The 288237-nt window shown below is 40.0% G+C and overlaps 8 protein-coding genes, 1 long non-coding RNA gene and 16 other non-coding genes across 32 annotated transcripts in view; 1 reads left to right on the top strand and 24 right to left on the bottom strand.

Moving 5' to 3' along the window:
- Positions 1-4594: 4594 nt before the first annotated feature.
- LOC122986474 lies at positions 4595-6260 on the bottom strand. 2 transcript variants are annotated; one of them, XM_044357760.1, is made up of 3 exons: positions 5601-6260; positions 5378-5459; positions 4595-5236 (listed from the first exon to the last, which is right to left on the bottom strand). In XM_044357760.1, the coding sequence occupies exon 1, from the start codon at positions 6258-6260 to the stop codon at positions 5604-5606; it is 657 nt and encodes a 218-aa protein (XP_044213695.1). In that variant the 3' UTR covers positions 4595-5236; positions 5378-5459; positions 5601-5603. The 2 variants fall into 2 exon arrangements, with proteins under 2 accessions (XP_044213695.1, XP_044213694.1); XM_044357759.1 differs by having other exon boundaries at positions 5378-6260.
- Positions 6261-22791: 16531 nt separating this feature from the next.
- Positions 22792-23633, bottom strand: LOC122986475. Its single transcript, XR_006404312.1, has 2 exons — positions 23575-23633; positions 22792-23433 (listed from the first exon to the last, which is right to left on the bottom strand). It is a non-coding gene; the product is annotated as an uncharacterized LOC122986475 (long non-coding RNA).
- Positions 23634-61069: 37436 nt separating this feature from the next.
- Positions 61070-119572, bottom strand: LOC122985302 (septin-7-like). 6 transcript variants are annotated; one of them, XM_044355852.1, is made up of 14 exons: positions 119260-119572; positions 110973-111072; positions 89222-89328; positions 81086-81186; positions 80841-80975; positions 76331-76448; positions 75367-75459; positions 74158-74254; positions 72242-72253; positions 67997-68048; positions 67479-67604; positions 65894-66029; positions 65360-65505; positions 61070-63626 (listed from the first exon to the last, which is right to left on the bottom strand). In XM_044355852.1, the coding sequence occupies exons 1-14, from the start codon at positions 119296-119298 to the stop codon at positions 63587-63589; spliced, it is 1302 nt and encodes a 433-aa protein (XP_044211787.1). In that variant the 5' UTR covers positions 119299-119572; the 3' UTR covers positions 61070-63586. The 6 variants fall into 6 exon arrangements, with proteins under 6 accessions (XP_044211787.1, XP_044211788.1, XP_044211791.1 ...); XM_044355853.1 differs by having other exon boundaries at positions 110973-111069; XM_044355856.1 differs by lacking the exon at positions 119260-119572 and adding an exon at positions 111609-111739.
- A 5908-nt stretch (positions 119573-125480) lies between these two features.
- On the bottom strand, positions 125481-127562 carry LOC122985304 (C-C motif chemokine 3-like). The gene is made up of 2 exons (XM_044355858.1): positions 127224-127562; positions 125481-127130 (listed from the first exon to the last, which is right to left on the bottom strand). The coding sequence occupies exons 1-2, from the start codon at positions 127496-127498 to the stop codon at positions 127016-127018; spliced, it is 390 nt and encodes a 129-aa protein (XP_044211793.1). The 5' UTR covers positions 127499-127562; the 3' UTR covers positions 125481-127015.
- A 2674-nt stretch (positions 127563-130236) lies between these two features.
- LOC122986550 (monocyte chemotactic protein 1B-like) lies at positions 130237-132412 on the bottom strand. The gene is made up of 3 exons (XM_044357885.1): positions 132123-132412; positions 131159-131276; positions 130237-131065 (listed from the first exon to the last, which is right to left on the bottom strand). Exons 1-3 carry the CDS (start codon positions 132187-132189, stop codon positions 130951-130953), a joined length of 300 nt encoding a protein of 99 aa, XP_044213820.1. The 5' UTR covers positions 132190-132412; the 3' UTR covers positions 130237-130950.
- Positions 132413-139440: 7028 nt separating this feature from the next.
- On the bottom strand, positions 139441-211032 carry smpd3 (sphingomyelin phosphodiesterase 3). Of its 2 annotated transcripts, none has more exons than XM_044357602.1 (10): positions 210829-211032; positions 177330-178037; positions 175878-176123; positions 174819-175776; positions 159801-159876; positions 154929-155090; positions 153715-153804; positions 150290-150353; positions 149340-149508; positions 139441-145040 (listed from the first exon to the last, which is right to left on the bottom strand). In XM_044357602.1, exons 2-10 carry the CDS (start codon positions 177629-177631, stop codon positions 144939-144941), a joined length of 2169 nt encoding a protein of 722 aa, XP_044213537.1. In that variant the 5' UTR covers positions 177632-178037; positions 210829-211032; the 3' UTR covers positions 139441-144938. The 2 variants fall into 2 exon arrangements, with proteins under 2 accessions (XP_044213537.1, XP_044213536.1); XM_044357601.1 differs by lacking the exon at positions 210829-211032 and adding an exon at positions 193363-193509.
- A 7332-nt stretch (positions 211033-218364) lies between these two features.
- trnag-gcc lies at positions 218365-218435 on the bottom strand. The gene has a single exon. It is a non-coding gene; the product is annotated as a tRNA-Gly (tRNA).
- Positions 218436-219707: 1272 nt separating this feature from the next.
- trnag-gcc lies at positions 219708-219778 on the bottom strand. Its single transcript has one exon. It is a non-coding gene; the product is annotated as a tRNA-Gly (tRNA).
- A 592-nt stretch (positions 219779-220370) lies between these two features.
- trnag-gcc lies at positions 220371-220441 on the bottom strand. The gene has a single exon. It is a non-coding gene; the product is annotated as a tRNA-Gly (tRNA).
- Positions 220442-221713: 1272 nt separating this feature from the next.
- Positions 221714-221784, bottom strand: trnad-guc. The gene has a single exon. It is a non-coding gene; the product is annotated as a tRNA-Asp (tRNA).
- Positions 221785-222376: 592 nt separating this feature from the next.
- Positions 222377-222447, bottom strand: trnag-gcc. The gene has a single exon. It is a non-coding gene; the product is annotated as a tRNA-Gly (tRNA).
- Positions 222448-223039: 592 nt separating this feature from the next.
- On the bottom strand, positions 223040-223110 carry trnag-gcc. The gene has a single exon. It is a non-coding gene; the product is annotated as a tRNA-Gly (tRNA).
- Positions 223111-224377: 1267 nt separating this feature from the next.
- trnag-gcc lies at positions 224378-224448 on the bottom strand. The gene has a single exon. It is a non-coding gene; the product is annotated as a tRNA-Gly (tRNA).
- A 592-nt stretch (positions 224449-225040) lies between these two features.
- trnag-gcc lies at positions 225041-225111 on the bottom strand. The gene has a single exon. It is a non-coding gene; the product is annotated as a tRNA-Gly (tRNA).
- A 592-nt stretch (positions 225112-225703) lies between these two features.
- trnag-gcc lies at positions 225704-225774 on the bottom strand. Its single transcript has one exon. It is a non-coding gene; the product is annotated as a tRNA-Gly (tRNA).
- Positions 225775-227040: 1266 nt separating this feature from the next.
- trnag-gcc lies at positions 227041-227111 on the bottom strand. The gene has a single exon. It is a non-coding gene; the product is annotated as a tRNA-Gly (tRNA).
- A 592-nt stretch (positions 227112-227703) lies between these two features.
- Positions 227704-227774, bottom strand: trnag-gcc. The gene has a single exon. It is a non-coding gene; the product is annotated as a tRNA-Gly (tRNA).
- Positions 227775-230379: 2605 nt separating this feature from the next.
- Positions 230380-230450, bottom strand: trnag-gcc. Its single transcript has one exon. It is a non-coding gene; the product is annotated as a tRNA-Gly (tRNA).
- A 592-nt stretch (positions 230451-231042) lies between these two features.
- On the bottom strand, positions 231043-231113 carry trnag-gcc. Its single transcript has one exon. It is a non-coding gene; the product is annotated as a tRNA-Gly (tRNA).
- A 592-nt stretch (positions 231114-231705) lies between these two features.
- Positions 231706-231776, bottom strand: trnag-gcc. Its single transcript has one exon. It is a non-coding gene; the product is annotated as a tRNA-Gly (tRNA).
- A 592-nt stretch (positions 231777-232368) lies between these two features.
- trnag-gcc lies at positions 232369-232439 on the bottom strand. Its single transcript has one exon. It is a non-coding gene; the product is annotated as a tRNA-Gly (tRNA).
- A 592-nt stretch (positions 232440-233031) lies between these two features.
- On the bottom strand, positions 233032-233102 carry trnag-gcc. The gene has a single exon. It is a non-coding gene; the product is annotated as a tRNA-Gly (tRNA).
- Positions 233103-270918: 37816 nt separating this feature from the next.
- LOC122986441 (olfactomedin-like) lies at positions 270919-274050 on the bottom strand. Its single transcript, XM_044357728.1, has 5 exons — positions 273889-274050; positions 273550-273708; positions 273068-273280; positions 272748-272880; positions 270919-272030 (listed from the first exon to the last, which is right to left on the bottom strand). Exons 1-5 carry the CDS (start codon positions 273919-273921, stop codon positions 271183-271185), a joined length of 1386 nt encoding a protein of 461 aa, XP_044213663.1. The 5' UTR covers positions 273922-274050; the 3' UTR covers positions 270919-271182.
- Positions 274051-277092: 3042 nt separating this feature from the next.
- LOC122986443 (olfactomedin-4-like) lies at positions 277093-282899 on the top strand. Its single transcript, XM_044357730.1, has 7 exons — positions 277093-277365; positions 277491-277613; positions 278430-278648; positions 279988-280141; positions 280284-280511; positions 280927-281095; positions 281235-282899. Exons 1-7 carry the CDS (start codon positions 277312-277314, stop codon positions 281668-281670), a joined length of 1383 nt encoding a protein of 460 aa, XP_044213665.1. The 5' UTR covers positions 277093-277311; the 3' UTR covers positions 281671-282899.
- A 2491-nt stretch (positions 282900-285390) lies between these two features.
- LOC122986438 (olfactomedin-like) overlaps positions 285391-288237 on the bottom strand; it is a 4440-nt gene continuing 1593 nt past the window's right edge. Inside the window, exons 4-5 of the mRNA XM_044357718.1 lie at positions 288187-288237; positions 285391-286459 (exon numbers count right to left, since the gene is read on the bottom strand). The exon at positions 288187-288237 is cut by the window's right edge and continues 82 nt beyond it. Of these exons, the coding sequence (XP_044213653.1) occupies positions 285612-286459; positions 288187-288237 (899 nt within the window). The 3' untranslated portion in view covers positions 285391-285611. The remainder of the gene's footprint in view (positions 286460-288186) is intronic.

Raw genomic sequence — 288237 nt, 5'->3', positions numbered from 1 at the left:
TCACTATCATACAGTGACAGGAGGGATTTAGTTTATTCCCATTTCTGGACTCTGAATTCATCTATTCAGACAATTCCGTACGTTGTGCTCTATTCAAACACATACTAATCTGAATATTATAAATTTACACACACATAATACAAATATAAATAAAAATACACACACACACTACAAACACATTAAAAATTCTTTGCACACTGAAAAGTCCAAGCAATACAACCAAGCAAAGCAATCTACATGACCTTTTTTTTTTTTTTTTTTTTTACAAGAAACATGAACTCTGCGGAACAGAGTCAGGCATGTAAGGCTGCTTTTACGGATTCCAGTGCAGCCAAAATTTCTGGATGCACCATATGAAATGTACTGAAATGATCAATGGTGTGTTGGCACCATATTTTTTTAAAAGTGGCTTAAGGTGGCTGATATTAGTGACAGCAAATATAGCCTCCTTCTTGATTAAAGCACCAATGTAAGTGTCTCAAAGTACCTTGGGGTTGTAATTCGGTATTTTAGTGAGGAGAAGGGAAATGTGGTGGCCACTTACCTAGGCCCTCTTGAGCTGGAGGGAGGGGACGCTAGATCAATAGCCAGAGCAGTTCTAGCTTTTCTTGGGAAGTGTGGCCTCAAGAGGGAGAACCTGCTTGGCATTGGTACAGATGATGCATATAATGCATCAGTGATGACAGGAGTGTACAACGGTGTGCACAAAATCCTGAGGGAGGAGAGTGACTTAAAACACCTGGTCCTCATTCGCTGTGTGTGTCACTCACTAGAGTTAGCTGTAAGCTCTGCCTCCAAAAACACACTTCCACGTAGTGTGGAATTCCTTGGTAGAGAAACCTATAATTGGTTCTCTATTTCACCAAAGCGCAGAGAGGCATACAAAGCCGTCTATGAGACAATAAACTGTGGGGAGAAGCCTTTACTGATAACTATGGTCTGTGCCACACACTGGCTTTCCATAGAGCCTGCCATGACCAGAATCCTGGATCAGTGGGACGAATTAAAACTGCATTTCAGCTTCACCATGGCACGTGAACACTGCTACATGGCAGATGTTCTACACTCCATGTACAGTGACCCACAGAACCTCCGGTACCTCACTTTTTTAGAATCTATAATTAGTGAGGTGCAGTCTGCTGTTAAGGCTTTTGAAGGGGAACAGACGTATCTGCTTAAGCCGCTTGACTGTTTAATGAGGCTTATAAAGTCTGTCTGCAACAGAGTCATCAACCCCATGGCAAAAATTGACGTGCTCAAAGAGCCAATAGATGGACACATCTCTCCCAAGCCATACCTTGGCTATACATTTGAGTCCAAGCCAGCTCAATGTTCAATGAAGGGGGGACACTAAAGCACAACGAGAGCCTGGAAGACATAACAAAACTTACAAGCCTTCTAGGATATTGCCCAGCCACAATTGACAACATCATTAATCACTTGGAGTGGTGACAGCAAGGGTTTAATTGGCAGAATAATCAGTATAATTAATGAAAAAGAAAAACGTCCTGTGTGAGGAGTATATGTGGCTGACACAGAAGTATCCCCAACCAGACCCCACCATGTCCGTCAGAAAGAAAGCCACTTTCACCCAACCCTAACCCTCACATATTATTTATTATTTATTTTTCACAATTGAGTGCACGTTTCTTAACCTTTTTCTGGCTAAACTAAATTAAATGAAATTTATAATGAAATGATATGAAACATGCTATTATTGATGGCCAATATAAAAGTCAAACTCGATGTAGAAAGATAGAGCTGGCAGTAGCAGCACCGCAGCAGTAACGCTGTCTGTGTGGACACTGCAGGCCTGCGAGCTGCAGCAGTTCAGTGATGCACACGCACTGCTCAGGTAGAGGTAGACTGTGTAGCCCAGGTGTTCGGCATGCAGACTGTGACTTATTCATATTTTAAACATTAGTTTGTTGTTGCAGCACATCTGCAGCAAGTATTTAGTTTGATCCTGTTGATAAAATCACAAAACCAGTGTGACGTTGCGCCATTTTCAGGACAATGTCTAGAACCAAATTTCAACCAAAAAACAACAACTGTCTTTGTGCTGTTGTCAGTGCCTCTCCTCCCACCAATGCACCATGCCCTCTGTGCTGGTCACCAAAATACCACACAGATGCACAAAGTGAGTTTCAAGGTCAGGAAAATACCAAACAGTCGGAGCGCTGCTTGTGCTGGTCGATGAGCCTTCACGAAAATATGTCCCTGGGTCCACCCCAATAGGGTGCAGGCATGCTGCTTCTCACAGCCTGACTATACCAGTGAATGAATATTTAAATAGTGTTGTAGCATGAATTTCTGACTGTTAAGCCTGATGTTTGAACTGCATCAGATCAGCTGCGAACACAATGTCGGATGACTGACTATAAATAGCTCTGACATTTCCAGATCCTCATAGGAAAGCTTTTGTCCAGTATTAAAATTAAGTTTTGGCTGTTTTGTTTCATGATGACAGCAATGCAAACTACATTCATGACATATCATTATGTTATATTTGTTTTATTTGTGAATTTACGGATTTTAGTGTGAGTGTGCCTCTTCTTTCCCTCTAGGCTATTTCTTGGCTATTTATTTATTTATTACATTATTTATTGAATTTATTTCATGAAACCCTGTAAGTACATTTGTTAGAGTGTCAACTTGATATCTATTGCTTAGCCTATGTATGTTATAAATAGCCTGATATTGCTTTATGCAGCTCATAAGCGTGTATGTTGGGGAAAAATGGAGCCGGTCCAGATGAAAATTGCCAGATCCGAATTTTGTACATTTGTCCGACCCTGACTGTGTCTGTCAAATGTTCTTCTTGTTTTTTTCCTTAAAAAAACCAAAACAACCACCATCTTAACAAGAAGTGAGATATCGAGATACACAAGTGTTTATCCCACTGTTTACAGTGTACTCCGGCCACAGTCAGAAGGGCCTGGCTGCAGACAAGATGGCAGACCTGTGAAGGCCGAGAGGTGAAACTTAATGTCCTTGGCTCAACCGTCTGTCCACTAGCAGCTGCCTCTCCTGTTTGCTGTGGCCCTCGTCCTCCCCGAGGCTGTCGTCCTCCCTCAGACAGGAATCCATCTGGCTCCTGGGGTTAACCTGGAGACAGAGAGCAACTGCCAGTAACAGGTCCTAAATGGCCTACAGTGAAACAGAGCTTTCCTTATGCCAGAGTACTACATACACAGTTACTCACAGAGTCGGGTCTGGAGGAGGCAGAGGAGAGTGAGGGAGAGATGACTGCAACTGCAGCTACTGCAGCTCCACAGTCTACTGCTAAGGCAACCAAAAGGAAGAGCAGGGATTTCTTAGAGCAGTAATTGGAGAGGAAAGAAACAAGGGAGCAGCAGCATGCCAGGGAGCATGAGGAGATTTGATGTCCATTTGTTTCTCATGAGCCTGACTCCAGCCATGAGACAACTGCCTTTAGACAGGCATTCATGGCTCAAAGTTAGAATGCAGGAGAGGCTCCAAGAGGCAGAGTTTGGTTGGAGCTTCATTTTCACAGCAGCCACATGTCAACTCACATGATGTACAGCTATGATGTGGTTATGTATGTATGTATAATACATGTATAATATATTTATTTTAATGTTACTTTGAGGTGAGTGTTGATATGGTGTTGATTGTTTTTATTGTACATGTTCCTGTTCTATATTGAGAAAATATAATCACTACATTTACTTTAGCAACATGTCATTTTAACAGTTTAAGGACAATCTAGAAACTAAATTTTAAATAAAAATTTGACAAACAAAGAAGAAACAGTTAAACTTGATGTTATTTAACAATATGCATCTTAAAATACAATGTAAGGCATAGGTGCCTTCATCTGTATTTGAAGATGCACATTATTTACCTGTCCAGTTTGAGGTATCTGTTTCTCTTTTTGTAATTTTTGCTGGCTGAGCTTACATTTTCCATGCTGTTGAACCCTAGATATTAAATCAATACTATGAACAATAATTTAACAAGACATTGGGTAAATGTAATGTGTTTGTTTGAAGTACTAGGAGTTTAATTTAATCTTGAATAATTAAACATGGAATTTATTACAAATTATATACATGTACAACTTAAACATTAAAGAATATACCTAAATCAATATTTACAAATTCAGTTCAATAACTTTAAAAGGATTGAAGGAGAAGTCTGCACAGTGGAGCACAGCACATATGGTTATATTGCAATGGGACTTGGCCAGCAGGAGAGGTGAAATACTGGCAGAACATATCCTTCACCCTCAGCGCCTCTGCTGATGCCCTATTCTCTCGAATACTCCTAATGGCACACGGTGTGCTGCCATCCACATCATCAGTATCTTCATCCTCAACATCAAAAGCAAATAATAAGAAAAGTGATTTTGAAGCACATATGAGAATGTAGACACTTTTATTGAATGACTTTTTCCATTTTTATATTCATGAAACCAATAAGCTTTTTGTGGACAATTTTGAGTGTCCAATTGATCAACTGTTTTGAAGTAAAGTGGGAGGAAACCGGAGAACCCGGGGTAAACCCACGTCACCTCAATAGACAAAATACAGACTCGGAAAGGCTAAAAATAAGGACTCAAACACTCGTCTTCTAGTTGTGAGGAAACATTGTTGACCTCTGAGGTGACTCTGAGAGCTCAAGTCCTGCTCTGCATCCAGGGCACGACTGAAGCTCCTAAACCCCAGCTCACTTTTTCCTTTCAGGAAGAAGGCTACCCACCCCCTAAATAACCTCAACACTGGCTCCATGTCTGAAGGGGAGGCCCTCAGATATAGAACCACCGCTGACCCCTGAGATTACCCTGAGAGCTCCAGTCCTGCCTCACGTGGAGGTAAGGCAGGACTGAAGCTCTTTACTGCGTTCATCTTGAAGGAAAAAAGTAATTCTCAGCTCACTTTTTCCCTTCAAGATGAAGGCTACCCACCCCCTAAATAACCTCAACACTGGCTCCATGTCTGAAGGGGAAGCCCTCAGATATAGAGCCACCGCTGACCCCTGAGATTACCCTGAGAGGTCCAGTCCTGCCTCACATGGAGGTAAGGCAGGACTGAAGCTCTTTACTGCGTTCATCTTGAAGGAAAAGAGTAATTCCCAGCTCACTTTTTCCCTTCAAGATGAAGGCTACCCACCCCCTAAATAACTTCAACACTGGCTCCATGTCTGAAGGGGAGGCCCTCAGATATAGAACCACTGCTGACCCCTGAGATTACCCTGAGAGCTCCAGTCCTGCCTCACGTGAAGGTAAGGCAGGACTGAAGCTCTTTACTACCTACCCCCTAAATAACTACCCCCTCCTCCTAAATAACCCTGACCCTCTATGCCCATCTGAAGGGCTTGGCCCCTGAGATTACCCTGAGAACTCCAGTCCTACCTCACGTGAAGGTAAGGCAGGACTGAAGCTCTTTACTACCTACCCCCTAAATAACTACCCCCTCCCCCTAAATAACCCTGACCCTCTATGCCCGTCTGAAGGGCTTGGCCCCTGAGATTACCCTGAGAGCTCCAGTCCTGCCTCACGTGAAGGTAAGGCAGGACTGAAGCTCTTTACTACCTACCCCCTAAATAACTACCCCCTCCCCCTAAATAACCCTGACCCTCTATGCCCGTCTGAAGGGCTTGGAGAGGGCTTTTCCCAGTGAGGAGAAGAACCTGGAGATGGCACTCCGTTTCTTTGCAGTAAGGTGGTGGTACAAATAGTTGGTGATGACTTTTTCGGCTTGTGGCTCCTGTAAATTAATCGAAATCAGCAAATGTGTTGCACAGCCCCACATTTTCGCCAGGGGTTTGATCACCGCCTTGTCGAGGTCTTCAAACGTCTCTGGGGTTATTCTCAATTCTGCTCCCTCGACTTCGGCCCATATCCTCTCGAAGAGACGCTGGATGATGACCTCTGGCTGCGTTGTGGTCCAGTTCAATTTGGCCTTGTTGTACAGCCCAGATACCAGCCTCTCCACGAGGAACAGGACTGCTTTCTTGTTTATCTCCCCCATTGTGTCCTCCTGTGCCCCTGCAACTTCCTGTGGGGATCGTGTCTTTTTACGATTACGTTTTTTATTACGTTTAGTGGCTGGCGCTGGAGTAGGTATCAGGCATGCGTTCTCCTCTGCGACCTCTTTTAAGGGACTCTGTGCAACTGACTCAGTGCCTTGTAAAGCCAGTGTGAGTCTGTCGGAGTGGCTGGCAGCCTGGGTTTTCTGCCACCAGTTGATCAGAGCCAGGAAGCAGCGGATTTTCTTCCGTATGTCCTCATACATGGCAGGATCAACCACAGGACAAGCCGCTGCCTTCCTCCTGATGGCTTTCGGGATGATCTCCGGCATGACGGTCCCATATTTGATGTAGCAGTACATCATTTCGGTGAGTTTGTTGGTCATCACCACAACGTTATTCCCAGAAAGAGTTTTATATCTGGGAAATAAGCAAAGCTCATTCCCACCTTGGTCTTTCTGTTTATCCCCATTCTCCACCAAAAGCAACGACTCAAAACTATCAATGAGAGACTGCATTGACTGGCTGCTTTCAGCTTCGGACTCGTGTCGGAATTTCCTCTTCATTTGTGCCACAATGCGAAGTATTGATGTTTTGGCGAGGACCTTCACAAAGTAGGTCTTTATAATGCTGCTTACTTCTGTCAGACTGAGTCTACACTTCTCTTTGGATTGTGGAGTTGGAGACTTGAAGACCTCACTGGCAATGAGTTGACTGATGTCATATGACACAACCTCAATTTGAAAAGAGGATTCAGACTGCAGCTCCTCGTACTCCGAATCCACTACATCCTGCAAAAGAGGCTCTGTGATCTCACTAACAGCTCTCTCAATTATTTCCTGGACTACTTTAGCTGTTTCAGCCACAAATCGGTCTCGTGGTGGCTCCTCCTCTGCGTCTTGTGGCTCCTCCTCTGCGTCTTGTGGCTCCTCCTCTGCGTCTTGTGGCTCCTCCTCTGCGTCTTGTGGCTCCTCCTCTGGGGTTTGTAGCTCTTCCCCGTGTGAACTACAGATGGAATCGAAGTCTTTGTTCTCCAGATCCTCCAGTAACAGCTCTAAGCTGGTCTTCTCTAGGGAGGTGGTCTGGCTTACTGTCTGCCGATGTCCCCGGGGTGTGCGAATTCTAATCTTGGCGGCAAACTTTTTAAGCATTTTGGAAGCATGTTTGAGCATGTTGTTAAGTCTGTGCGGAGGAGTGATGTGCTGGCTTATTCCAGACCCAGAGCTCTTCTGAGCAGAAAGGGCAGAGCTGACGCTCTCTGCAACCTCCTTAGCCAGCAGGCTTGTCAGTCGTTGGGGGCTGTCACACTGGTCTCGGTCCTTTATGTCCAGAACCTCGGCAAAGCTCTGACTCAGTGTGTCACCCAGTTTGACTTCGACTAGCTCCTCAGAAATTGCCACACTTGTGTTCTTGAGTGTGGCCAAAAGGGTGTTTGTCATTGCTTGTATGATTTCCAACAGCAGCTCAGCCAACAAGATTTTGGTGGTATCGTCAGGAGAACCGGATTTCAGCAGTATCCACCGGTCCTCTGTCATCCTTCCAACAAATGTTTGGATCAGCGGGCGAAAAGTGTCGACTGTGACCACCGCCATCTCTTCTGAGCACAAGTTTCCTGTTGTATTCATGGTAATTGTTATGATGTTACCTTCGATGCTTGATACTTGATCCGTTCTATGAACTGCGCTGGGCTCTGTGAACTGCACTGGGCTCAGTTTTCACGTACCAATGTCTGAGTTTAACACAATGCTGAGAATCAGTGTGTGGGAGACACTTATTGGGTTTTTAACATCAACATCAAAGCTTTCAACATCAAAGCATCAAGGGATTTGAACATGATGTCACAGGGAACAAAGAAATGCCAAAATGTGATGTCACACAGATCAACGGAACTGTCTTTTCCATAAATCCCGCCCCCAAGCAACGGCCGTTGTTCGGCAACCGTTGTTCGGCAACCGTTGCTAGGCACCGGCAGCATTCTCTGACCAGTTGTGTTCTAGTATTTAGTGTCTTTTTAAATGTCTACAATGATTTTCAAAGATGAAACCCATACGATTTGATTGTTTTATACTCAGAAATAACTGCAAACATTTTGAGAAGTAAATATTTTTCCTGTTTAATCTTCATATTATGACATAAACCTGATTCTGGTAATGATCCACGAATAAATGAGGGTTTTTTGAATCACACAGTGGTGGAAGAAGTACTCTGATCCTTTACTTTAGTAAAAGTACCAATGCAGCAATGTAAAAATACTTCATTACAAGTAGAAGTCCTTCATGATAAAGTAAAAGTACATAAGTATTATGAGCTTGATGTAGTTAGAGTATTGCAGTAAAACCAGTGGTTTGGTCCCTCTGACTGACATCATTAGATTATTAATACTGAGGTATCAGTCTGTAAGCAGCATGTTACTGTTGGAGCAGCTGGAGGTGGAGCTAGTTTTAACTACTTTATATACAGTTAGCTAGTTAAGTCCAGTGGTTCCCAACCTAGGGGTGGAGCCCCTCCAAAGAGTCACTAGATAAATCTGAGGGGTCGTGAGATGATTAATGGGAGAGGAAAAAAGAAATAACAAAGTTCTGATACACAAATCTGTTTTGCATTTGAACATTTATTGAAACAAAACCATGTGGGAAGTTTAGAGGGAAAAATCACTGTTTGGTGGAGCTGTTAACAACTCATAGACATCTGAAATGTGACCCCGACTACACACTGCTTTTTTTATGACGTTAAAAGCCAAAAAGGTTGGACACCACTGGTGTCATCTTTAACAGTGTGTTGTATTTTAAAAGCTTGTTATATTATCCAATGTGTCAAATCTTCATCTGAAAAGTAACTAAAGTTGTCAGATAAATGTAGTGGAGCAGAAAGTACAATATTTCCCTCTGAAATGTAGTGGAGTGGAAGTAGAAATTGTCATCAAATGGAAGTACAAGTGCCTCAAAACTGTACTTAAAGAGGACCTATTATGCTCATTTCCATCTCTAAACTTTATTTTTGGACTCCACTAGAGTAGCTTTGCATGATTCACAGTTTTTACAAAAAAAGCCTTATTTATCTTATACTGGCCCTATACGCAGCCCCCACACAGGTAGTTTCGGGTCTGAAAAGTGAAGCCAGGTTCAAGTGCCTTAAACCTGCAGTCTCTCTGATGGCCAGCAGGGGGCAACTCCACTGGCTCCAAAAGAAGTCCAGTTGTATAGAAGTCTATGAGAAAATGACACAATGTCTTACTTGATTTATTACCTCAGTAAATACTTTCCTAATGAGTTTATGGTCTCAATCGCTAGTATCAAGTATTCAAGTATTCAAGTATTCATTTTGTAAAATATGATTCCTTAGAGTAAAACAGACAATAAAGCAGCGTATGCAACCACAGCAACATTGGTTAGGTAACATAACCATGGCGTCACCGCAGATTCACAGAGTATAGCTGTAGCCGTCGCTATTTAAATGTGTTTTTCTTACTGTGAATCATGCAAAGCACTGAGACGTGTCAGGTCTCAAGTCAATCCAGAAAGTTTACCTCAAGTTTTAAGTAAATCAAGAATTTTTTCTTTTTCAAATATTTTACTCACAAAATACAAACCAAAAGACAAAAGATATACATTTCTGACAACGAATCAACATACAACTGAGTCCTACCATTTCTAACCCCCTCCAAACCAATTTACAAATCTAAACCAACCCGTATACCAATATGCCCCTCAACCAATATCAGTCATAAACATCATTGCTATTCTTTCATCTCAGAGCACAGATAATATGCAGTATTGATACTGTATAAGAGCACTAACAGAAAAAGAAGACAACAATCATTAGCCTAGATCAATAAAAGAAAATAAAAGAAAACAAAACAAAACAAAATAAAATAAATAAAACAGAATAAACATGGTGGTCTTGTTTTTTGTTGTTTTTTTTTACATTTTTTTATTGATTTTAAGTACTTTTCCACTGGAGCTCATCTTTCAGCGTAATCTGTCTCCTTATTTTGCAGTCGGAAAGTGACCTTTTCCAAGCTAATCATTTCTATTGCTTCGGTGATCCACTCTTTCTAAGTTGGTGTATTTAAAGCAATCCAGTTATTCATGCTTACTTTTTTGTGACCATACATAATGAAAGAAAGATATTTTTATTCTTTGAAGATACTCTGCTGAAGTTATGCAAATCTCCCAATATACATGATTGTGGTGTGAGTGGAATGACTATATTAGTGTGGTTCATTGCTTGCTTTGTTATCCCAAACCAAAGATCTTTAATTTCATTGTAGTCCCACAGCAAATGGAGCAGAGTTCCTTCAGCAGTACCACATTGTATACACTTACTGTCATCCCTTATGCCCATTTTATATAGCTGTGTTGGGATGTAGTATAATCTATTAAGTATTTTAAATTGGCTTAGTTTGTTTTTTGTACAACTTTTTTCCATATATCATTCCAGGGAATATCATCCTCTTGTTTATAGAGATCCCTGTTCCATTTCATCGCTCAAATCTTAAATTGATCATTGGTGCTTTCCTTTAATATTTTGTAACACATTTTAACTATATTTTTATTGCACAAGCTATGGTTAAAAAGTACATTTTCAAATTTGTGTGTGTTAATGTTCAATTTATCTATGGGAATATTCTTCTTAATAGCATGCTGTAAAGTGATGTAATTTAAGTATTCACTTTTTGGGATACTATGTTCAATGATTAATTCATTAAAGGTTTTGAAACAGTTATATAAAGTATGTGACAAATATGTGACAAAGCTTAGTGATTCCATTGTCTTTCCATTTAGTCCATTTATGACCTTTTTGTTTACGGTTATATTTGAGTTCTGCCATAGCAGCTGATTTATTGAGGTAGCTGTGTTAATTCCAATGATCTTTGTTCATGGTTTCAAGATGTAAATGATGCTTCGATTGGGCTTTGCATGATTTCCTTTGGAAATAGTTTCATAAAATATACACATTTCATGTCAATGTTTTAGCTTTATAACATATTTTCTTCTATGTATTTCCAATCTTTGCTCACAGGGGGATTAAATAATTCACTAACTTGCTGGCAACCAAAGGATAGATAAGAAAAAAGTTGGGTAGCTGTCGTCCACCTTTTTTGCATGAATTAGACATCCTTAGGTATGAACATCTGGTCTTTTTCTCATGACATATAAAGGTTGAGATTGTTTAATGCAAATGTTCAAACCAGGTTTTCTGTATTGTGACAGGTAACATCTTTAGAGTGTAATTGACAGCAGGAAGAATATTCATCTTTACTATGTTCACACAACCCCACAGAGATATGGAAAGGTTTGACCATAGATCTATATTTGACTTTATTTTATTGAATATTTGTGTGAGATTTATCTCGTGTTTGATAGCTATTTGTTGTAATTCTTAATCCTAAATATATTAGCTCTGTTGGTTTCTATTTAAATTTGTATTTTGCACACATATGATAATGCAGTGTTTATTTAGAGGCAGTAGCTCACATTTTCCCCAATTACTTTGTATCCTGAAAGTCAGCCATATTGAGTGATAATCTGATTGATATAACAAAGTGAGGAGTCCATGGCTGTTAGGTAGAGGATGATGTCATCACAATACAGGGATATTTTATATATTTGACTTCCAGTTTGTATGCCTTTAATATTCTTTCAGATCTTATTTTCTCAGCTAATGTTTCAATGATTAGATTGAATAAAAGTCCTGAGGCTGGACATCCTTGTTTAGCTCCTCGGTGTAAAATGAAAGGTTTTGAAATGACATCATTAGTTCTTATTGAATCCATGGACTTTGAGTACATCATCCTAATCCACTGTATGAAATTTTTATCAAACCCATATTTCTTAAGGGTACTGAACATAAATGGCCACTCAATTCGATCAAAGGCTTTTTCAACATCTAAACTACACCGTGCTGCTGGATGAGGGAGCTTTTTTGCATAATGAATGATATTGAATTATTTCCTTGTGTTGTCAGATGAATGTTGATTTTTCATGAAACCAGTTTGGTTAGTGTGTATAAGCTTTCCAATTACCTGAACTAATCTGGCTGCAAAAGTAGAGGAGATAGATCCTCACAAAACTCCTGGCAGATTTCTTCATTATAACCATCAGACCCTGGAGATTTATTCTTAGAAAATTAGTTAATGGCTTTATTTATTTCAAATAGAGTTATTGGCTGTTTTAGTGCATTTTTCCTTCCTCTGATAAGCAGGGGAGATGAATAATCTTTAAGAATTCCTGCCTTGAATTAGGGTCATCATCACTGTCGGACTTGTAAAGATTTTCATAAAAGTCAATAAAGGTTTTATTTATTTGATCTGGATCAGTGGTAGTTGAGCTCTTTGGTAATATTTTAGTCATCTGTTTTTTAAGTCTTGAAGTTAGCAAGTTTCCTGCCTTCTCTCCACATTCATAATAATTCATTTTGCTCTTTTTAGTTTATATTCAATTTTGTTCCTTATAATGTCATCATATTTATCCTTATATTCATTTGACAGTGAATTTCGCAACAATTTGATTTCTGTTAATAATTTGTTTTCTTCTTGGTGCTGCTTTTTATTCTTTAGGCTACTTATCTTGATTAATTCCCCTCTAAGGCAACATCTTAAAGTTTCCTATATCAGTGGAGTGTCAGAGATGGAGTTTTTGTTCATGTCCATGAATGTTTGAATGTATTCACTTATTTGCTTTTTAATCTCTGGATCTTTGAATAGACATTTATTGACCTTCCACTGTTTAGTTCGCAGTGGTGCTGATTGCAAATTAAAGTCAAACTGAATGGGATTATGATCTGAGATAACTACTGGATGTATTAGACTCTGTGTCACATTTCTAATCAAGAAACTTCAAGTCAAGCGTTGAGTCAACTGAAGTGTGTTCCAGTCATGTCTCAAGTAAATCGAGATACAGTATGTTCAAGTCTACTGGCCTTGTATTACATTGGCTGTAATGTTGTTAGTGTACATTACATTCAAACAATTAGATGTGTAATATGGGATTAACTTTTCACATTAATACTGAGAAAAAGAAGATAGAATCACAGCCAGGTCTGCTCAGGTAACAAGTACACTAATAAAATATAAATGTTTCTGATTTCTGTGAATGTTCAAACTTTTGTCCATCTCTACATTTCTTTCAAAGACTGACAGAGTGGACATGAACAGTAGAGGGTCCACTGTCCAGGCTGGAGGTGTCCTCATCTTCTGCACTGTACAGAGGCTGTGGCACAGTCTGCTTCTGTAAATACAATCACATGTGTAAATTAATTGTAAATAGATCAGCTTGAGCTCAATGTATGTATATATGACTACTGAAATACAAGAGATAACTAACTTTCCTCCTTTGTTCAGTATGATCATTATTGTCACCTCACAATAAACTTATTTAAAGTTCAGATAATTATTATTGTTCGCGCTGAACAGACACTTCTTGTTCATATGCTGTCTGTCCTTTGACTGCCTCGTAAGTTTTGTATTTTGTTTGGTTTAATAATTGAGGCAAAAAGAGGAGTGCCATCTTACCTTCGCAAGTATGACTATGCTCTCACAATTTGCTGGCTTGTGAATTAGCAGATCTTGCACCCAGCCATGCAAACTGTTCATGAGCTTCTAGGGATTTGTAACTTTTAAACTATTTCTTAATTTAACCAACATTTTAGCCAAACTCTTAACAAAACTAAAGGTAAGCATGCAACCACCCTAGCACTGCAGCAGGCACAGACAGGTAACAGAGCGTGTTCCTCCCACAATGGCCCCCCCGTACCAACATGCAATGCGGGGTGACGTACCTTCACATTCTCTATTGCTACTTTTACTTACAATCTTACTTGAGTAAAATATCTCAATACCTCTTCTAACACTGATTAAAGGTGAACTCCACTGATTTTCCACCTCAGTGTGTGTTTCCAGATGTTATATGTGACTAAAAAAGTTGTATAAAGCCTTTTGTGTCTGCAGAGGGAGGTGTGAGAAATCTGATAAACTAAAAACATGTAAATATTTTAATGTCCTAACATGAAAAATGTCATTATTTGCTGATATTTTCTGTACGAGGAATGGCCAGAATAATAACAGGAAGGTATTTTTGAGTAATAAAGCCAGTGGGAGAATGGAGTGGTGTGAACAGAGGATAAAGGCGGTGAAAGAGGTGATGTGCCTTCACATTCTCTATTGCTAATTTGACTACAATCTTACTTGAGTAAAATGTTTCAATACCTCTTCTAACACTGATTAAAGGTGAACTGAAACAAAATCTACTCACCAGAAAAACTGAACATCCAACTCTTTAGAGGGTCTTTTATGACAACCAAACACTTGACAAGACTTTTTTAGGTGACCAAAATGCCATAATTAACTTTAACGAACTGAAATAGCAGCAGCTACGCCTATACTCTGTGAATCTGGGGTTATGCCTTGGTTATGTTACATAATCAACATTGCCGCCGTGGTAGCGATTTGTCAATAACAAGGTAGCCACACCCTAAAGCATACCCTGCTTGATCATCTATTACACTCTAAATGGGGCCATAATTTACAAAATGAACATCATGATACGTTGAAGAATACTTGATACTCCCATTTCTTGTAGAAGAAATGATACTGGGTAAAAGAGTTTTTTTGTTGTACAGAACACTTTGCAAATATCAATATTTGCAGAGGTTTTATTATATTTGGCCACTAGATGACCAAATCACAGGTATACCAATCCATATCATATTGATGCCTATAAAATTGTCTTCCTACAGATGCCAAGGGGGAACTTGCGCTGAGACTGCTGCCTACAAGGCTTCCACCTATTGTTTACAGTTGGCCGAAAAGGAGTTCTTCATTGACCACAAGCCTGCAAGTACAATTTTGGATACTTAAAGGGAAATATTATTAGTTTTAGGAATTTACATTTCATTCCTTGGCTCCAGAATATTCCAGTAAATATATCAGAATATACACCAGGAATCACTAATTTAGGGGGTTCAGTACAGTGTCGTCATCAAGCAGGTGTGGAAAAAAAGAATTTATTTTGTGAGGTCAACAATCATGCGTAGTTGGAGTAGCTATTCCTCACTATTTACATGTCAGTTTAGCTTGTTTTTTCTCCTGCATTCTTAGCATTCTCACACATTGTTTCCTCCTTTATTCAGTATTGATATTATCACACCCCAACTTGACATTTTGTTATCCTGCTTATGTAATGGGTTGGAAATGCCACATGTTAAGTTTTTATGTAAACAGACACCCCCTAATTTTTTGTTAATTATTTGAACTAAACTAACCTTGTTTATACAGTTTTGACATCAGGTCAATACTCGAAGATGTCAGTAGGCAGCGCTCTAATGCCACTGTGGATACCTTAGGGAGGTCACTTGTGCCTGCTCTGCTCATGCGCAGCTCAATATTAAATGAGCATCGGCTAGAGCAAGACGCTAACTTTGGCTCTCTCCCTTATTAATCCACAGATATGTTAAAACTTGCTTTTCTATGATTAGCTTTGTGTACTAGCTAATGCAAATGCATTGGAAATCGTTCTGTGAAGTTGTGACATGGTTTAGAGATGTATTTGGAACGTATTTTTGTTGCTGTATGTTTCGTGGGCGCCACCATTGATAATAGTTACGTCCGTGAATTTCGGTTTTCTACTATTTTGTCAGTGAAAGTTACAGACCTTTGCATGTGGTAACGTATAAAAATGTGTTTAAAAGATTGTTTTAGTGTATAAGCCAGTCAGTCGCGAGTTAATGGTAAATAGAGATGCTATATTCAAACCAGTTTCACTTCCGGTCGCTCGTTAACAAGGCAGAGTCGCGCCATTTTGTTAAGCGGTTGAGTGCAAGTGCAAAGGAGTGTTACGCTGATGTTGCAGAAAGGTTCTGTGTACGTTATATCAGTGTAGGATGAGTGTAACTGTGGTGTATGTGTTAAAATAGGAGTGATCGTAGTAATGTCAGTAAAGTAAATGTGTGTTTTGGGCAATATAATTTTTGTGCTGTATATTATATTTTGTACATATATTACATTATATTGTAGTTAAGCCTATTCTTATTTATTTAGAAATGTAAGTCATATTTGGAATTCCTGTGAAGTTATTTTTCTTTAGACAAAATGTTTCATATTGTTTGTTGTGAATTTGGTTTCAACATTTATTTTATTTTTGTAGCATGTTTTGGTGTGAATGTGAAATATGAACCTTGTAGCTGTAGGTTTCAGGAAACTGATGTAACTGAGAAATATGTACAGTTTTATACTGTTGTGTCAATATTAAATGAGCATCGGCTAGAGCAAGACGCTAACTTTGGCTCTCTCCCTTATTAATCCACAGTCCACAGACCATGCTTTTATCGGCTACACGGTGCACCCTTGCCTGTGTAACCTTTGCTGCTGGTCCAGATTTCCCCTAGGTCTGGCACCGGTAACACTTACTCATTGCTATTCAAGATAATCTTTACTTTAACCACCAGTACTCCTCTCAGTCATTTGTCATTCTGGCGGGACAGGCTTTGGAGCAAAGCACACTGCGTTGGGCAATTGATGTGATGACATTTTATATCTTTGACATTAACTACCCCAAGCAATGTGCTCCTGCATGGGACTTATTCCATAAAATGGTCTATGAAAGGGGAGGAAGTGAGTCCATACCCATAGAAATTTCTACATACAGCAAGTAGAGACTAGAGGACTTGATCTTTTTTTTTTTGCTGCTGCCCATTGGCTCAGACTATTTCTACATATCTCTGGTTATTGCGTTAATAATGCTCACTTAAAAGTCAAAAACAGTTTGGTTTTTTTTTTGTTTTGTTTTGACAGTAATGGTTATGTGCATGTAGAAATGCTGTTGTTGATTCAAAATGTTATAGAGTTTATGAACTGAAAACAGTTATGAATTTCTTATGGCTTTTTGAAAAACAAATGTTTCTAAAATTCCAACATTGTTTAAAAGTGTGTTGTTTATTGCATATATGTATGACTTGCATTACCAAACTTGGATGTAATTTGTAATAGGCCAGTATATCAAAGTAATTTAACTGTTAGACATGTGTAGTCTATTGAAATGATTTTTCTTACAGATTTTAGTGTAATGAAACATGAAAATAATAATAACCAATTTATGAGGTAGAATGAACCCAACATTCTAGTGTGTGTAGTGTTGTATGTAGTGTGATTACTTCTGAAGTTGTTATACCTTATATCCCTGTCCTGTCCCGTCCCGTCCACCTGCCGACCACAGCAAGCCTTTTTATACTCTTTATACTTTTCTTTATCTGTTTCAAATAACTGTGCGGATAATATTGGCCATACTGGAGAACTTCACGTCTCAACTGCACTGAGACCAGGCTCGGACTGGCAATCTGGCAATTTGGGCAAATGCCAGATGGGTCGGCCCACCACCAATGTGGGAAAAAAAATTCAACTTGCCGGACGTGGCTCACTTGATGTTGGAACTGCCCATCTGACTGGAGTTTACATGGCCCCAATTGTCAATAGGCTACTATATTGTAAGGCAGGCGGAGGAAGTGCTACCGACATCCTGCCCACACCTCTTCACGTGTATACTTCCATCCATGTAATATCAGAGGTCAAGCAGGAAATAATCAAATCAAGTCGGAAAGAGTGGAGTTTGAATTGAAATTAAGGCTAGCCTGTACAAATGGATAAAGGTCCCAGGAAGTGAAAAGGCGGCGTGGAAAAGGTCAGAGAGAAAAAGAAAATCTTGAGGCTGATGCTTAAAACTTAATGTTTTAAGTTAACAGCAACAACTAGTTAATATCGATGCCACTGCCATGCAAAATCCTGTTAGCGTTAGCATGCCTAGCTGCCATGCAGTGTTGCCAACTTAGCAACTTTGGCGCTAGATTTTTAGACCCCTTTAGTGATTTTTTTTTTTTTTTTTTTTTTTTTTTTTTTTTTTTCAAAAAAGCACCTAGCAACAAATCTAATGACTTTTTGGACATCCTTAGCTACTTTCCATGGGAGAGAGTAGCCAGTACTGCCCCATGAGTGGAGCGGAGGTACACCGCTCTTTCTGCCTCTTCTCTGTTGAGTGAGTGCAGAGGAGGGCGGAGCAGGCTCAGGGCAGCTGACACATGACATGATATGGATGAGCAGCTGTGCATGTGCATACAGTATTGCCCAGGACCAATCATTAATCTGTATTGTTTGCTCCTCCTATGTTTGAATTTAAACAATTTAATTTGATCGTTTTAACCATTGTTACTGTCTTATAACTCACTATCATACAGTGACAGGAGGGATTTAGTTTATTCCCATTTCTGGACTCTGAATTCATCTATTCAGACAATTCCGTACGTTGTGCTCTATTCAAACACATACTAATCTGAATATTATAAATTTACACACACATAATACAAATATAAATAAAAATACACACACACACACACACACAATTCTTTGCACACTGAAAAGTCCAAGCAATACAACCAAGCAAAGCAATCTACATGACCTTTTTTTTTTTTTTTTTTTTTTTTTTACAAGAAACATGAACTCTGCGGAACAGAGTCAGGCATGTAAGGCTGCTTTTACGGATTCCAGTGCAGCCAAAATTTCTGGATGCACCATATGAAATGTACTGAAATGATCAATGGTGTGTTGGCACCATATTTTTTTAAAAGTGGCTTAAGGTGGCTGATATTAGTGACAGCAAATATAGCCTCCTTCTTGATTAAAGCACCAATGTAAGTGTCTCAAAGTACCTTGGGGTTGTAATTCGGTATTTTAGTGAGGAGAAGGGAAATGTGGTGGTCACTTACCTAGGCCCTCTTGAGCTGGAGGGAGGGGACGCTAGATCAATAGCCAGAGCAGTTCTAGCTTTTCTTGGGAAGTGTGGCCTCAAGAGGGAGAACCTGCTTGGCATTGGTACAGATGATGCATATAATGCATCAGTGATGACAGGAGTGAACAACGGTGTGCACAAAATCCTGAGGGAGGAGAGTGACTTAAAACACCTGGTCCTCATTCGCTGTGTGTGTCACTCACTAGAGTTAGCTGTAAGCTCTGCCTCCAAAAACACACTTCCACGTAGTGTGGAATTCCTTGGTAGAGAAACCTATAATTGGTTCTCTATTTCACCAAAGCGCAGAGAGGCATACAAAGCCGTCTATGAGACAATAAACTGTGGGGAGAAGCCTTTACTGATAACTATGGTCTGTGCCACACACTGGCTTTCCATAGAGCCTGCCATGACCAGAATCCTGGATCAGTGGGACGAATTAAAACTGCATTTCAGCTTCACCATGGCACGTGAACACTGCTACATGGCAGATGTTCTACACTCCATGTACAGTGACCCACAGAACCTCCGGTACCTCACTTTTTTAGAATCTATAATTAGTGAGGTGCAGTCTGCTGTTAAGGCTTTTGAAGGGGAACAGACGTATCTGCTTAAGCCGCTTGACTGTTTAATGAGGCTTATAAAGTCTGTCTGCAACAGAGTCATCAACCCCATGGCAAAAATTGACGTGCTCAAAGAGCCAATAGATGGACACATCTCTCCCAAGCCATACCTTGGCTATACATTTGAGTCCAAGCCAGCTCAATGTTCAATGAAGGGGGGACACTAAAGCACAACGAGAGCCTGGAAGACATAACAAAACTTACAAGCCTTCTAGGATATTGCCCAGCCACAATTGACAACATCATTAATCACTTGGAGTGGTGACAGCAAGGGTTTAATTGGCAGAATAATCAGTATAATTAATGAAAAAGAAAAACGTCGTGTGTGAGGAGTATATGTGGCTGACACAGAAGTATCCCCAACCAGACCCCACCATGTCCGTCAGAAAGAAAGCCACTTTCACCCAACCCTAACCCTCACATATTATTTATTATTTATTTTTCACAATTGAGTGCACGTTTCTTAACCTTTTTCTGGCTAAACTAAATTAAATGAAATTTATAATGAAATGATATGAAACATGCTATTATTGATGGCCAATATAAAAGTCAAACTCGATGTAGAAAGATAGAGCTGGCAGTAGCAGCACCGCAGCAGTAACGCTGTCTGTGTGGACACTGCAGGCCTGCGAGCTGCAGCAGTTCAGTGATGCACACGCACTGCTCAGGTAGAGGTAGACTGTGTAGCCCAGGTGTTCGGCATGCAGACTGTGACTTATTCATATTTTAAACATTAGTTTGTTGTTGCAGCACATCTGCAGCAAGTATTTAGTTTGATCCTGTTGATAAAATCACAAAACCAGTGTGACGTTGCGCCATTTTCAGGACAATGTCTAGAACCAAATTTCAACCAAAAAACAACAACTGTCTTTGTGCTGTTGTCAGTGCCTCTCCTCCCACCAATGCACCATGCCCTCTGTGCTGGTCACCAAAATACCACACAGATGCACAAAGTGAGTTTCAAGGTCAGGAAAATACCAAACAGTCGGAGCGCTGCTTGTGCTGGTCGATGAGCCTTCACGAAAATATGTCCCTGGGTCCACCCCAATAGGGTGCAGGCATGCTGCTTCTCACAGCCTGACTATACCAGTGAATGAATATTTAAATAGTGTTGTAGCATGAATTTCTGACTGTTAAGCCTGATGTTTGAACTGCATCAGATCAGCTGCGAACACAATGTCGGATGACTGACTATAAATAGCTCTGACATTTCCAGATCCTCATAGGAAAGCTTTTGTCCAGTATTAAAATTAAGTTTTGGCTGTTTTGTTTCATGATGACAGCAATGCAAACTACATTCATGACATATCATTATGTTATATTTGTTTTATTTGTGAATTTACGGATTTTAGTGTGAGTGTGCCTCTTCTTTCCCTCTAGGCTATTTCTTGGCTATTTATTTATTTATTACATTATTTCATGAAACCCTGTAAGTACATTTGTTAGAGTGTCAACTTGATATCTATTGCTTAGCCTATGTATGTTATAAATAGCCTGATATTGCTTTATGCAGCTCATAAGCGTGTATGTTGGGGAAAAATGGAGCCGGTCCAGATGAAAATTGCCAGATCCGAATTTTGTACATTTGTCCGACCCTGACTGTGTCTGTCAAATGTTCTTCTTGTTTTTTTCCTTAAAAAAACCAAAACAACCACCATCTTAACAAGAAGTGAGATATCGAGATACACAAGTGTTTATCCCACTGTTTACAGTGTACTCCGGCCACAGTCAGAAGGGCCTGGCTGCAGACAAGATGGCAGACCTGTGAAGGCCGAGAGGTGAAACTTAATGTCCTTGGCTCAACCGTCTGTCCACTAGCAGCTGCCTCTCCTGTTTGCTGTGGCCCTCGTCCTCCCCGAGGCTGTCGTCCTCCCTCAGACAGGAATCCATCTGGCTCCTAGGGTTAACCTGGAGACAGAGAGCAACTGCCAGTAACAGGTCCTAAATGGCCTACAGTGAAACAGAGCTTTCCTTATGCCAGAGTACTACATACACAGTTACTCACAGAGTCGGGTCTGGAGGAGGCAGAGGAGAGTGAGGGAGAGATGACTGCAACTGCAGCTACTGCAGCTACTGCAGCTCCACAGTCTACTGCTAAGGCAACCAAAAGGAAGAGCAGGGATTTCTTAGAGCAGTAATTGGAGAGGAAAGAAACAAGGGAGCAGCAGCATGCCAGGGAACATGAGGAGATTTGATGTCCATTTGTTTCTCATGAGCCTGGCTCCAGCCATGAGACAACTGCCTTTAGACAGGCATTCATGGCTCAAAGTTAGAATGCAGGAGAGGCTCCAAGAGGCAGAGTTTGGTTGGAGCTTCATTTTCACAGCAGCCACATGTCAACTCACATGATGTACAGCTATGATGTGGTTATGTATGTATGTATAATACATGTATAATATATTTATTTTAATGTTACTTTGAGGTGAGTGTTGCTATGGTGTTGATTGTTTTTATTGTACATGTTCCTGTTCTATATTGAGAAAATATAATCACTACATTTACTTTAGCAACATGTCATTTTAACAGTTTAAGGACAATCTAGAAACTAAATTTTAAATAAAAATTTGACAAACAAAGAAGAAACAGTTAAACTTGATGTTATTTAACAATATGCATCTTAAAATACAATGTAAGGCATAGGTGCCTTCATCTGTATTTGAAGATGCACATTATTTACCTGTCCAGTTTGAGGTATCTGTTTCTCTTTTTGTAATTTTTGCTGGCTGAGCTTACATTTTCCATGCTGTTGAACCCTAGATATTAAATCAATACTATGAACAATAATTTAACAAGACATTGGGTAAATGTAATGTGTTTGTTTGAAGCACTAGGAGTTTAATTTAATCTTGAATAATTAAACATGGAATTTATTACAAATTATATACATGTACAACTTAAACATTAAAGAATATACCTAAATCAATATTTACAAATTCAGTTCAATAACTTTAAAAGGATTGAAGGAGAAGTCTGCACAGTGGAGCACAGCACATATGGTCATATTGCAATGGGACTTGGCCAGCAGGAGAGGTGAAATACTGGCAGAACATATCCTTCACCCTCAGCGCCTCTGCTGATGCCCTATTCTCTCGAATACTCCTAATGGCACACGGTGTGCTGCCATCCACATCATCAGTATCTTCATCCTCAACATCAAAAGCAAATAATAAGAAAAGTGATTTTGAAGCACATATGAGAATGTAGACACTTTTATTGAATGACTTTTTCCATTTTTATATTCATGAAACCGATAAGCTTTTTGTGGACAATTTTGAGTGTCCAATTGATCAACTGTTTTGAAGTAAAGTGGGAGGAAACCGGAGAACCCGGGGTAAAACCCACGTCACCTCAATAGACAAAATACAGACTCGGAAAGGCTAAAAATAAGGACTCAAACACTCGTCTTCTAGTTGTGAGGAAACATTGTTGACCTCTGAGGTGACTCTGAGAGCTCAAGTCCTGCTCTGCATCCAGGGCACGACTGAAGCTCCTAAACCCCAGCTCACTTTTTCCTTTCAGGAAGAAGGCTACCCACCCCCTAAATAACCTCAACACTGGCTCCATGTCTGAAGGGGAGGCCCTCAGATATAGAACCACCGCTGACCCCTGAGATTACCCTGAGAGCTCCAGTCCTGCCTCACGTGGAGGTAAGGCAGGACTGAAGCTCTTTACTGCGTTCATCTTGAAGGAAAAAAGTAATTCTCAGCTCACTTTTTCCCTTCAAGATGAAGGCTACCCACCCCCTAAATAACCTCAACACTGGCTCCATGTCTGAAGGGGAAGCCCTCAGATATAGAGCCACCGCTGACCCCTGAGATTACCCTGAGAGGTCCAGTCCTGCCTCACATGGAGGTAAGGCAGGACTGAAGCTCTTTACTGCGTTCATCTTGAAGGAAAAAAGTAATTCTCAGCTCACTTTTTCCCTTCAAGATGAAGGCTACCCACCCCCTAAATAACCTCAACACTGGCTCCATGTCTGAAGGGGAGGCCCTCAGATATAGAACCACTGCTGACCCCTGAGATTACCCTGAGAGCTCCAGTCCTGCCTCACGTGAAGGCAAGGCAGGACTGAAGCTCTTTACTACCTACCCCCTAAATAACTACCCCCTCCCCCTAAATAACCCTGACCCTCTATGCCCGTCTGAAGGGCTTGGCCCCTGAGATTACCCTGAGAACTCCAGTCCTACCTCACGTGAAGGTAAGGCAGGACTGAAGCTCTTTACTACCTACCCCCTAAATAACTACCCCCTCCCCCTAAATAACCCTGACCCTCTATGCCCGTCTGAAGGGCTTGGCCCCTGAGATTACCCTGAGAGGTCCAGTCCTGCCTCACGTGGAGGTAAGGCAGGACTGAAGCTCTTTACTACCTACCCCCTAAATAAGTACCCCGCTCCCCCTAAATAACCCTGACCCTCTATGCCCGTCTGAAGGGCTTGGAGAGGGCTTTTCCCAGTGAGGAGAAGAACCTGGAGATGGCACTCCGTTTCTTTGCAGTAAGGTGGTGGTACAAATAGTTGGTGATGACTTTTTCGGCTTGTGGCTCCTGTAAATTAATCGAAATCAGCAAATGCGTTGCACAGCCCCACATTTTCGCCAGGGGTTTGATCACCGCCTTGTCGAGGTCTTCAAACGTCTCTGGGGTTATTCTCAATTCTGCTCCCTCGACTTCGGCCCATATCCTCTCGAAGAGACGCTGGATGATGACCTCTGGCTGCGTTGTGGTCCAGTTCAATTTGGCCTTGTTGTACAGCCCAGATACCAGCCTCTCCACGAGGAACAGGACTGCTTTCTTGTTTATCTCCCCCATTGTGTCCTCCTGTGCCCCTGCAACTTCCTGTGGGGATCGTGTCTTCTTACGATTACGTTTTTTATTACATTTAGTGGCTGGCGCTGGAGTAGGTATCAGGCATGCGTTCTCCTCTGCGACCTCTTTTAAGGGACTCTGTGCAACTGACTCAGTGCCTTGTAAAGCCAGTGTGAGTCTGTCGGCGTGGCTGGCAGCCTGGGTTTTCTGCCACCAGTTGATCAGAGCCAGGAAGCAGCGGATTTTCTTCCGTATGTCCACATACATGGCAGGATCAACCACAGGACGAGCCGCTGCCTTCCTCCTGATGGCTTTCGGGATGATCTCCGGCATGACGGTCCCATATTTGATGTAGCAGTACATCATTTCGGTGAGTTTGTTGGTCATCACCACAACGTTATTCCCAGAAAGAGTTTTATATCTGGGAAATAAGCAAAGCTCATTCCCACCTTGGTCTTTCTGTTTATCCCCATTCTCCACCAAAAGCAACGACTCAAAACTATCAATGAGAGACTGCATTGACTGGCTGCTTTCAGCTTCGGACTCGTGTCGGAATTTCCTCTTCATTTGTGCCACAATGCGAAGTATTGATGTTTTGGCGAGGACCTTCACAAAGTAGGTCTTTATAATGCTGCTTACTTCTGTCAGACTGAGTCTACACTTCTCTTTGGATTGTGGAGTTGGAGACTTGAAGACCTCACTGGCAATGAGTTGACTGATGTCATATGACACAACCTCAATTTGAAAAGAGGATTCAGACTGCAGCTCCTCGTACTCCGAATCCACTACATCCTGCAAAAGAGGCTCTGTGATCTCAGTAACAGCTCTCTCAATTATTTCCTGGACTACTTTAGCTGTTTCAGCCACAAATCGGTCTCGTGGTGGCTCCTCCTCTGCGTCTTGTGGCTCCTCCTCTGCGTCTTGTGGCTCCTCCTCTGCGTCTTGTGGCTCCTCCTCTGCGTCTTGTGGCTCCTCCTCTGCGTCTTGTGGCTCCTCCTCTGGGGTTTGTAGCTCTTCCCCGTGTGAACTACAGATGGAATCGAAGTCTTTGTTCTCCAGATCCTCCAGTAACAGCTCTAAGCTGGTCTTCTCTAGGGAGGTGGTCTGGCTTACTGTCTGCCGATGTCCCCGGGGTGTGCGAATTCTAATCTTGGTGGCAAACTTTTTAAGCATTTTGGAAGCATGTTTGAGCATGTTGTTAAGTCTGTGCGGAGGAGTGATGTGCTGGCTTATTCCAGACCCAGAGCTCTTCTGAGCAGAAAGGGCAGAGCTGACGCTCTCTGCAACCTCCTTAGCCAGCAGGCTTGTCAGTCGTTGGGGGCTGTCACACTGGTCTCGGTCCTTTATGTCCAGAACCTCGGCAAAGCTCTGACTCAGTGTGTCACCCAGTTTGACTTCGACTAGCTCCTCAGAAATTGCCACACTTGAGTTCTTGAGTGTGGCCAAAAGGGTGTTTGTCATTGCTTGTATGATTTCCAACAGCAGCTCAGCCAACAAGATTTTGGTGGTATCGTCAGGAGAACCGGATTTCAGCAGTATCCACCGGTCCTCTGTCATCCTTCCAACAAATGTTTGGATCAGCGGGCGAAAAGTGTCGACTGTGACCACCGCCATCTCTTCTGAGCACAAGTTTCCTGTTGTATTCATGGTAATTGTTATGATGTTACCTTCGATGCTTGATACTTGATCCGTTCTATGAACTGCGCTGGGCTCTGTGAACTGCACTGGGCTCAGTTTTCACGTACCAATGTCTGAGTTTAACACAATGCTGAGAATCAGTGTGTGGGAGACACTTATTGGGTTTTTAACATCAACATCAAAGCTTTCAACATCAAAGCATCAAGGGATTTGAACATGATGTCACAGGGAACAAAGAAATGCCAAAATGTGATGTCACACAGATCAACGGAACTGTCTTTTCCATAAATCCCGCCCCCAAGCAACGGCCGTTGTTCGGCAACCGTTGCTAGGCACCGGCAGCATTCTCTGACCAGTTGTGTTCTAGTATTTAGTGTCTTTTTAAATGTCTACAATGATTTTCAAAGATGAAACCCATACGATTTGATTGTTTTATACTCAGAAATAACTGCAAACATTTTGAGAGGTAAATATTTTTCCTGTTTAATCTTCATATTATGACATAAACCTGATTCTGGTAATGATCCACGAATAAATGAGGGTTTTTTGAATCACACAGTGGTGGAAGAAGTACTCTGATCCTTTACTTTAGTAAAAGTACCAATGCAGCAATGTAAAAATACTTCATTACAAGCAGAAGTCCTTCATGATAAAGTAAAAGTACATAAGTATTATGAGCTTGATGTAGTTAGAGTACTGCAGTAAAACCAGTGGTTTGGTCCCTCTGACTGACATCATTAGATTATTAATACTGAGGTATCAGTCTGTAAGCAGCATGTTACTGTTGGAGCAGCTGGAGGTGGAGCTAGTTTTAACTACTTTATATACAGTTAGCTAGTTAAGTCCAGTGGTTCCCAACCTAGGGGTGGAGCCCCTCCAAAGAGTCACTAGATAAATCTGAGGGGTCGTGAGATGATTAATGGGAGAGGAAAAAAGAAATAACAAAGTTCTGATACACAAATCTGTTTTGCATTTGAACATTTATTGAAACAAAACCATGTGGGAAGTTTAGAGGGAAAAATCACTGTTTGGTGGAGCTGTTAACAACTCATAGACATCTGAAATGTGACCCCGACTACACACTGCTTTTTTTATGACGTCAAAAGCCAAAAAGGTTGGACACCACTGGTGTCATCTTTAACAGTGTGTTGTATTTTAAAAGCTTGTTATATTATCCAATGTGTCAAATCTTCATCTAAAAAGTAACTAAAGCTGTCAGATAAATGTAGTGGAGCAGAAAGTACAATATTTCCCTCTGAAATGTAGTGGAGTGGAAGTAGAAATTGTCATCAAATGGAAGTACAAGTGCCTCAAAACTGTACTTAAAGAGGACCTATTATGCTCATTTCCATCTCTAAACTTTATTTTTGGACTCCACTAGAGTACCTTGGCATGATTCACAGTTTTTACAAAAAAAGCCTTATTTATCTTATACTGGCCCTATACGCAGCCCCCACACAGGTAGTTTCGGGTCTGAAAAGTGAAGCCAGGTTCAAGTGCCTTAAACCTGCAGTCTCTCTGATGGCCAGCAGGGGGCAACTCCACTGGCTCCAAAAGAAGTCCAGTTGTATAGAAGTCTATGAGAAAATGACACAATGTCTTACTTGATTTATTACCTCAGTAAATACTTTCCTAATGAGTTTATGGTCGCTAATCGCTAGTATCAAGTATTCAAGTATTCAAGTATTCATTTTGTAAAATATGATTCCTTAGAGTAAAACAGACAATAAAGCAGCGTATGCAACCACAGCAACATTGGTTAGGTAACATAACCATGGTGTCACCACAGATTCACAGAGTATAGCTGTAGCCGTCGCTATTTAAATGTGTTTTTCTTACTGTGAATCATGCAAAGCACTGAGACGTGTCAGGTCTCAAGTCAATCCAGAAAGTTTACCTCAAGTTTTAAGTAAATCAAGAATTTTTTCTTTTTCAAATATTTTACTCACAAAATACAAACCAAAAGACAAAAGATATACATTTCTGACAACAAATCAACATACAACTGAGTCCTACCATTTCTAACCCCCTCCAAACCAATTTACAAATCTAAACCAACCCGTATACCAATATGCCCCTCAACCAATATCAGTCATAAACATCATTGCTATTCTTTCATCTCAGAGCACAGATAATATGCAGTATTGATACTGTATAAGAGCACTAACAGAAAAAGAAGACAACAATCATTAGCCTAGATCAATAAAAGAAAATAAAAGAAAACAAAACAAAACAAAATAAAATAAATAAAACAGAATAAACATGGTGGTCTTGTTTTTTGTTGTTTTTTTTTTACATTTTTTTATTGATTTTAAGTACTTTTCCACTGGAGCTCATCTTTCAGCGTAATCTGTCTCCTTATTTTGCAGTCGGAAAGTGACCTTTTCCAAGCTAATCATTTCTATTGCTTCAGTGATCCACTCTTTCTAAGTTGGTGTATTTAAAGCAATCCAGTTATTCATGCTTACTTTTTTGTGACCATACATAATGAAAGAAAGATATTTTTATTCTTTGAAGATACTCTGCTGAAGTTATGCAAATCTCCCAATATACATGATTGTGGTGTGAGTGGAATGACTATATTAGTGTGGTTCATTGCTTGCTTTGTTATCCCAAACCAAAGATCTTTAATTTCATTGTAGTCCCACAGCAAATGGAGCAGAGTTCCTTCAGCAGTACCACATTTTATACACTTACTGTCATCCCTTATGCCCATTTTATATAGCTGTGTTGGGATGTAGTATAATCTATTAAGTATTTTAAATTGGCTTAGTTTGTTTTTTGTACAACTTTTTTCCATATATCATTCCAGGGAATATCATCCTCTTGTTTATAGAGATCCCTGTTCCATTTCATCGCTCAAATCTTAAATTGATCATTGGTGCTTTCCTTTAATATTTTGTAACACATTTTAACTATATTTTTATTGCACAAGCTATGGTTAAAAAGTACATTTTCAAATTTGTGTGTGTTAATGTTCAATTTATCTATGGGAATATTCTTCTTAATAGCATGCTGTAAAGTGATGTAATTTAAGTATTCACTTTTTGGGATACTATGTTCAATGATTAATTCATTAAATGTTTTGAAACAGTTATATAAAGTATGTGACAAATATGTGACAAAGCTTAGTGATTCCATTGTCTTTCCATTTAGTCCATTTATGACCTTTTTGTTTACGGTTATATTTGAGTTCTGCCATAGCAGCTGATTTATTGAGGTAGCTGTGTTAATTCCAATGATCTTTGTTCATGGTTTCAAGATGTAAATGATGCTTTGATTGGGCTTTGCATGATTTCCTTTGGAAATAGTTTCATAAAATATACACATTTCATGTCAATGTTTTAGCTTTATAACATATTTTCTTCTATGTATTTCCAATCTTTGCTCACAGGGGGATCAAATAATTCACTAACTTGCTGGCAACCAAAGGATAGATAAGAAAAAAGTTGGGTAGCTGTCGTCCACCTTTTTTGTATGAATTAGACATCCTTAGGTATGAACATCTGGTCTTTTTCTCATGACATATAAAGGTTGAGATTGTTTAATGCAAATGTTCAAACCAGGTTTTCTGTATTGTAACATCTTTGGAGTGTAATTGACAGCAGGAAGAATATTCATCTTTACTATGTTCACACAACCCCACAGAGATATGGAAAGGTTTGACCATAGATCTATATTTGACTTTATTTTATTGAATATTTGTGTGAGATTTATCTCGTGTTTGATAGCTATTTGTTGTAATTCTTAATCCTAAATATATTAGCTCTGTTGGTTTCTATTTAAATTTGTATTTTGCACACATATGATAATGCAGTGTTTATTTAGAGGCAGTAGCTCACATTTTCCCCAATTACTTTGTATCCTGAAAGTCAGCCATATTGAGTGATAATCTGATTGATATAACAAAGTGAGGAGTCCATGGCTGTTAGGTAGAGGATGATGTCATCACAATACAGGGATATTTTATATATTTGACTTCCAGTTTGTATGCCTTTAATATTCTTTCAGATCTTATTTTCTCAGCTAATGTTTCAATGATTAGATTGAATAAAAGTCCTGAGGCTGGACATCCTTGTTTAGCTCCTCGGTGTAAAATGAAAGGTTTTGAAATGACATCATTAGTTCTTATTGAATCCATGGACTTTGAGTACATCATCCTAATCCACTGTATGAAATTTTTATCAAACCCATATTTCTTAAGGGTACTGAACATAAATGGCCACTCAATTCGATCAAAGGCTTTTTCAACATCTAAACTACACCGTGCTGCTGGATGAGGGAGCTTTTTTGCATAATGAATGATATTGAATTATTTCCTTGTGTTGTCAGATGAATGTTGATTTTTCATGAAACCAGTTTGGTTAGTGTGTATAAGCTTTCCAATTACCTGAACTAATCTGGCTGCAAAAGTAGAGGAGATAGATCCTCACAAAACTCCTGGCAGATTTCTTCATTATAACCATCAGACCCTGGAGATTTATTCTTAGAAAATTAGTTAATGGCTTTATTTATTTCAAATAGAGTTATTGGCTGTTTTAGTGCATTTTTCCTTCCTCTGATAAGCAGGGGAGATGAATAATCTTTAAGAATTCCTGCCTTGAATTAGGGTCATCATCACTGTCGGACTTGTAAAGATTTTCATAAAAGTCAATAAAGGTTTTATTTATTTGATCTGGATCAGTGGTAGTTGAGCTCTTTGGTAATATTTTAGTCATCTGTTTTTTAAGTCTTGAAGTTAGCAAGTTTCCTGCCTTCTCTCCACATTCATAATAATTCATTTTGCTCTTTTTAGTTTATATTCAATTTTGTTCCTTATAATGTCATCATATTTATCCTTATATTCATTTGACAGTGAATTTCGCAACAATTTGATTTCTGTTAATAATCTGTTTTCTTCTTGGTGCTGCTTTTTATTCTTTAGGCTACTTATCTTGATTAATTCCCCTCTAAGGCAACATCTTAAAGTTTCCTATATCAGTGGAGTGTCAGAGATGGAGTTTTTGTTCATGTCCATGAATGTTTGAATGTATTCACTTATTTGCTTTTTAATCTCTGGATCTTTGAATAGAGATTTATTGACCTTCCACTATTTAGTTCGCAGTGGTGCTGATTGCAAATTAAAGTCAAACTGAATGGGATTATGATCTGAGATAACTACTGGATGTATTAGACTCTGTGTCACATTTCTAATCAAGAAACTTCAAGTCAAGCGTTGAGTCAACTGAAGTGTGTTCCAGTCATGTCTCAAGTAAATCGAGATACAGTATGTTCAAGTCTACTGGCCTTGTATTACATTGGCTGTAATGTTGTTAGTGTACATTACATTCAAACAATTAGATGTGTAATATGGGATTAACTTTTCACATTAATACTGAGAAAAAGAAGACAGAATCACAGCCAGGTCTGCTCAGGTAACAAGTACACTAATAAAATATAAATGTTTCTGATTTCTGTGAATGTTCAAACTTTTGTCCATCTCTACATTTCTTTCAAAGACTGACAGAGTGGACATGAACAGTAGAGGGTCCACTGTCCAGGCTGGAGGTGTCCTCATCTTCTGCACTGTACAGAGGCTGTGGCACAGTCTGCTTCTGTAAATACAATCACATGTGTAAATTAATTGTATATAGATCAGCTTGAGCTCAATGTATGTATATATGACTACTGAAATACAAGAGAAAACTAACTTTCCTCCTTTGTTCAGTATGATCATTATTGTCACCTCACAATAAACTTATTTAAAGTTCAGATAATTATTATTGTTCGCGCTGAACAGACACTTCTTGTTCATATGCTGTCTGTCCTTTGACTGTCTCGTAAGTTTTGTATTTTGTTTGGTTTAATAATTGAGGCAAAAAGAGGAGTGCCATCTTACCTTCGCAAGTATGACTATGCTCTCACAATTTGCTGGCTTGTGAATTAGCAGATCTTGCACCCAGCCATGCAAACTGTTCATGAGCTTCTAGGGATTTGTAACTTTTAAACTATTTATTAATTTAACCAACATTTTAGCCAAACTCTTAACAAAACTAAAGGTAAGCATGCAACCACCCTAGCACTGCAGCAGGCACAGACAGGTAACAGAGCGTGTTCCTCCCACGATGGCCCCCCCGTACCAACATGCAATGCGGGGTGACGTACCTTCACATTCTCTATTGCTACTTTTACTTACAATCTTACTTGAGTAAAATATCTCAATACCTCTTCTAACACTGATTAAAGGTGAACTCCACTGATTTTCCACCTCAGTGTGTGTTTCCAGATGTTATATGTGACTAAAAAAGTTGTATAAAGCCTTTTGTGTCTGCAGAGGGAGGTGTGAGAAATCTGATAAACTAAAAACATGTAAATATTTAATGTCCTAACATGAAAAATGTCATTATTTGCTGATATTTTCTGTACGAGGAATGGCCAGAATAATAACAGGAAGGTATTTTTGAGTAATAAAGCCAGTGGGAGAATGGAGTGGTGTGAACAGAGGATAAAGGCGGTGAAAGAGGTGATGTGCCTTCACATTCTCTATTGCTAATTTGACTACAATCTTACTTGAGTAAAATGTTTCAATACCTCTTCTAACACTGATTAAAGGTGAACTGAAACAAAATCTACTCACCAGAAAAACTGAACATCCAACTCTTTAGAGGGTCTTTTATGACAACCAAACACTTGACAAGACTTTTTTAGGTGACCAAAATGCCATAATTAACTTTAACGAACTGAAATAGCAGCAGCTACGCCTATACTCTGTGAATCTGGGGTTATGCCTTGGTTATGTTACATAATCAACATTGCCGCCGTGGTAGCGATTTGTCAATAACAAGGTAGCCACACCCTAAAGCATACCCTGCTTGATCATCTATTACACTCTAAATGGGGCCATAATTTACAAAATGAACATCATGATACGTTGAAGAATACTTGATACTAGTGATTGAGGCCATAAACTCATTAGGAAAGTATTTACTGAGGTAATAAATCAAGTAAGAAGTTGGGTCATTTTCTCATAGACTTCTATACAACTGGACTTCTTTTGGAGCCAGTGGAGTTGCCCCCTGCTGGCCATTAGAGAGACTGCAGGTTTAAGGCACTTGAACCTGGCTTCACTTTTCAGACCCGAAACTAACTGTGTGGGGGCTGCGTATAGGGCCAGTATAAGATAAATAAGGCTTTTTTTGTAAAAACTGTGAATCATGCAAAGCTACTCTAGTGGAGTCCAAAAATAAAGTTTAGAGACGGAAATGAGCATAATAGGTCCTCTTTAAGTACAGTTTTGAGGCACTTGTACTTCCATTTGATGACAATTTCTACTTCCACTCCACTACATTTCAGAGGGAAATGTACTTTCTGCTCCACTACATTTATCTGACAACTTTAGTTACTTTTCAGATGAAGATTTGACACATTGGATAATATAACAAGCTTTTAAAATACAACACACTGTTAAAGATGACACCAGTGGTGTCCAACCTTTTTGGCTTTTAACGTCATAAAAAAAGCAGTGTGTAGTCGGGGTCACATTTCAGATGTCTATGAGTTGTTAACAGCTCCACCAAACAGTGATTTTTCCCTCTAAACTTCCCACATGGTTTTGTTTCAATAAATGTTCAAATGCAAAACAGATTTGTGTATCAGAACTTTATTTCTTTTTTCCTCTCCCATTAATCATCTCACGACCTCTCAGATTTATCTAGTGACTCTTTGGAGGGGCTCCACCCCTAGGTTGGGAACCACTGGACTTAACTAGCTAACTGTATATAAAGTAGTTAAAACTAGCTCCACCTCCAGCTGCTCCAACAGTAACATGCTGCTTACAGACTGATACCTCAGTATTAATAATCTAATGATGTCAGTCAGAGGGACCAAACCACTGGTTTTACTGCAATACTCTAACTACATCAAGCTCATAATACTTATGTACTTTTACTTTATCATGAAGGACTTCTACTTGTAATGAAGTATTTTTACATTGCTGCATTGGTACTTTTACTAAAGTAAAGGATCAGAGTACTTCTTCCACCACTGTGTGATTCAAAAAACCCTCATTTATTCGTGGATCATTACCAGAATCAGGTTTATGTCATAATATGAAGATTAAACAGGAAAAATATTTACTTCTCAAAATGTTTGCAGTTATTCCTGAGTATAAAACAATCAAATCATATGGGTTTCATCTTTGAAAATCATTGTAGACATTTAAAAAGACACTAAATACTAGAACACAACTGGTCAGAGAATGCTGCCGGTGCCTAGCAACGGTTGCCGAACAACGGTTGCCGAACAACGGCCGTTGCTTGGGGGCGGGATTTATGGAAAAGACAGTTCCGTTGATCTGTGTGACATCACATTTTGGCATTTCTTTGTTCCCTGTGACATCATGTTCAAATCCCTTGATGCTTTGATGTTGAAAGCTTTGATGTTGATGTTAAAAACCCAATAAGTGTCTCCCACACACTGATTCTCAGCATTGTGTTAAACTCAGACATTGGTACGTGAAAACTGAGCCCAGTGCAGTTCACAGAGCCCAGCGCAGTTCATAGAACGGATCAAGTATCAAGCATCGAAGGTAACATCATAACAATTACCATGAATACAACAGGAAACTTGTGCTCAGAAGAGATGGCGGTGGTCACAGTCGACACTTTTCGCCCGCTGATCCAAACATTTGTTGGAAGGATGACAGAGGACCGGTGGATACTGCTGAAATCCGGTTCTCCTGACGATACCACCAAAATCTTGTTGGCTGAGCTGCTGTTGGAAATCATACAAGCAATGACAAACACCCTTTTGGCCACACTCAAGAACACAAGTGTGGCAATTTCTGAGGAGCTAGTCGAAGTCAAACTGGGTGACACACTGAGTCAGAGCTTTGCCGAGGTTCTGGACATAAAGGACCGAGACCAGTGTGACAGCCCCCAACGACTGACAAGCCTGCTGGCTAAGGAGGTTGCAGAGAGCGTCAGCTCTGCCCTTTCTGCTCAGAAGAGCTCTGGGTCTGGAATAAGCCAGCACATCACTCCTCCGCACAGACTTAACAACATGCTCAAACATGCTTCCAAAATGCTTAAAAAGTTTGCCGCCAAGATTAGAATTCGCACACCCCGGGGACATCGGCAGACAGTAAGCCAGACCACCTCCCTAGAGAAGACCAGCTTAGAGCTGTTACTGGAGGATCTGGAGAACAAAGACTTCGATTCCATCTGTAGTTCACACGGGGAAGAGCTACAAACCCCAGAGGAGGAGCCACAAGACGCAGAGGAGGAGCCACAAGACGCAGAGGAGGAGCCACAAGACGCAGAGGAGGAGCCACAAGACGCAGAGGAGGAGCCACAAGACGCAGAGGAGGAGCCACCACGAGACCGATTTGTGGCTGAAACAGCTAAAGTAGTCCAGGAAATAATTGAGAGAGCTGTTAGTGAGATCACAGAGCCTCTTTTGCAGGATGTAGTGGAGCTGCAGTCTGAATCCTCTTTTCAAATTGAGGTTGTGTCATATGACATCAGTCAACTCATTGCCAGTGAGGTCTTCAAGTCTCCAACTCCACAATCCAAAGAGAAGTGTAGACTCAGTCTGACAGAAGTAAGCAGCATTATAAAGACCTACTTTGTGAAGGTCCTCGCCAAAACATCAATACTTCGCATTGTGGCACAAATGAAGAGGAAATTCCGACACGAGTCCGAAGCTGAAAGCAGCCAGTCAATGCAGTCTCTCATTGATAGTTTTGAGTCGTTGCTTTTGGTGGAGAATGGGGATAAACAGAAAGACCAAGGTGGGAATGAGCTTTGCTTATTTCCCAGATATAAAACTCTTTCTGGGAATAACGTTGTGGTGATGACCAACAAACTCACCGAAATGATGTACTGCTACATCAAATATGGGACCGTCATGCCGGAGATCATCCCGAAAGCCATCAGGAGGAAGGCAGCGGCTCGTCCTGTGGTTGATCCTGCCATGTATGTGGACATACGGAAGAAAATCCGCTGCTTCCTGGCTCTGATCAACTGGTGGCAGAAAACCCAGGCTGCCAGCCACGCCGACAGACTCACACTGGCTTTACAAGGCACTGAGTCAGTTGCACAGAGTCCCTTAAAAGAGGTCGCAGAGGAGAACGCATGCCTGATACCTACTCCAGCGCCAGCCACTAAATGTAATAAAAAACGTAATCGTAAGAAGACACGATCCCCACAGGAAGTTGCAGGGGCACAGGAGGACACAATGGGGGAGATAAACAAGAAAGCAGTCCTGTTCCTCGTGGAGAGGCTGGTATCTGGGCTGTACAACAAGGCCAAATTGAACTGGACCACAACGCAGCCAGAGGTCATCATCCAGCGTCTCTTCGAGAGGATATGGGCCGAAGTCGAGGGAGCAGAATTGAGAATAACCCCAGAGACGTTTGAAGACCTCGACAAGGCGGTGATCAAACCCCTGGCGAAAATGTGGGGCTGTGCAACGCATTTGCTGATTTCGATTAATTTACAGGAGCCACAAGCCGAAAAAGTCATCACCAACTATTTGTACCACCACCTTACTGCAAAGAAACGGAGTGCCATCTCCAGGTTCTTCTCCTCACTGGGAAAAGCCCTCTCCAAGCCCTTCAGACGGGCATAGAGGGTCAGGGTTATTTAGGGGGAGGGGGTACTTATTTAGGGGGTAGGTAGTAAAGAGCTTCAGTCCTGCCTTACCTCCACGTGAGGCAGGACTGGACCTCTCAGGGTAATCTCAGGGGCCAAGCCCTTCAGACGGGCATAGAGGGTCAGGGTTATTTAGGGGGAGGGGGTAGTTATTTAGGGGGTAGGTAGTAAAGAGCTTCAGTCCTGCCTTACCTTCACGTGAGGTAGGACTGGAGTTCTCAGGGTAATCTCAGGGGCCAAGCCCTTCAGACGGGCATAGAGGGTCAGGGTTATTTAGGGGGAGGGGGTAGTTATTTAGGGGGTAGGTAGTAAAGAGCTTCAGTCCTGCCTTGCCTTCACGTGAGGCAGGACTGGAGCTCTCAGGGTAATCTCAGGGGTCAGCAGTGGTTCTATATCTGAGGGCCTCCCCTTCAGACATGGAGCCAGTGTTGAGGTTATTTAGGGGGTGGGTAGCCTTCATCTTGAAGGGAAAAAGTGAGCTGAGAATTACTTTTTTCCTTCAAGATGAACGCAGTAAAGAGCTTCAGTCCTGCCTTACCTCCATGTGAGGCAGGACTGGACCTCTCAGGGTAATCTCAGGGGTCAGTGGTGGCTCTATATCTGAGGGCTTCCCCTTCAGACATGGAGCCAGTGTTGAGGTTATTTAGGGGGTGGGTAGCCTTCATCTTGAAGGGAAAAAGTGAGCTGAGAATTACTTTTTTCCTTCAAGATGAACGCAGTAAAGAGCTTCAGTCCTGCCTTACCTCCACGTGAGGCAGGACTGGAGCTCTCAGGGTAATCTCAGGGGTCAGCGGTGGTTCTATATCTGAGGGCCTCCCCTTCAGACATGGAGCCAGTGTTGAGGTTATTTAGGGGGTGGGTAGCCTTCTTCCTGAAAGGAAAAAGTGAGCTGGGGTTTAGGAGCTTCAGTCGTGCCCTGGATGCAGAGCAGGACTTGAGCTCTCAGAGTCACCTCAGAGGTCAACAATGTTTCCTCACAACTAGAAGACGAGTGTTTGAGTCCTTATTTTTAGCCTTTCCGAGTCTGTATTCTGTCTATTGAGGTGACGTGGGTTTACCCCGGGTTCTCCGGTTTCCTCCCACTTTACTTCAAAACAGTTGATCAATTGGACATTCAAAATTGTCCACAAAAAGCTTATTGGTTTCATGAATATAAAAATGGAAAAAGTCATTCAATAAAAGTGTCTACATTCTCATATGTGCTTCAAAATCACTCTTTTCTTATTATTTGCTTTTGATGTTGAGGATGAAGATACTGATGATGTGGATGGCAGCACACCGTGTGCCATTAGGAGTATTCGAGAGAATAGGGCATCAGCAGAGGCGCTGAGGGTGAAGGATATGTTCTGCCAGTATTTCACCTCTCCTGCTGGCCAAGTCCCATTGCAATATGACCATATGTGCTGTGCTCCACTGTGCAGACTTCTCCTTCAATCCTTTTAAAGTTATTGAACTGAATTTGTAAATATTGATTTAGGTATATTCTTTAATGTTTAAGTTGTACATGTATATAATTTGTAATAAATTCCATGTTTAATTATTCAAGATTAAATTAAACTCCTAGTGCTTCAAACAAACACATTACATTTACCCAATGTCTTGTTAAATTATTGTTCATAGTATTGATTTAATATCTAGGGTTCAACAGCATGGAAAATGTAAGCTCAGCCAGCAAAAATTACAAAAAGAGAAACAGATACCTCAAACTGGACAGGTAAATAATGTGCATCTTCAAATACAGATGAAGGCACCTATGCCTTACATTGTATTTTAAGATGCATATTGTTAAATAACATCAAGTTTAACTGTTTCTTCTTTGTTTGTCAAATTTTTATTTAAAATTTAGTTTCTAGATTGTCCTTAAACTGTTAAAATGACATGTTGCTAAAGTAAATGTAGTGATTATATTTTCTCAATATAGAACAGGAACATGTACAATAAAAACAATCAACACCATATCAACACTCACCTCAAAGTAACATCAAAATAAATATACATGTATTATACATACATACATAACCACATCATAGCTGTACATCATGTGAGTTGACATGTGGCTGCTGTGAAAATGAAGCTCCAACCAAACTCTGCCTCTTGGAGCCTCTCCTGCATTCTAACTTTGAGCCATGAATGCCTGTCTAAAGGCAGTTGTCTCATGGCTGGAGCCAGGCTCATGAGAAACAAATGGACATCAAATCTCCTCATGCTCCCTGGCATGCTGCTGCTCCCTTGTTTCTTTCTTCTCCAATTACTGCTCTAAGAAATCCCTGCTCTTCCTTTTGGTTGCCTTAGCAGTAGACTGTGGAGCTGCAGTAGCTGCAGTTGCAGTCATCTCTCCCTCACTCTCCTCTGCCTCCTCCAGACCCGACTCTGTGAGTAACTGTGTATGTAGTACTCTGGCATAAGGAAAGCTCTGTTTCACTGTAGGCCATTTAGGACCTGTTACTGGCAGTTGCTCTCTGTCTCCAGGTTAACCCTAGGAGCCAGATGGATTCCTGTCTGAGGGAGGACGACAGCCTCGGGGAGGACGAGGGCCACAGCAAACAGGAGAGGCAGCTGCTAGTGGACAGACGGTTGAGCCAAGGACATTAAGTTTCACCTCTCGGCCTTCACAGGTCTGCCATCTTGTCTGCAGCCAGGCCCTTCTGACTGTGGCCGGAGTACACTGTAAACAGTGGGATAAACACTTGTGTATCTCGATATCTCACTTCTTGTTAAGATGGTGGTTGTTTTGGTTTTTTTAAGGAAAAAAACAAGAAGAACATTTGACAGACACAGTCAGGGTCGGACAAATGTACAAAATTCGGATCTGGCAATTTTCATCTGGACCGGCTCCATTTTTCCCCAACATACACGCTTATGAGCTGCATAAAGCAATATCAGGCTATTTATAACATACATAGGCTAAGCAATAGATATCAAGTTGACACTCTAACAAATGTACTTACAGGGTTTCATGAAATAATGTAATAAATAAATAAATAGCCAAGAAATAGCCTAGAGGGAAAGAAGAGGCACACTCACACTAAAATCCGTAAATTCACAAATAAAACAAATATAACATAATGATATGTCATGAATGTAGTTTGCATTGCTGTCATCATGAAACAAAACAGCCAAAACTTAATTTTAATACTGGACAAAAGCTTTCCTATGAGGATCTGGAAATGTCAGAGCTATTTATAGTCAGTCATCCGACATTGTGTTCGCAGCTGATCTGATGCAGTTCAAACATCAGGCTTAACAGTCAGAAATTCATGCTACAACACTATTTAAATATTCATTCACTGGTATAGTCAGGCTGTGAGAAGCAGCATGCCTGCACCCTATTGGGGTGGACCCAGGGACATATTTTCGTGAAGGCTCATCGACCAGCACAAGCAGCGCTCCGACTGTTTGGTATTTTCCTGACCTTGAAACTCACTTTGTGCATCTGTGTGGTATTTTGGTGACCAGCACAGAGGGCATGGTGCATTGGTGGGAGGAGAGGCACTGACAACAGCACAAAGACAGTTGTTGTTTTTTGGTTGAAATTTGGTTCTAGACATTGTCCTGAAAATGGCGCAACGTCACACTGGTTTTGTGATTTTATCAACAGGATCAAACTAAATACTTGCTGCAGATGTGCTGCAACAACAAACTAATGTTTAAAATATGAATAAGTCACAGTCTGCATGCCGAACACCTGGGCTACACAGTCTACCTCTACCTGAGCAGTGTGTGTGCATCACTGAACTGCTGCAGCTCGCAGGCCTGCAGTGTCCACACAGACAGCGTTACTGCTGCGGTGCTGCTACTGCCAGCTCTATCTTTCTACATCGAGTTTGACTTTTATATTGGCCATCAATAATAGCATGTTTCATATCATTTCATTATAAATTTCATTTAATTTAGTTTAGCCAGAAAAAGGTTAAGAAACATGCACTCAATTGTGAAAAATAAATAATAAATAATATGTGAGGGTTAGGGTTGGGTGAAAGTGGCTTTCTTTCTGACGGACATGGTGGGGTCTGGTTGGGGATACTTCTGTGTCAGCCACATATACTCCTCACACAGGACGTTTTTCTTTTTCATTAATTATACTGATTATTCTGCCAATTAAACCCTTGCTGTCACCACTCCAAGTGATTAATGATGTTGTCAATTGTGGCTGGGCAATATCCTAGAAGGCTTGTAAGTTTTGTTATGTCTTCCAGGCTCTCGTTGTGCTTTAGTGTCCCCCCTTCATTGAACATTGAGCTGGCTTGGACTCAAATGTATAGCCAAGGTATGGCTTGGGAGAGATGTGTCCATCTATTGGCTCTTTGAGCACGTCAATTTTTGCCATGGGGTTGATGACTCTGTTGCAGACAGACTTTATAAGCCTCATTAAACAGTCAAGCGGCTTAAGCAGATACGTCTGTTCCCCTTCAAAAGCCTTAACAGCAGACTGCACCTCACTAATTATAGATTCTAAAAAAGTGAGGTACCGGAGGTTCTGTGGGTCACTGTACATGGAGTGTAGAACATCTGCCATGTAGCAGTGTTCACGTGCCATGGTGAAGCTGAAATGCAGTTTTAATTCGTCCCACTGATCCAGGATTCTGGTCATGGCAGGCTCTACGGAAAGCCAGTGTGTGGCATAGACCATAGTTATCAGTAAAGGCTTCTCCCCACAGTTTATTGTCTCATAGACGGCTTTGTATGCCTCTCTGCGCTTTGGTGAAATAGAGAACCAATTATAGGTTTCTCTACCAAGGAATTCCACACTACGTGGAAGTGTGTTTTTGGAGGCAGAGCTTACAGCTAACTCTAGTGAGTGACACACACAGCGAATGAGGACCAGGTGTTTTAAGTCACTCTCCTCCCTCAGGATTTTGTGCACACCGTTGTTCACTCCTGTCATCACTGATGCATTATATGCATCATCTGTACCAATGCCAAGCAGGTTCTCCCTCTTGAGGCCACACTTCCCAAGAAAAGCTAGAACTGCTCTGGCTATTGATCTAGCGTCCCCTCCCTCCAGCTCAAGAGGGCCTAGGTAAGTGACCACCACATTTCCCTTCTCCTCACTAAAATACCGAATTACAACCCCAAGGTACTTTGAGACACTTACATTGGTGCTTTAATCAAGAAGGAGGCTATATTTGCTGTCACTAATATCAGCCACCTTAAGCCACTTTTAAAAAAATATGGTGCCAACACACCATTGATCATTTCAGTACATTTCATATGGTGCATCCAGAAATTTTGGCTGCACTGGAATCCGTAAAAGCAGCCTTACATGCCTGACTCTGTTCCGCAGAGTTCATGTTTCTTGTAAAAAAAAAAAAAAAAAAAAAAAGGTCATGTAGATTGCTTTGCTTGGTTGTATTGCTTGGACTTTTCAGTGTGCAAAGAATTGTGTGTGTGTGTGTGTGTGTATTTTTATTTATATTTGTATTATGTGTGTGTAAATTTATAATATTCAGATTAGTATGTGTTTGAATAGAGCACAACGTACGGAATTGTCTGAATAGATGAATTCAGAGTCCAGAAATGGGAATAAACTAAATCCCTCCTGTCACTGTATGATAGTGAGTTATAAGACAGTAACAATGGTTAAAACGATCAAATTAAATTGTTTAAATTCAAACATAGGAGGAGCAAACAATACAGATTAATGATTGGTCCTGGGCAATACTGTATGCACATGCACAGCTGCTCATCCATATCATGTCATGTGTCAGCTGCCCTGAGCCTGCTCCGCCCTCCTCTGCACTCACTCAACAGAGAAGAGGCAGAAAGAGCGGTGTACCTCCGCTCCACTCATGGGGCAGTACTGGCTACTCTCTTCCATGGAAAGTAGCTAAGGATGTCCAAAAAGTCATTAGATTTGTTGCTAGGTGCTTTTTTGAAAAAAAAAAAAAAAAAAAAATCACTAAAGGGGTCTAAAAATCTAGCGCCAAAGTTGCTAAGTTGGCAACACTGCATGGCAGCTAGGCATGCTAACGCTAACAGGATTTTGCATGGCAGTGGCATCGATATTAACTAGTTGTTGCTGTTAACTTAAAACATTAAGTTTTAAGCATCAGCCTCAAGATTTTCTTTTTCTCTCTGACCTTTTCCACGCCGCCTTTTCACTTCCTGGGACCTTTATCCATTTGTACAGGCTAGCCTTAATTTCAATTCAAACTCCACTCTTTCCGACTTGATTTGATTATTTCCTGCTTGACCTCTGATATTACATGGATGGAAGTATACACGTGAAGAGGTGTGGGCAGGATGTCGGTAGCACTTCCTCCGCCTGCCTTACAATATAGTAGCCTATTGACAATTGGGGCCATGTAAACTCCAGTCAGATGGGCAGTTCCAACATCAAGTGAGCCACGTCCGGCAAGTTGAATTTTTTTTCCCACATTGGTGGTGGGCCGACCCATCTGGCATTTGCCCAAATTGCCAGATTGCCAGTCCGAGCCTGGTCTCAGTGCAGTTGAGACGTGAAGTTCTCCAGTATGGCCAATATTATCCGCACAGTTATTTGAAACAGATAAAGAAAAGTATAAAGAGTATAAAAAGGCTTGCTGTGGTCGGCAGGTGGACGGGACGGGACAGGACAGGGATATAAGGTATAACAACTTCAGAAGTAATCACACTACATACAACACTACACACACTAGAATGTTGGGTTCATTCTACCTCATAAATTGGTTATTATTATTTTCATGTTTCATTACACTAAAATCTGTAAGAAAAATCATTTCAATAGACTACACATGTCTAACAGTTAAATTACTTTGATATACTGGCCTATTACAAATTACATCCAAGTTTGGTAATGCAAGTCATACATATATGCAATAAACACACTTTTAAACAATGTTGGAATTTTAGAAACATTTGTTTTTCAAAAAGCCATAAGAAATTCATAACTGTTTTCAGTTCATAAACTCTATAACATTTTGAATCAACAACAGCATTTCTACATGCACATAACCATTACTGTCAAAACAAAACAAAAAAAAAACCAAACTGTTTTTGACTTTTAAGTGAGCATTATTAACGCAATAACCAGAGATACGTAGAAATAGTCTGAGCCAATGGGCAGCAGCAAAAAAAAAAAGATCAAGTCCTCTAGTCTCTACTTGCTGTATGTAGAAATTTCTATGGGTATGGACTCACTTCCTCCCCTTTCATAGACCATTTTATGGAATAAGTCCCATGCAGGAGCACATTGCTTGGGGTAGTTAATGTCAAAGATATAAAATGTCATCACATCAATTGCCCAACGCAGTGTGCTTTGCTCCAAAGCCTGTCCCGCCAGAATGACAAATGACTGAGAGGAGTACTGGTGGTTATCTCCCAGTCAGGATGTAGGGGTGCAGCCTTGACACCTCAGCCTGCTGGAGGTATTGCAGTTTACCAACCTGAGAAAGAAAGCAAGAAAGAGAAATAAAACAAAGTAAAGATTATCTTGAATAGCAATGAGTAAGTGTTACCGGTGCCAGACCTAGGGGAAATCTGGACCAGCAGCAAAGGTTACACAGGCAAGGGTGCACCGTGTAGCCGATAAAAACATGGTCTGTGGACTGTGGATTAATAAGGGAGAGAGCCAAAGTTAGCGTCTTGCTCTAGCCGATGCTCATTTAATATTGACACAACAGTATAAAACTGTACATATTTCTCAGTTACATCAGTTTCCTGAAACCTACAGCTACAAGGTTCATATTTCACATTCACACCAAAACATGCTACAAAAATAAAACAAATGTTGAAACCAAATTCACAACAAACAATATGAAACATTTTGTCTAAAGAAAAATAACTTCACAGGAATTCCAAATATGACTTACATTTCTAAATAAGTAAGAATAGGCTTAACTACAATATAATGTAATATATGTACAAAATATAATATACAGCACAAAAATTATATTGCCCAAAACACACATTTACTTTACTGACATTACTACGATCACTCCTATTTTAACACATACACCACAGTTACACTCATCCTACACTGATATAACGTACACAGAACCTTTCTGCAACATTAGCGTAACACTCCTTTGCACTTGCACTCAACCGCTTAACAAAATGGCGCGACTCTGCCTTGTTAACGAGCGACCGGAAGTGAAACTGGTTTGAATATAGCATCTCTATTTACCATTAACTCGCGACTGACTGGCTTATACACTAAAACAATCTTTTAAACACATTTTTATACGTTACCACATGCAAAGGTCTGTAACTTTCACTGACAAAATAGTAGAAAACCGAAATTCACGGACGTAACTATTATCAATGGTGGCGCCCACGAAACATACAGCAACAAAAATACGTTCCAAATACATCTCTAAACCATGTCACAACTTCACAGAACGATTTCCAATGCATTTGCATTAGCTAGTACACAAAGCTAATCATAGAAAAGCAAGTTTTAACATATCTGTGGATTAATAAGGGAGAGAGCCAAAGTTAGCGTCTTGCTCTAGCCGATGCTCATTTAATATTGAGCTGCGCATGAGCAGAGCAGGCACAAGTGACCTCCCTAAGGTATCCACAGTGGCATTAGAGCGCTGCCTACTGACATCTTCGAGTATTGACCTGATGTCAAAACTGTATAAACAAGGTTAGTTTAGTTCAAATAATTAACAAAAAATTAGGGGGTGTCTGTTTACATAAAAACTTAACATGTGGCATTTCCAACCCATTACATAAGCAGGATAACAAAATGTCAAGTTGGGGTGTGATAATATCAATACTGAATAAAGGAGGAAACAATGTGTGAGAATGCTAAGAATGCAGGAGAAAAAACAAGCTAAACTGACATGTAAATATTGAGGAATAGCTACTCCAACTACGCATGATTGTTGACCTCACAAAATAAATTCTTTTTTTCCACACCTGCTTGATGACGACACTGTACTGAACCCCCTAAATTAGTGATTCCTGGTGCATATTCTGATATATTTACTGGAATATTCTGGAGCCAAGGAATGAAATGTAAATTCCTAAAACTAATAATATTTCCCTTTAAGTATCCAAAATTGTACTTGCAGGCTTGTGGTCAATGAAGAACTCCTTTTCGGCCAACTGTAAACAATAGGTGGAAGCCTTGTAGGCAGCAGTCTCAGCGCAAGTTCCCCCTTGGCATCTGTAGGAAGACAATTTTATAGGCATCAATATGATATGGATTGGTATACCTGTGATTTGGTCATCTAGTGGCCAAATATAATAAAACCTCTGCTAATATTGATATTTGCAAAGTGTTCTGTACAACAAAAAAACTCTTTTACCCAGTATCATTTCTTCTACAAGAAATGGGAGTATCAAGTATTCTTCAACGTATCATGATGTTCATTTTGTAAATTATGGCCCCATTTAGAGTGTAATAGATGATCAAGCAGGGTATGCTTTAGGGTGTGGCTACCTTGTGATTGACAAATCGCTACCATGGCGGCAATGTTGATTATGTAACATAACCAAGGCATAACCCCAGATTCACAGAGTATAGGCGTAGCTGCTGCTATTTCAGTTCGTTAAAGTTAATTATGGCATTTTGGTCACCTAAAAAAGTCTTGTCAAGTGTTTGGTTGTCATAAAAGACCCTCTAAAGAGTTGGATGTTCAGTTTTTCCGGTGAGTAGATTTTGTTTCAGTGGAGTTCACCTTTAATCAGTGTTAGAAGAGGTATTGAGATATTTTACTCAAGTAAGATTGTAGTCAAATTAGCAATAGAGAATGTGAAGGCACATCACCTCTTTCACCGCCTTTATCCTCTGTTCACACCACTCCATTCTCCCACTGGCTTTATTACTCAAAAATACCTTCCTGTTATTATTCTGGCCATTCCTCGTACAGAAAATATCAGCAAATAATGACATTTTTCATGTTAGGACATTAAATATTTACATGTTTTTAGTTTATCAGATTTCTCACACCTCCCTCTGCAGACACAAAAGGCTTTATACAACTTTTTTAGTCACATATAACATCTGGAAACACACACTGAGGTGGAAAATCAGTGGAGTTCACCTTTAATCAGTGTTAGAAGAGGTATTGAGATATTTTACTCAAGTAAGATTGTAAGTAAAAGTAGCAATAGAGAATGTGAAGGTACGTCACCCCGCATTGCATGTTGGTACGGGGGAGCCATTGTGGGAGGAACACGCTCTGTTACCTGTCTGTGCCTGCTGCAGTGCTAGGGTGGTTGCATGCTTACCTTTAGTTTTGTTAAGAGTTTGGCTAAACTGTTGGTTAAATTAATAAATAGTTTAAAAGTTACAAATCCCTAGAAGCTCATGAACAGTTTGCATGGCTGGGTGCAAGATCTGCTAATTCACAAGCCAGCAAATTGTGAGAGCATAGTCATACTTGCGAAGGTAAGATGGCACTCCTCTTTTTGCCTCAATTATTAAACCAAACAAAATACAAAACTTACGAGGCAGTCAAAGGACAGACAGCATATGAACAAGAAGTGTCTGTTCAGCGCGAACAATAATAATTATCTGAACTTTAAATAAGTTTATTGTGAGGTGACAATAATGATCATACTGAACATACTTGTATTTCAGTAGTCATATATACATACATTGAGCTCAAGCTGATCTATATACAATTAATTTACACATGTGATTGTATTTACAGAAGCAGACTGTGCCACAGCCTCTGTACAGTGCAGAAGATGAGGACACCTCCAGCCTGGACAGTGGACCCTCTACTGTTCATGTCCACTCTGTCAGTCTTTGAAAGAAATGTAGAGATGGACAAAAGTTTGAACATTCACAGAAATCAGAAACATTTATATTTTATTAGTGTACTTGTTACCTGAGCAGACCTGGCTGTGATTCTATCTTCTTTTTCTCAGTATTAATGTGAAAAGTTAATCCCATATTACACATCTAATTGTTTGAATGTAATGTACACTAACAACATTACAGCCAATGTAATACAAGGCCAGTAGACTTGAACATACTGTATCTCGATTTACTTGAGACATGACTGGAACACACTTCAGTTGACTCAACGCTTGACTTGAAGTTTCTTGATTAGAAATGTGACACAGAGTCTAATACATCCAGTAGTTATCTCAGATCATAATCCCATTCAGTTTGACTTTAATTTGCAATCAGCACCACTGCGAACTAAACAGTGGAAGGTCAATAAATCTCTATTCAAAGATCCAGAGATTAAAAAGCAAATAAGTGAATACATTCAAACATTCATGGACATGAACAAAAACTCCATCTCTGACACTCCACTGATATGGGAAACTTTAAGATGTTGCCTTAGAGGGGAATTAATCAAGATAAGTAGCCTAAAGAATAAAAAGCAGCACCAAGAAGAAAACAAATTATTAACAGAAATCAAATTGTTGCGAAACTCACTGTCAAATGAATATAAGGATAAATATGATGACAGTATAAGGAACAAAATTGAATATAAACTAAAAGCAAAATGAATTATTATGAATGTGGAGAGAAGGCAGGAAACTTGCTAACTTCAAGACTTAAAAAACAGATGACTAAAATATTACCAAAGAGCTCAACTACCACTGATCCAGATCAAATAAATAAAACCTTTATTGACTTTTATGAAAATCTTTACAAGTCCGACAGTGATGATGACCCTAATTCAAGGCAGGAATTCTTAAAGATTATTCATCTCCCCTGCTTATCAGGGGAAGGAAAAATGCACTAAAACAGCCAATAACTCTATTTGAAATAAATAAAGCCATTAACTAATTTTCTAAGAATAAATCTCCAGGGTCTGATGGTTATAATGAAGAAATCTGCCAGGAGTTTTGTGAGGATCTATCTCCTCTACTTTTGCAGCCAGATTAGTTCAGGTAATTGGAAAGCTTATACACACTAACCAAACTGGTTTCATGAAAAATCAACATTCATCTGACAACACAAGGAAATAATTCAATATCATTCATTATGCAAAAAAGCTCCCTCATCCAGCAGCACGGTGTAGTTTAGATGTTGAAAAAGACTTTGATCGAATTGAGTGGCCATTTATGTTCAGTACCCTTAAGAAATATGGGTTTGATAAAAAATTCATACAGTGGATTAGGATGATGTACTCAAAGTCCATGGATTCAATAAGAACTAATGATGTCATTTCAAAACCTTTCATTTTACACCGAGGAGCTAAACAAGGATGTCCAGCCTCAGGACTTTTATTCAATCTAATCATTGAAACATTAGCTGAGAAAATAAGATCTGAAAGAATATTAAAGGCATACAAACTGGAAGTCAAATATATAAAATATCCCTGTATTGTGATGACATCATCCTCTACCTAACAGCCATGGACTCCTCACTTTGTTATATCAATCAGATTATCACTCAATATGGCTGACTTTCAGGATACAAAGTAATTGGGGAAAATGTGAGCTACTGCCTCTAAATAAACACTGCATTATCATATGTGTGCAAAATACAAATTTAAATAGAAACCAACAGAGCTAATATATTTAGGATTAAGAATTACAACAAATAGCTATCAAACACGAGATAAATCTCACACAAATATTCAATAAAATAAAGTCAAATATAGATCTATGGTCAAACCTTTCCATATCTCTGTGGGGTTGTGTGAACATAGTAAAGATGAATATTCTTCCTGCTGTCAATTACACTCTAAAGATGTTACCTGTCACAATACAGAAAACCTGGTTTGAACATTTGCATTAAACAATCTCAACCTTTATATGTCATGAGAAAAAGGCCAGATGTTCATACCTAAGGATGTCTAATTCATACAAAAAAGGTGGACGACAGCTACCCAACTTTTTTCTTATCTATCCTTTGGTTGCCAGCAAGTTAGTGAATTATTTGATCCCCCTGTGAGCAAAGATTGGAAATACATAGAAGAAAATATGTTATAAAGCTAAAACATTGACATGAAATGTGTATATTTTATGAAACTATTTCCAAAGGAAATCATGCAAAGCCCAATCGAAGCATCATTTACATCTTGAAACCATGAACAAAGATCATTGGAATTAACACAGCTACCTCAATAAATCAGCTGCTATGGCAGAACTCAAATATAACCGTAAACAAAAAGGTCATAAATGGACTAAATGGAAAGACAATGGAATCACTAAGCTTTGTCACATATTTGTCACATACTTTATATAACTGTTTCAAAACCTTTAATGAATTAATCATTGAACATAGTATCCCAAAAAGTGAATACTTAAATTACATCACTTTACAGCATGCTATTAAGAAGAATATTCCCATAGATAAATTGAACATTAACACACACAAATTTGAAAATGTACTTTTTAACCATAGCTTGTGCAATAAAAATATAGTTAAAATGTGTTACAAAATATTAAAGGAAAGCACCAATGATCAATTTAAGATTTGAGCGATGAAATGGAACAGGGATCTCTATAAACAAGAGGATGATATTCCCTGGAATGATATATGGAAAAAAGTTGTACAAAAAACAAACTAAGCCAATTTAAAATACTTAATAGATTATACTACATCCCAACACAGCTATATAAAATGGGCATAAGGGATGACAGTAAGTGTATAAAATGTGGTACTGCTGAAGGAACTCTGCTCCATTTGCTGTGGGACTACAATGAAATTAAAGATCTTTGGTTTGGGATAACAAAGCAAGCAATGAACCACACTAATATAGTCATTCCACTCACACCACAATCATGTATATTGGGAGATTTGCATAACTTCAGCAGAGTATCTTCAAAGAATAAAAATATCTTTCTTTCATTATGTATGGTCACAAAAAAGTAAGCATGAATAACTGGATTGCTTTAAATACACCAACTTAGAAAGAGTGGATCACCGAAGCAATAGAAATGATTAGCTTGGAAAAGGTCACTTTCCGACTGCAAAATAAGGAGACAGATTATACTGAAAGATGAGCTCCAGTGGAAAAGTACTTAAAATCAATAAAAAAATGTAAAAAAAAAACAACAAAAAACAAGACCACCATGTTTATTCTGTTTTATTTATTTTATTTTGTTTTGTTTTGTTTTCTTTTATTTTCTTTTATTGATCTAGGCTAATGATTGTTGTCTTCTTTTTCTGTTAGTGCTCTTATACAGTATCAATACTGCATATTATCTGTGCTCTGAGATGAAAGAATAGCAATGATGTTTATGACTGATATTGGTTGAGGGGCATATTGGTATACGGGTTGGTTTAGATTTGTAAATTGGTTTGGAGGGGGTTAGAAATGGTAGGACTCAGTTGTATGTTGATTCGTTGTCAGAAATGTATATCTTTTGTCTTTTGGTTTGTATTTTGTGAGTAAAATATTTGAAAAAGAAAAAATTCTTGATTTACTTAAAACTTGAGGTAAACTTTCTGGATTGACTTGAGACCTGACACGTCTCAGTGCTTTGCATGATTCACAGTAAGAAAAACACATTTAAATAGCGACGGCTACAGCTATACTCTGTGAATCTGTGGTGACACCATGGTTATGTTACCTAACCAATGTTGCTGTGGTTGCATACGCTGCTTTATTGTCTGTTTTACTCTAAGGAATCATATTTTACAAAATGAATACTTGAATACTTGAATACTTGATACTAGCGATTGAGACCATAAACTCATTAGGAAAGTATTTACTGAGGTAATAAATCAAGTAAGACATTGTGTCATTTTCTCATAGACTTCTATACAACTGGACTTCTTTTGGAGCCAGTGGAGTTGCCCCCTGCTGGCCATCAGAGAGACTGCAGGTTTAAGGCACTTGAACCTGGCTTCACTTTTCAGACCCGAAACTACCTGTGTGGGGGCTGCGTATAGGGCCAGTATAAGATAAATAAGGCTTTTTTTGTAAAAACTGTGAATCATGCCAAGGTACTCTAGTGGAGTCCAAAAATAAAGTTTAGAGATGGAAATGAGCATAATAGGTCCTCTTTAAGTACAGTTTTGAGGCACTTGTACTTCCATTTGATGACAATTTCTACTTCCACTCCACTACATTTCAGAGGGAAATATTGTACTTTCTGCTCCACTACATTTATCTGACAGCTTTAGTTACTTTTTAGATGAAGATTTGACACATTGGATAATATAACAAGCTTTTAAAATACAACACACTGTTAAAGATGACACCAGTGGTGTCCAACCTTTTTGGCTTTTGACGTCATAAAAAAAGCAGTGTGTAGTCGGGGTCACATTTCAGATGTCTATGAGTTGTTAACAGCTCTACCAAACAGTGATTTTTCCCTCTAAACTTCCCACATGGTTTTGTTTCAATAAATGTTCAAATGCAAAACAGATTTGTGTATCAGAACTTTGTTATTTCTTTTTTCCTCTCCCATTAATCATCTCACGACCCCTCAGATTTATCTAGTGACTCTTTGGAGGGGCTCCACCCCTAGGTTGGGAACCACTGGACTTAACTAGCTAACTGTATATAAAGTAGTTAAAACTAGCTCCACCTCCAGCTGCTCCAACAGTAACATGCTGCTTACAGACTGATACCTCAGTATTAATAATCTAATGATGTCAGTCAGAGGGACCAAACCACTGGTTTTACTGCAATACTCTAACTACATCAAGCTCATAATACTCATGTACTTTTACTTTATCATGAAGGACTTCTACTTGTAATGAAGTATTTTTACATTGCTGCATTGGTACTTTTACTAAAGTAAAGGATCAGAGTACTTCTTCCACCACTGTGTGATTCAAAAAACCCTCATTTATTCGTGGATCATTACCAGAATCAGGTTTATGTCATAATATGAAGATTAAACAGGAAAAATATTTACCTCTCAAAATGTTTGCAGTTATTTCTGAGTATAAAACAATCAAATCGTATGGGTTTCATCTTTGAAAATCATTGTAGACATTTAAAAAGACACTAAATACTAGAACACAACTGGTCAGAGAATGCTGCCGGTGCCTAGCAACGGTTGCCGAACAACGGCCGTTGCTTGGGGGCGGGATTTATGGAAAAGACAGTTCCGTTGATCTGTGTGACATCACATTTTGGCATTTCTTTGTTCCCTGTGACATCATGTTCAAATCCCTTGATGCTTTGATGTTGAAAGCTTTGATGTTGATGTTAAAAACCCAATAAGTGTCTCCCACACACTGATTCTCAGCATTGTGTTAAACTCAGACATTGGTACGTGAAAACTGAGCCCAGTGCAGTTCACAGAGCCCAGCGCAGTTCATAGAACGGATCAAGTATCAAGCATCGAAGGTAACATCATAACAATTACCATGAATACAACAGGAAACTTGTGCTCAGAAGAGATGGCGGTGGTCACAGTCGACACTTTTCGCCCGCTGATCCAAACATTTGTTGGAAGGATGACAGAGGACCGGTGGATACTGCTGAAATCCGGTTCTCCTGACGATACCACCAAAATCTTGTTGGCTGAGCTGCTGTTGGAAATCATACAAGCAATGACAAACACCCTTTTGGCCACACTCAAGAACACAAGTGTGGCAATTTCTGAGGAGCTAGTCGAAGTCAAACTGGGTGACACACTGAGTCAGAGCTTTGCCGAGGTTCTGGACATAAAGGACCGAGACCAGTGTGACAGCCCCCAACGACTGACAAGCCTGCTGGCTAAGGAGGTTGCAGAGAGCGTCAGCTCTGCCCTTTCTGCTCAGAAGAGCTCTGGGTCTGGAATAAGCCAGCACATCACTCCTCCGCACAGACTTAACAACATGCTCAAACATGCTTCCAAAATGCTTAAAAAGTTTGCCGCCAAGATTAGAATTCGCACACCCCGGGGACATCGGCAGACAGTAAGCCAGACCACCTCCCTAGAGAAGACCAGCTTAGAGCTGTTACTGGAGGATCTGGAGAACAAAGACTTCGATTCCATCTGTAGTTCACACGGGGAAGAGCTACAAACCCCAGAGGAGGAGCCACAAGACGCAGAGGAGGAGCCACAAGACGCAGAGGAGGAGCCACAAGATGCAGAGGAGGAGCCACAAGACGCAGAGGAGGAGCCACCACGAGACCGATTTGTGGCTGAAACAGCTAAAGTAGTCCAGGAAATAATTGAGAGAGCTGTTACTGAGATCACAGAGCCTCTTTTGCAGGATGTAGTGGATTCGGAGTACGAGGAGCTGCAGTCTGAATCCTCTTTTCAAATTGAGGTTGTGTCATATGACATCAGTCAACTCATTGCCAGTGAGGTCTTCAAGTCTCCAACTCCACAATCCAAAGAGAAGTGTAGACTCAGTCTGACAGAAGTAAGCAGCATTATAAAGACCTACTTTGTGAAGGTCCTCGCCAAAACATCAATACTTCGCATTGTGGCACAAATGAAGAGGAAATTCCGACACGAGTCCGAAGCTGAAAGCAGCCAGTCAATGCAGTCTCTCATTGATAGTTTTGAGTCGTTGCTTTTGGTGGAGAATGGGGATAAACAGAAAGACCAAGGTGGGAATGAGCTTTGCTTATTTCCCAGATATAAAACTCTTTCTGGGAATAACGTTGTGGTGATGACCAACAAACTCACCGAAATGATGTACTGCTACATCAAATATGGGACCGTCATGCCGGAGATCATCCCGAAAGCCATCAGGAGGAAGGCAGCGGCTCGTCCTGTGGTTGATCCTGCCATGTATGAGGACATACGGAAGAAAATCCGCTGCTTCCTGGCTCTGATCAACTGGTGGCAGAAAACCCAGGCTGCCAGCCACTCCGACAGACTCACACTGGCTTTACAAGGCACTGAGTCAGTTGCACAGAGTCCCTTAAAAGAGGTCGCAGAGGAGAACGCATGCCTGATACCTACTCCAGCGCCAGCCACTAAACGTAATAAAAAATGTAATCGTAAGAAGACACGATCCCCACAGGAAGTTGCAGGGGCACAGGAGGACACAATGGGGGAGATAAACAAGAAAGCAGTCCTGTTCCTCGTGGAGAGGCTGGTATCTGGGCTGTACAACAAGGCCAAATTGAACTGGACCACAACGCAGCCAGAGGTCATCATCCAGCGTCTCTTCGAGAGGATATGGGCCGAAGTCGAGGGAGCAGAATTGAGAATAACCCCAGAGACGTTTGAAGACCTCGACAAGGCGGTGATCAAACCCCTGGCGAAAATGTGGGGCTGTGCAACGCATTTGCTGATTTCGATTAATTTACAGGAGCCACAAGCCGAAAAAGTCATCACCAACTATTTGTACCACCACCTTACTGCAAAGAAACGGAGTGCCATCTCCAGGTTCTTCTCCTCACTGGGAAAAGCCCTCTCCAAGCCCTTCAGACGGGCATAGAGGGTCAGGGTTATTTAGGGGGAGGGGGTACTTATTTAGGGGGTAGGTAGTAAAGAGCTTCAGTCCTGCCTTACCTTCACGTGAGGTAGGACTGGAGTTCTCAGGGTAATCTCAGGGGCCAAGCCCTTCAGATGGGCATAGAGGGTCAGGGTTATTTAGGGGGAGGGGGTAGTTATTTAGGGGGTAGGTAGTAAAGAGCTTCAGTCCTGCCTTACCTCCATGTGAGGCAGGACTGGACCTCTCAGGGTAATCTCAGGGGTCAGCGGTGGTTCTATATCTGAGGGCCTCCCCTTCAGACATGGAGCCAGTGTTGAGGTTATTTAGGGGGTGGGTAGCCTTCATCTTGAAGGGAAAAAGTGAGCTGAGAATTACTTTTTTCCTTCAAGATGAACGCAGTAAAGAGCTTCAGTCCTGCCTTACCTCCACGTGAGGCAGGACTGGAGCTCTCAGGGTAATCTCAGGGGTCAGCGGTGGTTCTATATCTGAGGGCCTCCCCTTCAGACATGGAGCCAGTGTTGAGGTTATTTAGGGGGTGGGTAGCCTTCATCTTGAAGGGAAAAAGTGAGCTGAGAATTACTTTTTTCCTTCAAGATGAACGCAGTAAAGAGCTTCAGTCCTGCCTTACCTCCACGTGAGGCAGGACTGGAGCTCTCAGGGTAATCTCAGGGGTCAGCGGTGGTTCTATATCTGAGGGCCTCCCCTTCAGACATGGAGCCAGTGTTGAGGTTATTTAGGGGGTGGGTAGCCTTCTTCCTGAAAGGAAAAAGTGAGCTGGGGTTTAGGAGCTTCAGTCGTGCCCTGGATGCAGAGCAGGACTTGAGCTCTCAGAGTCACCTCAGAGGTCAACAATGTTTCCTCACAACTAGAAGACGAGTGTTTGAGTCCTTATTTTTAGCCTTTCCGAGTCTGTATTTTGTCTATTGAGGTGACGTGGGTTTACCCCGGGTTCTCCGGTTTCCTCCCACTTTACTTCAAAACAGTTGATCAATTGGACATTCAAAATTGCCCACAAAAAGCTTATTGGTTTCATGAATGGAAAAATGGAAAAAGTCATTCAATAAAAGTGTCTACATTCTCATATGTGCTTCAAAATCACTCTTTTCTTATTATTTGCATTTGATGATTTGATTCAGTTTAACTCAGGCTAAACATGTGAAGAAAATAATTAGGGAACTGTTTTTTGCAATAGTTGTCACATCTCAAATTAGGTGGTGGACAAGTTAGGGTTCCAGGTTTTAAGCTAAGGTATGTTCCAAATCTTCAGTTTTATCACACAGTTCATTTTTACCTACCTTCAAAAGCTCCATTGCTCCAATAGTAGATGTTATTGTGGAAAATAAGAAATTGCATTCACTCACGCACTGTACTTAAGAACAATTTGGAGTTGTACTTGTACTTTACATGAGTATTTCCATTTGAGGCTACCCCACTCCACTACATGTCAGAGGGAAATATTGTACTTTGTACTACATTTAAGGTTTCAGTTACTTTTCAGATGAAGATTCGACACATGCTGTCTCTTCTCAGCCAGAAGAGACAGCATGATGGCGCCTTGTGTTGATGTGTTGATGGGAGCATCAGCTTGTTCTGTAGTTTCAGACAGAAGCATCCAGGGGCTGGGCTGCAGATATTAGTGTAATCCTTCACATGCTCCTTTTGTAAAATAAAGTTTTACTCTATATAATTCTAATGTGTTGTTTTTCCTTCATATTATGCACTACCTCTACTTAAGTGTTGAATGTGACACATAGAACTTATGTTTTGTACAGTTTTGTGTAAACATGATTGCAGAGAACCCAAACATAAATCATTTGCAACAGTTTACTGAAAATATCCAATGCTGTTTGTGTTACCAAGTGTCCACATCAACCAAAAATGTAATAATAAACCATGATGACAAGTCTACTGGCCTTGTATTGCATTGGCTTTAATGTTGTTACTGTACATTTCATTCAAACAATTAGATGATTAACTTTTCACATTAATACTGAGAAAAAGAAGAGAGAATCACAGCCAGGTCTGCTCAGGTAACATTAATACACAGTACATTAATAAAATATAAATGTTTCTGATTTCTGTGAATGTTCAAACTTTTGTCCATCTCTACATTTCTTTCAAAGACTGACAGAGTGGACACGAACAGTAGAGGGTCCACTGTCCAGGCTGGAGGTGTCCTCATCTTCTGCACTGTACAGAGGCTGTGGCACAGTCTGCTTCTGTAAATACAATTACATGTGTAAATTAATTGTAAATAGATCAGTTTGAGCTCAATGTATGTATATATGACTTCTGAAATACAAGATTTAACTAACTTTCCTCCTTTGTTCAGTATGATTATTATTGTCACTTCACAATAAACTTATTTAAAGTTCAGATAATTATCATTGTTCGCGCTGAACAGACACTTCTTGTTCATATGCTGTCTGTCCTTTGACTGTCTAGTAAGTTTTGTATTTTATTTGGTTTAATAATTGAGGCAAAAAGAGGAGTGCCATCTTACCTTCGCAGGTATGACTATGCTCTCACAATTTGCTGGCTTGTGAATTAGCAGATCTTGCACCCAGCCATGCAAACTGTTCATGAGCTTCTAGGGATTTGTAACTTTTAAACTATTTCTTAATTTAACCAACATTTTAGCCATACTCTTAACAAAACTAAAGGTAAGCATGCAACCACCGTAGCACTGCAGCAGGCACAGACAGGTAACAGAGCGTGTTCCTCCCACGATGGCCCCCCCGTACCAACATGCAATGCGGGGTGACGTACCTTCACATTCTCTATTGCTACTTTTACTTACAATCTTACTTGAGTAAAATATCTCAATACCTCTTCTAACACTGATTAAAGGTGAACTCCACTGATTTTCCACCTCAGTGTGTGTTTCCAGATGTTATATGTGACTAAAAAAGTTGTATAAAGCCTTTTGTGTCTGCAGAGGGAGGTGTGAGAAATCTGATAAACTAAAAACATGTAAATATTTAATGTCCTAACATGAAAAATGTCATTATTTGCTGATATTTTCTGTACAAGGAATGGCCAGAATAATAACAGGAAGGTATTTTTGAGTAATAAAGCCAGTGGGAGAATGGAGTGGTGTGAACAGAGGATAAAGGCCTTTACACACCGGGGACGTGATGAATAAATGACACAAAAAGGCAAAATAACTGGCTGTGAATATTTCTTTGCCCCAGACATCACTGCTTGTTGTGCATTTCTGCACAATCTATGCCTCAAAATGAGATCCTTAATGAAAATTAAGATTTCCACCATGAAGAAGATGGACATGTTGCAACAGGTGGACATGAAAGATTCCTAGACACCATAGGTTTTTGTAGGTAGTGTGTGTTTGTGCCGGGAGATTTTGCTTGCTTTGAATTTCAGGAAAATTGAGTACTTTGGTTTATTCAAAGGGGAACCAACCTGAAAACTTAGCAGACAGGGTTGATGATTAAATACTGTAGTTTCGTAGGTATTCTTGTAAGATGAAAAAAAACATCTAAGAAAATGCAGAATCGGGGTCAAAACAGATAAATAGAGACAGAAGATGAACAAGAGAACAAAAGATGGCTGAAATGTTTGGCACAGGCCACATAGACTTGAGAGGGTACATATACAGTGCTATGCTGTATATAATAAGGGAATAATGGACATTTGATGACTCAGGTGATAAGATAAGGCGGGAACACACTGAGGACTAAACAGAACATGAGGATCTGATCAATTGCAACTTTAAATGTGTTTAATGTGAAGATAATGTAGAGAGGTTGAAGAATATTGTTGGTTTGCTGTTGGATGATTCATTTCCTTCTCACCTCAGCATTGACTGGTTTGCTGCTGATTATTTAATCACAGTATCAAAGTAGCCGTGAGTGCCACAAACTTCCTGTTCCTGTAGATTTCTTAAAATTAAGATGACTATCAAGAAGAGAATGTGAACAGCTATAAGATGTGCAGTGATAGGAGCAGATCACTTCAGACAGTGAAGACAAAGGATCATCAGATTTACATTAAACATTGAAGTCAACATGAAGACTCTCAGCTTTACAGGACTGTTGCTGTTGCTCACTGCTCACTGCGCTGCCATGTGCAAGTCTGTCTACTTTCTGGACCTGATTGGAGAGAAATGACAGTGTAAATATTTATGGTTTTCTTTTGTGGAGGACAGATTTAGTAATCTATTTCACTACTACTCTCCACATCAGGACCATCAGGGCAAACTTATGCTGAAAATATTATTTAAAGGATAGCTTCACAATTATTTTTCAAGTCTGTCTTAAAACAATAGTCAGATGTACATATGAACATTGAAAAAGGTTTTTCTCGCTGTAATCATTACTCCTGTTCATACTGACATTAGAGGATCTCCTCCAAGGGCGCTTACAATGTTAGTGTGCAAAAATGAAGAAGTAGAGAGCTGAGCATGTGCCTCTATATCAAACATCCTGTACATTCACACCACTGTTTCAGCACTACAGTGTTTTTTATGAGGGATATGAATATCATATGCATATAAGTGAAATTCCAATAATTAAACGTGGGATCAATAAGAAAATTCAAATCAGAAAAGTACAAATGTATTTATTATAATATCATATTAACAGTTATGACCTTATTGGGACTGTACAGAGTTCAACATATAAATAAAACAGTGCACGAATATCACTAAATGATCCCTGTTATTATTATTTTAGCTCTTGGGCTGAATGAAGTGTCACCTGTACTGTGCTGCTTTAAATTCTTTCTGAAACGTATCCCAAAGGCACACATCATCATCTCCATCACCAAGACTCACAGCAGATGTACTGATTTGTCTGCAGGGTCAACACTCCTGAACAGCAGATGTGTGTGAGGCAGACTGAGCAGTGGGCAGTGAGAGCTTTCAACTAACAGCAGGTCTCCTAGAACAGCTCCAACAGCTCCACCTGCAGCCATGACAGAGCTCTGTCTGTCTGTCTCTCTGACCTGTTTGTAGCAACGTTGTATCATAATACATTTGTTAAGAAGCTTTGAATTGTGTAATCTTTAAGCAGCTTTGGGTGTTAACTATTTTAATGATTCACCTTGTGGAGCCTTGTTGTGTTTTATTCTTCATCATTAAAGCTTAATTTTACAAAATATAATGACTTTCATTGTGTGGCCCATCATTCTTGTACTTTGTACATTTCATCATTTATTAAATTGTCATTTAATTCAATTTCATTTTTATTTTTTAGCAGGAAAAACAGGAGTGCAATGAAAAACATTACCAGCTGTGTAGCACATGGCGGCTAATGTTAGCAAACTCAGATATTCTTGTGTAACTGACATTATTGAGTCACTTTCCGACTTTTCTACTTGTGCTACTGCTACACAGTTTTTAGCATTTACTTTTACTCATAATTGTTACTTGTGGCCACAGTGTTCAGTAAAGGTTATAGACTTTCCTTGGTCATCTTACAATCAAGAATATTTTCATTTTTTTAAACTTTCCATCCGGTACTTCTAATTTTGTTCCTTATATTTGATTTTATTTCCTTTATGACAAATCAATTACATTAATTTGAGAATGTTTTCATTTTTCTTAATTTCCTATTCTGTAAAATACCGCAATGACATTTTTTTTCAGAATTACTAAAACTGAAAATGAAAGAAATATTTGATGTGAATAATTCCACCTAAGATTTATGATTTAAAAGTGAATAATTTAGGCTCGACTAGAAAAAAATGTATCTTTTAACAGCCTCATAATCAATAAATAACAAGAAAAGTGTTTAAAAAACAGCAAAGTACAACAACAATACATTCACTCAAGTCAAACCACGTCACTGACCTTTTTGACTTTATAGATATCAAGAGTGAACAACTAGAATTTAAATTATAACCAATAAATAGCACGAGTAACTAGTCAGTGAAAGAAAAATGGGAAACAACCAAACGTTAATGTTGCCTGGATTAATACTTACAGAGAAGGTTAAAACTAATTGTAATAGCTCATTTTGCTCATACAATCCAGACAGTATTTGGACAGTTGGACATTTTTTTGTTCTTCAGTCTCTGAGCCACACGTGAGCTCGTTTGTACATGAACTAATGTTGAAACCACACACAACTGCCTTAAAGAAACATTTAGCAGCCAGGTGTCCAATTACTTTTGAACCCCTAACCTACTCAAAACCTACTCCAATTAAAGCTCCAACTTGGCACTTTAATGTAGTAAATAAAGTAAGTATAAAATGTAATTAACAGTCCAAATACTTACTGTCTGGACTGTATGTTGATGACTGACAGTGAGATGGTCGTGTGTGAGCTTCACTTACACAGTGCTCTGCTGGGACTGAAAAGGTTGAGTACTGAAACTTAAAAGCAATATTAATTTCATGTGTGAGTGTGTTAATAAGAATACTTAAGACACATTGGGGGTTAAAGCATAATGTTTTCAACTTTAATATTAACCATGTACAGTTAGAGACAGAACATTTGATAAAACAAAGAAGAGAAGCAGAAAACAGTGTACATATATAAAAAAAAGTAAATATTACAAAAAAATCCACCTAACTTATGTCTATCTTAACTTGGTATTATTGGAAGGGTGAGTGGTTCACAAGCAAGAAAAATTCAGTCACTTTTTTAAAAAACTTGTTGGACCACAGAATTGCTTTTCTCGGGAAAATCTAGCATAACGGAGCGGTCCTGAGAAGGTGTAACCATTGGCATAGATATATGTAATATGTGTCTGTGAGAGAGTATAAATGCATGGAAACGTATCCACTGATTCTTAAGACAAGTTTTACATAATACGTTCTGCTGTTACTCCTGGCATGTAGTATTCTGAAAGAACAAACAAAAAACTCAAGAAAAAAAAAAGGCCACTGAGCAGCCTCCAGTATGTACACAATATATGAACAAATCCATACAGGTAATATTTTCTGTGTTGAGGGTGTAAGGTTTGTCCCTTTAGCATGTTGCTTTAAATGCATCATGAAGACTGCAGGCAGTCTGGAAAACTATACTAAAATAACAGATTCATCTATGAGTTATTTAAGAAAAACTACAAGGGAAAGAAAGAGTCATTCTTCAACCGTACATATACTATTATCATCATATGAAAATAAAACATGACAGCTCTGGGAAAGGTATATTAAAGGTTCAAATCTGTTGCACAGTGTGCAGCTTTCTGACTCTGCTTCGCCTCCAACCTGGACATATTCAGGAAAGCAGAGGGGTAATGTTTAGTTTTGTGCGGAAGCTTTTATGTGTAATATTTGACAGTGAAGTCAGAGATAAAGCTATGGCAGACTTCTCTGAAAAGTTTTCTTTCTGTAGCGTCCAAGGAGGAAAGAATTTTAAAGAAATAGTTCAGCTTTTTAATGAATTATCCCCTTTGGTCATTGTAACCAAAGAGAAAATATCACAAAAATCTGGACATTAGGGTTCAGGTCTTTGACAACACCCATCACTTACATCACAATATAAAACATCTTTGTAAATCACTGGAACCTGTAAAGTTGTAGACACAGATGAGGCTTTTGCATATTGTCCTCTATTCAAACAGGAAACACACACTGCAATGACAATATTCTGGCCGCTGTTGCACACATGATTCTTATCTCCCTTCTTCTGTCTGTGCAGTTTAAATCAGACTGTATCTATGACCTCAAACACAGCATTAACTATAACACACCTGCTCATACACACACCTGCTGCTGCACTGTAAATCCTGTCTACAGGCCTGGTCACACCAGCGTTTAAATTGGTAAAAGTTTGAAACAAAATCAATTCCATTAATTGAAATCACACAATGACCTTGACAGTGCTGACCTTTTAGGGAACAGAGCCCAAAATGGAGAAAGGTATCATAGCTTATTAATTATGTTCCACCAACCACTTTTATTGAACCTCCTGTCGGAGTAAAAAATGTTCCGAAGAGGAAATGAAAGAGGAATGGTTTGCAGACAGTTATGAGACAGAAATCGATGGTACAAATACATCCTTTAAAAAACTGTGTGAACTAATGTCCTGTTAGCGACTGAACCCATAAGGTTGCTAACTGACAGTTAGCAACCTCGCTAGCTTGGAGAGCCCCCCTCCTCCCTAATAACACTTCACTAAATTAAATGTACAATCCTGAGTAAACGGAACAGTATAGAGAAAATAGAAAGAAGCTCAAAAAGCGCTAGCATGTTCCTGGCTAGCTAGTGTGTTAGTGGTTAGCTCACCAGCAACAGTAGTTGACCAGCTAGCACTGTGAGTAGCCACTATGTCACATAGCTTCTACAACCAAATATGTCGCAAAGTCAGGGTTTCTGGTGTGACCAGGCCTTAATCCCACCTGACTTCTTCCCATCTTCCCTCCTCAGCTGCCACTTGATACCATTACCTTCATCTCTCCCCTTTCCTAACACACTCTCAAGGAGGTCTTTATGACTTATGAGTGTTATAGTGTGCGTACACTTGTGTTAAATGTTTGAGAACAATAAATGAAAGAGTGTAGAAGACAGGGATCTATCTGCAGATCTATGAATATCTAGAGAACACACACAGAGACTACTACATGTGTACAAATGGCTATGCATGGTCCCTGCCATGTGTTAACTCATAGCTCAGAGGAACTCGGGTTTCTCCTCTTTGTCAGGGAAAATAGGAAAATAGAATTTCACAAACACATGCATTCCCCAGGAAAATGAAATGGCCTCGGCAGATACAGTAAAACCCTGCAGAGACGAGCGTGTGGGCTGCTGTGGTCAGTTGCGTGTGTGTGTGTGTGTGTGTGTGTGTGTGTGTAAATGGCGTCTGTGTCAAATGTTCTGCGTGTGAAATGTAACACAGAGGAATGTTATGTTATGTCTGGTTATGTTTGTGTGTTCTGAGGGCCACAGTTGATGTGAACTTCAGAGGGGATGAAGAACAAAAACAACAGAGAACAGCTTGCGTCTCTCCTCAAAAGATTTTGCCTTTCTTCTTGTTCTTTTCCATCGTCCTGTGTGAGAAACGACAAAACGACAAAGTTCATGAGAAAATGATGTCACTATCTTGTACTATGACACCCAAAAATGTTATGTAAGGCTTCACAGGCCTGACATTGATTGACATGATAAACACATGTCAGACTTATTTTTAATACATGTGAAGAACCCCGACAGATCTTAAATAATTGCCTCATGACTGTTAAAATGTGCCACCACCCACTACTTACTATGTTTTATTAAGTTTTTCATGTACTATTTCACTTTATCTATTCTTGAAAAGATAAGATTGTTTTTCCAAGACGGAGCTTGCAGTCTGGATTAAATGATATGTTGACTGTGTGCAAATAAATGTGGTTATATCTGTCAAGCTAATCTTACGTTTATTTATAATCAGGAATGGAAACTGGTTGGGTCCTCAGGTTAGCTTTTTTCTCCCCTCCCCCTTCTTAAAATGTTGCTTTGGTTGCAGATTGTATGAAAATTCCACAGAGTTTTAATCTTCAGCACATTAATAATACAGAAAGGATCGCATAAAAATTCCACACTATAAATACTCGCTTACATTCCACGGCTGCATTCATGCGCACGGTACTTGTATAGTGTTTTTCATTTTGTAAATATCACAGTTCTCATGCTACCCATTGGTTTACTGTTCCTTGTATATAATCTGCACATACTTTTCATTCTGTACATTCATTAGCTGTACTTGTGTATTGGCTTCTGGTCGTCTTGTATGTCACATCTCTTCTGCTTTGCTGATTCATCCTGCATATCCTGCGCATTTATTCATCTACTTGTATCTATGTGCACTATGTGTGCTGTATTTTGTTTAACTGGGACTTATTGTAGTGAGTTCAATGGTAATAAAGTTGAATCTCATTTAAAACAGTAACATTTCTTTCCAGAAACAACGTCCCTTTTCTACTTTGTACTGAAACAGTAGAAGACGGGTGGTGGCAGGTGTTTCAGAGGAGGATATTTCAAGACAAACCATAAACCCAAAATTATCAGTGTAGCTTAATACCACAGCATGGTAAGTAAGATTTTTTTTAATCCAATTTGGGTGAACTGACCCTTTAAAAAAAAGATAATCAGTTTTAGACTGTCAGCTGATTGGCTGGTATCATGCATCTATTGGTTATAACGACAGTAAGGATGTGTTACAGTGTATCACACTGCCTCACGTCCTGTCAAAAGATGAACTCCACCTCTGTGTAAATGTGTTTTGTGGTGTTTCAAATACTTGAGATGTACATGATGGAGTCTGTCAGTTACATTTGGTACACAAGTATTGAATGTTGCATTCAAGGAGAGACAATCGATCTTTATCAGCATCATTTTTGTTTTAATACATTCATGGGTGTGTGTTAGCTTGGGTATATTTACTGTGTATATTTCACATGAGACTCTGTCATTTGAGGCTAAGTTTGTTGAACATTTTGTTGCTATTCATACTGGTGACCAGTAGAGGCCACTCAAGGGAACAGATGGTGTTACAGCTACAGCTGAAAATGTGTTGAAATGAGTTACAACATTTAGTTAGTGTCCTATCTTAGAAAATTCATGCCAAATATATTGATCTATTGGTCTAAATCAGTAGACATGCTGCAGACTGAGATGGCGTTACTTTGCTTTTGTATGTTGTTTTTCCATCAACTGAACAAATGAACCATTTTTAGCCAAATGAACAGGCAGCGTATTAGACAGCTGTTTAAGTGTGTGTGTGTGTGTGTGTGTTACTGACTTTGAAGCGTCCAGTTTCTGCTGCTCCAGGATTCTCTGCTGAGCCTCCCAGTTGGCCTTCTCGTCTTCAAACACTCGTCTCTTCTCCTCCAGCTCTTTGTACTGCGCCTCCAAGTTCCTTTTCATCTGTTCGTGGCGTCGCTCCAGCTGAGGGTCAAAACAAGTGTATAGACTCAGTCACAGTCAGAAACTGTCACTTTATGTCCCTGCTTCATCATGCCAGAAAATGCAAGTGTTGGTGTTCACAGTTTGTATCAGTTTTATATCAGGGCTGGGCGATAGAGCTGAAAAATGTATCATGATAAAATGTTTCATTGCTGTCGATATTGATAATTATTGGTAATTTTTAATGACCTATTTTTAATCAAACCAGGAGAAAAAAAGGCTTTTCTTATTGCTATTGATGAAGTGTCTATAGCCAGTACGTATTGCTATAGTTTTATAACCCAGGCCTATTTTATATTACACAAATTTTCATCTCTCTCTCTCATACACACACACACACACACACACACACACACATCCACAAACCCACCTCAGCCTCTGAGTCCTTCAGTTTCTGCTTCTTCTCCTTGACCTTCATTTCAAACACCTGCTCCATCTCTGCCTCCATCTTCTTCATTTTCATCACATGCTCCCTCCGCTCCTCCTCCATCTGTGCCAGGGGACTCCTGTAGACCGTAGGGAAAGGTGGAGGTTAAGAGTTGATGTCACAGACCGAGGCTGTACTGCCCGAACCCCACACCCCACTTTTTTTCCCTAAAGCTTGGGCTCTGGGCTCAGGCCTTATCATATTCTGTGTTGGTCGGACCTCAAGGCCTCAATATAGCCTCAGGTCTCGTGTCGGGTTCAGGCCTCAAATTCAGCAGTACCAGGTGGGTTCAGTGAGGTCTGAAAGGTGCAAGTATGGACTGGGTACAGGTCTCAGTTTTAGGCGTGTGCAGAACTCTACATTGAAGATGTTCCACAGTTAGGGAGTGTGGGAAAGCTACTGAATGAGATCAAATGTTCATATGTGATGGACTGAAAACACTAAACCACACTTTATTCCTAAAAAGTGATCCAATGTAATGAGGCAGCTTTGAAGCTTTTTTAACTTTGTTTAAACCCTTTTAATTTTACGCTCTGTTCCCTGCCAGTGAAGAGGAACATTTGTTTGATAGTTTGCAGGAGCTCGAACAAACTGCATAAGGTGCATAAAGCTGGGCAACAAGCCAAAGAAGACAAGCTAATGGAAACCTTCTGCCTATAGTGTAACAATGTTGGACATTTCTGAGCTTTCCAAGAGAGAAACTATTTTCTCAGATATCTGATTTGAACTGTCATTCTTTACTTCCAGACAGGGACTTCAACTTCTTTAAATGTATTAGATTTGCTTCTGGACTGCTCCTTCAGAATTATTAAAGATAAGTTATTACTGTCACTACCCACTCTCTGCTGTACTGAGCTTTGTGTTTGCTTGTCGGGAGTGATGAGGTCAGAGCATAGACTTCAAACGTCAACGCTGTACAGATTCTGCATACACATAACAATCCATTCTCGAACCAAAGACATTTATATTGCAGTTATACCCATGTAACATACTCTTGAAACAAAAAGAATACAAATGTAGAGATATGTGTGTTCTACAAGCACAACGTCTCATTGCCTTACAGTGGAAGAATGTTAGTAGACTGAGGATAGGCAGGTGGTTGAGAGAGATGGCCGAGAGAGCGGATTGTTGATTGTCTGGAGTGGGTGGCAGCTGTGTTTAGAAGCAGAGACTATGTATGTATGTATTTATTAATCTTAATTGTATTTTTTTATTTTCTCTTATTTTGCTGCTGTTGGTGTTGTTTTTATTATTGCTAACATGTATTATCATTATTTACTTACTCATTCATCTCTGTATTCCTTTAATGCATAACCTATTGTAATAGTGTCTATGCTGTTGTTATTGTTGCCTCATTGCCTCTTGGTGTAGGGGGGTTACTGTCGTTTTAAGTTTGTTATAAATGTACTGTTGCTATAGCGGGTGGGGGGGAAAGGTTTAATGTTGTGTCTACAATATTGGTGAAATAAGTCTGTTATGCATGGAAAATCAATAGATACATGTGTTAAAAAAAGTGACTGGGTCCTACTTGGTGAGCTGTCCCTTGGTCTTGGAGGTGTCCACTCCATTACAGGTGACGGCAGCAAGTTTCTTACTGCGGTAATTCTCATAGTGGACGTTGTTGGTGACGTCCTTTAGGTCCTGCATGTGGGTCCTATGGGATGGAAGGAAAAGGAAGAAATAAATCAATGATGGTAATCTAGGAAGGTGGCGGACAAGAAAAAAAGGAAAGGAGAAGAAGATATAATGCAACAAGAACAATATACAAAAAGAAGAAAAGTAGTATTTGAATGTGAAAATTTTACTCTCCATACATCGGGACCCAGCCAAAAGGTAAGGGCTTATTTATAAGGGCACAAGCTAAAGCTGTAAATGAATTTCACATATACAATTTTTTTTCACTAAATTAGGATCTGAGACAATATAATGTATTTACTGTAAACTAATGAGGTCACGAGGAAGACATTTATCAGCCTCTAGTGGCCTCTCTGGTTTCAATTTGACAGAAATAAAAACAGTTTCATTTATCAGAACACTCTGTATTACCTGATCAGCATGTTGCGTAAAACAGTGAAGTCACAGTGTTCTCCATTCTCCACTGAAACACACGGAGAGACACACAGATATCAAAATTACTATTCAATTCATTGTCATAATAAAAATAATAATAATAATCATCATCATTATCTGGTCTCAAGGGAAACTGAACTAGAAATACATGGCAAGCAGGAATATCTGAGCCTCTATAGATATAGATGAGCCAGATATTTGCATATATAAACATCTTACAGGTGCCAAATAACTGCAATGAAGTCTGAGTAAAAGACTGTCAACTGGCTATAAATTCAAATACAGAGGCAGTCCCAGCAGAAACATATGTGTTATTGTGCTTTTGGTGAATAAGATCAACACAGCTGTAGTGTGTGTTATTTACATTATATAACTAATTACGGTAAATATATCAGTGATAAAGAAACATAAGTAAAACATCACTTAGTTCATTAGTTATGGAGACCTCATACTACAAACACACACATAGTACTGTATGTAAAATTCATTCATTCTTCAGTTATAGAGGGAGGGGTACACTGACAGAGAGGTATTTTCAGGTGTATAAGGGGCGTAGTACAGTATCAGTTGCAGTGGTACATAAACATAAAACAAAGGGCAGAGAAACATCAGGCCATGATCACATAGGATGTGATTTTAGTGTGAAAATATTTCTTTTATTTATTATTTTCACATGGATTTGGTTTCAGCACCTCAGCTGAGTAATTTGGACTTGTGTTTCTGTCCACCCTTTGAATGTACGTCCGATATTGACTCTCCTTTTAGCTCTGTTTGATCTCAACCAAATTCTGAGAGAAATATCTGGCTCTTTAGCTGCTAAATGCTCCACTATGTTCACCAGCTTGTGGCTAACTTTGCCTTCTACTGTTTGGTGCTGGGGTAGTAGTGTACAGTGGGTTCATCGGAACTTTTTGCTAAAAACAGGATTGTGAGAAGTGAGGAAGACCAAAACAAAGAGCTGAAAGAAGCCAAAACACTTGGTAGAGTAAAGGCTAAAGGGAGCTGCAGTGTTTGGTGATAATTATCTGTGGGTTCATCACTAGTGCAGATTTAATATATTCTTAATAATACAAAACATGAAGAACAGAAGAGAAAAATATAAGAAGCAAGATTGATGAGTCTTGTGGAAACAAAGAGTTTGCCTCTTCTTAGTACAGTTGATTTGTTGCAGCTTACATGTAAGTCATTTTTGCATGAGCTACAATATTCAGCCATGGTGCTTGCCACTTAACTGCACAGCAATGACATTGATGTTCAGTGCAACTCTCCTCTGACCTCCTGCTCGGTGTTACTGCTGATGCTCACAGCTGAGTTTTGTATTTTAGCACAAGACCTATCTGATCACAGCCCTTCAGTGTCGGACAACACAGACGCCACACAGTTAGAACAAACAAGAGTTCTTGGTCAGACAGCAGTAAACACAACTGGTCTTATTTCAACTTGGAACAGTTAGATGATTGTGAGTTTTCATCTTAACAACAGAGACATGGTTAAACGATCAGATGGGATTCTGGAAAAGGACCGCAGATAAACTGCTGCTGAGGATGTATGTGATGGTGTACGATCTCCAGCCTCTTCTTCATCAAATACGCTGCTCCGTATTGGGTAACCTCCACCCCACTGGCAGTCAATCATCATCAGGGGAGCGAATGAGGAGGACACCTTACCATTGATGAAACTTAAGCAGTCCCGCCCCTTGGCCTCCAGAGCCAGCCACTGACCTCCTGTCTCTTCTAGAGGAGGGAACTCTGACGGAGGGGAGGGGTACGGTTTTTCAGTTACTGTCAGCACCCAGCGGGGGCTAAATCTGGGTCTGGAGCAGCTGGGATTTTTATGGCTCAGACTTGGCCTGGTTCGGACCCAGAATCGGCCCATGTTTGGCCCAGATTCAGCCCAGATTTGGCCCGGATCAACACCATAACCTGCATGAGTCCAAGCTGGCCGGCTACAGAGCACAGGGCTTGTAAAAGGGAGTGCGGTGGTTGGAGGAGGAGTTATATGAGGAGCTATGCATGACCAGCCAAGGGCGCAAATCTCAATGAGGGAACAAGTAGAGGAGCTAAGTGGGGTCAAGGGTCATACGGAAAAAAAACAGGTTGTAACTAATAGTAAACAGATCTTATTTGTTGATTCAATGGCAGAAAATACCTGATGCAACTGGTTTATTTAATCCATGTCTACTCAGTTTTTTACTTGTCAATCCGTGAGATATTTATTGAACATTGTCCATCAGGTGTTTTGAGCCTGAATGTTTTATATACTAGCAGTGTTTATTTAGCCCATGATGATGAACTGCATTGGTTTAATGAGTTAAGAGCACACAGCAGTTTATTTGAAACATGCATAAGTGTGCAAGACTAGATGTCTCTACACTAAAAGTCTTACATCAAAATCCAAGTATGCTAATGAGTGAGAATTCATGATACCAAGCCACGTTTTACATTGATGACTTAAATGAGTTGCTACATGCCCTTTTGAAAAAACTACCTCACCATTAACTGCTCATGAACCTATAAGCAATGCGTTAGGATGGTGGATCCCAAACCTTGGTCCAGTGATACTACAAAGTCTGCACACCGTTTGCGACCTGCGCCTACACAACCCGATTCAACGCTAACAAAACGTAGCGAGCTGAATCACGTGGTGAAGCGGGGCTGAAATGAAGTGGTGCAACAGAGTGGGATACCATAGGAGCAAGGAAGGGAGCCACAGTGTTAGAGTGATGTTTCTATTGCAGCTGTAGCTTCAGCACCAAACAGCCTCTAGTTTTCTCCATGACTATTCACATCATCAGACCTGGGGTAATACAACTGAAGTAGCTTGGAAAAATTACTTTAAGATATGTGTGAAACAAAAAAACCAACATGTCTAAATTGTCCAAATTGAATAATGAGAATAAAGACACCAAAATTCATAATCCTTGTGTCCCTGGTAGATCACTGGCTCTTCTGCTCAATGCTAGCATGCACTATGATGGCTAATAATAGGAGGGGCAGAGACTGTTCAATTACTGTATAATATTGAAATGGGGATGCTTGGTTTGTGTTCTGATTGGCTGCTGCCTTTGTTGGAGCTCAATATAATTATCAAATTATACATAATAAGTAGCAAATTCTGATATTTTCTTCCAAGAGATTGTTAAGAGTTATACCAAATGATACTATAGAGATGTTAAGTGTTTGCAGATTTATGTTTTACCAGTAAATACATTATCTGTTCTGAATAGGAGGTCAATGTGTCAATTTTTGCCTGGAGGAAAAAAAGGAAAGGGAAATGGAGGAAGCTGCTTCAGGTGTCCAGCCTTTTTTTGATGGACACAAAACTCTTGAGCATCTATGTCAGAAAAGATCTTGTTCTGTTAAAAAAAAAAACAACAAAAAACCCAAAACTAACCCAAGGTGCATTTCGGTAAGAAACATAGTACATAGCCGCTAACATTGAATGGAAGATAAATATGGTTTTTTAGAAAACTGATAATACAATCTGCAAATTAAAAGACTTTTGGACTTTTTCTGGGTCAGTTTCTTTGGCACCGTGTGTTGTTTTCAACTGCAAGGACAAAGTGTTCTGAATTTTCTGCGGCTTGGACTCACTTGGACTAACTTCTTCTCCATAGCAATGTGTATTTAGAGCTATCTGCCATCCCAAACTGACAGAAAAAACAACATGATTTCTTAGAACCAAAATAAATGCAATGTAATATAAATCTAGAGAATTCTCCGGGGTGAATTCTTCCATTTCTATGTTGGAGATCATTAAGGATCTTAGTATAAAACTTTGAAAAGGTCGGGAAACAGAGAGGAAAAAATACTCCCAAAACCATATAACCAATGGCTATTTTACACTTTTCAACTCTATTCACCATATAAAGCTGTATGCTAAGTGTTAGAAAAGAGCTCTAGGACCAACAAACTACTGGGAACACATGGATGATTTTGGTATATAAAGTATATATATATCATATTTTCATATGTCTATGTTCGTGTTTGTTTCCAAATGGTTCCAAAACATGGTTTTCAGTATTTGAAAATGTTGCAATCAGTATTGAGCCCAAGTCTGATTCGAGCATTGGTTTGACCATCAGCCTAATGATGAGACAGCACAGCAACAGAAAAGTGGAGAGGAAAGGAGTGATGGAGAGAATAGGGGCTGGTGATCTGAGGGAGGAGGAGGTGGGGGAGAAAATGATGCTGAAATAAAGTGAAAGATGATTTTGTTTACCAAAAATGCCCTCTGTCAGTCATGGAAAAGAATAGACAAAGAAAAAAGAAAAAAGAGAGAAAAGAAAGAATGAAAAAGTGAAAGACTGATAAACGGTCAACCACAGAGCAACAACGTTAAATTATTCTATATAAAGATAGATACAGTATATCATCTTTCAGAGGACTTTTAAACAAATGAAAACTTAGTGGAAAACCAACACACCAGTAAGAGCACCAACAGTTCACTGTGGCTAATGGTGAAAGGTGACTTGCTGCCATATTGAAACAACATATCCCATAATACACCATATGTCTATTCTCCTTTTCCAGAATCCCTATCAGGGTCAACACCAACACTACCAACAAGACAGTGTGCATTTAAGTTTGTTTGTATTGGGGAAGAAGGGTGGGTGTATACGGTAACAATGTATTAACTGCCAGACAACTTCACACTTGTCGAAATGTAATAACATCTTTAGCAACATGTTGCAATCATTTATTTCCCAATTCCAAAGACAAAAAATGAACTCAAATGTGGATATTCTTGCTGTCACATACAGTATGGGATAAAATATTCTAAATGCTTAGTGAATTCTCACTTACTAAGGTTTTCCAGAAGCCTTTTAAAGGTCATGTCCAACAGCCCTCGTCACTGCTAAACCTACATTCACACATACTCTGAGGACCCAACAGGCTGCCAGTCACTGTGAAGTGAACCTTAAAAACTATCCTGGTGCTGCCCAATGAGACTCAAAGCCTCAACAGGTGTTCAGCGGTTCAACAAGGAGAAGTTTAAAAAGTTTTTGTGGAAATGTCCACTGATGTGTGGAAGCAACAACCAGTTGTGCTTGTGTTGATTCCCTCTGGAAACTGAAACATACAGAGTTGTTTTCTGTTCAACTCCATTACGTGTAAGAACTTTAAACAAGCTGATATGAGGTCAAAGGCTTCTAAATTATCTATGATATAACTCTAACACACTTTTTAGGCACAATCCATGAAAACACATCTCTCCAAAAATGCACTACTTGTATGTGTGCTAGCATAGTGGCAACATCTAAATAACTTTAATGTAACATGTTCGGAGATTCATGCAATCCAAGAGTCACCACCCCCTTTCATGATGACAGCCTGACTGAACAGGATGAGCTGCTATTGCAATAACAAGGACATGATCCCCTGCTGGTTTCCCAGTGGTGAACACTTTCAGTTATTATTTTTTTTTAGATGGGGCCACCCGCAGGGTGAGTGGTTTACCCTCTCTGGCCAAACTGGATGACTGATTGAAGACACTTTTTAAACGGATACATTAGATACATAAGCATTTGCCCTATATTTTCTCTATATTTCTGTATAAAAGTTGGCTTTGGAATTAACTTGTCCATAAACTTTTGTTTAACTTAACATCCAACAATACTGACATTACTAAAATCCAACTAAAACTAATATCAATTTAAGACTAATCCTATCAAGCTCCAGCATTTCGTGCTATGGCTGTAATGGGTTACTATTTGATTATCAACCAGTTTTCATGAGAAATTACATTTTGACAAGCCAGTCCTTTTATTACCTGGTAGTTAATACATCCAGTGGAGACAGGGAGTTGTTGTGGAGAACATGCACGGTGTCCCACACTCTCAGGAATATCATGCTTCATTCATTACGATAGAGGTGACTGCTGGACATTCTCAAACACATCAACCTACCAACACCAATGTGTTTCAGTCTCTCTCTTACATCTGTCATTGTCTGACCGAGGTGCAATGACATAGAGTGTATCAAATTCTTGAAAACTGACAATGCTTAATTGCTGTGTCTCATAAACCTTCACAGTGCCCACATCTTTGTGCTGGTTTCTTTTCTAGGCCTTTGCAGCTTGGCCACAAGATGGAAGCTGTCTCCTTCCTTTCTGGCAGTGGACCTGAGTGAACCTACCTTCTGCCACACCCCACGGGTACTGACGACCTCTGACCTTCTTCCCGTTCACCTCGATTACCACATTGCTGCCGACCACTGCCAGCGGCATCTTCTCCTGGAGTGGGAAGACAAACACAACTTTCTTTGACTGCAAAAAAACTGCTGCTTCTAGCTCTCTCTGCAAAGCTCAGTGCTGTTTGGAATGCTGCTGCCTTTGGCAAATGACCATACCTGACAGCTTTGTTTGGGTTATTTGCAGATGGTAGGGATACTCATGTCTGTTGACATGTTTATTAGTATTTTTCCATTAAAACTCCTTGCTTAAGTGCAGTGGACTGAAGTGTGCAGTTTTTAGAGTGTGAGCATTGCCTTAGGCTCAGATTTACATATTTTTAAGACCTGGCTATAAAAGAAAGTGACACAGCAAAATTCTTCTGCATGTCTTTGTAAAAAATACACTAATAGATAGTTAGTGACTACTTAGTGAAGTAATGTAGCTAGTGAGCTAATGGCTAACATGATATTAGCTATTAGTTTGTAAACATGCATGCATGACAAATTCTGCACAGTGTGCCTTTAATTAAGTTAAACAGAGTTACTGAAGGGAAAAAATCTCTCCAAACTAGCAAGCTCATTAGTTTGGTTGCTAATGGGACAAGAAATTCACATCGTTTATTCAAAACTCGCATTCCTCTCTCATGGAGCAGTTTATACTCTGATAGAGGAGGGCTGAATAAGCAACAAGTACTGACTGGATGGTCCAAAGTTGAATCAAAAGCAAAAAAATTGTGAAAATTAACTTCACCCCTTCAAGTGAATCAATCGATTTTGCTGTTTTTAATGCCAAATGATCGGGCCCTTAATTGTGTCAACACTGTCACTTATGATTGACATCACCATGATGAGGAAAAAATATGAGCACGTGCAGCAGATACCATGTTTGGCTTTTGCCAGAGGCAACAGTTACTGGGGTTGAGTTACATGGATGACAATCACCACAGAAAGTTATTCAATGAATGTGTCTATCAAGCAAATTATCTGTTACACAACTATCCTGCCAGGCATGGAGAAATGGGACAGATGCAGCTGTGAGGGTTGGATACTGACAAAAGGACAGGCTGACCTTTGGCTTTCTGTTACTCTCTATTTATTTGTCTTCCTGCTGAGATCAATCAGAGGTGTTTGATTCCAGTTTGAAATTACTAACAAGAATGTGAGGCCCAGTACCTTGATCTTTCGGATGAGCTTGTTGTCCTCATCGTCCTCCGTGTCTGGGAATTCATAAATTTTGATTTTGTGCTCCTGAATCTCTTTCATTATCTGTGGAAGGGAGAAACAAATCAAAACAAAGGTAACACACACACACACACATACACACACACACACACACACACACACACACACACACCAGTAGGCCAGCATACATATGCAGCTCAAGTAGAATTTCAATATCTGTAGTATGTGTTTTGCAATCCTTGTACACTTTAAGGAACAGTTCAGCACTTTCTCTGATTGAGATGAAAAGACTGATACTCATGTCTGTGCGTCAAGTACAGAGCTAGAGCCAGGAGGTGATTAGCCTAACTTAGCATAAAAACTGGAAGCATGGAGAACTGCTAGCCTGGCTCTGTTCAGAGATAAAAAAAAATACAGCTAACACACTGTATCTTGTTTGTTTAATCTGCACAAAAACAAAAATGTTAAAACAACAAGATGTGGATTTAGAGGGAGTTATGTACTGGAGCAATTTCTTGATGAGCTAGTGTTTATCCATCCAGCATCTCTGCTGGATGCCTGGCAACTTCACTGTGAAGAAATGACTCCATGAAGTCACTCCTCCCAACTGTTGTTCTAAATTTTTTTGGATTTTTTAACTTTAGAGAAGGCCCAGCTAGCCATTTTGTCCTGCCTCCAGTTGTTATGCTAAACTAATCAGCTTATGGCTCTGGCTGTATATCAAGACCATTCTCGTGAAATATACTACTATGGTATTGATCTTCTCATCTTTTGGAAAAAAAGCAAATAAAATGTCTCCCATTCATTATCCTGTATATACTGCTTATACAAAGAAAAATATCCTAGATACCACATCTGCTACAGATCGTTTTATCTGTCCACCTCAGTTGGACTGTAATGAGTAAAGCACTGCCTATTGCACTGATATGACACACACATACAAACTCACAAATACCTGTTTCTTAAAAAGCTGGCACTCCTCTGGGGTCAGAGTGTCGGCTTTCGCAATAAGAGGGATGACGTTGACTTTGTCATGGAGTCTCTTCATGAACTCGATGTCCAGTGGCTTCAGTCTGAGGGACAGACACAGAGAGAGAGAGAACTGTAAGGATCAGAAACAACTGAGTGCTAAACAGATTTAATGTGGAAGAAAAGTTGTCCACAGCTGAACCAGACCCAGACCCAGGGCTATTAACATTTCTGTTTTTCTATTGACAATTTGATGACTGTTCACTGGTGAATGCATCTGTCTCTGTGTGTGTTGGCCCAGGCACAGGTGGCCTGTCTTGTGTGTACCCACTGCAGGCTGGGACAGACTGTGGGCCACACCTGATCAGGACGAATACATATAGAAAATGAATGGATGGAAATGTGGGTTTGCGGTTAATTACAGTAAAACTGTTTTCTGTAGGTCGACAGCCCTTTCAGGCAAGTGACACATCCTGTGAATTCACGTACAAGAATTATTCTGAAGAAAATGCCACACTGGCCTTCCTCAGTTTATTGCTGTTGAAAGCCTGTGCAGTTCAGTGGGTCACCAGCAGAGGGCCAAAGAAAACCATACATGTAGCCTACAGCAAAGACACAAAGGAAACCAAAGAGCCCAGCTGTGTGACTGACTTTTTGTCTCATGTGTTATTTTCTGGTGACAACTGATTGCTGTCATGCTGGGTTGATGAGGGATCGTCTTTGTAACGTTCCTATGGGCTCCCCATCTCTGCCTGACCGACTAGCGGGACTCGAATTCACTTGTGTGGCCAGAGAAAGAGAGCATGAGGAGGGTGGGCTGTTTGCAAGTGAGGGCAGTGTGTTGGGAAGTCAGTACGTGCTGCATAATGAGAGTAAAAATATGTAAAATGATGCATGTTGTGTGGATGCGGTTCTGTAATAAGTGTGTGTGTTTAGAGGGCGTGGGTAAAGTGAATGAGAGTAACTCATCCCAGGAATGCAGACGTACTAAGAGGGCAACAAAACAGCTGTTGAGTGGTTCACTAGTTCACAGAGGGACACAGAGGGAGTTTATGAACTACTTCAGAAGAACGGGGTCAGGTTTGTGTACGATGTAGCATCAGAGGGGTCCCACGGTGAGTGTGGCCCCTGATAAAACAGGAGTCGGTGTGTCTGGTGTGGGCAGGGGGGAGACTTGAGGACTGGAGGAGATAGTGACTGTCGAGGCACTTATACCTCTTTAGTCTTAAATCACCAACAGCCTCCGCACAGTGAAAGTGATTTATCAAACCAGCAGTGAGAGAGCTGGACTCGCTGGTGGAACTTTTTGGTATTCAGTGATGTAAAACATCACAGACCAGCCAGGCTTGAAAACACGGGCATACAATGTACCTCTGTATGCCCGTGTACAGCTACATGTTTGTGACTTTTGGAGACAGCAGCATGCAAACTGCCTTTATTCAGCTGTTTGAGTCAAATTTAAAGGGGTTAACAGCCTGGTTAGAAACAAAATTCTGGCAATTTATTGTAAAAGCAAAATGATGTATTCCAGAGAGGTCCTCTGTCCTGACATTTACTGACTCGTTAGTTCCTCAAGAGTTCATGTGCATCTGTATGAACAATCCTGGAATAAATAAGAGTATGTCATCAACATTTATTGTCATTTTTGGAGCTGTCAAATGCAGACAACTGTAGCAAACTGACTTTCAACATCAACTGTGCACTTACTGCATAAAGCTTTAAAGATACTGTATGATCTGTATGACGTGGGTGCACACAATGAATGTAAACATGAAACCTGGTTGCTTTTGTCATTTGACAAGACTCATTTCATTTTAATTAAATGGCTTGGTCCTAAAACATGGAGAAAAAAGAAGAAAGGCAGTGTTACTTTGTGCAATTGTACTTTGAATGGAAAGCAAGAAGAAAAATACGGAGCTGCAGCTGGCTGGTCTGTTTTACAGCAAAGTTCAGTTTGATTTTTCTCACAGCACAGTCTCCGTCATGGCTATAGTAGCCAACAACATTAAAGCAAGCTCACTGCAGTTTATAATGATCTTTTGACAGCAGCCATCTAGTTAAAAGCAGGAGGAAGAACTTCATTTGAAAACTGATGATATCTGCTGGGAAAGAATGTGTAAGCATGTGAAAGTTTTCATTTCATTAGATCCTGACAAATAGAATTCAATTTGATTCATAGAGTATAGTTGACAGCAGAGAAACTTCCCTTGATAGAACTTTTCCTTTTGTGCTCCATATGAATAAAAGTATATTTTACAGAAAAACTCCTAGTGAATTTTATAATGGAGGGTGTCCTCTGTTGGGCTTGGGTTTTATCTTTTCCCTTCTTTTTTATGTGTGTATTATTGTCGATAAATTTATCTTTTTCTTCTTGCTTGCTTATTATTGACCCCATTTACACTTAAGCACTTAACGCATCTTGGGTGGATCGGCTAGATATCAGATATGAAGAAAGCTGAGTATAAATGCATCCAAGAAGCATTGAAGATGGATTGGATAGACTGAATCCCACACAGCTGGAAATAAAATGTAGGAAATGCCAGAAATCTATCAGGTCACCCGAGAGTTGGATTGTTGATTGTTGCCACCCACTTGAAAATGAAATGAAAGCTGATCTGGCGGAAATGTTTTTCCAATTCTAAAATTCATCTAGGGAAAACTATTTGCAGTATTAAATCGATCCTAATTGGTACAGTATGTTGGTTGCCTCTAACTACGAGATCAGCCTTGACAGCCAGTAGTTAACCTAAGAATTTATTCTTTTTGCCTCAGGATCAGTGCAACCCAGATCCAGAGTGTGAAGAGATAAAGGACAAATCCCCCCTAAAACACTTCCAATACTCTCAAAAAGCATCTGTGGTCATGCTCTTTACATTCCTGGACACATTTCTTATGTCTTTTATATCTATCTTATTCTCATCACTGGCTAAATGTGGATATGATGCAACATGAAGATACTTCAAGCAAGCTGCAGTGACATGTTTATAGCAGGAAATGTTTCAGTTTCAGAAACACCAACAGTGGATATCATTTTTATATGACTCATCTCGGAAGATTTATAAACAATCCAGAGATGATTCAGATCAGATTTAGCTGTCACTGAGCCATGCTGATGGATTTTGGGCTTTGGCGGCTGTGGTGGTGGGGGATGCTGATGCAGCTATATCGAGAAGCAAGGGAGTGTTCATGTGATATCAAGTGAACACACACACACCATCTGAGACGCTGCAAGATGAGAGAAGACAGAGTGTGTTTGTCTGAGATGAGAGGCCTGCTACAAGCCTTTACTGTGATTGGATGGCTCAGTGATGGAGAGCAGGAACTCTACTGAGCATGAGCAGAGCTGGGTTATATAACCTTTGTGGGTCACATCACTGGCTGCCAGCCTCCTCGACTGTGGCACAGACACATATAGACGCAAACATTCACTATGGCCTTTTGCTTCAGCTTGCATACCTTGGTGCAAAAGGTAGACTTTTCTTAGAGTGGGGTCTTCAAACCAAAAAGAAGTCAAAGAATCTGCAGGTTTTCATCTAATAATAATAAACAGACTTACATAGGAAGCATCTCGACCAGAACAAAACCACCTTCTCTCTTGCTAACTGCTGCTTCTAAAATGCTGGTTTTATCTTCCATTTTTAGGTAAAAGTACATGGTTGGAACTATGATATGCAATTATAGCCTGAGTACAAACTTAAAGCTGCTATAACCAATATTTTTTATATTAACATTGCATCAAATTACTATGTGTAATGCGAAAGAGGTCACTGGTAGTGATGAGTCCGCTGAGAGTTATCACCTGACACTACAGTTCCCTTCTGCTCTACAAAGCTTTTTAGCTTTCAGCTCATTATTTCAGTTTTACTGTCTGCAGCTCGACTGTTTTGGTTCATTCTCACTACTCTTATCAGTATAGTTTCCAGTGGCAGGCAGATGTTTTCTGAAAATAAACTCTAACCCATTGTACTTTACCTGCTCAGCACCAAACAGCAGATCAACAAAGTTAGTGACTAGCTGGTGAACATAGTGGAGTGTTTCGCAGCTAAAGAGCCAGAATTTTTTCTCGGGAGTTGGTTGACACCGAAACAGAGCTAAAAGGAGAGTGAATATTGAACTTACGTTCATCAGATGGATACAAACACTACTCCAACTGAAAATAAATGCTATTTTTCCAAGCGTGTCTTAAAACAACAGTCAGGTCAGGTATCCATATGAACAGTGAAAGAGGTTTTGTGCCATGTGTTTCATTCTCTAAAAACTGTACTGAGATTTTACACAGATGCACAGAACTGAAAATTGAAAGTCTGATGTGGCCAAAAATATTTTAAAACATGTCTCATGGTTCTAACACAGCATCCATTTTTGGCACAAAATGCAACTAGTGTCATATTAAGATCATTTCTTCTCTTTATTTCCTCATTCTGTTTCACCTACAGTAAGTGCACATTGCCTCTTCCGTCTCATCTTAATGCATCAACATCTCATACTTCACTTACCCGTGACCAGAGGGTGCAATGAAATATAGGCAGCAGTGGACTCTGTTGTCTGGCATCGATCTGCGGTTCACCCTCGACTCTGCATTCAGGAAGTCCTCGCACTTACTGTCGATGTAGTTTATAACAGGCTGCCAACTGGGAAGATGTCAAGCAGAGGAAGAGCAGGAAAAACATTAGATCAGGATTCAAAATCTAATGATACTATTTCTCTGGACAACAAAAAGTCAGATTATGAGACGACTCACCAGTTGCTGTTGTCCACTGCATCTCCAAACCCGGGTGTATCGACAATGGTTAGTGTCAGCTGGACCCCTCCTTCTTTGATCAGCACTTTGGACTGCTCCACCTGAAACACACAAACATACACACTGTTTAGTTCACTAGAGACAAAAACCTTGACTTGAGTTCAGTCCTTGGTCTCTAACCAGCTGAATCTGAATGGAAACACATGTCCTTCATCTAAACCCTGGCTGTTCCAGTGTTTTGATAATCTTTCCGCATTTGTGCAGATTCTACACTTTGTAAATACACATCAGAATACAATTTGGCAAAAGGAATGTGCCCACACACACTGGCTTACATGTTTATTATGTGACACTATTCTCTCACACATGGCCAAAACTACTAAAATTGTTTGGCAGACGAAATCCTGCAAAACTGACCAATGTGCACTAAGAGCACACATAGAAAACATGGCCTAAGCTATGAGTTTGCATTGTGTGCAGGTTCCACACACATGAGCATGTTTTTGATGATGATGCAAACTTTAATTTTAATACAGTTGATTCATGTGTCAGATTGTCAGTTTCCTTTTAGCAAATGCCAACAAAATTACAGGATTTTTGAATCTATGTGCAATCATCTGCATTACCATACAGCAATATTTCAAAAGAAAGATGACAACATGGTGCTCATGCTGATGGAGAGCAAGCCACTTTAAAAGGTATACTATGCAGGATTTTCCTAAAAAGCAATGTACACACTCATACAAAAGTAATCCCTCTCAATCATCACTTATGACCCACTAGAAGTGTGTGGCGGTGTCTGTATCTGCAGAGACTCTGCTCTCTGCCTGTATTTTTCTTATTATTTTGTTGTGTTGGGGGCGCTTCTGGGTGTCCAACCTTTGGGCAGTGGGTGTGTAGCCCCCAGCCAATAACAGTGCAAAGGGACGAGTAGGGAAAGAATGGACCGGAGGAAAATAACAAAAAGAACTGGAGTTGCTTTAGCTCTGATGTCACACTGATGTCAGTCATATCAGTTATTGTAATTGCAATAGTATTTATGTCAACATCCAAGCCGTAATTACAACTTGGAAACTCAGATTTTTCTGAAAGCCAGCTGCATTCAGCTGCATGTCGGTCATAAAAAAAATCTACCTGTCAATTCTATGAACTCTATTCAAAGACAATGGCTGCTTCTCCTGCTGTGCTCTGCAGAGTGACTGACATGTTTTCTTACTGTTCTATGATTAATGCTGAAGTGCCTTAGAGTCGAGCAAATAGAGACGCCTCACATCAGCCAAAGTCATTTGAACTCAAGGAGATTAAACCAACATTCATTGTTAAATGTAGGAATTTTTCCCATCTCTACCGTCAATCCCATATGAAACGTGGTGTGAGGTCAGTCAGAGTTAGCTAGCTACAGCTCACATCTGTCAGTGCATTGGCTGTTTAGGACAAATAAACACTCTAGCAGTCAAATTCAACTGAATAACATGGGACAAAAACTCATAGTTGTGAGGTGAGTGTGGGGCCGGGTGTGTGGTTGTGTGTCTGGCTTTCAATGCATTTTTTTGAAAAGGTGAAGGGGACTTATTCAGGGAGAGACAAGGTGTTAAGTTGCACTGCAAAATCTCTGCTGATTGAAATTTAATAAATACAAAACATCTTCATCAAAAGCAAGCCAAGGAAAATGCATTCAATACTCTCAAAAACCATGCAAGACTACAAAATGTGTTTTGCTGCAAATGGGCTAAGATATGCCAACATCTTGGTAAAGTCATGTCAGACTGCTACTACTACTACTACTACTACTACTACTACTACTACTACTACTACTACTACTACTACTACTACTACTACTACTACAGGCAAGTGTTGTTCAGGATTAATGTGATAAATACTATAAAAATATAAAAACATAAAACTAACTAGTACTGCTAATTACTACTCTAAATTTCTGTAGCAGATCTGACTGACTGATTTTCTGTGATTGGCTTAAGTTAGAAACAGAAAACGCAGACAAACAAAACCACTCCCTCTCACTCTTCAGTCACATATGTTCACATTCAGATCCATCATTTCCTGCAGCTCGTCTGCCGTTCCCTCGCTTCGCCGCATACTTTCACAAGGCCATCTAGTTATTTTAGGATCACCCCTTTAACTCAAACTGCAGCCCTCTCGCTCTAAAACAAACATTCTTCAGCTTCCACAAACCTTCAGATAATCCGTCTGACTTTACAGCTGAGCTTATATATATCATGCACCACATTCAATTGACATATCTGAGCTTAATTGTGCCTCCAGCGTGTGTGTAAGAGTGTGTGTTTGTACTGTAAGTGTTTGTGCATGACATGTCGGCCATCTCAAAACCAAATCTGCTATTTCGACCGTTTCCGCGAAGAAAAACAGATTGAGAGAAAACCTCAAAAATGTCGTCAGACTCAACACCATCATTTAAAAGAAATCTGATCTAGGGGAATGCGAGTGAGCGACAAAACATGAGAGATTGTTCTGGAATATAAATACTCTGACCCCGTCTCTTCCCCTCGGCCTCAGACCGCAGCACCCATGGCAAACACACACATAGACACACTAACTGCTACTTGCAGGAGAGCATGCATGCCCGCATTGAGCTCATGGGGTTCATATGAGGTTCGATATGAGTGACAGACCGAGGGGAGCTTGGAGCTAAAGTTTTCTTAATGTTTTCAGTCTCGCCCAGCCAGAGTAAATTTAGCACTGCTCTGCTGCAAAGAATGAAACATAACAGGGCTGCTGTCATGCAGAGATGAAAAAGATATAGCAAAGTCACCGGATTTGTTTCTACGATCCATAATTTAGGACACACTGCATGAGAGGAAGGATTCAGGATCTGAAAGTTTAAATTAAAAATTAATTAAGTTTTGGAGAATTCTGAATGTTGGTGTAAAAAAACATCAGATATATAACTATGATATTGGGAAGATTTGTATTTCCAGTAATTGAAGGATTGCATGGGTTTCTATGTTTTGTAGAAATCTATAACAAAACCTTACTTTTTCAATTTTACTTTGAGTATGTTTTTACAAAAAAGTTTTTTTTATTTTAACAAAAGAAAGCTATCGAATGTTAACTGTTATCTAAACACAAGCAGCAACGCAAGAACTTTTCCAAAACATAAAAGTCTAAAATCTGACTGTAAAAAAAGATTCTTGATCTTAGGACCCATTAATTTGACAAAAGAATCTGAACTCAAGATCCACTTACTAGCTTTTTACACAGCTTTCATTCGCATCTCACAGCCTTCCATCAGCAAATAGTTTCCCAAGTTGTCATGGGGTTGATTTGGCTGAACAAAGTTCCATACTCAGGCCATCTGATGACAACTGAGCAAACTGGATTTGCTGAGGCGGGCTGTGAGATGTGATGAAAGCACTGGAAAAAGCTCTGAAGCAGATCTCAAGTTAAGATTATTTTGTCAAAAAAAATGATCCAACTTTCAGCACTTGATGGTTTTGATACTCAGTGCTCTGGACACATTTTGGTGGGCACCGAAACAGTGTTGAGGTTCAATATCAAGGCCTAGACATCTGATATCATGTAGACTTATGGAAACTTTTCTGATCTCTATTAGCTGACCTCTAAAAGGCATATTTAGTCAAGTTAAAAGTCCTATAAAGTCTTTAAACGCTGAGATACAACATGACAGGTGATTGAATGACTAAGCTGTTGTGCCTATACACAAGCTTGTGTTTTTGCTCCATCCTAATCTAGTGTTTACAATATAAAGGTATAAGCATCAAGTTAAAAAGGCGGGTTCATCCAAATTACAAAAAAAACCCTCTCTTACCTCCAGTAGGGCTGAGTATTGGTGCTCACACACAGTCAAAACTGTCAAGTACCAAAGGCGGGCACTGCACGTCTGGTGAGATTTGTTGTTTCTTGTTAACTTATTCTATGATCAGATACTTTATTTAAAGGATGAGTGTGTGGGATTTAGTGGTGAGGTTGCAGATTGCAACCAACTGAATACTGTTCGGTTTGTCCATTCTGGGCTACTGCAGAAACATGGTGGTGCAACATTGCAGGCTCCATGGAAGAGGACCTACTCTCTATGTGGATGTAAAGGGCTCATTGTAAGGTAACGAAAACGCAACGATTCTTATGTTCAGGTGATTATACACTCATTAAAACCGGTGTTTCCCCTATAATTGCACAGGCCTGGCGGGCAGCCAGGCCAACGAGAACCGCTGCAAGGCCAAAATTTTTATTTATTTTTTTAAATGCCAAAAATAGCACCAAATATCCCTGTATTTGGAAATCAATAGCTTTGGTAGCCTCTGTGTAGAGCTGTTCTGAAACATGAGCCAACCTCTGTATCGTTGCCTGGGAAACTCTTGGTAGCATAGTTCCTGTAAGGAATAGGGCACCATCAGAAATATAACTATGATATTGGAAATATTTGTATTTCCAGTAATTTAATTTCTATGTTTTGTAGAAATCTATAACTCCTTTAAGAAATATGGCAGTGAGTAATGTATGTCCGTGAGTGGTTGAGCGAGTGTGAGAGAACGAGCAGCAGAAAAGTGATGGTGAATGCAAGCGGAGCAGAGGAAAAGGTTAGCAGTAAGTTGTCAGTCTGGCAGTAAATGTACAGACTACAGTGTATCAGGTGATAAATGCTGCAGCTTCTCAAGGCAAAAAAAAGTCACGTCTGTTTCCTCAACTGCTGAAAAAGTGAAGTGGTTAGCTCCAAAGTTAGCAACAATGGTTTAGCCTAACCTGATGACGCTAAACAGAGAAACAGAGAACAGAGAAATGTGTGTCCTAGTTTTGGCATTGGTACCAAAATTCAAAATTTTATCAAATTAGCGTTAGTATTGAAATATTTCAAAGGAATATGAAGGACATATAGTGGTATCTAACCATATTTAAAGTTTTTCCAGGTTTTCAGATAGCTTTCTTCCTATCCACACCATTATAATGTTTGAGTGGAATTCTCTTTGTGGCATTTATAGACATCACTTGTTATCATGTTGTCATGTAATTTTATATAATCATTTGCATAATCAATGCCTGCAAATTGCTTTACAAGACTACCTGTTCTGCTCCATTTCACAACACAAATATGTCATACACTTTGAGTAAAAAAGTAGGAAAAAAAAAAGAAAAACCATGACGTAACTAATTTAGCCATGTCAGTAGTTGTATTAGGGGACCCGCAAAAATGAGAAAATACTACTACATATGTCAACACCGTAGATCCGTATCATGACAGAAATAAGAATTTCTGCTAAAGAAAAAGCCAGCTCACTTAAGCAAAGTGGTCCATGACTCAGATAGGAGGCGGTCAAGGGTGTGACAGTCATGTAGATGGATGAGCATTCGGGTACAACAGATGTTCTCTGACAGCAACTTTCATAAAAACCCTGAGGCAGCCCTTGGAATAAGAGAATTTTCCATGCAAGCACTGAAATTGATACAATTATGCTGACACAACACATAAAAAAAAAAGGAAAAGAATCTGTTGTCTCAATAAATATGCAGCCAAGATGCACTGATACTGCAGACAAACGGATTCATTTTAGGGGTTATTTTATGTTGTTCTTTTTAAATGTACAGCTTTATTTTACTCACAGAAATGAATATCTGGCAACTAGAAGAGACAGGTGTGTATATGGAGCATGTGTGGGTGTTATGCTCTTGTATTAATGTGCAAAGTCAACAGTGTACAGTATGAGTGGGAGTCAAATCCTGCTGCAAAGTGATTTGACAAAGTGCATGTGGAAGCAGATTTTATGATTAGGCAAATAATTTATTTATCATGTAAAGAGAGGATTTTTCATCTTTTTAGCATTATGTTTGTACTGTATATATGCAAATGTATGTGTGTGTGTGTGGGTGTGTGTGTGTGATGGTGTTACATTTCATGGGAACATTCTTGCCCTCCTGCTGACACTCTCAGACCCCAGGGGGGAATACAGGGACTTTCACCCAATTCCCTGTTTTTCTTTGTCGCTTTCTTCCATCACCTTTTACTAACCCATCGTTCCCTCAGTCCTCACATACACACTGGTTTTACTCCTGCTTTTTTCCTCCCCCTCTTCCTTTTGTCCTCTCCTCTCCTCCCACCTGCATCCCTCCCTCACTCGTTTGCTCTTCTATCCACAACTCTTCTCTCTTCCACATTGTGCACTCTCCATCTTCTACTCTTCATCACAACCCTTCTCCCTTTTCTCAAACTGGTTCTCCTCCCTCCCTCTGTCCTCTGCTCCTCACTGCTGCTTCAGATGCAGCCTCCCTCCTCCTCCTCCTCCTCAGTTTGTCATGACCATAAAAGGATAAAACCAGGCCCTGTGGCCTTGCTGTTTCTCTTTTAGTTCCTCTATCCTTCGTTCTCTCTCTGCTTTTCCACGATACTCCATCCCTCTCCTTCTCCAGAATCTCTGGCTCCCTCCCTCCTTTCCCCTCTCTGCCCTTTAGCCTTTTACCCTCAGTGACAGCGTGACAACGAGGGCTGGTTCAACCAATGCGGCTTTGAAGCCTGATAATATTTATGGTTGAAGATGTAAGCAGCTACGCTTTCTTCTGAGGGAATTCATATACTAATTCATTCAAGACTGAGCAGCTCCTTAGCAGAGTTCACCAAGGTTTTGGGAGACTGATCCATTGATCAAATTACCTTTAAAGTGACTAACAATCTTGAAACTGTATCGGATTTCTCTCAAACATCTAGACATGAAGAGCTTCTATAGATTGCATGTTGCTCATGTTATAGTGACAGAGTGGTCAGAGAGAGCTCGTGTTTGCCTGTGGCGAGTACTGATAACAAAAAGGTCTCGAGTCAGGTCTGTTCAATGTTCAGACAAAGGTAGCATCTGAGGACAACTACATCTACTGTAGTAATGCATTATACTGAAACGTTTGCTGAGATCTTCGAAGTGATCGTTTTAAGTCTTTTGACAAATGAGGTGAAATGAGAGAGCAGGTCATGGTGGGATGAGGTGACACACCTGGAGGTGGAACGAGAGTCAAAACTCGCACACACCTGACAGGCACTTTGTCTAAACTGCCACTACGACACAACCAAAACAAACCTGAGGGAGACGACTGTTCTTTCCAACTGTCAGGTGTGTTTCTGTCATTGACTCATTACAACTGACCAGGCTTTTCTTTGTATAAAGATTATTTTTATTAGATATGTCCAAGTCTATCAAGGTATTTTTACCCTTGATTTCATATTGTCACTTTCCAACATAATACAGCTGCACAGAGCACACAAAAATACAGTTGACAGCTGAATTGTTTTACACAAAGAAAAGCTTCAGCTTTCCTCTAATGGTCATTTATAATGTTTTGCTCAGTGTGCTGGATCGGTGAAGGGAGGAGTGTCAGGGTGGATCTGTTGAGACAGGAATGTTTACACAGTCTTTTTTCACTGTATGAACAAAATACTTAAGTTTCCAGCCGGCAGCAGAGCTTCAGAGCGGCGGTTCCTGAACAGCAGGTGGTGGGACAGAAGTACCCTGATGATCAGACTGAAATGTTTCGCCAAAACCGATCAACCATGACTGAAGTTTTCTTTCTGCCAACGTCAATTTCAGTTATGTTTTCAATGCTGATTTTAGAATTGTAAGTTGGTAACACATCCCCGTGGCTGTTCCTTTTCTTAATCACTTACAAAACTCTGACTGGCCGTCAGTGAGCACAACACCACTTATTTAATCAGCTGGGGGAAAAAAAAAATCAGGGACGTGGGCAGCAATTCAGAGCTCTGCAAGCAAACTCGCGAGCGCTACCATGCCATTGAACATTTGCCTCTGGGCTGTAAGGTGACTGATATGTCTTTTTGGGGGGAAAAGCTGAATAATAATTATAGAACTTTTATAGGCTATTTCTGTAGTAATTACCTTGAACTGCATGTTTCCACATCAGTCCCTGTCCTTGTCTCTCACAACAACAGGATACTCATTTTCAACTAAACTAGGTCATCAGTATATGAGGTCATCAGCCAGTCATCACCCACTTACAATAGCTGTCACTTGAGAGTTTCTTTGGAGGACATATAGGATGTAAACATGTGCGGCGTAGTGTCTAAACTTTTGACCTACTTGGAGTGAACTTTGATAAAACAGTTGTGATGCCTAATGAGTCCTAATGCTTAACGAGTAAGCTCACCTGGACAGTCTTCTTGATGCGCTGGGATGGCCCGGGGTAATCCTTGGAGTACAGGTCAGTCAGGAACAGAGAGTTAATGAGTGTTGATTTACCAAGACCGGATTCACCTGAGGACAAACACATAAATTCAACCACGTTACATATTAAACTGATAAAAAAAATATTCATTTTGTGGGAAGGCAATAAAAACACAGCATTTTATTTGAGAGAAGCACAGGAAATGGAAAGACCTACTAGCCACATGATATGAGCATGTATGCTTACACTACAAACGTATTAAAAACCATACTCAACCATGCATTACACACACACACACACACATACACACACACACACACACACACAGAGACTGGAGCAGAGGAAATAAAGGAGATTCATTGTCTGTAAGGGAAAAGGTCAGGAGCTCGTCTGCCAGCAAGAAAAGCTTTCTGATTGAGGGAATAAAACATTTCCTCTCCACCTCCTGCTCACTCTCTCCCTCACCATCCCCGTCTATCCGATCTTCCTCCGTCCCTCCCACTCAAAGCTTCCCTTTTCTCTCCTTACTGTGCCAACTTTCCATCCCCTGCTCCCATGCTAACGTTAAGCAGCAGCCACACAAACACACAGTTAACATTTACTCGACAAAGAGCACATCCACTCCAAACATACACATTGCATACACTCACACACACACACACACACACACACACACACACACACACACACACACACAATGCTGTGATTAATGGCTGAGCATCTGGCTCGTGTCTCATGAAAAGGCGTTGGGGAGGAGTGTTTGATCGGAGGGAAAGAGGGCCGCTTGTCCTAGCGAGACCTCTGACTGACTCCCACCACGCCAACACATTGCTTTTCAGCCTTTGAAAAACCGAAGCCGGCACTCCCCTGGCAACTGTGACCAAACACGAACAAAACCTGTGTACACAGTAGCTGGAGGGGGTGTAGTGTACTTACTAAAATCTGAGAATTAAAAGAAAAATTCCGAAGGATACAGAGCATTGAAAAAACACCGGGGGTTACATTTATAATATCAAAGTGAATCCAATTTCAAACAGAATAGCAATATGTCACAATTTTAGGACAGTTATTTTCAATATATCTATTAATAGCCATGTAACAATATGGGTGTTTGTATTGATGATGTTTAGTTTGGTGTCCACCTTTCTTCTGTTAACTATAGACTATGAACTGCTGTGCCAAGCCAGTCAGGTTAGCCCCTCGTTGTATATCTCATATGGTGAACACATAAGTGAAATCAGAGCTGGGTGAGCCTGCCGTGTGTAGATCTATAGTTTGAAGGCTTTATGGTGTCCTGGCTAGTTGTATTAAAGGCTTTTTATTATGATACTCAAACCTCAGAATTGTTTCTCTAATTATGAATATGCTGCACTTGTCTTAATAGATGTTTTTTAGTTTCCATTGACAGAAAGCAGTCTTTTTGATTGACAACTGTTGACATTTGTTGTTTTTTTTCTCTTCTTTTCAACAGCTTCATTTAGTAAGAATTATGTCCTATGAGTATGTTTAAATTTGTAAAAGTAAATGTTTCCTCTGCATTTTTTTGTGTAAAGTTACATCCAGATGATTAAATCTGTTGATTATCTTTTGGATTATTTGATTACTTGTTCAGACTAAAAAAGTTTTAAAAAAAGTCATTTTAAAAAAGAATGCCAGAACTCAGAATGTCTTCTAATTGCTCATTTTGTGTGACCCTAAGTCCAAAATCCAAAGAGAAAAAGGGAAATGTTTACATTTGACAGGTTGGAATAAACTAATGTTTGGCATTTTTGCATGATAAATAACTAAAACAATAACTTTTACCACAATTATTAAAATAGTTATGGATTCATTTTTAAGTTAACATTGATAGGGCAGAGAATCCACATTTCTTTTATCAGTGTTTAACTCCATTTACTCTTTGTTACTATTTAGCCATTTAGAGTGTGTTGCTGTGAAATATGTATTTTGTGCAGCACTTCCTTTCTTCTGAAACCATTTTCTTTTACTGGAGAAAATAAAACTAACCTTGAAGTGACATCAAGTATGCTAAGATAGAATATAAATTGCGCCTTTGAATATCTGTGTTGCAAACAGGCAAAGACCCTACTGCATTCAGTCAGAGAAATCGAGCTGCTCTTGACATCTGAGAAAAATATGCACGGTGTTGCCAACTTGTATGACTTTCGCAACAATCTGTGTTCAGTCTGAAAGCAGAAGTCTGGAGGTTTTCCATTTCAAAATGATGATCAGATGCTTCTCCAGTAATTCTATATTGATGAGCAATTTTGTAGAGAAGTGACAGCTGACAAAGTCTCTCGTGCAGTATCTGGGGCTTATGAAAGTAGTGCTCCTGGTTGAGGGTCAGTCAGCTCAAATGTTACTTTTTACAATTTCACTGTAAAAATGTTTTTCTTTAAGCACCATTTCACAGGTATATTTTATGTATGGGAATATAAATTCTCCTTTTATGTCTTTCAAATCAGCAACCTGCTGGGGAGGAACATCTGCAGGGAGAACTGTTTCATTCTTTCTTTCAACAGGACATCTGTGGTTACCATCAGTCCATGTTGACCTGAGGTGAAGCCTTGGTGGATTCCAGTCTTTACTCCTTCTTAACCCTTCGGCTGCCCCATGTGTGTGTTTGCTCAGTTATGGATGATTTTCTGTCTCCGTGTGAGTTATGAACCGCACTTTGTCTCTGTGTCTCCTGCTGCCTCTGCAGCCAGACGACAGCCGACTCTCCCGTTTGACGGACTGTTTGGAGTTAGAGGTCAAGCACGTACACACACACGCGCATATACACAAAGGCCATTTCATGATGAGAGAGCACAGATATATAAAACACTCCTCCTCTTCAGTAAAGGGAACATTGCTCCCCACCCTACAAAGGAGGGAAGGTTATCTAAACATGGAGGGGAAAGGCTACTTATGTGTGTTTTGGGGTGTATATATATCCCTAATGCTGAACTTTATGTCTGCCCCTCTTGTTCGCTTTGCTCTAGCTGTGTCAATTGGTAGGTTAGTGTCATTACTGATGCTAACTCGACAAAACAAACAGCAGGAAATGAAGTGAAATGTGTAACCTAACAATGACCCCAGTGGTCTCACATGGAGGCTGCAGCTACATCACGCAACTTAACAAACCTGAACTGAAAAGCAATTTAACAGGTGTGATGGATTAATGATGGAATATCTAAGGAAACACTATACATCACTCATGGCTAGCTGAAATATCTGTAGTTATGCACAAAGGACCACTTTAGAGTTATAAGAAAACATTAATCCTAAAGATCACGTTTAGGTAATAAAACCCAGTGATGTTTGTGGTAGTGTGCAATCCATTTCATGGAGGTTCTGATGAATTAGGTTATTTTTATGGAAATAGTTTACATTCAATCTAACAACTAAATCTAGCTTGCTAGCTGGCTAATGTATTTGGTTAGCTAGCCACTGCTGCTGTGTTCAAAATATATTTATTTTAAGACAAACCAGCATAGTGAAGTCAAAAATACTTTTTCTTATATGTGCACTATTTTAATTGTTCTGCTATTACTTGGTATGTAAGCATTTTTTCCTCTCTTCCCTCTTATTGTGAAATATTAAACTATTTTTGATGACTCATCCTGCACTCTGAGTACTCAGTTTGATGTGATTTGCGGTGACCAGCTAAGTCCTTGAAACCACATTTAACCGTTAGCGTATGGGTGGTAGTAGCTGGCAGAGGGGTTATCATGGGTCAGAGGTGTGTGTTTGGGTTAAAAATGTTCTCCCTTGTCCTCCTGACCTCCTTCTATGACAACAAGGGAAGAAGGTCCAGCTCCAAATTTTCAGTTTCACTCGGCCATTTCACTAGGACTTTAAATTGCCCGCTTCACTGAGGGAGTCTGCTAGCTAGTTAACACATGTAGCTTGAGCACGACTCACAGCACAGTTAGCCTGAACAAACTGAGAGCATGAACTTGGGCTAAAGCCAAGACATCATTACTGCCCTTATTATAATAGTCATTTTATTTTAAAATGACATACAGTATGAAATCTTTTTAAGATCTTTTCTTTGTAGAACTATATTTCTTGTTATCAATACTAACAGACCATGACAGCGCCATTCATGGCTGTTGGGAGTCACAGATTAGACACAGATGCATTATGAGAAAAACAATGGAGAGTGTATGAAAACATTGGACACTATTTGAATGGCTGATTCCTATTTGAAATATATCCACCTTATTACATATTATCTAATAATAAAAATGTATCTTATGATCAATTTTTCTCTGCCTTGCCTTCAAATAAAGCAAGCTAGCCTATAATTTGTTGACTTGAATAATTTGATGTGTTTTCACAAACGTTAACCCTATATTCTCTGCTAGGCTTCATGTATTCCAAATAACATGTTTTTTCATGCGTCGCCACCTGTTTTATGACAGATGGCTCTCCACTCTGAAAGTGCTGCCCTATATCTTCCTGACAGTTTTAAGTGTCTTCTGCGTGAACCTCATCAGGTTGCTCAACCTGTGTGAAAGCAGGGTGACGGTGGCATTTCAGGACAGAGAGTCATGGGTCAAAGGTTTCGCTCTCTGTTCCTGACAGGCTCTGTCTGTGGTCTTGCTGAAATAGCCCATTCTTGTCTGTGGTACAGATGTGATACTGAAATCTGTCATCTCAAAAGTCAAGGCAGGGGCCCAAACAACCTAAACCCTGTACTGAGCTCACCTAACATCCTACTGTCCAAGTGTCTCAGTGTATCCTGAACAAATATCACGTTGGCTGCTCAAATGAACCAAACTGGTTTTACAAACACTGTAATGTTTGGTGCAAACAAACCAGGGAGGAGCAGGTTTCTGTATCTCTTTCTACAGATATGGATGGTTATAGTTGGCTTGCTGACGAAGGTTTGTAACCAGTCGAACTTGACTTAAGCATTTTGATCTCCATTTGTGAGATTAATAAGCAAACAAATTGTAAAAGTTAACATTTTACCAAATCAAATGCTGTGGAAACTGGTTATTAATGATTGTACAGATGAAACGGAGGATTTGTAGCTAAAAATGACAGGTTAGTTTCTCTGACTGAGAGGACTACAGTGTGACGGATGTTTCAGTCAGTCACAGCGGTACTCTAAGCCCCCCTGAGGGCAGGTCCGTCCCAATTAGCCTCCCTCTTTCAGCTTTAATTAAATATTGGTTCCACATGACAACTGGAAGCGCAGTGCCAGCTCTGACAGACTAATGACCTGAGCGTCAGTGATGGATGACCCTTCCAGCTCATTCCCGCTGTTTCCCTTCCTCTTCCTCTCGCTCAGTGAGCCATCACTCCATCTCTCTTCAGCTCTGTCTCCGAATCGGCCTCCAAACACATTCCATTTTCCATTTCTCCTCTCTGTCGCCAATGTCTGTTTTGTACTTCAACTCTTTCATTGTTAATTCAGTGATGGAGAGGATGTCTTTGCCTATTTCTTTATACATATATTCAGAGTTCGTTTTGGCCATTCGTGTGATAAACACTTAATTTGTATTTTGACGAAACTTTGGGAAGTACGGGCTCTCGCTGCTGTGTTCCAGCATTTTCAGTTCAGGCCGGCCACAGATGGTACAACACATAGAAGCAAAACAAGACCAACTAATTTGTTATTGACTAGCCCGGAGGGAAATAGCATCATTTGTGGGGCACAGTGTTTTTCCTGTGTTCTCATTGTGATCATTCTTGCCATTTGAGCTAAATTAAACCATCATGTACTACACAAAATTACATTACAAGATTATTTAGTGAGAACAGGAAGTTCGATGATCTCTGATCTAATAATACATTATTGAAAACGAGTAACCGTGACACCAGATCACAGGATAGGTTAGCTTTAGAAGTTCCCACTGGCTGCACTACTTTCTGCTGAACTGGGGAAGACTGGTTTCCAGTTATAAGCACATTGATACTGGAATGCGATTGGTTGGGTCTGAAGACTACAAGTTTGAAAATGAAAAAAATCTTGGGGTGTGGAGTTAGAAAACAGTGAAGTTACCAGACCTCTGTAACCCGCTCCTCATCTCTGCTGGAGGCTAGCAGCTCCAGGCTACATTAGCTGCTACTAGCATAACACACCTGAATCTCTAACCTGTGTCTAAACTGTTGGCAGTCGAATTGCAACGTGGGTAATGTAGGCGCCAGGTTTTGACAAGAGGAATGCGTGGAATAAAAAAAGACAATCTCTGATTCTGATGCAATGACTTAGATCCTTTATTAAAGCTAAATCAATGGAATATTTGGGATTTCGTTTAGTTAGTGGGCTTCAGTCTGTGAATGAGCTGAATGGTTTGTGTGACTAACGGTCTTATTGTGATGTTATGTAATTTGTTCTCAAGTCTAATTTGGAAACAAGATCTTGATCTCAGTGAGACTTCCTGAATAAATAAAGCTCTATTACTTATTACTGGGATACTTTGTTTATTATACTACTGTGATGAGATACTAGCAACCAATACAATCAGAAATAAATCAGGATTTTCCCTACCATTATAAGGCGCTTAGGCGCTGTGAAAAAAAAAAAACAAAAACGCTTAGGCGCAGTAACAAATGAATGAAGAGAAAATTTCTGGTCGTGCTTTTTCTGTCCTCCACACACACACACACACACACACACACACACACACACACACACACACACACACACACACACACACACACACACACACACACACAGAGTAGACAGAAGAGCAGAGAGGCCACAGTGGAGGCAGTGAACCAGGTGAAGTGAAGATTTCTAAATAATTAACTTGAGTTGACGTCATCTCACTTGTTACTGTAAGTGCTATAAAATCTTCGCGAGCAAAAGTCAATAAGAGTAATTTATTAAACCACCTGCTCAACAAGCACAAACATGTACAAAAGCGATATTTCCACCTGCTTCGCCTGCAGTGTCCCGTCCACCGCCGGCATGTTTTACACAGCCACAGTGCGCTGATTAAGCTAACAGCTAATTGTTTAGCTTAGTTTGTTTAGTTTTAGCTACTGGCTGAGACGGCAGCCCCCCCCCTTTCTCTACCAGCAGGCAGTGAATCACATCAGCAGCAGAGGGAGGAGGATAGAGGACAGGATGAATGACTGATACTGATATATAGTTTTTATGGCGCACAGTGTGATCACTCACAAAATGTAAAGGATTACTTCATCAGTGAGCATATTTGTTTCATTCTTCTTGCTAATGTCTGAGTGTACTGTGAAAACTACAACCTGTGTTTTTTCTTTATCTAAATTTTGTAATGTTAATAGTCCAAAATTATGTGAAAATGCATGGTTTTTCGTCAAATAACATGATTTTCTAAGGGGAGGAACAAACAGCACCTAAGCCCTCCAGAAACCAAGAGAAAACACTGTAAATTTAATGAACAGAACAACCGGCGCACCAGGAACCTGACTGCTTTACTGATGCTAAATCATGGCTCCACAGTAGCACACTGCAAGATTAACGTACACTTTGAAGTCCATGCATATTATATATGACTCTGTTGAAAAAGCTATACCAAGCTGGACTGTGAGAGACAGAAAAAAAACAAACATACAAATGGTCAGAGTGGGTTTCCCACAGGATTCCTGACATTCCTCCCTCTCTTTCTCTCATTCTGTCTCTCCCTCTCTTTCAGCCCTGAGGCAGCAGCTGGCCCCCTCACATCCTGACAGGCCTACTAACTAGCACTCAACACAAACACACACACACACATATATATAAATATACACAAACACACACATCTAACAGACATGTGTAAGGCCTGAAGTAGAAAGTGTGAAAAGAGACATCTGGGGAACATACAGGCATAAAGGAGAGAGCAGTAGTGAGTCACAGAGAGACAGTGGTCGTGAGTGAAGTTGTGTTTGCTGAACACCAGACTGTTGGAAAAGATAATTCTCCATTGTTGAGGATAAATGGGTCTGGCTGAAACAGGGGGCAAAGGTCATTGTTTTTGGCGGAGATAAGGATCTGCAAGTCCAGCAGACTCTATGCAAGAATCGGAATCCAACCTCGACTGTGTCAGCACTCGGTCGGACTGTGATGGTCCACACGGGCGCGCTACAGGAGCCTTGGAGGGACACAACCCACTTTCCTCTGGTTTTAAAATTAGAGAGCGAGTGTTCTGCTTCGATCTGCCGAGCTTGAGACTAAATCTGACAGAATTGGCACGTGCTGGGTCACAGCAGACATGTGCATCTCAAAATAGAGGCCGAGAGAACGGGAGCAGAACGGAGAGAAAGAATGAGAAAGGAGAGGGAGAGACTCGCCTGCAGTGGTTTGACTAAGCATGCATGAACATGCACATGTGCACGAGCTCATCCGCACACATGTACACACACACGTACACACTGACGGAGCGGCCTGTGCTGAGTGTTGTGCCCGGAGGCGATGACGAGTCTTTGTGAGGCAGGTTTGTAAACAGGCTGTCCAGCAATAATGACAACGCTCTAACATGGACGGCTCAATGCATAGTAAACTGACCACAGATCCAGGACAGACCAGGACATAATAAACTACAGACTGAGCCATCATTCTAAGACTTTCAACTGGCCTGTTGTGCAGGAAGCGGGGCTTCTGGGTGGCATTGTGCATTTCTGGAACCACAAACTCTTTCTCTAGACGTGTATCTGTGTCCTCTGTGATAACTATCAAACAGTTGAAGTAGGACTGATAAAGATCGGAGAGGATTCTTGCCAAGCAAGGATGTATCACATTATGAAAACAATAAGAAAGGCCCAAAATGAACTGCAAGAATGTTGCATCATGTTCAAGAAATGCAAGAATCTGCAGTATGTTGCTGACACAATCGCTTGGGGAAATGAGCAACTGTGAGTCTGAAATGATGGCACGACGAGATGTCCTTAGTCGATCTTAAGGATCAGTATCAGGGCCGATCCGGGTATATTCAAAAGCGTTATATCAGCTAAAATAAAACCCATCCTTTCATTTTTGTACTCTGCAGTGTTCTGTACACCTCAGCCTACTAGTGTCATATCAAATCAACATTGCTCGTCTTCTGTTGCTATGTAAATGTAAGTATCGAACTGGCAAGATACCCAATTTGAAAGGATGGAACAGGATTGGGGCCAGACACAGGACATCCCCGCACAAAACTGTTCAAGTTTAGGAATCTGGTTGTCTATAAAGTGACATGGGAACATCATTCTGTAAAAGGACACAAGTACCAACTTGTCAACTTGGATTTGACACTTGGCAGTTGAGAAACAGACTGTAACCTGGAAGAACAGCCAGACCATGACGCTTTTTTATGGCTGTGAAGCACAGCTGTGTGCAACCCATAACGTATTATACTGGGTGTGGACACATAAAAGCAACACCTATACAATGTGACACGATATAATAGCCTATTTATCCATCCAAACGTTTTCAGCTGATTGAGGTGGATAAGCCAAGTCACCCATATGTCTTTCTCCCTATCCACTTCCTCCAGCTCCCCCTGAGGGATCCTGAGAGGTTCATAGACCAGATGGGATTTATAATCCCTCAACCATGCTCTGGGTCTGCCTCTTATCATGGCTGAAATACCTCAACCGGCTCCTTTCGATGTGAAGAAGCTCTGCTTCTACTCCGTACCTCCTCACCTTGTCCTTAATAGACCTTTTTCACAGCAGACCTGTCATAGCAGGAAAAGCATAGTCGAGACTGATAACATTAACGATGGCTCAGTTTCAGTTAGTGTTATTAAGTGCACCTGTGCTTTTCATGCTTTGACATGTCAAAATATCTGCTGTGAAAAAGGTCCCCCTGTGCAGAAAACTCATTTTTGGCTTCCTTGTATCCTTGACCATAGTCCTTTGGCCTGATCACTAGAATATCTCTACATTCAGTAAGATACTGCCATGGTGAAGTTGCACAGTGGTTCTTTTATAAGCCTTTTTCACAGCAGACACTTTGACGTGTCACAGCAGGTAGAGCACAGGTGTTACTAATAACACTAACGATGGCTCAATTACATTGAACCGTCCCCCAGTAAAACATGCCAGTTATCCAGCATGCACAATACCAGGACTCTGGAAATGAAACCACTGAATGGAATGCAGCCATCATTACTTAATGTTATTAATTGTATCTGGGTCTTTTCTGCCAGCCCCGACAAAGAGCCAATTTGCGCTGGAAAATTTGTACTTTTCCTAATGTAATAAAAAAGAAATTTAAAAAAGGGGCCAGATGACTGTGCTGCCAGTCCTTTGAGAGATAAAAATCACATGTCGAAATACCTGCCACGAAAAAATGACTCTAGTAGTGCAGAGAGAGGATTAACGGGAGGGGGGGGGTCACAAAGAAAAATAAGGAACAAGTGCTATTTTTCTGCTGCTAATTATGCAATCAAAGTGTGGAAGTTAGTAACGCTGTAGGGAGGTGGACTGCACATTATGTCTCAATAACTGCAGGCAGTGAACAAGCATAAAAATGTGCAAAATATGACACGCAGTTAAAAGAATTCATGAAAGCGAAGGACTGATCTGCCTTTACCGCAACGCCTTGGACTCTGACAATGATTTAGTGCACATGGCCAGCTCTGAAGACATATTTGAAGATAACTTATCATCATCAACCACTTTAAGATTTTGCAGTCTCCAGTGTTTCCTCTAGGTTGACTGCTCTGGGGTGGCGGTGTGTGTGTGTGTGTGTGTGTGTGTGTGTGGGGGGGGGGGGGGAGCTAGTGCTGAGCCAAATTCGGGAAAGACTCAGCAACAAAACATTTCTCCGTTCTCTTTTTAAGAGCGACTGACATTGACACTAAAATGAGAATAGCTGGTCCACCTTAAGTGAGCCTGGTCAGGCTAGACTAACCCAGCAGTTGGAGAAACAATAGACAATAGAGACTTTTCTTGGTCTTGAGAAGCCGCAGCATTTAGTAACTGACACACTGTAGCCTGTACTGCACATTTACTGCCAGACTGACGACAGGGTGGTTATGGCTCAGGAGGTAGGGTGGGTCGTCCGCTAATCAGAAGATTGCCGGTTCGATTCCCGGCTCCTCCAGTCCGCATGTCGATGTGTCCTTGGGCTGTGCCATCAGTGTGTGAATGTGTATAAATGATTAGATTTCCTCTGATGAGCAGGTTGGGACCTTGCATGGTAGCCCCTGTATCATTCAGCGTATGAATGTGTGTGAATGGGTGAATGTGATTCGTAGTGTAAAAGCGCTTTGAGTGTTCGGAAGACTAGAAAGGCGCTATACAAGTACAGTCCACTTACCATTCTGGGATTTGATGCACAAGTCAAAGACTCAAAACAGTTCCACAATAACATAGGGTGTTATCGTGCTCGCACAGTGTGCAAGTGAAAATCATTAGTAGCCCGCTGATATGAATGATCATGTGAAATTTTAGCGGCGGCGCTCATAATTCTGCAGTGGCTGTGCACCGCTGCAGCGTGAAGGCAGGGGAAACACTGGTCTCCAGAACTGAACTGTTCCCTGTGTGAATGTGTGAAGAACTGTGATGATTTGCATAATTTACTCTATTATAACTTTTATTCCCGTTCTATGAGCAGGTCGAACGCCTTGAAATACAAATAGTTGGTATTCAAGAAAATGAAACTGAAAAAGATCACATATACCGGAGCCAGATCAAAAGTCTGATCAGAACAGTTTAAAATAACGGCCATTAAAATAAATGACTGTATGGTGTTTAGGAGAAGTGAAACTTTAACGAAACGAGGAATTACAGTCACCACACACCAGTAAATTCAGACTGTGGCTGGCTTGTTGAAGAATTTCACCTACTTCTTTCTCATGTTAACAATTTGCTTGTGCACTTTGTTGCTTCCTCTCTCTTTGATTGCTGATCCTTTATGATTAAGTGTAATATGGGAATAAGACTGATGGAAGGAAAAAGGAGTTAAATACAGACACATTTAGTGTGCGCGCGCGTGTGTGTGTGAGAGAGTGTGTGTATTAACGCATCTGGTTAAGCCTGCAGATTAACTAGACCAAAGCCTTCCCTTACTCACTCACTTCTGCAAGGTCAGTAGGCAAGGCGGTCAATCCTAAGCCTGTCAGACCGTCTTATCTGGACACACATACACACACTGCACAATGTTACACACAAACACTGAGCTCACATGCTTACAGCAACAACAACAGGACAAACAGCGGGATAGACTGACAAACAGTCCTACAACCGCAGAGGGATCAGTGAGGCAGACAAACAGATACCGACTTAGTAAACAGACTACTACTGGACTGTAAAAGAGATTCAAGCTCATGCAAAACATTACTGGCTGCGTCATTCACAGGCCTTGATAAGTGAATGAAAGTCGTGTCGGGCTTTTTGATCTAACATGCACCAATGTTTGCAGGAAGTCCCTGTTACACTACTTTGTACGTTGTGTCTTCACCACTGGGGATGCCCCAAATCAGTGGTGTCACAACAGGTGTTTTGCCTTTGACAGCTGATTGGAAACACTTCCCAGCTCTGACATCACTGGTTAGGGTGTGGTCACAAGAGCGCTCATGTGTGCTCTCCCTCACGCCTCTATGCACCTTTTTTCTGCCTCTTTCCTGGTTAAGGAGGCTGTGGTGGAAATTGTTTTTTTTAGCATTTTGGGTGCAAATTCAGGAGGCTTGTCCCCGCCCAGTTACCACAGTTACAGTCAAATCATCTGCAGAGCAGCCGCCCAACATTAAACTAGCTAATAAAATAGCTACACGTCGCATGTTTTCCCTGCAAGACTCGTGATTTAATGCTGTTGTTCATTGTTTGTGATATGAAAACATCAGAGAAATAAAAAGCTTGAGTCCTGGTATTAGTTCAGTTATAAAATCCAAACACACCGCAGAGCGTCTCTCCTGCCAGCTGCTGACAGCGCTGCCAGTCGGTAGAGGAGGAAACGCTGGTATGCGTCTGTTTAGCCGACGTTACTGCTTTTAACACCGGAGCTGAGAGCGTCAGAGCTCGGAGCAGAAGCGCAGTCACTCTGCGTCGTGCTGCTGTCCTTCGCTTCCATCATCTTGAGCCAATTCATTTTTAGAGAGCAACGGCCAATGAGGAAATGGCTACACAGCTGGCCGACCAATGATGTAACTTCATCACTCAGTCAGTCAGTCACTAGTTAGTTGTAGCCCTGCTTTGATCTAAATGCTGTTTCAGAAGCTATTCCACTCTGATATGAAGTACATTCTCAGGAAAACTCTGAATGCTGACTCTGCTGATTGAATCAGCACAGAATATTGAGAACCAGTGAAAATTTGAAAGTCTTCCATCAAGAACTTGTATCAGTTCATCTCTAATGCAATGTCCCACATGCATCTCACAGCACTGCTTACAAGGTCAGAGTCTTCTGATGTGCTCTCCTCCTGAGTTGCTTTAGGGAAGCAGAAGCAGCGGGGCTGTGAAGTAGTGGCCTTGTTACACATCACAAGCAGCGTGAAGCCAGCATCGCTTCCCCTCTCCTCCCGGCTCTCTTCAGTTCTGATCTGACTCTCTGCTCTGTTCGGCTCTGTGCACTGGCGCTGGATCTCGCTAATCTTTCCAGGAGTTTCTATTCAATCTGCCAGCTGGACAAAGGGGCAGGAAGCAGCTTTTTCCCCCTCAGAGAGAGGCAGATTGAGAGGGGAAGACAGCAAGTTGGGTAGAGGGGAGAAAGAAAAGAGAGAGCTGAATAAAAAAAAAACACCAGTGGAGCAGTTTCTGGTGGCGTTCCTTCTCAGGGAGTGACCGAATGAGAGCAGAACAACCAGAGCTGCTTCCTGGTGAGTCCAGAGCTCCACGGAAATGGCCATGACTGGTATACACAATATATTATAATGTCTGTACTAATAATACAGTAGGTTTAATATAAAACTATGTACCACATCAGAACGAGCTACAGATGAATGGGCAGCTAGTTGAGATACGCAGAGGTAGATCCCTATGCAGTTAGCTACATTAGCTAACTTATTATGAACACCGTTTATTGGCCCAGAACTGATAAGCAACCTTTGTAGCTGATGTTGTTTCAACACGCTTTTCTTCATTGTAGGGCTCCAACTAATTTTTTTTTTTATTATTGATTAATCTGCCAATTTTTTTCTTGATTAATCGATTAGGTGTCTTATCTACAAAATGTCAGATAATAAAAAATATAAATGCTTGTTATAATTTCCCCCAGCCCAAAGTGATGTCTTCAAATGTCTTGTTTTGTCCCATCAACAGTCCAAAACTCAGATACTCAGTGTTAAAAGCATTTCATCCTCACATTTGAGGAACTGAATCTTGCATTTTTTGGGGAATTTTTGCCTCTTAAATTATGATTATTCAACTATAAAAACAGTTGCCAGTTAATTTTCTGTTGACTGACTAAGCTCTTCACTTTGCTGATCTGTTTCTTCACTGCTGGTGAACGGGTGTATAATACAGGGAGCTCAGATACCAGTAAAATTAACTCCTGTATTACGTCCCTCAGTGTGGTCTCTGTGGTTGCCATGGTCACACTGCAAATAGTAAAAGTTGATCCATTATAAACTCCGAAGGCGGCGGCACATAGCCATGTGCGTCCACAAGAACGGCAGCCGCCCACCCTCCCTGCTGTCACGTTTACATTGTAAACAATGGAGGGGTCCGCAGCAACTGCCCACCATTTGACCCGGGCTGGAAAATACTACAATGTTCCTTCAAACGTATTCTATGTATTCTTTGAACTCTTCAAATTCACACACTTATGTCTACATTTTCTGCTTGCAGGTCATATTAAGGGTGACCACAGCAACAATATTTATGTACCAAACTACCATAAACATCTCATTACACTAACTCAGATACCCACACACAGCCGGCTACAGCTGGATGCCATTACAATCTGTTAATCTGAAACGTCTCGCCAGGAGACATATTAGAGCTCATATTTCAGCCCGTCTGACCTTTGTTATCTCTCTCTCTCTCTCTCTCACACACAAACACACCCATATTTTATTTTTACTTAGTCTACTTGCACTCATTAGAAAGCTCTTGTCACCCAGTTGTTCAGCAGTGTGTAGGACAGGGATGTTGTTGCAATGCCTCACAGCTTCATTGTATTCATTCATTTTATACTACTGTATAGACTGTATCTACTGCTAGGTACCGAAATAGATCAAGATCTCTTTGTCATTTCTCAGTGCTCGCATACATTGAAAATAGGTTCATATATTTTGAAGTTATCAAAAGCAACACAGTTTGTACCTGCACATTTGAATGCAACTGCTACAGAAATGACTTCTCGCTGCCCGCACTGTTGGAATTTGAAGTTACCTGCAGGCATCAGCCCCAGTCATCTCATCTTCCACCATCTGTCTGTTCCAAAGCTACAATGGAACAATACTGGGCCTCTCAGTCGAGCCGAGCTTTCACACTTCACTACAATGCCAAGTACAGCAGTGCTGAGGCCAGTTTTCACTCTTTACTTTCACAGTCCTGCTTATAGGTCCAGCTGGCTGTTTCTCAAATCAAAACATAATCAGCTCTTCAGTCTCTCTCTAACACTGGTATTTCCTTTCACTTCTCCGTTACATTGTTTTATGATTGCTGTCATATGTTAAGGGCATGAAGATGCTGAACTTTGTTCTTCTAATTTTTGGTTGCATCTATATTTAATGATTCAGGAACTGGACTTTCTTCTACTATTATCCAGTTTCCAAAAGTCTACATTAAGTGCCTAACATAACATTTTATCTTGTGAACTGTATACTGTACAAGATTTTACATACAGGGCTAAAGCTGCACAAACTTCACCACTGGCCACATTTTATTGGACTTATTGGCCCTTAAGCCTCCATCTCTGGGTGGACACACACACTAGCTGCTGTTTCAAACACAGTTTGGATTATGCTCAAGTTTCTGCTCCTTACTTCCTGTGTTTGAAATGATTTCTCTCCAGTGTGCATACCAGACACCAGAAATTCATTTGAGCAATTCTTCAGCATTTCACTCTCACCATTGCACTGTGTTATTAGCAAGCAGCAACTACCACGGCTTGAGGTTGAAGCCAATGCAGAAATACCTTAAAGTGCAATGCCGCCGACGGTTACTAGATGCAAACTGGCTCCAATGCAAACAAACGGGTTATGTCACACCTCGCTACATCCATCTTTATATACAGGCTGTGGATATTAGACAACATAATTACAACAGTAACAAAACAACAGCCAAGTCGCTCAAGAATTTTTGTGTCAAGTTCAATTTTGACAAACTTTGACATAAGAATTTATGCCATTGACCAATAGCAAGCTGTCTTCACCACCACTGAGAATATTAAGCCATGGAGAAGCCAAAATGAATGAAGCTATGATAGCGTAGCTTATTATCTTTTATTTAAACCTCCTGTCAGAGCATACACTGCTCCAGATAAGAGACATGGCTTGCAGACAGTTATGAAACAGGAGTACAAATCTGTTTTTGACGAAGCTGTCTGAATATATTGTCCCTTTAACAACTGAGCTAACAGTTAGCAAACTTGCTAGCTTGGAGAGCTTTTTTACTACTTCACTAACAAAATTCTGGGGGCATTTAATAGCCCAGTACAGAGAAAGCATAAAGAGGCTTGAAAAGCTTTTGTGACTAAATAGTGCTAGCATGTTGCCAGCTGGCTAGTGTGTTAGCAGTTGGCTCACCAGCTACAGCAGTTTACCAACTAACCCTGTCAGCAGTCCTTATGTCAGCCAGTTATTTCCTGTGTTTGGAATGGTCTCTCCTGTATGCATGCGAGACATCAGCATTTCATTTGAGAAATCCCTTAATGGTACAAATATGTTTTTCGAAAAAGCTTTGGGAGCTTATTGTCCCATTAGCAACCAAGCTAACAGTTAGCAAGCTTGCTTACTCAGGGAGCTTCTTTTCCAACTTCAATAACTGCAAAAACAAAATGCGAGGGTTGGGGGCAAACGGCCCTCTACAGAGAAAACTGAAAGATATTTGAAACTTTTGTGACTGAATAGTGCTAGCATGTTAGCAGTTAGCTACCAACTAACCCTGTGAGCTTTTGTCATATTTAGTCAACTTTATCCTTCTTATATTTAGTCAGTAATAATTCTGGACCTTTAGTCTTGTCTTAGGCAAAGAAAATCATGCACATTTTAGTCTAGTTTCAAAACTACTTGTTATAAGTAATAAAAGTAGCTTACAAACACAATATCATTTCTTCTCTTTTTTAAAACTTTCAAATTCCATTTGAGTCAACGCTTATATCGATTTAGACACTTTGGTTTCATTAGGTCGGTTTTGTGTAGTGTTAATTTCGTTAATGAAAACTAATTATGTTTGTTAATGATGACTAAAATGAGACAATGAGGAGACAGCACTGACGTTATTAAACACTAACTGTGACTATATCAATATACGATATTGTTGACGAAAAAAGACCAAAATGTAGATTAAACAATAAAAACTTTACCAAAATATCTCTTTATTTTCATTGACAAAAAAACAGCACAATGAGCACAATGATGAGTACATCATCTATTTTACAGAAAGTAAGTTAACCTCAGTTTGTCATGTACTTTGGGCAACCAAAAACATGGTTTCAAAATGTTTTATTGTCTATGCAGCTCTCATTGTTTTATAATAGTTTTAAAGAGTATGGGCCCCAGTTGTTTAATTGTGTTGGTTCAAAATAAATATGCAAATCAGAACATGTTCCATGTCTGGATGTATTCATTAAACTGATACCATCAGACCAGATACTTTCTACAAGGCTGCATTCTTAATCATTCAACCTGTGTTTTTCATCAGATAACAATATGATAAAATCTGACAAAAAGTTATTGGTTTTGGCTCGACTAGATTGAGTGAAATGTTCCATGTAATCTGATGGCTAAAAAAGACTACAATGTCAACAGTTTTCATGGACTAAAACTATACCGAAATAGTTACAGTTTCCTCTGACTAAAATAAGTCTGAAATGCTCAGACTTTTAGTCGACTAAAACTTGACTTAGAAAAAAACAAAAACAAAAACAGGATGAGGTAATATGACAAAAACTAACAAGGAGAATTTGACACAGGGCTTAGACTAAATGAAAAATAGCTGACAAAATTAACAATAGTTTTGTTTTATCATCATCATGGGGAAGATATTAACTTCTGAATATATTTCATCACAGTGTTTTCAAGGAAGTGAACATAATTGCAGTAGAGCTTTCAAGAGGCCGTTAGGGGTGGGGCAGTGATCATCCTCTGAAAACGTCTGTGTTGAGTCGTGAACACACTGCTATGCTCTTCACATTTGTTATGTGTGAAATTTGGATCAGCTGGGGTATGTGGAGCAGGGAGCCAAGAAAACTGGGAAGAGAGAGAGGGGGCCCCATATGTGAGAGTTGATTGTGGATCTCTGCTTTTTTTTCTCCCAAGCTATCACTCTGCTGTCTTTGTCTCCCTTCTGCAACTCTTCCACAGTGGCTGTTTACTAAACAGGAAACTAAAACCCCAGGCTGAAATAATAAAGGCTGGACGCCTCTTTGTGTTAATGAACTGACCGGGGTTCACCACAGGATACATAGGATTAGATTTATGACTTTTTCAAACATTTTAATAGAGGTTGGAAGTGAGTTTAAGATTAATGTAAAAACTTAAAGAACCAAAAAAATTGCCAAATCCAGAATAAGAATGAAGAAGCAGAAATGATGAGAGGCAGAAAGAAAGAGAAGTATTATAGGAAATGATTTTTTTAAGAGTCCATGTGTGTATAGTAAAACAGACAGGATGTGAGCTATTTGAGTTTTTTACAATGCTGATGCATGAGTTTTCATCTATATAGTTTAGTTAGGAGTTTAAAGGAATAGTTCAACATTTTGGGAAATGTGCTTATTTGCTTTCTCCATGAGAGTGAGATGAGGAGATTGATATCAATCTCATGTCTGTGCTTTAAGAACAGAGCTGCAGTCAAGATGCGGTTTACTTAGCTTAGCTAGCCTGGCTCTGTCCAAAGTTCAAAATACACCTACCAACACATGTGCAGCTCACTAATTAACATGCTGTATCTTTTGTGTTTAACCACATACACAGAACGAAATGTTAAAACAATAATTTGTGGTTTTAGGGGTAGTTACGCTGGAACTATTTCTTGATGTACAACATGTAATTGCAGTGATCTTGGATTCTTGTTGTCACAGTGAGGTTACTGACTTGATACCATTGTGCCTGTAAAGAGACTAAACCCTGTGCTCTCCAACTGTATCTGGCATCCATTGCTATAGCCGGAGACGCTGTACTTATGTACTGAGTGGATGGATGAACTGTTGTTTGTGAACACAATTTGTTTATGTAATGAAAATGTCCATTGGTTTTCCACACACTGCAAACATCTGTATATGAATAGATTAGAGTGTTAATGGTCCAAAGATACAAGAGCCATGTTGACTGGACATTCTGATCCTCAAATGTATTGATAGCACGATATGAAAGAAGCTAATATTCAAGCAGAGTTACAGTTCCCAGGCTGCCAGGTTTAATATCATCCTGTGTCTGGTGACCTGCACTACAGACTTCACACAAGTACTGGGCAGGTGGATAAACTATTGTTCTTCAAGAGACAGTTGCAGCAAGTCCTTCTGTCATTTTCACATTTCTGTTTGTGTACAAAGTAAACAAAGATATGTACAATGTGTTAGTCAGTTAGCTAATGAGATTGTTGGTAGGTATTTGTGAACTTTGGACAGAGCCAGTTTCAGTCGTTATGTTAAGCTAGGCTAACCAGCTGCTATCTCTAGCACTATACTTACCACACACACATGAGATGAGACTGGTATTGATCTTTTCACATCAGTCTTGAAAGGAGAGCAAATAATTGTATTTCCCAAAATGTTGAACTTTTCCTTTAAGTTGTAATCGTCTTTTCAGAGAACACAAAATCAAATAATGCACAGTGAATGTTTAATTCCGTGCTGCTGCCTATAGCAGGGACGCTTATCTGGCAGATGCGGCGGTCAGACCCAGAGTCAAGACCTGATTTAAATTCAAAATATGGTAATAATTGCACAAATACGATTTTGAGATGTCGCAATCAAATGTATCTTTTGTCATTTAACAGAGTCCTAATCCAATATTTAAGTTTATGCATGTAATACAGCTGAACACAGTGTTATGTGTATAACACAGCTACACGGTTGAAGCTTACCCCACACAGTATGCGTAAAGAAGCCAATACAATTTAGAATAGCTCCAAAGGACCTCCCCTGCACAATCCATATCTGTTCATTACAGGAACCTTTCACACAGAGAATGGTTCAATATATCAATACAACACCGCATCATTTCTGCATGTTGTGTGTGTGTGTGTGTGTGTGTTTGTGTGTGAGTGAGTGTATGTGTCCATACAGCCAGCCAAACCCATCGTTCCAGCACTCCTCCAGCCACTTCCCTCCCTCTGTAGCCACATTCTGCAACCCAGTTCATTCATACTTGAACCGACATCCTGCTGCTCGCTTTCCAAATCAAATTACCCAAAGCACACAGATGTGTCATTGTGCGTCCCAGGTCTAGGGAGAAAGATCCCCTGGGAAACTGTGGGAATCCAGCTTTCACAAGAAATTTTTCCACACACATTCTCCGTCAGTAACAACACAGTTATAGGGGCTTTTCCCCTATCTTTTCTGCAAGAGCGTAGTTCTTCAGTTTGAGACCGTGATTTATTGATTTCACATTCAGATTTTGTAAATCTTTCTCTCAAACAGCCCCTGCTTGCGCTTTGATTTGCTCAGCTTCTGCTCAAACCGTATGCTTGCACTGAAATATATTGTTGCTTGCACAGATTTCCTGCTCCAGTTTCAGCCCTTCTCCTGGCACTCAGGATGCTTCTGTGCGCTTGTGAAACGTCTGCTCTCAGATTTCTGCTCTGAGAGCTCTGCTTGGATTTTTTGTGCAACAACCCTGTCAAAATCCCCCAAACAACAGAATGCCAGGTGTAGTGTTGACCAATAAAATGATGCCTGCCTCCTCCCAGGGGTGTTCACTTCACGGCTATTTATGGTGTGTGCTATACATCTACTATTATATGTAGCTATTATAGTAAAAAGTACGGGTGCTGGTGTATACATTAACTGTCCTTTTATTCCAAAAGTCATAAAGAAAACAAGGTAAGTACATTTAATAAAGCCCTGTAGGGCGGGAGAGGATGAACCCGGGTAGAGAGTAACAGCCCATATGGGATGTTCTAAGAAGTAAAGCAAGCGTTCCAGCAAGGAGGCAGGCATCATTTCATTGGTCGACACTATACCTGGCATTCTATCAGCTGGGAGATATTGACAGGGTTGTTGCACAACAAATCTAAGAGCAGAGCAGAAATATCTGAGAGCAGACATTTTACAAGTGCACAAAAGCATCCTGAGTGCGAGGAGAAGGGCTGAAACTGGAGCAGGAAATCTGTGCAAGCAACACTATATCTGAGTGCAAGCATACAATTTGAGCAGAAGCAGAGCAAATCTAAGCAGAAGCAGGGGCTATCTGAGTGCGAGGGCAGGGTTTGAGGGTAAGAATTACAAAATCTGAACATGAAATCAATAAATCATGCTCTCAAATTGAAAGACCACGCTCTTGAATAAAGATAGGGGAAAAAAAACCCCCATACACAGTAGATGTTTTACAGCAGAGCATCACTGCTCTGCAGAAACCGCTTTTTAAATTGTCAACTCGTCATCCTGAGCAGCTGAGCGCGCTGGATGCCACACATGCTTTACTGCCTTTCAACCTGCGCTGTTGACACACATACACGCGAGGAAGAGATCGCATGCAGACGAGCAGACGCAGGTGTCTAGATGTAAATGTTTCCAACTTACCTACAACCATCAGAGTGAATTCAAAACCTCTTTTGACCGATTTCCGGTACACCTGGTTGGGGAGATTCGCAAAGCCCACATAGCCCTCCAGGTTCCGCTGCTGAAAGAAAACACACACCGACACACTTTCTGTTAGAGCAGACATCACACCACAAAAATTAATAATGATAAAACATAAACTCTTGATCTGGAATGTGTAACTTTACCATAGAATACAAGTCAAATATCGGTCTGTAACAGCCTAAATGAGCCCTAATCAACACATAAAAACTCTGTTACTAAGGTATTTTACATCGTTTTACAAAAAAAGCTCCACAGAGACATACACAGTTATGTGTGCACAAAGTGACAAAAATCTTGTTTTTTGTGAACCTGCAATTAGCATTTCTGTGTCCTGCAGCAACAGAGCCCCTTTGAAGTGAAGTGCAGCTGGGATAAATACAAGAAGGGAAAAAAGGCTGTTTTAGGGGGAACAGAGGTGAGGGGAGGCAGACTCACAGAGAGAAATAACAGGCTTTCCCCACAGAGGATGGAAAGAGGAAGTGGAGTCAACACTGCCAAGCGAGGTTGTGAAAACTAACATAAGACAATAAATGAAGCTAAGGCAACAAGAACAAACAAATGCAAACATCCTACGTGTTGAATCATGTCCATCATGTCCCTCCTGTAGGACAGACGGGTCGTGGTGAAGGCAGTGGATCTCAGACCGGATCACAGCCAGGCTTCTCTCCAGCTGCTCTTTCTCTTTACCACCGAGGTATCACTTCATTCCTTCCTCCCTTCCCCATCTCCCTCTGCCTCTCTCTATCCCCCAGCCTGCTGTCATATAACCCCGCCCCCCCAATCACTGAGCACTGTCCTGCACGCTACGTGAGGCAAACACAATTGATTGCTGGGCTGCCTGCCTCTGAGCGGCCTCTCAGGCTCTGTCATGCATGGCGCTGATGGAAAACTGCAGTGCTGCGCTGAGAGCTCTGCTGATAGAGTGGGTGTACACCACCTGCATTCAAACTCCCCAATGCAGACACAGAATGGGCCTGTCCAGATTGAACATGGCCACTGAATGTTGTGAAAACAAGTCTACAGCCACACTAGCAGCTCTGAGAGGCTGTACTTGAGCTAAATGCTAATAATCAGCATGCTAACATGCTCACAGTGATATTGTTAGCATGTTGATTTTTGCATGTTCAATATGTGTTTGTTTAATGTGTTAGCATGTTAACATTTGAACAAAAATACTGGACAAAATGAAATTTTGACTTGATGGTGCTAGATGGGACCATGAATATGTCAAACGTCACAGGAATCCATCCAATAGCTGTTGAGATATTTCAGTAATGAATAAAAAGTGAAGCTAAGGGTGGTGATAGAGGAAAAGTCAGGGGATCATCAAAGTCATAAGAAAACATCATCTGGGAACCATGAATGTTTGTACCAAATCTGGTACCAATCCGTCAAGAAGACGTTCAGATGTTGAGTGAAATATTTGACGTTCTGGTGTCATTGGAGGAAAAGTCCCGGGATCACCACAATGGTCAGAACAATGATTCTCAAACTTTTTCACATCAAGCACCCCTAAACTTACACAAATTAGACCATCGACACCCATTTGATGAGATTTTTGCTTTTAGATGTTTTCTTACAAAAAGTGTATGAAACCCATGACCAAAATAGTCAGACATTCTGTCATCGTGTTACTTATGGATGGAATCATAGTGAAAATAAATGCTGCCTGGAACTCCCATCAAAGACCACTGGCGGTCCCCGGACCCCACTTTGAGACCCACTGGATTAGAATGTATCCTCTAGGGAACTTGAATATCTGTTATAAATTCCAAGGCAATCCATCTTATAGTTGTATAGATATTTCACTCCGAACCACAAATGTCAACCTCATGGTGGTGCTAGAGGGGAAGTCAGAAGTCAGATGGATTTATTCTCTGAGGAACATGAATGTCTGTATAAAATTTCATGTCAATCCATCAAATAGTTGGCCATGGCGCCACTACTGCACATGAAGCTGTAGTAAGCACTATCAAGAAGTTTTCCATCCACGCCTGTGTTTTCAGAATATTCTCTAAAAGTCTGGCATCCACAATTAAATGTCAAAACAAAACAAAAATGCTTAAATCTCTTCGTCCTGCTCTCAGTTTCAAAGTAGCTCGTAAACATCACCCAATAAAATCAAGAGTTAACTTGTGCAGCCATCACCGATACAGGTTCAGCAGAGAGTGTTTTTCTCACACATCAGCACTTTTGTGACAGTTTTGGCTGTTTGTCTCTACTTTTCTCCACTTGTAAAAACTATTCTCTGAGCAGGAATATCCAGTCAGAGACTAACAGCCCTACATCTGCCATATCATTCATTTTTTGAAAACAAAAATCCTCACATTTGAATGTTTTTTTCCCTACAAAAACATTTGTCATTTAAATTCTAAAATTAAATTTTATTTGGGCAAAATCTTTAATATCCCCAATCACAATTTATGTGAAATCAGCGTAATATTTTGCAGGAAATAGTATGAAATGGCTAAAATGGAAACAAAATAAAATCTAGAAAGAAATTCTGGTGTTGCTAGACGGGAAGTCATATACTGGTAATAAGAGGAATTTAGTACCACATTGACAGTTGTAGACCATTAAAAAGTATGTAAAGTGATCACAGACAAAATCACTGGCAGATTTTGGCAGAAGTGTTTTTACATTCTATCAAATGTTCATATCAAATGCAAATAATAGACTTAAACCCTATTCTGAATTACATACACTGATTCCAGTCCAAAGAAATGAGATGGATAGCTTCAATTCTAACATTTGTGTGCAGGAAAAATGAAGGATCTTTCCCTTAAGTCCAAAATTTCACTTGGTGATAAATACAGGCCCTGGTTTCTTGTGTACATGCAAATGTACTGACTGACAATAACAATGTGAGGCTGGGGACCATGTAGGGATAAGAATGTGAAGTCATTACAAGGGAGGAAGTTAAACACTAGAAGCTTTACAACAGAAAGGAAAATCTAGTGGAGACTTTTCAAATGGCTTCAACAGCGGGACTCTTGAAAGTTTCAAGTCTCACCCAGGGAGAGCAGACGCATATAAACATACTTTTATCTCAAGAAACAGGCCAGTGACCCAGTTTCAGTCCAAATCCATACTTAAAGAAACCTCAGACTAGTTTCCGCTCAAAGACATAGCCACCTCATTATGTCATTTCATCTGGAACTTTGTGTTAAATCTTACTTTTCTTCAAAAGAGGTGGAAAAATTAAGAGCTTCTAATGAAGTGACAATTTCCCATTTCTAATCTTCTTCATATTATTTATACATAATCTGCTTTCTTTTTGGCTAGGACTCACTAAAGCCAAGCACCCATGCATGGTGGAGGAGCTGATTTTGTTGTGACAGTCAGGTTTTTGGAATCTGACAGTAGAGTAACATAAGAGGTTCTCTGACAGAGCTACATCAAATGGACACCAATCCTCCAAGAAACACAAACTTCCATACTGTATATGGACACTCCTGTCTACATATTTAGACAATGGTGTGCTTCCAACACTGTGGCCTGTTTCAACTCAACTATGCCCCCATTCATAAACTCAGCTCAATAAAGAAATGTTTTTTTCCAAGTTAGGTGTGGAAGAACTTGACTGTCCTGCACAGAGACCTGACCTCAACCCCATCCAACACCTCTGGGGTGAAGTGGAACACTGACTGTGAGCCAGACGTTATCTCTCAACATCAGCTTTGGACCTCACTAATGCTCTTGTGGCTGGATGGGAGTGAATCCCCTCAGCCAGGTTCCAACATCTGGTGGACAGCTTGAAACCAGAAGAGTGGAGGCTGTTACAGCAGCAGATTAATGCCCATGAGTTTGAGGAGGCATGTTCAATGTTCAAGCGTCCACTAGGGGTGTGCCATGTTGTATCATTAATGAAAATATTGGTATAATTTTTAATATGATAGAAAAAATTCATAGTGATAATGGTAACATTCCAACTTGTTGATGTAATGACATCATATTGTTACACACAGTAATAACAAGCATGGCTGAAAACGAAAGTAACATTATTGCTACCGGCTTCACGGTGGAGGAGTTAGTTCCAAAAGGGGGAACAACTTCAGTAGAATGGAAGTGATTTGGTTACAAAATATCAGATGTACAATAAACCACAGTAATATGTGAGAAGTGCAAGAAGACTGTACCAACAAAAGAGGGCTATACAACAAATTTATTTCACCACCTCAAGCAGAAACACCTGCTTGAGTACGAGGAGAGCCAAATATTCCGCCAGGAGTATTTTGTCAAATCGTCAAGTATATCATTATCGCAGCAATGTGCTGAAATATTGTGATATTATTTTAGGGCCATATCGCCCACCATATAGGGTATGTCATTTGAAAGTGTCATAAGTCATAATAAATCACTCTTTGAGAGATTGGCCCAAGTCTTTCACAATTTCAGCTTTGAAGCTTTTTCCCAGCAACACAGAAAAGTAAAAGTTGGCTATACGCTGTACTGAAATCCTTTCTGAGGACAACCAGTGCGAAACAAATCAGCCCAACTTTAGGGGGCACTCTACCGAGACCGCGCTCCTGTTGGTTATGGAAGCACTACATTCAGCTAAAGCTGCTGGTCAGTCCTCAGCTCTATTGCTGCTAGATCTAGCAGCTGCCTTGAAACGGTCAACCACCAAATCCTCCTCCACACTCACTGAGCTTGGTATCTCAGGATCTGCTCAACACTGGTTCATGTCCAACCTCTTAGGGAGATATTTTAGAGTATCTTGGAGGGGAGAAGTGTCCAAACCGCACGGCTTACCCACAGGGGTTCCTCAAGGGTCAGTGCTCGGTCCCCTTCTCTTCTCAATATACACCACCTCACTTGGTGCAATAATCCGCTCCAATGGTTTCTCATACCATTGCTATGCTGATGATACCGAGCTCTTACTGTTGTTCCCACCAGAAGACCACACAGTCTCAGCTCGGATCTCATCATGCCTTGTTTATATATTGGTACAGATGAAAAAACTCCACCTTCAACTTAACCTCTCTAAGACAAAGCTCCTTGTAATCCCAGCTAGTCCCTCTATACAACAAAACATCAGCATCCAACTCAAATCAATCCAACTCATGCCCACAAAGTCTGCTTGAAACTTGGGTGTAATGATCGATGACCAACTAACCTTTAAGGTTCACGTGGCCTCAGTCACTAGGTTGTGTCGATTTGCCCTGTATAACATCAGGAAGATCAGGCCCTACCTGTCTGAGCATACAGCACAACTCCTGGTACAGGCTCTAGGTAATATCACACATTGACTAATGCAACTCTTTACTGGCAGGCCTCCGCACATGTACGTTCAAACGTCTGCAGATGATTCAAAACGCGGCGGCACATCTGGTCTTCAACCAGCCCAAAACAGCACATGTCACCCTGCTGTTCATATCCCTCCACTGGCTCCCATTTGCTGCCCACATCAAATTCAAAACCCTGACACTTGCTTACAAAACAACTAAAATAGCTTCCGCCTACCTGAACTCCCACATTCAGGTCTACACTCCCTCCTGCTCATTACACTCTGCCAATGAAAGGCGCCTGGTACCACCACCACCACAACAGGGCCCTAAGTCACTAGCCAGAATCGTCTCTTCTGCATTCCCCAGTGGTGGAACAAGTTACCAAACTCCATTCGATCAGCAGAGTCCTTCTCAATCTTTAAGAAAAGACTAAAGACCCAGCTCTTTCATGAACACCTCTATACCTGATGGACTGGAGGGAAAAAAAGACGAAAAAAATCTACTTCTATACATTCTATGCACTCTATGCATTGTCTCTGTGCACTGCCTCTTGGCACCTACATCCTATCGGACTCAAACTTAGCTTTATGGCACTTACTCGTGTTGTTCTCTCCTGACTAGATCCCTGCTTGTGTTGTATCAGCTCACAGATGTACATTGCTTTGGATAAAAGCACCTGCTAAATGAAACTGTAAATTGTAGTTTTGCACACACTCCAACATCACCAGTGGATATCATGGACATGCATATAGCAACAGAAAACGGGGGAATAATCTATCAGCCTCGTCAATACTCTGGTTGTATACAGCTGGCTGATTTCCACAGCAGGCGTAGCTACTCTGAACAAGCCTGAAGCACTTTCCACCACTTCCATGTTTGATCCACCCACATACAAGTTTTTTTTTATGTGTGTGTTATATAAGGTACCACTTTTAATGGTACCACTTCCATGCAGTGGCCCTGTGAGCAGCAGAGGTAATTTAACTCACTGGGATGGTCATTTCACTATTGGAGATAACATATTAATGGAGACAGTCAGTGTTTGGCAACAAAAGAGCTCTGTGAGTGCGCATGTGTGTGTAGGTGGGAGTCTGTCAACAAGAAGGTGCATTATGTGAGTAAAACAGTGTTTGTACAAGTGTGTGAATGTATCAACATACAGTATGAATGTTCATATGTGGATGGATAATAAAAGAAATTTGTGAATAAAACATACTCAATATGCTTGAAAAGGTCACTTTTCAGAGCTTGGTTATACCATAGTATCATGAGAATATTAATATGGCACAATAGCACTAGCATGTTGCAAAATGTATCATGATTAGGCTATATGGTTCTTTTTCACAAGAAAATGACTAACAGAGACGAACAGGCAGGGGATGTAAAAGAGGGAAGTAAAGGGGAATGAGACAGCATAGAGAAAGAGAGGAAGGCCAGTCAGTCCATACCATTCATGTTAACCCCTCCCCCAGTCCACCCAGTGGTGATAGTAGCTGCCTGGTTCACTGACATCATCTCTATTGCCAAGGCCAACCCCTGCCCCCCTCCCAGGCATTCAGCAGCTGATGCCGAGGCCCCCTCACTGTTTCTATCAGCTGTTTCAAAGTTTAATTCATTACATATTCAATATTAATATCGTATGAATATTGAATCACTTGACACTGCAGAAGGAGGACAGAAATCATTAGAAAATGTTCCTGTTTAAAAACAGTGCCTGTGCAATTTCCATATTGTTATTTTTAGCATGAAGCACATTGCGCCCACTGCTCCTTCACTATCTCTTTCTCTCTGCACAGGCACATTGTGCATTATGCCAAGCAGAGTCACTGTAAATCCCCTCAGACTGTACAAACTGATACAGTATGAACACAATGTGTAATGTGTTGTGTGATGAGCAACTAGTCACTGCTAATTGTAGGTCCTAGTATAAAAAGCCCTGAACAAAGCAAGCCAAATGTGCTCAATAAACAGGGTGCTATATCTAAGTGCAGATATGTGGACAGTCAGACCAAACTACATTCAATAATCAAGCACACTGAAGACTTGCTCTCTGGTGAAGGTACATAAATGCAATTCGGGGAACAGGTTTTATTGATCATATGAAGACAGATGAAACTGCTGTGATGGCTGTGAACTACAACCAAGGGTGGCTCCTACTAAGTCGGGACTTAAGCTATATATCATCAGTTATTTACATTTACAGATAAGCAAGGCAGAAATGAATTGTGAGATATTTGAAGGCAATTCGGCACAAGAGAAATCTCATCTGGGTAATAATATTCCTGGATGTCATTCAGTTACATGCTTTGACTAGTATAATTGTCAAAGTCGGTATGAAAACACGTCTACACATGGATTCACTATAACCCATCTCTTTCCCAACTGCAACGAGCTATAAAGTTAATTGAGACCAGACCACGTACCGCTGATATGCGCCGGTCTGTGTGACGTTCAGGTAGCCAGCCTCCGTTCAAATATCTGCCATTTATAAGATAACTTTCTTTCTAGGTTAGGTCCAAATGATAAACTAAGAAAACACATTATACACCACACATTATCTAATGCAATAAAAATACAATTTAATATTATAGCTTCGCCTCCCACAATCTAATTTGTTATAATTATGTTGCACAGAGCTAACGTTAGGTAGGCGACATGATTCATTTTTAAAACGATGAAATTTACTGAATCACAGGCTGCTTAGTCGATTATTTAATGCCGAACTTATCAACAGGCTCTACAAATGTGTAAGAAGCCGTGATTGGTGTTTTGATCAAGTATATGTAGCTGTCCAGACGCAAAATATCCTAAAACCGGCAGATTCTTAAAGGAGCTTGGTGTGTGGTTCTCTCCGCTAAGAGAGGTCGGTGCCAAAAAGGGGTAAAAACACACAGCGGCGGTTAGCTGAATATGGCTCAGACATTTATTCATTCACTAGGAACAACAGTGTCAACAGTTGCACATTGAGCTATTTCGAAGAGAAATGGACTTACAGCGATGCTGGGAACCGCAGTCTCTGGTCGCTCGATCATTGTACTGTGCTGTCACCACCCAGCCTGCAACGGACAGTCACCGAGGCATAAACCGATAAACGTCCAAAAGAACGACGGAGCAGGGAGAAACACGCAGCTTTCCACCCTAAAAAACCGTTGTTTTATGTAAACAAAAAGAACAAAAGTGTGTCTGAAAATGAATGAATGGGGTTAAATTTCATATGGCCGCTGACGGTTACTACTACCAGATGTAGCAGAGTGAAGAAAAATGCTCCGACGACTGTTCGTCCCAACGAGCCAAACACAAAAGAACACACTGCAACATTCGGAGGAGAGTTTCAAAATAAGACTGGAAGAAATACATATATTGTAGCATAAAGCAGTGGTTCTCAAAGTGGGGTCCTTGAGGGGGTTCCAGGGGGTCCCCAGCAAAAAGGGGAATTATTTATTTTCTCTATAATTCCATCCACAAGTAACTCAATGACAGAATGCACGACTATTTTGGTTATGGGTTTTGTACACTTTTTGTGATAAAACATCTAAAAGCCAAAATCTTATCAGATGGGGGACCCTGGGACAAAATCTTCTCAAATGGGGATCCATGGTCTAATTTGTGTCAGTTTAGGGGTCATTGACATGAAAAAGTCTGAGAAACCACTGGCTTAGGCAGTTTCTGTCTACTGGTTTATGGTGTTCTGTTCATACCTTGAGCCAAGTTCAGTTGGTGGTTTATTGTCCTCGACATTGAAATATGAACACGATATCACTTAATCCAAGATAAAATGATGTTTACTGTATTTTGTTAGCATGTAACAACTAAGACCGTAGATGTTGACAATGTGATAAAAAAGTTGTTGTCTAAAATATAAACGTGTTCACTTGTCAGCACAGTAATAGAGGCAATAAATCAGTTTAGCTTCAAATATGGACAGAAAATCCTCTTCTGGCAAAATACAATGATAACTGACATTGGTGGTGACGCATAGGGATACAGGCTCTTATTGTGAAAGTTACCACCTCTATTTCCCAGTCTGCTTCTGACTGGCTGCTAACTTGATGTACCTGCAGGGAACCTGAATCCGCCTCCCTAGTGGTCAAACACGGATGTGAATAGCCTGTGATCGTGTGTGTGTGTGTGTGTGTGTGTGTGTGTGTGTGTGTGTGTGTGTGTGTGTGTGTCTGTGTGGCCTTAAACTAAATGTAGTTACGCTCTCTAGTGGCAAAGAAAGGAAGTGCCATCAGGTTACAACGACATTCCAGCGATTTCTTTCTCCAACCACCTCATATTCATTATATAATCCATGTATTCACTCCAAACATACTGTATCTACTTTGTCACTTTGATCTGGATTTTTTCCCCCATACGTTACATTTATTCACACTTGTTAAGGGTACATACTATGTATAACTTCCTACCTTTGATTTGTCTGTATATATATATATATATATATATATATATATATATATATATATATATATATTCTGATCATCCGTATCCTGGTCCTAGCTACCTCCATGGTCTATCTTTTCTGCCACTAACTTTCTAAATTTCTTATCTCAACTTAATTATTAAACGTTTCCACCCTGTACTGTCCTTTACAAATATATTTACATGTGTGAAATATATATACATATTTGTAAAAAATACAAAACTGGTCAAAATTGAATCTTTAAATACATTCTAAAATGTATTTCAAACATGTATGGGAATGTATATTTTCAATATGGGTGTATTAAATAAAATGAAAATATGTAAATTTGTTTTAAAGATATTCTGATCTGTGTAACCTCTGTATGAGGTGACATATACAATATGTAGTGTATTATAAAGACTGAAAAGAGTCACAGTGATCAGAGTAACACTATGAGCCATATGCTCTGTATTTGGCCATCACACAAACTAATAATAGGCCAGATTTGGACTTCCCTCCAAATCCAGTGGCATCGACGGAAGTTGGCGTGGACAGAGTCAATAGCAACTTCTTCCTCATGAACAGGGAAAAGGAGTGGTTGTGCAGTGATGCAATGCAGAGCTGCCACGGGGTCTTGGTTTACCCGCTCCGTTTGCCCTTTTGACTAAGGGTGGTACCCGATGGAAAGGCTGGCAGTGGCCCCCAGAACCCAACAGAAGGCCTTCCAGACATGGGATGAGAACCGCAGACCCCGATTAGATTAGATTAGATTATTTTTATTTTAAACATGTTAAAATAAGAAAATAAAATATGTAGGCAGTGAAACAAAACAAAACAAAAATAACAGCAAACGTTCAGTAAGCAACACAAATAATAACCTTTCAATGTTCGAAAAGGGCATAGTATGAAGTAAAGAACTTTTCTAGTCCTACCCCTTTTTTATATGTACTTTATCAATCAAACCAAAGCCAAAAAACATTCAAAACAACACAAGAGAATAAATATAACTTGCATAGAAACAATAACAACAAACAAAAACAACACAAGTCAAAAAGACACTCTGTACGTAATCATATTATTCCAGTCCACCTCTTTGTTCATTCATTCTATATCTGTTCAATATGTTATTTTTAAAGATTTGTTTAAACTTACTTAATGTTCTACATGTTTTCATTTCTTCACTACAGTTGTTCCATAGATTAACTCTTTTTGAACATACATATTCCTCTGAAATCATATTTACTTTCCTTCATCTGAAACAACCTTTGGATACTGTTTGGTAACTGCTGATTTTTAACTCTGTCCATGATTTGAATAGTTTTGAAGTCAACCAGGTCCTTAAATTTTAGTGCATTAAGTTTGATGAAGAGTGGGTTTGTTGGTTCTCTGTAAATGTTTTTTTTTTTAAAAAGAGCCATAAGAATTATATTCTTGTGGCTCTTTTTTGGAGGATGAAGATTGGATCTGTGCTTGTCTTGTATGTGTTCCCCCACACTTCCACACAGTAGGTAATGTATGGGAGTATGAACGAACAGTACAAGGTGTAGAGTGATGGTTGATTTAGGAGATCTTTGACTTTATATAATATTGCAATTGACTTTGATATTTTTGATTTAATATAATGTATGTGTGGCTTCCAACATAATCTATTGTCTATTATTACTCCAAGAAATTTGATTTCAGACACTCTTTCAATTTGTACATCATATATCATGAGTTTCTTGCATGCATTAGTTGATTAAATTCCCAAATATAAATTTTGTTTTGCTTAAATTTAGTGTTAGTTTATTTGAATCAAACCAATTCTTCAGTTTCTTCAATTCATTTCCTACTGTATCCACAAGTTATCCCCACAGCAGAGTAAATTTGTGTCGTCTGCAAATAAAATTGTATTTGGTGTTCTTGAAACCTCACATATATTATGAATGTACAAAATAAACAGCAATGGTCCCAACACTGAACCCTGGGGAACCCCACACTTAACCTTCAGTTCAGTTTAGTTGTGATTTAACATGATTAATTTGCACATATTGATTACTATTCTCTTGGTAACTGGTAACCAAGAGAGTACTACTCCATATTTTTGAAGTTTCATTAATAAGTCATGGTCAACCGCATCAAATGCTTTTTTTCATATTTAGGAATACTCCTACAGCATATTCTTTATTTTCTATAGCAGTTGTTATCTCCTCCACAAATTCCATGAGTGCATATGAAGTAGTCCCATTGTTTCTAAATCCATATTGTTGATCACACAGTGTATTATGTTTTATGATAAAGTTGTCTAATCTCGAATAGAAATTTTTTTCCCAGAATTTTAGAGAATTGTGAAAGCAAAGAAACTGGTCTGTAATTTGAGAGTATGTGTCTATCTCCAGCCTTATATATGGGCATGACTTTAGCTGTTTTCATTTTACTTAGAAAAACACCAGTTTTCAGATATTGATTGTATATATATATGTTATGGGTTTCACCACACAGTCACTTATACTTTTGACCAACGACATATCAATGTCATTCCTGTCTGTACACTTCTTGCTCCTTTAACAATGTCAATAATTCTTTTTCATCTGTGCCCTTTAGAAACATTGATTCCTTTACATGTACATTTTTACTTTCCACTTCATTTCCACTGCTAGTGTTCGCAATCTCCCCTACCAAACCAGGACCAACACCAACAAAAAATTCATTAAATTCATTTGCAACTAAGGTCATATCATTAATAGTTTTATTGGTCTTGGTTAGGAAGTGGTTTGGGTATCTTGTTTTCCCAGTTCTATTTCTAATAATGTTACTCAGTACTTTCCATATATTTTTTATGTTATTTTTGTTGTCCTCCAGTAAATTACTGTATTAATCCCTTTTACTGCTTCTCATAATTCTTGTCAGTTTGTTTTTATGTCTTATATTTGTGTACCGCTTCTTTTGTTCTCTTCTTTAAAAAATCTTTATATAATAAAACTTTCTTCTTACATGCGTTTATTATCCCCTTAGTTAGCTAAGGCTTTGCAGCAGCTTTCTGTTTTACTACTGTCTTTACTAGAGGACTGTTTTTTTCATAAAGAGCAGTTGTTATGGACAAAAATGTGTTATATGCTTCATCTACATCTTCCACATCGACTTTGTTCCAGTCTTGTATGATCAGATCTTAAAAAAAAAAAAAAAATTGCCCCCTCTGTTTTTCGTCTAATTATTTTGTAAGTTGTCACATCTTTATTTGTCCTTGTACAGCTCTGAATGACCGCAAACACTGGCAGATGGTCACTTGTGTCATTTATGATTAGTCCACTTATTACTTTACTTACAATTACATTAGTAAATATATTATCAATTAGTGTAGCACTGTGTGTTGTTATTCTGGTTGGGCGTGTAATTGATGTGTATAGACTCATACTGTACATTGAATTGATGAGTTCATATTGTGTTTGAGTGGATTGAACAAATCAATATTGAGGTCCCCACAAACAAAAAGCATTTTCTTGTTATTTATGTTCTCATACATTCCAAACAGCTTATCCCTAAATCTATCAATACATGATCCTGGAGCTCTGTATACACAACTTATTAGTATGATTTTTGATTTCTCTATTTCTATTTCCACCATGGTGCATTCCATGATATTGTCTACTACTTGTGACATGCTTTTCATAGATTTACTTTTATAGTTTTTGTCGATGTATAAGGCAACTCCTCCTCCCTTTTTTGATTTCTATTTGTAAAATGCATCTAATATTCCTCTATGTCAACCATGGCAGTTTGTTCCTCGTTAAGCCAAGTCTCAGAGATTGCTATTGCAGTGAATTGCCTGTTCAGTTGTGTTAGACAATGTTTAATCTTAGAAAGGTTTGAATTCAGGCTTCAGGCTAAATTTCTATTTGGTCGCTAATTTCTTCTCTGATGGTTAAATGTCTCTCTGTGGCTGTTGTGTAAATTCATCTCCTCAACAAGAATGCAGTAGAGATCATATAATGTGCAGTAAGTAGTTTGGCTGGACACTGAAGCAGTTGAAGAGTTACAGTGAGCTGTCTAGACTAACATGGAAAGAGCCTGATTCGTTTGAATTGATCCAGTTTTTATGTTAATTGAGTGGTTGTTCAGTCACCTGTTGATGTTGTGTGATTTATGAATGAGTGTGCAGGAGGTCTGGCTGCTTGCTTGTGAGAATTTCTTCATTGTTCATTTTTTAAACTCTTTAAAGGAGCAGCCTTTAAAGACATTTAGAGGGGTTAAATTAAAGCCATTTAGCCATTTAGTGAATGGCATATTAAATTGTCCCCCCTCTGATTTCATTAGGTGGGGGGACAATGATATACTATGATGCAGTTTGTTCTAAGATTCCATGTTACATTCTGTTTGAATATGGTTGCTATAATTCAACAGGTTATGCTATAAATTATGTTGGTGTTTTAAAATCTTGTTCCATGTGCCCCTTTTTAACTTTGAGCACCTGCCCCTCTAAAGGTCTCTGTACAGCCCTGCATTTGAACATAAAAACATAGCATAACTTGAATATAAGAAAGTTATGTTATAAACTAATAAAGTTACTACTGTTGGCTGTAGTTGTGTGAGCAGGGATGCATTTCTTGGGCCTAAAGTTTGTGATGACAGTAATCAGTGACATTGGGTTAATAGATGGACTACTGTCAGGGGTCCGAACCACAAATATGAGTAGTATGACACTCATAGAAAGATTTTGTCCTTGAAAATAAAGCAAATGCAAAATAACAGCTTGAGAAAATGTTTCAAGCTTATTTGCAGTCTCCAGTGTTTCTTTGTATGTCTTCACCTCTTACATACATCACCACATACATACAATAAAAACATATGCCACAAGTTAAAATTAAAATAAAAAACAAAACACAGGCAGCAAGGTACCTCAAGAAGAAACATATGAACAAATGATCATTACACATCACACACAACTCAAGATGACACAAAAGCCAATTTAAAAAGATGGGTCTTCAACTGTTTTTTAAAAGCTTCTATAGAGACTGCTGACCATATATGTACAGGATGAGAGTTCCATAGTGTTGGAGCCACAAATGCAAAGGCACGGTCACCTTTAGTTTTCAACCAAGAGCATTTTGGACCATTTGTAGCCAGTTCAGAGATGCTTTGCTGAGACAAGTTGAGATGGAATTACAATAGTCCAGATGGGATGACATGAAAGCATGAATGATCATTTCGAATTTCCGGTTGTGATACGATGGACTTGAGTTTTGCGATATATTTGGTAAATGGAAAAAACATGTATGGGTCAGTGATTTAATATGCTGATCAAAATGCATAGCCTGGTCAAATATGACACCAAGATTTCTTAAGTTTGACCTGACAGCTGATGAAAGGGACCCAATACTCTTAGCTACCTGGGGAGCTATACTGTCAGAAGCAATGATGACAACCTCTGTCTTGTCAGTATTAAGTTGTAAGAAGTTGTTTGACATCCAGTCCTTAATAGCAGTCAGACAGTTGTGCAGCACAGACACTTTATCGGGGTTATCAGACTTAAAAGATACATAGAGCTGAATATTGTCAGTGTAACAGTGATAGGAAACATCACTAAATTTGCTGATACCTGACCTAGGGGGAGTATATATAAAGCAAAGAGTATAGGACGCAAAACGGAACCTTGAGGCACACCACAGGAAAGAGAAGCACTTTCGGACGTGTAAGGACCAAGAGACAGAAAAACTCCTATCTGTGAGGTAGGAGGAGAACCGGTCCAGTTTAAAACATGACTGTAAATACAAACATCATATGTATAAAAAACAAGACACAGAACTGTCAGTGGTTCAGTCTAGAAATAGTGGTGTAGCCAATAGCTTATACTCTACTGATGAAACCAAGTGGAGTTGGGAGGCTTTGTTCTTCTACAGCAAATATAGTTTCTGTGAGTCAATTCAAATTACAACAGTAGCTCACAGTGTTGACGGTCTGACTTTGAGTGTTGTATTAATACCATAAACAAAACATACTTTTTGTATAATAAAATACACTACATTTCTCTACCTAATAAAATGTAGAAAATATGATGGAAATGTCACAATTATAAAAATGGCATCTTAACAACATTGTATGTATATAAATACAACTTATCTCAGCAAATCTTATCAGAGCATGTTACAAGATATAAGAATATTTTGTATATATTTTGCACATAGATAGACAGAGAGCTGCTGTTTAGCTTATGATTATCCACCTGCAGATGTTACAGTGGGGATAGTAACATATTTGCATTTAACACCTCTTACTTGAAAAGTTATAGTTTGAAAAGCTGCAGTATTATTCCACATTAACCAGCCAGATTTTGTTCACTGGAGGCTCTGACAGTGGTGTTGCCACGGTTACAGGTTGGATGTCTCCCATGGGACAAGTGTGGCATTCAGGTGGCTGATGAGCTCCTTCACCCAAGGAGCTGATGGTCTGACACACAGCTGACGACCTGCCTCTGTCTTCAGCCTGAAAATACAAATAAACAAGTGGGTCAGGTTGAGTTCATTCTGGTGAAGATACAGTGATTGGCAATATATTTCTCTATGGTTGTTTACTTACAACACAGCAGGGATGGAGCACTGCTTGCTGGTCCTGATGTAGCTGACCACTCGGCTTTTAGGCACTGGTTTCTCATTGAAACGAAAGCAGCATTTCTTTGGACCAGAACCGCGCAAACCTGCAAACACACAGCTGTGAATGAACAACTCAGCAACATACGACAAACACGCAGTCACAGACATCATCACAGTCACAGACGTCATCTGTTGGTCCCTTTTCTCTTGTTCCCTTTTTCCATTTCCTTTGGGCCTGCAGGAAGCTAAATTTGATGCCATTTTTTGATCAAAGAGATTGTGCTATTGTTCAGTTGTTCCATTGTGATACAGAAAAAACTCTTGATGTGTGTTATTGTTATTTAGATTGATAAAACACAGCTTCAGGTAATGTATTCACACTCTTTCAGCAGTGTTTTGGTTTTTAACAACTCCATATCCACTAAATGTTCCACTATGTTCATTCTTCAAAAAGATATTCCCTCATTTAGTGTTTTGATAATGGTGGTGGAGAGCACTGTCTAACATGTCGGTCCAAAATCGACATGTTAGACAGTCGACAGTGACTGTGAAGGCCATAGCATATGATTCACATCATTTTCATACTCATCAAACCATTCAGTGACCCCTCGTTCCCTGTGAAATGGGGTATTATCATCCTGGAAGAGACCACTCCCATCAGGATAGAAATGATTCATCATAGGATAAATGTGATCACTCAAAACAACTTTGTATTGATTTGCAATGACCCTTCCCTCTAAGGGGACAAGTGGACCCAAACCATGTCAGCAAAATGCCCCCCACAGTATAACAGAGCCACCAGATCCCCTCACTGCAGGGGTCAAGCATTCAGACCTGGACCAGTTTTTCAGAGCTTTTCATTATAAACATTTTATAATATGATACAATTCCCAGTCTCTCTCACAAACACTGAATGAACATGTTATTGTCGAGCTCTTACCTTCACTGAGAGTGACGCGCCTACTCCGAACTTGTTTCGATTTTTGGAGCATCAAATGAGGACCCAGCGACCAAAGCTGTTTTCTCTGCAGCCGAAAAAGAGAGACATAGCGTAAGTCAGCTGAGCAAAGGCGAGCGAGAGAGAGAGAGACAGCGTCATAACCAGAGCGAGGAGGCGGCCGCCTCGGGGCCCACGCTCAGGAGGGGCTCCGCTGGGGACGTAGAGCGCGACCCCGTGGATGCAGCAGGAAAAGGAGAACTTAACTCTCAGCTTCTTCTATTCATCTCTATGGTAGTTCTTATCACAATGGGTGTAATCCCTCCTCCAACCACAATGTGGGTTGCTATGGCAGATTGGCACTGCCTGTCCGTATTTCTGCTCATTGACTCTTCGGGAACTGAAGACTGCAGAAGCAGAGATTCGAAGTTTATGACTAACTTTGCTGAAAACTTAATCCAAAATATGAGATATTTGCATCTTTTCATGTTTATGGTGAATGAACAGAGCTGTTTGCATTCCTGCATGGATGAGGCCAAACTATCCAACCTCACTTTGCTGTGTGTTGAGCGGGACATAAACACTAATGAGGACAAAGTGGTTGGCAGGTTTTCCACCATGAAGGAGAGGAAGATGAAGTTTTTAAAAGGGATCGTGATATGTACAACGTTTGTTAAACTGTTCGGATTATGTTGTTCTATGGAGGATGGAGAAATACACAAATGGACTAACGTTACACTAAACTACAGCAGTCTAAGCAGGGAAAACAACTGGTGAGTGAAACATCCATAATTAGTCTTTATTAACTTAAATTTTGGTTATGAAGAAATCACTCAGAATAATAGATTCATCTGTTTAACTCCATGCTTATCTCAGCATGTATTTGAATAGGCCTTGTAGTGTTGTAGACCGCTGTGTCTATTTTATGTTTATGTTATTCCCATGTAAGAAAGACATGGTACTGAGACAGAGCACCTGGCTTGTCGCTGTCTATTGGCGGTGGTGCTGAACCATTCATCTATAATTGTACGTAGAACACCACATGCGGTCCTCAGTGCTGAAACATTTGAACGCGGCTGGCAACCTGTTTTCTTTTTTGTTCTTCAGAACAAGCATGTCTGAAAGTGGCTTCATGGCTAAATAACAATTTGTGATTATGGATAGGATATATCAGCTATTTTACAGTTGTGAATTTTAAAATGTTTTAGAAGGGCCCTTAAGAATGCTCTGCCCCTGGCAGCAGTGGTCGAGTAAGGAGAGCGAGCGGTAGTGAGAACAAAACCTCTGAATGAGAGAAATAAAACACTATATACTGATTATTTCATGGCTGTGAGGTTTTAAAACACAAATAAATAACCATTAAACAGTCAACAGATGATTTACTGTGGACACAGACGCTCCTAGTTTCAGTTTCATTTCCTCCTCTGCATTTCTCCTTTTCATTCATTTATTACATCCAACTAATGCAGCGATTAATACAAACAACAATCTGATGTCTGCAGTGCGCCATAAGAGCATCAATTGACGTCAGATGACGCGCGTCAATTATCACTTTTAATGCGTTTGGGCCTTTAAGCTGTAAGAAGTTGTTTGACATCCAGTCCTTAATAGCAGTCAGACAGTTGTGCAGCACAGACACTTTATCGGGGTTATCAGACTTAAAAGATACATAGAGCTGAATATAGTCAGTATAACAGTGATAGGAAACATCACTAAATTTGCTGATAACCTGACCTAGGGGGAGTATATATAAAGCAAAGAGTATAGGACGCAAAACGGAACCTTGAGGCACACCACAGGAAAGAGAAGCACTTTCTGATGTGTAAGGACCAAGAGACAGAAAAACTCCTATCTGTGAGGTAGGAGGAGAACCGGTCCAGGGCACTCCATGAGACACCCACACATGGCCTGAGCACATTGCCTCTCAGGCAGTTCTGCTTCCACACTCTAGTTTATGTAACATTAAAAAGGGAACCAACACCTAGATTGTGAAATAAATAACAGCTATAATTAGAAACAAGACCTTTGGCAAGAAGAGAGAGAACCACACAGAACCAAACTCTGACATGTTGTCTTGCTTTAATTCAATGATTAGTAGCATAAGCATAGAGAAATAAATAACTGTCAAATTGGTTACATATCCTTACAGGTAACTGAGTTTAAAACATGACTGTAAATACAAACATCATATGTATAAAAAACAAGACACAGAACTGTCAGTGCTTCAGTCTAGAAATAGTGGTGTAGCCAATAGCTTATACTCTACTGATGAAACCAAGTGGAGTTGGGAGGCTTTGTTCTTCTACAGCAAATGTAGTTTCTGTAAGTCAATTCAAATTACAACAGTAGCTCACAGTGTTGACGGTCTGACTTTGAGTGTTGTATTAATACCATAAGCAAAACATACTTTTTGTATAATAAAATACACTACATTTCTCTACCTAATAAAATGTAGAAAATATGAAGGAAATGTCACAATTATAAAAATGGCATCTTAACAACATTGTATGTATATAAATACAACTTATCTCAGCAAATCTTATCAGAGCATGTTACAAGATAAAAGAATATTTTGTATATATTTTGCACATAGATAGACAGAGAGCTGCTGTTTAGCTTATGATTATCCACCTGCAGATGTTACAGTGGGGATAGTAACATATTTGCATTTAACACCTCTTACTTGAAAAGTTATAGTTTGAAAAGCTGCAGTATTATTCCACATTAACCAGCCAGATTTTGTTCACTGGAGGCTCTGATAGTGGTGTTGCCACGGTTACAGGTTGGATGTCTCCCCTGGGACAAGTTTGGCATCCAGGTGGCTGATGAGCTCCTTCACCCAAGGAGCTGATGGTCTGACACACAGCTGACGACCTGCCTCTGTCTTCAGCCTGAAAATACAAATGAACAAGTGGGTCAGGTTGAGTTCATTCTGGTGAAGATACAGTGATTGGCAATATATTTCTCTATGGTTGTTTACTTACAACACAGCAGGGATGGAGCACTGCTGGCTGGTCCTGGTGTAGCTGACCACTCGGCTTTTAGGCACTGGTTTCTCATTGAAACGAAAGCAGCATTTCTTTGGACCAGAACCGCGCAAACCTGCAAACACACAGCTGTGAATGAACAACTCAGCAACATACAACAAACACGCAATCACATGCATCATCACAGTCACAGACATCATCTGTTGGTCCCTTTTCTCTTGTTCCCGTTTTCCATTTCCTTTGGGCCTGCAGGAAGCTAAATTTGATGCCATTTTTTGATCAAAGAGATTGTGCTATTGTTCAGTTGTTCCATTGTGATACAGAAAAACTCTTGATGTGTGTTATTGTTATTTAGATTGATAAAACACAGCTTCAGGTAATGTATTCACACTCTTTTAGCAGTGTTTTGGTTTTTAACAACTCCATATCCACTAAATGTTCCACTATGTTCATTCTTCAAAAAGATATTCCCTCATTTAGTGTTTTGATAATGGTGGTGGAGAGCACTGTCTAACATGTCGGTCCAAAATCTCCCATAAGTGTTTAACTGGGTTGAGATCTGGTGACTGTGAAGGCCATAGCATATGATTCACATCATTTTCATACTCATCAAACCATTCAATGACCCCTCATTCCCTGTGAATTGGGACATTGTCATCCTGGAAGAGACCACTCCCATCAGGATAGAAATGATTCATCATAGGATAAACGTGATCACTCAAAACAACTTTGCATTGATTTGCAATGACCCTTCCCTCTAAGGGGACAAGTGGACCCAAACCATGTCAGCAAAATGCCCTCCACAGCATGACAGAGCCACCAGATCCCCTCACTGTAGGGGTCAAGCATTCAGACCTGTACCAGTTTTTCAGAGCTTTTGATTATAAACGTTTTAAAATATGATACAATTCCCAGTCTCTCTCACAAACACTGAATGAACATGTTATTGTCGAGCTCTTACCTTCACTGAGAGTGACGGCTGCCAGCATCAGCACAAACACAGACAGAGCGAGACGAGGAGCAGCCATCCTGAAGTATGTGTGTTTATTCCCTTTACAGCGAAGCGGTAAGTTATAGTCTCAGTTGAGCTGTATCAGCCTGTTCTCTCTGCTGTGTGGACTTGTACTCCATCTACATCAACCTTATATACAGGAGCAGAGAAGCCAAGGGAAGACCCCTGGATCAGCCTTCGGAAATTTACTGACGTGTTGGTGCTTACCAGTGGAAGTTTCTCATGTGTGGGTTTTTACTGTGTGTGTGTCCATCACTTCCTTAAACATCCACTGATAAACCGTGCGATTAACTTTAATAGAAAGTGGAAGTGATAGTTTTTTTTTGTGGGGGCCTATTGCTTATGTGATTGTGACTGAAACTAAATGTATACGTATTTTCAGTTGTCTCTCTCACTTCCTACAGTGTGTCACAACTATTGGTGATTTTCTGACATCATGGACTTTTTACACTCTAGGTGTTTGAAAGCAGCAGCATTATGGTTGACCATAAATTTCAGTTATGAACTGCATGAATAAACCTGCTAAACGGACAGAAAAGTTACGAAAACCACATATGCAAAGTTAAATGATGAGTAATTGCTTTACAGTCAGTATGCAATGATGTGTAATTAGTTATGGTTGAAGGATTTGGGGTTCTTTACAGAGCAGGGGTTGGCAAAACTCATTCTTGTGCAACATTAAAACAGACAACAGGTATATCCAAAAGCATTTATTTAACAAAGGATAAAAGCAACACACAATACTAATCTAGCTAAGTGTACCTATATACACGTGTGTGTGTGTGTGTGTGTGTGTGTGTGTGTGTGTGTGTAGGGAAGACAATAGCAAGATGGCTGCAGTTACCTGGTGACTGAGCACATGGCATGCTGACAATTTGGCTGATAAAGGGAACTACAGAGATAAAAGGCCAGACCATGTGGTGTCTTGAACCAAACTAGGTTTTAACCTCTTAACTGTCTGGTTGTATATTTGTAAAATTGTCGTCGAGCTGACAAAAGCAATTTAAAATCTGTGACGTCATCACAATTTAAAGTCTATGGGCTATGCTGGAACTCACACTGAATAGTTTTGAAGACTATACAGTATAGGCTTCTACACAGACTTAAGTCTAAACAGACTTAATATGATACACTTTACTCTTCGGTTGTCATATTCCTATTTCTATCACTGGCTTTAAACTTTAAATGTCCTTTATTTTTTTGTTTTTATTGTATATGGCCTATATTACTGGACTAAATATAATGGCAAATGATAACAATGATAAATAATTAGCAACACCTCAAAGGGCAGGTTGCCTAACCCAAATGTTACAAAATTTGTTGTTACTATAGGTAGTCACTGTCTGTTATAGTCTAACTGACTGTTCTCCTGTATTTTTACTTTTGTCTCTCCCAAATGAGGCCAGTTATCAAAGCATTACAGACTGAAACATGGTGGCTTCACGAAAACCTCCCAAATACTGTGTCTTCATCAGCAGTGTATTTGCACATTCAAATTGTTTAATGTCCTGAAGGTTTGCAACGCAAAGAAATTGTGGAAGATCAGCCTCCAGTCGAAAGGATGATGGAATGCTGGCCTGCGCTGCTCACAAAAAGTCAGGTATGGCCAACTTATGCTGCACTATATTGAACCACAACAGAAGTAGGCTAATCGTTATTTTAATTTTTGATTACTCTGTTGTTTCATTAGATTATTTTAAGAATTAATTGATTAATCATTTAGTCTTTAGAGTATCCAAAGTAATGGCAAATGACTACTTTGATGGAAGAAACAAACCTGGATGTTTGTTGTCTTGTCCTGTCATCCTGTCATCTTGTTTATTTTTAAGTCAGCTAAACTAAGGTATATTAAGTGTATTGTAGTTACTTTGGCACAGTATATTAAGCTCATGTGACTTATCTTTATTGAGTTCCTGTCAACTTTATTGAAGTTGACTACACTAAGTTACATTAAGTGTAGTGTATTACAAATCTCACGTAATGCCCACTTGTTTTTGACAGAATATATTAGGTTAATGTGAGTCATAGTTTTAGAGTTGTAACAGCTTGACTGAATTTTACTATACTGAGATACATTAAGTGCTCATAACTTAAAAAAAAGAACTTAATCAAATATCACATGTTCATTCCTGACTAGATCCCTGTCTTGTGTTGTATTTGTTTCAGATGTACGTCGCTTTGGATAAAAGCGTCTGCTAAATGAAAAATGTAAATGTAAACAACTAGATACAGTTACGTTTGTTTACTTTTCCTAAGGTAATCAGTTTCCTAATTTTTTTTAAAGTAAACTTAACTTGTTTGAATTTACAGTGTATTGAACATTTTAAAATAGGCAAAAGATTCCATACTCTGAGGCCCAGCGATAATGGGGCAATTACTCACAAATTCCTGCAATGAGGTGGATCTGCGTTTTTAATATTCCGTAGTCATCAGCATCATTGGTCTCACTGTAAGTGTTAAATATTCAAATTTCTTCACATTCTTTTTTTTAAACATTTGTGGATATTTTGAGATTGATCATGTTGAGCTAACTTTGATTTTATCCAAAAGCATTTATTTAACAAAGGGTAAAAGCAACACAAAATACTAATCTAGCTAAGTGTACCTATATACAAGTGTGTGTGTGTGTGTGTGTGTGTGTGTGTGTGTGTGTGTGTGTGTAGGGAAGACAATAGCAAGATGGCTGCAGTCACCTGGTGACTGAGCACATGGCATGCCGACAATTTGGCTGATAAAGGGAAAACAACACCATTTTGAACTAAAAAAAATATTTTGGAGGATGCACGACACATGTTGGTTTGGGATTCATTGTCCAGGCTCTTTTCTAGCCCTCTTGCTTTGAAACTAATGGAACTGCTTTGTCTCTGTATCACTACACATCAGCTCACCTCAGCACTGTATGTTTGTTTACACATCTAGGTAGGTGAAGCTGTTGCAAAGTGATTCAAGGTAGTTGGGCCACTTTGGAAGCAAGAGGGATGGAAAAAGCATGATAATGAATGCCAAACAAATGTGTGTTGTTGCACATCCTTCAAATCACTTTTTTCGGCTCAAAGTGATGGTGTTTGCTGGTTCAAAAACACTTCATTTGTTTTGGAGAAGAACTGTCCATTGTCCATCACTTGATGGACTGAAGGTAGAAAAAAAACCCAAAAACCCAAGAAAAACAAATCTGCTTCTCTGCAGTCTATGCATTGCCTCTGTGCACCATCTGTTGGCATCTACGTCCTATCGGACTCAGACTTAGCTTCATGGCACTTACTCGTGTTGTTCTCTCCTGACTAGATCCCTGCTTGTGTTGTATCAGCTCTCAGATGTTCGTCGCTTTGGATAAAAGCAAAATTGTAAATTGTAATTTATTGAAATGAAACCATGTGAGAAGTTTAGATGGAAAAATCACTGTTAACAACTCATAGACATCTGAAATGTGACTACACACTGCTTTTTGTAAGACGTCAGAAGCCAAAACAGCTGGAAACCACTGGTTTCATCTTTAACGATGGGTTGTATTTTCAAAGCTTGTTATATTACTTATTGTGTCAAATCTTCATCTGAAAAGTAACTGTCAAATAATTGTAGTGGAGTAGAAAGTATAATATTTCCCTCTGAAATGTAGTGGAGTGGAAGTATAAAGTAGCATCAAATAGAAATACTCAAGTAAAGTATCTCAAAATTGTAAAAAATGTGTTACTTGTCACCACTGCCCGTAATTGAACTTGACAATGACTCTCATTAGACTCACCCTGCCTGGTAAATCCCCATGTCTTTCAGATTCCTTTCCCCTGGGCTTTCTGTTCAACCAAATTCTAAAACAACCCTGATAACTCCAGGGTTATTTTCTCTTTAGAGAGTTCCCCCAGTGCTACAAAACATATTATGCAACAGTTTATACAGGATGAGTGGTGCTAATTAAACTTTAAACTGACATTCATGTGTAAAATCAGTAAAATCACCCTTTAAAGCTGGAGTGTGGGACTTTTGTCTCCCCCTTCTGGCATGCTCTCATATGCACCCTGAATGACAGGCACACAGAGAAGGCTGGATATGTTTTGATGGTCCACTGGCCCACCGGGATTTGTCCCTGTATGCCCGTTGGCCAGTACACCACTGGCCATAACCTACTGTTGCAGCTGTAAAACGGTGGATAAATTGTTTTGAGTGTCACACAACCCTGGTAAAGTGACTCGTTTTACTGTCACAGTTTGATACATCCGGTCTAACAACATTTGGAAAGTCTAGAAGAGCCACATGATTAACGGCCAAACAGCCAGTGCAGAGAATGTCGCCCCCGACATGAGATTTAAAAACTCCCTATACTGTGAAAATACAGACATTTATCTGGCGGTGATAGACTCAATCAGCATTGTGTGAACTTGTCTGGCAAGAGCTTGAATGTTAAGTACGTTCATTTATATGTAAAAGTTCCGCACTGCAGGTTTAAAGACACAGGAAAGAAAGAATATACTACATTTCTGTTGCACAAAATGATGTTAATAGTTAACCCAGATTTTCTACAACTACCTTTTGTTTCTTGTGAAATACAAGATACATTCACCTCTTCAGGCTGTAAAAATCACTCAAACAGAAAAATCACTCTCTAATTGAACTGCTCATAACCCATGTAGTCACCAAGGCAATGATGTGGGCTCATAAGCAGAAAGTATTTCATTTGAATCAAGTTAAGAACAAAAGTTAAAAAGGTTTGGAACAATTGGGCTAAAATGTTAAGTATTGTAAATTATCTTTTGAAAGTGGCAGCATACAGTGTTACACAATGTACCGTAACAGGTGAGCTTTGTGAGAGAACTCAAGTGCATCTGTATGGGGGCTCACTGAATGTCTGACTCATATTGCTGCTCATATTTTTCGTGTGACCTAGTCATAGTATGAACCAGTCATATGTGAAGACACCTTGCAGCAGCTGTATGTGAGAAGTGAGTCAAATCAAAGTGAAGCTGTTCATTTTAATGGTCATTAAAATGATCTTCATCTTCATCAATGATGAAGACCATGGAGCTGAAAGCTCAGAAAAGTTAAAAATTGAGAGAATTTTCCAATATACTGATCCCAAGGCCATCAAAAGTCTTAGTTTGATTAATCTTTACAATGTAATGCAGTGGTCTTCACTATTTTTTTCATGGAAGCCACACTGGCAGGACACAGTCAATAGGAGAACCACTTCTATCATGAAACACCAATATCCACCCTAACCATTAAGTAAATCTGCCTACTAACATGTCATTCCGCAACATGCAAATGCAGCCAGTACAATCTGATAAAAACCGGTTTACTGTAATACAGGGATGAGCAGAAGCGGGCATGTATTTCTTTGACTTTCTTCATGCTATATTTGTTGTTTATTGTTGTAATCCTTGTGAATTATATGTATTAGCTGCATTATCATAATTATTAGCTGTGATGCGAGCCGCCAACTAAAGCTTGGCGAGCTGCATGAGGCTTGTGGGCTGTGCAGTGAGTTGCACTGATCTAATAGAACAAGTTGTAAACACAACATTGACCTAATCTCACTTTCTAAAGTTGTTATGAACATGTTAGCAAATAATGTACACATCCAGCAGACACAGAGCATTATTGGCATTCATTTGGAGTTGAATTTCTATCCAAATGATGAATGTAAATCCAATGTTTACTGTTCACTGAAAGTTCTTTAGCTGCTAAATCCATCACTAGGTTTTTCAGACCTTTTTTACTGAAAACTTCTGCCCGCTGCACAGATGAGAGCGGTTAAAACAGTAAAGTTGCCTGCTGTAGAACCAAAACAATTAGCTAAAAGATGCTAAAATGCTCCCTACAGGTGAGGATAGCTGCAGAGTTGGGTGATAATTATTTGTGCGTTCATTACGATGAGCCTATAGTCATTTTACCTATTATGCATATAAAAATATTGATTAATGCAGCTTAAAAACAGCATTAATTATCATAATTTTCTGTCCTCACATGGACGAAGACAAGCTGTAAACACCACATTGACATGTTATCACGACATAAGTTGTCATGGCTTATAGGTTAGCAAACAGTTGCCTATTTACCTATCCACTAAACGCAGAGAAACATTAGCATTCATTTAGAGTTGTATTTGTGGCCACCTAACGAATGAAAAGTGCAGTACAAATTAAATGCATTATTATTATTATCAGCTACCAAGGTTGCTAAGAGTATTGAGTCCCTTTCCTCAGCTGTTCAGTCTAACTTAAGAAATCTTGGTGTTATATTTGACCAGGGTATGCATTTTAACATATTCAACATATTAAATCATTGACCCATGGATGTTTTTTCAATCTAAGAAACATCACAAAACTCAAGTCTGTCATATCACAACGAGAGCTCGAAATGATTATTCATGCCTTCATATTATCCCGGCTGGACTATTGTAATTCCATTTTCACGTGTCTCAGCAAGACATCTTTGAACCATCTACAAATGGTCCAAAATGCTGCTGCAAGGCTGTTAACCAGGTCCAGCAGGATGACTCACTTTATACCTATTTTAAGTTCTTTACATTGGCTTCCCATCCGGTTTAGGATTCATTTTAAGGTTCTTGTTATTATGTTTTTATGTTAACTTTAACTTGTGGCATATGTGTGTTTCTATGGTCTTAATTTTAACTTTCATTCCTGTGAAGCACTTTGTGAATTTTATTTCTGTGAAAGGTGCTATACTAAATATTTCTTCTTCTTCTTCTTCTTCTTCATCTTCTTCTTCTTCTTCTTCTTCTTCTTATTATTATTATTATTAACATATTCACACTAATTACTTTTAAATAAAAAAAAAACCCATCATTGTCATACATGTTTGTACTTCAGTTTCGGTGTAAGGGGAGTTTTCCACACTTCACCGCACCGTATATAAATTTAGAAATAGACTTTTTCCCCTTGTTCATCAAAGCAGAAGGGCAGCTTCTTTCACTTCTTCTTCCTCTTCTTCCCTTAAGGTTTTTTTTGCTTGACCTTAATGTCATCTTCAAATACCAACCTCACTGTAGAACAATAAAGCCAAGATACTCCTACATATCGTGAATTTGACTGTGTTTTTACATTGAAAAAAGGGGAAATTGATACACAACACACTCTATATTGCCTTTTCACTCGTGTGAAACATGAGGTTAACCACTGCTTCCACTCAGTGGTCACTATTGTCTTATATTGTGACTATTTCCATATAAGCTTTGATAGACTCTTGTTACTAAAACATTGAATGACACCTGAATACTCAGAATTGAAATAATGACACAAAAAAAGACGGAAAACTCTTTTGTTTTTTTAAAAAAGCAGAAGAAAATAAGCAGTTTGTTGATGAAGCATAGAAAGAGAAAAGCTATCGATCCCCCAGCCACATTACAGAGACGAAGCTAGACGACCCCGGCATGAAACAATCCCATCCAAGACATAAATTTAAAAAAACATGAACAGAGAAAAATTATATAAAATCAAACCAAAAGGATAGCAAAGTGAGGCATCACTTCTACTGAGACTACAAGCCCAAAGCATTATTACAGTACATGCAGCTACAAAAGCTTAGAGCCCAAATGCAGAATAATTCTCTCCTGAACAAGGCTGAGACACAAGGGGGACAGTGTTTGGTGTTCAGAAATGTTACAAAATACCAAAATTATTTCAGGAATACAGAGATTTGTCAGTCATTGACACATTGGTTTGCTCACCTTAGACTATAGACACCAAAATAATACAGGAGTCCTAGCTGATTATTGGTCGAAATGCATTGTGAATCACTGGAAGGAAGAAGGACATGTTATTGTAAATACATGTTAGTGCTCATGTTTGTCTCTTGATTATCAATCAACATCATATTTGCATTCAGCACTGGGGCTACATAGATCATTTTGGTGTCTATGTTCTCATCACATAATCAATCACATGATCATCAGGACATTTTAATTTCTTTGTGTGTTCCATTAATGACACTGTTTGTTTTGACAATGATATAAAGAAAAGACCCAAGTGAGAAAAGCAGCCCTGGTTGGGGTGTGATGTCCAACTCAACATCATGTCTCTCCTGCTGGACTACTATACTGGAGGTCAACCTATGTTGTCTTTACTAAGGGTATTGCCCTGCAGCAGCTCTGCGTTGTGAAGGCACAGCTGCACAGAGGGTCTGTGGAGGCTGAGAAGTAATTCAGAGGCTATGTCTGATTAATTCTGGTTGATCAATTGAAACACTAGCCATGTTCCCATCTAATTGTCAAGCGATTTTTTTTTTCAGCCTTAGCATTCGCTAAAAAGATTGCCTATCATCCGGTGAGTTTAACCTTCTAAATAATTGAATGAAAGCCAGAGTGGCTGACATGTCCAGGTTCCACCTGATAGTCCTCCTGGATTAGAGCTACAGCTCATCATGAATACTGCACTCGCACACAGCTTTGCCATCACACCTTCGCCTTTGACCTTCAACCAATTGGCTTCTTTGCCCATTTCTTGTCAGTCTTTTTGTCATCAACAATATGCAAAAATACAAACACAGAACACTAACCAAAACAAAAGAAATTTCAAACCATAAAAACTATCCCACAATCCAACTGTGATAAGAACACAAAAGTGTAGTATTCATTATGAAGATGTTACAGAAGTCCCACTTTTTGAACACTTGTTTGCACTCTTTCCACCATAGATGAATTATTCAGTTGTATTCAGGTGTTAAGTAACAGAATAGAATAAATCAAAACTCAACTTATTTAACCTGAAGCCAGATCCTCAGAGAAACTGTGGCACCTTTCTGTAACTCACTGTAGATCTGTAGTGTATTTACATGACTATTTACCAAGTAAACAACATATTCTAGGATTTGATCTCATTTGAACACCCTGACCAGAGGAGTAGTGATTAGCAGAGTCTGACACAGACTCAACCGAAGAAAAAAAAAAATACAAGATGAAGTCTGAATACAAAAAAAGCACAGATACAAATCTTAGTAATAAGAAGAATATATTAGTCATAATAATCATAATGTAAGTCATAAAGAGTGTCAGAGCAGCCAGGTGACCTGTTGACTCATACTGTGTGTAAAATAACAATTGAACATACATAACAGAACAACCAGTATGTTTCACTCAGACACACTTTTTGAACACACGCTCACACACACATGCACTCACAGCAGTAGGGTGTATAGTCCTGAAACCTCGGGTGCTTTACATTAGACTAACGTGGATCCTCGCTTTCCTGACTCATGTCTCCTCCTCTCCTCCCAGCGGGGATACAAGACAGAGATGCAGGTAAAAAGATGTGAGGATGAAGGAATTTTATTCACCAAATGAGAAATCCTCGTTCATTCCGGTGTCATTTTGAGGAGACGGCAATTACTCAGCATCTCAACTGTCGATTGTGTAGAAGTCAACTATCAAATGTGTAGAAATTAACAGTTAAAATAAAAACACCTGGTTCCTGATGGCTGATCAAATATTGATTCTAGATCTACTGCAGCATCAAGGAATCATGTGACTAATAGAAATACAACCAACACTCTTCTCGCATTTAAGGGATTGGGATGTCCTTGATGATGGTGAACCTCGATTGACTTCTGCGCCAGGGGCTGGAGAAGAGAGGAGCAAGATGGAGGAAGCAGAATTAGCAGAATGGAAGGCACCCCTCATCTGTAACCTTTCAGCACAATGTGTTCAGAGAAACACTAATTAGCACATTTGTATCGAAAAGAGTAACACAATGTGAGCTGCCCAAACGTACACACACATCTGTGTTGAAACTGACACTTTAAAACCTTCCCTCTAGTGCCAAGAAACAGGCAGACAGATCAAAAAGCTGTTGTAAACATTGTTCACAGTGCAGACCATGGAGATCACACAGTATCTGGAAACCTTGCAGAGAGACAAGCTTCTACGTAACTGATGTTTTACACATAGCTCTAAAACAAATATACTCCATGATTTTGGTAGTCGTCCAATCATGGACACCAACTTGATCCATGTGTTCCTAGTAGATCATTGATCTGATGCTTCATGCTAACTAACATTAGTACGCACTTGCAATAGACCACCATTATCACATTATTTCTCTTATTATCGCTTAAAAATGAAAAGTTGAAATCTTAAGTAATAAAACCTGCCCTTACACTCAGGAGTTTACCTGTTACAGCCTTACTTGGTCTGGTAGTTTGACCATAATACAGAACCAGTGGCTAATGTTCGCAAACTTTAGATAGATATTGGTGTGTAACTGACATTATTTAGCCAATTTGTTGATTTTACAGCTCTTCTCTATTTGTGCAACTTTTACATAATATTGTCACTTATGCTGAAATGTGGCCACTGTCCATGTCATTCTAAATTTTGCCAAGCTGCTACACAATTAGTTCCTTTTATCTCACTTTTGAGGTAAATGTAATGGCCTGTCACTCAACATTGCCCACATTTATAGGGAGCACCACAACCAAAGATCTACAGGGATCAAAAGGACAAAAATCTCAGCACTTAACAGCTACTTTGTCAATCTATCAAAACATATGTATTCAGTTGAAACTGGTCCTCACAAGGCTCCAGCTCCTGTTTGACACCATGGTCTGTGTGGCTCTGCTTAAGATTGGGAGTTACAAATGTGAATGCCATGTAATAATATCATTATAACAAGTTAAAATATGCCAGATGTAATTTCTGCATTGATATGTGTCTGCAGTTACAGTAGTTCAACCAGCAGGTGTGTTCAGACTGAACTTAAAGCAAATTTTTGCATTGTGTGTTATCTGTGTAAATTTGACTAGCCACCGGGGGAGATCGAGATGTTTTGGCTTCACTTTTGGGGAGCTGTCATGACATCCATCTCTATATACAGTCAATAGTTAAAACATTTAGAACTTGGTGGATACATCTTGCCTCATTTTGTGCCACCTGGAGTGAAGTGACATTCATTTGCATCTTTGCAATGACTTTATATGCAATCACACAGCCTCTAAAATTTGTTTTGTGTTCAGTCTGAACCCTAAGTCGTGTTGCACTGTAGTATTACACTGCTCCATGTATTTGTGTACTTGGTATGCTGGGTTTGTGTGAATTCATTAAGCTTTGCACAACATGAATTCAGTATATTTATGGGTGGGCTGTCTTAATCTTTGGGATCATTTGGAACTTAAGAAAATGTTTTTACACATACTTGGCATGTTGTACAGAGTGTGTGCAACCTGTAGGTCTTTAAAATTTTTCTGAATGAGGTTTTGCAGTTGCGTCACAATATGGCTGTCTTCATGGTGGTCTGCTGGACAACTGGCTGTGCTAAAATCAAAAACTGTGCTGTATACTCTATACTTAGCTAGTGTACAAATCAGACGTGCTTACAAGACTGTGAAGGCTCGCTAACCAGATAGCTACAGTGGTTTGCTAGCTAACAAGCTGATAATATCTACTCAAAGACAACCAAGTCATTTGAGGACCTCCAATATGGCCGCAAGAGGGTATGTTACAGTACAGTACAGTACCTGAAATCCCTCTATACATGACGCGTGCCTGCTTTATGTAAATCCTCAGTATGTTTCCGTGCGTACTGTTGTGTGTGTTAAGTGTCATTAGCCGGTTGGATCACATGCAGAAATATCACACTGGCATACAGTAAGTGTGTGTTTCAGGGCAAAATGCCTCTTGACTCGTCAGGCATCCAGACTCTAGCAAGTGTGTATCAAGCCACTATATTAAAGTTGTAAACTGATACCATTTCCCATCATGCATCAACAAAGCCTCAGTTCCCACTATTACACCAAAAAAAATGTCCTTTACTTTCCTAGTTTTCACCAGTCATAGCTGAAAAACATGCTATAAGCAACCAAACAAGCAACTTTTTCTCCAATTCCATGTCCCTTTATATAATACCTTTTTTTTTTTAGAAACATACCATATAGTATTAAACAGGCATTTAAACTCCCTATAAAAAGTGGTGTGGTGACAATAGAAATTGTATCATATTATTTTTCTCCTTTTAGAAAGACAAGATTTTTGTTTTTTAGAAAAAAAGACACTTGTTGAGGTTCCTGGGACTGATGTGGGAGTAGTAAGGTAAATAACTGACAGCAGAACTGACCAATAACCTTTCAGGAAGGAGCACAACACAAAGACACAGACGGTCAGTGTATAGGCCAGTCAGTAGCTGGACACTTCACTCTCATCACTTAATGTATTTTCCTTTTATACACAGTCTAAAGAATGAGGATCCAACTGTCCCTGAAGGTAGAAACATAAAAAAAAAACATACTTATACTACGGCTAAAACAGATTCAATAAAAGGAGCATGTGTAAATTGGCTACATGAAACAATTCACTAAATAAAACCCTCTGGATTCAGTTCATCAGGGAGTGTGTTGTCCTTATGGAGAGAAGAGGAGCAGAGAGGCCAGGCGATATTCAACAGTCAAAATGTTCATCACTTTTGTTTGTGTGTGAGGGGTGTGTGTTTGTGTGTGTGTGTGTGTGTGTGGTTTCCCAGGGGGGATGACTATCTTTAGGGCTTTCTAAACAGAATTCCCCTGCTTATCTTTCCCCACCAGAGTCTTTCTCTTTCCTATCACTCCCCTACTAATGCTCTCCTCTACCACCTTCATATCCATCCATCAACTGAGTGCTTGTCCAGTGGTTCATCCATCCTTTTTCCGATGTCCCATCAGCCCTCTCGCAATACTGCATTGTGTCTCTCTCAGGCCACTCCATATCTGTTAACTCTTCATCTCTTTTTCTCCTCTTGGTTGTCTGTCGTCCCTCTATGGCAGTAATTTTAAAAAGCGCAGGTGATCAATCTAAGGCTCCTCTTCCCCGGTGGACACAGCCAGTCGCATGGCCACAGACAGGTGGTCGGTGAGGCCGGCCAACTGGGTTACAAAGCTGAACTCCTCGATATCCTGCAGGGGGAGGAGAAGAGTCATCATCATTTCACTAATTTTATTCTGTATTTTAAAGCTGCATAAACGCAGTGATTATATATTTGTCTGTAAAATCTTAAAGCTCACAGATGTTTTCACTAATTTCACTAATTAGACCTCTTCTTAGGCCAGTGTGGGCGTGTACAAACTGTGCTTGACTGACATCTCATCCGGCCTTCTGTTGGTTTTGTTGCACCTACATTAGTGCGTACATCTTGGTAATTCCCAGCATAGCTCCACCCAATTTACAATGAAATACCTGTGTGGCTGTGCAAGGCCTTTAATTTGCAAAGTACAGCTTGTAACTATGCTCTATTTCTGTGGTTTGGCTATCTTGGTCTATTCTTTCTTTTTTTTTCTTCAAGGTTTTTTTTTTAGGGAGTTTTTCCTTATTTGAATTTAGGGTCTATTGAGGGGCTGTACAGTTTGTAAAGCCCCCTGAGGTAAATTTGTTATTTTTGATATTGGGCTATACAAATAAAAGTGACTTGACTTAATTAGAGCTGTCAAATAAATGTAGTGGGGTAAAAACTACAATATTAACCTCTGAAATGTAATGGAGTAGAAGTACAACATTGCAAAACATAGAAATTCCTATGAAAAGTATCTCAAAACTGTGACAGTACAGAGGGAATGTACATCCCACCACTGACATAGAGAAACATTAGCTTTCACTTTGGTATTAATCTGCTGCTGTAAATTTTCTCCCAGTTAGCCACAAGAGCATTATTAATCAGACCCAAAACTGAAAAGGGCTTTCCCGAAACTGTTGCCACAATGTTGAAAGCACACTGTTGTCACTGTATGCTGAAGCATTAACAGTTCCCTTTGTTGGAAATAAGGGGACTGGTCCAAACTATGATAAACGGCCCCAGACCAAAATCATGTGCACATGACTAATAACAATATACTGTATCAGTTTCACTTTGGAGTCAGTGAAATGGTGTTACAGTAACTACTGTCTGGCACAAGGTGGCATCAGGTGGCTGTTAGTTTAGACACAGAGAGAGTCAGACAGAAAGGGACAGGGAGAGAGAGATGTTCTGTGCAAATTATGTGATTTGGTTTTCCAATCCTCTCCAATGCCTCGCACAGACAGACAGAGGATGTCAATACTGCCCTCATTTCCTTCCTTCCCAGTCAGTGTTGTTGTGTTTTACTGTTCTCCTCACTAGCTTTTACGTCTTCAAATCTTTTTATGCCTCTACCAAGTCAAAACATTTTGCTGTGTGTGGGATAATTCCATTGGTTTCCAGTCCTGCCTCACATGATTCAGGATAACAAGCGTTGACAAATGTCTTGTTGCTGGGAAATGAATCAAGGCAGAATGGGCAGATCACTTCCCTGATGATAAGAAACTAGACCTCGATTCAACAGAATTCTTGCACAAGGTTGCTGTGAATTATTGGAAACCCTCTGTTAGCAGACTTATTGGTGTTTGATACAAATAAGACTTGTTGGAAATGGTGAAAGGGGAATTCTGGTGCAAAACCAATTTACTGTACAACCTTGCTGAAAATTCCCAGTCTTGCCAGTTACCTGATGTGTTTCTATGACTTCAGATTTATTTCATCCACTTTCCACAAACCAAGCTTTCAAACAAACAAACACACATCTGACAGATGACTGTCGCACAGAGATTCATGTTTGATGTGAAAACTTCCAAATTCATTTTGCTTTGTTCCTGCATGTCAACATATTGTATGTATTCACCGGAAAGATTTTGACTTACTGAGTGCTGCAGGCTTACTTTATTGTTCATCATCAAATGCAAATTCAGGTTTGTTTCAGCGTAGTTAACACAATAACACATGAAAATAAACCTGTTATTGGCTTAGGGACTGTTCGTTATTTATGAGAGGGAGGGTGTGGTGCAAAATGGGGGAGGCACATCAAATCATTTTTTAAGCACTGGGGAGCGACTTAGGTTTTTTATTTTGGCTTAGGGGAGGGACATACAACTTTAAATGGCTGCATTTGGTATTTATTTTAAATATGTTTTTTCTTTTCAAAATACATGTATGGTGATGGGACTCACAAAAAGTTTCTGAGGAAATAAACCTTCAAACCTGTTTGTGTTGGAATGTGAAGGGTTAAATGAAAGAAGCCCCTTTTGTCATCAGAATTTTGCATCTCCACAGTTGCTGGGAAGAAAATGCTGCTTTCAGCTCTGTGATTGGTGGTCCAGCTATAATTTTACAGACAGTCGAGTAATTCAAATGACAAAATGTAAAATTGACCAATCATAACCATATCTTCCCTCTAAATGGGCGGGCTTTGTTGTCACTACTTCATGACAAGTTCAGCCCGCTGTGTGCTGTGAATGGGTCTGCACCATTACCACGCTGGTACACCAGTGGTGCACCAAGTAGGCAGAGTCTGCACACCAGATTCGCCGCCATATATCAGTAGTGAGAGCACACGGCCCATACAAACACAAACAAGTCAAAGGAGATTGATAACAGAGAACTGATGACTGTCATTTAGGCTTACATAAAATCATATTGTGAACATTACAGTAGGAAAGCTACCGTGGCTTTTGCCCTGTAGGCGGACATTGTTGTTTGTTTTTTCTGCTGACAATTATGTGGTTGCTGCCGCTGGATGACAGATTACTCTCCATTTCAACAGTTTTCCTGGCCTTCACTGTTACGTGTTAAGCGGTGCACTGGCACACTGAAATGGAGTGGACCCAATCACAAGCTAGCGGGAAAAAAACAGATAAACAAACAGGGAGTAACCACGACTAGTGTTTAGTTAATTGGCAAAGGAAGACCCACACCAGGGCTAATTTGGTGCAGAAAACCAAGGCTGTTTTCAACTCCAGGATTTCATTTTCAAGTAACTTCCATTAAAGTGATCATCAGATGGTAGGTTTTTATAATCTAATAACGGCTGCTGTGCCAGCTGATACTATTCTGGCCACAGCTGTCACTGTTGTGTCACGGTTTATTTAGGAAAATAGTCATTATTAATATGTGCATGTCACTAATGTTGGCTGTGTGTGCTGTGATGTGTGTGTGTATGTGTATGTGTGTGATGTGTAGGCTTATTAAATGTTATTGGTCTTGTGTGGTAGGAGGGTGGCTGTCATGCATCCTTATTCTGCTGAAGTGCACACAGCTTGTGTGATGATGTGATTATTTGTAAAGAAGATTTGCATTTTGCTCAAGAAATTAGTTGTTTGTTTATAACTTTCACTTCCTCCATGCTGTTTGCTTGTTACATTGGCTGGAATTGTTATAGGTAACTTTTGCAGTACTATTGGATTGCTTTTGTTCCCGACGAGGTAAGGGGGGGTCAGAGGGCCAAGGTTTAAGAGTCACATTTCGCTATTAAATGTAATGGTTGGAAAAGGTCAGCCTTTGCTTTTTAATTCCTCCAATACTACCTACCTTTGGTGTTAATATAATAAAATATGGTAATTTAAGATGCAGGTAGGGTTATGCATTTTCCTCCAGTTTCTCAGGAAAAATATTTGTAGCACACCCCAGCCACCTCCCTCCCTCCCTGATAAATAATGAAGAGTCCCTTAGACATGGGGTCTTAAGATGAATATGAGCAGTTGCTGGATGACTAAAACAGGAGAGGAAAGCTGAAAAAACATATGTCTGTCTATTATATTTAGTTCTCTGATTCATCTCAAAAAATGTTTCTTGTCAGTAACTGGATGATTTCACTTCTTAAGAACTTCAAATATAGCAATAGCAAGGAAATTCTTTGCTTAAAATGGTCACAACTAGTACAAATGCAACCAGTAATGAGGAGTTGCAAATAGACATTGCTTGGTGTAATTGCTGTCAATTTTATTATTTAAAGTTAATATTTTATTCACTCTGAGTCAACTAATACCAAATTTAAATAGTGTCAATATAACTTTATACTTTTATATCTGTATTACAAAAACACTTGGAAATGAAACCTGTCTTATTGCATGGTAGAAATCGGTCTTAACTTAAGATCATTTAAAGGATAAGGATGGTTTATCTATAATTTCCTTGTTGTAACAGTGACCACGTTCATGGTAATGAAGGAACATGTCACTCACTGCAACAATGCAGCTCACTTATATGTCTTTAATAGTTTTTGGACATGGAGATCTACCGCACAGAGGTGTACAATATATCAGGCTTTGGATACACACACAATACTTGTTTGTAGGATCAATTCATTGTTGGTTTTGGTCATTTCATGGGATTTGTTGACAATAAGGAAAACATTGAATATTGCCAGCCTTATCCTTTAAGACTTTTCCTGTAATCCTCTGCTAAACCATACCAGTTTCCAGTCCTGCTGCAGGCTCTCGTCGCTGTACAGGATGTAGTCAATCCGGCGTCCGTTGCCCTTCAGTGGGATCTTCCTCCCCTTCTGACTGCTGGCGGGACACTGGTTCTTACTGGGAGGAAACACCAGGTACTCCTTCCTCCCCTCCTCATTCTCCATCACTCTGACAGAGACAGACAGAGGTGTGAGACAGTTTGTAGAGGTTTAGACAGACAGACCAAATACAGGGAAAGTAATAAAACAACTTTCATTCAACTCATTCAATTCTAACAGAGTTGCAGAAATATTGTTACAATTTCTAGTAAAATCAAGAGTCGCTGGATCACAAATCATGGAGAGCAGTGGTAAGGCCGAAAGCTTTTTACTGGGACTAAGAGTTACAAACTCCATTAAAATTGGGTTAAATTGGGCTGGGGCTGTCTGGGGCTCAGCCTATAGGCCTACGCTCTTTTGTATCATCAGAGGACGCTTAACTTCGCTAATCAAATCAGTATTACTGATTACTGTCTGTTTTCTCTGAATGCAACACAGCCCAGTTTCAGTTTAAGCTAGTTAACAGCTTCATGTTAGCGTCAAGCTAGCTATGAAGCAAGAACAAATCTGGAAATTAGATTTTGTATTCAAAATAAAAATGGTAATATATAAACAAAAATGCATATTCAAAACATGATTTAATGTCTATATATTGTTTTTTTTACTTGATTATATAGTGTTCATCTCTTGCATTATGGGGACGCACCTCCCATTGAGGACAAAAAGCCACACCCCATAATGTAAACCACACAGATTTTAGGGTTAAGACCATGAAGACTTAGTTTTTGATTAGGATATAGGCTGTGTTGTTGTAAAGGTTTGGGTAGGTCCCCTGGAAATTAATAAAGGTCAGTAGCATGTCCTCTAAAGTGACAAAAACAAGTGTGTGTGTGTGTGTGTGTGTGACTTACTTTTGTAAACTTTCCGGTGAACTGACCTCATCGTCATAAAGGCCACTGGTATCCAGTAGTGTACCTGTTGAATGACAGCGTGGAATCACATTAAAATGTATCACAGTGAAGGCAGACACAGGCTGCTGAACACATTTCTAATAATGTTCACTGACAACTCTTCATTTTAATATCTCCCTAAATGCCCCCTTTGAAAGTAATAATATGGAGAAGAAAAAAGTTATTGTTATACAGTCAAATTCCTCTTTTCTTCAGTGTAGTGAGAACTTTCTTGAGCCCAGTGAAAAACCTCCAAAAGCTATATGGTTGTTTGGACAATGAGAAAGTGGTGAAAATCTCCTTTCAAATGTTCAGATGATAATGTGTTGTCTGCACTTGTTCTGTATTAAAATGGTATTCAAATGGGCGACGCTCCAAAATCAAGCTCACTTTAACACACTCCTACTTTGTCCATTGTCTGTCATCATGCTGAGCCATACTGAACACTGCTTTCAGAGATGGATTGAAATCTGGCTCAACAGTCAGGACAGATAAACAAATACTCTCACCTACACTCCATGTTTTTTTGCAGCAACATACAGTACCTGCACATATAGTCACCTGTATTCTACTTGTAGATACAATATTTAATTTTTTGTGACTTATTGATGTGCCAACATGTACCACATGTACTCACTATGATGACCATGATGAGCTCTGCAATAAATCCTGCCTACATGTCAAGTTTTTGTTGCAGCTGTTTTACAGAAGTGTTGATTCAACTTTATGGACTCTGGGAAACTGGGACTGACATTTTTCTCTTTTTTCTGATGAAAAATAATTATTGAATTATGAAAAAGTTGACAATAAAATAATCACTTGTTGCAACTCAAACCTATTGCAGGGCTGTTGTATAAGACCTTATTGGTTTTATTTAGGTGTACCTAATAAACTGGCAACTGAGTGTAGATTCTCTAAAAGTACAACTTTGTTTTTTTGATGTGGCAAAGAAGGCGTCAGCATCAGAAGTGTTGGATTCATTTCAGAAGTGCAGGGACCAAAAAGTGTGTGTGTGTGTTTGTTTGTGTGTGTGTTAAGGCCTTTTCATACTTCTGCGCTCTGCAGAGACTGTAGACTTGCATGCAGACCGCGGACATGCACATGGTTCCATTCATACTTTTTGGGGGTCCTCAGACACAGACGCATTCCACATGTGCGCACTAGTAAACAGGGTTGCGGTGAGATAACTTTCCAGAGTCGTTAGTTTTACAAACTGCTTTGCAGTCTTTTTTTGACCAGCCTTTAAACACAATTATCTGTTACTCCACTGGACTTGCTGGATCGTATTTTATTGTCTCACCGGCACTTTAAACAACACGCCCACACCAATGTAGCCCCTTATATTGTTTTACACAGGACTGCAAGGGCAAACATTGGGGGTAGGGTGGGGGGACAAGTGGGTATGGGGTAAAAACTGCAGGTATTTAATAAAGTCAAAGGAAAGAATCTGAATATCAGTTTTGATGTTTCTGCAACATCCCAGATTACATTCAGTGACAACTGAACAACATTAATGTAAAATTCAGACATTAATGTAACACATTTCTGACCTGCCTGAATCATATTAATAACTGTAACGTATTCTGATGGACATTCAAGCAGATTGTGTTATAGATGCAAAAAACTAGAGAAGTAAAAGAAGCAAAATACATAGCAGTTGATTTCTATGTGATTCACAGAAAACCTCCTGCATTTTTTTACCGAAAGTGTTGCAATATAGAGGCATTTGACGGGATACAGTGATTCTTGATTTAAAAAGAATGTGGGAGGACCGTGTGGACCTGTGGCCCCCCTACTTCTGGCACCAGTGGTCAGTAGATGCATATATCCGCCTTTATGGATCTCAGACCAAAATCCACTGTCATCAACCAGTGAACAGCCAGAGAGAGATGAGCACTCAAAGATCCTTTTGACAATGAGTATGTGAGTATGTGGGCAGGATAATGTGTTTAAAATGCCCCATATGAAGAGAGCAGCACTCTGACGTTACTCCAGTCAATTCACCAGTGTTGGGAGCTCTTATGAAAACTAGGTGTCTGACGCACAGCTTAGACTTTTCACAAGCCTAAGAGCAGGTTTTAGATCACTGAAACAAAGATGTTGAGGTGTCAGGCAGGCAGACTCAGCTACACAGACTGGCTGCTGTGCTACTTTTTACTTGTTTGGGGAAAAGTTATAGACATTGCCACTTTCAGATAGTTAACATGACCCCACTTTCCCTGACCTCATAAATTCTGACATCACCAACAAGCTGTAGTGTTAGTGTGGGGAACAAAATAAATATTGTTTCACTTCAATCTTTACCATAACTCCTAAAATACACGAGAGGCCACGGTTTCTTTACTTGGGTTTTTGGTTTGTGGTTGACATGTTTAATCTGCCATCAAGCATGAACTCAAACACATCATCAAGAGTTATGAGAGTAGGAGATGATAAACAGAGAGAGTTTTTTTTATTTTTTTTACAGAAACCTTTAATCTTCACAGCTTCGACATTATGAATTTACCTATGTGTCACCGCTCTCAACTATCAGGTGGTCTAAGGCCAGCAGTAATTCCCATGTGATTTTAATACAGGACAATCTGCAAGCTGTCTGTGTATTTGGCTGGCTCGGTGGCAGGCACCAGAAGAATCCTGGAGCTCTGAGAGTGGAACATATTTTATAAAATCTATCGACACATGGTCAGTTCAACATCTGACAAGAGCTGGCTGCTACTGTATTCATTTAGGTCTTATCTTCTTTGGATAAGATTTATGAAATGAGATAATCTCCTGTCCCTTTCTTTCATTGATTCATTGATCCATTCTTCTTTTCCCGCCTTCTTCTCCCCCTGACTAAATGCGACCAAACAAGAAGTGCAAAATCTCCCCATCCAAATAAATAAGCCCTTCTCTAAATGAGCCCTTTCACTCCATCCTGCCCACACTGTCCCCAAAATACTGCTGGCCTAAATAACGCTTCATATCCAGACCAAAACCCTCCAGTCTTTACGTCACTAATGCTCATGTATCACCACACTGTACTGGGTGTATTTTAATTCACACAGTGGGTGCATCTTAATTTAGCCAGACAGAACCAGATTATAGTCTGCTCTGCTCTGCATGCACAGTATGGATCACCGGATTTCATTTGCCACGGAGGTTGTGTGTGTATAGTAACACTTGCACCTCCAGTATACCATCATTTTTGGAGCTGTAGTTTGTGGCAGTGTATTTACATATGTATATGTATATTACATATATAAGTGTATATTTTCTGAAGGTTTGCAAGCATTGAATGTTTATGTGCACTACAGTATATGTAATGTCACACTGTGACCCTATAGGAATTTGTGACTGTGTCTGTGTGCATTTGTGTGTGTGTGTGTGTTTGTGTGTGTTGTTACCCAGAGCCCATGGTTTGTCCTCCCCTGGCCCCAGGCGACACGGGTCCTTGTATTGAGTAAAAAGTGCATGCTGCTGCTCCAGTTTGTCCTCTGGAAAAAACACAAGGGCACACATAGAGGACAAAGTTGCATTATTTCTTTACTTATTTCTGCTTGGGAACATGAGTAATAAATAAAGCCGTTTTTGTATATTTCAGTGTTTCTGTTATTTGGTCACGTGAATGTGAATGTGAATGTGAGGAATTATTGTTTGCATAAAGTATATATCCTTCTTCCCAACCTTCAATTTGTAGTTATTCATTCTTCAACCTCAACAAAAAACTAATCTTAAGACTTTTTCTTGCAGATGTTGACACTTGTCTTACCTATTTAGGTAACCTATGTTATGAAACAAAACCTACGGAAATTCATGAGATATTTATCTGAATAAAGAGTTTTAATTTGATGACATTCCAGGATAATCGGTAGAATCCTCTTCTAGATTGTATTAGAAATACAGAATATGGGTTTTTTAAACATTATATTACATTACATTTATTTGGCATGTGCTTTCATTGGAAGTGACTTACAATAAAAGTGCTAAAAACTCTGTGGGACCAAAAACTACATGTTATCCAAAATTCGTTATGTGACTGGTTGTTGCTTTGGTCTGAATGAGCAAACAGCTAATCACAGAAGTGGAATTGTGAAATAAAACACTGTTAATAGCTATGAAATAAAAACAGATTTTAGAAAAAGGAAATTCCTGCTGGAATGAAAATTACCTGTGATATGTTTTCCTGATAATGAGCTGAAACATGTATTGGATTATTTCAGAATTTTATTGTTGCTGCATTTCTTCATATAAATAATGGTATTTCCTAATGTATTTATTTATTAAATATTTGACACTAGGTATTATTTAGTAACTGTGATATCACATTTGAAACTGAAAGAAACTGATTGCACTAAACTTTATTATGGGAAAAGCAATAATCTCATTGTTATGGGTGATGAGTCATGTGTTTCTTCATTGTAGTTCATCTTTAGGATTTTCCCATTAATGGTAAATGTATTAATCATTTCTTATTTTTCACTGTAAAAACCTTGGCACCATGCAGCTAGCTGTGTCAGAACTGCAAGAGGTCTTGTAGAGATCATGTTGTTGTTTGAACTGGTAGTAATAAAAATAAAATGTGCGATTTGGAATGTATTGATTCAGCCCCACTGCGTACCTGAAGAGCAGTTGTCAAAGTTGAGGTCTCCCAGGATGACATCAAAGGCCACCAGATCTTCCAGCACCTTCTCTCCCTCAGGTGGTTGTGATGAGGATTGGCGAAACTCTGCGCCCCACTGGAGCAACAAGTCCAGCTGCTCACATCGCACAGAGGCATCACCTGGCAGACGGTGCAGTGGGTGTAGGGGAAAGAGGGAGCAAGCAGGGAGAAAGAGAGAGAAGATGTCATAAAATCACCCCAGCATGTAACTGACCTGAACTGATCTGGAAAATAGAGTGTAAGAAAGGAAAAACTGGGGATAGAGAGCAGTTTTGTTTACCAAATATGAAATGATATATGTTATGGGTGAGAATACCACTGGATATGTCATGTACACGATAAAAAGTATCAGTTATCATACAATTTACTACCATACAATATAACACATCTGGATATGATATGGTATGATACAAAATTAAACAATTTATAATACAATACAACACAATAGGACACAATATGATATGATAGCTACAAAATTATATGTTATGATACTATACAATGCAATATATGATACAATATGATACATTACAATATGTAACGGTAGAATACGATATATTACAATACAGTTCATTATGATACGATGTATTACGTTACGATACAATACATTATGATAACTTCACAATACAGTATGATATGTTATGAAATTATATGTTACAATGTGTTATGATATGTTGCAGTACATTATGATATGATATATTACATCATGCTAAAATATGTTCAGAATAGAAATGATAATACAAATTATGGTATCATAATAGGGGGCAGTGTCATATATATGAAGCAGCATAGTAAACTGTGCTGCTTCATATATAACACTCCCATAACTACTGATTTTTAAATTTTAATGTGTATTACAGTGACATACTTCTGCACTATTTATATAAAACCTTAAATCTATTGGTTTCTTGTTTTTTTTAAGTTTTACAATGTGCTGTCTTCTCTTTTTACTGCACATAGACATATACATACTGTATATGTTGCATGTTGTAACTACAGATTTGTGCACACAACAAAGTCCTGTTCTTATTTTTTTTGTAACATTTTGTTCACTAAGTTGTTGGTTTGTTACTAATTTTAGTGACATAATATTAAGTCACTTTTGGTTCTATTTTGCTTTGGCAACATTTGCCTCTGTCCACTCCTGCCAGTAAGCAGATAAATAAGAGTTAGAGAGAGATGAGAGGAGGTGAATAGAGGGAGGCAGTGGGTGAGAGAAATAACAGCTGAATAGTGGAGAGTGTGAGAAACAAAGAGGTGTCAAGATATTGGTGGGTGAGTAGGTGGCTTTGGCTTTGATTACTCTCAGCTCCAGCTCAAGTACATGTGAAATGTAATGTTTCTTTTTTTTCTTTTTGTGTTACTGGATCACGAAGAGAAAGATGAAGCTGGGGGTTGTGGGGGTGTGTTTGCTGTACATTTGCCTATGCATGTGTGTATATGTGTGTGTATTTGTGCGTGTGTGTACTTGATTGTCTCAGCTTGGCTTAGCTCTCTCTGTGCAAAAATGTATTTATGAGGAAAACTTGCCCAAAAAAACTTGGATGATGTTAATTTATATATTTGTAACCTAACAAAAATCCACTAAAAGCTCTAAAGTAAAGTAAGTATGACTAGGATAAAATTGGAAAATATAATTGAGTATTGCTGCCTTCTTTTGTCTGACTTTAGAAGATGAACCTTGTATCTATTGCTCTGCTAGTGTGAATTCACAAATTTGGGAATTTCCAATTAACAACCAGGAAGTCAACAAAGCGGTAAATACCGGTGGGAAATTCAGTCAAGTTCAAATGAAACATGATGTTTCACAACACATGATGGCAAACAGAAATTCAGGTTAGTAATACATACAGCATATTCACGTAACTTTCCATCATAGTGTGTGATGACTAAATGACTATCACATGTAATGATGAGCAACATGATTAAGCTGCTAACATGACCAAATCAGCAGGGCCTCCATTATTTACTGTGCATCTTGCTGTGTCTTTTTTAATCCATAAATACCACTGGTCAGGGTAATGCAAAAAACAAAATACTACACCCTTCCAAAAAGGAATATGCTAACATGTCACAATGTCAGGCTGAATAAGGGGAAACAGCTATTACTTCTACCACAATGACATAATTCCTTAGGTTGACAAGCCTCTAAAACACCTTTGTGATTAATGGGAACACTAAAACTCATCAAATGAAAAATAATTTAAATCAGCCCTTATATTGTTCACTTCCATTCATTACTTATTGTGTGGAAGTATGGTGCAATACATATAACACAAATATAAATCCAATTTTAATACTTCAAAATATCTACAAGAGAAACTAAATTAATGAAGAGAAACTAGAGAAACAAAAGCAAAAATACTTATCAAGAACCACCCCATGCATATTACAGGAAATGCTTTACATTTCAGGAACTTGGTAGATCCTGACACAGTACAGACCATGTATAAAGCCAAAAACAAATTACTACCTGAGTACCCAAGAGATATTTAAAATGAGAAAACCAATATAACTTAAAAATAATGTGCATGTTTAATGAACAAGGGCTCAGGACTAATGTAAAAAATCATGTATTTCTGTTTAAGTGGTGAATTTATGGAAAAGCTTCACCAGTAAATGTGTGGCACACTTTCTCAGTGGACAAAGGAAAAATGTTTTTAAACTTTGAATGAATGAGTACGATGGGAATAGTGTAAAGATTTTGTCCGATGTTACCTTTTGACGTTAAATACGTTGTCTAAAAAGAATGGGCACAAAAAGTTGTAGCTTGTAGCCAACATATTTATTTTTTGAAGTCATAGGAAAATTGTCTGCAAGCAACTTGCATTTTTGAAATTGTAGAGGAAATATTCTCCACACAGTACAGAGAAAACTGTCTGTAGCACTTGAATGATTTCTATATCTAATCATAACTTCTTTGTATCCATTGCTGACAGAGTATCTGATTGTGCTCATCTGACATATAGAGTTCCTCAAAGGTCAATCCTGGGGCCTCTTTTATTCTCCCCCTATGGCACATTAACCATCAGTTTGACTGTGTTTCTTATCAATGCTATGCTGATGCTGTCCAGCTTTATGTATATGTGAAACTTAAACTTTCAAATCTGGCCATTTTATACAACTTTCTTAAGGAGATTAGTGCCTGGGTGTCTTACACTTTCCTTCAGTTAAATCAGAACAAAACTGAAGTTCTGGCCTTTGCCCCAGATTAGACGAATTAGAAATTTTACATCAGCACTTCGCTGGTTCCCTGGCTTCTAACTCAAAGGTTGTTTCCAGAAACATGGGGGTCATTTTTGATTCCCACTTAAGTTTTGAGAAACAACTTAAGTCATTTATTCTTTACTCTCATTTTCAATTAAGAAACATTACCAAACAACTCTCCTTCTTATCTCTGCAACAACTCAAACAAATAATCTATTGTTTTGTCTCCTTACATCTTGACTATTGTTATGCACTCTATTCTTGTTTAAGCGAACAAGCTACCACAATTAATCAGTTCAAAATTCTGCTGCATGATTACTAAGACTCCACAGTTTTCACCCTAGTGCTGGCTCATTAAACTGGTTTCCTGTTACATTTAGGATTGAATTTTCTAAGTGCTTTTAAGGCGTTACACATTTTGGCTTCATCATATATCAGTGAGTTGCTGATCCCATATAGGTCCACTAGGCCTCTCAGAGCATCAGAATAAGTGCTCCTGCAAGTGCCGTCCCATGCTGTGGTCATTGAACATTTTCTGTCCTGGCTCCCAGATCATGGAACAAGTCATCAAACTCTGCTGAATGTTTTAATTCTCAACTCAAAACCTATTCAGTCCCAAAGACATTTATTAATGCATCCTTGCCCTGATTTATCCCTATTCTTTAACAAGATTTCACTGAAACACACATTGATAAAATTCCTACTACTGCTACTGCTATAGTACTGATGCTACAACCAGGAGCTTTTACACACCTGGGAAGCTGTCATAACAGGTGCGTAGGAGAGGAACAGCACACAAGACTCGCTCATATCAGCACTACACTCGTATAGTACTCTAGACACTAGACAATGAATACTATACTAAATGTCGAATCAGATTACTTTCAGATAAAGATCCAACCATTTACAGCCAGTTTAGTATTATTTTTTTCTTAAATATATTTACTGTATGTGAGATCTTCTGTCTATAAGATTTCTCATAAAAAACTCTTTCTTCCCAGAAAAAAATCAGGTCTCAGTGCTCCTCCCCCTTTTTTCCTCCCCGTTCTCCCTGTCTTACTCCACATCCAACTCCCCTCCCCCCAAAGGCTTTATGTTTGATGTATCTTTAGAAACAGCCCTGGCACTGCTATATTTAGACCTGTGAGAAGCGTAGGAGGAGCCCAGAATAGCAGGCGAAGGTGGGAGAAGTGTCTCTGGTAAAAAATGAGGAAGGCATCGACCGGAGGCTTTAAATAGGGCTGTGACGCCTTAAACAGCTTGAGCCAGTTGCCATGGGAACAGCAGGAGGAGGAACGCAGGGGTTTTGATGCGCCCATTTATCTAGCTATCTGGACATACAAACACACATACACACACACACACACACAAATGGCTATGTGTGTCGCTGTATTATTGTTGCTATCTGGCTGTCCTAGAGCCAGACAATCACAAAGACACACGCACACAGAGCTAAGATCCACTCTTAGTACTAAACAGCCTTGAAAAGTGAAAGACAGTGTCATGGAAATCATATAAATACATTTATATGTGCATGTGCATTCAGTTGTGTGTATGGGGATGTGTGTGTGTTTTGAGAGATAAATAAAAACAGTGAGAGATGGAGAGTTTGAGTTTTAATTGTACCTTCTATGGCGTGGAGGTGCGTACACGTGAGATATCCCACAACCCTTTGCTCCTGATGGGAGGTGCCCACGTGAACCTGCAGGGGACCAGAGACAAACATGACATGATGTCAGTGCACTGTGTTCAAAAAAGCAATATCAAAACCCACTTAACAAGTGTTTGCGTATGTAAAACATGCCAGGTGTGAAACTTTATTGATCCCTGTGGGGAAACTGAGTCATTACAGCGGTGATTTAATAACAGCAGTTAGGGGTGCAACGTAACAGGAGTAGGGGTTCCTGGGAGAAGAAAATAATGACAAATATGTACCATGTGAAAATATACTAAAGGTGTGAAGCATTAGAGAAGCACATTGCATTCACCAAAGAAAAAAAAAGGAGACATATTTATGTAATGTTGTTAAGACTTCTGTATGTTGTAATTATGACTTAACAGCTGACAACTGCAAAAAAATCTCACAATTATGTGTCTTTAAATGATAACGTTATAATATGTATATGTATGTATTATGAGATCTGTTTCTTTTAATAATTATGTTGCATCATAATTACAATATAAGGGTCTTGTAATAATTACATTACAAAAAATATTATTATCATAAGTTACATATTTTGTAATTAAAAGATCCTTATCTAATAATTATGAGGTATTTCTCACCATTACGTGACTGTAATCTGAATATCTAATATTTTTAATTTGTATATATATATATTATAATAGATTAATCTTGTATTTATGAAAAAACATAATTTAGATACAATCTTGTAATTATGACATAATCAATAATTACATTATTTTATAATTATATAATAATTATGTACATAATTACAAGATGAGATCCTGAAATTCAAGATCCATGTCTCATTATTACATATAGTTTCTGAATATACATATACTTCTATATATGCTATATATACACCATATCTATAATGTATATAGATATAGTCTCTTGTAATTATGAGATTGTATCTATAAGATATTTATGAGATACATGATGAGATTATGAGATTCGTCTTGTTAATATGAGATTCTAAGTCATAATTAATCAATAAGGCCTTCAATTTTTTTTTTCTTTATGTGGATGCAATATGATTTTATCAAGCATATTCATATCATAATTAGAAGCATATCAACATCTGTCACATTAGAAGGGTATGAGAATATGGAGAAAAAACACAGAGCATGTAATAGGTCCTTTCATATGTATGGAAAGTGTGTGTTAGAATATATGTTACTGGCAATACCAGTTAAACTATAAACATGTTTTAAATAAATAGAATTTATTCAATTGAATATTTAAATTAAATAGAAATAACATTTGGATTGAAGCACTCTGAACTGAACTTTTGTAACTTATAGAAAAAAGGTATAAATGTAAATGTTAATAAGTTTACAGATAATATTGTTGTCGTTATTTTAAATCAGTTTGTACACACATATTTCTCTGCACTGATTGTGCTCTAATAGCTGATTGCAGTCTGCTGCAGCTGGAGCATTAGCATGTATTTTGATGCTGTTGACTGATGTTACTAAAAAAGGGGACGATGCAGTGAGCATTGCTGGAAAAATGCTGTCTACAGTGAGTTGTATTGTCTCAGCTGATCAGCATCCCAACATCCAGACATTTGCCTGTTATGTGCAGTTTTACACATATTGTAGCAAACATTTGTAATATACTATGAAAAAACTGGGCTACAGAAATGTTCTGTCTCCCATTTAAAGATTTTTTCTTGGTTTAAGTCTCATAAAACACATCATGCTAGCTGCATGGCTAATATATAATAATGATGGATTGCCACAGTCATGGTTACCAGTGGATGAATCCTAAAGACTTTGGTGATTCCCTGACTTTTCTCTAGCACCACTGTAAGGTTCCGTTTTTGCTTTGTAGCGCAAAATGTCCCGACAATTATTGGATGACTTACCATCAAATTTGGTGCACACATTCATGTTCCCCGCAAGAATATGTAATATTTATTAAGTGCTAATTATCAAATGCTAACATGCTAAATTAAGATGGTGAACATGGTAAACATTATGCCTGCTTAGCAGCAACATGTTAGCATTGTCATTGTGAGCATGTTAGCATGCTGACATTAGCTTTCATTTTTGTTTATTCATTCATTCAAGGTTTTCATTATCCAGACATATTCTGAATCACTGGTATCTATGATCATACCAATAGGTATGATCTTAACAAATAGAACAAATAGAAAAAAAGCAGTTTTCTACATAAAGATGGTGTTGATTATTACTTGAAAAAATATGTTTGATTTTCCCACTGACATTTGCAGTCTTGACATTTTTCACTGCATTATGAATGGCTTGCCATGGTCCCAGGGGCACAAAACATTCTTCATCAGCAGGAAAAAAAAGTCAGCTATTGATCATTGTAAACAAAAGGCTTCTATACTGATACCATCTGCAACAACTGCAAAATAACCTCTGGTATTATGCTATCATCACCAGTGTCTTCAATGTAACACTCCACTGAAAGATCTAAAGATGATGTATCTGGGTTGGAGTGAGCCTACACGTTTGGGGAAAACTAGTCTTGTCAACAAAACTAAGTGAAGTGAACAAACAGTAGTTGAAAAAATACAAATTGTTTGGGCTGTTCATTCTTTACAGTCATGTTGTTTGAAATATCAAACAGCATGATTCTAAAGTGTGATGTTCTGCACCAGAGGTAGGCTGAATCAATCAGCGTGAGCTAAACACAGCACTAGAGATATTATTTTTTCAACACATCCTCATACACTTTATACATTTTTCAGTACTTCTTGCCAACCTCAATTTCTCCACTCCCCAGGCAGCAGAGTGTGAGCAAAGCAGCAATATATTCAACATCACTCAAGGTTTAATCAGACACCTTTAGCATCAGTGTTTAGAAGTCCTTCAGCCACACAGAAACATAACACAGACCCAGGCTAAGGATGAGTCTGGCAGCTCTGAAGTGCTGGTGGGTGGATACAGACTGAAGAGGAGGAGGAGGAGGAATAAAGGGTTGCAGAGAAAGGGAGATGTGATTGTGGGTATGGTTAGTTTGAAGTGAGAAGGCGTCTGGGTGGAGAACATCTATAACAAGACAGAATACACCCTCATAGAGGCCAGCTTAGAGTCAGCCTTGGACAGGAATATCATAAGAGGTGAACTGCTCCTATAGAAGTCATAGAATTAGACCTCCGTTTACTACCGAATGTGAGTAACAATCCACAATGGAGCATTTTTAACCAAAAGTGACTATTGCCAGTCGCAACATTATAGTAATTCAATGTGCTGTTATCCAGTTAATACATCTGCTGCTCTAAAAGCTCACTGTCTGGTAGGGTTTTTGCTCAGAATAATCCTCTGACAGGCAGGAAAACTACTTTCACCTCTCTGCTCTTTTATTTAACAGAAGAACAGCTGGTCTTTCTGTGTTGAGTCTGCATGTTCTCCCTGAGCCAGTGTGGGTTTCCACAAGGTGCTCTGTTTTGAATATGAATGTGTATGTTTTTTTATATATTCCATGGTAGAAAAGTAACCTGGATGGATGGAGAAGCCACAGCCACTAATGCTAAACAGAGTAACTTGCACTGACTCAAACTTTATCATGAGTAAGTCCAAGGATGAGAAAAAATGAAAACCACTTTATAGGATTTTTTATAGGATCTGTCAGTCCTATCAGTTATGATAGAATATTACTCACTATTTTCATTGTTGAGATCTGGCAACTCCAATAGCCACAACTTTACAATAGAGTCCATTACGTCAAGCAGCACAGGTTTGAAACAAATACAGAGTTAAATTTCAGTATCCAAGCAATTTATTCGGAAAAACCCCAGAGTGAATGCATCCCAAATGTCTGTTGTATTCACCTATTCCCTTTTAAAACTGCATGAGACCACAATTATGGCAGGAATGGTAGATTTAATGGATGTCGGACAGTTGGAGACAAAACTTTAAATCTGGATTAAATTATTCATTTTTGCTACTTTGGGGCAGCAGAAGAATCTTTAAACACAATATTGACCTATTATCACTTTGTAAAGGTGTGAACAAGTTAGCAAACAGCTGCCTATGTACAAATCCAGCATGGCCATGGTGAAAGATTAACATCCATTTCGAGTAGTGTTTCCACCTGAAGAAATCCAATATCCACTCTAAGATATCTGGCTTTTAGCAGCTATATGCTACACTAAATTCATCAGCTAATTGCTAACTTTGTTTGTCTGCTGTTTGGTTCTGGGTAGGTAGTGTACACTATGCCCATCAGAGCTTTTTTGCTCAGAGCATATACTGCTGCTGTGGGAAACAATGCTGATGGGAGTGGTGAGACTGAACCATAGCAGTAAAGTTGTGGGCTGTACAGAAACCAGAACAATGAGCTGAGGGGAACTTCAGAGTTGAGTGATAATTCTCTGTGGGTTTGTCATGAGGAACAACACGTTTCATATTAGTCATGGTAAATTCATCCATTGTTAATATGAAAATATTGATAAGTGCAGCTTTAAAGTGTGGACTTAAGAACAAGATTGCTTATTCTATATATATATATATATATATATATATATATATATATATACACTCTGTAAAGTTAACTACTTTGATATATACATACATATATATATATATATATATATATATATATATATATATATATATATATATATATATATATATATATATATATATATATATATATATATATATATATATATATATATATATATATATATATACACATTCTGTAAAGTTAACTACTTTGATGGTTGGTTGCTCACTAGCCATTTTCCTGCCTCTTACCTCCAGCAGCAGTAACTTAAAAACATATCTGATGTGTGATGCTCTCAATCAGTTAAAAACAAATGTGCACAATTTACGATCAACTCATGTCTACTATAATGAAGAAAGAAATCAGTATTTATCTCTTTGGCGACTTAGCTACAGTGTTACAGCACCCCACAGAGGAGAGGACTTTCATTAAGACAAATGGAAACTGATTGCCAATAATGTTTTGGCTTGGTATCTGTGCGGAGCTCTTAATGAAAAATCCTAAAAACCACAATAAAGCATTAGCCTAATTAGCCTGACTTTAATACCAAACACAAAGCTCACATTCTAGACTGAAGCACAGTAAATATACCTTACAAAGGCCATACATTTCCCTCCAAAGATTTGAGGCACTAATTCAATTACTCTTAATGAAATAAGTGTCTAGAAGAGCAAAAAAACACTTGTCCAATTTTCTTAAATGCACTAACAGATGGTACATTAACTTTTCTAATAATGTTGAAAAAGGTGTGAGTCAATGACTGTATTAGTAGGTTGAAACCTGCATTACTGTATATTTTACTTTCCATATTTCCATACACAATAAATATTACATCTTTAGTAATCCATGTTTAAAGGAAAAGTTTGATATTTTGGGAAATATTCTTGATACTTTTTGAGAGTGGTATTGATCCTCTCATTTAACTCAGCAAGACGGCAAAGAAGCGTATTTCCCAAAAGGTCAAACTATTTCTTTCAGTACTAATATTCCAACTGTAATTAGATCCATAAATTACAGTGGTAGTTTTCCCACTGAGTCTGCTTTAACCACTATGTGTAATAATTACAAAAATAATATAAGACCCACATTTGATTCTATTACATGACTTAATTCCTTCATTGCTTTTACTTTTGCAGTTTGAGTTCACAGGGAGCATTAAAGTTTCATCGGATCATCTTATCCTGTCTTGTTTCCCCCATCTCTCCTGACTCTGTCCTCATTCCTTCCTCTCTCTCTCTCTCTCTTCCTTCCCCTCTGCTCTTCTCTCTACCTGCATGCTGTGCTCTGTATTAATATTTCAGGGGCTTATCTATGCTTCAATAGGTGTGTGTGCACTCTGAAACTGACAAGAGGCCTGAAGAATTTCTCTTGTGTGTGTGTGTGTGTACGCACTCATGCATGCAAGAAAGAATAGACTCTCAATGTGTTTGTATTGTCAGTGGTCTCTGCAGAAGAAGAAGTTCAGATGATGCCAACGCTAATTGGAGTTCTGTGTAGTGACACAGGAAAGCCTCAACTGGAAGCAATTTATACTGAAAAGTGTTTCTCCTTCTGCTCTGTATGAATAAAAATAACATGGGATGAAATGAACGGCATTTCTTTAAAAATAAAACAGAAAATGAATCAGAGTGCAAGATATGAGATGCTAAAACTTCCCAAGACTTCCTCTTATTATGGGGTATTGAAAAAGAACTGAGCGGAACTGAAATGAGCTGTGAGAGGCGATTTCACACTGGAAGCCGAGCTGATTTATAAAAGCCTGATTACAAAACCTTGAAGGCTGCTGTAACTAATTACCTTAACTTTACCATCAGACGAGGAGTGAAGATTTCACCTTGCATTACTTGCATGAGATTGATTGCTTCACTTGAAAACCAAGCAGCCAGATTGTCTTGATGACAGACAGAGGGCAGAAAGCAGCAGGGTGACAGATGAGCTATGGTTTTGTTTGTCGGTCTGTCCAGGTGAATAAAACTGCAGACATTCTTAAATTTGAAACTTTTCACTGTAAGTTTGGCAGCAGTGATATCTTTAGGGAATATAGTGTAGTCAAAGGGTGTTTTGCTGCTGTAAATCCTATGGGGTGCTAGAGATTTACTGGTGTCTGGATAGTATCCTGAATGCAGCTGACTGCTTTAACTTTACTGTGGCAGACAATTTATTACTTAACTTCTACCTTTTCTAAAGCAAAGTTGCTTTAATTTCACTCTTTTTTATTAATTGAGATATTTTTAAAGTCTTACCTCCCAAGTCAATCAAAATAAGTTCAAATGATGTCTCAGGTAAATCGATACAGGTCAAGTCTCAAGTCAGTTGCAACAGATTCAACTCATGTCAGCAGTCAATCAAGACAAGTTCAAGTCAAGCCTTCGTTCAACTAAAACAAGTCTAATTCAAGTCTTAAGTCAATTGAGACAAGTTCAATTTAAGTTGTGAGACATAAATTAAGATGAGACTTTCAAGTGCCAGGTCAAGTCTTTAGGCAAGTCCAAGTCAAATCTCAAGTCCTTGTTTTGCTAAAGTTGAGTCTCAGCTATACAGCTATATCATGTGGTAAACACTGGAAAATTGAGCAGGAATTGGATCATTTAACGTTTGTATAAACACAGCTAATCAATAGTGAATAGAGGGGAGTCAGGGGTGGATTTGAGGAATTCTCCCATTGATTTCCATTCTAAAAAAATCTAGATTTGAGTGTGTCCCTGTTTTGAAGCCTAATCCGTAGTAATGCATTTAAACTGCATATTTACACACACACAACCACACACACGCAACTCTTCAACCATGCACTTAGTAGTTTGAAATAATTATAAGAGGGGATAAATGTTGAGACTGAAAAGCTTTAATTACTGCGCCAGTGCTGGCTCTCTCTTTAGGGAGACATTTTTAATTAATATTCTATCTCTGCCTCTCTCTCTCTCCCTTTCTCCCTTTCTCTTCCTCTTGAGTGCGTCACTACTCCACAAGAGACAATCCAGATTTATGTTGCTGACCTGCTGCTGCTCTCCAAGTAAATACATCCATCGGGAAATTATGAGAATGAGTGTGTGCCTCTGGTTAGATTTTCTAGAGAATTCATTCATATAGGAAAACAGTTTTAACATGATTATAATTGAAAAAAAAACCCAGTCTGAGGTGGCTGGAGGTCGATTTTTGACATCATGGGCTCATTTGGTATAGAATCAGTTCTTTGCAATGATAAACACAAATCATGTGCTAGATACTTTGACCCAAAGTGTCTTAAAATATAGTGTATTGCTGTAAGGACTAGAAAAGAAGTAGTGGTCTGCAGTTGTCTGTACAAAAAAGGCCATAACAAATAATATGTGTAAACCAGAACTGCTGAATAATTTTCTGACTTGTCAAAAAAAGGTGTTTCTCTGAATAAGGCAAATAATAATTAAAATCCATCATTGTAATACATTTCCAACATTCTCAGACGAACTCTCTGTCAAACAAAACCATCACTATTGACGGATTATGCAAAACCCTTAACAATGTTTAGTGTTGACATACAAATGGTAAATTTAAAATGGTAACTAAAGTATGATCAAGGTTAGAGAAAGTTGATGGTTATAGCAGATAAATTATGGTTACGGTATGGTTAGCGTTAGGCAACTAAAACACTTGGTTAAGCTTAGGGAAAGAATACGGTTGCAGTTGATTAAAAGGCAAACATTAATTGCAGGATGCAAATGATGATCTTCTGCTTTTAATTCAGACATTCCACACACCCATCCACCACCCCGACCTCCACACCACTCTCTACTTTCTGCCCCGCTACATGAACAGCACACGAGTTGCTGCCAAGTCAATGTTGGCACTGGGTGTAAAATTATGAGGTGCAGAATCGTCTAATATGGACATTCATGTAATTTCTAGGTATACTGAGCTACTCAGACTGAAGTTTTAATGATAAATAACGGTTGATCTAATGCGTCAATATGATTTCCTTCTAACACAATGGACAGTATCAAAAACAATCTATAATGCAATATCAGGTTTTAGTGTATGTTTGATTCATTTTGTAACATCATGACAAGTTGTGCATTTTTTGGTCCAATACAGTTTTTGGTCTTTCATATAGAATTTGCATATAATTAATGTCACAAGTCACACAAACTGATATTGGTTCAGGCAAGTTTTTACATTTGGTGTAATTAGAGGTATAAAGATATAAAACTGTGTGTAGGTTCAAGACTAAAATTATGTTTGGTACTGTAGAAATATGCATGTGCACTTGTCAGATTTATAAAGCTGTGCATACTCCCACAGTTAGGCATATATGGATGTAGACATTCCCTTTATCAACAGTTTGCTTTTAGACACCTCTGTAGATAAAACACAATTTCACTTATTATGTCTGTGCGACACTGGTGATGTCCTCCAACAATGCCAGAGCAGGATCATAATTTTTACGCACTGAGGAAACCCCAGTTTATCACACATGCATCATTTATAATACACCTTTGGCATATTACAATCAATAGCTGTAATATACAGTATGCTTACAGAAACTGGCAACTTAAAGGAGAAATGTTGCATGTTACAGGAAGGTTTATGATGATATAGTGTGTTTCAAATAAATAAAAGTAGTTAGTATGAACACTGATGCTCTAATGGCTGAACAGAAAAAGAAATGAGCGTCACCTATGGAAACTCAAACATCATCAACAGATAATCCAGGGAAGCTGGTGTTACAGCACCACCCACAGTATTTTGACCAAGCGGCAACCTCTGGGGCTGAAAAATGAAGCCAACGCCAAAGTGCCAAAAACTGCAGTTCCTTGAATGGCCACTTGAGAATGGCTTCAAAAGTGAGTCAATCCCCATAGAACTTCATGTTAAAATGCCCAACTTAACAGCAAAAATAAACATGTTTGCAGCCTGGTACAAAAAGAGTTTTGGTCTCTATAGCTAATTTCCCCTTTCATGACAACTATACAGGAGGTGAATTTTTATACAACTCACCTGTTTAAATTTTATTAAGGCTTAAAGTTATTCATAATTAAGGGCGTGGCTGCTTTTTTTGGGTGCCGTCACAGGCAAGTTGCTACCACGGCGACAACGTTAGTTAGGTAATGTAACCATGGCATAATACCAGATTCACAGAGTATAGGATTAGCCGTAGCTGTCGCTATTTCAATGTGTTTTCAGTTCATGAAAGTTAATTGTAACATTTTGGTCACATAAAATAGTCTTGTTGAGTGTTTGGTTGTACTAAAAGATCCTCTAAGGAGTCGAATGTTCAGTTTTTTCCAGTAAGTACATTTTGTTTTAATGGTTCTAGCATTAGCATTATCACAGTTAGCCATAGACTGTTAATACACTGTGCGAACCAAGCTAGCAGCTAGCGTTAGGGTGAGCTCCAACCCTGTTGTCCAAATAGCATCACTTCTGGCCCCCAAAATCCAACATGGCCACAGTCAAAATGCAAACTCAAGGCTTCAAAATGGGAGTCCACAAACTAATGGGTGACATTACAGTGGCTAAGTCCATTATTTTTTACAGTCTATGGTTTTGACTGACAGGTGAAAAAAAGCACAAAAGCATCACGGTAATGAGAGCTTACTATCAAACAACACAAAATGGACAAAGGAGGGATTTCAAAGATCACCACTTTTAACAGTGACTTATGACTGAAAATCCTTGCTTGTGTTTGATATAAAAGAACAAACACAGTATCTGGTAGCCGCAAAGACAAACACAGCGTGAACATCAGGTACATCAAATGAAAAGCATCTAATGAGATGCATCCCAGCTGGCGGCGAAGTGAGCCTGAGCGTCGAGTCGTAATGAGCACCAATGACCAAAAGGTTCATGGAGGGGAAGCCAGGGTTCACAACAAGATGCTGCCTTGGAGAGCTGCCAAGATGTCTGGAGGACCGAGAGGGGCGAGATATGAACAGAAGGCAGATCAAAGCCTGCAGCTGGCCATGAAACAGGCAGGTTATAAGGAAAGGCTGTAGCAAAATCTAAAGCTGAACTGTGTTACATTGATGAGAGCGACAACACACAGATGGGACAGAGCTCACTGCAGGAAGAGATAAAAAGTGTGGTTCTTAAAAGCTCCTTTAGTATTGATGGTTTAGAGAATGGCACACAAAATGGCTCTTAACAGTGTCTCAAATGTTTATTTGAGACACTAATAAAACGAACCACACTCTGGTTCGTTTTATTAGCTTGTTTGGGCATTTGACAATTCAAACTCAGGAAACACTGAGTGTTTGGAGACTTCAACTTTGAAAATGTTAGGTCATCACAAATTGGTTGTTTGATGGTGCCCTCCAAAATCCTCCAATGTGCATTTCAAAAATGACTCATGCAAGCATTTATGTATGTAACAATACACACTTAACAGCTGAGAGCACTATTTCTGTGAAACAGCAAGGACCCTGCACAAGTACCTGAATGAACACCAGAAAAAGACAATATCAGCTGTCTGTACACCTGACCTAAACCCAGTCACAGCATCAACTGGGAGGAATTCAAAGGAAAAGATCAAGGAGGACATTCAGGTATGACACCACAGAGACAGAGGTTAACATTTTCCCCCATATATGACCACATGTTATTTTGTTCCATGCTTAGGTAATGTGATGGCAACTGAACCATCATCTGAACCAGTGACTATTTTTTATCAAACTAATAATTCCCAAAGTTAACAATGAACTTTCATTCTCACAGTGGGTTGTTCCTGTATTTTTGAATAAACCAAAACAGTTTTCTGGAAATTACAGTTTCAAATGTGTCCAATATTCTGTTCTAATCATGGAGCACCAATTAATCACAGCAAAATTCTTTAAAACAAGCTGTAGCCTGTTGTTTTGTAACGGCTCATTCAGAATAAAAATCCAGACAGACTACAGCAGACAAACCAGAGAAGCAAATATGCTCTGAGTAAACAGAAACACATTTTAACATCTGAGAATCCAAGCATGAAGGGAGATTTTACAGTAAAGGGGGCAGATATGTCAGTCATGCTGGACTTGAAGACATGTGGTTGTAGCTGGCATTATATTTCCTAGCAGTAAAGGGAATAAATTTGTTCAACATTGTTTGGTTTCCTTCGCTGTCAGTTGGGAGCATGAGCAGCTAGCATTGAGACATGTACCTGCCAGGTGGCTGACAGCCAGCTTGTCAACGGGACCTGGAATGACCTCATATAGGAGGAGGTGGTGAAAACAGGGATGTGAGGTGAGCTTGTATACTGCAGTGACAGTCAGTAGGCGGCAGGGTTAACAGAATGAAGCTGTCAGCATGCAAGCTGTGATGAAGTGTGTCTTTATTTGATCTGGTATATGTAAGGGCATGTACGGACACAAACAAAAAAAGGCTCACACACACATACACACAGTACATACAGGTACCCATCCTCATCATCAGGTCACATAAAGAAGTGGATCCGGCCCAGCAGGACCTGGATCCAATCCAGACTCACATCCTGACAGTCACAGAATGAGGCTGATTAATGAACTTTTTTCTCTCCATGGAGGACAGACAACCTGTGTGTGTCTCTGTGTATTTTCTTCTAATACAGAGTAAGAAGGACTGCAGGTCCAAAGAATCACAAACAGGAAGAAGTACATTGGTAGCTGCTGTAGAAACCCCATCACACTGCATTAGTGCAGTGGTTGATGTGTCATAAACCCATCTGGCTTCCTGGGCAGGCACAGGGGAACCACTATGAAAGTGCCTCCTCTATGCATTAAGACTGCACATAATGTCATGTCACATCTACATGAGATCTGTCTTACTGCTGAAAGTCTCTAATGGACTCCAGGACTTAAAAGTTACGGTTGGCACACGTCAGACTGCAATGGGAAACATGACAGGATCTCCCTCAGTGACGGTTGGGAGGTGGAGCAATTCTTGAGTCTCCATATATGATCACTTTATGAGCAAGGAGGGTTTTCAGTGTGTACAAATGCGAACGACAAATCTTAATAGAGAACTAATTCAGAGCTCACATCAAAGTGCTGCCCTGACTGCAGACTAATGATTCCTGGACCACAGAAATAACTTCCACACAAGGTATACAATGGAGTAAACCAATCAATTACAGTAAGTAACTGTGAATAAACCTGTGGTTAGTGAATATAAATGACTGTTATAACCGATTTTTTATTTAATACATATCTTGATGGAGGAAAATTAAAATATGTCATCAGTTCTTAAATTTGATAATGTTTTCAAAGTCTTCAACATCACATTTGTCAAGAGATCATCTTATTTCTAAACATGTTTGAAGCCGTGTTATTGACGTGGCTTTATGGATGGCAATTTTGGTCTGTCAATCCTTCCACCACTTTGGTCCAGACTGAAGTATCTCAACAACTATTAAATTGAGTGCCATAAAATTTTGTACAGACATTCATATTCTCCAGAGGATGAATTCTACTGACTTTGGTGATCCTCTGACTTTTCCTCTAGCATCACCATGAGGTTGACATTTGTGGTTTTAAGTGAAATGTCTCAACAACTATTGAATGGACTGTCATGAAGTTTGGTTCCTAACAACAGTCATCTAGTGCCATCATCATGTCTTAAATTTTGTCCAAACCCTACATTTTTGACCAAGTACTTGCAAAACCCGTGACTCTCCCATTAGCCTCAGCAGTACCTTGTGTTAAGTGCTAATTATCTAGTTTTAGCATGCCAGCATTCTAAAGGAAGATGGTGAAAATGGTAAACATATATTTGCTAAACATCAGCAGGTTAACATTATATTGTCATTGTGTGCATGTTATCATACTGGCATTAGCATTTAGCTACGGCTGTGCCTAAGTACAGCCTCACAGAGCTGCTAGCATGGCTGTAGACTAGTCTTGTTATATATCTAATAAAGAGTCCAACATTCCTTCTTCTATGGAGTAACAACTATTGTTCACAATGTGTTGTGAGCAGTATTTTTAGGGGGGCGGGACAAGTACCTATACATGAAAGTGTAAAGTGCAAACTGTGTGTTAAATGCCACAAGAGAATGGAGAATCTGAGAAAAGCCAGTTGATGGATATGAATGCATGCAATTGTAAAAGTCCTGTCTGCACCCAGCATGAGTCTTTTGGTATCTCTGTTGCATTGTAATGGGTACACCTAAAATGTTGATTAAATTATAACACAGCTTTTAAAATCAATATAACTCCCTCTGAATAAATAGCTTTTTAAACTTTTCAGCTCATTTCTTACCTAACTTGATGCTAAAGGCCCTGGAAACACAAGGCAACATGTATTTTTTTGTTTCTCCCCACAACTATGGGAGAGGTGAAAGGTTGTGAGTTTGCTGTAATTATCTTGGCATGTGCACTCACCACAATGCTGAATGTGTTATACTTGAATGGATGTGGGTGAAAGTGAGTGTGTTTAAGTGCTGTCTGCAATCTGCAGGTTCTCCATCACAGCAACACTGTGACAAAAGAGCAGCAAACATGCTGAGTGGAATTAATCACATGAGGGCATCAAATGGGTTATGAGATAGAGAAGATAGAGGGCTATGCTATCTGTCTGATGCTATCTGTCTATCCCAGTTCTTACGGTAAAAGAGAATCAGAAGAGGAAAACTAAACTCGGTTGATGTTGAACTGTTTTGCAATATGATGCCTTTGCCATACTATGGTTATCTACAGTAATTAATACAGACAGCTTGAGGGTCATTTCAACTTTCACACTCACCCTTTTTCACAAATGTATAAAAACTTAATTTAGTATAAATAGACTTATGGGGCAGATTCAATTACTGCCTTGCCAAAGTTAACAGATAGTGGCGTTAGAGATGACCAGATTAGCTTTCGGCTGAAACGGCACCAAGCACCAAGCAGCGATCAGAGCACAGCCACATTTCTGCTGCAGGAAAAGCATAAAATTAGGCCCTCAGTGACATTTAGTTCTAATTCAGCTCAGTTTGAAATGAGATGAAATGAGAAAAAAGGAAGATTTGCCTGTTACTTCCGCAATGTGAACAGAAAGAGGAAAAATACAGTGAGGAGATGATTCAAGTTGCGCAATGCTTTTGACTAAAAATTATTGTCCTGCAGTCTTGTCAAGGCCTCCTAAAAGTCACCCTGTCTAAATATAAACTGAGTCATTAGTTATGACATTTTTTTAAACTGGTCTTTACACTGACCTTTTAGCAAAAACAACTCTGAAACTAATTTGTGAAACCAAGAAAAAAATGACAAGGTTGTCTGTGTCAAAACTTTAAAATGAAGTTGTCCAAAGACTAATCTGAATTTTCTATCAAGTTATTTAAATTGATTGAAAACGTTACAGAGCTTCAGGGAACCTTTGCATTTCAGGGAACTTCTGGGAAAAAAGTAATTTCTTTTTTTTTTCTTTTTTCTTTCTCTTTCCTGATTGTGTAGCAGCCATCCTTTAAATATGACTAGAATCTCACATTGACTGAGAGCATTCCAATCTGTGCATCAGTACGATGAAAACACAGGTGGATAAGAAACAAAAGAAAGCAAAGTAAAACGTCTGACCTTGGCAAACAGCACTCCCTTGGCTGCCAGTGCGTCCTCCCCTCTCCCGTTGGGGTAGCACTCGTAGCGCACATCCAGGATTGGATAGCGGCTGGCCAGCATCAGTCCACTGTTCAGGAATTTGAACCTGGAGCAGCAGCCTTTCCAGCCGTACCGCCCAACATCACTCAGCACGTAGGGGAAGTAGCGATGCAACTGATGCCGCAGTCTAGTCGTCGATCCATGGTCAAACACTTCCTGTAGTGCCAGGAAATCCAAGTTGGCAGGGAAAAAGGCAGAGATCTCATGGTCGAATGTCTCGTCTCCGTGGCGGCGTTTCCGTCCTGGGCGCTTAAAGATTGACGTGCGTGGAACGTGAGAGAGGGTGTTGTTGGAGGATATCATTCCACCGCTGTCACCTCCATGGTAACGAGTGAGGGACTCCCTCGAGGCAGTCATGCTGCCCGTGTCTCCCCCTGCCTGCTCCCCGGGCCGATGGTTCCCTTTCTCGGCCTCCTCTTCCTGGGGGTCTGGCTCTGGGGCACTGATGCTGATTTGAACTCCTGAGGTGTGAAGTGGACAGTCTGGGGAGGGTTTTGGCTGGGTCCCTTCCCCATGCATGGGGCAGTCATGATGGCCGGGGCCACTCTGTGGCCCTGTGGAATGCATGGGGCAGTCTGGAGCCTCCCCTGAGGTGTGAACGGGACAGTCTGAGCTGTTGTTAGCCCCTGTGGTGTGGAGGGGGCAGTCTGCTGTAGTGTCTGCTCCATCTGAGTGAAGAGGGCATTCAGAGGACCCCTGGTCTCCTGTAGTAGGGTGAACGGGGCAGTTGGTGGCACCTGAGGGGTGAATTGGGCACTCGGTGAGGGCTTCAGTTTCAGTGTCAGCTGGGCCATTGGTGGTGTGTGTTTGGTCTGGACGATGGTCAAGAGAGGAGGTACGGCGGAAACCTGTGGCCAGGCTGCTGAAAGATGCCGCACTGATGAATGGAAGACAAAGAAGGAGACAATTTGATTTTTGTTTAAGACAAAAATAAATGTGTTTTCTTGTGCTACTAAATCTTGAGGATGCGCTCCCTACCTGATGGAAGTGTTGGTAGGTGAGTCAATGTAGATTTTTATCTGAGGCCGACTGGCACCATTGCGGATCCTCTTTCCCACCTCGCAAGCTCTCCTGTGGGTGTCTGACAGGTTGTTGAACCTGGCCAGGGAGTCAGGCAGCAGGCAAACGTTGGCACTGCTAAAACAGAAGCTCCTGCCCTGGGGCCTCCATTCCCCGATACCCCCCGGCCCTGCCTGGCCCTGCTCAGCCTGGTGCTTGTCTGGTCTGGACAAGGTGAATAAAGAAAATACCATATCATTTTAAGCAGCCCTCCTTTCTTTGATCTATGGTAGCCTCTCTGTGACATAGGTATGATGGTGTTGTACCCAGCCTTAGTAGTTCACATTTAAAGTACAGGCTGAAAAGTGAGTTTTGAAAGCCTGAAATGTCAGCATGCGGTGACCTGACTATTATTGGTCAGTTCTGACAAGTTCTATCAACCACCCACAGATACTGTAAAGGTAGATTATAATTATGTTGTTAAATGGGGCAGAAAAATTTTAATAACTTTCCTGTTTAAAACAAGACTGGCAGTCTCACTTTTGAGATATTGTCAGCACTTGCAATACTTTTTCAAATTTATCTTTTTCTTTTATTGTATATTGCACATATCACCACAATAATTTATCTTTATTTCATTTTTCCCAGCTCTATTCTCTTACTGCTTCTTGATCCTGCTCTCTACTGACTCACTGCACTTTAACCTTACATTATGAAAAAAGGTAGTACCTGAAAAATTCAATGAACCATTACCACATTAATGTTGGGCAGCAGCATAATTATTGGAGACCAACATAGGTAACAAAAGCAATGTCTGTTACATTTTACATTGTGTGCCTCTAGGAAATCTGCAGAATTACTGGAAGACAGTGCTGTTCTTCCACAGCAAACAGAGCTAATACAATATTTCAAAGTTGGTGGTCATGGCGGGTAGCCACTTGGGTGGGTGTTTGGATAACTAAACACCCACTGAGAACACACCGAGCCTGGCAGCTGGAAGCCAGACGAGTAAGCAAACTATTTACAGTAGATAATGACTCCATTTTCTGCCTCTCGAAATCTCCAAACCTGGTGAATAACTGGTACAGCAGATATAAAATGAAGCATGACTCTGCAACTGCATGGTCTATTTTTCACCTCAAATTGATTCAGAAACCCATTTTGATGCATAGTTTAGGAGAAACAATGAAACTGACAACTGTCAAACACCTTGGGAGTCATAGTTAATGTCTCTCCTGATGTTTTTATGTGCAGGCTTATTTTATTTCTTCAAAGAACCAAATATTTTCTAATGTGGTTGCTCATCTTTTATACTGATGATACAATCATGAGGGTTACATATACATTCAAAGCATGAGAACGTGTGACCAGTTTGTTTGAACTTAGAGTACCAAGGCATTCCAAGTGTCAATAATATAAAAAAGTGGCTACCTGGAGTAGGTGTACAGGTAAGGCTGGCGGATGGCCTGCAGAGGAGCCCAGATGATGAAGCCCAGCAGCGCAAAAGGCAGGGAAGCAAGGAGGAAGAGCAGGTAAAGGGGTGCGGCGATCAGGACACACAGGGTGAGGAAGGAGCATGGGTCCTGGGAACGCTGGCGCTTCTCCAGTGAGGTCGCCACGCAGGAGGCCAGGAGTCGGTCCAGGAGCCAGTAGCTGGGGAACACCAGGCTCCATGATAAGCCATCCAGGAAGTGCAGACAGGCACTGGAGTAAGGGGTGATGTGGAGGACCATCTCTTTCCCTCTTTCTCTCTCTTTCTTCCTCTCTGTCACTTTCTCCTCACCTCGCACACTGTCCACACCCACATGCACTCTTTAAACAAGCAAGCACAAATCTGTTCCAGAGATTACATAAACTGAAATGAATAAAAAATAAACCAGACTCAAACGTAGACCCTCCCCCCGCCTTGGAGAAAGGTACACTACATGGTTTGGGTGATTTTTATCTTCACAGGCAAGCTTGTCCCAGTTTCACTACCCTTCCCTCAGCAAATACACCCTCTACAGGAGGGGTCAAATAGTGCAGTCTGGAGGTAAGGGCTTGCCATTATGAGAGCTTTTCCCTGATGACGGATCTATGATTGCAAGGGCTCCAACCTCGGAAGGGGGCGGCCATTAAACATCACCGTTTCCTCAGGACCTGGAGAGTGTGAGCAGGTCGATAGAAGAATAGAAGAAGGAAATAGGTTGGGGGAGAGAGGGGGGAGGAGAAAGTGGCAGGGGATCAGTGATTGACTTGCTCTAATGTTAGCATGCTGTGAGCAAAATGAACATCATACATTTTCCCAATGTTTGTAAATGCATAAGGGTAGAAATATATGTTCCTACAGATATTTAGTCTTGATACAGGAGTTATGTGTAAATGCATGTGAGTGAGTAGATTTATATTAGATTAGATTTTTTTTTCACACTTAAGAAAAATAATTATATTATATTGGATCTGTGTAATAAAACTAGTATTCATATTCTATAGCATACTGGTACACATTGTTTGACAACATGTTCATTAAATGATATCACTATATCTAAAGCTAATGCTACTCCACTACAGTATGCTCCCACTGCCATTTTAATTAGTTACCTTTTAGTTAGTTACCTTTTTTAATAGGAAATGGGTTGTGGAAACAGTTCCTCGAAATACATGTAATAAATGAAGTATGCAAGTAATGGATGCCAATATGAAACTAACCATTACTGTTAAAAAGATATTACTTTCTTCCTGCCCACAGATGACTTAACAAGAAATTACAGTTCTTGAACACTTTTCAACCGACTGTTATAACAGCACAGGTCAGAGCGGGAAGAGAATCAATTCCACCCGCATGAATAAATGATGAATAGATTAATTCATTCATGTCAACAGCTGGGGGTTTAGGAAGAGACAATGAATGTAACCTCAGTGTAACCTCGTATACCCCACAGGGACCACCAGAGCAACAGCACAACAACCCTAAGCTTTTAGGTTACGACAGTGTCACATCTACAGCACAACAAAATGACTCCATAATCCATCAAACCACACCACTGAAACTCACCCACCATATATGGTGCTAACACATGTGACATGCACATTGTATATTGAAACATGCAGTAGGTAAAGGCAGTGCCTCCAGGTGTAAAAACTGTCTCATATGATTGTTTTAAATCAATTATTCCTCCAACTGACTCATAGATGTAATGAAACCTGTAAATAGAACTGTAAGATTACACTTGTATATTTGATTATTAGCCAGCAATCACTATTATTTTACTCCCACTTTTTACTCTATAACCACACCTACACATTATCTCAATAAAAAGAAAACAGGACATAGCTGACACATGGTCTGTCATGCATTCATTTTACATCCAGGGTCTGTTCTTTATCTTTTCAAGATAGAACACTTATCAACAAAACAACACGATATGAGCCTTTTTTTCATAACAGTCTGCTATTTTCTGCCAAAATGAGACGCTTTTGTTAGACAGGCTTATCCTCTTAATAGCACATCTCTATCAGAATTACAATAATCACTGTCTCCTCCTCCTCCCTTGTTATCTTCTGTACTGTCAAAACCTTTGTGTACAGTAATGATTCATGTTATGACAGAACAGCTGCTTGTTTAGTAAGATGACTGACTTTCCGCCTGCTCTTGATCAACATCCTAGTGTGTTGACTGACTGGTTGACCGGGTGAGAGATGAGGAGGTGACTTAGTGACTCACCAGTAGGCCTGACTGGCAGGATTATTGTACTTCCAGCTGACTGACTGATGAAAGACTGTCTTACTGTCTGGACAGCTTACTGACTTGATGTATGATTGTCTGACAGATTTGCAGGTCGACAGACAACACTTTTAACTGGGTAAATGCAGCCCCGTGGCAGTCTTTAATGTTTTGAATGGAACTGAAAATATGACCTGTGGTTACTGAATATTAAAGACAGTGAATATAAATATGATGGTGATTGGTAAATGCACAGTTTAACCCACTTATTGATGAAACTCTGGTATCCATTTTACATTAACAGGCAGGGAGGGGACTGAGCAGGCAGACAGAAAATCAGTGAATTAATGAAAGGATGCAAACAGAAGGCTTAATAAAAAGTGATGTGTGGATTACATAAACGCTAATCCACACAAATTCACTCATAGCTCTGCTGCCTGGCATTTAAGATGTAATTTGCAACCTTTCCTCATTAACATGAGCTATTTATGGATCACGGTTTTGGGTTAAACCAAAAATACATGGGTATTTCAAAAGAAACAGTTTAGAATCATTTTTCATTTGGATTGTCTTTGGTCTTTCAAAAGGTTGGTGTTTTTTCTGCTGCCAGAAGACACTTTTCACTGCAATTAACAGTAAACAAGGTTATCTGATGATGAGAACAGCTTGTAAAATGCATCCAATAATAGAAAATGAACAGAAAATGAAGAGAAAAAACATCATTGAGATATTAATCACACTGCAGATCAGTATTTTAAAGTAGTACAAAAAGAAAATAAAAGGTGCAAATGATTATTTTATCATTTCATTATTCATGTTATGTCTTTGTATATTTACTTATTTTTATTTTAAGTACAGATAAATTCTTGGATTGTTTATGAAAAATGAAAACTGAAGATATACTATATTGTTTGTCCAGAAAGCTTCAGTCAAGGTCCATATTTTTTTTTTTTTTTTTTTTAGAGCTTTCCACTGCATCTCATGGTCAGTGGATGTAAGTGGGCCTTGAGTTGAAGGAACAGTTAAAAATTGTGAGTAATTCTCTCATTTACTTTTTTTCTGACAGTTAGATGAGAATATAGATACCACTCTCATGTATGTTCAGTACATATTAAGCCAACAACAGCAGGTGTTTAGCTTAGCTTAGCATAAATACTTGAAACGGGGGAAACAGTAAGTTTGACTATGTCCAAAGGAAGAAGTCACTGCACTCAACCAAGAAATAGTTCCAGCGCGTAACTCCCCATAAAACCATAACTTTTTGTTTTTACTTTGTTCTTTGTACAGATTAAACTAAGAAAATACAGTGTGTTACTTTACAGGTGCTGGTAGGCACATTTTGTTACTTTTGGACAGTGCCTTTACTTACACATAGTTAAGCTAAGCTAAGCTAATTGACTTCTGGCTCTAGCTTCATTTTTATTGTACAGTCATAAGAGTGGTATTGATCTTCTAATCTAACTCTTGGCAAGAAAACAAATACGTGTATTATCCAAACAGTTTTTTAAGATTTCCTTGTCTCTCCAATGTCAAGAATTAACTTTCAGGCTTTAGGTGTATTCTCTAGATATATTTTAAATATCAACAAAGGAGAAAAGCAAAAAAACAGCGTGATTAACTAAAATATCAGCGCCGTTTAAATAACTAAATGATTGCAGATTGGCTACATTTCCCATCTTTCTTGGATGCCATTTGAAGGTTAACAGCTCGCCAAGATGATTGACAAGTAATGGAGGGTGAAGCTGGTTAACTGAGAGGGGGGAGAATCTTTAAGTGCAGTACAGGCTTGTGCTCATGTTATCTGTCTTTTATGATACTGTGTTAAATCCCATGACCCACAAACCATAAAGGCTTTCACTTTTCCACAAGACTATTTTCCTCAGATCCTGTTAAGAATTTTATTTTTGGAATAGCAGACGCCATCAACAACCAAACCCAGAAAAACACCCATCAATCACAGTTGATATATCAGCAAGCACAAACTGTCACACTTGGCCTTATCAGGGGAAACGCAGCAGTGCATAATTCATACCAAAACACACAGGCTTATAGGGAGAGATGGAAATACACAGTGACGGCACAAAAATCCAAGAGAATGTCAGCCGACATTTTAGTGGCAAACACACATAGTCATGGACAGACACGCCAAGCAGGCAGAAAACTGATTTAACATGCATACATGCACACATACATACTGCACATATACATACATGCGGACTTAAATGGAGAATATTTTATTGTGCTGCAGTGCTGAGGAGCTGGAATCTCTGCTAATTAGAGTGAATGTTGTTTATTTCTGAACTCTTGCTGCCACCGATGTTTCACCAGAGGAACAATGTCGACTAATGGAGACAAACATGTTTCTGTACCTCTATCTCCTGTTCAGGAAGTGTACAATTTCAGCTGTCTCCTCTGTGTGTGCTTCACTTTCTCTTCAACATAATGTTGACAACCCAGTCTCACATCAAAGTGTGTAATAGCTACGTTGGTCCACAGCACAAAACGTATTAGTTTCACAATAACGGCTCTAAAATTGTGAGATGCCTTTTTTTTAGCCTATTCTTTTCTATTGGCCTGCGTCCATGTCACGTGTCAAGTTTATATCTGCTCAAAAAAAAGACATTCCTTTTATTCTCAGTGGAAAATGCAATATTTTAATATAGTTTAGACATTAAAATGTGTTTTCATGACATTTCTAGTGAGAAATGTGCATTTTATTTTCATAATGTTCGTTCAATGATGTATATGATGTTTAGCTTGTCAGTTATTACGAAGATTTTTTCAGGCTTTTTATGGTTGCTATGGATGCTGCTATTGCTGAAACTGCGTAATTGCATGTTGTTTGAATCATTGTCTTTGCGTTGTGTAGTTATCTGAGCTGTTTTGTTATTTGTGTTATTTTATGTAACTATTTGATGATGTTCTTTCAATAAAAAATGTAGATTTTAGAGCACTCCAGGGATGAACTGAATCCAGAATTTGAAGCCTTGCAATCGGCTGACCAGAGGACTCGCTCGGAAGTGTTTTCCTCAGTGTCACCATGTTAAAGTTTTCTTTTAATGATATCTGTAACATTTCTCAACACAAAAACACGAAAGTGTTCTTGATAACTCAATACGATAGGTTAATTTTTAAGGCCATCAGTTTGAACCATTTCTCCTTTGATTCTGAGAAATAAAGTTATATCTGAAATAAACCAACATCTTTACTTTTTCTAAACATAGATCATATAGATGCAGTGTAATTACTAGTTCAGCGGTACTATTCAGTAGATATATCTTTTTAGATTTTGTTTGTATACATGCTATGGTTGATAAATAATAATGTTTTATTGGATTTTAAAAGATTGTTGACTATCAGGTCCCAATCTCTCAGGTCTGCACAGTAATACCTCGGCACTTCTAGTAGCTGGTGACCAGCAGAAACACTATGAAATATGATAATGAATTATTGGGAAATCTGGTAAACAAACCAGTGTTCGAGTGTAGTGAATTGTTAAAATCATACATTCAGTAGACCTGTAACCAAAATTACATTAGAGATGCCAAAGGACAAACTAATTAATTGTGAATATTTTTTCTGATATAGTTTTTCTATTGCCTGCTATTAATGAATCCCAAGAGAGGTCCTGTTTTACATTACAGAGAGATGAAAACTCGCAGCTTGCCCAATATGAATACAATATGATGAGTGGTGCTTTAATCAAAGAGCAGTGTGGGAGTTTAACTCCTAATTAGACAAAAACAATGACACTTCAAAATTACCTTTCCCTCATTTACATACATATTGAACAATATGAATAGAATGAAACACAATGTCATATATGACACCATGTGGTAACAAAACAGATCAAATTCCTCCTTTTTTTATTGAGGAAATGGAGCTTTAACATTACGTTTCCACTCTTTTTACTTTTATTTTATAGAGGTAGTATGCATTAACATCCTACAGGGACCATGAACACACAATATGTATTGTCCTGTAGTATTGCAGTGAAGCATGGACTAAGTGCCTGATAGGACGCACACCTCACTGTACCGAGAAGCTCATTAGGACGCACAGATCGACAACCAGGAAGTCAGTGATAAGTGACTATGCTAGCTTGGGAACTGTAGTTTGTGAAAGTTTTCCCATAGATCTGCTTCAGAGAATACCCCCTCAGCTCCAATCAATACTGTCTGTCTGGATAAACAGGAGAAAAACGGTGTGTGAGCGCTACTGCTTCACAGTGCATGTGTGTGTGTGTGTGTGTGTGTGTGTGTGTGTGTGTGTGTGTGTGTGTGTGACTGCATATGAGTACAGAGAGCCAAAAGGGTCATATTAGCACAATAATAGCATCTGTGTTTACTATCTAAGCGTATTTGTGTGTGTATGATGTCTTTGCATGTGTACATTTTGTATAAGGCACAAATCATTGTGTGTATTCGTGGTGTGTGTTGTGCTTGTCAGTACAATGTAGAGCAGGGGCTAAATGGAGCATAACGGTGATCAATAGCCACCTTTTGTCAGGTAGGAGAGAGAATAGAGCATTGAGACACATACACACACACACACACAGCCCAGAAATCTATGATGAGGGAATGGTGATAAGACAAATAAGACCATTTGTCAGAAACTAAAATAGTGCTGGAGTACACATCAGAGTAATTGCGTCCTCTCTGCATCTAATGCATCTTTTAATTTTCCTCACTGTCAGTCTTTTGTCTTCTTTCCTCATTGTCTTTGCCAAACTTATTCTCTTTCATTCTATCTCTCTCTCTCTCTGTCCTCTCCTCCTTCTTCTACTCTTTTCATTTCACTGCATGACCAGTATGTAATTCAGCAATTGCCACATGTACTGTACACACACAAACACACACATGCAAAGGCCGATGATGTCACTCTGCTCTCAACATGCTCCGGGGAGCTCTGTTGTCATGGTGACCTAGTCACATACACTCTGTAACTGTACTAGTGTGGCTGCCTGTCAGTGTATAGAGAACACACACACGGGCTCAGTCAGGACAGAGCTCTGGCTCTCACATACATGTTGAAATGTCTATATAATATAGTGGGACACACACGCTCACAAAGCGAGCATGTTTGCAGCTACAGTGAAGCATGCTAGGTGTTTAGTTCATGTTTTATGCTCCAATCGGGGAGTGTACTTGAAAATTTGATAGAAATTTTCCAATCAATTAAGATTTGTGGTCCTGTCAATGGCTACACATTTCCATCAAAAACAAAGCAATCTGGGCTGAAATCAGGCCTGTGGGAACAGTGGGGCAGAATAACAACTCCCATGAGCACTCTGGTTTCTCAACTGGACTAGATAAACTGTCAAATTATTTATCATCAGCCAGAGAAGTGCCTGCAGCTAATTACCCTCAATATTTCACAACCGTATTATAGCTCGTCTCAGGAGGTTGTCTATACGTGTGTGTACGTGTATGTGTGCTATATACTCATACAGTATGTGCTCATGTTGGGTAAGACTGGAAACCACTAGCCAACACAACGTATTGCTGTTGGAAGTGTGTGTATGTTTTGTAATGTATTGAGTGGTTGAGTAGTTGTTTCTGACTCTTGGCTTGATCAGTACTTGTGCAAAACACATTAGGAGCAAGACTCAGAGCTTTTTGCCAAAATGTAGTTTGAATGTCATTTTCATCAGTGCAAGACAATGTTGCACAAATGGTACACTTTTTTGGTAATTTACTAGCTCCAAGGTTGCCTGTTAGCAATGAAGTGGGTAAAGTGGTGCAGCTAAGGTTGTTTAAGCATATTAGGTTGTGCAATGCAATTTTGGTATTTGTTTTGGCATGAAATTGTGCTTGTCCTTCCACCTGCTCAGACCACTTCTTATATCAAAAACATAGAACAATGTCCATGTATTTCATTGGCAGATGTGCACACACAAGCTCTGCAAAAATAAAAAACACTTTGTGGTACATCATTTCATCTCTAAAATGATGTTGCATACAACTGCACTTAACCCTCAGAGACATGAGGGGGCGTCTGCGATCTCGGTTGACCTTACTGTCTTTCAGAGGCTGTAGCAGGCTCAGTTCAGGGAAGGGGGCTAAGTAACGCTCCAAAGTTAGGCTTCTATGGGTACCTACAAGTCTCCCCTTCACAGACATGCCCATGCCAATCCTGTATAGTTTTTTGCATGCAGTATACATGTGTTATTTTTGCTAAAAATACTAATACTAAAAATGGTGTATTTGAATATTTCTGCACACTGGGGTCTCTAAACAGTGTTAGAATTGCATAAATTGGGTATGACTGGAAAGCTGAAACTGTTGTTAGTCCTCACAGTAGCTATTTCACTCAAGTGCGACCATTTTTTGAAACTTGACCTCACCATACAAAATTACCTATTGTGATCTCTAGGATAATCACAGCCTCATGAAACTTTACAACCACAAACTAGAGACCTAAGGAATTCAGAGGATGTATGGCTTTCTGAGCAATTTCCAGAACAACCACCACCATCATCATCAGATACAATCGTTGAAAAATGCAATTCTTACAGAAATCTCCAAATGTCAAAAGTTTTTGATACCAAATCACAGCATGACGTTTTCTATAGTGTTCCTCAAGGTCTTGGTCCTCAAAAATTGCTGTAACAACTTGTGAGATACATTTGAGCATGGGAATGGCCATCATATACTTGCATCATCATGTTCTAAGCCCTTATACACTCTAAATTTGAATAGGCGCCTAACCAAAACACAATTTATCATTTTTTTTATTACAGATAGATTTATGACTAGAAAAACTTGACACACAGTCATCTCAAGCTGCATCTCAAATTAATCTTCAGGTTCCCAACTTTCCCAGCGCCAGGATTGCACTTAAGCTTATGGTTACCAATCTTGCAAAACTTATTTGGTCACACCCACAAGCACTAGTGCCAGGAGTTTGTGCCAGTAATTCTATTTATGTCCATTTTCAGGAAACGAGAGGCCAAGGTCTGAATGGTTCATTGTTAGAGATTTAATATTCACACACTCAAATTAATTTACAGTATCTCCTACACTTTAAATATCCATGATTATCTTGAGCTAAGAGATCACACCCTCTTCTTCTGTCTCCGTCTCTCTGTCTCTTTCGTCAGTGTAATCGTGGTTGTATAACATGGTTAGTGGAAGCATATAATACCATCACTATGAGACACAATGTAATCAGTACGGTAATTCGATCAGGACCTGCTGCCACCTGCTCTTGAGCAACATTGCTTTCATGACAACAAATGAACTGGACAAGGCTGACTCACAGCAGGAGGGAACACACCAAGGTTTTAGTGAACTGGCAGGTGGTTTTGAAAATGCTGTGTTCATACAAATATTTATACAAAAATAAGACTAAAAATCCGCACTTCCAACTGTATTAAATCACAGCAGTGACTTTTCTTAGACAAAAATAAAAGCCGACATGATCCTCTCTGTGATGCATAATTTCAAACGAATTAATGGTGATTATTTTGATATATGGGAATAAATGTAAACCAGCAGCTGCTTGAAAGGCAGGACAATGTCTCCAAAAGTCAGAGTTATGCTGTTGTTTAGGACAGATGTGGTAGTAATGTGAAGTATACATGATTCAGAGTAGATGGTCCTTCTGAGAAACATTATAGCTTTGAATCTAACCCTTGACATTTTGTTTCATGTCGCTCTCCCCTTCATCTCTCAGTCTGGCTCTCTGTCTCACTCTGCTACATTTACCGTCTCTCCTTCCTGTACATGATCTAATAAATTGCTCTGCAGAGCAGCACGGCATCACCTCTGGACTTTTACATAACACAAAGACTGCTATTAGAGCCTTTCTACCATTAACCTGCTTTTGATTTAGAGCCCACTGTGTCGTCATCTGAACATGGCAGCCACTATGATTTGTTAGTACAATAGATTATCTGCTGGTTCAGACCTGCCATGTGGTTTATGCAGCAAATTCTGTGATATTTCTAAGATGCCCCTTACTGTTGCATACACAAATTTAATAACCCACTTTACTATCCATACTGTATATGTGTATGTATGTAGTTATGTAAAATGGCCCATTGAAACTGCACCCTGATGTTCCTGCTGTACTTGTCACAGCCTTTGACATTGTGAACCACCCAGTTCTCCCACCCTCCTTAGCTGACTTGTGCATCTCGGAACAGTGTTCCTGTGGTTTGAGTCCTACCTGATGGCAAGGAGAAGTGTAGAGGCATCACTTTCTTTCCACTGGGGTATCACAAGACTTGGTGCTTGGATCCCATCAATATACATCACTTTCCTTGGTCCTTATCCACTCACATGGTTTGTTTTACTATGCTGATGATACACAACTCTATTTTTCCTTCCCGCCCCCATTGACCTGGATCACAGCCTGTCTCACCAATATCTCAAAATGGACGATGGAATGCCAACTTCTACCCTGTTCTTCTAAGAATGAACTCCTGGAGATCTTAGCCAGTCCTTCTGTCCAGCACATGAGTATCCAGTGAAATCCAACGAAATCTGGGCCTTTTGATCAATGACCAACTTTCATTGAACACGTTGCATCTGTCACTTGGTCACTTCATGCTCTATAAAGTCAGAAAGATCTTACTCAAACTGGACTTCCTGGACAGTGTTTTATTTCTCACCTACAGCAACGTGCCCCAAAAACGCAAGGCTGTTTTGAACTCCTTCATGCAGGTTTATGCACCTTTTCATTCACTATGACCTGCAAATGAATTACAGCTAGTCCTACCATCACTGCAAGGTAATGATGGTTTGCTCCCTTGGTTATCTAACTCAATTTGTTAGCTACCTCAATTCAATCAGCAGAATCCTTCACCGTCTTCACAAACTGCCTCAATACCTATCTCTTCTGAGACTGGCTTTTCACCTAACGTACTCTCTCTTCCTCTATTGCCTCATGTCTTACTTCATGCACCTGCAACCTGGTGGCACTTGTGTCACATGAAATGTGTAGCTCATTTGTACATCACCTTTGACAAAAACATTTGGCAAATGGATACATTTAAACATAATGTGCCAGTTGACAATCTTCATCTCAGTGCAAGGTAATAGCTAACAGGTCATCTCAACTTCCTCAAAATGGTTTCAGTGTTGCTCTTTCATCGCCAATCATGTATGAAGGGCACCAGGACCTGACCTGGCTGCAAATCTCCTGCTAGCTCAGCTGAGGTGCTGTAACATCTTTAATTGGCCAGTGGAGCTTTACCTACCTGTTTTTAGGATGGCAAGACTAGTAATATACAGTATATAACTTGTTCTACAGTATGAACACTGCATCCCATATTGTCTAGCTCTACAGGGGAACAAAGATCATTACTTACAGATTCAATATTTCATTTTAACCTATAAAACCCCTTTCTATTCTATTATTTCTCACATCCCTCCCTCCCCATCCCAGATCCCTTTTTTTTCTTTTTCCTCTCTTTTCTCTCATTACAGGAACCACAAGGGAGAAATCACAGAGCCAGAGGTTGCCTGTCATTGTTCACCTGCCTTTGTTTTCTTTCTTATATCCTCAACCATATATTTCAATTGAAAAAAATGTCAAAATCATAAATGGCTTGGTCAAATTTTACAAATGCGGACATGTTTTTGTAAGGATGAGGAGATAAACTCCAAAAAAAAGCAAAGTCAGATAAATAATTATCTCACACTCTTTGTGCTTTGCTATTTCTATTCTCTGTCTGTCTGCCTGTCTGTCTGTCTGTTCACCACTAATTGCTGTCACAATAGGACAGGAAGGCAGTTTAAAAAGTGTTCTTCAAAGTAGAGTAAAGTACACAATGAGACTGCTCAATTACACTAACAAGAGTTCAAATGTCTTCCTTCCTGGCTTTCTACCAATCATTATCTATCTCCTCAGTCAAAGCGACCTGACCACTTGACCGCTATTAAAATACAATACAGTCCATTCAGACCTGCCCACTGCAAAGCACAGTCTTACATGCTACAGTCACATTCAGCGGATTATAACCGTGACTCACAATTACCCAACAGCCCTTTGGGCAGCCATCCATATGGGCTCAGAGGAGGCAGCAGTGGAGATCAATATGTGTGTCTGTGTGTGGCCTCTGCCCTCTGCATTTGCATGAATGTGTGACTGTGTGCAGAGCTGCTGTTGTGTTTGTCCTGTGTAATCTACAGCAGCCAGTTTGTAGTGGATCAATACCTCAGACTAATGGATGTCAGTGTAGCACCAGTCTGCTCAGTATTACATGACAGGACACGAGGAGCTCCTCTGGCTAGTTGTAGCTTAATCTTGCTAATGTTTATAGTAAAACTGAGGCATCCATGAGTAGCTTGTAGTCACATGCTAAATAGAGCATTAGCTGATTTACAACTTACTGGGTATTTAGCTAGCTGACAAGCAAAACAAAACAAATCCAATACAAACACAAAGCGTGCATTTACGTGCACACATATCCCAGCTTTGAGTTATATTGTGGTTTTGATTATATGATGGATATTACATTTACATGGAACATGAGAAACCTGGTCATTCATATTGATGTATACAGTACATGATTTTAACAGTATTCAGGTTTCTGATCATGTGGGCTGTTGTATTATTCTAGTAGGCTGTAGTAAAGCATGTTTCCCATATGCTATGAGAATTAGATCAATCAACAATCAAATATAACAACCAACATATAAGTCAAAAAAGTTTTCTGTCTTCTGGGTTTGCTTCCATGTTGTCTCACAACACAGCACATGTGCATTAATGTTTCTCTCTGTCCATAGACTTTACTTTGCAATGATGTCATGCACATAAAAATGGCTCTGGGAAAAGTTTTGCAGTTCCGGGTGTCCTGTTAACTCTCTTTTATACTGTGATCTATGGGAAACATGCCTTTTTAGTTGCAAAACTGCTGTTGGCCGCAAGTTGGCAGCAAGGCTGAGTGGCAGCTCTTAATATATCCATGGTATTTGTCTAGAATTGTTCTCTGTTGCATTGGTGTTCAGATTTCGCAATAAATTGAGAATATCTGTAAGTGTTGGTATGATAGTGATAGAAGAGATACTGACAAAGAGTGCAGGGAGGAAGAGAGGGGAAGGACAGGCAACAAAAGTCCCCAGCTGTAATTGAACCAAGATCATTGCAATTATGTGTTATACATCTTAAGGATTTGGCTACCAATTACAAACAAAAAAATCCCTACCTGGGGGAGGGAATGAGCCTAAATGGAGTTGAGGTTGGCAGTAACCACCACAGCTGAGTGTGATAGGCTGTGATGCCTGTCAATCAAACAAACACACTGCCATAGCTACCGGTCTTTAAGCATTAATATATTTTGAATGAAACAAGTTTTTAAAAAGAAGCCATAAATTGTATTCATTGAGACCATAACATCCTCTGGAAAAAACTATTTGACTATCTGACTCAGTTACGTCCACACAGACACAGCTTTCTTGGAACCAGCTTCAAGTGATAATTACAACAACTGCAGCTTGAGGCAATTCCAAATCAGCTCCATCATTCAACTGCAACTTGCAAAACTAATCTTTATCAGTGCCAGTGTGCGGATATTTGTGTCTGAAATGCTCTGCAAACCACAAGGCAAAGTGTTTAGGCTTGACTGAATTTCACTTAAAATAATAACACCTGTGATTGGCTGGCCACATCGTTGCAACACAGCTAAGAAGAATAATGAGGCTACTGTTTTCTACATGTTTTTATTTAAGAGAAGACTATAATGGTGATGATTTGACTTGCAGTCTTTAAGTGTATTTTAGCAGCAAATGACTGTACTGACCCACAGCCACAGCACAACAATCTTGCACATCTTGGTTTTCTATACATCTATGGTTTTCAGTTGATTCCCTGTCAGATGGATTCAGAGATCACTAGCGCAAAGCCTTTATACCAGCTCTAATGGTGACGGCATATACATATAGACAATAATTGCGTATTAAAATAAACAATACTGCAGCAGATGAACAAATATGTGGAAGAACAACCACAAACATGAGCTTCCAAACACAGTATAGTCTCTTTTTTTTCCTTTTTCCTCTTACCCTTCGTCCCTCTTCTTCCTTTCACTCTTCTCCTTTTCTCCCTCCGTTTCAATCTCTTGCTTTTCTGTCCTACTGAACTTTGACCCTTGTCCCCTCCCCCCATGTCAGCCTTTAACAGCTTTAATACACACACATGCAGACAACCAATAACAGGCATGGAGACATGGAGGCAGACAGAGACAGGTTTTCACTCTCAGTACATTAAGTCATCAATACTTGACCGTGGCATTAAGATGTACATTATCTGTACACACAAGTACAAACACAAACACACACTATGCTGGCACAAAAACACACACTCACATATACAGTACATCAGTTACACAGACACCCACACATTGTACTCCGCTCTCTGGCCTGGCTGTAGACAGAGCGCTATAGATTGTTTAGCATTGATTTGCTCCACATTTTTTACAGCTAACCATTGCCTGCTGATCCACTGTCAAAACACAATCATACAGAGACAATTTCACTTCCAGTCAGACCACAGAAATGTATTTCATATCCACTTGCCACATGGGCAGCTAAACTCTATCCTTTACCATCCCACTTTCACTATTTCACCAACGAGCTTGGCGTTTATGATGACCGAGGACTTTAATTATGTTTGGCTTCCAAACAGCTAAAAAATAGAGAAACCTACCATCATGTGGCCTAAATTAAACATCATATTGCCTCTGGTCATTTCCCAACATGCTCCCAGCAGCAAGGTCATATTTTTTTTGTATGTCAGATGAAAACCCTGTACACCAGCTTTGCCACAGTTAAGATACATGCGGGGAAATTCACACTGACCACCAGGCATTTCTTTCAAATTCCACAACAAGTTGTGAAAACATTTTATTGGTATTTATGTGTCTGTATTTAAAAGGTAAAATCTGGTATTTTTCAACCTCAGCCCTATTCTCATAATTGCAGCTAAAAATTAGTGAGCTGATCCAATTTGAAGGTCAGGCTTTGGCAAAATTGACCAAGATTATTTTAAAGCTGCACTAAACAACATTTTAATTTAAACAATGGGAAAGGTGAAGTACTGGTAGTGGAGAACTCACAGAAAATTATCATCTTACTTTGGAGTTCTCTTCTGATCTATGGAGCATTTTAGCATCTTTTAGCTCATTGTTTCTGTTTTATGACCTTTGTCCCGAGCTGCAGAGGGCAACTATTTTCAGTGAAAAAAATCTCTGACAAACCCACTGTACACTATCTGCTCAGCACCAAAGAGCAGACAGACAAAGTTAGCAACCAGTTGGTGAACATAGTGAAGCATTTAGCAGCTAAAGAGTCACATATTTCCCTCAGGAGTTGGTGGACACAAAAACAGAGCTAAAAGGACAGTGAATATTTGACTTAAATTACCAGAAACACGACTCCAAATGAATGCTTCTGCTGCTATGTGTCTGCTGGATGAATAAATAGGCAACAACTTTACAAAGCCATAACAACTTTGCATGGTGATATGTGAATATTTACAGCACATTCCTCCATGTGACCCAAAAATCCATTAATGTAAGTTTTAAAAAGCATTTGTTCTGCTTTTTACAGTTTGAGAACTAGATTTTTAACTAAACAAGAACTAAAAACCAGGCTTACTTTCTCTTCTTAAAACCCAGAAGTAGGATCATACAATTAAAGCAGCACTTTAAAAAGACATACTGTGAGCTCACACCGTGTTATCTTGATGAGTCATAGAAAAAGTGCGCCTGAACTAATGCTCTAACAACAGTGACTCTGTGGTTAGAACTGTTACCTCAAAGGTCCTGGGTTCGATGCTGTATCGAGCCTCTCTGCGTGGAGTTTGCAGTTCTCTCCGTGTTCCCGTGAACTGGAGTTGGTGCAAGGTAAGTTTGATGTCTCAACAAGGCATTCTCCCCCCTACATGCTGCTATTACTGCTTGTGCTGATCTCCCCCTTGACAACCACAGCCTCTTCCTGTGTTAGTCTGTTATTATTTATCATACTTGTGACTGCACTTCCTGTTGTGTACATCATGTACTCTGTGCTTCATACCTCAGTGATACATATCTGCAGGATTCTGTTCTGTTACACCTTGAGAGGTTTCAGGTTTCTTTCTCACTGAATCTGTAGTCTGGATCCCCAGGGCACCCTAAAGCTACCAGCTCAAAGGGAACTTTAGGTACTGAATATTACCTGATGTGTTTTTGAAATCCACATATGGTTTACAAATAAACAACCCTCATTGTGATTTTTTTTCTTCATCATCATAAAAAACCTTAACTTTAACAAATTTGGACTCGCTTAAGCTGGGGTATGGAGACTCCCTCACCTTGTCAATGGCTACAGATTCTCAGGGGAATGGTGATGGGAAAGAACAACTGAAAAAGGAGAGTGAGAGATGAGGACACAGTCGGTGAATGTAGGGGAAAGACAGGAGCAAATGACTGCTAGCTGGCTGTCGCCGTCACCAAGTGTGGTGAATGTTGCTATGGAAACGGCCCAAAGTTCAGGCCATGGCAAACAAAGGTAAGTGTTTGGGTGAGCGTGAGAGAGACAGAGAGGAAGAAAGAGACTGAAAATGAAATGTCCCTTTACAGTAGCATACAGTACAAATCATTTAGAGATGATTATTGTTGCAATGTTTAGATAAATCTGTAATATTCATTGTGTAAAAAACTGAACAGAAGCTATGTGTAACACAGTATGGATTAAAAAACGGCTACAAAACCATGTAAGATAGACATGTACAATATGTGAAAGTATATTGAATCAAAAAAGTATTATACAGTGTATACATATACTTACATTTTCTAAAAATAAACAAAACTATGCATTTAAGACCCTGTCTGTAATTGGCATTAATCTACTGTATGAAATAATTTGACATTCAGGAAATACGCTCATTCACTTTTTTAAGAATAAGGTGAGAAGACTAATACCTTTTTCATATCTGTACATTAAGTATGGAGGAGAGGAGATTAGCTTAGCATACAGACTAGCAGCAAGGGGAAACAGCTAGCTTGGCTGGTTTGGCTTGAATTGCATTGCTGGCTTGGCCAAAAAAATGCTTTAACTGAAGAGATAGTATTTAATATTAGTATTAATATTAGTATTTAATATTCAATATTAACTAATCAAATTTGAGGTGTATCATTAAGGTGAACCAGCACCAGCAGTTTTAAAAGCCTTATAGCTACTAGTGTATATAAGAATAAGTGGCAAATTTCAAATGACATATACGACTCACCAGACTGGTTCACATTTAAACCTTTTAAATTTATACTGATGCCATCGATACAGTGACAAGCCTGTATGAATATAACAAGGCAGTGACTGGCTGAACTGCAGTTTAATGGTTGGTATTATCTCTTGTGCAGGTTCATCTAATTCCTCAATTCACACTAGTTTTTATGAATATTATGTAATACAGGAAGATACAATATATATCTTAATCTATAAGGTTACTAGATGCAGAAGGCATGCTTCCTTTTGAAATGTTAGAGTAAATAATCACTATACAAACCACAAAGACATAAAGTTTAGATACAAAGTGTATCTGTATTTTGTATTGCATGTCATACTCGCTGAGACCGCAAAAGCCCTAAAGCGGTATTATCTCTATGTGCTTGCTTTATGTCTAAGACAAATTTCCCTGTGAGACCAATAAAGTCATCCTGAATTATGATTCTTGGGAAGCCCTGTAATCATTGCTTTCATCTGAAATTACTGAAATGTTAAGACAAATGGATGTGGCAGGGGAAAAGCCTTACAGACTTGGAAAAAAAAAAAATCACCAATAATTCCAGACTTATTGACAGTTAAGAAATAAATGTTCATACAAGCTTAACCATCTTTTCCTAAATCAGTAATATCCCACATATTTTGGAAATCAGACAACATTCTGGAAAATGGACAATGCACTGAAACTGGGTCTTGTTTTTACCTACATTTCATAGAGGACACAGCTCTTGATGCATTTAATTGATACTAGTGCAGCGTCTGTTCAAAATGTGCCTGTTGGGAATGGGCCGATTGGATATGTATGTATCGATTGACAAACGTATCAATTGAAACATTAAGGAATTAATAAATTAAGTGGTTTAAATCCAGACAGAAGCTTTACCAGTGAGACTAAACTGAGGTTGAACCATAGAAACAGTTTAGGGCCCTCCTTGCCTCTCTCCCGTCCCCCTACAGCGCCAACAGGGTGTGACACTAGGTAACATTAGCTTAGAAATGGAGTCCGCTAATGACTGACCCTAAGCTGGCTTTTTTTCTATTGGACAGGTAAGCTAACAATACTACAAAGCATGTGAAATATATTGTGATATTGTGGTTTTGGCTGGTTAGTGGGGCTGCTCACTCACACTGACGGTGCGCGAGTACGCATGCCAGCGCGAGCAACAGGATGCTGACTGCAGCTCACTTAATGGCCACCAGTGACATCAACACTGTCTACTATTTATGTAATATGGTTCTTTTTAATAAGCTTTTTGTTGACATTTTATCATTGTTGTGATGGATCAATTATGGATAAATCCATTGCAAAACACACTGACAACATGTCAGTCAGCAATTCATTGATATCAGCATTAGAAATCTCTCACATCAACAATACCTATGAAGTAAAACATTCATTAAAAATGTAAAATGAATATTTAATGGGCATAACTATGATAGGACTATTTGCCATCTGCCAGAGAGAAACAATGAAACTATAAACTGACCTTTTCAGTTGGAAAGTAGGCACGATTACTTATAGCACTATTATAATTAGACTGTACCATCTTTATATTTAGGCTGCATTTTTGGGAAAGAGATGTTTACAGTGTACAGATTATGTTTGCAAATGAAGATGTGCAGCTTGGAGAGCAATGCATCATGGGCAGTTTACCCTATTTGTTAATGGGTTGGTGCGTGCATGTCAGCCTCCTCTGAAACCTTAGAGAGAGATAGAAATGAAGGCCTTGATTCATTCAAACCACCTGACTTTTTATCAATGAAACAAAATAAGCAAAAAAGCTGACACATTCAAGATGAGAGTACAGCTTAATTTCTGGAGCACGGATTCATCATCATTCCATGTTTTGCCCAAATCTTTTTTAAGCTGCTGACAGCTTGGTTAGGCTACAACTGACAGACTACTACACTGCTTAAAGTCAAGATGGAGCTGTCATTATTAATGACTGGAGGCTCAATCATATGTGATGTTTATTAAAGGTAGGAAACTAGCAGTCTGAAACACCAGATTTCTAATAATTCAACAACCAAGCGATGTTACTCAAATATATATTGTTTATTTTTTTGTGTGTGCGTGTATTAGTTCAATAATAATTTGTTTCACTTCTTAAATGAATGAAAACTTCAAATCACACATCCACAATATAAGTCTTAACTTGACATGATAAAGTCAAATAAATATAAGTCAAATATATAATATTCTTGGGCTTTGGAGAAGATGAATGTGTTAATGCAGCTTGAAATGTGTTTTAGTTTTGGATGAAAGGCTGAGATTGTCAGAGTTTATGTAACATATAATCCTGTTGGTTCTGCCTGTGATTTACTTCAAGGTGTCCTGTATTTATCTTGTTCCCACATGATTATTTACATATGTGTGATATATCGGGTGCTTGTCTCAGTTAACTGAGAGCAAGGCAGGTAGCTGCTGCAGCCTACATTTGTAATCACTTAGCATTAGAAGTCTGTGGTAGTCACTGATGGTTTGCAACATGGAAGGCTGTGATTTGTTTTGATATACACAGAAAAACTAATCCAGCAGCTGTAGTTTAGTTTGCACTGTTAGTGATATTTAGCAATGGGCTAATACAATAATGTGATGCAACAATGCTCCCTAAGTGAACCAGTATACCTCAATATGGAAGTTGTTAAACCTGCATGATTAGATTTTCTTGGCCACTTTGGTGCAACAAGCTGTAAACACAACATTCAGCGTGTTTACATGCACGTAAATAACAAGTAACCAGGTTACTCAGACAAATTATTCATTTTTTTTCCTGTGTGAGGTCATACACATGCATACTTGCAAAAAGCCGATTAGAAACCCAGTTACCTGTATACATGGCCACTAATCTGCGTTCTCCTGGGGGAACCACATTTCTTGTTTACATGATGTTTGAGAAATCAGCTTACAAGAGATAGTCATCTGTAACCCAGTCACTTAAGTACATGTAAATGCACTGATAGACATATTATCACCTTATAAAGCTTTATGTGGAATTTGTTAGTAAAGTTTCTTATTTACACATCTAGCAGACACAGAGCAACATTTGCATTCATTTGGAGTCATGTTTCTGGCAACCTGATGAATGTAAGTCCAATACTCACTCTTGTTTTAGCTCTGTTTTGGGTCTCCACCAACTCCTGAAGAAAATATTTGGCTTTTAAGATGCTAAATTTTCCACCAGCTAGTAACTAACAGCTTTCACAATTGTCATTTTATGCATTGTTAATATAAAAATATTGATTTGTGTAGTTTATCCTTGCTTTCCCTTTGTTAGCCTCTTAGTTGCATTCATTTGGGTTCACAGGGTGCATCTGAAAAACCCAACGTCTGACTGACAGACAGTGAGGTTGTGGCCAAATGACAGATCTGATTCCAACCTGTCTCTGCTCCTTCCGATGGTTGCAACAGAATCTGTGCGTACTGAATGCTGCCAGCTACACTGGTTGCATCTGTAGCTCTGCATTTTGAATCCACTCAGCTATACAGACACTTTGAATTTACCACATGGGAGGCTGAAAATAGAAAGAGAATGAGGAGGAAGTTGAAAATCAGGTTAACACGCAGCACAGAGCCACAGCCCACCCTGCCTCAATGTCATCTTTAACCTCAGCACCTAACTAATTACCGTACAGGGCTTCCTCTCATCCTCCTTCCCCACCACTCCCCTGTCAACCCCCCCACCCCACACACACACACACACACACACATTCATTGAGGTCAGAACATGGCCTGTAGTCCACACAGGTAATGACAGACTGTGTGTGTAGCTCCAGACGGGTACTGTGCGGTCCTCACGCATACTCTTTTGTTTGAGCTTCCTCCCCCTGTTATCAGTGTGTGGTTGGTTCTCCATGAGTTTATAAAGCCATATGGTTGAACTGCATCGACCACATCAGACACACACGACTCCACCCAAAGCACCTCTTTCCGACCTCACACAAGAAGTAGATTAGGGCCTTTGAGAGACAGAACACGAGGGCACCTCTCGGGCACATGTGTCTTCTGTACCATAGAAACAGAACGGTTTTAACAGCAGAAATGTCGGTCACCATAGTCAAAGATCTGTAAGAGACAAATGAATGATGTGGGTGTTTATTATTTAATCAGTTAACAAGTAGATGACTGACAGCACATACACACACGCACACAGGCACATAGGCACCATAGACTAATATAAAATAATGGACATAGCTATTACATCACCCATTGGTTCTTTTTTTAAGTCGCCATATTGGATTTTTGGAGCTGGAAGGGACGAGAGGATGGAGCTGACCCTAATGCTAGCTGCTAGCTGCTAGCTTGGTTAGCGCAGTGTACTTACCATTAAAACAAAATGTACTTACAGGAAAAACTGAACATCCGACTCCTTAAAGGGTCTTTTAGTACAACCAAATGCTGAACAAGACTTTTTTAGGCAACCAAAATGTTACAATTAACTTTCATGAACTGAAAACACACTGATATACAGCATTTGGAGTTACACCATGGTCACATTACCTAGCCAATGTTGTCACCATGGTAGCAACTTGCCTGTGATGGCACCCACCTGTCATTCAAAGTGGCAACACCCTTAATTATGTATAACTTAAGTATAGATAAAATTTAAACAGGTGAGTTATATAACAATTCACCCCTGTACAGTTAACAGCTGTAAAGTTGGGCATTTTAACATGGGGATCTATGGGGATTTGATTTTGGAGCCAGCCTCAAGTGGCCGTTCAAGGAACTGCAGTTTTTGGCACCTCCACGATGACTTCATTTTTCAGACCCAGAGGTTGCCACTTGGCAGGCACGCATGCATGCACACACACGCACGCACAGACACACCTACACACAGACACACACACACACACACACACACACACACACACACACACACACACACACACACACACCAAGTTTCCAAATATAAACCTCAGACTGGAAGATTAACTCAACCAAACCCAAATCCTGCTCTCTGCGTCCTCTCAGCAGAGGTAAAGGCAGGACCAGCGGTGGAAACATAATCTCTCCATGTTAACACAGTCTGCTCATACTGACCTGCCAACAGCAGCAGGCAGGCAACCAACCAACCCCCTCTTCAACCCCAAACATAAACGCCCACGCACAAATACACTCACAATCTACTGCACATCTGTCCACCCTAAATGTAGCTTTAGTGAGATGCACATATTTGAACAAAATAATCCAGAGTAAATATCGTTCAGCCAATCTCATTCAGATGGATTACAAAGATGAACTGTTCGCTTTCCAAATCCTCCCCAAAAACCCAATTTGACCATGTTGGGCTGTTTAGTTTACATTAGTGAACATGAAGTAGTCACTTACCAAAGCCAGTGGATAAACATTAGTGTCTGTTAAAAAAAAAGTCCCTTTTACAGAAGATGATTCAGTTGGATACCATGGTAATGCTTTTTTCTGAGCTCTAAATTTTCATTTCCATTTCATGGTGAATTGTAAGCAAATGATAGTGTTAAAAAAATCCCAGGACAAACTGTATAAATAAAAGCTCAGGGACTGTAAGATAATTATTATGGTGGGGAGGGTGGCTAAGCCTTACGTTTTTATTTTTTATTATGTTTTTAAACCAAGACCCTCCAATGTTAATATTTTGACACAGAACTGGTAAAACTCCTTAAAACATTTACTATTAAAAGAGACAAAACATAAATAATCTAAAATAGTGTACCCTGATTTAAGCATTTAATATCTTTATAGAATAATAATAGAATAACACCTTCATTAAACTTTAGTCTTAACAATTTGCACCACCAATATGCACACATTGAGTGAAATTAGTAATTGCCAAATGTCTAAATATCTAGCAAAAACTAAAACACTTTTTGCTAGAGATAAGTCAGTCACTCATCATCAATAAAATCCACATGAACTATGTTTCTAAAAACTCATATATTTGTCCTTTTAGCTACTTGTGTGATTGCTATGGAAAAAATAACTTGATTCAGAAACATGGTTGCTGGCCTCTACAAATGGCCAAATGCATCTTTATAATCCATGGCACACATGAAAGCCATCTTTAAGAACTATTACCTCTCTATATAATACATCTCACAAAGGAAGGTTTAAATAAATAAATCAGTCAAAATCCCCCACATAATTTTCATACAGTCCCTTACTAGTACATGTGTCTCGCCTCACAAAACAGTGAGACATTCAGTCCGAGTCTGGTTTATGACATTGTCACTGGCATGGTATGGACAGCACGGACATGTGCAGCCCACAGTAACACTGTCACACAGTATCATGTTTTAAAATGTGAGATTTTGGTAGGAGGGCTGTTTCTGTACAATCAATCACATTGATCTGCCCTGTATTTTAATACTGTCTCAGTCTGTGAATTCATCAGGAGACTTGGAGAGTCTCCATCAACAATGAACAGTGAGCATCCATCTCTTCTAAATGATAAATCAGAGATGAGAGCTGTCGTGTTTTTTGTTTTAAGACTCATTTGTCCTCACTTGTCTGGCCAACACTGCAAAAATCACCAGAATTTGACATTTGATACTACTTTACGGGGTAACCCTTCTTTAATACATTGGCTTGCCAACAATGTGCAGGAGCAGCATGACAGGAATTGAAAGTTAACATGCTTGAGGACACACACACACACACACACACATTCATACACCCAGCATTAGCAGTGAGCAGGCTGGAAGGACACCAGTTCAACCGATGGTCACAGTGCCACCTCTGCTCTTCAACTGTGCTCCTCAATTGGATTTCAGATTATAACAACAATACGATTTATAATAGAGGCTGAAGAGGAGAGTGTGTGTGTATGCGTGTGCAGTTGTGAGCTACTATGGATGACGCATGAGATGATTTATATAATCCCCTCTATGTGTCACAGAGCACAAGTGAGGTTAACGTGTGTGTGTGTGCTATGTCATAGTCCCTGCAGTGGATAGTTGACCTTGGGTAGGTTGTCTGCCTTCTGCTCTTTTGAGTCTGTTACTGTAACTCCAAAATTGTATTTAGACTGTTGAGGTGACCTGACTATGACCGCTATATTAGAAAAAAAATAATGAAAAAAATGAGGGAAAAAGGTCTGTAATGGGTTAGGATGGAAGATGGAAGTGCTTTGTAGACCGGCAGCAGACTGCTATGAGTTTCCACTTCCCCTGCTCTGTGTGGTTTTCACATCATTACATTTTGAGTGTCTTGTTACAGCTACCACCCACCACCATCCTGGACGTCTGCTGACCCCTGTCATGTTTATTTTCTGAAATAGGAGAAAAGGATGACAGAGCTTCAAACCAGTGAAGGCCCAGGAGAGATGGTTCAGGTGGGCTATGATTCTTTGCCAGCAAGCTTTAGTCAGTGAATATATGATGTTTATACCACTGACTGTGAAAGGCAGACAATACTGTATGCAGGGCAATGGAGACTAATCAGATTTGCTTGCACATTTGTGTGTGTTTCTGGAACACATGCTTTCAACATACCTTGAGACAAATCTGTGATTTTGGGCTAAATTAATAAATTTAATTTGACTTGACTTGACTGCCTCGATGTGTCACTTTGAATTATTTGAGAGGCAGACTAATATGAATGTTGATCATGTTTCCCGGAGCTGTGATGTCAATGGATGAAAGGAGGATAATGCAGCTTTTTTACATTTTTTTTAAATTAAAAATGATTTAGATAGGCATGTATATGTTGTTCTACATGTATTGGTAATGTACACTGCAGTTTTCTACATTTGTGGAATTTATTTCCAAAGTAACTAAACACCTGTTTTTTTTTTGTGATTCAGCATCATTTAAAGCTGCAGTAGCCAATATTTTTATATCAACAACAGGTCAAAAGACTATGTGTCATGTGAAAGGTGTTGCTCATGGTGACAAATCAACATATTTATGACCAACGCTACAGTTCCCCTCAGCTTTATGGAGCATTTTAGCATCTTCTAGCTTATTGTTTTGGTTTTACGGCCTGCAAGTGCACTTTTGGTAACCTTGTTTCAAGCAGCAGCAACAGGCAGCTGCTTTCAGTCCAAAAGCTCTTATTAACTGACTGTACACTACCTGCCTAGTAACAAACTGACAGGTATCAACTAGCTGGTGAACATAGTGGAGCATTGAGCAGTCAGAGTATAACTAAATACAGTAGATTTAACAGGGCTGATTTCTGTTTCAATTTCCTCGACTGAACCAGGGTCAGGTTCAAATCTTGTAAGAAAAATCCATCATTGCCTTTGAGGCATTTGACCAAACTAAATAAAATACAGCAAAATAACATCTTATGAGAACAGGGTTTCAGGCTGTGTCCATCTATCAGCATTAGACTGCTATTCCTTGGACAACGTACAACCAAAAGGAGTAGATTTTCATCCACCGATGCTGCCATGCTGGCACATGAACCTGCCAGCATGGATGTAGGGAACGATATAGACAGATGGAGGATACAGAGAAGATGGGAGGATGGCAGACATACAAGACTGATGGGGCAAGAGAGAGAGGGAGAGATGAGAGATGGAAAGGACACACGCCCACATGAAGGCAGCGTGAAAAGATGAAGCCTGTACAGTCCGAGTAGAAATGAAAGAGAGGAGGGAGAGTGAAAAGGGTGGAGGAGAGATTGGTAAGTTAATGTTGATACATGGTCTGGTCTCTAATTAGCTCTACAGGGTCTAATTAAGGCTAAATTGGTCACATGCTGTAATCATATACTCCATCTACATGTATAAATATATTATGCTGTATATATGCTGTGTGTTGAACATAGCCTACACTCACTTAAACATAGCCTACAGTCTCTAGCCTAAGGTGGGTATACTCCCTGATCCTGAGAACCATCCTTTTAAGTAACTTAGCCTTATAGTTTGTACTAAAATGATAATTGGTATTTAGATTTTCACCTGAAGTTTTAAGACAAAAGTGTTACTATCTTGCAACACTGTACTATAGAAAACCTGTACTGTACACATTGCACAGAGAGTGGCTAGTTAGCTAGTTAATCTGGCCATGCTACCTCAAAGGACAGAATGAGATATGAGAGATATCTGGTAACAAGTAAATTACCTATAATTACAGAAAATGCACACAGTATGTATTTGCATAAGTCAAGTCACACACTGATATTTGCGCACAAATACTAAGGGAATGCAATACAGAAAACCTAGCTTAGCATAAAGTCTGGAGGCAGGGGAAACAACTAGCCTAGCTCTGTCTCAAGAGAAAAATACAGCTAGCAACACCTCCAACAGTAACTTGTTAACAAGAATGTTTAACCAACAGAAATCCCAAAGAGTCCTTAGAATAGTGATTGCCAGAAATGGTATATGAGCACAAGTTTGAGGTTGGGACAAAACTGTGCAGTCACTGCACCCAGCTGTTGCTTGCCTAAAAATACAGCATGTAACTCCATCTAAAACCACAAATTGCCATTTTTACTTTTCTCTTTCTGTGTAAGTTAAACAAAAGAGGTTCATCATAGTCAACTTTAGAGGTGCTGGTTGGTGTGCAGTATTTTTGAGCATGTTCAGCCCAGTCCTGGGTTCAGCTTTGTACTAACACACAGACATGAGATTGATCCTGATCTTCTCAACTCAGTCTTGGAAAGAATGTAAAAAAGAACATTTCTCAAAATGTTACATTTAGAAACAGTGTTGCCTTTACATAGTTTGTCCACTAGAGAGGGCTGACAATGTTATTTTTCAACTTAAAAATGTATATCACAATTCTTTAATTCCAAAATTTAAGGGATCTTATCAAAAATGTTTATATATTTATGTTACAAAGCTAATATTGGCTAAATATTACTACCGGACTTTCAACTCTCAAATATTGATATACATGGTACTGGCCTCACAAACACAGTGAGGATCTAGAAATAAGCAGCATATAACCTATGTTGACTCAACAAAAAGGTTTTTACATAAAGACCAACATTTAAGATGTTACAAAAGAAATGTCTTTATGGCACCACGCTTAAGCAGACAATGCAGCTTTATTTAGAACTTCTATCCTTACCAAATAGCTCTTAAGAGCCTTTCATTTTATGCAGATTAAATGACTTCTTTTGCTGTGCACACACTGCAACATGCTGACCAGATGTGGCCTTAAGTAGGCCGTCCGAACAAAACGTAGAGGATCAGGGTGACAATCCTATGAAATAGCTAATCCCAAAGGCTTTCAGTGAGTGGCTGCCCGTCTGATCTGCTCTGGGCTGGAGTTGACAGACGCCATATCACCAATCTGTGTGTGGTGTGTTTGGCAGGCAGTGAAAAACTGTCCTTTGAGAGCCTACAACTTGAAAATTTGGCAGATTTTTTTTCCTACTCACCACAAGGTGTCTTCTGGGAATCATGTGGGAATTTTTCTGCCTCTAAAGTGCTCCTAACTTCTGTTATTATGACAGAATAAGAATGAGAGGCAGTTCAAGGTGAAGCGATGTTTTCTTCTTAGATTTGAGGCTAAAAGACTGAGTGGACAATAAAATACAATTCTACTCCATCATGTTAAATATTTCTCTATTGTAGCTGGTAGTGACAGATCAGTTCTCACATTCTGTCAGTAATGGACATTCAAGCAACTGCAGTTGTTTCTACACACATTGTACATTTCTATGAGTGTGTGTGTGTGTGTTTGTGTGTGTTTGTGTGTGTGTGTGAGTGCATGCCTACTGTTCTGCTAAAAGCTTTAGTTCAACAAAGAGCCAGAGCCGGCTCTACAGCCGAGGTCACACCGGATGATTTTTATGCTGTGGCCAAGCTTGACTCGACTGTCTGAACCATCTGAAATCTGACAGTGATCCCAGCATCAGCCAGTAGGAGGTTGGCTGAGGAAGGGAGAAAAAAAGACAGAACCAGAGCCAGAAGAGCTCAACATTTAAATTATATTTATAATTGACTGTTGTGAAAATGGTTTTTAGTCCCTTAAATATGATTATGTAAATATATGTTAATAAATATGATATCCAACTTTGAGGAAAGAAAGTCCACTACAGACCAGTTTAATGAAGCTACAGTATGTACAGACTGAAAGCCACAGATTAATTTTTTTTCACTGAAATCACAATCTGACAATCTTAGGTGATGCTAGGTCTACATAGTTGATGTCAGATATTACAAATGAATAAGAAAGAACAACAAACCTCAGATACCAGCTTCTTTGATTACTAATGCTGTCTTTTGTGGCAAAAATTCAGAATTTTACAGGAACTAGAAAACACCATCATAAAACAATCCAACTAATAAGACCCCATGTATGAACATTCAGTACAAATCAAACATTTTCCCTTGTAAATTACAAAGTGGAAAACCAGTGCAAAGCTACACTATACAAGATTTTCATGTAACGTTACACTTGTCACTCTAAATTGAAGGATTTCTGGGTACTTGAGTTCTTACATTTCACACAGTTACCTGTTGCTGCCACATGAAACTATCTAGCTAGCAGTTTCTCACGTTCAGAGAAATCAGACAATTTGATTTTGTGTAGCGGGAGACTGACATCATCTTTCTACATACAGTAGCTAGCTAGCTAAATTCATGAAAAACAGTAACATACAAATGGCTTCAAGCATGGATGAAGATTGTCAGCTGTAAGGGTTGTTCTAAGTTGATTTACAGAAATAACAACTCTTAAGTCAACATTTCTTTAGATTTTCATGAAAAAAAGTTAGCTGCTCCTCCGAAGGCCAGATAGAAACTTCTTATTGAGTAGGGCAAAACAAGTCAAAATCATCAAGAAATAGACTAACATGAACACAATGTCAGGCTGAATGAATGAAGAGAAATGAAATGCAATTCAGTCTGATTAACAGAACAGCATGAAGTTGCCTGTGTGTGAGGTTGCACATAGAGGTTCAGCTTTGAAAGCTTTTTTGAGCCTTTTTGTCAACATATCTCATTATTATTCAGAGAAATACACTCAGCTATTGAGTAAGTACCTGTCCTAGAGCCAATAAAGTCTATACTAAAAGAGAGTCAATCGTGGCAGCCACATTTATATCTTCATGGTTTGAAATTAACAGCATAAGCCCACAGGTATCACAGATCTTTCAGGGTTTGCAGTAGCTGATTCAAAAGACAGCAGACATCCTGTTGACTGTCAATCGCAACAACTCAATGCTCTCTGTTGCACAGAACATGAAGACAGATATAGATTTCAGCTTTAAAGATCATACCTGATAAAGATTTGAGCAGTTTGAGATTCCCATGTGTAGCTACTTTTGAGCGGGCTCCTTATCTGACCACAGATCTAAGCAGGAAACCTAGCCTTCGCATGCTGCCATTGGCTGTGACAATATACTCTATCCAGGCTGATATGAGAGCACCTAGTGGAGGAGGGGAGAGGAAATAAGAGATGCACTCGAGTGTGAAGAAGAAATTTCTCTTTGTAGTCGTGTTGAAGAGGAGCGTTATAAAGTAGCACCGGGAGTGTTGGATGGTTTGCTTATCACATATATTGGCATGCATATACTATCTCCTAATCTGATGCAGAGGGTTGAAAATCTGGGGTAAGAGGACACCGAAGTCCTTGAGGAGCTGTAAGAGTCCTTGAAGGAGTTCAGAAGAGCTGCCAGCAAATGGACAAATGTTTGAATTTCTTTTTTAAATCCAATTCACTTCAAATAAACCCTAATTAGAAAAATAAAAAAATGATAACCGTGATCTGAGTTATAGACGGTTCCATACTAATGATACTCAGCAATATCAAAAATCTACATTTTTTGTTTATTTAAGTAAATTTATCACGTGGAGGTCTAGTGCTGGTTATAGATAATCTTGTTTCACCAATATCATCTATAACAATGAGCTAAAAGACACAAAAATGCTCTGCCGAGCTGAAGGAGATTTGGGGAATAATTTTCTGAGGACTCTTCACTTTCACATTACACATTGTCATTTGATCCATTGTTCGTATAAAAAATATTGATTGTGACCTTTACACAACACAAATGCTTTCTGTAGTGGTTTCTAACCTTTGACCTCCCTTTGAAGATGGACAAGAGAATTTCCCTTTTGGGAATGGGTACAAGAAGAAAAAGTAAATATATCATCCCTCCACAAATGGTGTCAGCATCCTTTGGGTGAATCAAATACAAGTGAACAACTTTAGCATAAAAAAGGGGCATTGAGAATAGAATTTTTGCAAAATCAAGTCACTTCTAAAATGGCTCTTGCCAGAATTAAAACATCAAGTATGAACAGACAATAACCATTGTTACACCATTTTATCCAGTACTGTACACAGTTAAGTATTAAGGAGTATTACTGATGTCCCTCCACCTGCACACAGGTAGAGAAACCAGATCCTGCACTATCAGGTGTCACTGGATTCCAGGACCCACCAGAGCCCCACCCAACCCCCCACCTGCCTGCCCTATCAACCTGCCAGCTCCACTCAACCACCTGCCTGCTCTGTCATGAGTAGAAACCCAGTCCACTAGACACCCAGGGGCCTGTTTGGAGCACATGGATAGAGAGGAGGGTGAGGGGCTGACCTTTTCCCCCTTGCTGGCTTTTTTCCATCAACAGAAAGGCCAGTGGATGTGGATGGGGGGTGGGGGTCGTAGGAAAAAGCCATCAGATGGCAGAGAAAAATTACATTATAACTACAATTTCCTTTTACGATTGTGAAAATACAGCACCAACAAAGGCCAAATCAATCAATCCATAAATCAATACTCAGTGCCTAACATGCAGGGTTGACATACAGAGTGCTACGCGTGTTCTGAGCTCAGGGTCATTCTGAGATATGAAGTGTTGAAGATGTCAGGACCCTCTGAGTTTAATAAAGACATCAGGCCTTTCATTTGAGAAATTACAGAACCTGCAACTCACACTTAAAAAAAGCACAACTCAGACATTAACAGGCACTCGTATAAGGCTTATATAACTAACACATCTTTTATTTAAAAATATCATACTGAAAGTCATAATTTGAGCAAACAAAGAAGGAGACGTCAGACTGAAAAGGTTAGTCTCAAGATTATGTTTAAAGATGTGGACATATTGTGAAGCCTTCTGCTCCTCTGGCAGGCTGGTTGAAAGCCAAGAGCTGTGTTAAAAAACTTACGGAATGAAAATCAAACATGGTGTATTAACGAGCAGCACAGGATTACTCTAATACACAGATAATTGGGTAAATGTGAGAAGAGTGGGGCTACAGGCCCAGATCAAATCCACAGGGGAGGAATTAAACTCAATATAGAAAAAAGTTAAGCAGCACAGCTCTCCATCCACCTATATATAGATGATCTATGAACACTCTAAACGTTTTGCAGCCCTGTTGTGATGTCAGCTATGTCACCTTTCACATATCAGCCTGTGTGGTAAAATGTCAGAATGTGTTCACTTCTGCACAGAGAGCTTGAGCTGCACCCTGCAAGCACCCAGATGGCCTGACTGCATCTTGTTGAAGCTGAATGGAAAGTTCAAAAATACTTTGTACATAATGTTAAGATTCACAACTACTGGATTCTTGCAGCCTCTGGGACCTTCTGAGAAAAGAAAACAGGGCTGTCGCCAACACACCACATTACTTATGTCATTTTAGAAGGCTTTGTATGGTCAGAAAGGCTGGGCTGTGGGAGGCTTTCAAATGTCCAGGAAGCACAAGTAATGGGTTTTTAATAGCTGACATACAAGAAAGCCTGAAAAATTGTAAAAATTTTTGACACTTAAAGGGCCACTCCACCAATTTTACACATGAATCTTAGTTTACTTGTCACAGAGAGCACTACTCAGCCTGAGGAAACTTTTGTTTAATGTCTTGTGTCGTGGGAGGTGCTCTCTTGAGGCTGAAAAAATTAGTTGCATTATGGGAAATGCCATTTTTTAGAGTGTGACTCATAATAGGAACTAAAATCAAGACACTATTTCAGCCTCTGCAACTTTGATTTTGACCCTTCTTTGTGAGGTCAGTTTCTTTGCCAATCTTATGGAAATCAAAGTTCCTTTGAATGTCTGAAATACAAGAAAGTATGAAATGTTGTACAGTACCAGTCATTTTTCTCATTCAAGGGAATGGGAAGGTGTGTCCAAACTTTTGATTGGTACTGTACATTTTTGATACTTATTGGTAAGTGATAGGTTACAAAATCCACAGTCCCCATTTTGTGAGAAAATACATTCTGAAGTTCAGAAATCAAAAAGCCTTTGGAATTTCTATGAATGTATGTGTATAGATGAAGGAAAGAGACAGTTTTACAGCACCGACTTGACTCCCTTTCACCACATCAGCCAAGGCAATAAAACTGAGACAAGGAGAAGGAAGGAAGAGAAATTAGAGGGAGAGGAGAGGAGAGGAGAGGAGAGGAGAGGAAAGGAGAGGAGAGGAGAGGAGAGGCCACCCAAGCCACACCTCAATGTACCCTGGAATCAAAAAAGCAGCACCTCTCAGCAGATTCTGGCTCCTATACTTTCTCCTACCAGCTGTGATGTTGTATTAGCTATCAGGATAGTAACAGGAGCTTATAGTCTAGAATAATGGTGTCCCTTGAATCAGCCCTGTTTAACCACAATGTGTATCTGAGGAACACACACATACAAAGATATAGAGCTACAGAAGCACAGTGGACAGTGGAGAGAGAGCTTTAATATTGGTTTCATTTTTTAGTTGCTTTTCTGATCTTAGTGCAAAGAAAACAGTGTGTGTTTGTGTTTCTCTCTCTCTCTCTCTCTCTGTGTGTGTGTGTGTGTGTGTGTGTGTGTGTGTGTAAGAGAGAGTGAGAGTGAGCGAGTGAGCATCTCTGACCACTGGATCATGCAAATATAGTCAAATGTTTTACCCCAGGCAGGCACAGGGTAAGATTTAGGCGCGGCTGGAAGATTTGCCTCAGTGCACACACAGGAGCTGACAATTACAGACAGCCGGGATATATCTGTAGCCTACTATTACACAATCAGGAGTGGAATGATCTCGCTGGAAAGGTGATCACTTCTGTTTAATTGGCGTTTATTTCCCAGTAAATGTGTAAAGTATGCATTCCTGCTGCTTTCCGCCACATTAGACAGATATAGACAGAGGAAAAGCGACTTACTTGTTTGAAATCTCTCCCACATGGGCTTCAGGTGACGTGAACACGGTGTTGATTATTGTTCTTTTCTGTATCCTCCTGTGCTGGGCTGCTAATTAGCGATCTCTGAAGCTGTGAAATCCAGCGTTCACGGAGCAGTAGATGGCTGCGGACCGAGCGAGCGACCGAGCGGCTGACTGAGCGGAGAGGAGAGGCGACGAGAGTTGTCTCTTCAGCACCACACCACTTTGAACAGCTCCCGCTGACGTCACTGCCTAGCTACGAGTAACGCCACGCCCACTCCCCCTAGCGACCGCCTCCGGGGGGGGGAGAGGTAGAAGGATGCAAGGAGAGAGAGAGGGAGAGAGAGAGAGAGAGAGAGAGAGAGAGAGAGAGAGTGAGGGAGGGAGAGACTTTTACACAAGTTTTATTTACATCACATTATGAAATAAAAAATTCTATTCCCACGATCATCTACTTCAATATAAACTGGTAAACTGAGACAATTAATTCTCAGGCAATCATTTACACAAAACTCCTCCCTGTCACACACACACGCGCGCGCGCGCTTCAGCCATAAGTTAAATTTAAGGACCAGTGAACAATCTTCCCTCAGTGAACATAAAATCTGTTTGATCCCCTACAGAGCCCTGAAAGAGTCCGATTACTGGTCAGGGTGTAGAAAGCATGCTCTACAGAGAGAGAGAGAGAGAGAGAGAGAGAGAGAGAGAGAGAGAGAGAGAGAGAGAGAGAGAGAGAGAGAGAGACCATACAAACAGGCTGTCACAGGCTACCCGGTTGTGTTCACTTTGTAATAAAAGAGAGGTTGAGTCACTTCCTACTATACTGTGAAAATGATAAGTATTTGAGAGAGGTTTTCTTTGAAAAAATTAATAATATGTATCCTGAGTTTATCCATCTCCCAGATCCTCAGAAACTGCCCCATCTATGCGGGGAGAAACGTCAGTGTGCAGTATTAGCTGTTGTTGTCATACACTAAGAGAAACAAGCTCTGTAGTAAATCTTTCTCAGTGATGACATCTGTAAAAGTATAACAGCTACCCATGTTATTCTACCTACTGGACTCATTCCTTCCATACATTAGGGGCAACTTTTCTGTCCTGTATGATTATGAGTTGAATTGAATGTAACTTTTAATTATTTCCTTTTATTATATTGTATTTGATATGATTGTTGATATTTGCATATTATTGTATATTTATTGTTAATCATCTGTCAATGTTAATCATTTTCTGTACTGCTTTTGCTTGCTACACTCACTGTCCCTCAAACTATAGAAACATATTACTACCGTCCCTCAAACAGAAACGCATACATCACAGTAGAGATTCAGGTGAGGTTACTGTGTGGTATAAATTAAAAACAATAAAAAACCAACAACACACATCAGTCTTAAGTTAAACAAAAATATTGCCAAATGTGATAATGATCTGTACATATATGTGGCCTACACCCCCCCCCCCCCCCCCCCCCGCCCCCCCCCCCGCCCCGCCCCCTTTGAGTCGCCCTATTACAATGAAAACTTTTTTGAAAATCTCCATAAAGAGATCCGACATTACCAGTCCCAGGGTAATGTCCTGCTGGTGGAATATTTAAATGCTGGAGCAGGATGTGAGCCTGACATAATGGATCCTGCTGGTAATCCTCTCTACACCTCAGCCTTACAACAACACAGGGAAAGAGCTAGTGCATCTGTGTCACTCCTTAAGTCTGTATATGCTTAATGGTGTACATTGGGGAAGTTCACATATTGTTCAGCTCTTAGGACTAATGTAGTCGACTACACCATCACTGACATGGACCCCTCACTGTCAGACCACAGACCCCACTATCAGATCACTGTCAGATTAATGTATGTATAAAACCAAATAACAACAGGTCTTGAGCCCTGTAAATTACATAAAATAAATAAATATATATGGACTCCTGATGTTGAAGTTAGGATTTAAAAATGTAATGACTTCACCTGAAATCACTGGTCTAATTAACACATTCGTCTCTGTACAGTTTCAGCCAAACCAATTAAACATGGCTGTTACAAAAATGAATATTTATCACAAATCTGCCAGTAAAGCAGCTCTGCATCTAAACAGAGACTGAAAAAGGAAGCGTGGTATGACAAGGACTGCAAAACTGTCTAATAAAAAGAAAAATAAAAGAAGAAGAAAAAATAAGACAGCAGTCAGCAGCAATCTAAAACACCGTCAGCCACAAAACACAGACCTGCGACAAAATGATGTTGAAACACTGAGAGAATACAAACAAATAATAAGACATAAGACAAAACAACATCATGATCAGAAAACAACTGAGGAGTTCATTGATCAAAATCAGTTCTGGGAGGGATGGAACAACCTAAACAACGAAAAAGACAACTTGGCCCTACAAAATGGTAACATTTGGAAAGATCATTTTGAAAAACTATATGATCAAATTATTATCAAACAATCTTTATCATGAACAGAAACAAATTAGAGAAAAATTGACAATCCTTGAATCAACAATCAAAAATAATCAGAACTCCCTCAATTACCTAATTACAATGAAATAATTAGAAAACAGCATAAAAAAAATAAATTTGGCAAAGCATGTGGAACTGACGACATCAGGACAGAGATGTCAGCAGCCCTGAGCTGAAACAGGACCTGCTTCACTTGTTCAACCTCGTTCTTCAATTGGGTTGCTTTCCTGAGACCTGGAGTCGGAAGCTTATTTCCCCAATACATAAGAGTGGAGACAAATTGGACCCTAACAACTACCGAGGCATCTGTGTGAGCAGTAACCTGGGGAAGGTTACTGCTTTATCAATGCCCAGATGCTGATCTTCCTTATGGAACACAATGCCTTGAGTAATCAGCTTTTTACCAAATCACCGCACTACTGACCACATTTACACTTTACACACTCTAATTAATCATCACATACACCAAAAAAAAACAACGGTAAAATTTTTGCATGTTTCATTGATTTTAAAAAAGGCTTTTGATTCTATTTGGCAAGAGGAATTATATGATAAAACTCTCCAAATCTGTGTAGGGGGTAAACTTTATGACATAAATAAGTCAATGTACGTCAGTAATAAGTGTGGAATAAAAATTGGCAACAAAACTATAGATCTCTTCACTCAAGGGAGAGGTGTCTTTCAGGGCAACAGCTTGTCTCCAACTCTTTATAATATCTACGTTAATGACTTAGCAGTACTGTTGGAGTCGTCTGGAACCCCTGGCCTAACCCTTAACAACAAGGAAGTTAAATTCCTGCTCTATGCTGATGACCTGGTGTTGCTGTCACCCACACAACAAGGGCTACAGCGGCACCTGGACCTCCTGGAGCAGTACTGTCAGAAGTGGGCCCTGTTAGTCAACTTTAACAAACCTAAAATCGTGATCTTCAGAAAGAAGCCCAAATCTCAGGAAACCAAATATTAATTCAAATTAGGAAACACCTTCTAGATCACAGCCTATACTATGATTACCTTGGGCTTAGAATCAGTGTCTCAGGTAACTTTGATCTTGCAGTGAATGCGCTGAAACAAAAAGCATGTAGAGTATTTTATACAATTAGAAGAATATTTTACAAACCAATGCATGCAGAGCAGAATTAGGCTGTTACCAATTGATTATTAACATTAAAAAAGAACACTTAAAATTTGGTTACATCTCAAATTGAGCCCCCAAGACACACTGAGATCTCAGGCACCACAAACCCAGGAGCTAAACCCCCAAAAGAGTCTCCTTTATCAGCTGGTCCTGAGACTTACTGATCAAATAACACCCAATACTGTTCAACCTCAGACCAGCACTGCTTTCCAATCATGAATCAGAGTAAACCAAATTATTAAACTAACAAAAGATGCTTATTTAGAACACTGGATGAATCAAACCAAAACTCAAAACAAACTAATTGCTATCTGGCCCTAAACCATAAATATAAAATGGCATAGTATCTCTTTACTATTAGAGATACAAAGCAGAGACAGATCCTGACCAAATACAGACTGAGTGACCACAGTCTAGTCATAGAGACAGGACGACACAAGAAGTCCGACAGAGAAAAGAGTCTGTGGTCACTGCATGACAAGTGAAGTAGAGACAGAGATGCATTTTCTCTTACAGCTATCATTAGGATACTATTGGATCATCATGCCCTGGGAGCATTATAGAGAGCTGAACTGATATTGGAACCTCCAGGTTCTTTGTGGTGAAAAGTAATCAAATACTGTACTTAAGCACAATCTTGAGATAACTTTAGTCACTTACCATGTAAATAACATAAGTTACAACAGCAGGATAAATCTGGGTGAGGAAAGTGGAAAAGCAGCTCTTGCCCATCTCTCATTACCACCTCTGAGGTGCCCGTGAGCAAGGCCTTAACCCCAACTGCTCCAGTGAAGCTACTCAGTGGCAGCAGATCAGACAGTGGTGTGATTGTGTGGAACTGTGTAAGTGTGATCAGGGTGTTCCTGCAAAAGAGAGTCTGCCTCTCATTCAATGTTTGTATGACTGCAGTGGAAGAGATATTTGCTAAAATGCAGGCTCAAGATAGTCACAAGCAGCAGATGTCCACCCACACAACAAAACACACAATGCAACACATTCACACTTCTGGTGTTGACAGGAAATTAAAAGGCAAAACAGCAGGGCTGGTGCACTTCCATGTCTTTCTCATTCTGGGAAAGTGTGTCCAAACTTTTGACCAGTACTGTATACACCAGACCATTCGCATACCTCTTCTCAGATTGTCAGATGAACCTTCTCAGTCATATTGTATGAACCTTTTTAATTGTTTCCTGCCTACCCTGTTTTAAACACTGACTGTCTTTTTGGACTCTTGCCTGTTAGCTTACATTATGCCCTGATGGAGTTGGCTCCTTGTTTTGATTGCCTACCTGCTGGCTTTTTGACACAGAGAGCTGCTTTTAAACTACCTGCCCTGTCTTAGAGTTGTACTTTTTTAGTCCAGACCTTGGTATACTGGAGACATTACAGAAATAAAATTAACTTGGCGAAGATTAAAGGGTCGATTACAAAAATCATGTCCTACACTAGTGTTGTCTTGCCATGCAGATTGTTTCGGTTACATTTGCCTTCCTTCTGAAATATCTGCCTCTGAGTTCTCTGCTTCCTCCCCAGTACAATGGAGATGAATGGAATTTTAGTTTGTGGTTTTCACAGCAATGACATTTGGCATTCAAAAAATCCAACAAAGCAGAAACAGTGTTCTTTTCAGAAACAGTGTCCCTGTTACATTAAATAATCCACAGAACATGCACTCAACAGTTTTCACAGGGACTACTTCTTTAGTGAAAAGTAGTTCCACCTAAAAAAGGATCACAATGAGCTCTGTGGATCAGGACATTGATTCTGGATTTTTCTTTTTAAAATCTAATGTAATTTTCCAATATTGTGAGCACCACAAAACAAATGCCAGTAATAAGATGCAAGTCATTAGTCATGAGACTTTTAAGAACTCTAAAACTACAGCAGTTATAAAGTGATGTTGACTCATCTAAGTGATGTATTAAATCTTAAGACAGACACCTCAGCTGATGTGTCACTCCCACAGTGAGAGAATATGTCATTTTCCATATGCAAAATATCTGTTTTGTAACAAATGTATGTCAAAGGCTCATAAACATCTTGTCAGACATGAGCTGCTGCTCCACTGTGCTCCTCAAATGTACGGCAGTATATTTATGTGAGTGGATTTAGAGTGTTTGATGGTAAATGATGAATAAATAATACAGAGACTGTGAATTGAAAAGCCTACAGTAAAATACAGAACATAAATAAGGTTGTCACTGTCACTGGCTTGTAGAAATGAAATATAAACACTTCACTTGTTGGCTACAGAGTGAGTGGAAAAGTATATATGATGCATTTGAAAACCTTGTCTCAGCAAAGAACAAAAGTTGACAAAATAACAAAGAGAAAACTTTGGCAGTTAAATCCAGAAAGCAGACAGACTGGTACCAAAAAAAACTCAGAATAAATCCTTGGGTAATGAGCCTTGTTAAATTACACGTTACGTATCACATGTCTGCGAAACTTTTTTTTTTCGTTGTGTTGGTAAGAGGAAGCAGCCAGTCCATCATCATGTATTGAAAAACAGATTTATTTGTATTTGGCTTGAAGAAATGAAAAGCTAAAAGCCAAAAAACATTTTATTCTTTATTGTCAAGCAGAGTGGAAAATTGACTGAAAACAAACTTCACCATCAAAAAAACCCCCTAAACCAAACCAAACCAAACCAAACCAAACAAAACAAACCAAAACAAAACAAGACAAAAAATAACACATTTTAACGTAAAACAAAATACTGTGGAGAAGGACTGATGGCTAAGTTTTTTTAAAGTTAAAATTCTGATTGTACTTAAAAGAATTCAAAGTTTTGTATTATTTCCACGATGACTTGCTGATACTGTTGAGACACAGTTTCAACAAATTGGCTGTCAAGTACAATCCTGTGTGACATAAAATAATAATTTCTTTAGTCTTATCACCATTAAAGCCGTCTTAAACTGTAGGAACTAATCTTGCCGTTAGTGTTCGAGCGAAGCTAACAAGTTTGCTAACTGACAGTTGGCAAGCTTGTAAGCTCAGAGAACTTCATTTCCTCTCTTCAATAACTTTCTAGTGGACAAAATGGTGTGTAATGGGGAAAAAAATAAGTACAGTGGGGCCAAGGTGACTTGCTAGCGCTCGGCCAGCCGGACCAGATGGCGAGTTGGATGTTAGCTCAGCACCAACAGCAGTTCTCCAACTGGTGTGACGGCTTCAATGAATTGTTGCAGTATTTGCAGCTATCCCCCATAGGATGGGGTAATCCTATTCCTAGAAAAGGCCTGCTGTCATGCAACGTGCAGTGAAACCCTGCTGCATTGGCCGGGAATCGAACCCGGGCCTCCCGCGTGGCAGGCCAGAATTCTACCACTGAACCACCAATGCTTGAGGAGCTAGCTGAACATGCATGGGAATTTACCACCCACCCAGAAATTCCTAGCGTTAAGTATCGGTGTCCATTTTTAGGAGCAAACCAATCACGTTGCAGCCTATGACATAATCTGTTGTGCTTACTATGCACAGAGACTTTTGTTCCCTGACTTCAGCCTCTTAGAGAGGGCCTCATCCCAGACCTGAAGGACCTCACTAAATCTGCGGTACAAATGCATCCTTTCAATAAACTGTAGGAACTAATCTTGCCGTTAGTGTTCGAGCGAAGCTAACAAGTTTGCTAACTGACAGTTGGCAAGCTTGTAAGCTCAGAGAACTTCATTTCCTCTCTTCAATAACTTTCTAGTGGACAAAATGGTGTGTAATGGGGAAAAAAATTAGTACAGTGGGGCCAAGGTGACTTGCTAGCGCTCGGCCAGCCGGACCAGATGGCGAGTTGGATGTTAGCTCAGCACCAACAGCAGTTCTCCAACTGGTGTGACGGCTTCAATGAATTGTTGCAGTATTTGCAGCTATCCCCCATAGGATGGGGTAATCCTATTCCTAGAAAAGGCCTGCTGTCATGCAACGTGCAGTGAAACCCTGCTGCATTGGCCGGGAATCGAACCCGGGCCTCCCGCGTGGCAGGCGAGAATTCTACCACTGAACCACCAATGCTTGAGGAGCTAGCTGAACATGCATGGGAATTTACCACCCACCCAGAAATTCCTAGCGTTAAGTATCGGTGTCCATTTTTAGGAGCAAACCAATCACGTTGCAGCCTATGACATAATCTGTTGTGCTTACTATGCACAGAGACTTTTGTTCCCTGACTTCAGCCTCTTAGAGAGGGCCTCATCCCAGACCTGAAGGACCTCACTAAATCTGCGGTACAAATGCATCCTTTCAATAAACTGTAGGAACTAATCTTGCCGTTAGTGTTCGAGCGAAGCTAACAAGTTTGCTAACTGACAGTTGGCAAGCTTGTAAGCTCAGAGAACTTCATTTCCTCTCTTCAATAACTTTCTAGTGGACAAAATGGTGTGTAATGGGGAAAAAAATAAGTACAGTGGGGCCAAGGTGACTTGCTAGCGCTCGGCCAGCCGGACCAGATGGCGAGTTGGATGTTAGCTCAGCACCAACAGCAGTTCTCCAACTGGTGTGACGGCTTCAATGAATTGTTGCAGTATTTGCAGCTATCCCCCATAGGATGGGGTAATCCTATTCCTAGAGAAGGCCTGCTGTCATGCAACATGCAGTGAAACCTTGCTGCATTGGCCGGGAATCGAACCCGGGCCTCCCGCGTGGCAGGCCAGAATTCTACCACTGAACCACCAATGCTTGAGGAGCTAGCTGAACATGCATGGGAATTTACCACCCACCCAGAAATTCCTAGCGTTAAGTATCGGTGTCCATTTTTAGGAGCAAACCAATCACGTTGCAGCCTATGACATAATCTGTTGTGCTTACTATGCACAGAGACTTTTGTTCCCTGACTTCAGCCTCTTAGAGAGGGCCTCATCCCAGACCTGAAGGACCTCACTAAATCTGCGGTACAAATGCATCCTTTCAATAAACTGTTGGAACTAATCTTGCCGTTAGTGTTCGAGCGAAGCTAACAAGTTTGCTAACTGACAGTTGGCAAGCTTGTAAGCTCAGGGAACTTCATTTCCTCTCTTCAATAACTTTCTAGTGGACAAAATGGTGTGTAATGGGGAAAAAAAATGCCAGGGGAAAAAAATAAGTACAGTGGGGCCAAGGTGACTTGCTAGCGCTCGGCCAGCCGGACCAGATGGCGAGTTGGATGTTAGCTCAGCACCAACAGCAGTTCTCCAACTGGTGTGACGGCTTCAATGAATTGTTGCAGTATTTGCAGCTATCCCCCATAGGATGGGGTAATCCTATTCCTAGAAAAGGCCTGCTGTCATGCAACGTGCAGTGAAACCCTGCTGCATTGGCCGGGAATCGAACCCGGGCCTCCCGCGTGGCAGGCGAGAATTCTACCACTGAACCACCAATGCTTGAGGAGCAAGCTGAACATGCATGGGAATTTACTACCCACCCAGAAATTCCTAGCGTTAAGTATCGGTGTCCATTTTTAGGAGCAAACCAATCACGTTGCAGCCTATGACATAATCTGTTGTGCTTACTATGCACAGAGACTTTTGTTCCCTGACTTCAGCCTCTTAGAGAGGGCCTCATCCCAGACCTGAAGGACCTCACTAAATCTGCGGTACAAATGCATCCTTTCAATAAACTGTTGGAACTAATCTTGCCGTTAGTGTTCGAGCGAAGCTAACAAGTTTGCTAACTGACAGTTGGCAAGCTTGTAAGCTCAGAGAACTTCATTTCCTCTCTTCAATAACTTTCTAGTGGACAAAATGGTGTGTAATGGGGAAAAAAATAAGTACAGTGGGGCCAAGGTGACTTGCTAGCGCTCGGCCAGCCGGACCAGATGGCGAGTTGGATGTTAGCTCAGCACCAACAGCAGTTCTCCAACTGGTGTGACGGCTTCAATGAATTGTTGCAGTATTTGCAGCTATCCCCCATAGGATGGGGTAATCCTATTCCTAGAAAAGGCCTGCTGTCATGCAACGTGCAGTGAAACCCTGCTGCATTGGCCGGGAATCGAACCCGGGCCTCCCGCGTGGCAGGCGAGAATTCTACCACTGAACCACCAATGCTTGAGGAGCTAGCTGAACATGCATGGGAATTTACCACCCACCCAGAAATTCCTAGCGTTAAGTATCGGTGTCCATTTTTAGGAGCAAACCAATCACGTTGCAGCCTATGACATAATCTGTTGTGCTTACTATGCACAGAGACTTTTGTTCCCTGACTTCAGCCTCTTAGAGAGGGCCTCATCCCAGACCTGAAGGACCTCACTAAATCTGCGGTACAAATGCATCCTTTCAATAAACTGTTGGAACTAATCTTGCCGTTAGTGTTCGAGCGAAGCTAACAAGTTTGCTAACTGACAGTTGGCAAGCTTGTAAGCTCAGAGAACTTCATTTCCTCTCTTCAATAACTTTCTAGTGGACAAAATGGTGTGTAATGGGGAAAAAAATAAGTACAGTGGGGCCAAGGTGACTTGCTAGCGCTCGGCCAGCCGGACCAGATGGCGAGTTGGATGTTAGCTCAGCACCAACAGCAGTTCTCCAACTGGTGTGACGGCTTCAATGAATTGTTGCAGTATTTGCAGCTATCCCCCATAGGATGGGGTAATCCTATTCCTAGAGAAGGCCTGCTGTCATGCAACATGCAGTGAAACCTTGCTGCATTGGCCGGGAATCGAACCCGGGCCTCCCGCGTGGCAGGCCAGAATTCTACCACTGAACCACCAATGCTTGAGGAGCTAGCTGAACATGCATGGGAATTTACCACCCACCCAGAAATTCCTAGCGTTAAGTATCGGTGTCCATTTTTAGGAGCAAACCAATCACGTTGCAGCCTATGACATAATCTGTTGTGCTTACTATGCACAGAGACTTTTGTTCCCTGACTTCAGCCTCTTAGAGAGGGCCTCATCCCAGACCTGAAGGACCTCACTAAATCTGCGGTACAAATGCATCCTTTCAATAAACTGTTGGAACTAATCTTGCCGTTAGTGTTCGAGCGAAGCTAACAAGTTTGCTAACTGACAGTTGGCAAGCTTGTAAGCTCAGAGAACTTCATTTCCTCTCTTCAATAACTTTCTAGTGGTCAAAATGGTGTGTAATGGGGAAAAAAAATGCCAGGGGAAAAAAATAAGTACAGTGGGGCCAAGGTGACTTGCTAGCGCTCGGCCAGCCGGACCAGATGGCGAGTTGGATGTTAGCTCAGCACCAACAGCAGTTCTCCAACTGGTGTGACGGCTTCAATGAATTGTTGCAGTATTTGCAGCTATCCCCCATAGGATGGGGTAATCCTATTCCTAGAAAAGGCCTGCTGTCATGCAACGTGCAGTGAAACCTTGCTGCATTGGCCGGGAATCGAACCCGGGCCTCCCGCGTGACAGGCGAGAATTCTACCACTGAACCACCAATGCTTGAGGAGCTAGCTGAACATGCATGGGAATTTACTACCCACCCAGAAATTCCTAGCGTTAAGTATCGGTGTCCATTTTTAGGAGCAAACCAATCACGTTGCAGCCTATGACATAATCTGTTGTGCTTACTATGCACAGAGACTTTTGTTCCCTGACTTCAGCCTCTTAGAGAGGGCCTCATCCCAGACCTGAAGGACCTCACTAAATCTGCGGTACAAATGCATCCTTTCAATAAACTGTTGGAACTAATCTTGCCGTTAGTGTTCGAGCGAAGCTAACAAGTTTGCTAACTGACAGTTGGCAAGCTTGTAAGCTCAGAGAACTTCATTTCCTCTCTTCAATAACTTTCTAGTGGACAAAATGGTGTGTAATGGGGAAAAAAATAAGTACAGTGGGGCCAAGGTGACTTGCTAGCGCTCGGCCAGCCGGACCAGATGGCGAGTTGGATGTTAGCTCAGCACCAACAGCAGTTCTCCAACTGGTGTGACGGCTTCAATGAATTGTTGCAGTATTTGCAGCTATCCCCCATAGGATGGGGTAATCCTATTCCTAGAAAAGGCCTGCTGTCATGCAACGTGCAGTGAAACCTTGCTGCATTGGCCGGGAATCGAACCCGGGCCTCCCGCGTGGCAGGCGAGAATTCTACCACTGAACCACCAATGCTTGAGGAGCTAGCTGAACATGCATGGGAATTTACTACCCACCCAGAAATTCCTAGCGTTAAGTATCGGTATCCATTTTTAGGAGCAAACCAATCACGTTGCAGCCTATGACATAATCTGTTGTGCTTACTATGCACAGAGACTTTTGTTCCCTGACTTCAGCCTCTTAGAGAGGGCCTCATCCCAGACCTGAAGGACCTCACTAAATCTGCGGTACAAATGCATCCTTTCAATAAACTGTTGGAACTAATCTTGCCGTTAGTGTTCGAGCGAAGCTAACAAGTTTGCTAACTGACAGTTGGCAAGCTTGTAAGCTCAGAGAACTTCATTTCCTCTCTTCAATAACTTTCTAGTGGACAAAATGGTGTGTAATGGGGAAAAAAATAAGTACAGTGGGGCCAAGGTGACTTGCTAGCGCTCGGCCAGCCGGACCAGATGGCGAGTTGGATGTTAGCTCAGCACCAACAGCAGTTCTCCAACTGGTGTGACGGCTTCAATGAATTGTTGCAGTATTTGCAGCTATCCCCCATAGGATGGGGTAATCCTATTCCTAGAGAAGGCCTGCTGTCATGCAACATGCAGTGAAACCTTGCTGCATTGGCCGGGAATCGAACCCGGGCCTCCCGCGTGGCAGGCGAGAATTCTACCACTGAACCACCAATGCTTGAGGAGCTAGTTGAACATGCATGGGAATTTACCACCCACCCAGAAATTCCTAGCGTTAAGTATCGGTGTCCATTTTTAGGAGCAAACCAATCACGTTGCAGCCTATGACATAATCTGTTGTGCTTACTATGCACAGAGACTTTTGTTCCCTGACTTCAGCCTCTTAGAGAGGGCCTCATCCCAGACCTGAAGGACCTCACTAAATCTGCGGTACAAATGCATCCTTTCAATAAACTGTTGGAACTAATCTTGCCGTTAGTGTTCGAGCGAAGCTAACAAGTTTGCTAACTGACAGTTGGCAAGCTTGTAAGCTCAGAGAACTTCATTTCCTCTCTTCAATAACTTTCTAGTGGACAAAATGGTGTGTAATGGGGAAAAAAATAAGTACAGTGGGGCCAAGGTGACTTGCTAGCGCTCGGCCAGCCGGACCAGATGGCGAGTTGGATGTTAGCTCAGCACCAACAGCAGTTCTCCAACTGGTGTGACGGCTTCAATGAATTGTTGCAGTATTTGCAGCTATCCCCCATAGGATGGGGTAATCCTATTCCTAGAAAAGGCCTGCTGTCATGCAACGTGCAGTGAAACCTTGCTGCATTGGCCGGGAATCGAACCCGGGCCTCCCGCGTGGCAGGCGAGAACCACTGAACCACCAATGCTTGAGGAGCTAGCTGAACATGCATGGGAATTTACTACCCACCCAGAAATTCCTAGCGTTAAGTATCGGTGTCCATTTTTAGGAGCAAACCAATCACGTTGCAGCCTATGACATAATCTGTTGTGCTTACTATGCACAGAGACTTTTGTTCCCTGACTTCAGCCTCTTAGAGAGGGCCTCATCCCAGACCTGAAGGACCTCACTAAATCTGCGGTACAAATGCATCTTTTCAATAAACTGTTGGAACTAATCTTGCCGTTAGTGTTCGAGCGAAGCTAACAAGTTTGCTAACTGACAGTTGGCAAGCTTGTAAGCTCAGAGAACTTCATTTCCTCTCTTCAATAACTTTCTAGTGGTCAAAATGGTGTGTAATGGGGAAAAAAAATGCCAGGGGAAAAAAATAAGTACAGTGGGGCCAAGGTGACTTGCTAGCGCTCGGCCAGCCGGACCAGATGGCGAGTTGGATGTTAGCTCAGCACCAACAGCAGTTCTCCAACTGGTGTGACGGCTTCAATGAATTGTTGCAGTATTTGCAGCTATCCCCCATAGGATGGGGTAATCCTATTCCTAGAAAAGGCCTGCTGTCATGCAACGTGCAGTGAAACCTTGCTGCATTGGCCGGGAATCGAACCCGGGCCTCCCGCGTGGCAGGCGAGAATTCTACCACTGAACCACCAATGCTTGAGGAGCTAGCTGAACATGCATGGGAATTTACTACCCACCCAGAAATTCCTAGCGTTAAGTATCGGTGTCCATTTTTAGGAGCAAACCAATCACGTTGCAGCCTATGACATAATCTGTTGTGCTTACTATGCACAGAGACTTTTGTTCCCTGACTTCAGCCTCTTAGAGAGGGCCTCATCCCAGACCTGAAGGACCTCACTAAATCTGCGGTACAAATGCATCCTTTCAATAAACTGTTGGAACTAATCTTGCCGTTAGTGTTCGAGCGAAGCTAACAAGTTTGCTAACTGACAGTTGGCAAGCTTGTAAGCTCAGAGAACTTCATTTCCTCTCTTCAATAACTTTCTAGTGGACAAAATGGTGTGTAATGGGGAAAAAAATAAGTACAGTGGGGCCAAGGTGACTTGCTAGCGCTCGGCCAGCCGGACCAGATGGCGAGTTGGATGTTAGCTCAGCACCAACAGCAGTTCTCCAACTGGTGTGACGGCTTCAATGAATTGTTGCAGTATTTGCAGCTATCCCCCATAGGATGGGGTAATCCTATTCCTAGAAAAGGCCTGCTGTCATGCAACGTGCAGTGAAACCTTGCTGCATTGGCCGGGAATCGAACCCGGGCCTCCCGCGTGGCAGGCGAGAATTCTACCACTGAACCACCAATGCTTGAGGAGCTAGCTGAACATGCATGGGAATTTACTACCCACCCAGAAATTCCTAGCGTTAAGTATCGGTATCCATTTTTAGGAGCAAACCAATCACGTTGCAGCCTATGACATAATCTGTTGTGCTTACTATGCACAGAGACTTTTGTTCCCTGACTTCAGCCTCTTAGAGAGGGCCTCATCCCAGACCTGAAGGACCTCACTAAATCTGCGGTACAAATGCATCCTTTCAATAAACTGTTGGAACTAATCTTGCCGTTAGTGTTCGAGCGAAGCTAACAAGTTTGCTAACTGACAGTTGGCAAGCTTGTAAGCTCAGAGAACTTCATTTCCTCTCTTCAATAACTTTCTAGTGGACAAAATGGTGTGTAATGGGGAAAAAAATAAGTACAGTGGGGCCAAGGTGACTTGCTAGCGCTCGGCCAGCCGGACCAGATGGCGAGTTGGATGTTAGCTCAGCACCAACAGCAGTTCTCCAACTGGTGTGACGGCTTCAATGAATTGTTGCAGTATTTGCAGCTATCCCCCATAGGATGGGGTAATCCTATTCCTAGAGAAGGCCTGCTGTCATGCAACATGCAGTGAAACCTTGCTGCATTGGCCGGGAATCGAACCCGGGCCTCCCGCGTGGCAGGCGAGAATTCTACCACTGAACCACCAATGCTTGAGGAGCTAGTTGAACATGCATGGGAATTTACCACCCACCCAGAAATTCCTAGCGTTAAGTATCGGTGTCCATTTTTAGGAGCAAACCAATCACGTTGCAGCCTATGACATAATCTGTTGTGCTTACTATGCACAGAGACTTTTGTTCCCTGACTTCAGCCTCTTAGAGAGGGCCTCATCCCAGACCTGAAGGACCTCACTAAATCTGCGGTACAAATGCATCCTTTCAATAAACTGTTGGAACTAATCTTGCCGTTAGTGTTCGAGCGAAGCTAACAAGTTTGCTAACTGACAGTTGGCAAGCTTGTAAGCTCAGAGAACTTCATTTCCTCTCTTCAATAACTTTCTAGTGGACAAAATGGTGTGTAATGGGGAAAAAAATAAGTACAGTGGGGCCAAGGTGACTTGCTAGCGCTCGGCCAGCCGGACCAGATGGCGAGTTGGATGTTAGCTCAGCACCAACAGCAGTTCTCCAACTGGTGTGACGGCTTCAATGAATTGTTGCAGTATTTGCAGCTATCCCCCATAGGATGGGGTAATCCTATTCCTAGAAAAGGCCTGCTGTCATGCAACGTGCAGTGAAACCTTGCTGCATTGGCCGGGAATCGAACCCGGGCCTCCCGCGTGGCAGGCGAGAACCACTGAACCACCAATGCTTGAGGAGCTAGCTGAACATGCATGGGAATTTACTACCCACCCAGAAATTCCTAGCGTTAAGTATCGGTGTCCATTTTTAGGAGCAAACCAATCACGTTGCAGCCTATGACATAATCTGTTGTGCTTACTATGCACAGAGACTTTTGTTCCCTGACTTCAGCCTCTTAGAGAGGGCCTCATCCCAGACCTGAAGGACCTCACTAAATCTGCGGTACAAATGCATCTTTTCAATAAACTGTTGGAACTAATCTTGCCGTTAGTGTTCGAGCGAAGCTAACAAGTTTGCTAACTGACAGTTGGCAAGCTTGTAAGCTCAGAGAACTTCATTTCCTCTCTTCAATAACTTTCTAGTGGACAAAATGGTGTGTAATGGGGAAAAAAATGCCAGGGGAAAAAAATAAGTACAGTGGGGCCAAGGTGACTTGCTAGCGCTCGGCCAGCCGGACCAGATGGCGAGTTGGATGTTAGCTCAGCACCAACAGCAGTTCTCCAACTGGTGTGACGGCTTCAATGAATTGTTGCAGTATTTGCAGCTATCCCCCATAGGATGGGGTAATCCTATTCCTAGAAAAGGCCTGCTGTCATGCAACGTGCAGTGAAACCTTGCTGCATTGGCCGGGAATCGAACCCGGGCCTCCCGCGTGGCAGGCGAGAATTCTACCACTGAACCACCAATGCTTGAGGAGCTAGCTGAACATGCATGGGAATTTACTACCCACCCAGAAATTCCTAACGTTAAGTATCGGTATCCATTTTTAGGAGCAAACCAATCACGTTGCAGCCTATGACATAATCTGTTGTGCTTACTATGCACAGAGACTTTTGTTCCCTGACTTCAGCCTCTTAGAGAGGGCCTCATCCCAGACCTGAAGGACCTCACTAAATCTGCGGTACAAATGCATCCTTTCAATAAACTGTTGGAACTAATCTTGCCGTTAGTGTTCGAGCGAAGCTAACAAGTTTGCTAACTGACAGTTGGCAAGCTTGTAAGCTCAGAGAACTTCATTTCCTCTCTTCAATAACTTTCTAGTGGACAAAATGGTGTGTAATGGGGAAAAAAATAAGTACAGTGGGGCCAAGGTGACTTGCTAGCGCTCGGCCAGCCGGACCAGATGGCGAGTTGGATGTTAGCTCAGCACCAACAGCAGTTCTCCAACTGGTGTGACGGCTTCAATGAATTGTTGCAGTATTTGCAGCTATCCCCCATAGGATGGGGTAATCCTATTCCTAGAGAAGGCCTGCTGTCATGCAACATGCAGTGAAACCTTGCTGCATTGGCCGGGAATCGAACCCGGGCCTCCCGCGTGGCAGGCGAGAATTCTACCACTGAACCACCAATGCTTGAGGAGCTAGTTGAACATGCATGGGAATTTACCACCCACCCAGAAATTCCTAGCGTTAAGTATCGGTGTCCATTTTTAGGAGCAAACCAATCACGTTGCAGCCTATGACATAATCTGTTGTGCTTACTATGCACAGAGACTTTTGTTCCCTGACTTCAGCCTCTTAGAGAGGGCCTCATCCCAGACCTGAAGGACCTCACTAAATCTGCGGTACAAATGCATCCTTTCAATAAACTGTTGGAACTAATCTTGCCGTTAGTGTTCGAGCGAAGCTAACAAGTTTGCTAACTGACAGTTGGCAAGCTTGTAAGCTCAGAGAACTTCATTTCCTCTCTTCAATAACTTTCTAGTGGACAAAATGGTGTGTAATGGGGAAAAAAATAAGTACAGTGGGGCCAAGGTGACTTGCTAGCGCTCGGCCAGCCGGACCAGATGGCGAGTTGGATGTTAGCTCAGCACCAACAGCAGTTCTCCAACTGGTGTGACGGCTTCAATGAATTGTTGCAGTATTTGCAGCTATCCCCCATAGGATGGGGTAATCCTATTCCTAGAAAAGGCCTGCTGTCATGCAACGTGCAGTGAAACCTTGCTGCATTGGCCGGGAATCGAACCCGGGCCTCCCGCGTGGCAGGCGAGAACCACTGAACCACCAATGCTTGAGGAGCTAGCTGAACATGCATGGGAATTTACTACCCACCCAGAAATTCCTAGCGTTAAGTATCGGTGTCCATTTTTAGGAGCAAACCAATCACGTTGCAGCCTATGACATAATCTGTTGTGCTTACTATGCACAGAGACTTTTGTTCCCTGACTTCAGCCTCTTAGAGAGGGCCTCATCCCAGACCTGAAGGACCTCACTAAATCTGCGGTACAAATGCATCTTTTCAATAAACTGTTGGAACTAATCTTGCCGTTAGTGTTCGAGCGAAGCTAACAAGTTTGCTAACTGACAGTTGGCAAGCTTGTAAGCTCAGAGAACTTCATTTCCTCTCTTCAATAACTTTCTAGTGGACAAAATGGTGTGTAATGGGGAAAAAAAATGCCAGGGGAAAAAAATAAGTACAGTGGGGCCAAGGTGACTTGCTAGCGCTCGGCCAGCCGGACCAGATGGCGAGTTGGATGTTAGCTCAGCACCAACAGCAGTTCTCCAACTGGTGTGACGGCTTCAATGAATTGTTGCAGTATTTGCAGCTATCCCCCATAGGATGGGGTAATCCTATTCCTAGAAAAGGCCTGCTGTCATGCAACGTGCAGTGAAACCTTGCTGCATCGGCCGGGAATCGAACCCGGGCCTCCCGCGTGGCAGGCGAGAATTCTACCACTGAACCACCAATGCTTGAGGAGCTAGCTGAACATGCATGGGAATTTACTACCCACCCAGAAATTCCTAGCGTTAAGTATCGGTATCCATTTTTAGGAGCAAACCAATCACGTTGCAGCCTATGACATAATCTGTTGTGCTTACTATGCACAGAGACTTTTGTTCCCTGACTTCAGCCTCTTAGAGAGGGCCTCATCCCAGACCTGAAGGACCTCACTAAATCTGCGGTACAAATGCATCCTTTCAATAAACTGTTGGAACTAATCTTGCCGTTAGTGTTCGAGCGAAGCTAACAAGTTTGCTAACTGACAGTTGGCAAGCTTGTAAGCTCAGAGAACTTCATTTCCTCTCTTCAATAACTTTCTAGTGGACAAAATGGTGTGTAATGGGGAAAAAAATAAGTACAGTGGGGCCAAGGTGACTTGCTAGCGCTCGGCCAGCCGGACCAGATGGCGAGTTGGATGTTAGCTCAGCACCAACAGCAGTTCTCCAACTGGTGTGACGGCTTCAATGAATTGTTGCAGTATTTGCAGCTATCCCCCATAGGATGGGGTAATCCTATTCCTAGAAAAGGCCTGCTGTCATGCAACGTGCAGTGAAACCTTGCTGCATTGGCCGGGAATCGAACCCGGGCCTCCCGCGTGGCAGGCGAGAACCACTGAACCACCAATGCTTGAGGAGCTAGCTGAACATGCATGGGAATTTACTACCCACCCAGAAATTCCTAGCGTTAAGTATCGGTGTCCATTTTTAGGAGCAAACCAATCACGTTGCAGCCTATGACATAATCTGTTGTGCTTACTATGCACAGAGACTTTTGTTCCCTGACTTCAGCCTCTTAGAGAGGGCCTCATCCCAGACCTGAAGGACCTCACTAAATCTGCGGTACAAATGCATCCTTTCAATAAACTGTTGGAACTAATCTTGCCGTTAGTGTTCGAGCGAAGCTAACAAGTTTGCTAACTGACAGTTGGCAAGCTTGTAAGCTCAGAGAACTTCATTTCCTCTCTTCAATAACTTTCTAGTGGACAAAATGGTGTGTAATGGGGAAAAAAAATGCCAGGGGAAAAAAATAAGTACAGTGGGGCCAAGGTGACTTGCTAGCGCTCGGCCAGCCGGACCAGATGGCGAGTTGGATGTTAGCTCAGCACCAACAGCAGTTCTCCAACTGGTGTGACGGCTTCAATGAATTGTTGCAGTATTTGCAGCTATCCCCCATAGGATGGGGTAATCCTATTCCTAGAAAAGGCCTGCTGTCATGCAACGTGCAGTGAAACCTTGCTGCATTGGCCGGGAATCGAACCCGGGCCTCCCGCGTGGCAGGCGAGAATTCTACCACTGAACCACCAATGCTTGAGGAGCTAGCTGAACATGCATGGGAATTTACTACCCACCCAGAAATTCCTAGCGTTAAGTATCGGTATCCATTTTTAGGAGCAAACCAATCACGTTGCAGCCTATGACATAATCTGTTGTGCTTACTATGCACAGAGACTTTTGTTCCCTGACTTCAGCCTCTTAGAGAGGGCCTCATCCCAGACCTGAAGGACCTCACTAAATCTGCGGTACAAATGCATCCTTTCAATAAACTGTTGGAACTAATCTTGCCGTTAGTGTTCGAGCGAAGCTAACAAGTTTGCTAACTGACAGTTGGCAAGCTTGTAAGCTCAGAGAACTTCATTTCCTCTCTTCAATAACTTTCTAGTGGACAAAATGGTGTGTAATGGGGAAAAAAATAAGTACAGTGGGGCCAAGGTGACTTGCTAGCGCTCAGCCAGCCGGACCAGATGGCGAGTTGGATGTTAGCTCAGCACCAACAGCAGTTCTCCAACTGGTGTGACGGCTTCAATGAATTGTTGCAGTATTTGCAGCTATCCCCCATAGGATGGGGTAATCCTATTCCTAGAGAAGGCCTGCTGTCATGCAACATGCAGTGAAACCTTGCTGCATTGGCCGGGAATCGAACCCGGGCCTCCCGCGTGGCAGGCGAGAATTCTACCACTGAACCACCAATGCTTGAGGAGCTAGTTGAACATGCATGGGAATTTACCACCCACCCAGAAATTCCTAGCGTTAAGTATCGGTGTCCATTTTTAGGAGCAAACCAATCACGTTGCAGCCTATGACATAATCTGTTGTGCTTACTATGCACAGAGACTTTTGTTCCCTGACTTCAGCCTCTTAGAGAGGGCCTCATCCCAGACCTGAAGGACCTCACTAAATCTGCGGTACAAATGCATCCTTTCAATAAACTGTTGGAACTAATCTTGCCGTTAGTGTTCGAGCGAAGCTAACAAGTTTGCTAACTGACAGTTGGCAAGCTTGTAAGCTCAGAGAACTTCATTTCCTCTCTTCAATAACTTTCTAGTGGACAAAATGGTGTGTAATGGGGAAAAAAATAAGTACAGTGGGGCCAAGGTGACTTGCTAGCGCTCGGCCAGCCGGACCAGATGGCGAGTTGGATGTTAGCTCAGCACCAACAGCAGTTCTCCAACTGGTGTGACGGCTTCAATGAATTGTTGCAGTATTTGCAGCTATCCCCCATAGGATGGGGTAATCCTATTCCTAGAAAAGGCCTGCTGTCATGCAACGTGCAGTGAAACCTTGCTGCATTGGCCGGGAATCGAACCCGGGCCTCCCGCGTGGCAGGCGAGAATTCTACCACTGAACCACCAATGCTTGAGGAGCTAGCTGAACATGCATGGGAATTTACTACCCACCCAGAAATTCCTAGCGTTAAGTATCGGTATCCATTTTTAGGAGCAAACCAATCACGTTGCAGCCTATGACATAATCTGTTGTGCTTACTATGCACAGAGACTTTTGTTCCCTGACTTCAGCCTCTTAGAGAGGGCCTCATCCCAGACCTGAAGGACCTCACTAAATCTGCGGTACAAATGCATCCTTTCAATAAACTGTTGGAACTAATCTTGCCGTTAGTGTTCGAGCGAAGCTAACAAGTTTGCTAACTGACAGTTGGCAAGCTTGTAAGCTCAGAGAACTTCATTTCCTCTCTTCAATAACTTTCTAGTGGACAAAATGGTGTGTAATGGGGAAAAAAATAAGTACAGTGGGGCCAAGGTGACTTGCTAGCGCTCAGCCAGCCGGACCAGATGGCGAGTTGGATGTTAGCTCAGCACCAACAGCAGTTCTCCAACTGGTGTGACGGCTTCAATGAATTGTTGCAGTATTTGCAGCTATCCCCCATAGGATGGGGTAATCCTATTCCTAGAGAAGGCCTGCTGTCATGCAACATGCAGTGAAACCTTGCTGCATTGGCCGGGAATCGAACCCGGGCCTCCCGCGTGGCAGGCGAGAATTCTACCACTGAACCACCAATGCTTGAGGAGCTAGTTGAACATGCATGGGAATTTACCACCCACCCAGAAATTCCTAGCGTTAAGTATCGGTGTCCATTTTTAGGAGCAAACCAATCACGTTGCAGCCTATGACATAATCTGTTGTGCTTACTATGCACAGAGACTTTTGTTCCCTGACTTCAGCCTCTTAGAGAGGGCCTCATCCCAGACCTGAAGGACCTCACTAAATCTGCGGTACAAATGCATCCTTTCAATAAACTGTTGGAACTAATCTTGCCGTTAGTGTTCGAGCGAAGCTAACAAGTTTGCTAACTGACAGTTGGCAAGCTTGTAAGCTCAGAGAACTTCATTTCCTCTCTTCAATAACTTTCTAGTGGACAAAATGGTGTGTAATGGGGAAAAAAATAAGTACAGTGGGGCCAAGGTGACTTGCTAGCGCTCGGCCAGCCGGACCAGATGGCGAGTTGGATGTTAGCTCAGCACCAACAGCAGTTCTCCAACTGGTGTGACGGCTTCAATGAATTGTTGCAGTATTTGCAGCTATCCCCCATAGGATGGGGTAATCCTATTCCTAGAAAAGGCCTGCTGTCATGCAACGTGCAGTGAAACCCTGCTGCATTGGCCGGGAATCGAACCCGGGCCTCCCGCGTGGCAGGCGAGAATTCTACCACTGAACCACCAATGCTTGAGGAGCTAGCTGAACATGCATGGGAATTTACTACCCACCCAGAAATTCCTAGCGTTAAGTCTCGGTGTCCATTTTTAGGAGCAAACCAATCACGTTGCAGCCTATGACATAATCTGTTGTGCTTACTATGCACAGAGACTTTTGTTCCCTGACTTCAGCCTCTTAGAGAGGGCCTCATCCCAGACCTGAAGGACCTCACTAAATCTGCGGTACAAATGCATCCTTTCAATAAACTGTTGGAACTAATCTTGCCGTTAGTGTTCGAGCGAAGCTAACAAGTTTGCTAACTGACAGTTGGCAAGCTTGTAAGCTCAGAGAACTTCATTTCCTCTCTTCAATAACTTTCTAGTGGACAAAATGGTGTGTAATGGGGAAAAAAATAAGTACAGTGGGGCCAAGGTGACTTGCTAGCGCTCGGCCAGCCGGACCAGATGGCGAGTTGGATGTTAGCTCAGCACCAACAGCAGTTCTCCAACTGGTGTGACGGCTTCAATGAATTGTTGCAGTATTTGCAGCTATCCCCCATAGGATGGGGTAATCCTATTCCTAGAAAAGGCCTGCTGTCATGCAACGTGCAGTGAAACCTTGCTGCATTGGCCGGGAATCGAACCCGGGCCTCCCGCGTGGCAGGCGAGAACCACTGAACCACCAATGCTTGAGGAGCTAGCTGAACATGCATGGGAATTTACTACCCACCCAGAAATTCCTAGCGTTAAGTATCGGTGTCCATTTTTAGGAGCAAACCAATCACGTTGCAGCCTATGACATAATCTGTTGTGCTTACTATGCACAGAGACTTTTGTTCCCTGACTTCAGCCTCTTAGAGAGGGCCTCATCCCAGACCTGAAGGACCTCACTAAATCTGCGGTACAAATGCATCCTTTCAATAAACTGTTGGAACTAATCTTGCCGTTAGTGTTCGAGCGAAGCTAACAAGTTTGCTAACTGACAGTTGGCAAGCTTGTAAGCTCAGAGAACTTCATTTCCTCTCTTCAATAACTTTCTAGTGGACAAAATGGTGTGTAATGGGGAAAAAAAATGCCAGGGGAAAAAAATAAGTACAGTGGGGCCAAGGTGACTTGCTAGCGCTCGGCCAGCCGGACCAGATGGCGAGTTGGATGTTAGCTCAGCACCAACAGCAGTTCTCCAACTGGTGTGACGGCTTCAATGAATTGTTGCAGTATTTGCAGCTATCCCCCATAGGATGGGGTAATCCTATTCCTAGAAAAGGCCTGCTGTCATGCAACGTGCAGTGAAACCTTGCTGCATTGGCCGGGAATCGAACCCGGGCCTCCCGCGTGGCAGGCTAGAATTCTACCACTGAACCACCAATGCTTGAGGAGCTAGCTGAACATGCATGGGAATTTACTACCCACCCAGAAATTCCTAGCGTTAAGTATCGGTGTCCATTTTTAGGAGCAAACCAATCACGTTGCAGCCTATGACATAATCTGTTGTGCTTACTATGCACAGAGACTTTTGTTCCCTGACTTCAGCCTCTTAGAGAGGGCCTCATCCCAGACCTGAAGGACCTCACTAAATCTGCGGTACAAATGCATCCTTTCAATAAACTGTTGGAACTAATCTTGCCGTTAGTGTTCGAGCGAAGCTAACAAGTTTGCTAACTGACAGTTGGCAAGCTTGTAAGCTCAGAGAACTTCATTTCCTCTCTTCAATAACTTTCTAGTGGACAAAATGGTGTGTAATGGGGAAAAAAAATGCCAGGGGAAAAAAATAAGTACAGTGGGGCCAAGGTGACTTGCTAGCGCTCGGCCAGCCGGACCAGATGGCGAGTTGGATGTTAGCTCAGCACCAACAGCAGTTCTCCAACTGGTGTGACGGCTTCAATTAATTGTTGCAGTATTTGCAGCTATCCCCCATAGGATGGGGTAATCCTATTCCTAGAAAAGGCCTGCTGTCATGCAACGTGCAGTGAAACCTTGCTGCATTGGCCGGGAATCGAACCCGGGCCTCCCGCGTGGCAGGCTAGAATTCTACCACTGAACCACCAATGCTTGAGGAGCTAGCTGAACATGCATGGGAATTTACTACCCACCCAGAAATTCCTAGCGTTAAGTATCGGTATCCATTTTTAGGAGCAAACCAATCACGTTGCAGCCTATGACATAATCTGTTGTGCTTTCTATGCACAGAGACTTTTGTTCCCTGACTTCAGCCTCTTAGAGAGGGCCTCATCCCAGACCTGAAGGACCTCACTAAATCTGCGGTACAAATGCATCCTTTCAATAAACTGTTGGAACTAATCTTGCCGTTAGTGTTCGAGCGAAGCTAACAAGTTTGCTAACTGACAGTTGGCAAGCTTGTAAGCTCAGAGAACTTCATTTCCTCTCTTCAATAACTTTCTAGTGGACAAAATGGTGTGTAATGGGGAAAAAAATAAGTACAGTGGGGCCAAGGTGACTTGCTAGCGCTCGGCCAGCCGGACCAGATGGCGAGTTGGATGTTAGCTCAGCACCAACAGCAGTTCTCCAACTGGTGTGACGGCTTCAATGAATTGTTGCAGTATTTGCAGCTATCCCCCATAGGATGGGGTAATCCTATTCCTAGAGAAGGCCTGCTGTCATGCAACGTGCAGTGAAACCTTGCTGCATTGGCCGGGAATCGAACCCGGGCCTCCCGCGTGGCAGGCGAGAATTCTACCACTGAACCACCAATGCTTGAGGAGCTAGTTGAACATGCATGGGAATTTACCACCCACCCAGAAATTCCTAGCGTTAAGTATCGGTGTCCATTTTTAGGAGCAAACCAATCACGTTGCAGCCTATGACATAATCTGTTGTGCTTACTATGCACAGAGACTTTTGTTCCCTGACTTCAGCCTCTTAGAGAGGGCCTCATCCCAGACCTGAAGGACCTCACTAAATCTGCGGTACAAATGCATCCTTTCAATAAACTGTAGGAACTAATCTTGCCGTTAGTGTTCGAGCGAAGCTAACAAGTTTGCTAACTGACAGTTGGCAAGCTTGTAAGCTCAGAGAACTTCATTTCCTCTCTTCAATTACTTTCTAGTGGACAAAATGGTGTGTAATGGGGAAAAAAATAAGTACAGTGGGGCCAAGGTGACTTGCTAGCGCTCGGCCAGCCGGACCAGATGGCGAGTTGGATGTTAGCTCAGCACCAACAGCAGTTCTCCAACTGGTGTGACGGCTTCAATGAATTGTTGCAGTATTTGCAGCTATCCCCCATAGGATGGGGTAATCCTATTCCTAGAAAAGGCCTGCTGTCATGCAACGTGCAGTGAAACCTTGCTGCATTGGCCGGGAATCGAACCCGGGCCTCCCGCGTGGCAGGCGAGAACCACTGAACCACCAATGCTTGAGGAGCTAGCTGAACATGCATGGGAATTTACTACCCACCCAGAAATTCCTAGCGTTAAGTATCGGTGTCCATTTTTAGGAGCAAACCAATCACGTTGCAGCCTATGACATAATCTGTTGTGCTTACTATGCACAGAGACTTTTGTTCCCTGACTTCAGCCTCTTAGAGAGGGCCTCATCCCAGACCTGAAGGACCTCACTAAATCTGCGGTACAAATGCATCCTTTCAATAAACTGTTGGAACTAATCTTGCCGTTAGTGTTCGAGCGAAGCTAACAAGTTTGCTAACTGACAGTTGGCAAGCTTGTAAGCTCAGAGAACTTCATTTCCTCTCTTCAATAACTTTCTAGTGGACAAAATGGTGTGTAATGGGGAAAAAAAATGCCAGGGGAAAAAAATAAGTACAGTGGGGCCAAGGTGACTTGCTAGCGCTCGGCCAGCCGGACCAGATGGCGAGTTGGATGTTAGCTCAGCACCAACAGCAGTTCTCCAACTGGTGTGACGGCTTCAATTAATTGTTGCAGTATTTGCAGCTATCCCCCATAGGATGGGGTAATCCTATTCCTAGAAAAGGCCTGCTGTCATGCAACGTGCAGTGAAACCTTGCTGCATTGGCCGGGAATCGAACCCGGGCCTCCCGCGTGGCAGGCGAGAACCACTGAACCACCAATGCTTTAGGAGCTAGTTGAACATGCATGGGAATTTACCACCCACCCAGAAATTCCTAGCGTTAAGTATCGGTGTCCATTTTTAGGAGCAAACCAATCACGTTGCAGCCTATGACATAATCTGTTGTGCTTACTATGCACAGAGACTTTTGTTCCCTGACTTCAGCCTCTTAGAGAGGGCCTCATCCCAGACCTGAAGGACCTCACTAAATCTGCGGTACAAATGCATCCTTTCAATAAACTGTTGGAACTAATCTTGCCGTTAGTGTTCGAGCGAAGCTAACAAGTTTGCTAACTGACAGTTGGCAAGCTTGTAAGCTCAGAGAACTTCATTTCCTCTCTTCAATAACTTTCTAGTGGACAAAATGGTGTGTAATGGGGAAAAAAAATGCCAGGGGAAAAAAATAAGTACAGTGGGGCCAAGGTGACTTGCTAGCGCTTGGCCAGCCGGACCAGCAAGTGAGTTTTCACACATACAAGTGTGTAAATTGAGTTTTCTCAGGCCAGAATGACTTATTATACTCTGTCTTTTGTTGTTATAGAAACTACATACCCACTACCTCTGCTTTTTGTTAAACCACAAGCACTGGCCAGCCCCAATGAAGAAGGCCATCGACAACCTGCTCAACAAACACCGTGGGCAGAAGGATATGCTCAAGCATGTGGACCAGGACTATGCTACCCTTGTTAACAGCTCCTGTAGAGACCCAAACAGCATGCTCCACCCAACAACCAAATTACACATTGCACATTTAAAGCACCTGGCCCAGTTGATGAACACCAGCTCCTCTTTAAACACAAGCCCAGAAAAACTCCAAGACAGGCAGCAACTCTGGCACTCTCTGACAGTGGGGAGTGAAACAACAAGAGTGCCCGTTGTTACCATACCTATCGCAACAGTAAACCCACCTCCACCTGCTCAGACCCTGGCCACACCTCTAACCCAAGACTCCATTGAGAAGATTGTCAAAACCATCATGGAGAGGCAGCAGCAGCAACAGCCACAACAACAACCAGGATAAAAGAGGCCACAGACAAAAACATGTCTTTCCTGGGCCAGCCAAAGTCCAGATATGAGAACGATGGTTCCTCCATCCATTTCTTATTCCAACGTCCCGTCAGATACTTCTACTGCTCCAATAAGATTTTTAAAACTTATGGTGCTGAAGGTTTGACAAACCCTAAAATGCCCTTCAAAGATTTTGCAGGGACAGAATTCTTTCAGCGGGAACTGGATGCCACAAAGAAGAATGTGGAGGAGAGAGGACAACAGAAAAGAAAAAGGGCAGAATCGTAGCACACAGGTCGAAAGTGTCGATTCTGTAAAATGGAACTGAAGCAGGGCCCAAACAGTCATATTCATGCAAGCTTTCCTGGAGTGATGGGGAAATACATTTACTGTCCAGCAAAAGTCTTTTCAATATACAAAGATCAGGGCATGGGCAAGGAGATGACCTGGAAAGAGTTCCAGGAGTCTCAATTTTATGAGATGGAAAGACAGAGATGGGAAGTTGAAAAGGGAAAATGAGACAGGGAGAGGGAGAGTGTTTTGTCATGTGTGTAAATATCTTTTGCTCATTTTATCCTTATTTTAAAATGCTCATTTTTCTATTTAGTATTTTATAAGATTGCTATTTTTATGTGTCAAATTGAGAAAGTGTTCTATTTTCAAAACACGAGTTCTGCAATTTCAAGTCTTTCTGTATATAGAATTAATCTGGTTACCTTTGCTGGACCCTCTGGTGGCTCACTCATTTCAATTATTTGTGTGCCTCAGAAGTTAGTTTTGCTCTGTCAAAGGACTAGCAGAACCTGCAACTGTTTAATATTCTAATATATTAGTGCTGCAACAGTTATTCGATTAATCGATTAGGTGTAGACTATTAAATTAATCTATTAATAATTTATATTAAACTATTTTGATAATTGATTAATCATTTGGAGTCATTTTTTTCAAAGAAAAAAAGACCAAAGTTTCTTATTCCAGCCTCTCCAATGTGAATATTTTCTGGAGAACACCCTCAGTCCAACAGTCCTCAGCAGCTGGAACATAAACACAGTCAGGAGGACTGTCTTGGAGAGAGAGGAGAATGAGGGTGAGAAAATAGAGTCAAAATCAGGGCAGCAGTGTGTCTAAATACATTAACACAAGGCAATAAGTTCAACAAACCATTCAAGTAGAGTTGCAATGATTAGAAGATTCATCACTTAGTTGCCAACTATTAAATTAATAGCCAACTTTTTTGATAATCGATTAATCGTTTTGTCATTTAAAAAAAAAATCTAAATTCTCTGATTTCAGCTACTCAAATTTGAATATTATCTGGTTTCTTTAGTTCTATAGTATGTGTGGACAGTTAGTTTGGGACAAAACAAAACATTTGTTGAAGACATCATCTTGGGCTTTGGGAAATAGTGATCAACATCAAGAAAATAATCAACACATATATCGATAATGAAAATAATTTTTAATTGCAGCTCTGTAATATATTTTATTTTTTATTTGAATTGTGTGTGTGTGTGTGTGTGTCTGTTTATGACCCAACACCATTGGTTCTATTGGTGTTTGATCAATATTATGACTGTTATAGTTGTCAAGAGTGTCTAATAAACAATATTTAATTCATCAATGTCTACATGTCTCATTGATAAATGAATGATAATTTAAACATGTTACACTGAGTAAGAAAACTGTAATATTATTTAATAGCCACATGTAAGTCAGGTACTTGATATTACTGGGCCACTAGGCCACACTAGGCTAAGTTTTGTTTTGCTTTACTATTTTTGTCTTTATGTGCTAGCTTTGACTTCATTTGCATGAGGAATTATATGTTTGTTTTTCTTTTAAATTACTAGATTACTTAAAAAAGCCATAAACATTGCCACTTGGCTTTCTGCCACTACAATCTAATGATAAACTGAAGAAAAAGTGCACAACAAAGTAGCATTCATGTTTATTGATTCTAAATAGCTATTTATCTTTCATAATGTATGACAGGCTTTGCCATGACAGGGATTCGAACCCAAGTCCAGTCTGAAATAGTCAGGTGGAAACTGCTGCATGAGAAAGCAGTTCAGCACCTTGGACAGCGTGAATAATGCTGCAATTTCATTTGCTGTCACTGTGTTCCACCTATACACGACTGGCCCCCGCATGGCAGGCAAGAATTCTACCACTGAACCACCAATGCTTGAGCATTTGTTGGTATTTGGCCAATTTAAGTCCTTATACGTCACAGCTTGAGTAAAGCCTGAGCTAGCGTGCACAGACAGGCAAGCAAGTCAGAATCACTGCCTCCCAGTATACCACCTGCAACTGGTCGACAGTGTCATGGTTGTTTTTGGACAGACTACTTGACTTGTTTTCAGTAAGCACAATTTTGCCCTCAACTTGTTGTTTTAGGAAAAAACTAGAGTACTTGCTCAGAAGATGAACTTATCTGAAATAAGTCAGGATGGCCGAGCGGTCTAAGGCGCTGTGTTCAGGTTGCAGTCTCCCCTAGAGGCATAGGTTTGAATCACACTTCTGACAATGGTGTTTAAATATGGCGGTATAGGCTTAACGGTGCTAGTAGGACCCTTTAAGGACAACACACATTGGCAGCGTATGACATGCATCACAACATTCACACCCATTGCTTTCTATGTAAGACCACACAGCAGCACCAAATGGACGCACAACAACAGATTATGAGTTGTTTGTTTATTTAATCATTTATTTGGCTCCGCCAACACAAATAGTTCAGTGACTGGACTGTTGCCAAGCAACACATAAACCTTGTTGCTGTACACTAGCTTGTTACTTTGTATAGGTCTATATGTTAACGCAGGCCAGCTACTTTGTATCATGTACTATATATGTATATGTATGTATATATGTTTATCTGTTTCCATTTATTGTGCAACTAGTGAAATAAAATCTGTTGACATGCTTTGGTGGTATGTGTGATTCCGATGAGGGTTAGGGTTACAGCTTGATCAGACAGTATGTTGATCCATCATTTCCTGCTCACCATGGATGGTATCCAGTAACTTTTTAGTGAGCTTTCAGACCTGCAAGACAAACGAGTTTTTTGTTTTCGTCGATTCATTATAAATCGCAATTCAAATCGTAGTCTCTGTAATCGTAGTCTCTGTATGTTTATGTAAAGCATCTTACCTATGCCCAATCACTGCCATGATCTCTCTCACCTCGAGAGTCCTGCATCAGACAGTTTCTGTATGGCAGTGGCTCTCAGGCTGTGGTTGGTGTAAGACATGTGTCCTTGCCTCCTTGCACATCCAGGGTAACATCCCAGGGGAACAGTGGTATACCAGAAGCTGTCTGTTGGAGTTTGTTACAATCTAAGCTAGATAACAACTGTTAATGTAATTAACGGTTATAAGAACATCAGCATTCATGGAGTATGCCTCTTGTAAAATCAAATTACTTGGCTGGAACTAATTGTATAATGATATTTTTATAGTAAAATACTGTATGAAGAAACAGGGTTCTAGTTGTGATAGTGGTTTATGTGTATTTTTATCAGGGGGCAGATGTTTAAAGATTGTGTGTGAGTGTGTGATGTTGGTGTGAGCTGCACTGCAGTCAATTTTATTCATTACTGAACTCTGATCCATTTTAGGCTGCCACTGTCATGGATCAATGCAGGTCACTTAACCATGATGGATCGGATTATAGCAGTACAATCAGATTTTTGTTGTGGATGTGTTTTTAGATTGGTGGTCTGCCAGGACGTTTTGTAGCCTGTGTGGCACTGAGAGAGAGAGAAGGTGCTTTGAGTTTATCTTGATCTCTAAGATTTTAAATTGAGTCTTTGCTTAGGCTGTTGTCACACCTGCAGTGTGTTTTTCTGATTGCAATTATTAGCACCTGCTGGTCAATAGCCTACCTGTGCCCAGCAAAAAATATTTACTTGTAAAATCCACACTCACCCCTATAATGTACCTTGACACACACAATGTGTGTTATGGATGTCAACTGATGCTGTTGCTACCTTGAGAGTGGTATCAGTCTTCTTATGTAACTTTTGCCAAGAAAGCAATTAAACGTATTTTCCAAAATGTCAAACTACTTTTTTGAGAGGTCTGTTTTTTTTGTAAAGAAAGCCAACTAAAACAGTGTTCTCTGCATACTCAAGCTTACAAAATCCTGCTGTTTAATTATAAAAAGAACACATCCATAAGGAGCACATGTACATACAGTGGTATGTACCTGAACTAAAATACACAAATAAAACTTAAACACCTCATTTTGGATGCATAAGATGTTTAATAATGGCATTATAACCTATATGAGTGGATTACTAAACACAGTAAGTTTTGTGATAGATGTGGGTTTTTATAGAAAACATGAGAATTGTATTAGGTGAAGTAAAAAGCAAAATAAATATTGACTAATGAAACAGAAAATCATTGAGAAGCCCTGCTGGAAAGTGTCTCTTTATCTTGTAGGATCATTTTTGTTCATTCTGCAATATTCCTTGTGAAGAGAATCTTGTTGTGCTCGGGCGATTACATCTTGTGTATTTCATGCCAATAAAGCACTTTTGAAATGAGCTATGAGATATCAGATAAGGATGAGAGAGAGGGAGGGAAAAGCCAAAAGAAGCCTTTTGTATGATGTTGTTTTCCCCTCCAGTGGCAGTAAGAATGGATGTGTGAGCCTCCTACACACTGCAGGTTTCTTCCCAAACTGAGAGGCAGCTGGAGTGGCTTCACTGGCATCAGACCTCACTTGATGCTCCCACGGATGCCTTCACTGCCTGTAAGTGCACCTTGTGAACACCTTCCTTAGAGTTCAGAAGCCACAAAAACATTTAGTCACATTAAAGTATCTAACCTAAAGCACATTAAAGTGCTTTAGGTTAGATATAATGACCAAATGGACTGTGTACTGAAGAATTTAGAGAAGACTCATTTGCACTGAATTTATGATTTAATTAGTTTAATAGCCATTCATGCTCCAAATACAATTTTAGGTTATTCAACTGTATTTGGTATTTCCCATGGCCCCTAAACCACCATAGTGTTCAGATTTAGCCAAAAAAGTATGAAAAGAATACAAGAAGATTTAAAAAGCCACTTTGATGTCAGAAGGATGCAAGTTTGAACTCCTTTGGGTGATTGGTGCATTCACATCATGCAGTGTAAGCACATTTTGTTCCTGCAACATTAAATATCCCCTCCAGACATGTTCTATGACATATGAAAATACTGTGTTACCATGTTAAAATCCTCAAAATTACATTTTCTTCTATCCTTTTACTGAAAAATTCATTTATGTTAAGTTTATTTTTAAATATATTGACCCTGAAGAAAGCAGAATCAACCTTACAAAGCCTATCAGGTGTAATTTGTAGCTGTACAATGCAAACTCCTCCTCAGGTTGTTAAAATTTACTAATGCTAACACACAATGCAGAGGACATGACTATGCTGTCCTCAATGATATATGGCTACAGCAAATTTTCATTTCATGACTAGATGTAGAAAATTCTGTGAAGAGGACTCAGTAGCTTGTATTTATGCTAAATCTAATGTGACATAAATGTGGCGTAATTCCTTTCTCCAAGGACTAGCAATGGAAATGAGTGAACATTAATCAAAATGTTCTGACTGACTGATTCTGCAGTAACCCACATATTTAAATCTACATCCTCTAAACCTAAATGGTCCAAACTCAGACCGGAGCGTCATTTGCATCATTAGTTTGACCAGGCTGCACAACATCTGAATGGAGTAAGAATTTATTTTGTAAGATAGAGTCCAGAGGACTGAGGCCATGAGAATTTGTTGCTCTGCAAGCTCTAAGTGTCGCCTCTGGAGTCCTCAGTGGCCCTGCAGACAGAAATAAGGGCAGATAAGAGAAGGTGGAGAGGCAGGAGAAGAGAGCTGTAACAATGAATTTGGGACAAAGGATTGTGGGGGCTTACATCATGGTGGTTGGGTGATCTGTGAGTCAGATAGTGTTTAAGGTGATTTGCCATGCAGTATGTGAGCAGCACCTGGCTTCAGTGAATGGCTGAGGGGATAATCCCTCAAAACAGCATCTACTTTGTCAATGAAAATCCTGGAAATTCTGAAAACTCTCTGAGATTAAAGGATGGGACCAACAAACCTTGATGATCCGGCACTTTGTAATGTGTTCTGTTTCCAGTACAAATGAAAGGAACAATCTGATCACAAACCAGCTGAAATTAGAGATGAAAAGTAAATTAATAGAAGAATATTTATACAATTAATTACAGTTATTTAAAGGAGAAGTCCAGTGATTTAGTGTCGCACTTTCATAAAGTTGGGCGACCTCATACAGACAGATTTAAAAAAAAAAGAGCGGTCAAAATCAGAGTAACAGAGGCTGAGATATCCTGACTTTAGGTGAGGATATCAGGTCTTCCAGAATGGGTCAACTTTCCAAAACACTTGATCCTCCATTTCCCACAATGCACCTTGCATCTTTCCATTAGGCCCTCCCTGCCTGGGAAATGCCAACATCTTTCAAATTTGACTCCCCCAGTTTGTAACTCAGGCTTTTTGTAATAAATGTGTATTCCCCAATCCCAAACCATGATAACCCTGATGACATCACCATGATATCATCATGGTTATTTTCTCAGACAGGACAAAAGCTCCTCCAGAGACATGCCATTGTACAATGTTTTCACATGCTGACTGACTAGTAAACTGACATTCATGTGGAAAATTGGTGTTGTCTTAAATACAAAAGTACTATCAATATAATTACATGTTAATTTTTCCCCCCACCCTCCTCCAGATAGTGTCCTTGGGTATAAAACATGAGTGTGGTGTGTCCCTCATCAGGACATCTGGGTATGTTCAGGAACATTTGCAGCTGTCAAAGCATGAAGTTGCAGATGTAGTTCTAGCTACTGCTAAAACGAGACATGACCAATTAGTAACCTGTTTTTCATGAAGACAAAACGGGCTGAGTGTGACCTGAATGACATGGCAGTGATGCATGCTGGGTGATTCAGCATCAACCTGGTGTGTACTAGAGAATTCCACATAATTTGCGGGGGAGGGGGAGATTTGTAAATGTCAGACTGTGTGCAGTGTGATGACTGGGAATGCTACTTTTATTTGTTGGGAGATGGGAGTTAAACACCAGCCACCTGTCCACTCCTGCTCAGCCCTGACTAGTAAGTGGGACCAGTTATTATATAACAGGAAGTTCTTTACTATGAAAACGACTGATCTGGCTGTGAGTCAAATGAAGGCTTCTTGTTAATTTGTGAATCCACCACCCAGCATGACAGCGGGCTGAGAACAGCATTTTGTGGCTATGTTTGTGTTGCGCACCAACTCAGGAAGCACCGTGAAGTGCTTTTAGGTGCTTTTTTGATGGTTTGTCAAATGCAAACACACTTTGAGGAGGCTGCTCTGCACGCACACACACACACACACACACACACACACACACACACACACACATATCCAGAATGATGATGAACTCCTCTTACAGGCATCCAGATGAATTATACAAAGTGGTTCAAAAGCAGCCTCTTGTCCTGTGAGCCCATTAACCATGACAGTAATTCCTGCTCCTGCCAAGGCGAGGTGGTGGTTTGCTATGTGTTTGTGCGTGTGTGTGTGTTTGTGTGTGTGTGAAGAAAAAGAACACTGGCAAAGTTGGCAAGCACATATTTGCTGACTAGATCATATTGAAGCCACAGAAAACAGCCCTGTTACTCTCTGATTGATCATCAGAGGAGGTGCAGCATAGAATCACGATGAGGGAGTAAAATTTTGTTGCCTAAGGAGTGCACCTCTTTGTGTGTGTGTTGTGGTGGGTTGAGTGAAGGGGTTAGCTTGTCATAAGTCTAAAGACAGAGGGAAAATCCCTCCATCACAAATTCTTTGACTTACAACCCAGTGCTGCAGAGGCTGAAATAAAAATGAACATACTGGCTGCAGCAGAGATGGAGAGGTACATCATTGTAAATCAGAGGGTTGATTAAATGCCTGAAGTATTGGAATGAACCGTTGGAAACATTTATACCAACATTTAACATTTACACTCCCAAACTATGAGCACTGCTGACATTTCTTTGCCAAGGTGAGAGGCAGGAATATCTTTTCAACCTAATTGAATGACTGCTGTGGCTAGAAATACCAAAATTTTGGTCCAACAATAGGGAGTTAAGAATAAATAATAGACCTGTTGGAAAACCAACCCACTCTCACATTAAAATGGGCAATAGCTACGTTGGTCCATAGCGCAAAACGTATTAGTTTCACAATAATGGCTATAAAATCATGAGATGCCAATGTTTCTATTGGCCTGCATCCATGTGTGACAAGTAAAATTTCTGACACTTTGAGTTGCCAGTAAAATGGTGCATCCAATACTTCTCCAGAAATACCTTATAAGATGTTGTTTTGTGTCACAATAAACAAAGTTAGAATGAGTGAAGGACTCAGCCGCATGCTCCTTGCACTAAATCTGAGTGCCATCTCTTCAGAAAGCTGTTTCAGGTAACTCAGCCTTGCTTCTCAGAACAGGCTCTAAGTACTGTAGAACTACTGTTAATGACATGAAATCACGCTGGTAGAAAACCAAGAAAGTAAAGGTGGCTGATGACAGTAGATGAAAATGAAAAGTTCAGATGCTTTAAAAGACACAAATTGGCTTCCTGTCCTGTCATTTGTTGATGTTGTCTTGTGCAGTGTGAACCAACACTGTGAGCCACAACAGCACACATTTACCTCCATCTTTGCTATAGCATAATGGCAGATTACCATCCGTCTGGACTTTGACTCATATCCTGCAGACTTTCACAGCCAATATCAAATTACACAGCCACTACTATTTTAATAAACGCCTTGTCTGGTAAGCTCTGCCAGTCATTTTGAGATTATCATTAGGCCTTTGTGTTCATTCTGTGTTCATCTCCACCTCCATGACATTCCTGCGAGACACAAACACAAAGACATGCTCATGAATATCACGCATACACACACGCATTCTCTTGTTGTCTCATCTCATCTGATACTATTTGATGTAGCAAGCTGTCTGGAGCCTACACTACACTTACTGTATTGTCTATATCAATTCACTTCTCATTACTGGTAGTGCCAACTCCCCTGCATCCTTTATTCCCATCATCATCTCTCACAGACACACACACACACTCTCTTCTTTATGCTTTCCTTCCCTCTGACCTTGATTTCTTTGCTGTTTCAACTGCAAGATGAAGAATATCTGAGCTACACGGCTCTCTCCAAACACCTGGTACAACTGTGTTAGAAGACCCAGTGTGGAGGGCAGTTTGGACTTTGGAAGTTCGGACTTCCATCAGCTCTCTGTCGTAAAGAAGAGCAGTGTGTTTTTATGCAGGAGAACCTGAGCTGTTGTTACAGAGAACTTTGTTGAGATGTCTACCTGATGTGCTCTTATCTCTCCAAGCAGTCATTTAGTCCACAAAGCTGCTGTTGGTGCCCAGCTGCTCCCCCTAATGAGACCACTGATCCTCCATACATGCAGCCTCAACTACACACACACACACACACCAACCTGCAGAGGTAAGGGGACATGAATGAAGGACTAAATTACTAAATAAAGTCACCTTTATTTATATAGAGCTTAAAAATACAAAACTGGTGTGTGTAGCACCAGTAGAGTGATCAGAAAATAAATGACTGAATGGATTACTCCACATAACAAGTGAATGAATGAATGAAAGCATGAATGAAAATGAAAAAATGAACAATACTAGTTCTGTTAAAATCAGCCACCACTTATGAATCCTTTTTGTCTAAAACAAACATCAAACACAAAAATACCTAAAAAAAAAAAAAAAAAAGCAAATTTTATTACTTTATTGAAAATGAAATTACCTGTAAATACATTAAACACATTTTGCAAATCTCTCTGTAAATGTAATGTATTGTATTTTTTGTCAAAATTAAATGTTATATGCCTTTATCCTTGTCAGAAAAATGCTCTCAAATAATCATATTGTATGAAATCTTGGTTGGAATTAGATGGGCCCTCAAGATGCTGGGAATAAAAAGTTATTTATATGAAATTGTAAAATGTATAAAGTATATTTTAGTCAGAGACACTCAACATCAAAGAACTGACAGATCTGGTGGAAAAGGCTCTGCAGTTTAAGGGAGCTCAAAAAGAATCTGAGCAGAGATGAGGACTCTGCTGGCAGAACTAATACCTCCTTAACAAACATACATGAACACTCAATCTTAAATCAACAATCAGTCTTTGGGGTGGTGGTGGGAGCTATGACAAACAGAGTTGCAATGAGCCTATCAGCAGAATAATAGTGAGAAGTGTTATAATGTCCACGCTGTTCACATGTATGAATATGATTGGATGTTTGAAATGAGATTTGATACCCTTATATTATTGTCTTAAGATTATGTTATACTGCCTTATAGTCAAAAGCACAAGACTTTTTGCTTTCTGCTTCCCATGTGAAAATGTTCCCAACAGGTAGCATTAAAGGTGAGCTGCGGGACTCGGTCACGGTAACTTTACTGCACATTAGACAGAAGCAGAGAGGGAAAGTCCAAGGAGGAAAGACAGATAAGGGTTCAGCCTTCTACTCGTAATTCTCAGCAGAGACAGAAAGGAACTCCTTAGAGATACAGTGAATTAATTAAAAATACCTGTTACGGTGACAAATATGGGATGATTGTGACATACGCAGCTGTAGGTAGAAATATTGATACTGATCTTCATATAGTATCTCTTCATCCCAGCAAACTGGGGGCTCTGCATTTGCAAATGTGAACGGGTTATTGTAATAAAACTCTGAAAAACAACTTGCTCTCTGTAAATTCATATTTACATTTCCACAACAATATTACATAGTCATTGTCATAGTTTTGTTCAGGTAAGTTACCATTAGCTATAGAGACAGGCAGGTTTACTGGTCTCCTTGAGGAGAAAAGACTCTGTTTGCTGTGTGATGTTGGTGAGACTGAAGACGAAGTCCATTTCATGTTTTATTGCTCATTATGTAATGATTTTAGAGCTATACTATTCAGTAAAATGTCCTTAATTTCTGATGAATAATTCTAAAAAACTTGATCTGTATTTCAGGAAGGAAACCTTTGGTGGAGCTGATTTTTATTTGTGGAGCAGGTACAGAAGACAAAGTTCTTTGTTTACAATGTAATGTAAGATGTTTTCTTCTTGTTTATGTTTAACAAATGTTTCACCACTGCAGCTGTTTTTTGGTGTCTTGTAAGTCCATGTGAGCTAGGCACACTAACTAACTAAATGTATATAAAACAATATTGGAGCAATATTGAGGACATCCCTCTCTGAAAGGTGCACTTGGTAAGTCCACTCCTACAACAGATTTGGACAAGAAGAGGTTATAAACAAAGGAATTGTGCTAATGCTAGGGGCAGGCAGTAATGTCTTTTCCAAATATGTGAAACCAGGTTTCCAGAAGAGAGACCTAGACCATGCTAGACCATGTTCTACAAAACATTAAAAACCTTTTAGAACAGTTTATGATATTGACAAGTCTTTTTTTGGTCTGAACTGTTAGATTTTCAGCTTTCGGCCCTGATGGAAAACGACCTTCAGGGCCGAGTTACAGTGCGTGCAATCACTTGATATGGGAGCAGAAGCTTGGGGGGGGGGGGGGGCAAATATAGTACTGCACCAGAAAGAAAGGGCAGGTACCCCTGAATCATATGATGTATAACACTTGATACTGACTTAAAGAATAAGCTCAGAAGTGGCAAAAATATAAAAGGTGCTTCTTTGTATGTGGAGGTTTTAGATTAACATTAATATTGGTATGTAGCATGCTGATGAATGAAGCAGCCCCAAACGTTACTGAGAATAACTGGCCTATGAAAGTTAGGAGGCTAATTTCAGTCCTGTGTGTTCCATGCTTATTAAAGGGTTGGCACAGTATGTACAGAACATGCAGTTTCAAATCTGGTATAAAATTTCAATACTAGAACCCTGTTTGTTGCTGTCTCCAGAAGTGAGAAACTGAACAAAGTTGGTGAAATTGTTGTAGAAGTTTGTGCGAAGCCTGCTGTCAGCCATTATGCAGCCATTATGCTTAATGGAAAATGCTCTGATCACACTCTGATCAGACTTTAGTGGCATAGTCAACCCTGATTTGAATTTTGCCTGCTTTTACACCAACCTATTCCTTACCTCCTGTAATCCCATCGTGTTCTTTGCAGAGACTTTTTGTCCCTCCTAGCAATGGAACACAGAAGCAGACTCACCTGACTCGGTGCGTTCAGTCTGACTGTACTGTCAGGAAACAAAGGCACACTTATTTGATGGGAGGTAAGATTGTCAAACAATAAGTCAGGGCTTTACTGGTTGGATTTTTTCAGGACTTTAAATTGCTTTTTTATGGAGCCTATGACAAGAAAATCAAAACTGAAAAAACTGAAATTGTGAATTTTGCTGCTCTGATAGTATGACAGGATTCTTTTCAGTCAGATGTGGTTTATCACCTCAATCTATCATGAATATGAAACTCCGTAAAAATAATGAATGAACCAAAAAGGATGACAAAAACAACAAAAAATGCACCAGTTTCATATCACCAGAACTTCTTCTCCTCCTAACAGAGAACTCATATGCACTCTTTGTTCTCCACCTCAGTGGGAGACAAACTAGTCTATGAATGAATAATGCCTCTGTGGTAATCTGTGGAGCAGCCTCCAGCCATTGGCTGATGGAAGTCCTCGTCAGAGAGATGAATGATACGACACTGACCCTAAGGGAGCTGCAGACATTAAACAGGACTGAAGGATGACTGTGATTGGATGATAGGACGGGCAGATGTGGATGGATGTTTAACTACTTTCTCATTAGAAACCAGATCCAATGATTAGCAGTAATGAGACAAATAAGAAATGACAGAAAACATGTTATCTCTATTAGCTGCTTAAATGATTCAATTAAGCAAAACACTTTTTATTTTAGATCTGGTATGCAACTGGAGTTCGTTAGCTGGTATTTGTCTCAGTGTATCAGTCTCTAGCATCAGTATGTGTAAAGTATAAATGTGTGTGTGTGTTGCTGTCACTGTGTCTGTGCATGTTGTTGTGATGCTAAGAGGCAGGAACAGAGGAGCAGGGGCAGCGTGGAGTTTGCCTCCTGGGCCAAAACCAGCTGACAAGAGCTACTCTATTAAAGATTATGAGATTAAAGAGGCTTTGAGCCAATCCACTCCCCAAGCGCTTTCACTCTCCTGCCTGCTTCAGCTTATCACACATAACTGACCCTCAGCTGTTTGAAAAGCCTTTGGCAGAGGAGGCTGTGTGGTCTGAAAGTAATTTGGATTGTAAACTTTATATTTAGTATAGTTTATACTAGTATATGGTTAGTCTTCTGCCTAAATCCTCTTCACCTGATACGTTGTGTACAATATGTCATCATACTATATGGGTCTGTTATTTTTACACAGAGATACAGAAGATACCTTGTCTCCAATTTTGATCACTTTATTTAAATGATGATATACAATATGACACTATACTATACTTTACTATACGTGAGGGATAATGTACAGTGAGCAAGTGATTATTGCGAAATAATCACCCTGAAGAGGTTTATTTCGCAATAATGAACTGTTTGCTGTACATCATCATTCATTATTACATGGCTACTTACAAAAGAAATCAATAATGTCACACAAAATATTGATTTAAAAATGATTTTATTGATTTAAAAATGATTTTTTTTGCTTCTGCTAAAACAATAGTCTGTTAGATTCTACGGTTGGAATTGCATCCATAGCAATGTAAACTCTATGGCTTTCTTAAGACTAGCCTACTTAGCATTGTAATTCAGGTTAACCTGAACATTTCCATTGATGGTGAAGTGAGACAAGGTGAATGGGATTACTTTGGGAATATTGATGTTGACGTTTCTGTCCTCATTCATCTCTATCTTTCCTTCTTGCCAGGGCTGTGCAGTTGACACACCTGGAAACACAATTGTTACTAATGTTACAACTGGTAACAATATTACTAATATCACTACTGCTTATTGCTTAAGTTAGTATGTAGTGATAGGCAACTAGGAGAGGCGGTCACCAGACCTGCTGCTGTTGCCTGGATTGGAGGACAGGATCCTGCTCCCTGGCTGCCCTCACATCTGTGCTCAGTCACAGACATTATCTCCCTACTCTCAAGACCAGCCTGAGAGAAGAGCTGAACAGCTGTGCTCCTCAAGCTGTGGGTAACATTTACCCAAGGAAATTGTACCCCATGGGCTCATGAGAGTACCACACTGCTTGTCTGTTGGTCTTTTTTCAGTGGGTGAAGGTAGAAACTTTAGTGTCAGGAGGGCAAAGAGATAAATACTTTTTAAAACTGGCAACAGGGCAGTTTAGATGGGCAAGCTCAGTAAAGATGCGCCCCCTGTAATTTTCTTTACATGGATCTTTGGCATCTTTGTGGTTCTTGGTCTCAGCGCTGTGGGCAAGAGAAATGTACTCATTGCCATTCTCATCCTGTTTCAAAATGAAAGAGTCTCGTTAAGTCTCGATTGCCTTCTATGCCTCATCTTGCCAGATGCAGCTGTACCTCGAGCCACTCTTTTTGGACCAGTCCATTAACTGTGTTTGGAAACAGCACCTCTGAACACCTGAGGAGCAGCAAAACTGTAGCTGAGATAGGGGGAGGGGGGGGGGGGGGGGGGGGGGGGGGTTGTGCTGGATGATGTATTTCCTGTTTTTGCGAAGGCTTTTAATTACAGATTTAAATACTCTGTTGCTGGATTTGAAGGTAGCACAATTCATTATGTCAAATTTTGAGAAGTGTCAACATATCCTAGCCCTAATTGCTATGTAACTGGCAATGGAGTAAGTTTTACCGTTGGAATTTTGAACAGATGTATAAAATGACCGCAGCACCTGATTGAGGTTTTCTGCCCCGTAACAGTCAAAGTCTGTTGACATTTTCTTTTCAATTGACCAGTCTTTAAACACTGCCATAGCCCATACCATGTTCCCTTTAGTATTTATTTCATGTCTGTCTTTTTCAATTTTGTCACTTTCTCTGTCTTCTCTGCCAGCTCTTTGTGTCCTTTAACCTCTCTTGCTTTTTTCTGTTCTGTTTCCTTGTTCTCTTTTTTCTTTTCTTTACTGGCGACAGAATCAAAAGTTTTGTACTCTAAATATATTAAAATATTAATATATATTAATATAGAAATATTTTCCATGGTGTTGAAACAGATATGGGGAGGGTGGGGTGCGATGAGTAAAAATCGGGAGACTCAGCAGCCACACATTTCTCTGTTCTTTATTTCTCTATTTAGCGTCATCAGGTTAGGCTAACCCATTGTTGCTAACTTTGGAGCTAACCTCCTTCACTTTTCCAACACTTGAAACAACAGACATGACTTTTCTTGGTCTTGAGAAGCTGCAGCATTTATTAACTGACACACTGAAGCCTGTACTGTACATTTACTGCAATACTGACAACTTACTCTTAACCTTTTCCTCTGCTCTGCTCGCATTCACCGTCACTTTCCTGCTGCTTGCTCTCTAACTCAACCACTCACTCACCCACTGTGCACACATATTATGCACTGCCTTATTCCTTAAAAGGAGCTACGCTACCAAGAATTTCCTAGGCAACGACACTGAGGTTAACTCACATTTCAGAACAGCGCTGCACAGAGGCTCCCAAAAGCTATTGATTTCTGGATGAATGGATATTTGGTGTTATCATTGGCATTAAAAAAATATGTTTATACTGTATGATATGACACTATACAATACCATACTACACAATACTATATAACACAATACGCTATGCTACAATACAAAATAATAATATACAACACTATATGTTATGATAAAATATGATGTACGATACAATATGATACAACATGATACCGTACAATTCAACAAGATATAGTACAACGATAATGATGGCCACTTAAATCTACAACATATAGTACAATGTGATATACAACACTATTTTATGTAGCCTTGCAGCCTTCCTGTCCAAAACTACACAAAGGTTGATGGAGTAGCCTGCAAACAAATGGACAAAAATATCCTACACATTCTCAGTAAATTACATAATAAAAGATTGTACACACTGATATGCCCACAAAGCGCCCTGTAACCACAGATACACTCATCTGTGACAATGAAAACACATCACTGCACAAACCTATTATCACATTACTTCTTGGTGTTAAGCAGGTCAATGTTCATGTTTTTTTTGTCATTTTGTACGTTTAATGTTGATACATTAGAGGGGTTTTGTTGTCATTGTGTTCTTTCTGAGTTTAAATAAAGATTGAATGAATGAATGAATCTGCTATAGGCATGAATGAGTGCCTATAATGATTTAGCAGATAAGTCAGATCCCTTGTCCCTATACGCTTTTTACATGATAAAAGACTAGTGGAGACCTTTGTTCAACATAATAAACCCACAGCTAACATTAAAAATTAATCCACTAATGTAGCCTGTAGCAAAGATTTTCAAAATGGGTTTTCCAACTGAGTGTGTCAATGATACACTCCGCCTATCAGGGGGTTCAGGTCACATCTTTTCTTCTAGCAAAAATATGGCTTTGAAATTTTGCTTCAGCATCACACTTGTATTCCAGTGACTTTTACTCTGGTTGAGATACAGACAGGAAATGAAGGATAAAGAAAGAGGGGTTTGACATGCAACAAAGGTCCCTGGCCAGTATCAAACACGGGATGCTGTGGTTATATGGTACTGTATGTGTCACAGATAGGGATGCACCGATCCAATACTGATATCAGATATCGGGTCTGATACTGACTCAAATAGCTGGATCGGGTATCAGTGACAATGGGGCCGATCTTGGCTGATCTAAGAAAAGAAGACACACCGGCGGGGCCATCAGACACTTTTCTCCCGCCGTAGTCGGTTGCTGCTGTTTCAGCATTGTGAAGCACGAGGCTTAATAGACAGTACAAGGTGTATGCTACCTTAGAACACTACTTGAAGCTGTTTGGGATGTTATCTTTAGTAAATATCAGCTTTCCCAAGGAGCCCATGTAGCCTCAGTAAGACCAGCTATTGTAGCTAATCTTGCTAAGAGAAAACCAGTTGCATGTGGCCTAACGGCAAAACACCTGCGCTAATTAAATCCAATGCAACATAGAACTTGACAAAATCCCCTGACTACCTACTTTATAACCACAGTGGTTATGTCAAAGCAATGGCTGGCAGTTAGGAAAGTCAGTTCATATAGATCGCATGTGAAATATGTCACTTTAGAAATGTTGAGATGATACATTTTGTAGAAAGGCTGAAATGATATGTTTTGTTGACATTTTGAAATGATACGTTTTGTTGACATGTTAATGTGCTACGTATTACATGTGTTGAAACGTAGATATTCAGTGTTTCTGTGGTTTGCAGAAATGTACAATGCCAACATTTTATTCTGGCGACCAGGCTGCACTTTGGGTGCTTTCCCCTCCAGGATTACTTTCCTCTCTCGGTTGCATCACTGTCACTCTGGTCTTCACGGTCTCGGCTTTAACAAATAAATATATTTATTTGTTTTAAAACATTTTGTTTTACAATGTTTTACAACGTTTACTGAAGGTGATGATACACTTGTTACTGTAAGTGCAACAAAACCTTTGTGAGTAGAAAGCTAATAAGTATTTTATCAAACCATCTGTTCAATAAGCATAAACATGTAGAAAAGCGATGTTGTCCCATTCACCGCCGATAAGTTTTACACAACCACAGTGCATCACAACAAAAGCTGTCTGTATGTAGCCTAATTGTTTATCTGAATTTGTCACGTATCTCAACATTTGGCAAATTCTTGTAAATTTTGTTACTGGCTGAGACAAACCATTACCTCCTCTCTCTATCAGCGGTACCTGCAGGCAGTGAATCACATCAGCAGCAGAGGACAGAGGACAGGATGAAGGACTGCCTGCCCAGAGAGCAGCTGTGCACACATGCTGTACGCTGCCAGAAACAGGTTGTGATAACGAAAAGGAGCACAGCAGGAGAAAGGGTTAAAAATAGGTAGACTCCTGTGAAAATCGTGAGTGTTGGCAGGTATGGTCTTGTCTTATGAGTAGAGTTGTGAAAGTGGCTGACATTAGCTACACTTGTTCTTGTCAAGCTTCAGTGGATGAGAGAATAGGTTTCTTTAGCTTCTGGCTTGTAGATGCACAAGATGAACGCCTCCACATATACTCTATTGTGATATTTCACTGAGAATAATTTAGTTGGAAATGTTTAGATTTGGATATATGAGCTACTGCTGATGGCCCATATTGTATACCTCTGATACACTTAAATACAATAGTGCTCACATGCACTAATACTATCCTATTTTGTGTACATACCATGTGCTGATGTACTCATGTCTTCTGTGTGTAGTAGCAGAGGGACAAAGCTCTGTGTTCTGTCATCAACAGGAGCACAGGGATTATATTTTGTGGAGAGGAAAAGCCTGTCTGTTCTGCCCTGTCCTGCTCTATATAAAACACTGAGGCTGATCCAGCTGCACTGTCACACACTGAAACAGCTTAGCTTCAGTTTGAGAAACACACGCTTACACACACACCAGGCAGACCACACATAGAAATACACATACATACACACACTATACAGTAGTACTCAGCATGTGGTTAGCTTACTGCAGTGGGAGTCGGTCTGGGTCTCTCTGGTGGGCAGAAAGCCCAGCTAGCTCTTTTAGAAAGCTACTCATTTAATACGCTATAAGGCCCCATCTAATGCCAGGCTTCCATATTTTACATACAAATACCTCAGTTGTTTTTAAAGGAGTACTGCTGCATAGAAAATACAATTTACATAATTGCAGAAAACTATTGATTGTAAAAATAATAATAATTTTTAAAAAAAAGCTGCAAAAAATGAAAGTTGTTTTGTAATCAGTTGTGCAGGTATATAAAATTGTAGATTGGACCATGTACATTACAGTGCATTGCACAATTTAATTAAAAGCGATGGCAAACAGGTAGGTCTTAAGTTTAAATTTGAAATAACAAAACAACAATATTATAAGAATAACAATAGCAATACCAGTAAAACTTAACAGAGGTTATGAGTTGGTATAGAGTTTTGGTTTATTTTAATTGGAGAACTACGTATCGACATTTTGTGTTAGTATATGTTTGAAACACACAAAGTGTAATCTGATTGTATTTTGTATTCAGATATATGTCAGTGTGACCAAGGGAATCTGTGAATGTGTGAGGACAGAAAAAAAAAACAAGTCGTAAAGAGAATATAGATATGTACTGTATGTATATGTGCCCATACACACATATGCATATAGTATCATCAGCACTAATAATAATTCCAATGTGCGTTTTGCACGGGTTCAGTGCAGTCGGTGAGGGCTGGCAGGACCCACCTTCTTTGTCATTTTTTAAAAAACATAATCCTTCTAATGATTCAAGATTCAGGAGCTTTATTGTCATATGCACAGCAACACAGTGGGTGGCAACATTGAGGGCAGTGAAATTTGGCTTCTTTGAGCTCAAGTTCCAATTAAAGTACAAATTAAATATTTACAATTGTAAAAAAGGAGAAAGATAAGAGAGAGAGGAGTAAGTCGAGGAGTTGAGCATAATGAAAATATACGAATATGCTGTACATTATATTGTACAATGGGTATCTCTCTCTTACAGTGTCATTGCCTTGGGCTGTCCCCAGACCCTTCGGATGGAGCCAGTCCATTGTGATAAAGTTGTTATAATATTGTAATGTTCTTATTTAGGCTTTTCTTATTCTATGGACGAGCCCCCTCTGGTGTAACTGTACGTTTAATCTGTGTGTCAACCTCTTAAACGTAAGTACCTAAGGATACAAAATGAATTTCAGCGTAAGCCGTCAATAAAGTTCTGTCATGTCGTATCGTATCGTTGTTTCTTTGTAGTTCTTTGTAGTTGTTGAGGGGATCCAGCGTCCCGCCAACATTGCTCCGTGTCGTGATTTAAAGAAATATGTCTTTCTAACTGCTCTAAAATGGTCTTTTTTTACATGGTGTATTTTGTGTACTATAGTTACCATTACATTAAAGAGTTGCCTTTTGAGTCACAAAATTGTGTAAAACTGGTTACTCAAAGATGAATACAGAACTTCTGGGATGCTTTGTGACTAGATGTTATGCTAATGGCTAGAGCTGTCAGGATTTGTACTTCAACATTTTTTTCCACGTGAGATTACTAAATTGAACCCTTCCCCTCCATCCAAATAGAGAGTTATCAAGTGCTGGGATAAAATAACTCCATATAGGTTTCTATTTGCAACTTGTACACGTCATCAGAGGACAGCAGCTTAATGTAAACCACTAAGCATCGACATTAAGAAGGGCAAAAAACAAAAGCAAAACAAAATAAAGAAAACATTTGATATGATAAATGTACCAGGGATCCACTAACGAATTTTCTCTGCCTCTTCTTGAGTAGATTCATTTTAATGGTACATTTCTGCCCTTTACTGCAGAGAGAGGCCATAGCGGTGGGTAGAAATATCAAACCACAGGAAGCAGTGTCGCCACCACAAGTGGAAATGCTATCACCATAGGAAGAGCTGCTCTCAACAAGAGCAGGGACATTAACACTATAGACACATCATCAAAGCAGGTACATACATCTCTGCAACTAGTCAGATTTACCATTGGGTTGAAAGAGGAGACATTGAGTCAGGTGGAACTCCATTACAACGGGTAAAAAATATCCTGTAGGCTATAGGAACATCATGGGAGGGGGACAGACTCTGTAGGAACCTTGTAGGCAGAGGTCAGGTGATCAAGTGAAAATACCAATATCATGAGTAGACATGTTATTTGAAGCTGGCGATGGGAATTGCGGTTCTGAGAAATGATGCTTCTCTGCTTTACTGGTTTGCTGCTTAGCCACAAATAATCTGATAGTGTTGATGGACTCAGTCATCTTGGATGCCCACCCAAAACTTGGATGTCACCTACCTTGTCTATGCAGAAAATGAGCAGGACTCTTCCTTCCTCTGGATGCCTGAAATAACTCCTTCTGCTTCACAACTCTATTAGAGCACAAGACAGCCATCAGCACAGATAGGATTGTCATTGCCATGGGTAGAAAAACTGTTGCTGTGAGTGGAAATGTTACAGGTACTGCTGGAAAGAATCTATAAAATACGATGAAGATGATGGGCTGACATTTCACCTGGAAAAGAAACAGAATGGCTGCTGCAGTTATGAAGTTCTTTGGGTTTTCTGTATGGAGGAACATCACCTGTCATGTCACTTTTTCCTAATGTCATATCCAGATGCTGACCGCATTTAAAACCAGGGTTAAATGCTGTTACATAAATAAATATAACACTAACACATTGTAACAGAGCTGTCTTTACACAACAAGTACAGAAATATTTCTGTATCTGCAGGTTTTCCTCCTAAATCTGAACTGTGAGGTTAACACTGACTAAACAGCGCTGTACAACAGTTGGTTCAGGTGAAGGGAGAAGGTATGAGCCAATGGTTGGAGTCATTGGAAAAAAATAATGTGAGTCTATGAATCTGGTAAAAAAAAACAACAACTAGTAAACAAACAGGGGAACATTTTGCTTGCCAAGGCAGGTTTGGTCACACCAATGAAAGATACACATCAAATAGAAGGTTTATGCCTCACTAAAAAGGTTCCTGTGTCTAAATTTGCTTCTTGTTATTTTCTCCATTTACTGCAGTTTCCCCGGTCTTGTGTCAACAGAACGCACACATCTGTGTCAGTATTTGGTCAGCAAAAACAGAATTTTGGATTATGAGCAAAATGTGTTTCAGAGTACAGTAAGTCATTAGTGCAAGACAACACATTTTGAATGTAAATTACAATTACATTTACAATTACAAGTGCACAGCTGAGGATGGCCTGAGTTTAATGGGTGTTTAACATGGGAACATCTGTGACACAGTGGCACATTGTGGAAGAAAGAACAAGTTAAACAGTAAAACTGTCCACCCAGTGTGTGAATAAAGTCACACACACACACACACACACACACACACACCCTTTCCATCCACCCTGTCATTTTAAGAAGGGAGGGTGGACTCTTTCCAGGTTTTCCTTGGAACAACTTTTTAAAAGTATTTATATCTCCAAACTCCAAGGCGCCTTGTCATTAGAAGGCCTCATATAGAAAAGAAGCTGGTTCCACCCATCACAGCTCGTCTCCCACACCCCTCTCTCTCCGTGTCTCCCTCTTACTCTCTCTTATTTCTCTCCATCGGGGCCAACACCTTTGTGGTTTTGCCCACACAGCATCAGCTTCATGTTTCATAATCTTTTCATGTGAATGTTGTGTTCAGCAAGCGTATCCAAACACAGTTTTTGTTGTGTTTTTTAAATGATTTTCTTGCAGCTACAATGTACAATAGCAAACATCTGGCTGTGCCATCATAAATCTACAAATCACAATCTGGTTCAACCCACTAAACTCCATTAAAACTGAGAGTATCCTTGGAAAACATTGGTTTAACAAAAACAAATCTTGATTGAATGTCTACTTATTAGCTTTTTTTGTGAAGCTTTCAACTGCATCTCTTACTCTTCCTCGGCAGCTGGAGTAGGACTTCATTTGCCATTTGCCATGAGAGAAGTTTTTAGAAGTTCCATGCTTGGTTCAAAGGATGGCAACTGAGCTACTCCATGACACCTGGGCAAACTCCATCCACTGAGGAAGACCACAAGATGTGATTGAAAGCTCAGCAAAAAAGCCAGTAAGTTGATTTTGGGTCGGGATTTTTTTGTAAAATCCATTCAAACCATGTAAAAGTTGATTGTCAAAAGAACATATATACAATGATAATAATAATGTAGAAACCAAACTCATCTACATTGGCTATATTTTTGTGAAAGTGCAGTTGAATTTTGGGTACTATTTTTCCTTTTGCGGCCAGATTCAAGAAAATAAGAGCCATATGGGTCTCAGTAGATGTATCTCTTGCTAACACTAGCATACATGGTAATGACTTATTATAGTCCCTGATAAGAAATTGCAAAGTAAGGAAATGGATGCACCAACCAATTTAATATAACTCCACCCTGTTTATAAACCGCTCCACAGTTTACTGTTTGTAGATGATTGTGAGGCAGGGGTTGAAGTAGAATATTCTCTTAAATAAACTGTGTTAACTTGTTTTCCAGGTAGTGACCAATTAGCTGGCTAGCTAGCTTAGCAGACTATGGTGGCTGGCTAGCACTACATTTGTTTCAGTTAGCTAGAAAGTTACGGGTGAGTAACAAATATTGACTACGCAGCAATAGCCTTTTCATAAAAACACATATATGAATTTCACTGTGCTGTTCATTAGCTATCATTAAATGTTTAATTTTAATTTATTTCAGTTTAACAGCCAGATCCAACAGTTGATAATGTTCATGCTAAATGTACCAGGGATGATTTTGGTGTTTCATTAATTTCAAGCAGGTTCACTTCTCGAGTACAGCTCAAATGCAAAGAATGGATGAAGAAGGAAGGTGCAGAGTGGGTAAGGAGAAGATATCATGAGGGCAGTGATGGGTTGAGGTGGATGGGGGCAGGAGGAGGAGGGAGACTGGGAGGAGTCGCAGTAGGCAGGGGAGGAGGTGGAGGTAAAATTGGTGTGTAATTACTCTCTTACTCTCTTAAATTAGAGGGGAGAACAGTGCTGCCAGCCTCCTGCTGGTGCCTGATGTCTGCACCAGCATCGCTCCTTCACTGCTTTCCCTTTATTCCTCCTCTCCTTGGAGTCTCACAGAAACTGCTCTGAGCCAACCACAATGCTTTGGGAATTTTGACACTAAATTTCATTCATAAACTGCCAAAGCAGCTTTTAGGTCACGCCAAAATCATTATGCAAAAACTGGATAAATGCCAAAGTGATGAGTGGATTTGACATCTGCATCTCAAAGGAAACAAAGTCTCTTTAGTGAGGTGAATGTTCTTGGTGAAGGAGCAACAGGGATTGAAACAGTGCTTTCTTACATTGTGTGAGCCAGAAATCAAAACTTATATCTCATCATTATTACTAGATATCTTATCATTACACTATAGAGGCCACATACCAAATGGTACACAATTTAAAAAACACAGAAAAGTCATATTATATGTACAATCTTCAGCTTTTCTTACTGTGTGATATATAACAACTCTAGCTGTATTATTCAAATGTAAAACAAATACTGAAATTCTTTGAAATTCTAGCCAAATGCAGGTAGAATTCATCAGTGGCGTGTAACAGTCACTCTTAATAGCCACTCTGGCAGGTGGCCTTCCATGTAGTGAACTCTTTTATCATAAACTGGAGCAGAGCTGCAGATTGATCCAAGGAAAACTGCTGTCAGCTTGACTCCCAGCAAGCATTAGTTTTCCTACAGCCACTTAGAGGGCTGATAAATCTCCCCCACCCCCCAGCCCCCCACCCACCCACCTGCTGCAGCATGGCCAGGCCACTTTCACACACACTCACAGACCTTACTGCTGCATCTACACTCAGCTGACATTCACTTGTGAGGATATAAACTTTTCTCTTTCCCTCTCTCTCACACACACAGAAACACACACACACAGCTAGCAAGAGGGAAAAATAGGAGTATAGAATTTTGTCATTTTGAATCAGGAAACATTTGAATTGATTAGACAAAAAGAATTCTCCAATGCCGAGATTTCTTCTACATTGTATTATTTACTGTTGTTGTTAATAAATATTTAAATAGACAAAGTTTTTCTCTTGCTAGTTTTGTTCAGTTAAGTTTTTATCTTTCCAACTAATCTTCTAGACACTTGCCCAACTTTTATTATATGCAATAAGAAGCTACTCTTTCAATGTCTTTGTCTTTGTCTTAACCTTATCAGAGCTGAATAATTGATGACTGGAGTGTTATACATTTTATGTAGTCTTTGGTTTTTACAGTGGTCATTTACATTTAAAGTGTTGTAAATCTAGGTCTTCAAATAAATTGTAGCACACCATAGTCAACTTTAATCAAATAAAAGATTCCCCAACAACAAAACTATGGTGAGTGAAAATGCTGAATGGTGAGTAATTTTGGAAAACCACTAGCCACGGTGGCTGGTGAGCAAAAGGGTTAAGGTCAAGCCCTGCTAACACCGTGTCCTAACAGCAAGCGAGCGTCTGACTATCATATTGCCTTGGATAACATCGGACGCTTTCTGTCCACACTGAGTCCGTTAAATATGCATTTCTGCAACATCAACAAACCACATACTTGATATCTTCCTACGTTTGTACTATTTAAACAGAAAACACACGTTTTATATGTTGATATTTAGATGTTTCTTTACTGGAAATGACCAGAAACTTCCAGCTCCCTGGTGATCTCCCTCCAGCCAGCTGCTACCTTATTTAGGTTTTTGTAGTGAAATGAGGAGGAATCGTAGAGATAACTCCTCATTTCAACTAAATGAATAGCCGTTCCTTGTCCATGACACTGTCCTACAGCGCTTTCAACGCGAGCAACAGGACGTAAATAGAAACAGGGCGTCAAAAGTTCACCTCAAAACAGCCAGTTAGGACATTCCAATAGAAAACAAAGCAATCAAACTGATTTTGTTGCTGACACTCACTTGCGTCACATTCAGTTAGGACTAGGGGTGTAACGGAACATAGTTTGGCATGCATGTGGACCATGGATTAACTGTAAAATTTAATGTCGCGTTGGAGACCAAATAAACAAACTGCGGTAAGTACAAGTCATGGACAGACAGCGTGTCGCTAACAAGGATTTTAAAGTGCAGTGACCAAACCAGCATCTAACAGGTCCATAGTGACATCTGCAGGTATGTTTACACACTGTTTAATGTGCTGCAGCAGAGCAGCTAATTAGCTATCTAGCTGACATTAGTAGTTTGTTTTGTGGCTTGTCAACGAACTACACAGCAGGACAAGACGTGTGTTCATATTTGTAAGTTATCATCGAGTTGTGATGAAGTTTCATTCACTACCATGTTTAAGTAGGAAGGTATCAGGCCTCATATTGCATTCAATTTAAAAACTGAGCTTTGAATATTTTATATATTTTAAGATTTTATATAAGTAATACATTATATTTACTAATATAGATTATCTCAGTCTTTGACATTTTGGGGGGTCTTACTAGTATTCATGTTTATGTAAATAAAATCAGTACATTTCATATGAATGTTTTAATGGCATTTCCAAGGACACCCTTTACTGTCCTTGAAAATGCTCCTTCTTTAGCTCCTCTTAGGCTGAATTCATATTGAATGCACAGTGTTTGCATATTGCATGTAAGTGCATGGAAGGCTGTCCATGACTGCATGACACAGGTACTAACAACACTGACGTGTGACATGTGAAAAATATTTAACTGTAACAAGAAAGGAGAGGATGTTTAAAGGCTGGATTGTAATAGACAATCTGTATCTTTAGTACCCGCCAAGTTCCACTGGACTCAACACCCACAGCCCCCCCACCCCCAACAAACACACTCACACACACACACACACACACACACACAACAAACATCTTCCATTCACACATGTTAATCCAGTGTAGCACTACTGTAATCTTATTAACCCTCCACAGCCTTGCTGTACTGCACCGATCTATCCCCCAGTTACATTCCATAATAATAAAACGTGGTTTTCTTCTGTTGTTTTTCTCATTCAACCACTTAAAATTTTAGTACTGTAGTGTTTTGCCTAATGACAGAAAACAGGGACTTTGGTGTTTACTATGGTTATCAGACAGTATCAGTAATACAGACAGTATGGACATGGAGGTAGAGCCATTAGCATTAGCATGCTGCTGATGCTAATGGAGGAGGGAGGGAGGGGTTTTCTTGAGAGGATTAATACTCCTGAGACATCATGTATGTGCTGTAATATGCATGCAGGAATCCAGTAGGTTGACCTACTAACTGAGGCAAATCTATGGATGGAAATATCTCAACAACTATTGGATGGATTTTCAGTAAATTTTGCACAAACATTCATGGTCACCAGAGGATGAATCCTAATGACTTTTCCTGTAGCACCAGCATGTGGTTGGCATTTGTAGTTTATAGTAAAATGTCTCAGAAACATCTGAAGACATTGCCATACACACATTCACGTTCCCCTCTTTTACATTACTTTGGTGAACCTTTCACTTTTCATCTACAGTAGGTCAAAATTTTACTTTGTCCAATACTTTGGTTTATGACCAAGTACTTGCAAAACTAAGGACATTCCAATTAACTATCCTTTGTGTTTAGTGCTGAGTATCAAATATTAACATGCTAACATGTTAAACGTTAAACTCATGTTAACATTGTCATTGTGAGAATGTTAGCATTGGAGAAAAAAAATCTACTTGTGGTAATTTCAGCTTTCTCTAAATTGATCACTGCTCTCTTCCTGTGTGTGGGATAATCCTTCAGTGAATGTACTTACATCGGAATTATATCTACAATCTATAATGGTTGAATCAGTGTGTGGACAGGGCACTCTCCTCTGCAGCAGCCTGTGATTTAAGCTGAAAAGCCAGGCTTATTTTTACATGAAAACCTGGGCTGGTGCAGCTTTAAGGAAGATGGGCTGACAGCTCATTGCGGGGTCAGCTGATGTCAGTCATTACTGGTAATCATCTGTACTTGATACCATCAGTGAGTGATAATGGCTGTGTGTATCAAATGGACTCTTTAATGTGACCATTACATACTTTATTTATGGGTAATGATAGTGTGGGGATGTGAAGATGAAATTGTCAGGTTATCATCAAGGTAAGATCCTGCCTTGCAGACAAAACAGGATGGGCTTCCTGGCAATAACTATGAGATGCACTGTAAGTGGTCAGTAAAGCCCCAGCAGAGATCTGATTTTCTCTCATTTTAAACTTATTAAACTTAGTGGTTTGGCCTTTATTTGCAGTTCTTGCAGCAATAGCTCTCTCCAGCTCATCTCCTGGGCTTGAATCCCCTAGCTCAACGTTGTCAACTTTATTTGCAGGTCCGACTACCATTCAAACATGGGAAAAAATGAAATTTTAAATCTGTAATGATCTCTTCAAATTCAAAATTCACAGTGTATAAGTGCAACAGGCAGTGCTGTGTACTCATCTGACACTAAACCATCTGAGAAGAGATGTGAGGAAGCATTTTTTGATTCAACAATTCAGGCTCTTTGCTGATTTTGTAAAATGCAACTGCCTGTAGTAACATTAGCTTGTCAGGCAGCAGAGGCCATGCGAGAGAACTTTTTCAGACTGTATTTTGCCTGGTAAAATTTACTGGCATTCTGAAGCAAAAAGAAGCAGGTCAGGAGCTATGGGCAATGTTGTAAACTTAACTGCAGGAGCTTGTATGGCTAATGGGCTAACAACAGCATTAGCTGTAGCATTAGCATTAGCAGCAACAACATTAAATTAAAAATACAGATCAAACACTTTTACGTCATTACTTTCTATTAATCTCCTTGCACAAATCCGTCTCATCTCATTCCTCATAGATATTACTGAGGAGGGAAATCTGCTTTGATTATAGCTATAACATATTTTAGGATAGGCTATGTGGGTTGTGTTCAAATGAACTTAAACAAATTACATGTCAGTTTAAATTCATTTGATCTTATGAAAAGTGAAAGCCCTACCTGAAGCTAGCGTTATCGGCCTAAAGTCTGTCTCTCTATTTGTGGTTTTTCCTCGCCCAAAAAGAGAGAAGAAGCTGCTGCATCTTTTTCTAGCATTAATGAAAACCATAGACTGTAAAAATGGATGTAGCCACCATGGTGTCACCCACTGGTTTCTGAAGGGCGGTTTTGAAGCTCAAAGTGGGCGGCTCCGGCCATCACCCTCTTGGCAGTGCCTGACTCCGCCTAACTCTCAGCTAATCTAAAATGGGCAAAGAGGTGGAGCTGAGGCAGTCGAATGAAGCCAGGTTGATGAAACAAGCCACCTAGTGGCTAGCAAACTGTCATTCAAAGCAGCCACATCCTTAATTATGGATAACTTTACAGCACAATGAAATTTAAATGGGTGAGTTATAAAAAAATTCACTGCATACAGTTGTCATGAAAGGGGAAATTAGCTGTAGAGACCAAAACCGTTTTTTGTAACAGGCTGTAAACATTTATTTCTGCTGTAAAGCTGGGCATTTTAACATGGGGGTCTATGGGGATTGACTTGTTTTTGGAGCCAGACTCAAGAGGCCATTTGAGGAAATGCAGTTTTCGGCACTTCTGCAATGGCTTAATTTTTCAGCCCTGGAGGTTACTGCTTGATAAAAACACACTGCACCTGTGGAGGTGAAGCTATAAAATAAAGGCATATTAAAGTTGTGTTAAGGGGAGGTCAGAATAATGCCAGTGGACTTAATTTGTTATATGGTCTATGGTCTTGCACACTCCTGCCTGGCCTTGAATCAAATTCTGCAGCTCTCAAACTGTTTCAGCAAAGATCAAATTGAAAAAAGTGCATGGAGTACAAAACACAAAAAGACTCATAACAACACACTTTGGGTTTCTGGATTTCAACTGTTTTTGGCACAGGATGGAGGTAGCCTTGCTCTGTGATACAAACAAAGATAGATAGAGACAAATGATGCATTACTATTAGCTGAATCTGTTGTTATTGATTCAGTTTAGGACTCATCAGCTCTAAATAACCTATAAATGAGCACAGATAGTAGATTTATTTTTTTTTGCATTTCTAAATCTATTAGCTGTTATTATCTCATTTCATACCTTGTTCTTGTATGACCATTTTAACTGGTCTGTTCATCTTTACAGAAAGGGACCAAGTAGCAATGATGAAAGAGAAGGTTTGAAGATAAAATTATGACTCTGAATGTTACCAAAATGTTACAGAATCCCAGACTATCATTAGAGAACATGTAGGTCCTCCCCAGTCTATTTTCCCTGCAAAGAAACATCAAATCAGCCTGACCACATAAAGGGTAAAGAGTAGACCATTAAGTTTGTCCTGAGCCAGCCGGCTGCTGTTTGGGCTTCTTTAAATCTGCAGGGCAGCAGGTCTGTCATTATGTGAGCAGGGCTTTGGGTGTGTCTGAGAGGCAGCCAGCCAGAAACTGGAAACCAGGCCACAGCAGCGGAAACATCTGTCCTCTCTTGCTCTTCAGTGTGTGATCACATCGCCCCCAGTTGTGCATAACCGGCATTGCTACAAACTGCTCGGTACATACACTTGCATCTATACCACATGTGCTGTAGTATTGTATGTTCAATGTGGAAATTACTTCACAGCTTCAGTACCTCCCATTCAAACTGTAAAGTAAATAACTGAAATAACTGGAAACTTTCATACAGCACAGCACTATTTTGGCTTTATCACTTTAAAAATTAGACATTTACCTGAAAATGTATTTAATGTTATTTGTACATCATAGACATCATATCATGGAGACACTTAAATAACAAGTCACACAAACAAGAATGTTGTTGGGACCTAGCAATTACTTTTCCCTCCCCTGTGCATGCTCTGTTAGTACAGATGTGATGAGATGAGAAGATCTATACAGTTTCTCTATACATCCATAATATCCACAGCCTAGCTTAATGAGCAAACATATTGAAAGCAGGGGGAAACGGCTAGCTTAACTCCTTGAAAAGTGTAAAAATGCTACTTCCAACAGCACCAAAGCCATCTTATTTACACGTTGTAAAGCTAACTGCTCCAAACACTAGCTCTTTGCTTGTTGACTACTCAGGACACCTCTTAAATAAGACAACTTTGGAGTTCTTGTTCAGCCATTTTTCACCATTCAACAACTTACAACTTCTTTGTGTTTTATTTTTGTTGCTCGGGCCATTAGTTTTCTCTGTTATGATAGAAGGTAATTACTGAGATCTCAGAATGCAGCTGCATTGCTAGAAATAAATCCACAATGGCAGGAAGCAGGAGTGGTCAAACAATCCGACAGGTTTTAAAGAAGCCAACAGTTTAGCCAGGTGGTCCAAAACTTTATTTGGAGGTAAAGCTAAAAATGTAAGCACGTTCAAAATGTGCTATAAACCTTTCATTGCACAGGAAAACCATGAGGGCGCATAATGTACAGTCAGTCAAAGTTGGCCTAAGAAGTTGGTCTGTAAAAGTTTAGCTTGCAAACTTGACTTTTGTTTAAAACCTCTTTGATCATCTGACTGTCGGTGTTTATGGCCCTGTTGAACCAGTTCAGAGTAATTAATTTTATTTTTACTATAACTGATAGAAAAAGAAAGTGGTAATAAACACTAGTCTTACTTTACAGAAACAAAGAAGTGCAAGCTGTTACACTCTGCTTCCAGGTTTTTGTAACATGTTGGACTTCTTGCACTGACAAAAAAGAAGAACCTGATATGATGCTATGAAGCAAACAAGAGTATTTCTTAAACTGTTGGAATATTTCTTTAAAACACTCAAAGAAAGCAGTGCTGCCAGCTACACTGAACAAGACACACACATACACACACACACACACACACACACACACACACACACTTCACACCTTCTGTTTATAACACAGCACAGACACATTGCTAGGATTGACAGGTTAGACTGTCTCAGATTGGTAGTATGAGAGTGTGAAGTGTGGGGTTTGTAATGCTTAATGTGCTAGGTGTTACTGATTTCAAAAGCACTTTTATTATTAATCAGATAGATAGATAGATACATGTCACTTCAGTTCAGTCAGACTCAGGTTTGCAGCACACTCTGGTGGAAAGATGGCTCATTGCTTCCTTTTTCTCAGGCTTCAACTCTTTTGCATTGAGTTAATGAACATACAATCATGTCGTATGATCTGTCATTTTATGTAGCCTGTGAGCCTCTGACTGGAAGATTAACATTTCATTAACTTTTATTTTTTCATAATTTGATGTCTCAAGAAATCTTTGAGGCATTCAAAGACAAAAGACGATGATGGTTAGTTCCTGTTGTACCATAAATGTTACGCTTCTTCTCAAATAAAACAGACCAGATGTGGCTCCCTGCTGACTCAGACTGGATCAGCCACACACAGAAGCGAACTTCAGGCCATGATACTGTACATTTATATATTTTGCTTTGTTGCTTTGTCTTTGTGCTGGACTGCCTAAAATAGTAGGAAGCGCAGTTGTCATCTGGAGGTAGACATGACAGAAACACATGCTTTATTTTATGCAACTGACCCAAAATGACTCATAAAATTAACTCCAGCAGAGTGTCAGTTTTAGCTACTTAAGCACTGTGAAAGTTCACTTGTGTTAATATACAATCAGTGAGTTGGTTGGTTCTGGCTCATGCTCTTTCTGTTAACTGTAAATCTATCTTTTTAAATCAGCAATAGCAGTTTCAGAAGTCATGTTAAGTTTCTAGATTTAATAATGCAGTCAAAATCAAATATTAAATAATAAAATATTGTCCTTCAGTCTTTCTCCACATCAGATTAATGTGTAATACTAGCATTCAATTTAACTAAATATTTGAAGTTTTAGTCATGCTAGTAGTGGGGTGATGTTGGTTGTTTTGCTGGTCCACCACTTTGTTCCACATTAAATTACAATTATAAGATGGATTACCATGAAATTTGATAAATACATTCATGGTAGCCACAGGTGGAATTCTAATAACTCTAGTGATCCACTGGTTTTTCACCATCAGGTCAAAATTTGAATTTGTACAAAACTTTGGTTTATGACCAAATACCTGCAAAACTAATGTCATTCATCAACCTCAGCTGTACTTTGTGTTTAGTCCTAATTAGCAAACATTAAGCTAATGACTCATGTTAATGTGACCATCATTGTCATTGTAAGCATGTTAGCATCCTGACAAGAGCATTTAGCTCAAAGCATAGCTGTGTTTAAAGTTTTTTTTTAAAATATATAATTAGGTTTTTACTGATTTTTCATTAAACATTACATTCCAAACATTTGTTACAACATACTGTTTATGTCATTCCTCTATAAATCTTAACAGAACAAAGTATTTAACAACAAACACTGGCTAATATTATAGATCATCATAATTGGTTGTTGCTTGCAATAGTCTTCATGCTGGACTGTTTCCAGCTTTGCTTATTTCTTGTGTTATGTGAATCAAATATGGCTGCCATTTGGAAATTGCAATAAATCACAACAGCTTTAGATCAGAAGTGGGCCTGGTAGGCTAGAAGATATCCGTCATTGTACATATAGATCTGTTTGTTGGTGGGGTTGTAGCTCAGACTGGCCACTCCTTTTGCTATCTTCTCTAGTGGCAGTGCCAGTGAGTTGTCCTCTTTGCCTGTCGCTGTATCGAAGGCGTAGAACACCTCCTCATGGTATTCGTCCACATAACGAGTGGCATACAGCACACCACACACCATGAAAGCATTGCTCACTGCCTTCTTGAAGAGCCTCGTCTCCCACGTCTGTGAGACATTGAGCTTCCCAGCCTCGTTGTCCCAAGTTAGCCGGCTCACCACTAGATTACCATGGTTACCAACAGTGGCATAAAGGGCCCATAGTCCTGTCTCATCTGCCTCCACGTCCACATCACTATTGGCACGACAGTCATAGTAACAATACGGGAACTTGTTGTTGAAACCCACACCGGTGCCTGGAAGTGTCACCCGTGTGACGGTGTTGCTGTTCAGGTCATAGCGGCAGACATCTGCAGAGCGGTAGCAGTGATAGTACAGCGCTTCACCGTACAGGACAGCGCTGGGACCCTCGATGGCATTAGCATGATTGTAGGATCCAGCAAAGGTGAAGTCCCTGTGGTTGGCAGAGGCCATGAAGTCTTCATAAGTTTGGTATATGCGCAGGGAGTTGCCCCAGATGTGACTACTGAGTAGGGTCTGAACCCAGTAGCTGTTCTTCTGGCCTTCGCTGTCCATCTGGGCCTGTTTCCCCCACGAACCAGAGGTGTAGCTCTTACCATGTGGACTGACCTTAGTCGTGACTGGATCGCTGATGTCGGTGATCAGGCCCTTAAGGCAGTACCTGCCCTGGCCTGGAAACAATGAGGAAGATAAGGGAGTGTACAGTACAGCGTAGTAGTTACACAGTACACAATAGTTACTAGTACTAGTTATATTAAAAAAAAAAAAAAAAGCTACAGGCTTTCAAACTGTCACAAAGTGTGTTGATAGTGTTGAGCTCCCAAACAGTTTGCCTGTCCTTTTGTTTTTCTCTTCTCCTTAAACGTATCTGGGGACGCTACTTCACATGTTGTTTCGCTTTCTGAACTGTATATCTAAATCTCTGCTAACTTGAATCTTGATATATGTGCCAGCATCAGAGCACTCATGTTTTGTTCCCACATTAATCAGACTGATTCAACTTTAGTTCCACTCCACATTTTTTTCCAGTCATCAGGGTGCATTCAGTCATTAATGTCCCTCATTTGACATGTGAAAGCTGCTCTCATAATCTCATAATATTACGTTTTTCTTACCATAAAATTAGGACTTCATCTCAAAATATTATGATTTTTTTTTTCTCAAAATACCATGACTTTATTCCCATAATGTTACAACATAACATCTCATGATATTAAGATTTTCCTGAAATAATATGACTTTATTGTCAAAATATAACATGCTTTATTTTGCTGGAGGTAATGTGCATGTTTCCTCAGAGAGTTCTCTTCATTGCTATTGCAATAAATGAATGAGAGCTCTCTTACAAACACATTCACAAGACACACAATTTCACACAGTAGACTTACCTCGGTAGTCTTTGGGAATTGTCTTGCAGGACTCAGCGCCATTCTTCAGGTAGCGCAGTCTCTCTTTTACGGTCTTCATATTAATTGTGTCCGTCATTTGCATCCTGTCTACATCTGTACGCAGTTTACCCACCTAACACACACACACACACACACACACACACACACACATACACATATTTATAACAATATACAGTTTATACATTCCGTAAACATTCCTCTAAACTACCAGAATGTAGCATTTTATTTATATCATATTGTTCTTGTCATGTTACTCATGTACTACTGTACATCGTTACTGTACTGCATGCTCAGCGTACCTCTCTGGAGAGTTTCTGTGTTTGGGTATTGTTTAACTGGCTGTGGATGTCACTGATGTCTGTCTCCAGCTGGCTCAGCTCCTGGCCCAGCAAACGCAGAGACAAGGCTGAATGCAGGCCCTGATTATGCAGGTACTGGTAAGGCGCCAGCCGGGCTGTCGCGTTCTCAACCAGAGCCTGAATCTGAGGGAGACGCTGGTTGGACAACTGCACCTGAAAGAAAACAGAATCTCATGAGTCATTTCTTGATGACTGAATGTAGATTTAAGGTTCTATGTTCAAAATAAACACTTATGAAATTGTAATTAATGTCACATTAGAATCAATGTTTCTAATCTAACTAATTGCATGGCTCAGTTCCACAGTAGCCACATTATCCATCTTTATATCCCTAAAATCAGTAGTGAAACTGGAATAAACCAGTCTGAATATAAGACCAGTCTCAGCACTGTAAAATGATGCTGATCCACTTTAGTTCTCACCTGTTCCTGCAGGTTGTTCAGGGAGCCCTCACAAGACTCAACCTGCTGCAACACAGCCTCGTACTTAAGAGCAGGGAACGACCACATGGTGGAGTTCACCTCACATGCACATGCGTCTTTCTTCTTCTGGCCCACCACACGCTGAGCCTGACCATCACCCTGCATTCACACATATATTTAAAAAAACACTGATGTTCTGATGTTGTATGGAGAGACTAACTAACAAAACAAACTGTAAAAAAAGAGACCAACAAAAAAAGTATCAGTGTAACATCACAAAGTGCTACATCTTCTTTTATCCCTGTTTTCTCAGGGTAGACTAGTAGAAGTGTTACTTACGGTGGATGCCAGCAGCAGTAGGAGCAGCAGCATGTTCAAACCTGGAGAAGCGAACAGAGGAGTGATGAGGAGAGAAGCTGTTACTGAGATCACCACTGCTCTTCTCCTCACTCTCTAATATGCTCTGAGACAATTTGCTGACTCCCTTCTCACTGCTGATAAGTCACAAAAGACAGTCAAAACCTTAAACAAGGAAGTGAAACTTTGAAAAAGGGAAAACGTGGAGTTTTTACAACAGTTGGTCCACCCAGAAATTTTCCCTATTTCCCCTTTCCTTTGTGCAATGACTGTTCCTCTTTAAAATATCCTCTGCAGTGGGATTCCTGTTTCATGTTCATGTGTGGGTCACACAGCAACAAAATTCATTCAACAAAAAATCCTGCACACTCTCTTGCTTACAGCTGGTTTATATCATATTTATTTAATACTGATGCAATTCATATTATATATTTATATTAACATGATGTTTGGTCTACACGACCATCATAAACCAGCAGTAAGTGAGACGGTTCTGTACGGTTTCACTTTGATTTATAATATTAGTTGATGTAATTAGTAGGTGGAAAAGAATGATATAACTGTTTATTGGCTTATTTGTTTAATTAATAGCTATTGCCAGCACAACTGCGACTCCTCCTGGGGTCCACAGGAAAAATACTTACTACAGATATTTCATGTATTTTATGTAAACAGTAAAAATATGCATATACTGCACATACATAAATACATGCACATACACATAAGTCTGATAATTAAGTACCTGTTTACCACAACTTGTTTATGGTATTTAGAGATAGACTTTATGAGAAAGCATCTTTCATAAAGCAGGATTACCAGGATATCTGGATAGCTTAAATGGCTGGTAAATGGCTACATTTATCTAGTGCTTCATCCAAAGCACTTTACAACTGACCTCTCAGTCACCCATTCACACACACACACACACACACACACACACACACACACACACACACACACCGCTAGCCTGGCCATCAGGAGTAGTTTTGGGTTCAGTGTCTTACCCAAGGACACTTTGACATGCAGGTATGGGGAATCAAACCACCAACCTTGTGATAAGCGGACGATCCACTCCATAGCCACCCCGAACCTGGTTCAAGTCTGTTTACATCAGTCCATGTTCCAGATTTCACAGTAGAGGCAAAAGTGTAAATTTAACTGTTGTCCTCTTCAACATGGAGGAAGTTTTCAGCATTCCAGATCATTCTGTGAAAACTCACCCACTTTACTTTAATGGCCACGCTACCAGAGTTGGTGGAATTTGTTTTCAGTACAGCATGGAAAAGAATGCTCAGTACACAACAACAGCACAATATATACACAGACATAACATATTACATAATAAATAATTTTAATTTAATTTTATTACTTTATTTGACAGGGACAGTGCATATTAATAACATTTCTGAAAATATGTCAGAGTTAGCCAGAAAGGCTAATTTTCATCTGTTGTCCCTGTATTTCCAGAAAATGAACAGCTGCATGTAACACTATGCGAGATGCAGAATTTAGAGATTAAGAAGCAGAATCTTTATTGCAGCAGGAAAAAGCTGTTCTGAACCCTAGCAGTTTTGGTGGACAGAGACCTGTAGCACCTCCCAGATGGCAGAGGTTGAAACAGATAGTGATTAGTGATCATCTTATATGATTTTACCTGCCCTTCTGATTATGCATTTGTTGAACAGTTGATTCAGTTGATGGGAGGGGGGAGTCTATGATTTTGGAGGATCTGCTGACAATGCCCTGAAATTTTTTGTGTGTTTGAGTGTTCAGGCTGCCATACCAAATTGTTACAGATGAAGTGAGGATACTTTAAATGATGGTTGCATAAAACTGTTGGAGAACTGAATTTCTTAAGTTGTCTGAGGTAGAACAGTCTCTGCTGGGCTTGACCAACCTCAGTAGCTGGAATTTCCTCCAGCTCACTCCTGATGTGGCTTTTGGGAGATTTACATGACTAATCTTTGTTATGTGAACATTTTAATTTTAAGTTTGTATTTTTTCATTTGACACTTTTATCCAAAGCGACTTATGAGCGAGGCAAGACAATCAAGAAGAACCGAACTGTACAATCACGTTGTGATTAACAGCTGGACGTGCAGGGAAAACAAGAAGGTCTTGGGTTATAGACAGGTTCAGCTGGAGGTGCCGATCATCCAAGCAGAGATGTTGGCCAGACAGGCAGAGATGTGTGCTGGGACTGTGGTATCTGTGTTACCATTGATGTGTGAGTATAAATGCGAATGGGTAAAAAAAGCCGTATAAATTTGCACCCCATTTACCATTTACAATTCAAGAAATACTAGCTAAACATTTTAAAAAGCTGCAGTAACCACTTCACAACCTGCAAATGTTGCAATTAGGAATAGGATTGGAGTTATATTTAGAGCAGAGTAGTCACTTTCAGTTCTTTTAATTGTGTACAATATTACCACATCTTCAGCACCGGCACATGGATCTCTTTAAACCCACAAACCAAAGGCTATTAGTCGCTGCTTCCTCATTTCATTTCCTTCCCATCCTTCAGTCACAGCACTGTGGCCTGACTGTGATCTTTAAATCCAAAAATCATATTTTCTCTTCATACTGTTTTTTTTACATTCACCTGTGACTTGCAGTTAATAGTTATTTGTTGAAAAAGTTTTTGCACACAATGAAAGTGATGCATTTGCAAACTCTAAATGAAGATGGTGTGTAGGGATATAAGACTCAAAGCAGTAATGGATTTAACACTGCAAAAACTGCTGCTGTATATACTTCAGTCAGCAAAATAAAAAAATGTAAACCAAAAAACCCCCAAAATGAGCAACATGGGGCTAAAACGCTCTGTAGAGCTGGCAAATTTTTCTCTGTGAGTTCATCAAAGAACAAAACCTGTCACATTACATGTGGTCATTCAATCTATTGATAATATAAAATATTGATTAGTGCAGTTTTAAGTACATTTTGCTGCTAATAATCCTGCTCTTGCACAGAATTATGAATGCAGAAGGCTTGCTTGTAATGGGGTATTTTATATTTTCTTTCAGTTAAGCATCTGAGTACTTCTTCCACTACTGACTATGTTCTTACAGGTACATGTTACTTCCAAAAGACTGACTGACACTGAGTTTTATAACTTTTACTTAGGTATCATTGTCAATATCTGCACTGACTGCTTTTGCTTACGCCATGTAAAAAAAAACCTGGGATGTTGCAATTTCATCCTCAAGGAGGAAGTGATCACGTTCAGAAAGAATCATGACTCATCACATGCACACACAGCAAACATGCACACACATTCACTCACATGCAGAGGTACATTAGAGGGGGAGTGTTCACAAGTTAGAGGCTGCTGCTACAGTCAGACACATATTCAAACTGTGTTCAGGGACTGTTTCATTTAGCTCTGCTCTCTGATCCACCATGAAGCTGGGTGTGATCATCCCACTGTGTGCTCTGTTCACTCTCACCCAACAGGTAAGAAAACACACAAGATTCTCATTTTATATAAATATAAACTACGACCTCTTTGGAAAGTATGTAAATATTCTATATTCATTACAATGCATTAATATCTTACGCACCTTTATTTATTTTGTCAGGTGCCTTCACATGATCGCTGTATGTGTGAGTTGACTAACTCAGAAAAGGTATTCCCACATGACAAACTCAGCAAGGTGGGCGACAGTGCATTAAAATGTAACGGCGACGTCACCCCACAGAAGGTAACTACTCTGATGTTATTTCCTAAACCAGCCTTTAAGGAACATAACTTTACTCCCTCCATCAACTGTAAACAAGACTAGGTCAAAAAATAGTATATGGCTGGACTATGTATGGTCAATGTGTGAAATTGTAGCCAATGTGTTACAGGGATAGTCAGTGGTAGTGTCTATAATGTGAATTCCTGGATATTAAACGTTCATCTGTATTTTTTTGTAGTGGTCCCAATAATATTTGTTGTTAAAGTGTACTGAAGTAGCATCACATGACACAGTTAAGCTACGTTTAAGTAAAAAAAAAAAAGGTATAAATGCAGCTGCAAGAACAATACTTTCCACTCATATCTTAAGATGTTTGATTTGAAAGAGAACTTATTTTAATTCTAATTATAACTATTCTAATCTAATTATCTGAGAACTCCCCCTGCTCTTTCATCTGTTTTGAGTGATGGTTATTTGGGGTGCTTAAACTGTGGAGGTTGCAGTGGAAAATGTAAATGAAAGTTTTGACAGCCTTTTGAGTGTAAACTCAGGAGGCTTATCGCCACCCAGTTACCACAGTTACAGTCAAATCGAGCACACCTGCAGAGCAGCTGCACCACACTAAACTGATATAACAGCTACATGAGTTGCATGTTTTATCTTCAGTGCTGTTGTTCATGGTTTGTGATGTGAAAACGTCAGAGAAATAAAAAGCTTGTGTCCTGGAATTAGTTTAGTTTCAGGCTGCCAACCAAAACAAAGCAAACTTCTTTATGTATGCCTCATGCTGAGTCCTGAGCAATGTGTCAGCACAGTGTCTACCTGCTGTCTCTGTAGACTCTGGAGCTGGAGAGTCTGCTGCTGGGTTTTAAGTGGCGTTTGCCCCAGCTGCAGGAAGATGTGTCAATTCTGGAGAGGGAGGATGATGGCGAGCTGTATGGAGTTGTCAGCCTGCAGGTGATAGAGAATGAACTGACAGAGATCAAGAAGCTCATCGACAAGCTCAACATCACCACCTGGGAATACCAGCACCTCGCCACTAACACCACTAAACAGGTAGATTCACACATGTAGATAATAATATGATATATGAAAGAAGAAGACTTACTGTCTCATAGAATGACCACGATATACTGCCATTAACACTGATTTTATGTCCTGTACTCTTTCATAAGAACGCTTCACCCAGTTGATACTGGGGCAATTATTCCTGAAGACCAACAGAGGCCAGTAAACTATGTAAATGATGTTATGTCCCTTTATCCTACATGTTCACAGACTAAATTCAAAGCAATATATACTGTTAGTGCACTGATGTCCACAGTTAGTGGATCACTCAGAACTCAAGTGGCTTAATAATCACTTAATAAACACATTGGTACAGGGTTGCTAACATTGTCAACTACTTATGAACTCACATTATGCACAGGTCAAACAGCATTATCATAGTTCAGTGTGTTTTTCTATTTGAATTTGTTAAAATGGCTGAATTAAACTTACATTAATTGATTTTTTGCCAACTTGGGGACAGTGGAACAAGCTGTAAAAACAACATTGACATCTTGTCACATTACAAAGTTGTAATGTCCTGTTGTCATGTAACTTGTTGTTGATCATTAACACATGCAGCAGACATGGAGCAACATTAGCATTTGTTTGGAGTGGTGTTTTTGGCTACCTGATGAATGTAAGTCCAATATTCATCTTAGCCTGGTTTGTTCTCCACCAACTCCTGGGAAAGACAGGTCCACTGTCTTCACCAGCTAGTCGCTAACTTTGTTGATTGAGTTTAGGGGAATACCAAAAAATTAGCTAAACAACATTAAAACACTAGCTAACACAGAATGCATTTACACATACATCAGTATCCTAGTTATGATCAGGCTTTTGGAGCATGCTTGTTATGTGTTGTAAACAACATATCCTGGTTTTAGAAAACTGGATATGCTACGTAGCGTACTTTGACAGAAACTAGGATACTGCAATGTAGAGATGTGCATGGCAGATATGTTGAGGAATCAACACAGAACTGGACACAGATGATCAGAAATCGGGATACTGTTAGAATCATGTAAACCTGGATAACAGATAATCAGGCTCCATGTCAACGTCATATCTCAAATATGATCAAAACCAGGATGAGACTCAAAACCAGGATATTCACGTGCATGTAAATGCACTCATAGAGAGATTAGACTAGACTACACTAGATTCTCTGCCCATTTGTCACTACAAGCAACACCGTTCACATTACACATTACAAGATTAGTGCAACTTAAAAGTCTTTGTTCATCACTGTTTACTAATTATAGAAATACCTTTAAAAATTTCACATTTAGCTCAGAATAAGCATTTTTGACCAAATATTGTGGTGTCTGCTGTGTTGTTTTCTCAGCTGGAGGACCTGAGAGCAGAGATGACAGAACTGGAGAAGTATGACACCCTGCAGGTGGTAAAGAGACAACAAGCTAACCAGCGACTGAGGAGAGACTTGGACCAGTGCAAGAATGAACATCCCTTCACTGCCCAGCCCACTCAGCCTCCACATGGTATCACCCCAAAACCCACACAACACAGCACAGTGTTGGGATTTTTCTTTCATTTCTCTTTTACTTCCCCTGGAGACAAAAGAATGTTTATGGATGTGTAGGATGTTTTAATTTTTTTATTTCATTTCACATTTCCCCTCAGGTATCTGTCCCCACGGTGAGTTTCTGAACATTACTGGCCCCAGGGTCTACACAGCAGGTGAGTATCCAGGCTCCTACATGTACGGAGCCTGGGGTCGTGATCCCAGACCAGATGCAGGGAAGGAGAACTGGTACTGGCTGGTAATGATGACCTCCAGCAACAGATACTCCAACTATGTCCGTCGCTACTCCACCCTGAGCTCTCTGATCGTCGGAGTTAGCGTCCCAGGTAAGGAACTATTGTGTACTGAAGACTAAAACCAAAAATTCCTTAGTCCATCTCGCAATACTTTTTAGAAAAAAACTGTACTGGTCACTGTAATTTTTTAGTTAAAAGTAAATAATGTACTTGTTGAAGACTTTTTTGCTGAGGATTTATACACATTTACTGCTCTAGTGAGTATTTACGGCAGCAGAATGGTGTTTTGGACAATAAGACAATAACTGATGGAGCTCTACAGCACAGAGGAATAGCTGCATCAGCCACACAGACAATAGTTATTAGTGGGATCAATTCATTGTTGGTTTTGGTCATTTCATGGGATTTGTTGACTATAGGAAAATGGACTATCACCTGCCTCGTCCTTTTAAAGAAACATAATAATAATGGTTACATATGATTACATTTACTCTTCTACTTCCAGGTAATGTCCAGATCCACTCCTCTAACCCAACCACCAACACCATCCAGGGACCAAATGTTGTGATGTATGGAGAGGCCTTGTACTACAACTGTTACAACAAGGATGCTGTCTGTCGATTCAACCTCACCACCAAAACTGTTACCACCCTGCAGTTACCCAAAGGCACCAGGTTCACTGCTTCACGTTGTCTTTTACCTCATTATTTTAACTGCTGATGCCAGAATAAATACCTTGTTTTTACAACAAAAAACTAATTTAACATTTGTGTAAAAATGTTAACATCACTGCTCTTTACTTATTTATTTCAGATTTAACTCTAAGGGTAACTTCTGCCATCTTGATGAATGCTATCCGTTCACCGACCTGGACTTGGCGACAGATGAATCTGGCGTTTGGGTGATCTACACCACCACCCAGGACTTTGGCAACCTGGTTCTGTCTAAGGTGGAAGAAGGTGAGCCACCCATGCTCAAGCAAACCTGGCACACCTCGGTCTACAAGCAGGGAGTGACCAACACCTTCATGGCCTGTGGTGTGCTCTACGCCACACGCTACGTTAATAAAAATGTGGAGGAGATATTCTACTCGTTTGACACCTCGACAGGGGTGGAGAAGTTCAACATTGGCATCTTCATCAACAAGATGTCTCCCAACATTTATGCCCTGAACTACAGCCCTGTGGACCAGATGCTACATGCCTACTGTAACTCCCACATGGTCTCCTATAAGATTTTGTTTGGGTAAATGGAGACAACATCAACCTGTAAAAGTAACGAGTAAATAAATAAACAAATAAAAGCTGATCCCTAATAAAAGTTGGGTGAAAACATTGAGGGGGTTGGAGTCACCTTTACTATAATGGCTCCGTTAGTAAATTCATCATAATATATATATTCACTGTACTAATTCCATCAGTAATATAACATAGCAATGCAGTACTTACCAAACCACTGCTATGAGTTTTCCTTCTTAACAGAAGTATTGTTTTCATTCTCAGTAAAATTCCAATCACTTCTACTCTGTCACTCTTTCAATCGCCATTAAGCTACTGTCAGTGAAACTCTACACTCCTAGAGATGTTTGACATTAAAAGCCTACTGCAGCATCCTCAGCATCCATCACGCAGGTATTTTAGCAAGTGACTATGGTGTTTCTGCTAAAAACGCAAACTGAGCAGCAGACTTTTACAACTTTTACAAGCTAATGTGTGTAGCAGCTGATGTTGTCTATGTCCCATCAAAAATCTCTTCACCTGTCTATGCATTAAATAATATGCCTCTGATATATATCAAGGATATGTGATTTTGTAAGATCAGAGGAGAGAGCTGTTCATCATGTATTCAAAAGAGAAACTCCAAGGGAAGAGGAACAGAAATATGTCAAAGATTTTTCACAATACAGTAGTGTTAGTGTTTGGTTTGGGTAACCTGCTCTATAAATAAAAAGTATCTACAAGTGCAAGGAGGACCAAGGTCTATACAACCAAACTGATCCAGTGCCAGCTTATAGGAGCTGTCGACTTTAACAAATCACTACCGAACTTCACTATTTATAAGCCTTGAAAAGGGAGCAGGAAGGGGCTGTGTTTTCATGTACAGAGTGAAGATGTGGGGCCAGGGACAGAAGTGAGGGGGTTCTGCGAGGATGAGGCATAGGTTGACAATACTGTACAGCACTTCAAAAAAGGGACAAAATACATTCAGGAGCCCCCCCAGGCAGTTTGGGTAGAAGTTGTGTAGGCGGAAAACAAAGTGTAGAAGGCAGAAACTAGTGCAGTGAAGAATAAAAACACACTGAAAGATGATTGTATACAAACTCATTTAATTCATGGATGAGGTTCTGTGAGGAGTGACTGAGGTGTTTGTTCTGACTGTCCAATATCCTCTCATAATCTCTCCTTTCCACATGTCAGGATTTTCTTTTCAAACTATTATGCTAATTGGATAGTTCAAACAATTCAACAATTAATCTCTCCAGCTTAAACAAAATGACATTCTTTTTCCATTAACATAGATAGATGGATGGATGGATGGATAGATAGATAGATTTATTGTCACTGCATGTTAAACACAACAAAACTTGGTTTGGCAGCAATTCACTCCACTTAGCAGCATATGTAAATTTATGAAAAAATATAAAAATATATATAATAATATAATAACAGTTATAATCATATATAGGCACATAACTGAGGCAGTAAGCAAAATTGTAAAAATATAATACCATATGCTGGACATGTAAACACTGACCATTATTGCACTTGCATTTGCATTAATAATAAGCAAACACCATTCATTCATACACTATTTTTCAGGCCAGTCATAGCTTATTCTCTCTCAGTCTGTTGCTCTCTAGGGCCCCCTGGTGCTCTGAAACATGACTAACACTGCAAACATTTTAAAATTTGGGTTTGCCTGTGAGAGCCGGGGCACATTGTGATTAACAAGCTGCCTCAGGGAAGCGGGCATCTCAGCGATTGGAAGTTGAAGACTGAAGCTACGCCCCTTCTAACAGAGGACTAAAAGGTTTTTGTAAAACTGGAGACAGGAGGTGGCTATGATACATGAATTAGGAAATATTACAAAGCCAAAAACCAAAGGACCCCATCAATGATCTCTGTTAACTAGGTGGTCTAGGATTATAGCAGACAACAGCACACAGCTTCTCTAGTCTAAAGCTCTAATTACATACACGTACTATACTGATGAGATTATGGTTACACAGCACATCAAAACACACACTGACCACATACTGTAGCAATGGATTCCTTCTCATGTGGGAGTATTTACATCTTTGGCTTAGTTCCTTTACAGCACCCACATCGCTTTCACATGACATGCGTGTGAAAATATTTGTGTGTGCATGTGAAAATGTACGTGATTGTGGACATATATATATATACATATATATATATATATATATATGTGTGTGTGTGTGTGTGTGTGTGTGTGTGTGTGTGTGCAGCTTGTACATCCACAGAGAGGGGCCTGGTTACTGTAATAAACACTAGTTTTCCTTTAAGGTGTTACAGGTTTTTACACATCTTGGACTTCTGCACTGACAAAAAAACATGAACCTGATAAGATGATATAGGGCAAGCAAGACAACTAAAAACTGTGTTTTAAAGACAAACTCAAAGACAGCAGAGCTGCCAGCTACACTGAACACTAACAAACACTCACTTCAGACCTTCTGTTTATAACATGCACAGACATACACACATTGCTTTTCTATGATTGACAGGTTAGACCGTCACAGACTGGTACATACAGTATATGGGTTCAAGGTGTTGGGTTTGTTGTGCTGATTTAAAAAGCAATTGTGTTATTAATATAAAAGATAGATAGATAGATAGATAGATAGACAGGTAGATAGATAGATAGATAGATAGATAGATAGATAGATAGATAGATAGATAGATAGATAGATAGATAGATAGATGTCTCAGCTTTGCAGCACACTCTGGTGGAAAAATGGCTCATTGCTTCCTTTTTCTCAGGCTTCAACTCTTTTGCATTGAGTTAGTGAACATAAAATCTTGTCATATGATCTGTCATTTTATGTAGCCTGTGAGCCTTGTCTGATTGGAAGATTAACATTTCATTACCTCTTATTTTTTACCACTTATCTGTATGACTATAATTTAATTAAATCAAATTGATGGTCAATCGCTGTTGTACCTTAAATGTTATCCTTCTTCTCAAATAAAACAGACCAGATGTGGCTCCCTGCTGACTCAGACTGAATCAGCCACACTCAGAAGCGAACTCAGGCCATGATACTGTACATTTATATATTATGTTTTGTTGCTTTGTCTTTGTGCTGGACTGCCTAAAATAGTAGGAAGCACAGTTGTCATCTGGAGGTAGACATGACAGAAACACATGCTTTATTTTATGCAACTGACCCAAAATGACTCATAAAATTAACTCCAGCAGAGTGTCAGTTTTAGCTACTTAAGCACTGTGAAAGTTCACTTGTGTTAATATACAATCAGTGAGTTGGTTGGTTCTGGCTCATGCTCTTTCTGTTAACTGTAAATCTATCTTTTTAAATCAGCATTAGCAGTTTTTATCAGAAGTCATGTTAAGTTTCTAGATTTAATAATGCAGTCAAAATCAAATATTAAATAATAAAATATTGTCCTTCAGTCTTTCTCCACATCAGATTAATATGTAATACTAGCATTCAATTTAACTAAATATTTGAGGTTTTAGTCATGCCAGTAGTGGGATGATGTTGGTTGTTTTCCTGGTCCACCACTTTGTTCCACATTAAATTACAATTATAAGATGGATTACCATGAAATTTGATAAATACATTCATGTCAGCCACAGGTGGAATTCTAATAACTCTAGTGATTGTACTGAGTTTGTACTGAGAAAATTGCCAGAGAAAGTTTTTATTATATAATTAAGTTTTTATTGATTTTAAGCTTTATTCCATTCAGGGTTGCATTACAAACATTTCTTACAACGTACTACTATATATGCCATACCTCTATAAATCTTAACAGAACAAATTATTTAACAACAAACACTGACTAACATTATAGATCATCATAATTGGTTGTTGCTTGCAATAGTCTTCAAGCTGGACTGTTTCCAGCTTTGCTTATTTCTTGTGTTATGTGAATCAAATATGGCTGCCATTTGGAAATTGCAATAAATCACAACAGCTTTAGATCAGAAGTGGGCCTGGTAGGCTAGAAGATATCCGTCATTGTACATATAGATCTGTTTGTTGGTGGGGTTGTAGCTCAGACTGGCCACTCCTTTTGCTACCTTCTCTAGTGGCAGTGCCAGTGAGTTGTCCTCTTTGCCTGTCGCTGTATCGAAGGCGTAGAACACCTCCTCATGGTATTCGTCCACATAACGAGTGGCATACAGCACACCACACACCATGAAAGCATTGCTCACTGCCTTCTTGAAGAGCCTCGTCTCCCACGTCTGTGAGACATTGAGCGTCCCAGCCTCGTTGTCCCAAGTTAGCCGGCTTACCACTAGATTACCATGGTTACCAACAGTGGCATAAAGGGCCCATAGTCCTGTCTCATCTGCCTCCACGTCCACATCACTATTGGCACGACAGTCATAGTAACAATACGGGAACTTGTTGTTGAAACCCACACCGGTGCCTGGAAGTGTCACCCGTGTGACGGTGTTGCTGTTCAGGTCATAGCGGCAGACATCTGCAGAGCGGTAGCAGTGATAGTACAGCGCTTCACCATACAGGACAGCGCTGGGACCCTCGATGGCATTAGCATGATTGTAGGATCCAGCAAAGGTGAAGTCCTTGTTGTTGGCAGAGGCCATGAAGTCTTCATAAGTTTGGTATATGCGCAGGGAGTTGCCCCAGATGTGACTACTGAGTAGGGTCTGAACCCAGTAGCTGTTCTTCTGGCCTTCGCTGTCCATCTGGGCCTGTTTCCCCCATGAACCAGAGGTGTAGCTCTTTCCGTGTGGACTGACCTTAGTCATGACTGGATCGCTGATGTCGGTGATCAGGCCCTTAAGGCAGTACCTGTCCTGGCCTGGAAACAATAAGGAAGATAAGGGAGTGTACAGTACAGCCAAGAGCATCAGTGTCTTTGTCTTTCCTCTTCTCACACAGTATCACACAGAAAATAGATATGTATGGAAGAATCTCTGGTTCAAAATTCTGGATTCACATATGTTCACATTTACAACCTCAAATACAAAAAAACAGGAAGAGAGCTAATGGTTCTCAAATTTCATTTGTCATTGCCCCGTTTGGATGGAGGAAAAATGTTTAGTCCCCTCACCTCCTTGTAAATCAATTATATTTTGATAAACTCTTAACAATATTGGGAAAATTTGTAGCCAAACTAAGTTGAACATTATTTCATTAAAATAACATTATCAAGAACATGAACTGTATGTTTTTCTTTCACCTTCAAGTTAAACTGTTCCAAAGATGCCAGATTTTTTTAGACACAAAAATCCTGCTATATTAACAATTGGAACCCTACTACCTTTGTGCAGCTTTCACTCCCTTTATCTACACTCACAGCACTGTAGCTAACACAATGCCTCTATTTGTGTAGGAATAGATAAAGGTGCGAATGTGAAAACCATTTTGATTGGACAACTTGAACCTGAGGTCTGTCAAAAATGTATTGATAGTGTTAAACCTCAGAGAGTTTATGTTCATGCATTTGTCCGCCATTTTGTTTTTTCTTTTTTTTTATTGAATTAAAATACTTTTCAACAGGAAGTATAATGTTGGAGACATGGAAACAGTGAGCCAGTTAGCTTTATCATTTTTTAGCCCATGTTTCTTTATATTTTTGCACATGATGAAAAGTCATGCTGCATAAGCTGCTAGCAGTAGCTAGTAGCAATACATAGTATTTTACAATATCCTTGGATGCACAGACAGCTATCACTGGATAGTTTTGATTCAAAAGAAAACATGTAACCATGATGACAATAAGGCAAGAATTGAGGGTATAAAGGGCTTCTTTTTTGCATAACTTCTAAGCAGATTTATTCATGTTTGGTGATACTGCTGTCACTAGAAAAAAGTTGTTCTATTTCTATCACTAAGCTGTTTGTGTATTCCTATTGGCAAATTGTTGATGCAAAATGAGCAAGATAGGTTGACTGGCATAATATCTTAATGAGCATCACCTGTTTTCCTTTTTCTCCCTGTCAAAAATCTGTCCATCTAATACTTCACATGTTGTTTTGCTATCTGAATAAATCCTGCTAATGTCAATCTTGATAGGTGTGCTAGCATCAGAAAACCTACTGTATGTTGTTCCCACATTTATTAAGACTCAACTTAAATTCCACTCCACATTTTTTTCCAGTCATGTGCGTGCACCTTACAATGCCACCCTATTGTCTGAGAATTACTGTTTTAAGCAGTGGCACATATTTCTACAAACTAGCAATAGCACCTTAACTTACATTTACAATCACATGTAGTGTATGGAAGTAATTCAGTTCAAAATTCTGGGGTTTCATTTTGGAAGAATTTTGATCTAACAATCCCTCCATATAACTATTTCATGATTCAACAATAATTTAATTATTCAGTTATTTAACTGACAAACAGGGCCAATTTCTTTTTATACCTGTAATGTATTTTCCTTTTCTACTTAACTGTAGAAGTAATATTTTAAAAGGCACCATGCTTTATTTTGCTGGGCAAAATTTTCCTCAGAGAGTTCACTTATGAGTGCACTCTTACAAACATATTCACAGGACACACACTTTCACACAGCAGGCTTACCCTGGTAGTCTTTGGGAATTGTCTTGCAGGACTCAGCACCGTTCTTCAGGT

This window comes from Thunnus albacares, chromosome 7 (assembly GCF_914725855.1).
Source record: "Thunnus albacares chromosome 7, fThuAlb1.1, whole genome shotgun sequence".
Taxonomy (NCBI): Eukaryota; Metazoa; Chordata; class Actinopteri; order Scombriformes; family Scombridae; genus Thunnus; species Thunnus albacares.
This window is presented reverse-complemented; position numbering and strand designations above follow the sequence as displayed.

Coding starts and splice junctions, on each gene's coding strand:
- LOC122986474 (XM_044357759.1), bottom strand. CDS start 6,260: ATGTATGAGGACATACGGAAGAAAATCCGCTGCTTCCTGGCTCTGATC.
- LOC122985302 (XM_044355852.1), bottom strand. CDS start 119,298: ATGATCGAGCGACCAGAGACTGCGGTTCCCAGCATCGCT. Junction 74,255..75,366: donor AGCTCATCCGAAAGATCAAG/GTACTGGGCCTC, acceptor TTCCCACTCCAG/GAGAAGATGCCGCTGGCAGT. Junction 65,506..65,893: donor TGAAGGACTCAGAGGCTGAG/GTGGGTTTGTGG, acceptor TTTGACCCTCAG/CTGGAGCGACGCCACGAACA.
- LOC122985304 (XM_044355858.1), bottom strand. CDS start 127,498: ATGGCATCAAATTTAGCTTCCTGCAGGCCCAAAGGAAATGGAAAAAGG. Junction 127,131..127,223: donor TGCTCCATCCCTGCTGTGTT/GTAAGTAAACAA, acceptor TTGTATTTTCAG/GCTGAAGACAGAGGCAGGTC.
- LOC122986550 (XM_044357885.1), bottom strand. CDS start 132,189: ATGGCTGCTCCTCGTCTCGCTCTGTCTGTGTTTGTGCTGATGCTGGCA. Junction 131,277..132,122: donor AGCCGTCACTCTCAGTGAAG/GTAAGAGCTCGA, acceptor GTGTGTTTGCAG/GTTTGCGCGGTTCTGGTCCA. Junction 131,066..131,158: donor TGCTCCATCCCTGCTGTGTT/GTAAGTAAACAA, acceptor TTGTATTTTCAG/GCTGAAGACAGAGGCAGGTC.
- smpd3 (XM_044357602.1), bottom strand. CDS start 177,631: ATGGTCCTCCACATCACCCCTTACTCCAGTGCCTGTCTGCACTTCCTG. Junction 153,805..154,928: donor CTTTGACAACTGCTCTTCAG/GTACGCAGTGGG, acceptor TGTTTTTTCCAG/AGGACAAACTGGAGCAGCAG. Junction 150,354..153,714: donor GGACAAACCATGGGCTCTGG/GTAACAACACAC, acceptor GTCATTCAACAG/GTACACTACTGGATACCAGT.
- LOC122986441 (XM_044357728.1), bottom strand. CDS start 273,921: ATGCTGCTGCTCCTACTGCTGCTGGCATCCACC. Junction 273,709..273,888: donor TACTGCTGCTGGCATCCACC/GTAAGTAACACT, acceptor GTGTGAATGCAG/GGTGATGGTCAGGCTCAGCG. Junction 273,281..273,549: donor TGAACAACCTGCAGGAACAG/GTGAGAACTAAA, acceptor GTTTTCTTTCAG/GTGCAGTTGTCCAACCAGCG.
- LOC122986443 (XM_044357730.1), top strand. CDS start 277,312: ATGAAGCTGGGTGTGATCATCCCACTGTGTGCTCTGTTCACTCTCACC. Junction 278,649..279,987: donor CCACTAACACCACTAAACAG/GTAGATTCACAC, acceptor TTGTTTTCTCAG/CTGGAGGACCTGAGAGCAGA. Junction 281,096..281,234: donor CAGTTACCCAAAGGCACCAG/GTTCACTGCTTC, acceptor TATTTATTTCAG/ATTTAACTCTAAGGGTAACT.